At 44.6% G+C, this 288,358-nt stretch overlaps 3 protein-coding genes and 1 pseudogene across 18 annotated transcripts; all 4 read left to right on the forward strand.

Annotated features, from left to right (window-relative positions):
• The first annotated feature begins 3,076 nt into the window (after positions 1 to 3,076).
• LOC307105088 (patr class I histocompatibility antigen, A-126 alpha chain-like) lies at positions 3,077 to 55,888 on the forward strand. 12 transcript variants are annotated; one of them, XM_079780547.1, is made up of 9 exons: positions 50,209 to 51,625; positions 52,077 to 52,318; positions 52,532 to 52,801; positions 53,101 to 53,376; positions 53,968 to 54,243; positions 54,363 to 54,476; positions 54,914 to 54,946; positions 55,079 to 55,126; positions 55,279 to 55,857. In XM_079780547.1, exons 2-9 carry the CDS (start codon positions 52,246 to 52,248, stop codon positions 55,281 to 55,283), a joined length of 1,095 nt encoding a protein of 364 aa, XP_079636673.1. In that variant the 5' UTR covers positions 50,209 to 51,625; positions 52,077 to 52,245; the 3' UTR covers positions 55,284 to 55,857. The 12 variants fall into 12 exon arrangements, 11 of the variants coding, with proteins under 11 accessions (XP_079636679.1, XP_079636678.1, XP_079636676.1 ...); XM_079780546.1 differs by having other exon boundaries at positions 52,095 to 52,318; XM_079780548.1 differs by having other exon boundaries at positions 52,202 to 52,318.
• Positions 55,889 to 59,701: 3,813 nt separating this feature from the next.
• Positions 59,702 to 61,027, forward strand: LOC307105725 (transcription factor Dp-2-like; annotated as a pseudogene). Its single transcript has 3 exons — positions 59,702 to 59,718; positions 60,325 to 60,453; positions 60,651 to 61,027. The product of its transcript is annotated as a transcription factor Dp-2-like (transcript).
• Positions 61,028 to 62,518: 1,491 nt separating this feature from the next.
• KLHL31 (kelch like family member 31) lies at positions 62,519 to 118,258 on the forward strand. Of its 3 annotated transcripts, none has more exons than XM_079781461.1 (3): positions 62,519 to 62,554; positions 110,961 to 112,165; positions 113,831 to 118,258. In XM_079781461.1, the coding sequence occupies exons 1-3, from the start codon at positions 62,552 to 62,554 to the stop codon at positions 114,561 to 114,563; spliced, it is 1,941 nt and encodes a 646-aa protein (XP_079637587.1). In that variant the 5' UTR covers positions 62,519 to 62,551; the 3' UTR covers positions 114,564 to 118,258. The 3 variants fall into 3 exon arrangements, with proteins under 3 accessions (XP_079637587.1, XP_079637588.1, XP_079637589.1); XM_079781462.1 differs by lacking the exon at positions 62,519 to 62,554 and adding an exon at positions 96,898 to 97,205; XM_079781463.1 differs by lacking the exon at positions 62,519 to 62,554 and adding an exon at positions 96,898 to 97,205 and having other exon boundaries at positions 110,965 to 112,165.
• Positions 118,259 to 205,376: 87,118 nt separating this feature from the next.
• GCLC (glutamate-cysteine ligase catalytic subunit) lies at positions 205,377 to 245,656 on the forward strand. 2 transcript variants are annotated; one of them, XM_079780373.1, is made up of 16 exons: positions 205,377 to 205,971; positions 224,132 to 224,244; positions 225,029 to 225,211; positions 228,921 to 229,034; positions 231,383 to 231,441; positions 231,539 to 231,672; positions 235,802 to 235,876; positions 236,321 to 236,437; positions 237,523 to 237,661; positions 238,121 to 238,233; positions 238,745 to 238,837; positions 239,131 to 239,235; positions 242,741 to 242,822; positions 242,896 to 243,011; positions 243,093 to 243,213; positions 244,298 to 245,656. In XM_079780373.1, the coding sequence occupies exons 1-16, from the start codon at positions 205,822 to 205,824 to the stop codon at positions 244,507 to 244,509; spliced, it is 1,926 nt and encodes a 641-aa protein (XP_079636499.1). In that variant the 5' UTR covers positions 205,377 to 205,821; the 3' UTR covers positions 244,510 to 245,656. The 2 variants fall into 2 exon arrangements, with proteins under 2 accessions (XP_079636499.1, XP_079636500.1); XM_079780374.1 differs by having other exon boundaries at positions 242,899 to 243,011.
• Positions 245,657 to 288,358: the final 42,702 nt, after the last annotated feature.

Here is a 288,358-nt window from a genome sequence, read left to right on the forward strand (position 1 = left end):
GTGGGGCATGGGGCGGCCTGGGTGAGGGGCCTGTGGTGGTTTGCAGGCCAGCCACGCCCCCCAGCAACCCAAGAGGAGGCCCTGGTATCTGGGATTTCTTTATATTCTATAATTGAAACTTTGTAGCCTTCAGCGGAGCCAAGCCTCCTGCTTGCTCCGTGGCCACAGCCATTTTTGTTGGGATTTATTTATCTTCTATAATTGAAACTTGTCAGGCCAGGGCTGCAGAAGCTTGGCTTTCTCCATCGCTGGGGGCAACTCAAGCCCCCTGCTCTCTCCAGCTCTGTGGCTGCCGCCATTTTTTGTTGGGATTTATTTATCTTCTATAATTGAAAGTTTGTAGCCTTGAGCAGAGGCCTGGGCCGGCCAGGGTGTGCAGAAAGCTTGGCTTCCTCCATTGCCAGGGAAACCCAAGCCTCCTGCTTGCTCCGTGGCTGCAGCCATCTTGGTTGGGTTAATTTGCATACTCACTGCTGAATGGCTGGTGGGTGTGGCTTGTGGATATAGCGGAGTGATGGTTAATTTGCATATTACTCTTTTATTAGATAGGATTTTATGTAATGCAACTAAAATTTTAATACAATTGGTATTTCCCTGGTTGGTTTGGCTCAGTGGGTAGAGTGTCAGCCTGTGGACTGAAGGGCCCTGGGTTTGACTCCCGTAAAGGGAAGGTACCTCAGTTTCGGGCTCCTCCCCCACCTGGGCCCTGGTCAGGGCGCTTGTAAGAGACAACTAATCAATGTTTTTCTCTCACATCAATATTTGTCTCTGTCTTTCCTTCTCTCTCCCACGCTCTCTAAATATCAATGGGAAAATATCCTCAGCTGAGGATAAAAAAAAACAAAAAACTGGTATTCATCCATCCATTCATTCTACAACAATTAACTTACTGTCTACTATATACCAGAAGCAGCTTCATGTGATGGGAGACAACTTTGACCCAAAGCCCCTGTGCTCCCATGTCTTACATGCTAGAGGCTTCCCAGAGTGAGATGCAGCCACTGGAGCATTTTTAGAGATGAAACTACACAACCTGACTCACATTAGCAGGATTGCTGACCCTGCGGGGAGAATAGACCCCGGGTGGCAGGTGAGGGGGTGACACTGTTGCCACAGTCAGGAGTGGGAGGGCGATAGAGACAAAGGGGTAAAGAGGCCTGAGGGTGAGAGACAGAGAAGGGCTGGACAAGCAGGAGGGAAGAAAAGAAGTGGAGGCAGAGATTCTAAAGCAGTGGAACTCTCAGATTTAAATGTGGTTCATAGATCTGTAATAAATATATCTACAGAGCTAGCAGGGTGCTCTTTGCATTTGGTACTTAATACATTCTGTGGGGCTGCCTAAAAACTAATTGCCACCTTATGTTAATCTGTTAAAAAAAAAAAATAATGTGTCCCGACTATCTGGAATGATATTTATCTCCCAAGTCAACGGGTCACATTTCTAACTGGAGTTTAAGCTATTTGAAGGCAAAGGCTATGTGTCATAGACCCTTTTGTTTCCCTGTTTTAAGCACTCTATCCTGCAGTTAAGGGCTGGCTCAATAGAAGTGTTTCGGTTGTGGTGGTGGTGGTGGTGGTGATGGTGAGAGTAATTGTGGTTGGTACTAAGTAAAGAAGCAAAAAGATTAGAGACAATTTGTTCCCTCAATACCAACAAAAGGAAGTGTTTGTAGAAACATGTAATACTAGGGGCCCAGTGCATGAATTCGTGTACCTTAAAAGGAACTGTGGACTGTGAGGCTGTGGTAGGCACAGGGGCGGATCTTGACATATCCTCCACTGTCCCAATCTCCCCTCAGGAGCAGGGGGAGGTGGAAAACCCCTGAGAGGCAATCAGGGCTGAAGGTGCAGAGGGATCGTGGCTGGTGCCAGGTGCCAGCAGTGGGTGCAAATGGAGGATTTGGCACCAGCAGCAGGTGCAAGCTCCATGTGGGCCCGCAGTGTGTGGGAGCAAAGAATTTTCAGTAACCACCAGAGGCTTCCCCCGATGACAGCTACTGGTGCCCCACCTTGGTCTGGTGCCCCCACTAACCTGCTCCACCATCCTGCTGCGGCCAACCCCCGGCATATTCCAAGCACGGCCCCTGGTGGTCAGTGCATGTCATAGTGACCAGTTGTTCGGTTGTTCCAGTTGTTGCACCATTCGGTCTATTTGCACATCAGCCTTTTCCTATATAGGAGGATTAAAATTCGTTTAAGAAAAGCACTACAACTAGCAACCTATAATTTCGGAGTATAGGCTCTTCAGCCAGACTATGTACATTAGAAAGCCATTCCAAACATCTGTTTATTAGCTGTGTGACCTTAAGTACATTACTCAATCTCTCAAGTTTCCTAGTCTGTAAAATGGGAATAGTTGTAAAACCCGTGTTTGTGAAAAAAAATAATAACATGTCCTGATAAATATGCACACTGCTTACATGTGAGTAATTCATACAGATGGGCAGTGCAGGAGCGCTGGTGAAGGGCACTTTGACCCCATTGAACACTGCGACTGTGAGGATGCACATGCACCTGCTGGAATGCACAGGAACACACTGCTCCCTGGGCTCCTTTGTAGGGAGGGTGTGGGGGACTCACAGGGACAAACTCAGGGCTGGGGGATGCAGGTCATTCACAATGCAACAGTCCGCAGTCACACTCTCTGGCATCAAGTTCCCAGGGTGAGCTTTCCTCTGGAAGTGTCCAGGGCAGAGGTGAGGGTGGGAGGCAGAGTCCATTCCAGGGAGAGGGGTTCCAGGAGGAGAAGGGGAGGAAAGGGCTGGTCCCAGCCTGGGGTGTCTCCCTGGTTCTCACACAGCCCTGGGCAGGACTGAGGGAGACGGTGTGACAGGAGCTCTCCGTGCAGGGGGAGGGGTCAGGGCAACGTCCCAGGTCCCAGGCCTGGTCTCAGGGTCCCAGCCCCAGGGCGGAGGCTGAAGCGGGAAGCTCTGTGTTGGGGAGTCCCCACCTCCCTGCAGTTTCACTTCTCCCTCTCACAACCTGTGTGGGGCCCTTCTTCCCGGATACTCGTGACGCGTCTCTAGTTCTCACTCCCATTGGGTGTCAGGGGCTAGAGAAGCCAATCAGGGTCACCTCTGTCCCCAGTTATAAGTCTCTGCGGACTCACAGACTCCCCAGACCTGGAGGATGCTGCTCATGGGGTCCCCAGTCCCCCTCCTGCTGCTCTGGGGGGCCCTGGCCCTGACCCAGACCTGGGCGGGTGAGTGCGGGGTCCAGAGGGAATGGCCTCTGGGGAGGAGGAGCGAGGGGACCCTGCGGGGGCACAGGACCCGGGAAAGGGCGTCTTCACCGCCCCCGCCCACACCCCAGACCCCAGCCCGTCCTGACCCCTCTCTTCTCCCTCCCGCTGCCCCTGTTTCCTCTCCCGGGCCCCTTCCCCTCTCCAGTCCTTCCGACCCCGGACCCCGAACCCGCGCCGGGAGGAGGGTCGCGGTGTCAGCCCCTCCGCTCCGGCCCCCAGGCCCCCACTCCCTGAGAATTTTCTCCACCACCGTGTCCCGGCCCGGCGGCGGGGAGGCCCGGTACCTGGATGTCAGCTACGTGGACGACACGCAGCTTGAGCGGTTCGACAGCGACTCGGAGAGTCAGAGGTCGGAGCCGCGGGCGCCCTGGATGGAGCGGGAGGAGCCGGGCTATTGGGACCTGAGCACGCGGAACGCCAAGGGCAATGCACAGACTTTCCGAGCGGACCTGCAGACCGCCCTGGAGTACTACAACCAGAGCGAGGACGGTGAGCCCACGGGCCGGGCGGTCCCGACCCCCATTGCCACGGACGGGCCGGGATCGCCCCGAGTGTCCAAGTGAGAGTTTCACCCCAAACCCACTCCCCTGAAACACACACCCGGGAGGAGGAGCCCTAAGAACTTGGACCCGGTTTTACTTTCAGTTTCTGTTTAATCCCCGCGGATGGGGCAGGGGCGGGGCTCAGTGGGTGACACTGACCTCCGGGCGGGTCAGGGTCTCACACGCTCCAGTGGATGTATGGCTGTGACATGGGGCCGGACGGGCGCCTCCTCCGCGGTTATCACCAGTTCGCCTACGATGGCACCGACTACCTCGCCTTGAACGAGGACCTGAGCTCCTGGACCGCGGCCAACACCGCAGCTCAGATCACCCTGCGCAAGTGGGGGGCAGTCAGTGAGGCTGAGCGATTCAGGAACCTCCTGGAGGAGGACTGCCTGGAGTGGCTGCACAGATTCCTGGAGAAAGGGAAGGAGGCGCTGCAGCGCGCAGGTACCAGGGTCCAGGGACCTTCCTCATCTCCCCTGGGGCTGGGGCTCAACAAGGAGACAGGACACAGGATCAGTGTCAGACACCCCTCCTTGGGGCCAGGAGACTGAGTCCGCTGGCTTTTCAGATCCAGTGACGCCCACCCTTCTCTCAGGGACACTTTGGGGTGCAGTCTCTCAGGGACAATTAGAGGGGAGACCAAGCCTGAAATAACTGATCAGGGTTCCCATTGACCCTGCAGTGGCTCTGGGACCCATGGGCGACTTGCTCTCTCAGGCCCTGTTCCCTCCCCTCACCCAGTGTACTTGAGGTCTGACACGGACTTTTCTGAGTCATTTGGCCTCCACCCAGGACAGGACCAGAAATCCGTTTCTCCCCCTGAGGCCTGCCTCCCACCCTGGGCTGTGTCCCTCTGACTAGAACTTTCTAAAGACTAGAGACCATCCCCAGATGCTGTGTCCAGGCTGCTGGCTGCTTGTGTGCTCCCTCGCCCTCCCCAGGTGTCCTGTCCACTCTCAGGTGGTCACATGGGTGCTGCTGGAGGGTCCCCTGACAATGCCAAGTTCCTGAAATTCCTCACCCTTCTCCTCAGACCCTCCAAAGACACACGTGACCCACCACCCCATCTCTGACCGCGAGGTCACCCTGAGGTGCTGGGCCCGGGGCTTCTACCCTGCGGACATCAGCCTGACCTGGCAGCGTGATGGGGAGGAGCAGACCCAGGACATGGAGCTTGTGGAGACCCGGCCTGCGGGGGATGGGACCTTCCAGAAGTGGGCAGCCCTGGTGGTGCCCCCTGGAGAGGAGCAGAGATACACGTGCCATGTGCAGCACGAGGGGCTGCCCGAGCCCCTGACCCTGAGATGGGGTGAGGCGGGGCGTGGGCACAGAGCCTGGTCTCAGGGAAGCAGGGGCCTGTGGAGGACTTCAGGGGGTCTGGGCTGAGGCCTGGGGGTCAGGGCCCTCACCTCCCCTTCCCTTCCCAGAGCCGTCTTCTTGGAACATTATCTCCCTAGTGGCCCTGGTTGTGGGCCTGGTCATCCTTGGAGCTGTGGTCGCTGTGGTCGCTGGATTGATGTGGAGGAGGAGGAAGCTCTCAGGTAGGGAAGGGGTGGGGCTGAGTGTCTTGTCTCACTGGGGGTTGCAAGCCCAGGTAGAAGTGTGTTCTGCTTCATTAATGGCAAGTACCATCCCCACACGTGTGGTTGCCCAGTGTGGGGCCCTATTTGCTGACACTCACGCTTCAGTAAGACACAGGTGAACATGAGGGACAGATTCATCACCTTGATGATTCTAGTGAGGGGGCCTGGTGCCCAGCACTCCCAGCTCAGGGTGGAATGTCCCTGTTGAGGACAGACCTCCGGGAGGATGGCTGGTCCACTCCCCTCATGTGTAGTTTCTTCACGTTTCCTGATCCTGCCCTGGGTATGTAGTCTCAGTTCTGGAAACTTCTCTGGACTCCAGGACTAGGAGTTCCTTTAGGACCTCATGGCCCCGCCTCCTCCCTGTCTTCTCACAGGATGTTTTCTTCTCACAGGTGGACAAGGAGGGACCTATGCTCAGGCTGCCAGTGAGTATGGAGGGTGACCCCTGAGATCATGTGATAGTACAGACTGGATCCCATGGGGGCCTCACCCCCATAGTTCCTTCCTTAGTCTCCTCTCCTGGGGGCTCTGACCCCATCCTGTTTTGTTCTACCCCAGGCAGCGATAGTGCCCAGGGCTCTGATGCATCTCTCACGGCTTCTAAAGATGAGAGGCTGACGACAGCAGGGGTTGGGGAAAAAGGGAGAGGACCGGGTGATGGGGATTCTTTGGGACATAGTGAGCCTGCATGGGCTGTTGAGAATGTCACTGCTTACAGCCACTGAACTGCATTTGTTCTTCATCATTTTCTTCCACAGCGTGAGGCACTTGTCGGGGACTGAGTGATGGGAGATTTGTTCACGCTCCCACTTTGTGATTCGGGAACCTCTGATTTCTTTCTGCCAACGGCATCTGAATGTGTGTGTTCCTATCAGCAGAGTGTGAGGAGGTGGGAGGCCAGCCCACCCCTGTCCGCCACACCCCCTCCCCAGCCTTCCTGTCCAGCAGAGGAGGGGCTGGCCCTCCCCATTCCTGTGTGTGCTTCCTGGTGCGCTCAGCTGCAGCTCCTTACTGCCTGATTGAAATGAGTCTGGATATGCATTCTTCTTCACTTCTTGCCGTGAAGGGGTGATGGGTTCATTAAAGGAGAACAGCCCGGCTGGTGTGCCTCCGTGGCTGAGTGTCCACCCAGGAACCAGGAAGTGATGGTTGGATTCCCCTTCAGGGCATATGCCCAGATTTCAGCTCAGTTCTCACCCGGGTCGAGCAAGTGGCAACCAATGGACGATTCTCTCTCATCATTGATGTTTCAATCTGTCTCTCCCTCTTCTTTCCTATCTTGGAAAATCAATAAAAATATTTTTTTAAAAAATAATTAAAGAAGAAGATCCTAAAATTTGAGAGGAAATAAATGGAAGCACCGAGAACTTTTCAGGTCCTGTGTGTTTGCTGTGCTGAGGCTGTTGCTGGGGGACAGGAGAGGCTGCGAGGACCGAGTTTGGTCAGGGCTGTGCCCAGTTGGTTCCTGGTCTCTCTTCAGCTGGGTCACCTCTCTGCTCCTTTGTCCTTCTCCCTTCAGTAGAACCTTGTCCCACCAGGACTTTCCATCACAGGGACTCCAACATCACCAGGCTTTGTACACTGTCCTCATGAGGAACATCTCCAAAACCGTGGGCAGCAAGGCCTTCCAGTGTGCGGGTCAGCCTAGGCTCAGGCCTGGGTCCTGCCCTCAGCCCTCATCTTCTGGGATTTATTTGTTGTTTCTTTGTTTGTGTAGAAGGCTATGCCTGTTTGTGTTCTTGTTAGGAGTTTTGGTCTCTTTCTTCTTTTGAGTGTCCCCTATCCAGCATCAGCCAGAGGTGATTTAGTTGTCTGTTATTGTGCCCACGAGGCACAGGGGTCCTGGCACACAAGAATCCATGGTCTGGAGAGATGAATTTTCAGTCTCATTTTGCTCTTGGCTCCTTCCAGGAATTGATTGTTCTTTCCATCTTTTCCTAAACTCTCAGTGCAACCAGGTCCTGGAAGTAGCAGAGAGGAGGGGTCCTGTAATTGGTCATCTTAGATAGGTTCCTGTTGGTATTCTACTCTGCTAGCCCACCCTCTCTCCCTGCCTTGCCCTCTAGTGCTGGCTGCAGTGGGAACCCTGGGATTTCTGCAGCAGAGTCTCCTGTAGAATCAGGGAGAGCCGCTCTGTGGGAAGAGCAGGTGCACGGATGTGCATGTGAGAGCTCGCTGTGCTGTAGCTGCCACAGGACAGCTGTGGTCTGAGGCCACGTTAATGAAGACGTGTCTGTAGCACAGGGAGGTGCTCTGCATTGATCATTCATGAACCAATATTGTTTGTGTGTAACATGTGTGACAGTGTTTCTGCATGTGGGGAACATTGAAGGAAAATCAGAAAAGCTGCTTTCCTGTGGGACATACGTTGTGTGGGAAGAAACAGAGTGAATGAAAAAGCACAGTAAACAAGGAAGGCGTCTGTGTGACAAGGGGTAACTGTTCTGGGAAAAAACGCCGTGAGGAAGGCAATCCCAAGTGTGGCTGTGGAGGACACGGACCATGGCTGTTTTGATTTCAGAGAGAAAGGGAGAGGGAGAGAGAAACATCAATGATGGGAGAGAATCATTGATCGGCTGCCTCCTGCACATCCCCTGCTGGGGATCGAGCCTGCCACCCAGGCATGTGACCTTGACCAGAATCCAACTCAGGACTCTTCAGTCCCCAGGCCAATGCTCTAATCCACTGAGTTAAACCACCAAGGTGTGTCTATTTGATTTGGTTGGCCAGTCAATGGGGGCCTCCTTGGGAAGGTGAGCTTCTGGAAAGCATTGAAGGCCCTGAGGAATTATCCCTGAGGATGTCGGAAGAAAGTGCTTTCCAGCAGGGAACCTCCAGTGCGAATGGCCTTGGGCAGGAGTGTGTCTGGTTTGAGAGGGAGGAGGCCAGTGTGGGAATGCAGCAGAGAGTAATGGAGATGAGGTAAAGACAAGGCCAGACCTCCTGGGCCTGGAGGATGGAAGAAGGGCAGGGACTGTGCTCTGAGTGAGGAGGGAGCCACAGGAGAGTTTAGAGCAGGAGAGGCCTGGCCTGTACACCCTTTAAAGGATCACTGTGGCTGTTGAGCTGTGTACAGTGGGAGGTGAGGGGCTGTGGGGAGGCAGGAGGAGGCTGGGAGGGGCTCCAGGCTGGAGAGGCTTCAGGGGCTGAGTGGTGGAAAGACAGGGCATGCTGGGATTCTGGTTCCTTCTGAAGGTGGACTTCAGAGCGTGCCTAATGGTTAATCTGGGGCATGTGAGAGAGGAGTCAAGGTCACCAAAAATCTCAGAGGACACAAGTAGAGAGACAGAGCTCCCATTAGCAGAGATGGGGAGACTCTGGAGCAGCCTATTTGAGGGGCATGACAGGCCTTCATTTTAAGCGATGCTGGAGCGGAGTGTCTGTTACAACACACGGGAGTCGTCGCATTGGCAGTTGGACAGAGGAGTCTTGGGATCAGGAGAGATGTTGGTTGGAGAAGCAGACTTGGGAGGTGACACAGGTAAATGACATTTGAGGACCAACGAGTTCACAAATGGACTGATGGCTAGAGGAAACAACGAAAGGACTGAACCCAGGACCCAGTGCTGAGCCATCTGGTCAGACCACACACCAGAGCCGACTGCTCTGTTCTGTCTCCGGGTCTGAAAACACTTGGACCATGGAGGCCCTAACGTTCCTGTGCGCAGGAACCACCTGGACCTCTTGTTAGGTCAGGACGTCCGGAGCAGAGTGTGAGAGTCTGGCTCTATCCCAAGGTGTTGATGCTGCTGGTCTTCAGATCCTACATTGAGCAGCGAGAACCCAGACCAGGACTCCCCGTGTGTGAGTGTCAGCCTCGCCTGCAGGGTTGTTACACAGGTGGTTCTGGTCTGTGCCTAATTCTCTGGGACTGTGGGTCTGAGAGAGGTTGGGGTTTTGTAAGAAGCTCACAAGCAATCCTGGGGCTCAGCCAGCCTGGGAACCACTGAGGCCAGTGCCAGAGCTCAGGGTGGGGAGGGGTTTTACATCCACATTTAAAGGGTTCATTTTTCCTTGGAAAGAAAAGGGAGGACTTTTGTCATCAGTTATGAGCCCTGATGTTGGAAGTTACATGTCATTCTGCCATGGGGTAGAGTCAGGTGGAAGGGTTAGGACATGGGCCCTGAGTCCCAATAATAACATCTCTGAAGGCTTTCTCTCTGAAGCTGTTCCCTAGATATAATTCTTAGAGCAAACAATTGAATCCCAAGCTATTCTAATCTATATAATAAAAGGATAATATGCTAATTAGACCGAACATCTTCCAGACGTCCTTCCTGATAAAAGCTGGGCCCGGGTAAAGCCACCCGTGGTCCTGGGCACCTGTGACTGTGGCCGGCCCAGGTGAAACCGCCCATGGTCCCGGGTGCCTGCAGCAGGTCTGGGCGAAGCTGCCCACGCTTCTGGGTGCCTGTGGCTGTGGCCAGCTAGGGCAAAGCTGCCCTTAGTCCCGGGTGCCTGCGGTCGGCCCTGGTGAAGCTGCCTGCGGTCCCAGTAGCCTTCCGCTGGCCAAAGGGAGGGAAGCTTGGGTCCTGAGTGCAGGGGCTGAGTCAGAGGCAATTAGGGGTGATCAGGCTGGCAGGGGAGCAGTTAGGGGCGATCAGGCAGGTAGGCAGAGGTGGTTAGGGACAATGAGGAAGACAGAGATGGTTAGGGGCTATCAGGTAGGCAAGCAGAGAGGGGTTAGGAGTGATCAGGCAGGCAGGCAGGTGAATGGTTAGGATCCAGCAGTACCAGATTGTGGGAGGGATGTCCTGGAAATCCCCTGAGGGTTCCCAGATTAGAGTGGGTGCTAGCCAGGCTGAGGCCCCCCTCCCCCAGCCAACGCCATGCACAAATTAAGTGCACCGGGCCTCTAGTTTAGATATAAAGTAGTATATATATGATATTGGGGTCTAATAGTATTTGGGGGGAAACCACAGGCTTCAAGTCACACAGCCAGAAACTGATCCACATTCAGCCCAGGTAGGGTCCTATATAGGAGCTACTGCTCTGGTGCTGGGCACAAATGTCACTGCTCACACCACTGACCCCTGATGCTGAACCCTGGCCCTCTGGCTGGGATGGCTACCTCTGCTGCTCCTGACACCTGCACTGTCACTGCCTCTCCCACCACCCTTGCCAAATGCAGCCTGCACAGTCCCAGCCTCTCTGTGTTACCGGGTCCTGAATCAGAGTCCGGCATGTGGTTACGTGTCCAGATTCATGAATGTTGGGGGACATGGGTTTCCCTCTCTTATGGAGGGACATGATATCTGCCTCTCACCAAGGCTCTTTATGTGTGGAATTCTCCTCCTGTAGGAAGAGAGTTCAGTTGCTGGGGTGAGGGATGGATAAGGATGACAAATCTCAAATGGAGCAAAGATCTGAGACTGGGACTTTGGGGTTGGCTGGAAACCAAGTGACAATAAAGGACAGCCCATCTGGAGGGCTACTCACTGGCTCTCTGTGGGATGGTGAGGAATTTTTGTCTGCAAAAAAATTAGTATTACAAGAAATGTTAAAGGAACTTCTCTTTTAAAAAAAATAAGAGAAAAAAATTCATAAATCTTAATAATAAAATGGTAAAAACTACATACCTATTGATATTCACTTTAAATGTAAGTGCATTAAATGGTCCAATCAAAAGCCATAGGGTAGCTGAATGGATGCGAAAACAAGACCCTTATATACGCTGTCTACAAGAGACTGACTTCAGATTGAAAGACACAGACCAAAAGTAAAGAGATCAAAGAGAGATTTCATGCAAATAGGAACAAACAAACTAAAAGCTGGGTAGTAATACTACCACCAGATAAAATAGATTTTAAAACAAAGGTTCTAATAAAAGGCAAAGAAGCACATTTCATAATGATAACGGGATCAATCCAACCAGAGGATATAACCCTTGTAAACATTAATGCACCCAACACAGGAGCACCTAAATGCACATGTAAAGCAAATATTAATGGATATAAAAGGATAGATTGACAGTTATATAGTCATAGAAGATCTATGCATATATAATGGAATATTACTCAGCCATAAAAAGAATGGAATCTTATCACTTGTAACAATATGGATGGATTTAGTGAGTATTATGCTAAGTTAAAGAAGTCACTAATATGTGAAATTTAAAAATCAAAATAAATGAATAAACAAAATAGAAACAGACCTAGATACAGAGAACAAACTGGTGTTTGCTAGAGAGGAGGGGGTTTGCATTGGAAGAAAAAGGTGAAGAGATAAAGAATTTCAAATTTGCTATCTTGTAGAGTCTGACAGAAAAGTATATGAAAAATTCACCAGTCAGGCCCCCAGTGACTGCAGCCCAACCCCGTGTGACATGGAGCAGAAGAACTGCCTGCTGAGCCCAGTCAACCAGAGAATGGGAGAGAATTAAAAGGATGTTTTACTGGGATAGCTTGTTACACAGGGGTCAATAACAGGAACACAGACCCTAGAGTTCACTGCAATTCCTATGTTCTCGTTAATGTCTGTCTCTCATGTCAGACTGTCAGCATCAGGAGAGCGGGTGTCTGACTGTTTTCATGAAATGTTTACCAGGCCTAAGGTGAAGCCTGGCACAGAGGCCCTCCGGCATCGTAGTGGGTGAAGGAGTGAGTAAATGCTGACCAGGCTCCTTACAGCTGATCTGAGTCAGGAACGGGGAGTCACTGTGTTTGGTTTGGAGCCTGTCTCAGTCCGATGGGGCTGCCATAACCAAACACCACTGACGGGGTGGCTGAAACACTACACGTTTATTTTCTCCCAGTTCTGGAGGCTTCAAGTCCAAGATCAAAGTGCCAGGCAATGTGGTTGCTGGTTGAGGGCCCTCTTGCTGGCTTGTAGGTGGCTGTCTTCTCCCCATGTCCTACCAGGGCCTTTCCTCTGTGTGCGCAGGGAGGGGGGTGTAGGTATCTGATATCTTTCTCTTATAACCACCTGTCCTGTCCCATTAGAGCCCCAACCCATGACCTCATCTAACCTTGATGATCTCCTTAAAGGCTCTGTCTCTAAATGCAGACACATTGGAGGGTTGATGCCTCAACATGTGCCTTTTGGGGGACACAACTCAGTCCATAAATGCTATCCCTCTGATGTGTGATTTTGTTACCTGCCAACTGGTCTCCATTTCCTGAGCCCCTCCTCAAGCCTGATGCTCAGTGCCCCCAGACTGTGGTCTCTCACACATGGGGCTCGCTGCCACACATGGGGCTCTGGGGAGCCCTCCCCTGGCGGACCCCCTGCCTGTTCAGCAACTCAAACAGGACCATAGCCTGGCTTATGACTGACAGAGCTTATTCCTCCCAGTTCTAGAGGCTGAGAAGTTCCAATCAAGGTGCCAGCAGATTCAGTGTCTGGTGAGGGCCACTCCTGGCTCATAGACGCCCGTCCCCTCACTGTGTCCCCCGATGTGGGCAAGGCCAGGCAGCTCTGGAGTCTCTGTTATCAGGGCTCCACCCTCATATGCCAATCGCCTTCCAAAGGCCTCACCTCCAAATACCATCACATTGGGGTTAGGTTTCCACCTGTGAATCTTGAGGGGACACACACATTCAGCCTATAGCACCCCCAGAGTCCTGGCTCAGCTCTCAGGAAGGAATGAGGCTTAGGGCTGAGGCTGCGGAGTTCCTATGTTCAGGGATGGGGGAGCAGAGAGCAGGGTGGGGAGGGTCCTGTCTGAGGAGGCGGGTGGTGGGTCCCCACAGAGGAAAGAGATGGGACCCCAGAGTCCTCTGGCCACACGCAGTGGAGGTGACGGGACCGCTGCTGGGCAGTGGGCAGCCTGTGTCCTCGCTGAGGTCCCTGTCGCCCAGCGCGGTGCCCAGCCCACACCCAGGTTCAGCGCCTGGTCCTCAGGGCCCTGGCCTGTTCCGAGGCCTGTCCTGTCCCAGGGGAGGAAGGGACCCCTGAGGGCCAGGACGGCCTGCTGCTCTGGGCTGGGCTCAGACTTGGCAGGGGCACTGGCCCAGCTAGTGGGACCCTGGACAGCCCAGGACTTGGGACCAGGGCTCTTCCCTACAGGGGCAGCCCAGCCCTTTGCTGTCTGTGACCCGGAGGACCCCACCCAAACACCAGCAGGTGTCCCCATGGCACACCCTCCCCTGCTGCTCTCCTCCCTGAAGCCTCTACCCCTCTGCGTGCTGACTGCCCCATCCTGACCTCCTCAGGGGCATCCTTGCCTTCCCAGGCCTGACACCCCAGCCCCACCCCACCCCAAGCTCTGAGACAAGTGGCACTTGTTCCCAGGAGGAAGGTCTCTAGCTCCAGAGGCAGCAGCAGGAACAGGGAAAAGGTTCTTGGGTGTCCAAGGTCCCATCCGGGGGACTAAGGACTCCTAGTTTGATTGTGGGGTGCAGCTGGACCTGGGAGCCAGTGTTTATGGCCCAGGAGACCTGGCTCTTTCCTGAGGCAGCGTCCACGGTGACTCAATGGGGAGGAAGAATCAACATCAGTGTGCATTTGGAGAAACACTTTGCACCCCGAATTTGGCCTCCCTCCTGCATTCAAAGCCCTGTTCTGGTGCTGGGACAGAGGGAGATCCTGGGAGGTCCTGGCTGAGCAACAGAAAGGGGAGCAGGCTCTTCTGTCCTCAGCCCTGTGACCACACGGGGGCGCCGCCGCGCTGCTCCCTGCTGCCTGCGCCCTGGCAGGGGCTGTACTGTGTGTGGGTCAGAGGGGGCTGACTTGAAGGCGGGGCTTCCGCGGGGGATGAAGAAGCTTTGGTGAGTCCTGGGCTCCACAGTGTCAAGGTCAGGACAGGACAGGGATTGACTAAGAAGATGCTCAGGAGCCAGGAGACATCTCTGAGGTTCCCATCTCCTCACTGGCACCCCCTCTCTCCAATCCCTTGAGGACAACACCATGGAAACCTGAAAAGTAGAAACATTTTCTTCTACTCCCTATTTCTGTGGGGTGTGTGTGTGTGTGTGTGTGTGTGTGTGTGTGTGTGTTTTCCTCAAACTCAGTTTTTGAAATAAAATTGTCTCTTATTTGGGAACAACATCTCAATGTCTCCACAACCTTCCACAGTGGGGAGCTGCACATTGGGACTGTTGGGGCTAAAGCACCACTCCCAGGGCCTTCTGTCCCCCAGAAGGACAGCAGAGCGGCCCCAGTGCCAGGGGTCACACCTGGCGCCCCAGAGGTCACAGCTCCAACACCAAGCTATCCCTGAGACCTCCTGTGAGCACAGCCCCCCTCTCAGGGTCCAGAGTGAGCCCGTGCACATCCTCTAAGACCCTCCTCTCCCTCAGGCATCCACCCCCTGATCCAGAAAGGCTCCACACACTGCCATGAAGACCCAGCCACCGGAAACCTCCTCATCTCCATCCTCACAGCCCCAGTGACAGCCCCAAACTGTGCTCCTCCCACCTCCTCTCTCACACACTCACCACCACCATCAGCCCTGAATCCACCAGGACTAACCTCATTCCGTCCTATTGCTGTTTGTCTCGGTCACTCAGTCTCCCAAACATCCTACGGTCTCCTCTCCACAAGCACCCCCTCCCACACATACTGTATCCTCACACATCACCTCCCACTGCCCTTCCCAGGGTTCCCAGCCCAGGACCAGCCCAATGAGCACCACCCTCCCCAGGATGCTCCTGCACCTCGCAGCTCTGAGGGAAACCTGGGTCTTCCTGGGACACGGCTCCCTCTGAAGTATCTTCCTATGGGTGTCTCCCCTCCCCAGACCTGGTACCCCATGTCCCTCACTCATCCCTGAACATTTTCTCCCATGAATCTTCTGCCATCAGATTGGAGCCCCAAGTTCCCTCCTTGTAGGTATTCGCTGTGGGCCCCGAGGCCATTCCTGATTTCTTCCAGCTCCTGGCTCACTGTCACCCTCCCCAGAGCGCTCCCTCTTTGATCCTCGATGATTTCAATAAAATCAGATGTGGAAGGCTGAACAGTGGCCCCCAGAGAAGTTCCACTGGAATCCATGGAGCCTGTGAGCAGGTTTCCTGACCTGGCAAAGGGACATGGGCGAGGTAATGAAGGGTAAGGACCTTGGATGGGGACACTGTCCTGGGTGATCTGGGCGGGCCAATCAAGGCACATAGACCCTGAAAGCAGAGAAGTTTCTCTGGCTGGAGGCAGGGGTGCGGCAGGAGAGATGAGGTGGAGGGGAGTCAGCGAGGCTCAAGGTTGGGGAAGGACTGGCTGTGCTATAGGGGCCACGGTCCGGGGCCACGGTCCAGGACCACAGGTGTCCTCTGGGAGCTCAGAGGGCTCTAAGTCCTGCATCTGTAGGAATCTGCCTTCACATAACCAAGTGGATGAGCCTGGCAGGACTCAGTGAGGAGCAGAGACCTGGCCACACATGTACTTAGTGCGGAGAGGACATGTGGGATGTGGGATAGACATAACCGTGACATAGTAAATGGGTGTTGTTCACAGGAACTCGGTTTGTGCTCATTGTCCAGCAGGGACAGGCATGGGGCATATATGGGATATCTTCATACCTTCCCCTCAATTGTTCTGTGAACCTAAAATCTAAATTAAGTCTATGTCTCTAAAGCTACACGTGTTCTGCCCAAATAAACTTGGACACTCACAACAGTTTCAATTTTTCAAAGACATAGTGAATTTCCTTGAACTGCTTTCATTGCCTTTTTAAATTAAAAATCATGAAGCAATTCAAACATTTTTAAAAGGGAAATAACATGGCACCCATGTACCTAATGCCTAGATTTAGCAAATATTTATATTATACACTATCTGTTTCAGTGCTTATAGAAATAAGACATTACAGATAAAATCCAAGTTCCCTAGTCTCCCATTCTTTCTCACTCTCCTAGAGGAAAATCAGTAACCTGAAGGTGCTGTGTGATCTCCCGCTCCTGAATATCCATCAGACCTTTATCTAATGTCACTTTGACTATTTTTGAAATTTATGTAAATGGCATTATACAAGAAATACTCTCTTGACAATGTTTTTTTCACTCAATGTTTTGGTTTCAAGATATATCCCTGTTAATATGTGTAAATCCAGTTCATTCATTTTCATTGTTGTGTTGTATTTCATTGTCTGACTATAATGCTCCTTTTCCCCTATGAGAGTGAATTTTAAAATTTTTATATATAAAATATTGTTGCAAAGCATATATATAACATAGTGTTGTAAAGCATATATATAACATAGTGTTGTAAAGCATGTATATAACATAGTGTTGTAAAGCATATATATAACATAGTGTTGTAAAGCATATATATAACATAGTGTTGTAAAGCATATATATAACATAGTGTTGCAGCGCACACCCTTCCTTCAGTGCGTCTCCTCGTTGCTGTGGGCTGGCGTGGCCTCCGTGCTCCTCACACTGGGGACAGCGCACTCCCTCCGGCCCAGGCCCAGGTGAGGGCAGACACCGAGAGCAGCATCTGGAAACTGTGAAAGCAGCTCAGCTGAGTCCTTTTATGCCTATTGGGTCTGAGAGTGTAAACTACTCAGGCTTCTAACTTATGTCTGTCTTTACATTTTTTTGTTTTATTCATTTTTATTGTATTTTATAAAAATATTGAGCCTCAACAGGTTGGAATTTTTAAAAAACCACACTTTGGATTTCATCGTAGACAGTGTGAGAATCTCTGCAAAGTTTCTACTTCAAAGTGGCATTTCTGTCTCGATGGTCAGGTGCCTCTTTGGCTCGACAAGCTATTGCCCAGTCGCACTCCGGAATGGTCAAGTCAGTGTCCCACCTCATCTGCAGCGTAAGGGTTTCCTTATCGTCATCCTCACATTATTAGACTTTAAATCCTCGTCCCTCGATAGCAGTGAAATATTTGCTTTTAATTAGCATTTCTCTGATTGATAGTGGTTTGTTGGGTTCCCATTTGTTAAATCCACTGTAACAAGGTGGGTTTTCTCAATCTGCAGTTGTGGGGGAGTATGTCTTTAGCAATCCAGCTACAGGAGGTAAAGTGTGATTTCAGGCATCACTGGTTTGAGAGGAAGAGCCTCAGGAGAGCTGGTTCTGACTGGATGGAGGACAGGAAAAGCAGGTTGTCGCAGATTAATGCACAGGCAGTCCTTCAGGGTTGCTTTTTCCCCTAATATTTCAGTTTGGGGACAGTTGTTTCTGAATTGCCTGTTTACATCTTCTCCCCATTTTTCTAAGTAAAACAAAACCCGAAATGCAATGTGGATACACGAGAAAGCTTTTCAGTCTGTGTTCTAACTTGTCCTGAGTGCGTCTTACAGAATTTGACAGGACGGGGCCAGAGGTGACAGCAGTGAGGCAACACTGGTTCTGAGGAAAGTCACATGACCAATGCCAGCTGTGCAGGGAGCCGCTGGGTTTGCGGCCCTGATGCAAAGACTACACCAAGGCCGCCCCTGGGGAAACATAACTGCCAGGGGCGCCTCCCACTGACCATCTCCATGTTGAAGCGGGATGGTTTAACACTCATCTCTAGGTCTGTTTTCAGCTGTTACACAAAGTTTAATAAAAATAACTCCATCTACTCTGAGCAATGTCTCAGAAATATATCCCATCCTATAGTTCATAGAAAACCCCAACTTGGTATAGAAAGGCCTGCAAAGATCCTATATAATAAGGAGGTAGTATGCAAATTGATCACTCCAACACACAAGGTGGCTGCCCACATGTGGACACAAGATGTCTGCCACAAGATGGCCGGCAGGGGAGGGCAGTTGTGGGTATCAGACCAGCAGGGGAGGGTAGTTGTGGGCGATCAGGGTAGCAGAGGAGGGCAGTAGGGGGGACCAGGCCTGCAGGGGAGGACAGTTGTAGGGGACCCAGGACTGCAGGGGAGGGCAGTTGGTGGGAACTAGCCTGCAGGGGAGGGCAGTTGGTGGGAACTAGCCTGCAGGGGAGGGCAGTTGGGGGCAACCAGGCCTACAGGGGAGGACAGTTAGAGGTGACTGGGCCTGCAGGGGAGGGCAGTTAGGGGCAATTGCCTGGCAGGGGAGCAGTTAGGCATCGATCAGGCTGGCAGGGACGTGGATAGGGGGTGATCAGGCTGGCAGGCAGAAGTGCTTAGGGGCAATCAGGCAGGCAAGCGGTTGGGATCCAGCAGTTCTGGATTGTGAGAGGGATGTCCAAATGCCCGGCAGCCATACATCCCCTGAGGGGTCCCAGATTGGAGATGGTGCAGGCTGGGCTGAGGGACCCTCCCCTCCCCCCAACCCCCCTGCCCGGGCACAAATGTGGTATACCAGGCCTCTAGTTAGAGAAATAAAATTATACATGTCTAAGTATTAAAAATGGAAATTTTAATTTTGCTATTGAAGTCAATGATGAGTCTTTTTTTTAAAAAATATATTTTATCAATTTTTACAGAGAGGAAAGGAGAGGGATAGAGAGTTAGAAACATTGATGAGAGAGAAACATTGACCATCTGCGTCCCGCACACCTCTTACTGGGGATGTGCCCCCAACCAAGGTACATACCCTTGACCAGAATCTAACCTGGGACCTTTCAGTCTGAAGGCCAACACTCTATCCATTGAGCCAAACCAGTCAGGGCTCAATGATGAATCTTGGTCAATGAATGTTTATTTTAAAAGAAAACCCATGTATTCTACTAAGCGAAGCCAGTTAGAGAAAGCAAATATCACATGATCTCACTTGTAAGTGGAATCTAATGAACAAAATAAACTGGTGAATAAATAGGGCCAGAGATATGAATACATGGAACATAAGGGGTTTTAGAGGACTTGGGGGGAGGGAAAGAAAGAGATTAACCAAAGAACATATATGCATATTTGCATAACCCATGGACATAGACAGTAGCATCAGGAAAACCTGGGGTGGTCTGGGGGTTGGTGGAGGGGGGCAAAGAGGGATCTCAGATTAGAGAGGGTACAGGCTGGGCTGAGGGACCCTGCCCCCTGTGCATGAATTTTGTGCCCCAGGCCTCTAGTTTAAAATATTGAATTTAAAAAAATAAATAAATAATAAAATATTGAATTAATGCAAATTAAGATTTAAATGTTGATGTTGTTCATTTTGTGCAGAAATGGACTGCACATTTTACCCATCTTCATTTCTCAGGAATATTTTCTGCTGAGACCTCATGGACAAATCAGACCCTTTTGGACTCAGTTTTTAAATCATTGTAAAAGAAGGGAAATAATACTCCCTACATCACATGATTATTATAAAGATAAAGTGAAATCAAGTAAATAATTTTAAAACTATTAAGAGTATACCGTTATTGCCCCAACTGGTTTGGCTCAGTGGATAGAGCATGGCCTGCAGACTGAAGGGTTCCAGTTTTGATTCTGATCAAGGGCACGTACCTCTGTTGTGGGTTCCCTAGCCCTGGTTGGGATGCGTGCAGGAGGCAACCAATCGATGCGTCTCTCACATCGATGTTTCTCTCTGTCTCTCCCTCTCCCTTCCACTCTCTAGAAAAATCAGTGGAAAAATATCCTTGAGTGAGTGTTAACAACAAAAAAGAAAAAAGAAAAGAAGAAGTAGAAGAAGGAATAAAGGTACGTGAAAGGCCAAAAGCTAAAATGTGAAGGCAGACACCAAATACCTATTTCACAATTTCCCTCAGGGCCAAATCTGTTCAGAATTTTATCCTCAATGACCCACATTTTAAAATGGAAAATAACCGTGTTTGACCTTCCCCTTTCTCAGAACGAGATTAAAGAGTAGCCAGGAGGTGGGAGGTCTCTTGAGATTCTTTGATGGGCTTCAGACAACTCAATGCACTAGAACCTCCCAAACTCCCAAGCTGTGGCAAAAGGATTCAAGTTCTTAAATACAGCCTGTTCCCCTCACTTAGACAACCGATCCTTTCTATCCTTAACCGGCCTCCCACATAAGAAACACATTTACAAATGTACAGTGCAGCTACTGCTGGCTGAAAGGGGCTAGCATATTTTCCAATTTATGAACTCAATGAACTTTTAAAAGACAACCTATTTTTACAGTGGAGTCATCTGTGCAGTGGTTTCCTTACAATTGTACATGAAATGTTTTTTTACTATAAAATTGAGTGAATGTATTAAATTGAGTGAATGTATTAAATTAATGTTCTATGTCATAATAAAGGTATTAGTGCTTTAAAAACAAATAAAATCATAAAGGAAACATACTCTGCTGGGAAGACTAAAAGAGGAGAGAGAGAGAGAGAGAGAGAGAGAGAGACTTTAATGTGTTATGAAGAATAGACTGAGGATGTTACCTCAAAAATGTAACTAAAAAAAAAGAGTGGACTGAGTCATTTGGGCGGCAGGAATACATAGCATTTCTGCCACACTGGAGCGACGAAGGCTAATTTTCTCCTTCAGCCTTAACTTTGATGAGCAAGAGAAAGTCCCCCTTTTCCCATTAATATATCTCCTTTGACACTTTTCCCAGGACAGTGGAGTTCTACTGAAAAGGGACCTCACACCTGTCAGAACATTTCATCTCCCTGGGGCTGGGCAGGGGGAACCCTGAGGCCCCGAGGCGATGTTTGTCACCATCAGCATTTCACCCAGAGCCTTAGCCCTGCAGAGAGCCAGCGGAGTGTGGCAGCGCCCGGGCAGCCTGTCCTGGCCGGGCCCTCGGGCTCTGGTGGTGAACGCAGAGCTCTCTCTGGGCCTGGCTGTGTCCACGTTCCAAGTGCCTGGTCCTGTACTTTCACCCGCGCCTGCGCACCCACTTCCAGGCCTTGCTGCGCACACTGGGTGGGAAAATCTCTATTTTCTCCCAAGTGGGTTTCAGGTGAGAAGCCAGGTGATGGACACACGTCTCATCAGACTGCATTAGGGCCTGGATGGCCACCCACCTGGCCTCATGTACTAGAGAGGCCGCTGCAACATGTTGCTGTGGAATCGCTTTACTGTCTGTGTGGACAACAGACACTTGGCGTGAGAGAATCAGCCACCAGGTTCATTAGAAGTCAGACGTGCAGCCTATCCTCAGCTCATAGAATAACACTGTTTTCCTTCTACCTAATTACCAGATGTTCTTAAACATCATCATTTTGTAAAAGAGACCGTGATGACAAATTGCCTCCTCAACCACATTGCCGGGACTCAAAAATGTGCCTGCAACTTGGAGAAAGAGTTTGCAACTTGCTGATAAAATGCAGTCTGTAGGAGCCAGCACGGTTCGCGGGCAGTGAGCATACTCTCTTTGCACATGCTCTATCCATTCCCCTTCTGTCCTTCATCTTCTATATAACTCCAACTAAAAAAAAAAAAAAAAAAAAAAAAGGTCCAATCAGAATGAGAATGCCCTTTCCCCTATTGCCAGACTCTATGTGGTCATTTCCATCAAGCTGCTGGCTTCAGTGATATTCTAGACCTCCTCCTCAAAAGCCAGCAACTGCTTTCTTATTTAAAAATAAGAAATAAAAAATCCACTCTAGCTGGTTTGGCTCAGTGGATAGAGTGTTGGTCTGTGCACTGAAAGGTCCCAGGTTCATTTCCTATCAAGGGCACATGCCTGGGTTGTGGGCTCAATACCCAATAGGGGGGTGCGGGAGGCAGCCAGTCAATGATTCTCTCTCATCATTGATGTTTCTATCTCCCTCCCTCCCTTCCTCTCTGAAATCAATAAAAATACATTTTAAAAATCAAAAACTTACCACACCACCACCACTATAACAACAACAACAAAACTCAGAAACAAAAGTAACTTTCTTTAGCTTGATGAGGCTTGATGAAACACCTCCGGTGCATACAGGGTCAGTTGAATTGGACTACGTTGCATTGTTATTATGGAATTTTATTTGAATACTAGCGGCCTGGTGCACAAAATTAGTACACTGGGGGAGGAGGGGGTGCCTCAGCCTGGTCTGCGCCCTCTTGCAGTCCAGGATCACTCTCGCAGTCTGGAGTTCTCACAGTCCAGGACCCCTCACTCCTTACCACCTGCCAGCACCTGAGGAAAGAGATTCTCTCACCTCCGCCTCTGCACTTGCCAGCTGTGAGCCTGGCTTCTGGCTGAGCTGCGCTCTGCCTGTGGGAGCACACTGACTAACAGGGGGCAGCTCCTGCATTGAGCGTCTGCCCCCTGGTGGTCAGTGTGCATCATAGTGACCAGTCGTTCCACCTTATATTCCTCTCTTTGGTCAATTTGCATGTTAGGCTTTTATTATATAGGATTTACACTGAGGGATTTCAATACCCAGAGCTTTGCCAAGCTTGCTCTGCACAGGTGTCCCATACATATGGGGAAACATCTGGGATACAAGAGGAAGATAACATCTAGAGTGGCCTACAGGGTGCTGCTGGCACCCTAACATTTAGTGTGGCAAGCAATCTGTTCTTAAACACACTGACTCCCTTCCTGGAAAGCCCTCCTGCTGAATGTGACTACAGACCCTTGACCAAAGGTTCACAAACCTGTCCTAGAAAGCAGCAAAAGGAAGCTGAGAAGACAACTGGGTGTGTAGAGCTCAGCTTATTTTACAGGCTGGCCTCCAGCACCATTCTGGAGAGCTTTTACCTAGTAATTCCCTCTTTGAAGGTGTTCTGCAACCTGACCACCACTAGAGGGCGGAGCAGACCACATCAGTTTTCAAGCACTTTCTCCAGAGGTGAAGTTCAAAGTTGTAAGGACTAATACTGGGCAGACCTGTACAATTAGCTATCTCTCCACCCGTGACTTCATCCCACGGTGTGCTGGAGTGCTACGTGCTGACACAGGGGTTCTCCATCCTGGCTACACTCTCACTGGGGGAGCTTCTGAAAAACCCAAATGCCCAGCCCCACCACCCCTCCTTCATTCTGGTTTCCTGTTTGAAAATGCTCTTTATTCTAACGTGAAGTCACGGCGGAAGCCTTTGGAGTAACAGCTATGGGACCTGGTCATATTTCAAAGGGGAAACAAAAAATTCCCTTTAGAATATGGGCATCACCACTTTCTTCTCTTGAGCCCCAGGAATGAATTGAAACTTCTATGTAGCTTTTCCTTCCACCTTCAATACCTGGAGTGTTTTGTAGGTAAAATCTGTTATCACAAATAGTATGACATTAAAATAAAAATGAATAGGGTTGGGGATGCTGCACAATATGTATTTTTACTGTTCTCATGAGTCACCTTTTCATTTCTAGAGCTCCCCCTCAGCTGGGCATCGGTCAGGTCCTCCCCTCAGGATGCTCTGTGCACTGCTCTGCCCTCCCCTGGGGGTCCCAGCCTCGCCTCCGAACAGCAGGGGGACAGGCTCAGCCTCCCAAGCTCCCTCTGGCTTCATCCGGGACTGTGTGGGCAGCGCCGCTGTGCTTCCTTCTAGGGAACATGTGGTGACAGCAATTGGAATTCTTCATCTTAGAGCATCTGCAAGGCTTTCTTTTGCTACCACTTACCTCCTCTCATTATTAGGCTAACACATTACTTGCCTTTGTCCTGTTACTTAGTCTTTCAAATAACGTTCCCCTGTGCTGGTTAACTTGGCATGTCAACTTGCCTGGGCCATGGGACGCCCAAGTAATCTGGTGAAACGCTCTTTCTGGGTGTCAGTGAGGATGTTTCCAGGAGAGACAAGCATTTGGCTTGGTGGACTGAGCAAAGCAGATGGCCCTGCCCGGTGGGTGGGCACCATCCAACCCGCTGAGAGCCTGAATAGAGCAAAAAGGCCCAGGAAAGTTGAATTCCATTCTCTCTCTCTCTCTCTCTCTCTCTCTCTCTCTCTCTCTCTCTCTCGTTCTTTCTCCTTCTCTGACTGATACATTTCCCATCAGGACACAGTGTGAGAGGAGGATAGAGACAGAGGCGGTGGTGAAGATGGGGACCTGGCCCTGCCACACCTCTCCCATACCCAGCAATCCCTCCTCCAGCGTGCTGAAGGGGAAGCTCATGGCAAGGGGCCGGTCCCATAACTGTTACTCCAAAGTGGCGTGTTCTGTGCAGCAGGATGTGCTACATTGACTCAAACGAGGGCCCAAGATGGCTCCTGTCCATTAAAGTGGTCCTCTTCTGGCAAGAAAGCTGCATCAAGCAAGAACTCTAGCAGAGCCTACTGAGAAATAGGGAGGGCTGAGCCTTTCCTCACTGGGAGCCTCTGCAGCTGAAAGGCAGAGCAGCCGCTGCTATGGCACGTCTCTGCCACTAGAGGGCGGGGCAGAGCCGCAGCTCAAGCCCTGGATGCTGGGAGCTGAGTGTTGGGGCAGCTGCAGCAGCCAGGGACTGGAGCTCCTCATGGAACAGGCACAGAATAAAGTATCCAGCGAGGAAGGTGTGAGGGTTTGGCCAGTGATGTGGGCTGTGGAAGAATTCACAACTGAGAGAAGAGAGAGGCCGGGAGGAAATTTAGTTTATTTTCCAAGGGAGGAAAGGGCCTGTGTATTGCTAGTCAACACAGGCAGGAAATAAAGGATCGCCTGCTCTTATAAAGCAGAGGCTTTCTGCTAAGCTTCAGTGAAGGGGGGGGAATTCTGTTGAGGATGAGCAGCTATCTGGGGTTGTCTTGAAAAGTTACATTTTGTTTGCTTCCCAGGAGACAGTCTGGCAGATGTCCTAAGGGGGTGTCTCATCAGTATTCTTCCCCAAGCCTCTACAGCTTAGAGCAAAGGTTATGAAGAGTTCAAGTGAGGCTTGTTTGAAGGGGACAGGGGAAGGGAATTTTCTAACTAGAGACTCCTTGGTGCTAATTTTCCCTGAGTTGTGAAAACAGTAGGTAGATGGAGGGGGGTGCAAGAATGTAGCCTGGAGAGTAGCTTATCTTGGTCCTGCTGAGCTGTTTGAATCAGAGGAGCTAAAAAGTTGGGGTATAATTACCAGGTGCTTCTCATGAGTTATGGAAGGCCACCGCAAAGAGAAAGAAAGGCCTTTTTCCTGTCCTTACAGCAGGTGCTTTTGCAATTTCACCAGGAGAAGAGTAGAAACTAAAGGGAAAAGGTGACATTTGCTTAGAACAACTTTGAATAATGAGACTTCCTGCATGAACATGACAGCAGGCTCCGGTAGAGATGAGGAGAGAAGGGAATTTGAGGTCCTTTGTAAAAGTGGTTTCCCTCACAGGCACATGGCACATGTCCACTTTAGGGATATAAGTTAGCTGCTCAGGGCCACGCTGGCCTTCCTGGGTCCCATGAAACACTCCCAGTTGTTCCTCACACTTGCCCAAATGTCATAGTGCAAGCCCTAAGGGAACCATAGACATAGGGTTGTTTCACACTGGGACTACCCCGTCCTTTACCGGACATCTCTCCCCTGAGCACAGCACTTGGTAAGAGAATTAAAGCAAGGGAATGTGTGCTCTTGCTCTCTGAGAGTTCCCACAGAGCCCTGGACAAGCTGGAAAGAGTTTGGGGCAGGGTCCCCACAGGAAGCAGGTGGCATGCCCAAGTTAGGGTAATTCACAGAGGGGTTCTTTACTAACGTGTGGGGGAGGTGTAGGGACCCAGCAGGGAGCACGCTGGAAGTAACCCAGAGCTTTAGCAGCAGAGCATTTACAGCCCCTGAATCGGGGACAGAGGGAGGAAGCAGTAATGGGGACACTGCAGGAGAGAGTCCTGGAGAGAAGGCCCCCTTGTGAGGAACTGGCACCTCAGGGTGCAGCCAGCCCCAGGTGACCCCACAGGGAGCCCAGGGGAACACCGTCCTGAGAAACGTGTCGCTTATCACTTTCCTCCACATCACAGAGGGCACTTACACAAACCGAGATGGTAAAGCAACTGCACACCTAGGCTGTATGGTGGACCTACGGCTCCTAGGCTACATACTGTACCACATGTTACTGCACAAAACAGCACAGGACTAAATCAAGCACAAGAGAGAATGATGCCATCAAGGGAGACAATAGCCATGAGACATATGAGGCTGCTGCTAGCATAACATTCTACAGCAAACGTCTTTTCATAAGTAGATAGACTCTAAAATATCAGTGACAATGGGAAGGTGGGGTGGGGGGATGGATGGAGAGTGAATAACCAGTGAACTTATATGCATATATGCATAGCCCATGGACTCAGACAATAGAGTGGTGAAGGCCTGGGAGGGGGGTTCCGGGTAGAGGAGGTCAATTGGAAAAGAAAACAAGGGGAACATCTGTAATACTTTCAACAATAAAAGTAATTTTAGTAAAATAACAATGAAATATGTAGTGCAGTAAATACATAAACCAGTAGTGTAGTCATTCATTATCAAGTACTATGTACTGTATGTAATGGCATGTACCATACTTTAATTCCTCTGGCAGCTCAGTAGGTTGTTTCCACCAGCATCCCCCCCAAACACATGAGTAACGTGTGGTCCTATGACCTGATGGCAGCTACAATGTCCCTAGGCAATAGGAATGTTTCAGCTCCATTGTAAGCTATGGGACCTCCTCTGTATATGTGGTCCCTGATTGACAGATATGTCATTATGTAGCCTGTCACTCTATCAATGCTGCCCTTAGTCTCTTCCCTCCCTCCAGGTCCGTTTGGGGTCCTCATTGGCCAAGCCTAAGGGAAAACCAGAGGGCAAGGGATTGGGATGGTAGAATCATATAGGTCAGACTTCTGGGGAAGACATCCAGCTGGACATGATCTCGCTCACCTGAGATAAACCCTTTGCATGTCATCCCTGTGGTGTGTGCAGAGGCTCACCTGGGTTCACTGCAGGCCAGTCTGGTCGGTCGCCAGAGAAGAATGAGGGCGGCTGGCTGGTCTGTGGGAACTGTTTCTTCCCAGGAATCATGATGTGGAGCAATTGTTCTCAGTCTGTGTAGTTCTTTGCAGGTAATCTATCTTTTCTCTTGCTATTTTTAAGAGCATCTCTTTATGTTTGATAATATGAAATTTTATTATGATGTGTCTTGGTGAGGATTTCTTTTTATTTATTTTACTAGAGGCCTGGTGCACGAAATTCGTGCACGGAGGGGGGCATGTCCCTCAGCCCAGCCTGCACCCTCTCCAATCTGGGACCCCTCGAGGGATGTCCGACTGCTAGCTCCCAACTGCTCGCCTGCCTGCCTTCCTGATTGTCCCTAACCGCTTCTGCCTGCCAGCCTGATCACCCCCTAACCACTCCGCTGCCAGCCTGATTGATGCCTAACTGCTCTCCTGCCAGCCTGTTTGCCCCTAACTTCCCTCCTCTGCCGACCTGGTCACCCCTAACTGCCCTCCCCTGCAGGGTTGGTTGCCTCCAACTGCCCTGTCTTGCAGGCCTGGTGCCTCCCAAATGTCCTCCCCTGTTGGCCATCTTGTGGTGGCCATCTTGTGTCCACATGGGGGCAGGATCTTTGACCACATGGGGGCAGCCATATTGTGTATTAGAGTGACGGTCAATCTGCATATTACTCTTTTATTAGATAGGATAGAGGCCTGGTGCATGGGTGGGGGCCAGCTGGTTTGCCCTGAAGGGTGTCCTGGATCAGGATGGAGGTTCCCTTGGGGTGTGGGGCGGCCTGAGAAAGGAGCCTGTGGTGGTTTGCAGGCCAGCCACGCTCCCCGGCGACCCAAGCGGAGGCTCTGGTATCTGGAATTTATTTACCTTCTACAATTGAAACTTTGTAGCCTGGAGCGGAGCCAAGCCTCCTGCTCTGGCAGGCAGCCATTTCTGTTGGGGTAAATTCACCTTCTATAATTGAAACTTTGTAGCCGTAAGTGGAGGCCTGGGCCGGCCAGGGCAGGTGGAAAGCTTGGCTTCCTCCGTTGCCTGGGGCAACACTGGCCTGCTCTCTCCAGTTCAGTGGCTGCCACCATTTCTCTTTGGATTTGTTTACCTTCTATAATTGAAACTTTGTAGCTTGAGTCGAGGCTTAGGCCAGCAAGGGCAGGCGGAAAGCTTGGCTTCCTCCGTTACCTGGGAAACCTTACTCTCTGTGGCTGTAGCCATCTTGGTTGTGTTTATTTGCATACTCGCTCTGATTGGCTGGTGGGCATGGCTGGTGGGCGTAGCGAAGGTACGGTCAATTTGCATATTACTCTTTTATTAGGTAGGATTTGAGGCTCATGGGGCTTCAGGAATCCCTGTAATATCACATCAGATCAGGTCACTTTTATAAAATTCTTAGCGAATACCTTCTACCTCATTCCCTTTTCCTCCTTCTGGAACTTCAATGTTGGATCTTTCCGTTTTGTTTTGTTAACCTGTCTGTGATATTTCCTATTTATTTGTCTCTCAGGAGTGCAGTCTGTGTAGTTCTTCAGCCCCTTCAAGTACACCAGTGCTCTGCTTGACCCAACCTGCTACTCAGGACATTCACTGAATATGGTTTTCATTGTTTCATGTGTATTCAGTGAGTTGGTGTACAATACGCTTCTGTTTAAATCTAACTTGTCAATGGATGGTCTCTTCTTTAGGCATAATTCTGATTTGCTAATTTCTTTCTTCAAAAATGTAAAACATGTATGTACTAGAAACACTAACTTCAATATCTGAAACCTCTGTAGGCCTGACTCCTCAGCAGGTTATCTCAGCTAGCTCTTACTTGTTGGACCTGGTTTCCTTTTTATTTTTAAAAATAATTATTTGGATTGTGAATCCAGAGTTCTTGGAACAACATTTGTAGGAATGTTCTGATGCCTGCGTTGTTGGTGGTTTCTCTAAAAAGGGTTTATGTTTGCCTTGGTGGGTACATGGGGGATGGGCAATACCAGCCTGGTGCAACTTCACATTCTTGGCTTGGGATTTGGGGGCCATGCAGATAGGGTGAGTTTGATCTCCAAACTGGTGTGGGAGCTGGCTTCTGTTACACACTCTTAAGGAGTTATTTTGTTGTTTCTCATTTTATTTAGAGGAAAGGTAGAGACCAGCAAGGTGCCCTACTTTTCCTCTTGGTGGGGCATCCCTTTGGGACTCTGGCTTCAATGGGGGCACCCAAACACTCATCTGCCTGTTTGCACCCCGTCCTCCATGGAGCCCTGCCTCCCAGCGTGCTATTCAATCACATGTCCAGGTCCCAGCAGATGCCTTTGAGCAGCCAGTGGCTTCGGTGCTCAGTTTGCTCTGCGTTTTCACTCTGTCTGTCTGCGTGGGTTTTCCTCAATCCCCTCTCAGTTGTTTTCTTTTGAATCCTCACCCAATAATATGATTATTGAGACAGAGGGAGAGAGAGAGAAACATCCACATGAGAGACAAACTTCGATCAGGTATAAGCACCAACCAGGGAGGAAACCTGCAACCCAGGTATGTGCCTAACCAGGGAACAAACCTGCAGCCTTTTGGTGCACGGGACGATGCTGCAACAAACTGAACCTCCTGGCTGGGAATTCCCGTATCGGTGTTCACTCTTCATTTTTAAAGATCTTCTAGTAATTTTTTAATCTAGCATTCATAGGTTTAGCATAGGTTTTTAAATTATTTTTGTAATATGCCCAGAAACTTTAAGATCTGACAAAAGAAATCTGATAGTAGTGTTTGTTTTAAACGTTGTGCCAGGCACCATCTAAATACTAAATGAATTGTGTTACTTAATCCTAAAACAATCATATGAGGAAGGCATGATCAATTTCACACTTTATAGAGAGGCAATGAGGCTCGGAGAGAATAAATAAGAATAAAGAAGGATGACATGGCTATTAATTGATGAAGCCAGTTTGTCTGATGGCCAAGTTCATAATTTCCTTCACAGTAGACACAGCTGTCTGTCTTAAAGCATTGGAGAGTCTAGTAAATGGTCGCAGATCTCTTCATCCCTAAGCAGTTAATAAAGTTGTTTGTTTGTTTGTTTGTTTGTTTGTTTTTCTTATCCAAAGTCAAACCTAAAGTGGCAAATCTCCATCGGAGTTCAAACAGCAGAACAGCCATTACAAGTCTTACAGGGATGTGGGGGGTACTATTGACCTGAGAGCTCACAGAATGGGAGGGGAGTTGGGGAGGTGAGGAAGGTGTGGATGTAGAGCTGGAGGACCAGAGAGACAGTCACCCACGGTCTACAGCACCTGCTGGGCCCACGCCTGTGGGGGCATGTGAGGAACTGCTTGTGCTGGCTGCTGAGATGCGACTGTGGCAACTTTCACCACCATCGGCTCCCAGTCCTCTGGGCCTCAGCCAAGGGCCGGCTGCTATTGGTAGGTCAGACCGGCAGCTGGGAAGACGGGCTAGACAAGGAGCAGGGGACAGCCTGGACGAGCTGGCCTCCTGTCTGCGGGTCACAGTGTCCTACCACCACAGCCCTCCAAGAGTAAAGGCCTCCTGCCCACCTGATTTCCTAGTCGTCATGTGCAAGCTTTTCTCTACTTTTTACCTTGATGGGTGCGTCTCCAAGCAATTCGGATTATCTTGATTTTTACGTAAATTTTGAATGTCTCATACCAATAAAAGCACACTACATACACGCTTTTGGGGCTGTGTTTTATTTATTTTTTAAATATATTTCTATTGATTTCAGAGAAGAAGGGAGAGGGAGAGAGATAGAAACCTCAATGATGAGAGAGAATCATTGATCAGCTGCCTCCTGCACGCTCCCTACTGGGGACCGATCCCACAGCCCGGGCATGTGCCCTTGATCGGAGTCGCACACGGGACCCTTCTGCGGGCCGACGCTGTATCCACAGAGTGAAACCAGCTAGGGCTTGAGGCTGTGTTTTAGCTCAGCAGTATGCTTGACAAGTCATTATATGGATCTGAAGTGCTAGTCTGTGTTGTTGTGTAACATAACATTGAATAAGTGACTCACACTTTATATTATTCCTTCCCCTTGTCGTGGTCATTTGGTTTCTTTTCAGGGTGTGGAAATGATAAACAACGCTGCTATAAGTCCTCTTTTGCATGTATGCTTGTGCACTAAGCATACATCTCTCAAAGTTATCTGTCTAGGAGTGCTCTGTGCCCTGGGGGTGGCTCTCTCTCTATTACTTTATGGTATGAACTGGGTACCCAGTGCTCCCTGCCTTCTGGCAAATTGGAAGCATTAGAGCTATTAAGTAGTCTGTCTTGCACTCATGGATTTGAGCAATTTTCGTATATTCTGTGAATTAGCTGTGGTTGAGGATATGTGTGCCACATCTGTCCTCCTACTCTGTGTCTTCCCTTTTCACTTTTTATGATGCAACTTGATGACTAGCAGTTATTAATTTTAAGGAAGTAACAGGTGTCAAATTGTAGGTGGGTGTGGGGGACTCACAGGGACAAACTCAGGGCTGGGGAACGCAGGTCACTTCACAATGCAAGTCCCCAGTCACACACACACTGTGTGGGAAGGAGAACTGAGGAGCTTTGTAACTCTGGCTGCAGGGCTGTTTGTGCACTTTGCATATGAAGCCTCTGAAATCACTCATTTTACAGATTAGCTTCCTGACGTTCAACACCCCCCACCCCCTCCCAGCCCTTCACTGGTCTTTTCAGGCCCAACTCCTCCAGGATTACAGAGGAAACCCTGTCCCTCCGCCTCCTTTCACAGGGAGCTCACTCTCTGGCATCAAGTTCCCAGGGTGAGTTTTGCTCTGAAAGTGTCCAGGGCAGAGGTGAGGGTGGGAGGCAGAGTCCATTCCAGGGAGAGGGGTTCCAGGAGGAGAAGGGGAGGAAAGGGCTGGTCCCAGCCTGGGGTGTCTCCCTGGTTCTCACACAGCCCTGGGCAGGACTGAGGGAGACGGTGTGACAGGAGCTCTCCGTGCAGGGGGAGAGGTCAGGGCAAGGTCCCAGGTCCCAGGCCTGGTCTCAGGGTCCCAGCCCCAGGGCGGAGGCTGAAGCAGGAAGCTCAGTGTTGGGGAGTCCCCACCTCCCTGCAGTTTCACTTCTCCCTCTCACAGCCTGTGTGGGGCCCTCCTTTCTGGATACTCGTGACGCGGCCCCAGTTCCCACTCCCATTGGGTGTCAGGTGCTAGAGAAGCCAATCAGGGTCACCTCTGTCCCCAGTTATAAGTCTCTGGGGAGTCACCAGGACTCACAGACTCCCCAGACCTGGAGGATGCTGCTCGTGGGGTCCCCAACCCCCCTCCTGCTGCTCTGGGGGGCCCTGGCCCTGACTGAGACCTGGGCGGGTGAGTGCCGGGTCCAGAGGGAATGGCCTCTGGGGAGGAGGAGCGAGGGGACCCGGCGGGGGCGCAGGACCTGGGAAAGGGCGTCTCCACCGCCCCCGCCCACACCCCAGACCCCACCCCGTCCTGACCCCTCTCTTCTCCCTCCCGCTGCCCCTGTTTCCTCTCCCGGGCCCCTTCCCCTCTCCTGTCCCTCCGACCCCGGACCCCGAACCCGCGCCGGGAGGAGGGTCGCGGTGTCAGCCCCTCCGCTCCGGCCCCCAGGCCCCCACTCCCTGAGATTTTTCCACACCGGCGTGTCCCGGCCCGGCGGCGGGGAGGCCCGGTACCTGGATGTCAGCTACGTGGACGACACGCAGCTTGAGCGGTTCGACAGCGACTCGGAGAGTCAGAGGGCGGAGCCGCGGGCGCCCTGGATGGAGCGGGAGGAGCCGGGCTATTGGGACCTGAGCACCCGGAATGCCAAGGGCAATGCACAGACTTTCCGAGCGGACCTGCAGACCGCCCTGGAGTACTACAACCAGAGCGAGGACGGTGAGCCCACGGCCCGGGCGGTCCCGACCCCCATCCCCACGGACTGGCCGTGTCCACTCGAGTGTCCGAGTGCGAGTTTCACCCCAAACCCCTCCCCCCCCCCCCCCATACACACACCCGGGAGGAGCCCGCGGGGACTTGGACCCGGTTTTACTTTCAGTTTCTGTTTAATCCCCGCGGGTGGGGCGGGGGCGGGGCTCAGTGGGTGACACTGACCTCGGGGCGGGTCAGGGTCTCACACCTTCCAGTGGATGTTCGGCTGTGACATGGGGCCGGACGGGCGCCTCCTCCGCGGTTATCACCAGTTCGCCTACGATGGCACCGACTACATCGCCCTGAACGAGGACCTGCGCTCCTGGACGGCATCCAACACCCCTGCTCAGATCACCTGGCGCAAGTGGGAGGCGGCCGGTGTGGCTGAGCGATGGAGACATTTCATGGAGGGGGACTGCCTGGAGTGGCTGCGCAGATTCCTGGAGAAAGGGAAGGAGGCCCTGCAGCGCGCAGGTACCAGGGGCCTCTGGGCCTCCCTCTTCTCCCCTGGGGCTGGGGCTCACCAAGGAGACAGGACACAGGATCAGTGTCAGACACCCCTCCTTGGGGCCAGGAGACTGAGTCCGCTGGCTTTTCAGATCCAGTGACGCCCAACCTTCTCTCAGGGACACTTTGGGGTGCACTCTCTCAGGGACAATTAGAGGGGAGACCAAGCCTGAAATAACTGATCAGGGTTCCCATTGACCCTGCAGTGGCTCTGGGACCCATGGGCGACTTGCTCTCTCAGGCCCTGTTCCCTGCCCCTCACCCAGTGTACTTGAGGTCTGACACGGACTTTTCTGAGTCATTAGGCCTCCACCCAGGACAGGACCAGAAATCTGTTTCTTCCCCTGAGGCCTGCCTCCCACCCTGGGCTGTGTCCCTCTGACTAGAACTTTCTAAAGACTAGAGACCATCCCCAGATGCTGTGTCCAGGCTGCTGGCTGCTTGTGTGCTCCCTCGCCCAACCCAGGTGCCCTGTCCACTCTCAGGTGGTCACATGGGTGCTGCTGGAGGGTCCCCTGACAATGCCAAGTTCCTGAATTTCCTCACCCTTCTCCTCAGACCCTCCAAAGACACACGTGACCCACCACTCCATCTCTGACCGCGAGGTCACCCTGAGGTGCTGGGCCCGGGGCTTCTACCCTGCGGACATCAGCCTGACCTGGCAGCGTGATGGGGAGGAGCAGACCCAGGACATGGAGCTTGTGGAGACCCGGCCTGCGGGGGATGGAACCTTCCAGAAGTGGGCGGCCCTGGTGGTGCCCCGTGGAGAGGAGCAGAGATACACGTGCCATGTGCAGCACGAGGGGCTGGCCGAGCCCCTGACCCTGAGATGGGGTGAGGAGGGGCGTGGGCACAGAGCCTGGTCTCAGGGAAGCAGGGGCCTGTGGAGGACTTCAGTGGGGTCGGGGCTGAGGCCTGGGGGGCAGGGCCCTCACCTCCCCTTCCCTTCCTAGAGCCGTCTCCTTGGAACACCATCACCCTAGTGGCCCTGGTTGTGGGCCTGGTCTTCCTTGGAGCTGTGGTCGCTGCGGTCATTGGATTGATGTGGAGGAGGAGGAAGCTCTCAGGTAGGGAAGGGGTGGGGCTGAGTGGCTTGTCTCACTGGGGGTTGCAAGCCCAGGTAGAAGTGTGTTCTGCTTCATTAATGGCAAGTACCATCCCCACGCGTGTGGTTGCCCAGTGTGGGGCCCTATTTGCTGACACTCACTCTTTAGTAAGACACGGGTGAACATGAGGGACAGATTCATCACCTTTATGATTCCAGTGAGGGGGCCTGGTTCCCAGCACTCCCAGCTCAGAGTGGAAGTTCCCTGTTGAGGACAGACCTCTGGGAGGATGGCTGGTCCACTCCCCTCATGTGTAGTTTCCTCAGGTTTCCTGATCCTGCCCTGGGTCTGTAGTCTCAGTTCTGGAAACTTCTCAGGGCTCCAGGGCTAGGAGTTCATTTGGGACCTCCTGGCCCCGCCTCCTCCCTGTCTTCTCACAGGATGTTTTCTTCCCACAGGTGGAAAAGGAGGGAGCTATTCTCAAGCTGCCAGTGAGTATGGAGGGTGACCCCTGAGATCCTGTGATAGTACAGACTGGATCCCATGGGTGCCTCACCCCCATAGTTCCTCCCTTAGCCTCCTTTCCTGGGGGCTCTGACCCCATCCTGTTTTGTTCTACCCCAGGCAGCGATAGTGCCCAGGGCTCTGATGCATCTCTCACGGCTTCTAAAGGTGAGACGCTGACGACAGCAGGGGGTGGGGAAAAAGGGAGAGGACTGGGTGATGGGGATTCTTTGGGACATAGTGAGCCTGCATGGGCTGTTGAGAATGTCACTGCTTACAGCCACTGGACTGAATTTGTTCTTCATCATTTTCTTCCACAGCGTGAGGCACTTGTCCGGGACTGAGTGATGGGAGATTTGTTCACGCTCCCACTTTGTGATTCAAGAACCTCTGATTTCTTTCTGCCAACGGCATCTGAATGTGTGTGTTCCTATCAGCAGAGTGTGAGGAGGTGGGAGGCCGGCCCACCCCTGTCCGCCACACCCCCTCCCCAGCCTTCCTGTCCAGCAGAGGAGGGGCTGGCCCTCCCCATTCCTGTGTGTGCTTCCTGGTGCGCTCAGCTGCAGCTCCTTAAGGCCTGATTGAAATGAGTCTGGATATGCATTCTTCTTCACTTCTTGCCATGAAGGGGTGATGGGTTCATTAAAGGAGAACAATCTGCTGGTGTGCCTCCGTGGCTGAGTGTCCACCCAGGAACCAGGAAGTGATGGTTGGATTCTCTTTCAGGGCATATGCCCAGATTTCAGCTCAGTTCTCACCCGGGTCATGCAAGTGGCAGCCAATGGATAATTCTCTCCCATCATTGATGTTTCAATCTGTCCCTCTTCTTTCCTATCTTGGAAAATCAATAAAAACATATTTTTAAAAAATTAAAAAAGAAGATCCTAAAATTTGACAGGAAATAAAGGGAAGCACCGAGAACTTGTCCGGTCCTGCGTGTTTGCTGTGCTGAGGCTGTTGCTGGGGGACAGGCGAGGCTGTGAGGACCGAGTGTGGTCAGGGCTGTGCCCAGTTGGTTCCTGGTCTCTCTTCAGCTGGGGCACCTCTCTGCTCCTTTGTCCTTCTCCCTTCAGTAGAACCTTGTCCCACCAGGACTTTCCATCACAGGGACTCCAACATCACCAGGCTTTGTAAACTGTCCTCATGAGGAACATCTCCAAAACCGTGGGCAGCAAGGCCTTCCAGTGTGCGGGTCAGCCTAGGCTCAGGCCTGGGTCCTGCCCTCAGCCCTCATCTCCTGGGATTTATTTGTTGTTTCTTTGTTTGTGTAGAGGACTATGCCTGTTTGTGTCTTATTATGAGTGTTGGTCTCTTTCTTCTTTTGAGTTTCCCCTGTCCAACATCAGCCAGAGGTGAGTTGTCTGTCATTGTGCCCACAAGGCCCAGGGGTCCCTGCACACAAGAGTCCGCGGTCTGGAAAGATGAATTTTCATTCTCATCCTGCTCTTGGCTCCCTCCAGGAATTGATTGTTCTTTCCATCTTTTCCTAATCTCTCCAAGCACCCAGGTCCTGGAATTAGCAGGGAGAAGGGGTCCTGTAATTGGTCATCTTAGATAAGCTCCTGTTAGCCCTCTCTCCCCGCCTTGCCCTCTAGTGCTGGCTGCAGTGGGAACCCTGGGATTTCTGAAGCAGAGTCTCCTGTAGATTCAGGGAGAGCAGTTCTGTGGGAAGAGCAGGTGCACAGATGTCCATGTGAGAGCCTGCTGTGCTGTAGCTGCCACAGGACAGCTGTGGTCTGAGGCCACATTAATGAAGATGTGTCTCTAGCACAGGGAGGTGCTCTGCACTGATCATTCATGAACCAATATTGGTTGTGTGTAACATGTGTGACAGTGTTTCTGCATGTGGGGAACATTGAAGGAAAATCAGAAAAGCTGCTTTCCTGTGGGACATACGTTGTGTGGGAAGAAACAGCGTGAAGGAAAAAGCAGAGCAAACAAGGAAGGCGTCTGTGTGACAAGGGGTAACTGTTCTGGGAAAAAACGCTGAGGGGAAGGCAATCCCAAGTGTGGCTGTGGAGGACACGGACCATGGGTGTTTATTTTTGTTTGTTTGTTTATACACACACACACACACACACACACACACACATATACTAGTGGTCCAGTTCACGAAATTCGTGCACATTTAAAGGGGATTAATTATAGGAAATAATTTAATATTGCTATTTGCTCTTTCTCTATAATAGAGGTGTCAGAGATGAAAGAAAATTAGTAAAATGTATATGAAAACCTTTCTCCTGTCAGAATCTGGGGCACACCACGGGACCCAGAGTCAAGTCCCCCCCACCCACATGTGTCTAAAAATCCCATGAGACCCAGACCTGGCTGGCCCTCCTTCCAATTGGGCTAGATCCAGACTCTGCCAGTCCCACCCTTGTCAAGCCTGCCAGGCAGGGGGCGTAGCCTCAGGATCCCTGGCCCAGCGCCAGGTTGGGGGGCTCAGCCTCAGGTCCCCCGGCCCAGCACTGGGAGGGGGCACAGCCTCACATCCCCCATCAAGCCCCACCGGCAGGGGTCACAGCCTGAGTTCCCCAACCCAGCACTGGGAGTGCACCTTGAGGTCCCCAGTTAAGCCCTGCTGGGTGGGGGGCATGACCTGAGGTACCCTGTCAAACCCCACCAGGTGAGGGGCACAGCCTGAGGTCCCCAGGCCTGGTGCTGGGGCGGGGGAAGCAGCCTGAGGTCCCCTAGCCCAGCACCAGATGGGAAGTGCACCTTGAGGTCCCCTGCCAAGCCCTGTCGGATGGGGGGCACAGCCTGAGGTCCCCTGTCAAGCCCTGCCAGGTGGGGGGTGCAGCCTGAGATCCCCCAACCCAGCACTGGGGGTGTACCTTGAGGTTCCTATCAAGCCCTGCTGGGTAGGGGGTGTGGCCTGAGGTCCTCTATCAAGCCCTACAGGGGCAGGGGAAGGCATACCCTCAGATCCCTGCTGATTGCTCATTAAGCCTCCTTATGGGAACTTGGCCTCAGCTGTGGGTGCAGCATCTTTGTGACAGAGTGATGGTCAAGTAGCATATTCTCTCTTTATTAGATAGGATATCTTATTGATGTCAGAGAGAAAGGGAGAGGGAGAGAGAGAGAAAAATATCAAAGATGGGAGTAAGTAATTGATTGGCTGCCTCCTGCACATCCCCTGCTGTGGATGGAGCCTGCAACCCAGGCATGTGAGGTTGACCAGAATCCAACCAGGGACTCTTCAGTCCACAGGCTGACTCTATCTACTGAGCTAAACCAGCTAGGGCGTGTCTGTTTGATTTGGGTGGCCAGTCAGTGGGGGCCTCACTGGGAAGGGAGCTTGAGGAAAGCATTGAAGGACATGAGGAATCATCCCTGAGGATGTCGGAAGGAAGTCTTTTCCAGCAGTGGAACCTCCAGTGGGAATGGCCTGGCGCAGGAGTGTGTCTGGATTAAGAGGGAGGAGGCCAGTGTGGGAATGCAGCAGAGAGTAATGGAGATGAGATAAAGACAAGGCCAGACCTCCTGGGCCTGGAGGAGGGAAGAAGGGCAGGGACTGTGCTCTGAGTGAGGAGGGAGCCACAGGAGAGTTTAGAGCAGGAGAGGCCTGGCCTGTACACCCTTTAAAGGATCACTGTGGCTGCTGAGCTGTGTACAGTGGGAGGTGAGGGGCTGTGGGGAGGCAGGAGGAGGCTGGGAGGGGCTCCAGGCTGGAGAGGCTTCCAGGGGCTGAGCGGTGGAAAGAGAGGGCATGCTGGGATTCTGGTTCCTTCTGAAGATGGACTTCAGAGAGTGCCTAATGGTTACTCTGGGGCATGTGAGAGAGGAGTCAAGGTCACCAAAAATCTCAGAGGACACAAGTAGAGAGACAGAGCTCCCATTAGCAGAGATGGGGAGACTCTGGAGCAGCCTATGTGAGGGCCATCACCGGCCTTCATTTTAAGAGATGCTGGAGCGGAGCGTCTGTTACAACACACGGGAGTCGTCGGATTGGCAGTTGGACAGAGGAGTCTGGAGATCAGGAGAGATGTTGGCTGGAGAAACAGACTTGGGAGGCGACACAGGTAAATGACATTTAAAGCCTTGAGAACGGACGAGGTCACCAAGCAACTGATGGCTACAGGAGACCAAGGAAGAAGGACTGAACCCAGGACTCAGTGCTGAGCCATCTGGTCAGACCACACACCAGAGCTGACTGCTCTGTTCTGTCTTTGGGTCTAGAAGACACAGGGACCATGGAGCCCCCAACGTTCCTGTGCGCAGGAACCACCTGGACCTCTTGTTAGCTCAGAACGTCCGGAGCAGAGTGTGAGAGTCTGGCTCTATCCCAAGGTGCTGATGCTGCTGGTCTTCAGATCCTACATTGAACAGTGAGAACCCAGACCAGGACTCCCCGTGTCTGAGTGTCAGCCTCGCCTGCAGGGCTGTTACACAGGTGGTTCTGGTCTGTGCCTGATTCTCTGGGTCTTGGGTCTGAGAAAGGTTGGGGTTTTGTAAGAAGCTCACAAGCAATCCTGGGGCTCAGCCAGCCTGGGAACCACTGAGGTCAGTGCCACAGCTCAGGGTGGGGAGGGGTTTTAAATCCATATTTAAACCTTTTAATTTTTCCTGATAAACAGAAGGGAGGGCATTTATCACCAGTTATGAGATATAATGTTGGGAGTTACAAGTCATTCTCTCTGCCATGGGGTAGAGTCAGGTGGAAGAGATAAGACATGGGCCCTGAGTCCCAATAATAACATCTCTGAAGGCTTGCTCTCTGAAGCTGTTCCCTAGATATATTTCTTGGAGCAAACAATGGAATCCCAAGCTATTCTAATCTACACTAATAAAAGAGAAAAATGCTAATTAGACCAAACATCTTCCAGACGTCCTTCCTGATAAAAGCTGGGCCCGGGTGTAGCCACCAGGGTCCTGGGCACCTGTGACTGTGGCCGGCCCAGGCAAAGCCGCCCACGGTCCCGGGCACCTGCAGCGGGTCTGGGCGTCGCTGCCTGCACTTCTGGGTGCCTCTGGCTGCGGCCAGCCAGGGCAAAGCTGCCCTCAGTCCTGGGTGCCTGCGGTCGGCTCTGGCGAAGCTGCCTGTGGTCCCAGTTGCCTGCCGCTGGCCAAAGGGAGGGAAGTTTGGATCCCAAGTGCAGGGGCTGAGTCAGAGGCGATTAGGGGCCATCAGGCCAACAGAGGAGCAGTTAGGGGTAATCAGGCCAGCAGGGCAGCAGTTAGGAGCTATCAGGCTAGTAGGGGAGCAGTTAGGGGCAATCAGGCAGGTAGGCAGAGGTTGTCAGGGGTGATCAGGCAGGCAGAGATTGTTAGGGGCTATCAGGTAGGCTGGCAGAGGGGTTAGGAGTGATCAGGCAGGCAGGCAGGTGAATGGTTAGGAGCCAGCAGTCCCAGATTGCGAGGGATGTTCCAGAAATCCCCGGAGGGTTCCCAGATTAGAGAGGGTGCAGGCCGGGCTGAGGACCGCCCCCCCCCCCCCCCCCCCTGCGCACACACACACACAATGCCATGCCCGAATTTTGTGCACCAGGCCTCTAGTTTAGATATAAAGTAGTATATCTATGATATTGGGGTCTAATAGTATTTTGGGGAAAACCACAGGCTTCAGGTCACACAGCCAGAAACTGATGCACATTCAGTTGAGGTGGGAGCCTCTTCCCTGGTGCTGGGCACAGATGTCACTGCTCACACCACTGACCCCTGATGGTGACCCCTGGCCCTCTGGCTGGGATGGCTACCTCTGCTGCTCCTGACACCTTCACTGTCACTGCCTCTCCCACCTCCCTGGCCAAATGCAGCCTGCACAGTCCCAGCCTCTCTGCGTTACCTGGGCCTGAGTCAGAGTCCGGCATGTGGTTACGTGTCCAGATTCATGAATGTTGGGGGCCGTGGGTTTCCCTTTCTTATGGAGGGACATGATATCTGGCTCTCACCAAGGTTCTTTATGTGTGGAATTATTCTGTCAGAAGAGTTCAGTTACTGGGTTGAGGGATGGATAAGGATGACAAGTCTAAAATGGAGCAAAGAACTGAGACTGGGACTTTGGCACTTTGCAGGCACTCAGATTTGGCTAGAAATCAAGTGAGCAATAAAGGACATCCCATCTGGAGGGCTACTCGCTGGCTCTTTGTGGGATGGTGAGGAATTTTTGACTGCACTCACCAAATTAGTATTACAAGAAATGTTAAAGGAACTTCTCTTTTAAAAAATGAGAGAAAAAAGACATAAATCTTAATAATAAAATTGTAAAAACTACATACCTATTGATATTCACTTTAAATGTAAGTGCATTAAATGCTCCAATCAAAAGCCATAGGGTAGCTGAATGGATGAGAAAACAAGACCCTTATATACGCTGTCTACAAGAGACTGACTTCAGATTGAAAAGCACAGACCAAAAGTAAAGAGATCAAAGAGATATTTCATGCAAATAGGAGCAAACAAACTAAAAGCTGGGCAGCAATACTACTACCAGATAAAGTAGATTTTAAAACAAAGATTCTAAAAAAAGTCAAAGAAGAACATTTCATAATGAAAACAGGATCAATCCAACCAGAGGATATAACCCTTGTAAACATTAATGCACCCAACACAGGAGCACCTAAATGCACATGTAAAGCAAATATTAATGGATATAAAAGGAGAGATTGACAGTAATACAGTCATAGAAGATCTATAATGGAATATTACTCAGCCATAAAAAGAATGAAATCTTATCACTTGTGGCAACATGGATGGATTTAGTGAGTATTATGCTAAGTGAAAGAAGTCACTTATATGTGAAATTTAAGCATCAAAATAAATGAATAAACAAAACAGAAACAGACCTAGATACAGAGAAAAGACTGGTGTTTGCTAGAGAAGAGGGGGTTTGCATTGGAGGAAAAAGGTGAAGAGATAATTTCAAATTTGCTATCTTGTAGAGACTGACAGAAAAGTATATGACAAATTCACCAGTCAGGACCCCAGTGCCTGCAGCCCAATCCCGTGGGACATGGAGCAAAAGAGCTGCCTGCTGAGCCCAGTCAACCAGAGAATGGGAGAGAATTAAAAGGTCGTTTTACTGTGAAATTGTTTGTTACCCAGGCGTCGATAACAGGAACACAGACCATAGAATTCACTGCTGTTCCTATGTTCTCATTATTGTCTGTCTCTCCTGTCAGACTGTCAGCATCAGGAGAGCGGGCGTCTGACTGTTTTCATGAAATGTTTACCAGGCCTAAGGTGAAGCCTGGCACAGAGGCCCTCGGACATCGTAGTGGGTGAAGGAGTGAGTAAATGCTGACCAGGCTCCTTACAGCTGATCTGAGTCGGTAAGGAAGGGTCACTGTGTTTGGTTTGGAGCCTGTCTCAGTCCGATGGGGCTGCCATAACCAAACACCACTGACAGCGTGGCTGAAACACTGCACGTTTATTTTCTCCCAGTTCTGGGGGCTTCAAGTCCAAGATCAAAGTGCCAGGCAGTGTGATTTCTGGTTGAGGGCCCTCTTGCTGGCTTGTAGGTGGCTGTCTTCTCCCCATGTCCTACCAGGGCCTTTCCTCTGTGTGTGCAGGGAGGGGGGTGTAGGTATCTGATATCTTTCTCTTATAACCACCTGTCCTGTCCCATTAGAGCCCCAACCCATGACCTCATCTAACCTTGATGATCTCCTTAAAGGCTCTGTCTCTAAATGCAGTCACATTGGAGAGCTGATGCCTCAACGTGTGAATTTTGGGGACACAACTCAGTCCATAAATGCTTTTCCTCTGATGTGTGATTTTGTTACCTGCCTACTGGTCTCCATTTCCTGAGCCCCTCCTCAAGCCTGATGCTCAGTGCCCCCAGACTCTGGTCTCCCACAGAGCTGGGCACCTGCCCACCACCTGCCTCTGATGTCCTTTGGGTTGGAGGTCCGGGTAGGTTTTGGGGTCAGGATGACTGATGCTCAGAGGCAGCCATAGCTCAGCTGCCACACATGGGGCTCTGGGGAGCCCTCCCCTGGCTTGTGGACCCCCTGCCTGTTCAGCAGCTTAAACAGGACCATAGCCTGGCTTATGACTGACAGAGCTTATTCCTCCCAGTTCTAGAGGCTGAGAAGTTCCGGTCAAGGTGCCAGCAGATTCAGTGTCTGGTGAGGGCCACTCCTGGCTCATAGACGCCCGTCCCCTCACTGTGTCCCCACATGTGGGCAAGGCCAGGCAGCTCTGGAGTCTCTGTTATCAGGGCTCCACTCTCATATGCCAATCGCCTTCCAAAGGCCTCACCTCCAAATACCATCACATAGGGGTTAGGTTTCCACCTGTGAATCTTGAGGGGACACACACATTCAGCCTATAGCACCCCCAGAGTCCTGGCTCAGCTGTCAGGAAGGAATGAGGCTTAGGGCTGAGGCTGCGGAGTTTCTATGTTCAGGGGTGGGGGGAGCAGAGAGCAGGGTGGGGAGGGTCCTGTCTGAGGAGGCGGGTGGGTGGGTCCCCACAGAGGAAAGAGATGGGACCCCAGAGTCCTCTGGCCACACGCAGTGGAGGTGACGGGACCGCTGCTGGGCAGTGGGCAGCCTGGGTCCTCGCTGAGGTCCCTGTCGCCCAGCGCGGTGCCCAGCCCACACCCAGGTTCAGCGCCTGGTCCTCAGGGCCCCTGGCCTGTTCTGAGGCCTGTCCTGTCCCAGGGGAGGAAGGGACCCCTGAAGGCCAGGATGGCCTGCTGCTCGGGGCTGGGCTCAGACTTGGCAGGGGCACTGGCCCAGCTAGTGGGACCCTGGACACCCCAGGTCTTTGGGACCAGGGCTCTTCCCTACAGGGGCAGCCCAGCCCTTTGCTGTCTGTGACCCGGAGGACCCCACCCAAACACCAGCAGGTGTCCCCATGGCACACCCTCCCCTGCTGCTCTCCTCCCTGAAGCCTCTACCCCTCTGCGTGCTGACTGCCCCATCCTGACCTCCTCAGGGGCATCCTTGCCTTCCCAGGCCTGACACCCCAGCCCCACCCCACCCCAAGCTCTGAGACAAGTGGCACTTGTTCCCAGGAGGAAGGTCTCTAGCTCCAGAGGCAGCAGCGGGAACAGGGGACAGGTTCTTGGGTGTCCAAGGTCCCATCCGGGGGACTAAGGACTCCTAGTTTGATTGTGGGGTGCAGCTGGACCTGGGAGCCAGCGGTTATGGCCCAGGAGACCTGGCTCTTTCTCAGGCAGCGTCCACGGTGACTCAATGGGGAGGAGGAATCAACATCAGTTTGCATTTGGAGAAACACTTTGCACCCCCGATTTGACATAGGACAGGGCCCCGCTGCTGCGCTCAAAGCCCTGTTCTGGTGCTGGGACAGAGGGAGACCCTGGGAGGTTCTGGCTGAACAGCAGAAAGGGGAACAGGCTCTTCTATGCTCAGCCCTGTGCTGTAAGTGGGTCCCAGGGGGCTGACTTGAATGCAGGGCTAATTAGGGGGATGAAGAAGCTTTGGAGAGTCCTGGGTTCCACAGTGTCAAGGTCAGGACACAACAGGGATTGACTAAGAATAGTGCTCAGGAGCCAGGAGCCATCTCTGAGGTTCCCATCTCCTCACTGCCAGCCCTCTCTCCAATCCCTTGAGGATAACACCATGGAAACCTGAAAAGTAGAAACATTTTCTTCTACTCCTTATTTCTTGTTGTTGTTTTTTTTTTTTTCAAACTCAGTTTTCAAAATAAAGTCATCTCCTATTTGGGAACAACATCTCAATGTCTACACAACCTTCCACAGTGTGGAGATGCACATTGGGACTATTGGGGCTAAAGCTCCGCTCCCCAGGGCCTTCCCCCAGAAGGACAGTGGAGGGGCCAGAGTGAAGTAGCCTAGGTCCCGGGTGCCGGAGGGAAGCAGGTGCCGGCATCTGGGGGAAGGAAGGCCTACTCTTGCATGAATTTTCCTGCATCAGGCCTCTAGTTTCATCATATGTTGTAATGCAATATCAGTAAACCATTCATCACAAATGTGCCTGTTTCCCAGGCCTGCGTCCTCCCTGTGGTACATCAACTCCCACAATCCTTTGAGCCCATTGGGATCTGAGCTTATTATCCAGTCATCTATTCACTGTCCCTCACCCTCCATGTCCTCTCCTCCCTCCTCACTCATCTTAAATTCCATGATTCACCATTTCAACCCCTCCTTGGCTCTCCCTTGCTGTGTCACTCTTGCTTGTGAACTCTACCTCTGCCTACCGTGCACCTGGCCACATGAAGCTACTGGAGGTTGGAGAAAAATACAGCCACGTGACACTGTCATGTTAAGGTCATAACTCAGACCACAAAGGTATCCACTCCGCTGCCCACAATCATCCTGTCCCTGCACGGCTCCTTCAGTCCCCCATTCTCTGCTCAAACAGCAGCCCTCCTTCCCCATCTGTTACTGCTAGTGCCCTGTTTCCTGCTTCACTGAGAACACTGAACACATTAGAGGACAATTACAGGTTTCCAACACCATCTGCTTCAAATCCGTTACCACAGGTCAGCTGTCTACCCCACCTCATCCCTTCTATAGTGGCTTATTGTTTTGAGCCACTGAAGTTTGGGGTAGTTTGTTGCTCAGCAGCGGATAAGTAATAAAGCTCTCTTCAGTTTCTCTTAGTCTACGTCTTGGTTTCCTTGCACTTGGAAAATGTTACCTGCACTCGCTGTTTCCAGTTCTCCTGTTCTCTCCTATATTTTCTGTCTTTCCTCCCTTCTCCCTTCTGTCTTTCCTTTTCTCCTTCCTTTGTGCTTGTCATCAGATCTCCCAATCATATAAAATAATGCTGTGTGGTCATGTCAAGTGAAGCATTACGTGGGTCTATATGTTAAAAGTATAAATACAAGGGCTATGGAATAAAAGTAAAGGAAATAATGAATAGTCTGAAAAGAAAATGTCTCGGTGATTCTGCAATGCAAGGAACCAAAGAACTGACTTTCAACTCTTAATGCTTCTACTTAATCTGTGTTTTGGTTTATTTTCAGAACAACTATGTCAGCAACATGAAGTCTTCCACATTCCTGGTAAAAGTTTAAATTGGCACAGGCACTTTGAAGTCACATGAGCATCATCGAGTCTGGTTAAAGTACAGGCCCCACAGAGCCCAGCATTCCCACCCCTGACCATCCCCTCTGGGGAGTTTCTTGTCCTGTGCCCTAGGAGACATGTACACTAATGTTTGCAGCAAAAACTGGAACAACCACATATACATCAATGGAAAAATAGCAACATTTCAGGATAATCATAAAATGTAAGACTCAGCACTCAAAATGGAAGGACAGCCTCACAGGTGGGAGATGACCCTTAGGTAACGCAGAGTCGCCACGTGTCCATGCAGTACCAGACCTCTGTGCCGGCAAATGTAAAACGGGCAAAACGAAGATTTGTTTTGCAGATGTGTATATACTTATGGAAAATCTTTAGAGTACCTCAAGGTCTAAGAAGCACAGGAATCAGGTTAGAGGTTACATCTGGGGGACGGGACTGTGTCCACTGATGGTTGTTGGCACCAATTCAACATGAACAGGAATGCCCCATTTGAGATGCCCAGTCTTTAAACTCTTTGATCTAGCTAGTGTATGTTCTCAACTTTGTTTCCACTCACTGTAGTGAACATCATTATTAATGGCATTACCAAGAAGATCTTACAAATACTGCTGTATCTCCTTTCTCTATCTCAAACTTTTCTAAAAGTGAAATTTAGAGCATTGAAGAAACTAATCAATTAAAGCAAGCAATATTTTATTTGGTATAATCCCTATCCAATGTTTTCAGGCACATCTCCTCCAGGATTAAAGAGAAAACCCTCCTCCCCCTTTCCCAGGGCGAGCTCACTCTCTGGCATCAAGTTCCCAGGGTGAGTTTTCTTCTAGAAGTGTCTGTTAGGTTGGATGGAGCAATTGAGTTGTTACCCCTCCCCGGGGAACTGACTTTTCAGGCCATTTCCCTATGGACATTCCCTGAGACCACACTTTACTTGCTGAGACCACATTCCGTTATCTCTCCCCTCCAGACCTGCACAGAGAACTCTCCGCCCAGAAAAGCCTGCCAGAAGTCCTTTGAAAACAGCGGACTCCTGTCACTGGGTGCTGGAGCCATCTGGGGCTCAGACACCTGATGTGCGGGTGATCTATTAAATTCGTAATCCTTCACCATTCTGGCCTCCTGGGTTCCTCCTTCAGCGACCTAACAATGTCCAGGGGCAGAGGTGAGGGTGGGAGGCAGAGTCCATTTCAGGGAGAGGGGTTCCAGGAAGAGAAGGGGAGGAAAGGGCTGGTCCCAGCCTGGGGTGTCTCCCTGGTTCTCACACAGCCCCTGGGCAGGACTGAGGGAGACTGTGTGACAGGAGCTCTCCGTGCAGCGGGAGGGGTCAGGGCAACGTCCCAGGTCCCAGGCCTGGTCTCAGGGTCCCAGCCTCAGCCAGAAACTCAGTGTTGGAGAGTTACTATCTCCCTGCAGTTTCACTTCCCCTCTCACAACCTGTGTGGGGCCCTTCTTCCTGGATACTCGTGACGCGCGAGCCGAGTTCTCATTCCCATTGGGTGTCAGGTGCTAGAGAAGCCAATCAGCGTCACCGCTGCTCCCGGTGTAATGCTTCCAGGGCCTCATCGGGGCTCAGACTACAGAGAGCGAGGGTGCGGTCATGGGGTCCCCAGCCCTCCTCCTGCTGCTCTGGGGGCCCCTGGCCCTGACAGAGACCTGGGCGCGTGAGTGCGGGGTCGGAAGGGAACGGCTTTTGCGGGGATGAGCGAGGGAAACCTGCGGGGGCGCAGGACCCCGAGTTGGGCGCGTCTCCACCACCCCCGCGCAGACCCCCAAACCCGGACCCCATCCTGTCCTACAGACCTGGGACCCGAACCCGCGCCGGGAGGAGGGTCGCGGGTGGTCAGCCCCTCCTCTCCGGCCCCCAGGCTCCCACTCCCTGAGACATTTCCTCACCGCTGAGTCCCGGCCCGGATATCGTAAGCCCAGCTTCGTGGTCGTCGGCTACGTGGACGACACGCAGTTCGTGCGGTTCGACAGCGACTCCGCGAGCCGGAGGATGGAGCCGCGGGCGCCGTGGATGGAGCAGGAGGAGCCGGGCTATTGGGACCTGAGCACGCGGAATGCCGAGGTCGCGGCACAGAGTTTCCGACTGAACCTGGACATCCTGCGCGGCTACTACAACCAGAGCCAGGAGGGTGAGCCACGCGGGCCTGGGGCCAGCGACCCGGTCATGATCCCCATCCCCACGGACGGACCGGGGTCGCCCTGAGTGTCCGGGTCCAAGCTTCACACTGAGGGCGTGAGACCCTCCTGGCCCACCACCTGGGAGGACCTGGTTGCACTTTCAGTTTAGGTTTAATCCCTGAGGGTTGGATGGGGTCCGGTCTGGGTGGGGCGGAGCCTGACCGCGAGGCGGGGGGGCGGGTCAGGGTCTCACACCTTCCAGTGGATGTTTGGCTGCGAAATGGGACCGGACGGGCGCCTCCTCCGCGGTTATGACCAGTCCGCCTACGATGGCACCGACTACATCGCCCTGAACGAGGACCTGCGCTCCTGGACGGCATCCAACACCCCTGCTCAGATCACCCGGCGCAAGTGGGAGGCAGAAGGTGTAGCTGAGGAAAGGAGACACTACCTGGAGGAGGAGTGCCTGGAGTGGCTGCACAGATACCTGGAGAAAGGGAAGGAGGCGCTGCAGCGCGCAGGTACCTGGGGCCTCTGGGCCTCCCTCTTCTCCCCTGGGGCTGGGGCTCACCAAGGAGACAGGACACAGGATCAGTGTCAGAACACCTCTCCTTGGGGCCAGGAGACTGAGTCCGCTGGCTTTTCAGATCCAGTTCCCAAGCTTGACGCCCACCTTTCTCTCAGGGACACTTTGGGGTGCAGTCTCTGAGGGACAATTAGAGGGGAGGCCAAGCCTGAAATAACTGATGAGCGGTTCCCATTGACCCTGCAGTGGCTCTGGGACCCATGGGCGACTTGCTCTCTCAGACCCTGTTCCCTCCCCTCCCCCAGTGTATTTGAGGTCTGACACGGACTTTTCTGAGTCATTTGGCCTCCACCCAGGACAGGACCAGAAATCCGTTTCTCCCCCTGAGGCCTGCCTCCCACCCTGGGCTGTGTCCCTCTGACTAGAACTTTCTAAAGACTAGAGACCATCCCCAGATGCTGTGTCCAGGCTGGTGGCTGCTTGTGTGCTCCCTCGCCCTCCCCAGGCGCCCTGTCCACTCTCAGGTGGTCACATGAGGGCTGCTGGAGGGTCCCCTGACAATGCCAAGTTCCTGAATTTCCTCACCCTTCTCCTCAGACCCTCCAAAGACACACGTGACCCACCACCCCATCTCTGACCGCGAGGTCACCCTGAGGTGCTGGGCCCGGGGCTTCTACCCTGCGGACATCAGCCTGACCTGGCAGCGTGATGGGGAGGAGCAGACCCAGGACATGGAGCTTGTGGAGACCCGGCCTGCGGGGGATGGAACCTTCCAGAAGTGGGCGGCCCTGGTGGTGCCCCGTGGAGAGGAGCAGAGATACACGTGCCATGTGCAGCACGAGGGGCTGGCCGAGCCCCTGACCCTGAGATGGGGTGAGGAGGGGCGTGGGCACAGAGCCTGGTCTCAGGGAAGCAGGGGCCTGTGGAGGACTTCAGTGGGTTCAGGGCTGAGGCCTGGGGGGCAGGGCCCTCACCTCCCCTTCCCTTCCCAGAGCCGTCTCCTTGGGCCACCATCTCCCTAGTGGCCCTGGTTGTGGGCCTGGTCTTCCTTGGAGCTGTGGTTGCTGTGGTCACTGGATTGATGTGGATGAGGAGGAAGCTCTCAGGTAGGGAAGGGGTGGGGCTGAGTGTCTTGTCTCACTGAGGGTTGCAAGCCCAGGTAGAAGTGTGTTCTGCTTCATTAATGACGAGTACCATCCCCACACGTGTGGTTGCCCAGTGTGGGGCCCTATTTGCTGACACTCACTCTTTAGTAAGACACGATGAACATGAGGGACAGATTCATCACCTTGATGATTCTAGTGAGGGGACCTGGTTCCCAGCACTCCCAGCTCAGGGTGGAAGGTCTCTGCTGAGGACAGACCTCCGGGAGGATGGCTGGTCCAGTTCCCACACGTGTAGTTTCCTCAGGTTTCGTGATCCTGCTCTGGGTCTGTAGTCACAGTTCTGGAAATTTCTCTGGGCTCCAGGACTAGGAGTTCCTTTGGGACCTCATGGCCCTGCCTCCTCCCTGTCTTCTCACAGGATGTTTTCTTCCCACAGGTGGAAAAGGATGGAGCTATGCTCAGGCTGCCAGTGAGTATAGAAGGGGTGACCCCTGAGACCTTATGACAGTGAAGATGGGAGCCCATGGGGGACCTTACCTCCCATAGTTCCTGCTTTAGTCTCCTCTCCTCGGGTGGGCTCTGACCACTTCCTGTTTTGTTCTACCTCAGGCAGCAATAGTGCCCAGGGCTCTGATGCATCTTTCTTGGCTTTTAAAGGTAAAATCCTGATGTAACCAGAGGACAGGACCGGGTGATGGGGATTCTTGGGACAGAGTGAGCCTGCATGGACTGTTGAGAATGTCACCACTTACAGCCACAGAGTTGAATATTTCATGATCATTTTCTTCCACAGCGTGTGGCATGTGCCTTGTGGGGGGAGGAGTGATGGGAGATTTGTTCTGTTCGTGCTCCCACTTTGTGATTCAAGAACCTCTGATTTCTTTCTGCCAATGGCATCTGAATGTGTGTGTTTTATCAGCATAACATGAGGAGGTGGGAGGCTGGCCCAACACTCCCACCACTGGCCCTTCTCACACTTTCCTGTCCATCAGAGCCCGGCTGGGCCCTCGCCGTCCCTGTCTTTACTTGTGGTGCTCCGTGTGGGACTGAGTCATGGGAGATTTATCCACACTCCCACTTTGTGACTCAAGTGAAAGGTTAGCATGGTGATATGCGGGCAGGCTACATAGCCATTTGAATGGAAATAAAGAAAAATGGAATTTATTCAAGGAAAGAGGATGGGGATGCGATACCAAAGGGAAGGGCTGCAGAGCACCGAGCCAAGGGGAGGTTGGGTGGATGATGGCAACACCCACAATTTTGAGTTTCATCCTTAGACGCAGTCACTGGCAAGAAACTCTGTGGCCAGTGGGTCTGGGGGCTAAATAGTTGGCTTGGAAGGGGATGGAATGCAGGTGTGGGATCAGGTGCCTTTTGGAAAATTTCAGTTGCTTATATGGTCTCACTCCTGGTGCCTAGCAAGTTTTTCCTGCTCTTGCTCCCCTGTGGTGAGAAGCTTACAAATGGCCCTTAAGGGTTATATTGTCCAATAGCCCTAACATCAAGAACCTCTGATTTTAAAAAATAAATTAAGATTGTTAATTCTCAAAAACATATAATTACTGTCTGGCAATAATACTCTAGGGAAGTAGTTTTCCAGGTTATAACTTTCTGTAGAATATGTTCATTACATTCCCTCATTTGCCTGTAAGTTAACATGGCTCCAAAATTTAAAGGCCTGATTCCCAAATGAATGTGGAAGTGTTAAAATATGTGTGATTATGCACACATTTTATTCTCTGCACTGCTGTTTTGTTTTAAATATTTCATTTAAATTTTTTTATTAACATTACTTGCTTGTTCAATGCTTTTGTGATGGATCAATTAAAATTATTTTCAATATAAAAAATAAAAATAAAGAACCTCTGATTTCTTTCTGCAAAGGGCATCTAAATGTGCCTTCCTATCCGCATGACTTAAGGAAGTGGGAGGCTCGCCCCTCCCCCTCCCTCCCACTTTCCTGTCCAGCACAGCCCGGGCTGGCCCCGCCCCATCCTGTGTTTACTTCGTGGTGCACTGAGAGGCAACTTCTTACTGGCTGATTGAAATAAGACTCTGGATGTGAATTTGTTTTCCTGCTTCTGGCCAGGAAGGGCTGATGGGTAAGTAGAGAAGATTCTAAAATTAGAGAGGGAATAATTGGAATCACTGAGAACTTTCTAGAACCCATGTGTTTGTTGTGCTGAGTCTGTAGCCGGTGGGACAGGAGGGGCTGTGAGCACGGAGTGTGGTCAGGGGCTGTGTCAAGTTCCCAGGGTGAGCTTTCCTCTGGAAGTGTCCAGGGCAGAGGTGAGGGTGGGAGGCAGAGTTCATTCCAGGGAGAGGGGTTCCAGGAGGAGAAGGGGAGGAAAGGGCTGGTCCCAGCCTGGGGTGTCTCCCTGGTTCTCACACACCCCTGGGCAGGACTGAGGGAGACGGTGTGACAGGAGCTCTCCGTGCAGGGGGAGAGGTCAGGGCAACGTCCCAGGTCCCAGGCCTGGTCTCAGGGTCCCAGCCCCAGGGCGGAGGCTGAAGCGGGAAGCTCCGCGTTGGGGAGTCCCCACCTCCCTGCAGTTTCATTTCCTCTCACAGCCTGTGTGGGGCCCTCCTTCCTGGATACTCGTGACGCGGCCTCAGTTCCCACTCCCATTGGGTGTCCGCTTTCTGGAGAAGCCAATCAGCGTCGCTTGCGTTCCCAGAACTAAGTCTCCACTGACTCACCAAGACTTCGTACACCCGGAAAATGCTGCTCATGGGGTCCCCAACCCTCCTCCTGCTGCTCTGGACCCCCCCGGCCCTGACCGAGACCTGGGCAGGTGAGTGTGGGGTCGGGAGGGAACGGCCTCTGCTGGGGACGAGCGAGGGGGCGGGGGCACAGGACCCCGGAAAGGAGTGTCTCCACAACCTTCGGCCTGACCCTCCTTTCTGTCTCTGGGTCTCCTTCACCCCTGGGGGGTGAACGACCTGGGAGCCGGACTCTCTGCTGGAGGAGGGTTGCCCGGTGTCAGCCCCACCCCTTCGGCCCCCAGGCCCCCACTCCCTGAGGTATTTCTACACCTCCGCGTCCCGGCCGGGCCAGCCGAGGCCCCGCTTCGTCCTTGTTGGCTTCGTGGACGACACGCAGTTCGAGCGGTTCGACAGCGACTCGGAGAGTCAGAGGGCGGAGCCGCGGGCGCCCTGGATGGAGCGGGAGGAGCCGGGCTATTGGGACCTGAGCACCGGGAACGCCAAGGCCACAGCACAGACTTTCCGGGGGAACCTGCACACCCTGCGCGGCTACTACAACCAGAGCGAGGACGGTGAGCCACGCGGGCCCCGGGACCCAGCCAAGAACTCCAACCCCACGAACGAACCGGGGTCACCCCTCAATCCCGAGGCTGCGGGACCCCCGCGACCCCCGACCCGGGAGGAGCCATCAGGGACTTAGAGCCGATTTCAATTTGGGTTTCACTTATAACCTTACTGGTGGGACTGGCCTCCGGGCGGGGCTGACCATGGGGCGGAGCTGGTGGGCGGGGCTTACCTTGAGGCGGAACTGGTGGGCGGGGCTGTCATCGGGGCGGGGCTAAGTGGGCGACACTGACCTCTGGCGGGTCAGGGTCTCACACCTTCCAGTGGATGTTCGGCTGTGACATGGGGCCGGACGGGCGCCTCCTCCGCGGTTATCACCAGTTCGCCTACGATGGCACTGACTACCTCGCCCTGAATGGGGACCTGCGCTCCTGGACCGCGGCCGACACCGCGGCTCAGATCACCTGGCGCAAGTGGGAGGCGGTTGGTGAGGCAGAGGAATGGAGACACTACCTGGAGGAGGACTGCCTGGAGTGGCTGCACAGATACCTGGAGAAAGGGAAGGAGGCGCTGCAGCGCACAGGTACCAGGGGCCTCTGGGCCTCCCTCATCTCCCCTGGGGCTGGGGCTCAACAAGGAGACAGGACACAGGATCAGTGTCAGACACCCCTCCTTGGGGCCAGGAGACTGAGTCCGCTGGCTTTTCAGATCCAGTGACGCCCAACATTCTCTCAGGGACACTTTGGGGTGCACTCTCTCAGGGACAATTAGAGGGGAGACCAAGCCTGAAATAACTGATCAGGGTTCCCATTGACCCTGCAGTGGCTCTGGGACCCATGGGCGACTTGCTCTCTCAGACCCTGTTCCCTGCCCCTCACCCAGTGTACTTGAGGTCTGACACGGACTTTTCTGAGTCATTTGGACTCCACCCAGGGCAGGACCGGAAATCCATTTCTCCTCCTGTGGCCTGCCTCCCACCCTGGGCTGTGTCCCTCTGACTAGAACTTTCTAAAGACTAGAGATCATCCCCAGATGCTATGTCCAGGCTGCTGGCTGCTTGTGTGCTCCCTCGCCCAACCCAGGTGTCCTGCCCACTCTCAGGTGGTCACATGAGGGCTGCTGGAGGGTCCCCTGACAATGCCAAGTTCCTGAATTTCCTCACCCTTCTCCTCAGACCCTCCAAAGACACACGTGACCCACCACCCCATCTCTGACCACGAGGTCACCCTGAGGTGCTGGGCCCGGGGCTTCTACCCTGCGGACATCAGCCTGACCTGGCAGCGTGATGGGGAGGAGCAGACCCAGGACATGGAGCTTGTGGAGACCCGGCCTGCGGGGGATGGAACCTTCCAGAAGTGGGCGGCCCTGGTGGTGCCCCCTGGAGAGGAGCAGAGATACACGTGCCATGTGCAGCACGAGGGGCTGGCCGAGCCCCTGACCCTGAGATGGGGTGAGGAGGGGCGTGGGCACAGAGCCTGGTCTCAGGGAAGCAGGGGCCTGTGGAGGACTTCAGTGGGGTCGGGGCTGAGGCCTGGGGGGCAGGGCCCTCACCTCCCGTTCCCTTCCCAGAGCCGTCTCCTTGGGCCACCATCCCCCGAGTGGCCCTCGTTGTGGGCCTGGTCTTCCTTGGAGCTGTGGTCGCTGTGGTCACTGGATTGATGTGGAGGAGGAGGAAGCTCTCAGGTAGGGAAGGGGTGGGGCTGAGTGTCTTGTCTCACTGGGGGTTGCAAGCCCAGGTAGAAGTATGTTCTACTTCATTAATGGCAAGTACCATCCCCACACGTGTGGTTGCCCAGTTTGGGGCCCTATTTGCTGACACTCACTCTTTAGTAAGACACGGGTGAACATGAGGGACAGATTCATCACCTTGATGATTCTAGTGAGGGGGCCTGGTGCCCAGCACTCCCAGCTCAGGGTGGAAGGTCCCTGCTGAGGACAGACCTCCGGGAGGATGGCTGGTCCAGTTCCCACACGTGTAGTTTCCTCAGGTTTCCTGATCCTGTCCTGGGTCTGTAGTCTCAGTTCTGGAAACTTCTCAGGGCTCCAGGGCTAGGAGTTCATTTGGGACCTCATGGCCCTGCCTCCTCCCTGTCTTCTCACAGGATGTTTTCTTCCCACAGGTGGAAAAGGAGGGAGCTATTCTCAAGCTGCCAGTGAGTATGGAGGGTGACCCCTGAGATCCTGTGATAGTACAGACTGGATCCCATTGGGGCCTCACCCCCATAGTTCCTCCCTTAGTCTCCTCCCTGGGGGCTCTGACCCCGTCCTGTTTTGTTCTACCCCAGGCAGCGATAGTGCCCAGGGCTCTGATGTATCTCTCACAGCTTCTAAAGGTGAGACTCTGACGACAGCAGGGGTTGGGGCAAAAGGGAGAGGACCGGGTGATGGGGATTCTTTGGGACATAGTGAGTCTGCATGGGCTGTTGAGAATGTCACTGCTTACAGCCACTGGACTGAATTTGTTCTTCATCATTTTCTTCCACAGCGTGAGGCACTTGTCCGGGACTGAGTGATGGGAGATTTGTTCACACTCCCACTTTGTGATTCAGGAACCTCTGATTTCTTTCTGCCAACGGCATCTGAATGTGTGTGTTCCTATCAGCAGAGTGTGAGGAGGTGGGAGGCCGGCCCACCCCTGTCCGCCACACCCCCTCCCCAGCCTTCCTGTCCAGCAGAGGAGGGGCTGGCCCTCCCCATTCCTGTGTGTACTTCCTGGTGCGCTCAGCTGCAGCCCTTACGGCCTGATTGAAATGAGTCTGGATATGCATTCTTCTTCACTTCTTGCCGTGAAGGGGTGATGGGTTCATTAAAGGAGAACAGCCCGGCTGGTGTGCCTCCGTGGCTGAGTGTCCACCCAGGAACCAGGAAGTGATGGTTGGATTCTCTTTCAGGGCATATGCCCAGATTTCAGCTCAGTTCTCACCCGGGTCATGCAAGTGGCAGCCAATGGATGATTCTCTCTCATCATTGATGTTTCAATCTCTCCCTCTTCCTTCCTCTCTTGGAAAATAAATAAAAACATATTTTTTTAAAAAATTAAAGAAGAATATCCTAAGATTTGAGAGGAAATAAAGGGAAGAACCGAGAACTTTTCAGGTCCTGTGTGTTTGCTGTGCTGAGGCTGTTGCTGGGGGGACAGGCGAGGCTGTGAGGACCGAGTGTGGTCAGGGCTGTGCCCAGTTGATTCCTGGTCTCTCTTCAGCAGGGCACCGCTCTGCTCCTTTGTCCTTCTCCCTTCAGTAGAACCTTGTCCCACCAGGACTTTCCATCACAGGGACTCCAACATCACCAGGCTTTGTACACTGTCCTCATGAGGAACATCTCCAAAACCGTGGGCAGCAAGGCCTTCCTGTGTGCGGGTCAGCCTAGGCTCAGGCCTGGGTCCTGCCCTCAGCCCTCATCTTCTGGGATTTATTTGTTGTTTCTTTGTTTGTGTAGAGGACTATGCCAGTTTGTGTTCTCGTTATGTGGTTTGGTCTCTTTCTTCTTTTGAGTGTCCCCTATCCAGCACCAGCCAGAGGTGATTTAGTTGTCTGTCATTGTGCCCACAAGGCTCAGGGATCCCTGCACTCAAGAGTCCGTGGTCTGGAGAGATGAATTTTCATTCTCATCCTGCTCTTGGCTCCTTCCAGGAATTGATTGTTCTTTCCATCTTTTCCTAAACTCTCTAAGCAACCACGTCCTGGAATTAGCAGAGAGGATTGGTCCTGTAATTGGTCATCTTAAATAAGTTCCTGTTCGAATTCTGCTCTGCTCGCCCCCCACCCCCATCTCTCCCTGCCCTGCCCTGCCCTCTAGTGCTGGCTGCAGTGGGAATCCTGGAATTTCTGAAGCAGAGTCTCCTGTAGATTCAGGGAGAGCCGCTCTGTGGGAAGAGCAGGTGCACAGATGTCCATGTGAGAGCCTGCTGTGCTGTAGCTGCCACAGGACAGCTGTGGTTTGAGGCCTCATTAATGAAGACGTGTCTCTAGCACAGGGAGGTGCTCTGCACTGATCATTCATGAACCAATATTGGTTGTGTGTAACATGTGTGACAGTGTTTCTGCATGTGGGGAACATTGAAGGAAAATCAGAAAAGCTGCTTTCCTGTGGGACATACGTTGTGTGGGAAGAAACAGCGTGAATGAAAAAGTAGAGCAAACAAGGAAGGCGCCTGTGTGACAAGGGGTAACTGTTCTGGGAAAAAACGCCGAGGGGAAGGCAATCCCAAGTGTGGCTGTCGGGGACACGGACCGTGGCTGATTTTTTTTTTTTTTTTTTGCTTAGTTTTTAATACACACACACACACACACACACACACACACACACATTCTCACACACTGAGTGGCCAGATTATTATGATCTCTGAACGCATAATAATCTGGCCACTCAGTGTATATCCTATATAATAAAAGGCTAATATGCACATTGTCCCCACCAGGAGTTTGACTAGCAGGCAAGCCGGCCAACCACCCATATCCCCTCCCCCTAGCCAGGCTGGCCAGACTCCACCCATGCACAAATTCATGCACTGGTCCTCTAATACACACACACACATACACACACACACACACATGCACAAACTGAGTATATATACTAGTGGCTTGATGCATGAAATTTGTGCATGGAAGGCAGGGGTCCCTCTGCTCAGCCTGTACCCTCTCCAATTCAGGACCCCTTGGGGGATGTCCGACTGCCAGTTTAGGCCGGATTGGGCTTAAACCTACAGTCGGACATCCCTCTCGCAATCCAAGACTGCTGGCTCCTAACCGCTTGCCTTCCTTCCTGATCACCCCTAACCACTCTGCCTGCCTGCCTGATCGCCCCTAACCACCCTCTCCTGTCAGCCTTATTGCCCCTAACTGCACTCCCCTGCTGGCCTGATCACCCCTAACTGCCCTCCCCTGCTGGCCTGATCACCCCTAACTTCCCTCCCCTGCTGGCCTGATTACCCCTAACTGCTCCCCTGCCGGCCTGATCGCCCCTAATCGCCTCTGCCTCAGCCCCGTCACTGTGGCTTTGTCTGGAAGGAGGACCAGATGACTGGAAGATGTATGGTCGACCTGGTCTAATTAGCATATGACCCTTTTATTAGTATAGATTTTATTGATTTCAGAGAGAAAGGGAGAGGGAGAGAGAGATAGAAAGATTAACGATGGGAGAAAATCTTTGATCGGCTGCCTCCTGCACGTCCCCAGCTGGGGATGGAGCCCACAACCCAAGCATGTACCCTTGACCAGAATCCAACCCGGGACTCTTCAGTCCCCAGGTCGACACACTATCCACTGAGCTAAACCACTAGGACTTGTCTGTTTGATTTGGGTGGCCATTCAGTGGGGGCCTCACTGGGAAGGGAGCTTGAGGAAAGCATTGAAGGACTTGAGGAATTATCCCTGAGGATGTGGGAAGGAAGTCCTTTCCAGCAGTGGCACCTCCAGTGCGAATGGCCTGGGGCAGGAGTGTGTCTGGATTAAGAGGGAGGAGGCCAGTGTGGGAATGCAGCAGAGAGTAATGGAGATGAGATAAAGACAAGGCCAGACCTCCTGGGCCTGGAGGAAGGAAGAAGGGCAGGGACTGTGCTCTGAGTGAGGAGGGAGCCACAGGAGAGTTTAGAGCAGGAGAGGCCTGGCCTGTACCCCCTTTAAAGGATCACTGTGGCTGCTGAGCTGTGTACAGTGGGAGGTGAGGGGCAGTGGGGAGGCAGGAGGAGGCTGGGAGGGGCTCCAGGCTGGAGAGGCTTCCAGGGGCTGAGAGGTGGAAAGAGTGGGCGTGCTGGATTCTGGTTCCTTCTGAAGATGGACTTTAGAGCGTGCCTAATGGTTAATCTGGGGCATGTGAGAGAGGAGTCCAGGTCACCAAAAATCTCAGAGGACACAAGTAGAGAGACAGAGTTCCCATTACCAGAGATGGAGAGACTCTGGAGCAGCTCATTTGAGGGGCATCACAGGCCTTCATTTTAAGAGATGCTGGAGCTGAGTGTCTGTTAGCAACACAAGGGAGTCGTCAGATTGGCAGTTGGACATATGAGTCTGGAGATCAGGAGAGATGTTGGTTGGAGAAACAGACTTGGGAGGCGACACAGGTAAATGACATTTAAAGCCTTGAGAACGGACGAGGTCACCAAGGAACTGATGGCTACAAGGAGACCAAGGAAGAAGGACTGAACCCAGGACCCAGTGCTGAGCCATCCGGTCAGACCACACACCAGAGCTGACTGCACTGTCTGTCTCCGGGTCTAGCAGGCACAGGGACTACGGAGCCCACAACGTTCCTGTGCGCAGGAACCACCTGGACCTCTTGTTAGCTCAGGACGTCCAGAGCAGAGTGTGAGAGTCTGGCTCTATCCCAAGGTGCTGATGCTGCTGGTCTTCAGATCCCACATTGAGCAGCGAGAACCCAGACCAGGACTCCCCGTGTCTGTGTGTCAGCCTCGCCTGCAGGGCTGTTACACAGGTGGTTCCTGGTCTGTGCCTGATTCTCTGGGTCTGTGGGTCTGGGAGAGGCTGGGGGTTTTGTAAGAAGCTCACAAGCAATCCTGGGGCTCAGCCAGCCTGGGAACCACTGAGGCCAGTGCCAGAGCTCAGGTTGGGGTGGGGTTTTACATCCACATTTAAAGGTTTTCATTTTTCCTTGGAAAGAAAAGGGAGGACTTTTGTCATCAGTTATGAGACATGATGTTGGGAGTTACGTGTTATTCTCTCTGCCATGGGGTAGAGACAGGTGGAAGAGTTAGGACATGGGCCCTGGGTCCCAAGAATAACATCTCCGATGGCTTGCTCTCTGAGACTGTTCCCCAGGTATATTTCTTGGAGCAAACAATGGAATCCCCATCTATTCTAATTTAGATATAAAGTGGTATATATATGATATTGGGGTCTAATAGTATTTTGGGGAAAACCACAGGCTTCAGGTCACACAGCCAGAAACTGATGCACATTCAGCCCAGGTGAGGTCCTACACGGGAGCCACTGCCCTGCTGCTAAGCACAGATGTCACTGCTCACACCACTGACCCCTGATGCTGAACCCTGGCCCTCTGGCTAGAATGGCTACCTCTGCTGCTCCTGACACCTGCACTGTCACTGCCTCTCCCACCACCCTTGCCAAATGCAGCCTGCACAGTCCCAGCCTCTCTGTGTCACCACGTCCCGAGTCAGGACAGATGGAGCCTCATGCCGTGTCCAGATGCACGAATGTTGGGGGATGTGAGTTTCCCTCTTTTACGGAAGGACGTGGTCTCTGCTTCCCATCAAGTCACTTTATGTGTCGAATTCTCCTCATGTAGGAAGAGAATTCAGGTGCTGGGGTGAGGGATGGATAAGGATGAGAATTTTCAAACTTGGAGCAAAGATCTAAGCCTGGGAGGTTGGTACCTTGTAGGCACTTAGATTTGGCTGGAAGAACAAGTGTCCAATAGATGACATCCCATCTGGTGAGCTACTTGCTTGCTCTGACTCTGATTTTCTTTGTAGTATGGTGAGAGATTTTTTTTCCCACTGAGTTCTCTCATTCTGGGATACCGACTATTTCCGACAATTCAACTCAATTCTGAGGAAAACAGTCATAGACTGCAGCATCTCCAGTGACAAGTTTGAATATCTTTTCAAATTTGACAGCACCTTTGAGATCCATGATGACATCGAAGTGCTGAAGCAGATGGGAATGTCCTTTGGCCTAGAGCAGTGGTCGGCAAACTCTTAGTCAACAGAGCCAAATATCAACAGTACAAGGATTGAAATATCTTCTGAGAGCCAGATTTTTTAAACTTAAACTTCTTCTAACGCCACTTCTTCAAAGTAGACTCGCCCAGGCTGGGGTATTTTGTGGAAGAGCCACACTCAATGGGGCCAAAGAGCCGCATGTGGCTCGCGAACCGCAGTTTGCGGACCACGGGCCTAGAGTCAGGCAAATGTTCTCTGGAGGATCTGAAACATGCTAAGTCACTGGTGCCAAAGGCGTTAGAGGTTATATCCCAGATATCTCCACAGGACCGTCATGGTTAAATCAGGGACTGCTTTTGAACTCTACCCAATCCGTTTCCAGTTTAGACCTGACCACTGGTGCCACCTTGTCCCAATCAAGCGTAATCCAGGGGTTCTGCTTGGATGCTGAAGTGACCTTAGCAATTGGGCAGATGCTTGCCCCAAACAGTCACTAATCCAGCAGTGCGGCCTCTCACTGCTCCGAGTCCCGCCCTGCTCGCTCAACGATGAAGACGAGGAGGAGGAGGAGGAGAACTCTTCCTCCCCAGAATAAAGACAGGACGAAACCCCCAAAAAACCCTATCTTTTAGAAGTTTCTCTTGAAGGTTTTTCTGCAGATAGCCTTTTGATAGACAGAAAAGGTAAAGAGGGTGAAAAGGATTTCATGCGTAAGTCTCCCTACTTCAGGCTTCCAATCAAGTGTCATTTAAATGAATAATTCCACATATCAGCCTCCCCCTTAAAAATCACTGAATGCTTCCAGATTACCCAAACAAGGATCTTTGTTTTTGAGACAAACCCATTTGTAGTTGGAGGCCAAGTCAACTTGCCTTGAAGATTCAGAGGCGATTGGTTACAGTTCTCCAGCACCGAGGAGTGGCATGACCCTGGCAGTTCTGTGGAAGCGGTGCCGCTCCGTGCTTTGTGCATGTAAAAGAGCGACTCCTGGGCCCCGTTTTCTTAACATTGGCCTTGCAACTTTATAAAGGTGTTTTGCCTGCATACTTCATTCCAGCTAAGTTTCCATAGGAATTTTAAAAATTTGAAAATCGAGTACTTCATACAAAAAATAATGTTTTCTTGATTAAAACAACAACAGTATAAAACCCTTACTACTCAGTAATGAGACATTTCACTAACCCCCACCAGACAATAAGTTTCACTTGTATGAAGTCCTGTTATATACGTACTGGATATTTTCTAATAGCTATTCTGAATATTTCAAGTTTTATCAGTCAAAGGGTATAATTCTCAGGAGTCCCCTTGAGTAGCAAGTAGAAGTCAGATGTTGAACAATAAAACAAACACAAACCCTATCAAAGGTTCACTACACTTCCCCTGGAAGGGACATTTTCTCTGAGCCATGCAGGATGAGAAAATCTGGGTGAGGGAGGGAGAGGTGGGAAGTGATTCGGGCAGACAGAACGTCATGCCTGAAGTCCCTAGCCAGGAATAGAGCGGCTGTCCCAGAAACTGAAAGAAAACCGTGGAGCACTGCTGGCTCCTGGAGAAGCCCGTTAGGCGTGGCACTGCCGGCCGTACAAACTATTGTGGTCTCTTTGCAGAGACTGATAGAAACCATTGAAAGGTTTCCAATGTCTCTGGGAAGGTTCTAAATGTACAAAGTCATTGGCCTCGTTTTGTCGATTTGAAAGGAGGGCTTTCCCCATGGTTGCTGAGTCGTGTCCTTTCCCGGTTGTGAAAAATTCTCCGCTGCCCTCTTCAGGTGTTTCCTCTTCCCCATTCTAACTTTTCCTCTTCATCGGGAACTCCAATGAGACGCGTTGGATCTCCCTACTCTAGCCTACTCTCTTAACCTCTCTACCAGGTTTTTTTCATCTCTTTTTCTCTCTGTGCTGCATTCTGCAAAATTTGAGAGTTTACTAATTCCATATTCAGCCTACGAGTTTTTCTTTATTTCTAGAAGTTCCATTCAAATATATAACACATGGCTCATATTTCCTAGTGTTTTCTTAAATGTTATTAACCTTTTTATTTTGTGATAACTGTGGAATCACATGCACTTGTAAGGAGTAATCCGGAGAGATCTTGTGTATCCTTGACCCAGTTTCCTCCAATGGTAACCTCTTGCAAAACCATAGCACAGTCATACCAGGACCTTCATTTTTAAAAATTTATTCATTTTTTATTTTATTTTAAAACCTGTATGGTTTTATGAACCAGTGTCTCCCCAATAATTTCAATGAGAGAGAGAGAGAGAGAGAGAGAGAGAGAGAGAGAGAGAGAGAGAGAGAGAGAGAGAGAGTTATGTCCTCTGGGGAGGGAAGGAAGGTGGCGGCCCCGGACGCCACCTGGCGGCCGCTTTAATGCAGTTTCTTCCTTGCGAAGCCCCCTGGGGAGGGGAAGCGGCCCGCGGAGGCCAACTTCCAGGAGGCCAGCGGTGCCGGTGGCCGGTGCCTGGCCCGTTCTCCCGAGATTGGACCTGCAGGACTGCGGAGGGAGTGAGTGTCTGTCGCGGGGGCTGGGGGAGTGGGCTGCCCGGGACGGGTCGACCAGCACTCGCTGTTGCCCCTCTGCGGGGACCGACCGTGGCCACCGCCAGTCCTGCCCGCGGCCGGGACCTTGTGCCTTGACCCGCGCCGCCCCCCGCCTCCTCCCCCCCGCCGCCCGCTTTTGTTGACTTTGGCCGGGCGCGTGCCAGCGGGAGGTGCGGACCCGCCGCTGCCCCACGTCCGCCTCCGCTCCGGGGGTCCGGTCGTCAGAGGGGCCTCCCGGAATTTTTCCAGGTCCCGGTCCGGAGGCGGCGCCCGCCCGCCAGGGTCCACCCGGGGCGCGGGCGGGGTGTGCCCCCGTGTGCCCGGTCACCGGACTCCACTTGCTCGCCGTTCCCGAGTCGCGGAGTTCGGAGGTGGGGCCGGTGGGGCCGGTGGGGCCGGTGGGGCCGGTGGGGCCGGTGGGGCCGGTGGGGCGGTGCGTGGAGGACGGCGGAGGGCCAGGCGGGTCGGTCCGGGCGCACGCGTGGGTCCCGGCCGTCGGACGCGGTTCTTCGTCGTTTCCCCCGTCCCCATGCGGTTCTGGGAGGGCAGTGAGTCTGCGGGCGGGCCTTCCCGGGGCGCGGTGGTCAAAGGCGCCCCGCGGGATTTTTTCAAAGTCCCGATTAGGAAGCACGTTCTGACCGGCCCGGCCCGCGCGGGCGGAATGGTGAGGGAGGCCGTGGAGGCACATTTTTTAAAAATATATATATACTTTATTGATTTTTACAGAGAGGAAGGGAGAGGGAGAGAGAGTTAGAAACATCGACCAGCTGCCTCCTGCACACCCCCCACTGGGGATGTGCCCGCAACCAAGGTACATGCCCTTGACCGGAATGGAACCTGGGATCCCCTCAGTCCACAGGGTGACACTCCATCCACTGAGCCAAACCGGTCAGGGCACGAGGCACACACTTAACTGGCTTTGGGGGGTCGACCAGATAGCCCCGTCCCTTTCTCTCGCTCCCCTCCTGCCCCCCGCCCTTCTTTGGTGGCAATGGGGTCCTGTGGGGTCTCTGGTGGCCGTGACTCGCTCCGGGGAGGCCGGTGTGATCTGTAGACAGACGCCAGGACCTTCGTTTTTTTAAAAAAATACATGACATTGCTTTTTAATAGGCTGTGTCGGATAAAGCTAATAATAGAAGTCTTTGTATGTCTTTAATACTGTCTGTCTCTGTTGGTTCTTGCTCATAGTGACTTGCTTTCTTTTGTGTTTCACGATTGTGACTGTGAACTGTTTTAATCTGGAACGCTAAGCAGGGGGGTTGATTTGGCCCTTGGACTGGAGCTGGATTCCACCACAGAGAACTTGTCTTTACTTCAGACTGGTTCTCTGTGGCACCACCAGCCCAGGTCTCCTTTATACCAAACGGCTGGCTGCAGGTACGTTGGGTTTACCCAGGTGGTAGGAATTTCCGTTGCAAACCCTCATGCAGGCTGGGTTGTGGATGTGTTCAGGGTAGCCTGCTGGAGCTGTGGGAGTCAGGATTGCATCTAGGCTGCCCTTCCACAAGGAGCTGCACAGGGCAATGAGCTCAGATAGAGCCTTTACTTGGTTTATTGCTCTGCCATCGCCATCTTGAAATTCTTAATAATTTTGAGCAAGGAACCCCTCATTTTCCTTTTCTACTGGGGCCTGCACATTATATAGCTGGTCCTAGAAGGAGTATAGCTCTTTAGGGACCCCAGCTTTATAGGGCGATGCCTCCTATTTTATGGGGCTTTTTCTCTTGTAGCCTGTAACTGGCAAGTCCCTTAAAACTCAAAGCTCAGGTTTACTTGTTTGATAAGAGCAGCTTCTGTGTACTTATCCCTCTATGTTCCTATTGTACTTTTTGTCTTGAGTATATTTTACTTTCTTCCAGGGAATCAATGCTTCTAAGAAGATTGTTTAAAACAGATGCATTTTCTTTTCAGTGGGAGGTTCAATCCAGGTTCTTGGTCTCAAATCCTGCTGGAGCAGAAGCATGGGCAGTATCCCAAAGGCAACCCCATTTCCTCTCTGCAAAGTCCCTCCTGGTGCTCTTCTCTTCTTGTGGGGTCACCAACCTTCTTCCAGATCACAGTCCATCCAAGCCTCCTCCCCCCCGCCCCCACCTCCACATCTGGACAATCCTGACATGGTCTGCAGGGCCAGGCCAACTATTCCTCTCCTCCATACTGTTCAGGCACAGCCCCGATCCTCTGGCTCCTTCAGGGATTACCTCTTTGGGTTCTCAAAAGCATTTCTTTTCTCAAAAATTCTCTGCTTTTGCAGATCCAAAGATCTGTCTTTCACAACCTCTGTGATGAGATTTTCAAACATATTTAAATATGTGAAAATATCAGCACCAATTGCTTCTTTCTCTTTGCAGTCCTCCTGTAACATTCCTGATGCTTTCCTGGGGAAAGGCTACTTCGGACTTGGTGAGAGTGCTGAGTGTGAGAGAAAGGGAACCACCAAATGAGCCCTAGAAGGTCCTGGGTTCGCTTCCGGTCAAGAGCACATACCTTGGTTGCAGGCTCCTCCCCTGCCCTGGTGCATGCAAGAGGCAACCTATCAATGTGTTTCTCTCACATCAGTGTTTCTCTCTGTCTTTCCCTTTCTTTTCCAGTCTCTCTGGAAGTCAGTGGAAAAATGTCCTCAGGTGAGGATTAAGAAAACACAAAGCGAATCTGGCTTTATGACTCCCCTTATCCTACTGCACATTACTTGAGTGCTGGGAGTCTTTGAGACCAGTTCCAGAGCTGACTTCTTAGTTGCAGAAGCAAATAAACTCAAATTTTGGATGTAAGCCAGTTTGAGTTGAATTTCTGACCTTACATTATAAGGACTCTTGACTCATCTAACGGTTACTAGATGTTGGACAGTCCCCCAAACCCTCTCTCGAAACACCAGGAGTGGGCTCCCAATGAGCTGCCACACCTATTTATTTGGTGGAGAATAGTAACAGGCAGCCAGCTGGAATGCTTAAAATATGGTTGTAGATTTGAGCTTTTGTTTCAAAAGACAGGAAATTTCCAAAGGTTAAGCACTGGAAATGCAAAAGTCAGTTATACTTAACCGGACAGCAGAGCAAGAATGAACAGGGTCCACCAGTTGGTGGCAGCCTTGCTCTTTTTCAGGTATTTCAGGCTGTGTCTGGGATGCAGTAAAATCTTGGGCATATCTCATAGCAATATATATATTTTTTTCTGATATATCGCCATGGGCAATGGAAACAAAATAAACAAATGGGACTACATCCAACTGAAAAGCTTTTGCATAACAAAGGAAACCATCAACAAAATGAAAAGACAACCCACTGTACAGGAGAACATATTTACCAGGGATACCTCTGATAAGGGGTTAATATCCAAAATTTATCAAGAACCTATAAAACACAACACTATAAAAACAATCCAATCAAAAAATGGGCCAGGGAGACCTGAATAGACAGTTCTCCAAAGAGGACATACAGATGGCCAATAGACATATGAAAAGATGCTCAATGTCACTAATCATCAGAGGAATGCAAGTGACAATCACAATGAGATATCACCTCACACCTGTCAGGACGGTTACCATCAATAAATCCACAAACAACAAGTGCTAGCGAGGATGTGGAGAAAAGGGAACCCTCATGTTGGTGGGAATGCAGACTGGTGGAAAGGAGTATGGTGTTACCTCAAAAAATTAAAAATGGAACTTCCTTTTTGAGCCAGTGATTCCACTTCTGGAAATATATCCTCAGAACCTCAAAACATCAATTCGAATGAATACATGCATCCCTGTGTTCATAGCAGTGTTATTTACAATAGTCAAGATCTGGAAGCAGCCCAAGTGCCCATCAGTAGATGACTGGATAAAAAAGCTGGGATATATTTACACAATGGAATACTACGTGGCTGTAAAAAAAAGAGGAAATCTCATCTTTTGCAACAGCATGGATGGACCAGGAAAATATCATGCTAAGTGAAATAAGCCAGTCAGAGAAAGACAAGTACCTTATGATTTCCTTATGTGTGGAATCTAATGAACAAAATAGACTAACAAACAAAATAGAAACAGACTCATAGATAAAGAGAACAGAGGTAAGGATGGCTGGGAGAAAAAGGTGAAGGGATTAAGAAAACAAACACACACACACACACACACACACACACACACACACACACACAACAAACCAAAAAAACCCCCAATAACTCATTGACACAGATAGCAGTATGGTGATTACCAGAAGGAAAAGGGGATGGGGGAAGCACAAGAGAGTAAATGAGGCATAAATGTGATAGAAGGAGACTTGAGTTGGGGTGGTGAATACACAATACAATATACAGATGATGTATTATAGAATTGTACTCCTGAAACCTATATAATTTTATTAACCAATGTCACCCCAATAAATTCAATTAAAAAAAACAACAACATTTGCAGGAATTCAAAGAGTGGAAATACAAAGAGGAAGAGATATTCATTCCCTCTGCTTCTTTCCTGTGTAGCCATGGCTCTACATCCTATAGTCAGCGCTCCAAGCAGTCTTCCAAGATTCCAAGCTCTCTGTGGACTCAGCAACAGTTTCCTCCCTCTACCCCTTAACTCTTTGTACGTCATAAGCATCTATGGACTCAATTAAATTCAAAGTATCGTGGCATGAGGGGATGGTTTCCGTTTTGGACGCGTGGCAGTTAACTGGTTAAGCACTAGGACTGTAAAGGCTTCTCTCTATTGCTAGTCCCTGGGGGCTTCACCTTCCCTTAACTTTGCTCCGCACCCCCATTAAACTCTTCTTAGTTAACCCCCCTGGGTGGGGGGGAGGGGGATTTCTTCTTTCCCTGTTGGCATCCAGACTGATATATAGATGTTCCCAAAGATTTCTTTGGTCTCCAGAAAGTCTTATGGTCACAGGTTCATTGCTGACCAGGCATTTCTGCTTCTTCCTTTTACAGATCTAAACAAGAAATAGCCTCTTTCCTGATTTCTAAACACAGCAAAATTACAAAAAAATAATAATAATAAGTCATTCATGGGTATAGTACAGTTTTCTGGAAAGTTGGGGGTAATCAGAAGTGGTCATATCCCATATAGTCGACAACTTAAAAATCTTTATTAAACACAATCTGTATAGCCAAGTGTTTTAGACCATGGATGCTAGAGTCAACTCAATGAGCCAAACCCCAGCTCTACCACTTCCTGGTTACTGTGTGACCTTGGCTAAGTTGCCTAATTTTTATTTTTCTGGGCCTCAATTCCTCCCTCCCTCTCTCCTCCCTCGCTTCCTTCCTTTCTTCTCTCTTTTCCTCTCCCCTTTTTCTTTTGTCAGTTGGGGTTGTCATAGCTGCTACCCGCTAGGGTTGTGAGCATTAAACAAGTATATATTCAGAATTCCTAAATGCCTGGCCATGATAAGGATATTGTTTATTAGCTATCATTTATTATATATTATTATTACTAGACGTTCTCCCAAATCCTGGTTTTCTTGGTTTCTCTCAGGTCCTTTGTCAACAGGGTATCCTTTTTTTTGCAGTTCTTCCAAGTCTCTTTCCTCTCACTCATCTTCTCCAGCGCCACTCCTAGGGCAGATGGGTGTGTGGGTGGAGGAGGACAAATATTTCTTTGCCAGGCTCTTGTTTATATAAGCAACTTGAATCATTCAGAATTAGTGTGTCAGCCCCATACTGGCTACCCAACCTCATGCAATGCTATGTAATAAATTCTGTGCTGAACAGTGGAGATGATCCATTTGCCAACCTTCCTTTCTGGAACTAGGGCTGGGTCCCAAGGTCCCCTTAGGCATGAAGTCCCCCAAGCTCCTCAGGCATCTAGTCAACCAGTCTAGAGGATTGGGGAGTGTCCCAAAGGAAGAAATAGGGTCCGGGGCTCACAGGGAACCTGGGGCTCCATACAATTCCTAGTCTGGGCTCAGGGTGTCCACCTAGAAGATTCCACCAACCTCATCAGTCCCAGGCAATAAAGGATGACTTAGAAGATATTGAGAATGCCACCCGAGTGTGGGACCCTCTCAGTGCTGGGCTGGACTTCTCACCTACTTCCTTCTGGATTTCCCTGGAGTCTTCCCACTTTAGAGAGCAGAGTAATTGAATATTCCACATGCTCCCTCCCAGGCTTCCATGGGCCCATCAGTCAAGGTGTTGTATAGACAAAGAGGCCTTCTAATCGGCAGGACCTACTCTCTTCATGAGGCATTTACAACGACAAACTTCTAATTATGACAAGTGAGGGGAAAAAGAGAAACATTACCTTTAATTCTACTATCAAGAGATACCATATGGCCTGGCCATATTTAGGCATGTGGAACACTGCCAACTTAAACAAATGGAAGGACAACTAAATGCAGATGTAGGCAGATGTTTGTTATATGCAAGACAGGACTCCCAGATAAAATTGAATTTCAGATCAACAGCGAGTCACTTTTTAGTATAAGAATGTCTCATCTAATATTTGAGACATATTTACACACACACACACAAAAAAGTGTTGTTTATCTGAAACTGTCATTTAAATAGGCATCCTGTACTTTTTTATTTGCTAAATTAGACAATCCAAGGTACATTGTTAAGTGAAAAAGAGCAAGTTGTCAAAACTTATGTTTAGATTGACCCACTTATGTAAATAAAAATTATTCTATACAGAACATGCTTATGTAGACAGGGACACACACACTCTTATAGATAAAAAGCTCTAGAAGAATATACACAGATTAGTGCCTCTTAGGTGTTGGATATAGAAGGAAGGGGAGGTTTTACATTTTAAATTACATATTTCTATGTGATTTTCATTTTTATACATCAGCATATTTTGTGACAGTAATTTGAAAGATGAAATGAATATAATATGGGTAAAAATACTTAAGAAATAAGTGAAAAAGCAAAAAGTATAAATAACTATGTACAGTATAATTAACTCTATAATTATTAAAAACCTTATGTAAAGAACATACATTTACTTTATTTTATTTATTTTATCCTCACCCAAGGATATGTTTATTGATTTGAGAGAGAGAGAATCATGGATTGGTTGCCTCCTGTACGTGCCCTCACCATGAATCAACCCTACAACCCTTTTGGTATGGGAAGATGTTACAACCAACTGAGTCACACTGGCCAGGGCAAAAACATGCATTTAAAAAGTTAACAAGGGCTCCAGACACAGTAGTAGGGGCTTCTATGTATGACATCAGTCCACTCAAATGGTATGTATTTCATCCTCCTGTTTTATTTGCTCTACTTCTCCACCAATTTACTGAGAGAGATGGGAAATTGGAAGCCCACAGAAATAAGAGGGAATACCAGAAGGCTTTAGGCTGTGAGCTCATGGATGAAGTCCAGGGTAGCATTATACATTTGGCTACAACTCTGCTTGCACCACAGTAATACCAGAAGTCCCTGGGAGGAAAGAGACCTAATTGCTCTTTGAAGAGTTAAAAAACTTACAGCCCCCTAACATAAGGTGACCAGATGTCCTGCTTTTGGCGGGACAGTCCCGATTTTTAACAATTTGTCCCGCGTCCCGCGGCGTTTTAAAAAAGTCCAGATTTTTGGAAAGAATGAATGACAAGCTAGGGAACGGCGGGAGAATGGGAAGGGAATATACGATTTTCGGCGGCCATGTGGCTATTTAGCCAGGATATGAGTTTTATATTATTTTTGTTAATTTTATAATGTTAAACTTTAATAATAACAAATAATTGTTGAGAACTGATGATCGAGAACTGCTTATCAAAGTTCGCATTGTTGATCAGTTGTTAGAATTCGATCACCATTGTTTGGACTTAATGAACAATGGCATTTTTTGGGATTGGCAACGACGAAAACATTTTGTAACTGTCTCTCAGACGATACACATCGTACTGCGTGCTAGTAAGCTAGTTAAACAAGTGATGTCATTACAAATCAGCTATTCAGATAATTTAGGTAAGTAATTTATGTATTTATTTCATAAATACATAAATTTTCTTGGATTTAGCAGACAGTACTCGTATTATTTATATTTTATAGTGGCTGCAAAAAGTCTAGCGCCAGCCTTGAAAGTGACACTTACGACTTACGTTACGGCAAATTCAGAGGAAAAATAATACAAGTTAGTATTGTTATTATTTAGAAAGAAATATAGGATTAAAATAATTTTTAAAATATAGTTACTTTATAACAATCAAATTAATTTATAAATTAACAATAAAATATGTTCATGTAATTATGTACCTACTTACTGTGTTTTTAAGCAATATGTATATAATAATTTATAATATAATTTTAAATTATTTTTTTTAGATTTTTAACATAATGAGTAAGAAAAGAGGATGCAAATTCAATGATGATCTAAGAAGTGAATTTCCTTTTATTAAAAAAACCAAAAGCGATTACAATATAGACCAAATTTTTAATCAAGAATCCCCCCCACCCCCCCCACCCCGGGCCAAAACCGGTTTGGCTCAGTGGATAGAGCGTTGGCCTGCGGACTCAAGGGTCCCAGGTTCGATTCCGGTCAAGGGCATGTACCTCGGTTTCGGGCACATCCCCAGTAGGGGGTGTGCAAGAGGCAGCTGATTGATGTTTCTCTCTCATCGATGTTTCTAACTCTCTATCCCTCTCTCTTCCTCTCTGTAAAAAATCAATAAAAAATATATATATATATTTTAAAAGAACACCCCCCCCCCCCCCGTCAATGGTGTCCCGCTTTACCAATGTTAAAATCTGGTCACCTTACCCTAACACCATTTTAAAGGCCTATAGCCTGTAGTTTACTCTAAAAACTTAAAAGTATGTCCCTAAGATGCCAAGGACTTTGCAGTATATTGGAAGCATCATGTAAAACTTTAAAACATTAGGCTATATCTCATATTGACAATTTTATGTGTTTAAACTAATATCTCCAGGTGTAACATAACCATGAACTTGGACAATTGAGCCTCTTTGTTAAAGTCACACCCAAAACTTCTCCAGACTCCATATGCTTCTCATTACACTTGATAACATACTTTCACTATTGAATCCTCCAACCTGCCCCTCAGAAGAGTATATCAGACAGTCCATTTGTTGTTCCCTTTGATTCTATTTTTAGAGTGGCTTCCCTTTGGGCAGGGCCATGAGAGCAGCTGCAAGAGTTGACGTCTGTTCTTCTGTGACTAAAAAACCTTACAAGTGAGGGAACGCCAGGCCCTCCCCGAGCCACTCCAAATGCAGCTCTACAGCTGAGCCCTGCTGGCTGAGAGATGGAGGGTCCCCTGTCCCGAATCAGCTGGTGCTGGACTGGGGGACAGTCATTAAAAATATGTAGGCATAACCAAGGCAGAGGACTAATTTATAGCAGTTAATATTAGGATTGGCTTCTTTAGGATATGTCATCAGATAGTATTAAAGGCTTAATAAAAGTAAAGAATAATTTATGCCTTGTGCTGGGTTGTAATCAAGGAGGATTCAAATGTATGTTGTGCTTTCAAGGAGTTAATACAATGAGACACAGTGACAAGTGATGAATTTTATATATGACGCTTCGTACTTTACCTAATCTGCTGTCACTGTACTAAGCAATTGAGCCCATGTTAGCCCACCTTCCCAACCTCCCTGTGAAGTGGGTTGCTGCAAAAACAGTAGAACCAGCAGTTAGCAGTAGATTCAGTGACCTTTACATGTGTGAAGTTGTGTTTTCTTCGTTTCGTTTCGAAGTCATAGACCATGTAAACCAATTTTAAATACGAGTTAAATGGAAACTCGGGAGAAAGGAGGAAATGTGCTGCACTTGCTGGGTGTTTGGTAACCTACCCTGCTTCTCTCCCCTGCCCACAGACCCCCTGCACCTCTGCAGGCTACCCATAGGATCCGAGAACATTCGGGGCACTTCCCTCGCTCGCTTGCTCGCTCGCTCGCTTGGCCAAGACCAGCAGTGTGGGTGGGAGTTTCTGAGATGAGCAACAGAAGAAAAGGGCCAGTCGAGTCAGAAAAGCAGGTAGTCACTGACACTTGCTCCCAGCTCAAAATCCGTGGCAAGCTATTTTTACCCTGGCTGCCTTAAAGGAACCTTATTTCTTTCCAGAGAATAACCCAGGTCTGGAGAATCTCACTCATATAATGTGACTCAAATTATATTAAAGTACTTTCAAGTCATGAATGGCTTTAGGGCAGAGAGTTGTCATAGGTTGGACCCATCCATATGCCTCCTTGCTGCGGACGGTGATGTTTAGATTGCATAAGCTTGAGCAATAGAATAGAGGCAGAGGCTCTGCCCACAGTCCTTGGTATCCCCCAAAGCACATGGCAGCGCCAGGGCATGCAGTGCCAATTTAATACAATAATGCATCTTGGCTGAATTTATCGAGTCATAAACATTAATTCATCATGGTGTGTCCTAATGTCAAGAGGGGAAGCAAAGATACCAGGGTAGAGGATGTATTCTATTTTCCCAGTTGGCAGAGAGTGATAATTTCCATTTATACCCTCCCTTCATACTCTCCCCTCCCCCAATGCCTGCCATCTGTTCTGGAATATCATCATTCATGCAGGGTTACCCCTCACCTTGTTAGACAGTGTTTGGTCATGAACTATAAGTAGCAATGATCTAAAAGAGAGATTAGAGATGAATTTACTCCTCATCCCCTCCCTCCTACCTGAGCACAATACTTACATAGCTGAAGAAAACCCCAAAGAATTGCTTGTTCGAAAGTGTTGTGTAAGTACATCCTTAACATGAGCTTACAGCACTCTTTCAACCAGCGTTTGGTCTTCACTCACCACCAAAAGCCATACACGTCATTCATGAAGTGTTTATTGAGCCTCTGTGGGCAAGGAATGGTGGGGGGCACAGGAGGAGTAAAACACAGACATTTCCCCAGAGCGCTTAGAAAACAACATGGGAAATAAACATGCAATTATAATACAAGCAGGAAGTAATAAAATGCAGAAAGAAAGATACACATGCAGTGATATGGGAGTTCTTGCAAGAGAATAATTTCCTGTGCTTAGGAATGGGCAGTGGGGGGTGGGGATGCCTTGAAGGCTTTTGAGCAAAAGGTAGCAGGTAGTCAGGTACAGTCAGGCCCTGGCAGGGAAGGGCAGAAGCGGAGGTACAAAGGTAGGGAATTGCATGGGCAAGTTCAGGAAATAGCGAGTGAGTAATTTGGTTCCATCAGCATGAGGACACATCAAGAGGAACAAGAAGAGATAAAGCTTACATGCCTGTCGGATCAGGAACCCTGTTAAATTAGTGGCTATCCATACACACTTCCTCCACAGGCAAGTGTTTGTGCTCAGACATCAGAGCTGTGTTTGAAGAAGTCTGAACCAATGTGTGACCTCCCAGGAGTCAGGTTGTGAACTGGCCCCTGGGTGCTCCGCATGTGGAAACAGAGGGCAAGAGTGCTTATTGATGCCTTTGAGGGCACAGTACAGGGTGGGGAAGGGTCGAGTGACATCTGATGGAGCGCATAGAAGATGTCCAGCACAGCAGATACTGCAGATGAGCAAACTGAGGCAGAGAGAGACAATGTTGTGTACATTCTTATAAGCTCTTAGGATTTGAATCCAGGTCCATCTGACTGCAAAGCTGGTGCTCTCAAATAGTATTGGCCACATAATCATTGTATAAGTGTTAATGTTCCATTTGACCACATAGACATTCAGTTTAATTATCATGGCATCCATTTCAGCAGCTAACCTTTGGGTCATGGCAGCAGATTCCAGAGTTTTGGAAGATGTTACTGTAAAATCACAGCCTGAGCACCAGGTTTGGTAAGGAGGAAAGAGAACCCAGACGATGCTGAGCATCTATAAAAATGGTCAGGGGTCTAGGTAATGGAAGATAAATTAAAAAATACCGGTGTGAATAATAACAGTTAGCATTTTAATAAGTGCCAATCAGTGGTGAAATGCTTTACTTGAATTGTCTCCTTTCACAGCAGCTGGAAGAGGTGGATGTAATTCGTATCACCCATGGCACAGAGAGGTTAATTAACTTGCCTAAGGTCACAAAGCGAAGAGAAAGGCAGAGTCAGGACACAAATCCAGGCATTTCCAACCTCCAGGGTCTGGGCACAAACCTCCACAAACTGTTCATTTGAAAGATGTCAAGTAACCACAGGGAAAAGACAGACCCTCTAATACAGTAGTCTCCCCATATCTGCGGCTTCACTTTCCATAGCTTCAGTTATCCAAGGTCAACCATGGTCCAAAATATTAAATGGGAAATTCTAGTAATGAAAAAATCCATCAATTTTAAATTGCATGCCATTCTGAGTAGCGTGATGAAATCTCGTGCCATCCCTCCCGAGAGGTGAATCATCCCTTTGTCCAGAGTCCCCATACTGTATACGGTCACCCACACCTGAGTCATGTAGTAGCCCTCTCACTTAGCAGATCAACTGTCCTGGTATCACAATGCTTGTGTTCAAGTAACACTATTTTATTTAATAATGGCCCCAAGATGCAAGAGTAGTGAGGCTGGTCATTTGAATATGCCAAAGAGAAGCCATAAAGTGCTTGTTATATATCACCAGGAGGTCAATAGTAGCCTAACACTATGTCACAAGGCCTACGGCATTCACGCATTCACCTCATCCCATCAGGAGGATGGTTTATCTCACAACAGCACAAGAAGGGTGAGTACAGTACAATAAGTTATTTTGAGAGATAGAGACCACATTCACCTAACTTTTATTACAGTATGTTGTTATAATTATTTTATTAGTAATTATAGTTGTTAATCTCTTACTGTGCCTAATTTATAAATTAAATTTATCATAGGTATGTATGTATAGAAAAAACATGGTATAATAGGGTTGGGTACTGTGATTTCAGGCATTTATTGTGGGTTTTGGACTATATCCCCTGTGGATTAAGGAGGGACTACTGTTCAGAAGAAGACTCTTTATTTTATGTGTGTGTGTGTGTGTGTGTGTGTGTGTGTGTGTGTATTTACTTCAGAGAGGAAGGAAGAGGAAGAGATAGAAACATCAGTAGTAAGAGAAAATCATTGATCGGCTGCCTCCTGCATGCCCCAACCTGGGGATCGAGCCTGAAACCCAGGCATATGCCCTAACCGGGATTTGAACATTGGCTGGGCCAGAAGACTCTTTAGGGTTTTGGAGGCTTGTGTTACTGGAAAGTCATGGAGCCCGGGGCTATCTAGAGATGACTTCTTCCGAGATAAGCATTCATTATTTCTGTAGTCAACGTTTGCTTCCTTTAAATTTGCCTTCACAAAGTCCCCATGGCCCCTGTACCAGGACAGTACTGTTAGTACTGGCCACTTCTTACACCGCCATGCCTTCCATGGCTTGTTGCTTCCTCTCGTGCCTGGAAAAATTCTGCTTCTGTCACTTTTTGGCTAGCAACAAAAAGATTGGGCTGCTTGAAGCAGGAATTTCCAGTGTGCACTTAGATATGTCTCTCTATTCTTAAATAACAACGCTTTCTCCCAGTGAATCCAAGACTTACTTTAATTTAGAAAAATTCATCTCTCATGGCATCTCTCCATTGTGGATAGGGACAGTTCACATTGTTTGGGACCTACTGTGTATTAGCTCATTTAATTCCCATAAATAACCTGATGGGAGCATACTGTTATTGTCACCAACTTGCAAATAAGGAAACAGGTTCAGAGAAGTTAATTTATCTCTTGCTGGTTAGGCATATGTTGGAAGCAGGCAGAATCCACAGTCTTGAATCCTAGGGTTGAGTTAGGGCTCATGTACAGTTTGCTAGAGCCCGGTGGAGACCCATAATGCTGAGGATTAACCTGGATTATCTGCTCTAAGGTGAGGGTTGGTAGCCCTAGTCCTTGACAACATTCCACAAGCATGGAACCCCATTTAAATCACGTTTAAAAAGCCACATGTGTAGACCTGGAGGCTTATAACCCATCTGCCAGAGGCACCATGTCATATGCGGCAGGAAAACTGATCCATATCACTTGCTGGCATAAGCAGCACCGTGGTCAAGCTGCCATGTTGCAAAATCACATTACTTAACACAGTTGCCATGGACAGGCGGTGAATTGTGACTCCCGGACAGCGCCTTAAATAGCAAGATCCACCGAGACAAGCGGTTTGGATTAACTTAATTATTTAAAAGTCTATACATTCTTAACAAATGCCCTTATCATTTTTGGCATCAAGTAACATATTGACCAAACTGACAATGTTTTTATTTGTGGTGAGGAGCAAGCCCATCAAGCCACAGCTCCCCAGGGAAACCAAATGATTGCCTTCCCACTGGCATTAATTGATGTGATTTGTTTGAGGAGAAGGGAATATGCCATCCTCACCCGGCCCCCCGCCCCCGAAAATACTGTGAGACGCCGATATTTTGTTATGGACCTGGGCAGGAAAGATACATCTATTCAAATAAACACATTAAGTTGCAGACTCGGAAAGAAAAATTAAGAGGAGATTCTTCAGGAATACCTGACTAGAGAAAACTAGTCTTCAGAAGAAAAAAACAACAAGGTAGTTAATCATTCACCTCCAATGAGGACATTCTCTTTAAAATGAAAGATGTGTTCTTCCCCTCTTTCCCTTTTAGGAAAGAGACTTCCTCCAAGTCCCACATCTAACTTCCACTGCCGTCTCATTGGCCAGAACTTAGTCACGTGGCCAAGGGAACTTGGAAGTAATCTTTCAGCTAGAAAGGAAAAAGAAAGGAAGAAAGATGAAGAGATATTAGAAAATGTCTAGAAATATCTATTACAACCGGCAACAATCACCTAGATAAAGTAATGGAAAAATAGATAATTTGTTTTTTTTAAAAGCTAACGAAAATAACACCCCCAGGAGATGCATATTAGGGTATAAAAAATTAAGAAATGTTATTGAAAGACAGAAATGAGACTTAAATTAAGGCATTGGATGACTCAGAATTCAAAGATTTCAATACTGTCCAAATTGAGCAATAAAGTAAATATAATGCCAATCACATTTGCAAGAGAATTATCTTATGAAAATTCTCAAAATTATTAATATGTTCATATGGAGGATCAAGTTCATAGTATGGAAGATAAAATTCACAAGAATAGATTAAGAAACGTTGTTAGAGAAAAACAGTGAAGGAACAATTGCCGTCCCAGATATCAAACATACTCTGAAGCTGTTACAATGAAAACTGTGTAGTATTTGACTTAGAATAGATACGTAGACCAATAGAACATTGTATTTATGAGAATCTATTTATGTTCATTTAATATTTGTTAATAAGAAAGCATTTCTTTTATGTGGCAAAAGCTGATTTTTTAGCAAATAAATTGAAACAATTGGAAAACAATCAGGCTGGACCTATATGTTTTCTTATTTAATTCTCAACTTTACCAGTTATGTTTTACATTAAAATGGGGCATTTAACTAAGGAATGACAGAGGCAGAGAGAGAGATACACTGCATAGTTCTGCTAATTTCAATTATATTGTCTGTGGCAACCTTTCAGACTTAGGATTTTTGTGTGATCCCCTCCACTAATGTTATGTATGTTATGCAAAATAGTTCAAACTTCATTCATTCATTCATTCATTCATTCTACAAATACTAATTAAGCATCTACCTTGTTAAGGCACTTCCAAGTGCTGGGAATAAAGCAATGAACAAAATAAAGTTCCTTTCTCATGGAGCTTACTTTGATAAGAAACTGACAAATAAATAAACAAATAAGAAAAGTATGAAATGTCAGAGAGGAATAAATGCAATGGGAACATGTTAAGCAGAATAAGGGAAATAGGGCAGTACCATCCTTGGACTCAGGCAAGAGAGAACCTGGGCCCCTACCTTATAAGGCTCTTGCTTTCCTCCAGCCATTCCCCTTCCCAAGCGGTTGGAAGTCTGGGGGCCAAAGGGTCATGCCCACATGGAGCCCACGCATTCACATGTGTGTGCATGAAGCCCTGTTGGGCCTTTTAAATACTTAGACATACATGTGGGCCTCCATTCACACTCTTGCTCTGGCCCTGTATATGTTAGGGGCATGTCTGGCCAGGGGGATAGGATGGGGATTCCTATTTTATGTAAGCAAGCCAAGGAAATCCTCTTTGGTGAGGTGAATGAGTAGACAGCTGAAGGAATAGAAGAGCAATCCTTATAGGTAAGGAAATGAGCAAGTGAGTTAATCAGACTTAAAGCATTACAAAAGAAAAGACAAATCAGCTCTTCCAAACTCAACTGGAGACACAAGAGAAATGGTGTGGTTTTTGTTAATGTTTTTGGAAATCTCATTTATGTCGATTGTGATCTAGTCAGCCTTTTAAATGGAATTATAAACTCCTAGCAACCTCCATGTCACCTGTGCTGTAAGAGTGATTCCAACCGAGGCCCGGAATGGAATGGCTGAGTGTGCAGTGAGGTCAGCAGCTATGTGTGGTGCGAGGGACAGAGGGCTTCGTTACGCTGAACTATAGTCGGGTGGTATAAATGCCAGCTAGCCAGACTGGCAGCAAAAGAAGGGACTGAACTGAACTCAATAATGTCAGGAATGTCTGTTACATTAGCATTTCTTCCCATTAGTGAGAAGCACAGGGTTCCTTATCAAACATGCAAACCTCCAGCAAAATGGTTTTGGCATATTGAATGCATTTATTCTTTTAAAACATACACTCAGTTAATTATAATGGGTAGAAGATGCTATCCTATATAATAAAGAGCTAATATGCTAATTAGACCAAACAGCAGAATGACCTTCCAGACAAAGTCAGGGCTGTGAGGGCCGAGCCCCTTGCACCAATTTCGTGCATTGGGCCTCTAGTGTAAATAAATATAAAAAGAATGAAAACAGATACAAGTAAAATGATAATAGTTGTCCTTAGTTGTTGGGGTCATTTTTTTCTACATTTAGAATTTTTTTCTATTGAATACTTATTAGTTTCATTGTTGAAAAAAAAAAAGAAACTTTAAAATGCATTTTGTCAAATCAAAACTTTATAGATCTATAGACAATCAATTAAATTGTTAGTCCTTCTGAGTCTGATAAGCTAGATAACTAGGAGATAAGTATATTTGTCAGTAGCTATTTCTAATATATATTGTTGTTAATCTACTAAATGATGAATTGGAAATATATATATATATGATCTATTTTCATGACAAAAATATAAAATATATGTCAATAAATGAAGAGCTAACACCTTGTTTCTGCATAAGACACTCAATACTATAAAAATGTCAATTCTTCCCATATTAGTGGACCATTAAAGTGAAATTACAGTAAAAATTTCAATGAGAACGTGCTTTAGAACTTGAGATGGGAATTTCAAAATCCATCTGGGGGAAATAGTAGAGAACACAGTTGTTTTAAAAAAGAAGAAAAACTGCCCTAACCGGTTTGGCTCAATGGATAGAGCATTGGCCTGCAGACTCAAGGGTCCCAGGTTCCATCTGGTCAGGGGCATGTACCTTGATTGCGGGCATATACCCAGTAGGGAGTGCACAGGAGGCAGCTGATCGATGTTTCTCTCTCATCGATGTTTCTAACTCTCTATCCCTCTCCCTTTCTCTCTGTAAAAAAATAATAAAATATATCTTTAAAAAAATAAAAATAAAAAAGAAGAAAAACTAAATAATGAGAAACTTGTCTTTCCAGAAGTTCTGTAAAACTTCAGAAATTGTGACAGCTTTGAACAGTCACAGAAAAAAAAAAAAAAAGACAAAGGGATCAAAGGAGACCAGCCTGTGTATGTATAATTGACTATCTAATAGAGGAGGCATTTCAAATCCCAGAATAATAATAATGTCTGTTCAATAAATCGTGCTGAGAATGGTGTATGGAAAGAAAAGAAACAACATAAGAGCTTTAGTTCAACTCATAAATAAAATATGCACTTCGCATATGGACTAGTGATCAGATGGATTAATGAATGTCAAATCTATGCAAGAAGTAAGTGGGAAAACCAGGGATACGTTTTATAATCTTTCTTAAGTGAGAAATTATGAATGAATATTGATAGACTAGACTCTATAAAAATTGAAAACTTCTGTTAAACAAATTGAAAAATGAATAGTAGGCTGGAAGGAAAATATTTGTAGCATATATAGTAGACAAAAATTAATATAAAAAGATAAGCAACCAAAAGTGGCAAAAGATATAGACAGGTAATCCATGAAAGAAGGCATACTTAAGTCTAATAGGTAGATCAGTCTTCCGGCCAGTCATCATGACATGCAAATTACAACATCAATGAACCATTTTTCATATGTGGGATTGGTGAATATTGAAAAGATTGACAATACCCAGTAGTTTCATAAGGCCCCCTGGTAGGAGAAAGAGGCTTTTTATATGTGACTAGAGGCCCGGTGCATGAAATTCAGCCTGCACCCTCAGCCCGGCCTGCACCTTCTCGCAATCCAGGACCCCTTGGGAGATGTCCGACTGCCGGTTTAGGCCCGATCCTTGCCTAAACTGGCAGTCGGACATCCCTCTCGCAATCCGGGAGTGCTGGCTCCTAACTGCTCGCCTGCCTGCCTGCCAGCCTCATCTCCCCTAACCACTCTGCCTGCCTGCCTGGTTGCCCCTAACCATTTGCCTGCCTGCCTGATTGTTCCTAACTGCTTGCCTGCCTGCCTGATCACCTCTAACTGCCTCTGCCTCGCCCCCTCCACTGTGGCTTCATCAGGAAGGATGTCCGGAATGATGTCTGGAAGGTTGTTCAGCTCTCCGGTCTAATTAACATATTAGATTTTTATTATTATAGATGGTAGGCGTGTAATTAATTTAGTGAGCCTTTTGAAGGGCAATCTGAGAATAGCTATTTAAATAACCCAACAATCCTACATCTAGAAGTTTATTCTACAGAATGGCATGGGCGCATACCCATGGAGTGTGCACAAAACATTATTTGAAATACCGAAAAATTAGAATTAACTGAATATCCACCTATGAGGGATTGGTGAGATAAATTATGCTATTCCGTGCTATGGAATACAATGCAGAGTCAATAAGGACAAAGTAGACCTGTATGTGCTGATGATGAAAGAGATTCTTGATACATCATTGAGCTAGCAAATAGTTGCATAAGTGTGTGCAAGTGTCACCGGACAATCCATAGGTCTGTGCTACCTGTCACTACTTGAGCCAATTAAGCAGAGACAGGGTTGAACCATAAATGTTTATTGCAATACTGCCGGCAATATGGGAGAGCAGCAGGTCATCCACAACCATCTGCTCTGCACCCCACCATAAGCCAGCTGCTTATATTGGATAGGACAAGGATGACATGGGGAAGTAACCCCATGTAAATGGGTTTGCCATATGGGCAGTTAACAGGTAAGCAGGCTGGAGATTTCCAAAGGCCTGCAGATATGCAAAAGGGCTGGGGATCTTCAAAGGGCTAGTGATATGCAAGGGCTGGGGTCTTCAAAGGGCTAGTGATAAGTAAGGGCTGGGGTCTTCAAAGGGCTGGCGGCTCTGGTTTCTGCACCAAAGTTGTTAATCTTTCCATGATAATAAGCAGCACCAAATGGGGAGGATGGGCTGCATTTCCAGGTGAGCTCCCAGGTACCCTGAGTTACTGCCAGCCAGGTTAGAATGTGCCTTCTTTAATCAGAACAAAACAATCATGGTTAACAGAGCAGGAGTAATATCTTACAATTCTACCTGATTCCCCAACATTCTATTTATGCCCCTATCACAAGGACAGCTTTATTTGATATTTTTTGTGTGTGTGATTTGATTTTTTTTAAATATGTTTTATTGATTCTTTACAGAGAGGAAGGGAGAGGGACAGAGTGTTAGAAATATGGATGAGAGAGAAACATCAATCAGCTGCCTCCTGCACACCCCCTACTGGGGATGTGCCTGCAACCAAGGTACATGCCCTTGACCGGAATCCAACCTGGGACCCTTCAGTCCACAGGCCGATGCTCTATCCACTGAGCCAAACCGGTTAGGGTTGATTTGATTTTTTTTTTTTTAAATCTTCATAAAATGTAAAGAATGAAAGATTTTTACCTTTTATTTTATAAATGTCTATATTGTTTTACTCTTGTCTTTTTCAAACATTTGTTTTAGCTTAAGTATTCAAAACTCAATGTCTCTGAATCAGCCCACTTCTTAACTTTCCTGCCCTCACTGGGGTCCAAGCTACCCACCACCTTGCCTCTGCTTATCAAAGATCCCTGGAGAGCTTTTAGGAAGGAGCGATGCCCGGGCCCCATCTCAGAACATGTAAGTCAGAATCTCAGGGGTCTGCAGAACAGCAGCATCAATAGCATCTGAGAGCTTATTACAAATGCAGAATCTCAGGTCCCACCCAGACCTATTCCATCAAAATATACATTTTAAATCATATCCCCCCGGTGAGTCATTTGCATATTAGCGATTGAGAAGTACTGACTGTTTCACTTATGGGCCTAGAGTACACTCTACTTTGCTCAACTGTGAAATGGGAGCGGGGGAGGGGGATATCTGTGAAAGGTAACAGCTTATGTGTGTGAAGTGCCCAGTGTCCCGCCTGGCACATAGTAGTTTCTCAATATGTGGTAGCTTTTTTATGCTGGCTACTTCAACCTTTGCACCTCAGAAGTAGAGGCTCACTCAGTTGACCTCCACTGGATAATCCTGTGCTCTCCATTCCCTCTGAGAGATATACTCCCAATGCTCAGGATACTTAAAGGCTCATGGTAGTGGCTACTCTCAAGTATACCCATGGGCTTCTGCTCTCACAAGTTCAACTGTGTGTTTGGCCAGAGGCAGCTGGGTGTGTTCTCAAATCTGTTTATGCCAGTTGAACTTGTACTTGTTACTGAATCACATAATTTCATTAAATATTATATAAATCAATGAAATGTGAGCACAAAAAAAAAAGTTGTTTCTATAAAATGCTGTTAAAAGACACGATAAATGCAAGTTTCTAAAAATGGATGTGGGTGAGACAATTGTAAAACACAAGAAACAAAGAAATCATACACACTTATTACTATATTCAGGTTACTGTGCAAGTTTCTTAAAATTTTTACTCCAATGTAAGGAAACCAAAATTGGAACTCAGAGTTGATGTTTTGTGGGTGAATTTAAGAAAGATTCACTCACCGGTGCTCACACAGAAGGCCTTGACTCTACCCCAAAAGACTGGGGATGAGTGTACATTTCTATGTTTTAAGTCAAAATAAAAGGTATCAGGCATGGCTAGGTATTTCTACTACAGATTTCACATATGTTCTGGTTGCCGAAGGCATGGCTCTCAACAGGTACAAAGAGAAAGGTCATTGTCTTATTTCCAACCTCTCCTCCTTTGCGCCCATTGAATGGGCTGATTCATTCCCTGTCCCTGTGTGAAATCTCACACAGCTCTCCCAGTCCCTCTTCGGTGTTAAATGTCCTGAGGTTACCTTGGTCTTAAGGAAGTCTTGTTTTAGTAATCAAAATGTTCAGTGTAATGTAATAAACCAACTCCAAATTTTTTCCCTTCCCTGAACTGAGATCTGCTTCAAGCCAAGAAGCCTGGGGTGGGGTCTTGGGAGTCAGAGGCACACGGGCCATTAGAGCAGGTTGGCATCTTTCCTCTTCCAATACCTTCCCTCACTAGCTGTCTTTCCAACTCCTCTAGGGTTGGGCCCGGGCAAATGGGTTAGGACAAAGGACACAGTCTTGCATGGATGGTTTCTTTGTGATCTGATGTTGTTGTTCATTGGACTTGGTGGGTGCTCAGGTTTGATTCTCTTGGGAGAGACTTTTCACCATGGAGAGTCCCCACTTTAAGCTCCATTGGACAAGGGAGATAACTCCTCTGCCTGTCCATTTTCACTGCCAGGGCTCAATCCTCAGGCTTCTAGTTTGAGCAACCCTCTAGAGCAGTGGTTCTCAACCTTCCTAATGCTGCGACCCTTTAATACAGTTCCTCATGTTGTGGTGACTCCCAACCATAAAATTATTTTCGTTGCTACTTCATAACTATAATTTTGCTACTGTTATGAATCGTAATGTAAATATCTGTGTTTTCCGATGGTCTTAGGCGACCCCTGTGAAAGGGGTCGTGAACCACAGGTTGAGAACTGCTGTTGAGAACTGCTGAAAACACAGATATTTACATTACGATTCATAACAGTAGCAAAATTACAGTTATGAAGTAGCAATGAAAATAATTTTATGATTGGGGGTCACCACAACATGAGGAACTGTATTAAAGGGTCGCGGCATTAGGTAGGTTGAGAACCACTGCTCTAGAAGGATCTTTTTTGGAGGAGAGGTGGGATCCTTCTTAAGAAGCCTCCAGGCCAGCTCCCCCTCACACACCCACACAACCAACCAGAAACTCTCAACTCCCTGTCCCATCGTTGGTGGAAATACAACTCCTCCCCCCACACCACCCCCATGCTATTGCATAACTGCACCTCTGGCCATAGTAGCTTGCCTCTTGGAGAGTCAGACACTTGACTTTCCCAGTACAGCTGTGCAGATTGTAAACATGGTTGTCGATGTGACTGGCACCCTCTAGAGCTGTGCAGTGCACAACCTGAACAGACATCCTCAGAGATCAGACACTAGTCCACTGACTTCCAGAGGGCCCAGATCAAGCTACTCAAGTGACTCCCTCAAAGACTTTTTCACATCGGTTGAGAAGGGAGGAAGCACACCTCTCTACCAATGAAAATAAAAGTGGGAAATGTCATGGCTCTCCAAGGACCTTCTCCATAAAATCCTATCTCTTTGATCTCCAGCTTTCTTAGCAACCTCCTAGCTCCATTTTAAATTACTTCTAAGGGTCACAGAAAACAAGCAAACAGATTTTTGGCCACCTGATTTACACTGGGACACTTCGGAATATGAGTTTATGTTTGTTCTTATACCTCCCTTCAAATGAGACAGAAACTACTCACATTACACCTTGAAGTGACTTTTAAAATTAGCTGACCAAATGTGGACCCAGTTACTACTGAACATGGGAACACTATGTGTAGGAGGGTGAGCCATCAGAAGGAAGTCAGCCATGCAGAGATACTTCACTGAAATTCTATTTTCCATGATTACAGTTGAGATTAACCTTGAAACATCTGTCAGAACTAGTCTGGATAGATTGGTAAGGGAGCCAGGCTGATGGTCATATTAGTGTAGAGATTGACTTTGAATGTCCGTATTCACTCAAATTATGTCATCATCTCTGTTAAAACTTGGTCTGGAAGACATCAAAAAGACATAAGAATGGAGTAGTCTTACCGTTTCTTACTGCTCTATCTTTAGAAAAATAGTTTAAGAAGTCTCCGGCCAAATATTTACTAATCTGTGTCATGCAATAGCTCTGGACTCCATCAAAGGATCATGACCCTTAAACCACCTAGGATGTGGCAAGAGCCATTTGTAATCTTATAACTCCTGTCTGTTCTCTTGCTTAAGTCATCACGTTGTTGATTGAAATCTGTGTCTTCCTCTTCAGGTGATCCTATACCATATTTAGAAAATGCTTTTGATAAGATATAAAACAAATAGTAACTTCTACATTCAGAGAAGGAAAAATAAAAGATGACAAATTACCTGCTCAACTATTATTTTTGCAAATCCCACACTGGACAAAATTTTGATGCTATAGTTCTGCTATACGTTTTGGGGATTGACTAGTTAATTTCCTTAGAAGCTTCATACTGATTCTTGATTTAGCATATACATACATAAAATGATCAGCACCATTTAATTTTTTTAAGAATTGAGTTTTTCTCTTCCCCTTAAATGACTGTCACACAATGCACTTAACTACAATAGAAAGTGCTGGGAAATAGAAACTTTATTCTAGGTGGCAGTGGGCCTAGCTAAAAATTGGATAATGCTACTACTAAGGGAAAGCAGGAAAGCATGTTAAGGGAGGTAAGTATATGCCTTTGTTGCAATCCGTTTCTTTCTCTTTAGCCCTCTCTTCATCCAAACTCCCAGATTTTCCAAATCAAAAGGGTTTTAGCACTCATAAAGGCATCACTCCTACAAACTGGCAGAGAAAATGAGAAATTCCAAAGTCTCCATTACCATCATTACATGGTCTTGGTCATATGACGACATGCTGCACCTCCTTGCTGGAGCCATGAGGAGATTGCTCTCCAGGTCCATACTCCCAAGCTCAGCAACATTTCCCAAGGCTGAGCACCGCACCAGCATGGCTGGATCCTGGTGGGTGTCAACCCCAATGCCACGCTTCTCCAGAGCCAGGCTCCCCCTGTATGATCTCAGGCCAGTGGCCAGACCACCTCTTCTTCCTGTTGAGTTCCCCTTGGGCCCTTGTTGTCCTGTTTGGTCAGCGTTTTATATTAAGGTTAGCACTGCAAGAAGCAAATTTCCTTCAAGCCTTTCCAACTGCAGTGAATCTATGTGGCCACTAAGTAGATAACAAAGCTTTCCTTAATGGCTTGGAGATCCTAAGATACTAAGAGTAGGAATTGCAAACTCTCCTGTTTAGAAATACCTTGTACAACTGAAAACTATTTTAAGACAACACATAATTGACCTCAACTTGCATAAGCACAGGCTACTATGTTTTGTGATTTGCAGGCCTTCTTTATAAAAGAAAGGAATAAAAAATGATTGCTAAAACTTTTTTTTTTTAAAGGTTCACATCTTTCCTTTGAGCTTCTATACATTTTTTATAATGACAATAGCTTTTGATTATGGTGACAAAGGAGAAATATTTTAATCCAGTCGAAGCTCAGACAAATAGCTGGGTGAGTGAAAAGGGAAAGTTGGCAGGCAACATAGAATGGGACCATCACTTGTCTAGGGCAATGAGGGAAAGCAAATTTTTAGTCTTTCAATTAACTTTTTAAGGTAATTGGACAATGCAACTAAGGAGAAAGATGAAAATCTAATCTTTAGGATCTTGTTTAATCTTGTATCAATCTTGTTTAATTCCAGAGTTAGTCATTAATGCAAGCAAATGGGTCATTCCTAGAGTGACAAGCTTTCTTAAGCACGGACATATACCAGACACCATTTTTTAAATGGACACTACAAGAACCGTATTTTCCAGGATTTCATAGCCATGGAGGAGAAAGGCACATTATCATGTGTTAAGTGCCACAAGAGACAGCTATACCCATGGCATTATAGGAACACTAGAGGCTAGATGCATGAAGATTCGTGCAATAGGCCTTCCTTCCCCTGGCTGCTGGTACTGGCGTCCCTCTGGCACCTGGGACCCGGGCCTTCGCTCCAGCCCTGCCTCCCTCCTGTAGTTCCCTCTACCCCTCGCCCTCCCCCTCATAGCAGGCATCCCACCCTGCCCTAGCTGCTCCGTGCCTGCACTCGCGTGCTGCCCAGAGGCCTGGAGCGGCCAGGGCAGGGCGGAAAGCTTGTGTCATCATGGCGATGACGCAAGCATCCCGACCCGGCCGCCACCATCTTTGTCATGTCAATTTGCATATTCCCTCCTTATTGGCTGTGGGTGCCGCCAGCTTTATTGCAGAGTGATGGTCAATTTGCATATTACCCTTTTATTAGATAGGATAAGCACCTAATATAGTCTGGGAGGTAGGTCAGAAAGGGGAGGAGGGAGGTTAGGAAAAGAGTCTATGAGAAGCAGATAATTGATGGAGAAGATGCACCATTCAAAACCTGTCAATAAAGAAAGTTATATTATTTTAACTCAGTATGGTCACAGGAGCCAGTCTCTAACATTTATTAAACCAACCACTTTGCAGGAAAGCAAGTTCTCCACATAACAGGCTTCTGCATTTTAGGAGGGTTGACTCGTCAATGGTGCCACAGCAAGTGAGAGTGAGTCCTCAGTTTCACATGTGGATTGTTCTTATTTGATACCTAACAGCAGCCCTCGGTGACTATACACTTACAACCCATTGGAGGACCGTGCTCTGTGTTTTGAAAACTACATCATACTTTTAGAAAGTATGATTGCAATGAGCCCAGCTGGTGTGGCTCAGTGGTTGAGTGTTGACCTATGAACCAGGAGGTCATGGTTCAATTCCCGGTCAGGGGACATGCCCAGGTTATGGGTTTGATCCCCAGTAGGAGGCTGTGCCTGTCAATGATTTTCTCTCATCATTGATGTTTCTCTGTCTCTCTCCCTCTCCTTTCCTTTCTGAAATCAATAAAAATATAGAGAAGCTTAAAAAAAAAACACAAAAACACAAGGCTTCCCAAGTTCCTCTATTTAAAAAAAAAATAAGAAGAAGCCCTAACCGGTTTGGCTCAGTGGATAGCGCGTCGGCCTGTGGACTGAAGGGTCCCAGGTTCGATTCCAGTCAAGGGCATGTACCTTGCATGCGGGCACGATATCTCTCTCTCATCAGTGTTTCTAACTCTTTATCCCTCTCTCTTCTTCTCTATAAAAAATCAATAAAATACATTTTTTTTAAAAAAAGAAATGCTTTCAATGAACATGTTTTCTTCTTTACAAGTGTGTCTTATCCAACAGTACTGCTACCTTTAAAATGTCACAACAGAGCATGTGGCTTGCAAGTATCCTCTTACGTCAAGAACCTCTTAACTATATTGAGCATGGCCCAAGCACAACTGGCATTTCTAGATGCTATTGGCATAGGCTGTCTGAATTCACTGAAATAACTGCAGTTTCCATGAAGGTTTTTACTTCATTGATTGACCTCATTGTTTATTTTCCAAAAGTAAGAGTTGAGTGGGACCTTTGAACATACCTGTGCTTTTGGGTTGGTGTTACCGTAATCAATACTTCCTGCTTAAAACCCATGTTTGAATAACAAAAACATATCTCCTTGTGTCACCCTGAAAAGGCAATGCTTCCAGCCTATTATCTAAAAATTCTTGGCATGAACTCTCTTAGCCCTGCCTGTCCCATTTGTTTTGTGGAGTCACTAAGAGCTCCTCTTGCAGGCAAAGATTACTACTCCCCCAGTAAAGATGGAAACAGCATCTGTTGTTCCCTGTGACCGATCCCTGAGCCAGTCCTTCTGAGTGAAGACAAATAGATTAATATTGGTGTGACCCAGAAGTCAGCTGAGGTCTCCAAGCCTTTTTTGATATTTAAAGAAAAGTGGCTTGACCTTTCTAAGTCATAGCCATTGGGAAGTTCCATGCCCTCACCAGGATTTTAGGGAATTGCCCAGGGCAATTACCTGTGACTCCAAGTTCCTGCTCTGTTGAACTCTTCCTCATAGCCCATCTCCACAGCTCTCCTGTCATCTCTACTCTGTGCCAACCTGGGTGACTTCATTGATTTCCACTCAAAATACCTATGCAGAGCACTTATGTGTAACAGACTTGACTGAAACTTTTGTGCCATGGGGAGGATTTGCAGTGCAGAAATGCAAGTGGGTGAATATGGATCATTAGGCACCTTTGTTGTTACAGGTCCTTCAGCCACCCTGCCATCAGAAATTCCTCACTAGCTCCTCATTTTCCAGACTACAGCTTTGTGTCATATAGCATAGCCCCCATCTCTCTCAAGAACCCCACCATCTCTATCCTTCCCTGTCTTCCAGGCTGCCTTCTTTCAGCTTCTCTCCCTCAGTTCCCCTTATTTTATTATGCAGAAGAGCTGAGCTCCTGAGCTAGTCTACTAACTAAAGAAGAAAGGAACCTTTTGAAAGCATACTGGCAGCTCACAGAACTAATGCTGGAAGGGAGTGAATGAAAAGCACCTGTAATTTTCAGTTGACTAGCATGCCTGGAGAACCCATACCACAAAATGAAAAGAAGCCTTTGAGACCAAAGAGGCACAGTCGTACTGAGAATACTTTATAAAATGTGCTTGCATAAACAACAGAAACGCTATTCATCATTCATTGAGCAATTTTCTAAATGAAGTAATCAATTGATTAATCAGATATTAAGCACTACTATGTGCCAAACACTGTGTTGTTGATTGGGACTACAGCTATGAACTCAAAGTCACTGCCATCATGCAATTGAGTAATTTAGAGCACAGGCTCTGGAACCTGACAATGTGGGTGCAAATTTTGGCTCCATCTCGTATCAGCATGTGCTCTAGAATAAATGAAAGCTGCTCCAGTTTTCTTGTAAAACAGGAATCCTGTCTGTTAAAGATGTTATGAGGATTACATTAGTTGATACATGAAAAGCTCATAGAAGGGTACTGTATTAGTTACCTATTGCTGCATAACTTAACAGCTTAAAACAACATCCATTTACTATATCATAGTTTCTATGGGCCAGGGATCCAGGCAGAGCTTGACTAAGTCTCAGCTTTAGGGCCTTTCACAAGGCTGCAACCAAGATGCTGGCCACTGACGTCTCATCTGAAGGCTCATCTGAGGAAGGATCCACTTGCAAGTTAATATAGTGGTAGTTGGCAGGATTCAGATCTTTGGGGGATTTGAGACTAAGGGCTTCATTTTTTTTTTTTTTTTTTTTAGCTGGCTGCTTCTGGCCTGGGCATCTCCAGCATGGCACTGGGCTTCATCAAAGCCAGCAAGAGAGAAAGACTGCTATTAAGATGGAAGTCAGTATCTTTTGTAGCCTAACCCAGAAGTCACATCCCCTCAACTTTGAGGTATTCTATTACAGAGAAACAAGTTACTGAATGTGAGGAGATCACATAAGGCTATAAATCCCAAGAGGCAAAGATCATTTGGGGTCATCTTAGAAGCTACCTACCATAGAGACCTCGTACAGAATAAGTACCAATACATGCTACCTTTTGTTATTTATGTCACTTATTGTCCATTGAGGAGTTGTTGAATTGTGACATGGAAGAGGAAATAGAAGGCACTGTGGAAGCATAGAATGTGCGATAAAAATTCAAGCAAGGACTTCTTGAGTAAGTGATATTTAAGCTAAGATGCAAAGGATGAGTTAGAAGACCTTAAACAGAATGAGGAGAAAGACCCCCTCAGGCAGTTGGGAGAGCAAGTATGAAGGCCTTACGCAGGACAGTGAGTGTGGTATATTTGAAGCACTTGGAGGGGACTGGTTTTAGCATGAAGAGATTGCAGATGTAGACAGGATCTGGTGGCTGAAAGTCACTGCAAGCCGGAGAAGGATTTGGGATCTTATCCTGAGGAAATGCAAAGCTGTTGAATTTTCTGCAGGGAATTACATGATCACATTTGAAATATCACTTCAGTTACACTGTGTGGAAATGGATGGCAGGGAAGGAAGAGTGGACACAGGAAGGCCATTCAGGAGGATTTTGCACTGTTTCAGGTGAGAGGTGGTGATGTCTTGGACCACAATGATAGCATGGGGGTAGGGGGCGGGGAGATTACAGATTTAATAACAGGATGTGGTGATTAAGCAGATGTGGCTATGCAAGTGCAGGGTGGTGAGGAAGAGGTAAATGATGATGCAGATTTACCCTTTAAGAAACTGGGTTGTTTACTATCAAAGCAACTGTTATAGGAGGGACATATTTGGGGGGAAAGGATGACTTTCATCTTGGAAATAATTAGTTTAAGGGGCCCGTAAGACATTTAAGAATATATGAGCTCATCTGCTGGATGCAGTTTTGAGGATCGAAGAGAGTCTAGGATAGCTCCCAAGTATTTTAATCTTCAAGAGTTGGGTAGAAGACCTTCCACCAGGAAAGGAGACTGAGAAGAAATAACCAGGGCATTTGAAGAAAACAAAAACCAATGGGAAAAGAGCATTTTTAGTAGGAATGATTAATCAGTCAACTGTGTGGAATACTTCTGGAAGGTCAAGTATTGGCAAATATCCAAAAAAACTTAGTGACTCCATGTTATTTATGACTTTGGCCAACCCACTTTGGTAGAGGGTAACCAGGGAAGCCTGCTCGGATTGAGTTGAGGGGGAAATGGGAAGCAACATGATAGGGGCAGCAGGTGTAGATACATATAATATAGCTGAGAATTTTGCCTATGAAGAAGTGGAGAGAAATATGGCATTACCTGGAGGGGAAGGAATGAAGACTAAATTAAAAGTTGTGTTTGTTGTATTTGTTTTAAATAGGAGAGTTTGAGTACCATTAGTGGTAGAAATTGCCTGGCAGATATGGAGGGTTGGGTACAGGTGAGTGGGGAGAACTGACAGGCTGTATCTGTAATCAAAAGCACTAGTAGAGGGGCTGGGTTTAGAAGGAGGGCTGTTCCATTTTAACAAATTAAAGGAGGAAAGATTGGGGACTTCTTCCAGGTAGATTTGAAGATTTGGTGTTGGAATATTGAGTGCATTCTGACGGAATGGCTTCTATTGCCTTTTTGACAAACCCTTTCCCTTCAAATATTTAGTAGCCAAGTACTCTAAATCCTTGCTACTCTAAATGTGGTCTTTAGACCAGCAATATCAGCATTACCTGTGAGTTTATTAGAAAAGCAGATATTGGGCCCCCGCCAGACATACCTTATCAGATTTGATATTTAACAAGGCCCCCAAGTAATTCCTGTGTACATTAAAGTTTGAGAAGCAGCATACAAATTGACTTCCTATTGGTAGTATGAGTTGAGAAACTGCTAAATTATCAGAGCTATAATATACAGCAGATAGGTATATTTTGAGGACCATGGGTTATTGTCTCACTGTTCTTTTTTTTCTTTTTGAAAAGACATTTGTTTTTTGCTAGAGAATCCCTGTGAATTGCTATAAGAAGCAACTAGAATAAGTACAAAGCAAAATGTCACAATACTTTTCGTCTTTGTATTTTACTCTGTTGTCAGTATTATTTTTTTTATTCAACAAATATTTATTGAGTACCTACTATATGCTAGGCATTCTCTTGGTTCTGGGGTTATAGTCGTTAATAAGAAGTAGTCCTTGACTTTGGGATTTAATTTCCCTCATTTAGCTCACTTTTATACCTGCCATTATAATAGTTCCTGGTATACATCCTCAACTCTCTTGTCCTCTAACTTCATCTTATTCATCTCATTCAATATTCATTAATTCATTCATCCTCTTATCTAGTTAATAAACAATTATTTATCATCTGCTATGTGGCAGGCACTGTTTTAGGCATTTGAGATTCATCAGTTTTATAAAAATAGAAGATCTCTGCCCTCATGGAGCTTATATTTAAGTTTATCTGTGGCAGAGGGTAGGTAGTAGGAAGTTACTGAAGGAGAGATAGGCATTAACAATGAAAACAAATAAATTGCCCACCTTGAAAAAATCCTTCTCCGGTTAAATTCAATTCTCTGGTTTGTCTGCAGCTGAATTTGGCTTAAGAAAAACATACAGGCAAGCTGACAGGTCTCAGACCAACAGTCATGGCTGTTACCCTCAAGTGGGTCTCCTATACTGCCTGGTCATTCTGGCCCATGTTCCCCCTCACTCTTCTAGACAATTCAATACCTTCTCCTCCTCAAATGACTGATGCCACCTACTCTATCCCAATAACTTATCTAATATTTTAATACTAGAGGCTCAGCGCACAAAATCGCAAGAGACTCAGAGTCCCGCCGGGCCGCAAGACCCATCAGTGCACCTCCTGGTGACCAGTCGTTTGGTTGTTATGGCATTACGGCATTGCAGTGTTATGGTCACTGGCCTTTTATAATATAGATTTTCATAAAACTAAATTCTGCTGAGGTTATACTCCCCAAATGCCACAACATTCTTTCTACTTTTGTGGGGAGAAATATGGCATTATGGCACACTTTAAAAAAAACACACCATAAACATTAATAAGTAGGCCCCATTGTTTTAAGGATAAAAATCAAGTTTCAAATACATTGCAGTTGTCCAGGCTTCTTATCTACCCGTTTCATGTCCCCAATATTTCCAGCGTATCAACCACAGCAATAATTGAATGCTTGCATACGGTAGCTACTCTGTAAATGTGTTTTTGATTGAAATATTTTTTTAGATTTTCCATTTTTGCCATTTACTCTTCCAATTGTGTTCATAACACTGCCTTAAATAATATTCTATTAAAAGGAGTATCTCAGTGTTGTTCCAGTAAAACTGAAAGTAAACATCTTGAACCCTTGAAGGCAATAGTGTTGGTTCCAACACCTACTTCTTTGAAGGCCTTTTCCATCATCATTCAACATTATCATAAATACTGATATGAGGCTGATTTTTATCATAGTCAGAGTAGAGTTGAATGCTCTGGGCCTTTACTGAAGTTGAAGAGGTGGAAACAAGAAGGATCACTTGGGAATCATTCTTTTTCTTTTTTAAAAAATATATTTTATTGATTTTTTTTACAGAGAGGAAGGGAGATGGATAAAGAGTCAGAAACATCGATGAGAGAGAAACATCGACCAGCTGTCTCCTGCACACCCCCCACTGGGGATGTGCCCGCAACCAATGTACATGCCCTTGACCGGAATCGAACCTGGGACCCTTCATTCCACAGACCGACGCTCTATCCGCTGAGCCAAACCGGTTTCAGCGGGAATCATTCTTTATTTGCTTGATATAAACCACAGAATTAAGTACTCCTGATTTACTACTGATTCATTCTAAGCTAGAGATCTATGGGTGGAAGCAAAGAATGAAAAACACAACCATAATTATCCCTACCAAAGAGCTGGCTATAATTCAAATAGAAGTGATAACTAAGATGCTATCCAATGAGTTGAGAGGTGTCAGGAGAACTGGAACCCAACACATAGAGTCTTAGAGTTTTGGAAAATATCAGTGACGATCCAGTGCAAGTGCCCAGACAGAGCGAGAGTCCCTTCTATATCACCCCCACTCCCATGGCTTCTTTTACTTCCATCCTTTTAATCATTGGAAACTGGCTCCTTTTCTTCATTATAACCCACTTGTCATCAGAGTTTTCTTTCCTTATTTTTAAATCAGTTCCCTAGAATTTCTACCCATTGGGACTAATTTTTGACACCTTAAGCTACAAAAATTGTAAATGAATGTCCTTGCTGCACAACACCCCCTAAAACACTAGCACTCAGAAGTCTCATGTGTCCTAAGTCCTCTCTTAGTCCTACCTTTTTGCAGATGGTCCCAATATGCACAGCTCTGAAGATCTCTTCATTCCAGCTCTCTCCTTCAGGGTGCAGAATAATTTATCAGTGTGCCAAGGCATCAAAGCAATAATTAACACATGATCTGACTAATGAAGAATAATCAGAACATTTATTTTTATGACTTTTATTAATTTTTAAATATTTAAAATTTTTATTTTTTAGAGGGAGAAGGTAGGGAGAGGAAGAGAGAGAGAAACATCCATGTGAGAGGGAAACATTGTCGGCTGCCTCCTACACACCCCCTACCAGGGATGGAGCCTGCAACACAGGCATGTGCCCTGATGGCGAATCAAACCAGCAACCCTTTGGTGCACAGGATGACACCCAACCAACTGAGCCACATGGGCCTGGGCCTGAACATTTATTTTCCATGACCTCTTTTTCTATTATTGCAGCCTAATATCAAGCTAACTTTTTTAGCATCCATTTCACACTCTTGGTGCCTATTAAAAGCTTGTGGTCAATTATAATCCTCTGAATTTTCTTTTTCACATGCAGTGTTGCCAAAGTAGATATTTTTTTTCCATCCTGCATGGGTACCAGAGTATGTGTTAATCCTAGACCTCCCTATGAATCACTGGATAATCAAGGACTGGTCGTGAACTTCACTCTATGAACTAGACATTGACTCTAATATTGCAAGTGCCATATGTTAGGTACCATTGACAGTACCTGGTCCTCCTAAACATGTGCTCTTCTTCTAAAGAGCAGTCCATGTATAAACTCAGTCTTTTCTAAGGAGCTGAGGTCACCAGGTGATTTACCTTTCTAGAAGCTAATTTTTATCCACACCCTTCCCTCCCTCTTATGAAGTACCTTCACTCTAACCCCGCTCCCACCAATTAAATACACACCTGATTAATTTTCTTTCCTCACACCAAGATTGATTGAGCTCTTGATTTTAAAAAACAAAACAAAAACAACACACAAAATCAACCCTCCCCCCCTTCCACTGCCCCAGCTGGTGTGGCTTAGTGGTTGAGCATCTATCTATGAACCAGGAGGTAACAATTCGATTACCATCAGAGCACATGCCCGGGTTGTGGGCTCAATACCCAGTGGGGGGTGTGCAGGAGGCAGGGAATCAATGATTCTCTCTCATCATTGAGGTTTCTCTCTCTCTCTCTCTCTCTGAAATCAATTAAAAAAACACACACCAACAAAACAAAAAACAACTGGGCAGGTCAAGAAACCCAACTCCCCTCCTCCAACCAGAGCTCCGCCCTCTGCCCGGGGTAGCCTGAAGTTGAAGGCCAAAGAGGGAGAGGAGGACTCACACTGCTGCTGGGGCGACAGCGCAGGCTCAGCTGCTTCAGCCAGTGGGACTGCAAAGGGTCACTCTAAAAATCGCTGCTGGGACTTGTCAGGTGGCTGCTGGTGGCTCCCCTTCTTCCTTCTCTCCCCACAGATTGCTTCCCAAGAGGAGTCTGCTGCTGACACCTCATCATCACAAGTCGGGGACGCCACTCAACACAGGAGGGTAAGGAGCTGGGGCCACACTCTCCAATTCCTGTCTTCCAGATTCTGGGGGCGTGTGGCTCTGTGGGTGGGAGAGGGTGGCGTGTCTGAGTGTTTGCAGAGCAATTTCACTGAAGGCGTCTGCAGCTGGGTCAGATTGCCCAGGTCCCTGAGTTGAATTTGGGAACCAGAAGCCATTTTCTTGAAATAGAAGGAATGTGATACATTAGGCAAAGGTCATACATAGTCATAGAAATTCATGAGAGGATGCTTTAGAATAGTAACATTGCTTGTAATTTCTAACAATCATTTTAAGTCTCTAAAGTCCGATGTATGTTTTTCTTCCTCTATTTTATAGAAAAAAGATGGGGAAATTAAAATTTTTAGTATTGTTCACAGAGCTTAACATTTCTTCTCCATTTTGTTTTATCAGGTACACATTTGGTACCCAATAATTTTAGATAAAAATAATTCATTGTAATGAGATTGGTAGCAAAAATAAATTAGGAAACTTTTCAAATTCCCAGAAATACAACCTATTGACAAAATAGACACCCCCCCCCCCCTCGCATAAACGAACAAATTTGTAATTTAAATGTAAAACAAGTTTTTGTTCTAAATGTGCACATATGGTTATACGGACATAGGTTTTAGATTAGAAATCATGTTGGAAATGAAACGGTAAAGTGGAACACCCCCCCACCCCCCACCCCCTTATGCTGGACTTAACTTAAAATGGCAAGCAGCAGGGCCTGAGCCCAGCGTTTCTATTCCGGGAGTCGGTGCTGATGAGCCGGGACAGATGCAGCGCTCGGAATGTGGCCGGGACCGGAGCTCGGGCAGCTGATTCGCCCCTTTGGCAGGAAGACATTCTGGGATCCCAGCTCACTCTGGCATGGGAGTGACAGTGACACTTTAGCACACATGGCTTTTCAGCTTGCCCTGTGTAGTCGCTCCCGGGAGGCAAGGGTGGAGGGCAGCAGGAGAAAGAATGTTCTTAACTATAAAGTGACAATTCTTTTCTGTAATCAGTCCTAGGAGCCTTTCAGCTGAGATCCGTTTCAGGGCAGGAGGAACTTGATTTCAAGGGTGATACTTTCACATGGACTCGCCCGCTCGTATTAGAGGGTAGAACTGTGTTACCCGTTTCTGGCAGCATCGTGGTTCTGGGTCTGTTTTGGGTTGTGGACCTTTTTGAGAACCTCGTGAAAGCTTTGGGCCCACGCTCCAGAAAAATGCACATAAACACACATGCACAACCTGTTTCATAGTATTCTTGAAAATGTCATGGAATGCATGGACTCACCAACCCAGGTAAAGTTTGCTAGATAAAATACAGGACACCCAGGTACATTTGAATTTCAGATAAATCATAAACCACTTGTTAGTGTAAGTATGTCCCAAATATTGCATGGGATATACTTATACTAAAGTGTGATTTGTGGTTTATCTGAAATTCAGATTTAACTGGAAATCATGTATTTTTATTCGCTAAATCTGGCTACCCAGACGCCTATGTGTGGCTTCCAGGTGAAGAATTCTCTGTCTCGGTTGGGTTATCCATGTGTGAGTCTATTCCTAGATTCTAGAAGGCCATATGGGAGGAGAAGTCATACAGGACCAGACTTTGGCAATTCTGACAGCAAAAGCCAGCGTTTATTCTTAACTCTGTGTAAAATTTTAGAACTGGAAGGTACCCATCTCCTCATTTGGCAGGTGGCTAACCTGAAATCCTAAAAGGTTGGGTGTTTTGCTGCAGGTCCATTGGCTGGTTAGAGCAAAGTGAACACTAAAACCCAATTTTCATTTCTATGACAACCAAAGAGACATTAGCCTTAGAAACTATATTTCCAATCCTCCTTCCCACCCAACCATCTCCTCTCCCCAACCGTAAACACACACAGCAGACTAGGAAAGACAAAGAGCTATTTTAGTAAAATTTGCAACTAAACCAAAACCAAAAATTTAGCACTGGCTTCTTGCATCGTGTATCCATGATTGGAAAATAGAAGTTAACTTGATGTGTAAAGTCTGTATGCTTTATTAGTAAAAGTTAGGCACAGGCCTCTAGCTAAGTTGAACCATAAAAATTGATACTATTTGTCTTTAAACAAAAATTGATAATTTTATATTCAACCTAACACAAGGAAGTATTTATTCTCTGGTCAACAAATTGATAGAACCTGTTTCTATTTTTGGCTTATCCACCTATTGGAGTTTCATATCTTTTTTTAATTATTATTAATTTCAGAGAGGAAGGGAGAGGGAGAGAGAGATAGAAACATCAATGATGAAAGAGAATCATTGATTAGCTGCCTCCTGCATGCCCCCCCCACTGGGAATCGAGCCCAATACCTGGGCATGTGTCCTTGACCAGAATCAAACCCGGGATCCTTCAGTCCCCAAGCCAACGCTCTATCCACTGTGCCAAACCAGCCAGGGCTGGAGTTTCATATCTTCACTACCCCTAATAGCATAACTAAATCCACAGACTCTGTCCAAAAATAAATGTATCTTACATTTAAAAGGGCAATGCATTTATTTCAATGTTTGGAGCTATAAAGAACCAGTTCATGTTCTCTGCATTCAAATTTTGAATTTATAAATCTCAGTCCTACCTCACTCAGTCTCTATCTTCTCTTATTGGAAAGAGCTAACTTTTTAAACTGCTACAGATTTTAACCTGCCCTGGATTTAAAGGAGGCAATTTAGGGGATCAGGGTTCAATCTGGGTTTGATTGTGACCTTGTGTGACCTTGAGTACATTTTTAAAACTCTCTCTGACCTTAATTTCTTCATCTATAAAATGAGCTTAATATAACCTACATTTTAGAATTTTAATGAGACTTAAATTCAAAAAAATAAAACACTTAGGGCGCAGCACACAGTAAGCCCTCAATTAATAAATGCTAGCTATATAATTATTATTCTAGGTAGAAATGGAGGTAACAATTTACTGTTGATTCATCATATAGATTCATGCTTGGTAATTTATATTTAGGAATTCTTTATTAACATACTTAAAATTGAAAAATACAAAAGATGATGAAAATTGTGATGGCTCACATAACTTCCCAGCTATTTATTGGGTGTTGAATATATGACATGGTCGTCATAGAAATGACACAGAGCCAAGATCTGCAGTGGGCAGTGGGAGGAGAGCATGGAATTGCATCTCTGTTACCCTTCTGCCCAGTTTCTAATGGAGGAGACCCAAGAAGCTGCTCTGGGTGATAGTGGATGGAGCAGAGAGGGGAGGAGGCCGTGCTGTCCATGACCAGAGAAGGAGAATTCTCTGGGTGCCCTCCACAGAATGCAGGGATAGCCCTGTGGCATGGGGAGCCTTCTACAGCCCTCTGCACCCTGTGTGAAGTCTCTTCTTTCACTCACAAAAGGGAAGGGACAGGGACTGGAAATGCCTCCAAATGGCTACTTGTCCATTACACAACCTCAGCTGCCGTGGCCAGACCAAGGTAGGGGCTGTGTGAAAAGGGCAAGCCACTAGTAGTCTGGGGAGGGGTGGAAGGTGGAGGAAGGCTCCGTATTGATCTTCCTCTCTTTGATTCCAAAGGGCAATTCATTAGAGTCCACTGTGTTGGGAAGGAGACTCAAACCCTTTGAGCTTTGGAGAAAACAGAGAACCAGTTTTAAAACTCTCCCAGCCACGGGCAACTCAGCAAGGCTTTCCTCCTCACCATCCAGATCATAACCCCAGTCAAATCCATCCCTTGAGTATGGTAGCCATGGTGATTGCCCTGGCTACCAAGCCTGGAGATTTCCCTGAGCAGATGGCCACAAAGCAGTCACTTGTTAAAAAAATAAAATAAATAAAAAACAATGACAATTAAAACCCCCTTCCAATTTTTAGTTAATATATAATTGAATCAGTAAGAATGAAATGCTTTCAGAATTTATTACTCAATGTCTAGGGTATGCTTTAGGTTATATATGAATATATACATCTTTTTTTTAATATATATTTTATTGATTTTTTTACAGAGAGGAAGGGAGAGGGATAGAGAGCTAGAAACATTGATGAGAGAGAAACATCGACCAGCTGCCTCCTGCACACCCCCCACCGGGGATGTGCCCACAACCAATGTACATGCCCTTGACCGGAATCGAACCCGGGACCCCCCAGTCCACAGACCGATGCTCTATCCACTGAGCCAAACCAGTTTCGGCTATACATCATTTTTGTAACCTTTTGCTTGCAGACACATTTTTACTATCATGTGACCATCATTGGTAATCACTAATAATATGACCCAGGGATGCAGAGTGAACATTTGTAAAATTATAGGAAAAACGGTGGGAGTTCCTATACAAATCGCTTTTGACTACATGCTCACATATGACCTAGTGACTAATACTTTTTTGTAAGTATTCAGATATTTTTCTATTCAGCCTCTATTAGCCCATAATATCAGGCTCAAATCCAGCACCATCACCAAATGAGTAAATAGAAGTGAATTAAATTGTTCCACTTGACTTTCACACATCTACTCCTAGGCTGTCTTTTCTTTCATAATTTCTTCCTTTTAAGCTTGCCCTTGCTCTTCATTTAAATGTGATTGTGGAAAAATGCTGGTTGATCAAGTGAGTGTGTGTGTGTGTGTGTGTGTGTGTGTGTGTGTGTGTACCCAGTGTCTGTACTCTCCAGAAAGGCCCCAGTATGAGGGGCCTACAGAATTCTTGAGGGCTTCCCTGTCTGCTAGTGGGAACAGAGCCTCTTGGGTTTTGATCCCCCATAATGAGGAAGCCAGTCTTCTCTGCTGTAGGGCCCGGAGCACACAGTGCAGCTGCCCTTACCATTCTTCCTGGCTTGCAATCCTCCTTCAATTGAGAAAGCGGTGGCTGGAGCCCCAAGAGGGAATGGAAGAGCAGGACCAGTGGAAGGGCATTTACCAGGCTATCGGAGCCAGTGAACATCTCTGCAGCCTGGAGGACATCAGAGCTTTGTCCAGCTTCAAAGAAGTGACCCTGATCCTCAGGCTCCTCTGTGGGGTCTGCAGGACCTTATTGGAGGGACATGGCACAGACTGAGAACATCTGGGCAAGTGGATGGACAGCTTCACCCGCAAGGTGCAAACTTAGGAATAGGATGTCATGGTAGCCTAGCCAGCATGGTTCAGTGGTTGAACATCAACCTATGAACCATGAGGTCACAGTTCAATTCCCAGTCAGGGCACATGCCCAGGTTGCAGGCTCGATCCCCATTGTGGGGCTTGCAGGAGGCAGCCAATCAATTCTCTCTCATCATTGATGCTTCTTTCTCTCCCTCTCCCTTCCTCTCTGAAATCAATAATATATATATATATATATATATATATATATATATATATATATATATATATATATTAAATGTCATGACAGCTCTAGTAAAGACAGGCAATTTATGAGCATATCTGGGAAAATACTTCCACCAGGAAAGGAAGTTGTCCACAGTCTGTGATTTTAAGTCTCTTTTTTCATATTTACAAAAAAATTATTTTACTAAGTGTTTGAGATTATAGGTCACCTCTACTTATGGTGATTAATTAAAAATTCATCAAGAGTCTTAAGATGGTTAGGTTAGAACCTCACATCCTACTCCTATTTTATTTTTATGATGATAGAGGTTTTTTTCATTGAATTTATTGGGGTTACATTAGTTGATAAACATGTAGGTTTCAAGTGTACAGTTCTATAATATATCATATTGTACTCTGTGTTCACCATTCAAGGTCTAGTCTTCCATCACATTTGTTCCCTGCCAGTTTCTCTCTCTACCTCCCCTAGAGAGAGCTAAAGAAGCCAGTTATTTCTACAGAGTGATTTTGAAGACTCTAAAAGCCCTTTCTTATTTTAAAAAATAGATATTAAAAATACTATTAAAATATTAATTAATAATATTATTAAAATTAAGTATTGTTTAAAACATAAAATATATATACAGGGGTAGGTTAAAGTAGGTTTACAATTGTGAGTATGCAAAATTATTATTTTTGTATTATTTATTAATTATTGTATTATTTACCATACAAAAAATTGTAAATCTACTTTTGCCTGTGTGTGTGTGTGTATTCCACAGTGGGAACTCTTGGAAATTTGTATGTGAGTCATAGAAGGACACTGATAAAATATAAATTAATTTAAAAATCCACCAAAAAGCGTGCATATCTGGGAGGAAGAGTATATGTGCTCATTAATTGATTGGCTTGGATCATTTGTCAGACTAGTTAATGTATTACTGAGTAGGGCCCTAGAGAAATGGGACACAGGCAAGAACATTCAGATAGAGAGGGGCAGGAGGGTTTCCATGGCAATGCCAAGGTCAGCATGAAGGCCAGACAATGGAGGGAAGAGAGGTGGCAACAGGAATTAAGAGAAGGAAGGCCATGGAAGAACTGTCACTGATTTCATCAGGTTGACCTCTTCCTTCATGAAGATTTCTGAATCCTTCCCCATTACATACTAACTTACCAAGTTCCAGCCCTTGCTGGCATATAAGAGCCTGTGTGTCTTGGCCTAATATTATCTGCCCAACTATCTCCCTCATGACTTCAGGCATCTTCGTCTGCACATCCTATGCTGAGTCATGCCTTCCTGCTTCAGGTACCTCCTCCACTTCCAATGGCCTTCTGCCTCCTGTACCCATTCCTCTTAAAAGCACTTTGGGACCAGGACTGGCAAGATTCTTATCTGCAAACCTAGCCATCCTAACACCACCCCATCAAAATAGTTCCTTTAATTTGAATCTTTAAATCCATAGATTCAGTCTATTCCATGCAATCTATTGTTTTGCTTATACAACCTATAACCAAATGTCACAGGTTTTCCAAACTTCCAGGATTATCCTTTATATAAAAATAAAAATAATCTGTTCTTCAGCCTATCTAATTGCACACATTCCATTTCTCCCCCTGGTATCTTCAAAAATCCCTTGGAAATGTTTATATATTCCAGAAATTCCCCTGGTTGCCCTTTGCCCGTTCTCAAGCTGGGTCACTCTGGATGCTTGTCCCATGTCGCCTCCTGCTCCTCATGATTGCTTCTCCATGATGTGGCAGCCTTTTCTGATTCGCTTCACCCCAAAGCTTAAACCTGATTTACTCCCAAAGTTGATGTTAATGAAAATGATTCAATTTTTTTTGAACACTCACTTTTTGCCAGATTCTCTTCCAAATGCTGTATGCATGTTTCTTTACCAAGTTTTCACTGACAACCCTATTGGCAGACACTATTATTATCTTCACTTTAGAAGATAGGTCAATGGAGACTCTTAGAGGTTAGATCATTTATCTATGGCAAGTCACACTTCAGGTAAGTGGTGGAGCTGGTATTTATATTATATTGTATTTTCATTTTTGTTCACTTTGAAATGTTATCTAATTTCCTTTGTGATTTCTTCTTTGATTCATGGATTATTTAGAAGTATATTATTTAATATGCAAATAGTGGTGGCTTTGCTAGATAGTTTATTGTTATTAATTTCTAATCTAATTACAATATGATCAGAGAACATACTCTGTATGACTTCAATGCTTTTAAATTTACTAAGACATGTTTTGAGACCCAACACAGAATCTGCTTTGGTGAATGTACTATATACACTTGAGAAGAATTGTTAGGTATGATGTTCTAAAATCAATTAAATCTGGGTGATTATAATGTTCACATAATCTATATCTTTACTGATATTTTTTTCTAGTTATTCTACCAGTTGCTGAGAGAGTTAATTAACATTTTAAAATATGACTGAGGAAATGCCCATTTCTCCCTTCACATATATTGAAGCTCTGTTATTTGCATATATACATTATGATTGCTATATCTTCATGATGATATATTATTGTAAAGTTCCCTTTTTATCACCACTAATTTTTTTTCTTGAAGTATATTCTATCTGATATTAATATAGCCACTCCAGTCTTCTTATGCCTACTATTTCTGTGGTAACTCTTTTTCTAGCCATTTTTTTCCTACCTGTGTCTCTATGTTTATAGTAAGTCTCTTGTAGATAGCATGTATTTTTGGGTCTTGCTTTTTCCTTTTAATTAAAATGCTTCATCCATTAACATTTAAAATAATTATTAATATAATTGGATTTAGGATTACATTAAATTATTTTTCGGTTTGTCCCCTCTAATTTTTATTCCTCTGTTTCAACTTTCCTGCCCTCTTTTGAATTCCATCTGAATTTATCTATTGGTTTTTCAGATGTAATTTGCTTTCTTAAGGAGGTTGTTCTAGGGCTCTGCTGTCCAACACATGGTTGTCAGTCACCTGTGTGTGTGGCTGAAGTGTGTAGTCCCAAATGAGCTGTGTGGTAAGTATAACCCACACTCTGGATTTTGAAGAGTTAGTAGGAAAAAGAGTAAAATATCACATTAATAATTGTCTGGCAATTACATTTTGAAATGGTATTTTGTGTATAGTAAGTTGAATAAAATGGTTTTAGATTGTTTCACTGTGAGCATCTTTGCCACAAACATTTTGCCATATAACTAATTGACCATAAGGCAATTTTACAGTAAAAGATAAAAGAATCTACACTAATAAAAGAGAAATATGCAAATTGTACCTCCACAATGCCAATCAGCCAATCAGGAGTATGCAAATTAACCCAACAAAGATAGCGGGTTAATTTGCATACACAGGCACCGGAGTGGTTGGGTGGGAGGCCTGCTATGAGGTGGGGACAGGGGGCGGAGGGAGCTACAGGAGCGGTGCTTTGGCTGGGAGTGAAGACTTGCAGGCTCCCCGGTGGCTGACAGCAAAGCCAGGGGAAGGAAGGCCTAGTCTTGCCCGAATCTTCATGCAACGGGCCTCTAGTGAAATATAAAAGAGGCACTTGTAAAAAAGACATGATGAAACATGAAAAGTTAATAACAAAATTAAAGACTTTGTTGCAAAAATTGAAAATATATTGTCTTTGAAGTCTTTCATTCATAGTATTTTACGTCTTTTCTTTTTCGCTACAATTTCTTCCTTCATAAAGAGATTTATCAGTTTCTAACTAAAAAATCGGTAATAAAGGCTCTGGAAGACTGTTGTGAATTAGTAGCTGCCTCTTTTATATTTGCCATAGCTTGGCAAACTTTTGGTTTTGATGGGTGGAGGGGGATGTCTGTGCCAACTGAAGGATTTGCCAAAACTGATATGTCATTATTTTCCAGTATACAAGCTGGCTTTACACATAGCTTTGCAGCCTGGCTTTATATGCAGTTGTTTTAAGACCAATAGGTCTACCTGTCACTATATAAACCTTTATGAGAGCTAAGATTTACATAATATTAAAAAATGGGAGTATGTGAGAAATGAAACCAAACTGACAACCCATTATTTTATCTTTTATGGCAAAATTGCCAATGGCCAATTCATTATATAGAAGAATGCTTGCAGAGGAAAATGCTTGGGGCAAAAATGTTTACTGCAAAACTACTGGACTCAGAACAAAATATATTATTACAATTAATTTCACTGGTTTCTTTTTACCTTTTTAGTATGACTCCGGGAAATTTTTAATTTACATGTGGCTCATTTGTATTTCTATTTGACAGCACTGCCCTAGTGATTACATTATGCAAAGTTAAAATTTTCACAGGGCCTATAATTAATATTGAACCACTTCACATAAAATATAGAATCCTTGCAACTGCACAGATTCCATTACCACCATCTATCTCCCCATAATTTATTGTCACATGCGCTACATCTACAGGCATGATCAATCCCATAAGACAGTGTTGCCATTTTTGTTTTGAAGAGTCAAATGCATTTTAAAGAACTTCAGAGAAAAAATAGTTTCTTATGTTTACCATCTCTGATGCTCTTCATTTCTTCCTGAAGGTTTAAGTTTCCACTGGGCCTCTCTTTTCCAGAATTCCCAACTCACTTTCCGGTAGCTGCGGTTGTCACAAACTCTGTCTTCTGACTCTTCAATGCAGCAGTCCTAACTCCTGGACTTGTAGCTGCCCTGGGCAGTACCAATTGCAGCCTACTTGTAGGCAGAATGCCACCAAATCAAATTGTTTTTAAAATGTCAAGGGAAGGGAGCCCTAGCCGGTTTGGCTCAGTGGCTAGACCGTTGGCCTGTGGAATGAAGGGTCCTGGGTTTGATTCCAGTCAAAGACACATTCCCTGGTTGTGGGCTCAATCCCAAATAGAGCCCGCAACCCGGGCATGTGCCCTGACCTGGAATCGAACCTTGACTTCCTGGTTCATAGGTAGACGCTCAACCACTGAGACACGCCGGCCAGGCCTCTTTTCCAACCCTTGAATCCTCTACAAAATCACCCCCTTTTATACTTCCTGGCATCAGCAGTTCCCCTGTTTCTCTTGCCACTTTCCCTCCAGCCCCCCAGTTTATAGGTTCTGTCTTTGGAACAGTCCGCCAGATAGGAGCTTTACTTGGCTTAATGACCAGTAGTAGAGTTTAGAGCTGCTACTTAAACCCAGACAGTTCTTCCTCAGACGCTGAGGTCTTCACAACCATTCTATATGATATTCCTAAAGGCAAAGAGTGGGCTAGCCAGCAGTTTATCAAACTTTATTCAGGATACTTGAGAATACCTCCGTTAAGGATGACATGAGAGAATAACAATGTAGAAAAGAAAGATTGAAAACAGGATATCAGCTATTATTGCTCCTAGAATCACCCCCCTTTTTGGAATTCCCTGCTGGCCCTTTGTCTCCTTTGCCCCAGCATATCCTCCAGAAAACTCTGTTTTCACCAGAAGAAACAACAAAACCCTTAAAATCAAAATAATCTCAGAGGACTTACATCCTATCCCCAGGATGAGTATGTTTCAGTATAGTATCAGTTGTTAAATACTGAGATCCCTCTGTAATGAACTGGTAAACATCCATATAGCGGCTTACCTGAAAACCCCCCCAACCCCGCCCATCCCTCAGCCCTCTCCCAGGATCCCTGTGCCTCACTATAATCCAGCAACTGAAGACTTACACCAGGTACCAAGGGAATCTTCTGGAACCCAGCTCCAGGACTGTGGATCCATACTAGTTAGTTAATAGGTTCTCTGTTTTACCAACCCTTGAATGTCCACTCCATATGCTGCCAATGAAATAATTTATTAATGATAGATAAACAGAGCATTTCCGTCTGAAACATTCAGATTATTCTCCAGGATGCAGATCTCTTCCAAAACAATGAGTAGTTATCAGCCCTACATCTACATGAATAAAAAGTTAGCCAAAGGGATTCTTCCAGCAGAATAGACGCTTCCCCAAAGATACATTTCTGCTTCTACTCTAGATGGTGGAAACTGCTATTAGGAAAAAAAAAAGTCACTCTGTTTTGCTTACCTAGTTTTTTGTTGTCATTTTGTACTTGTCATTCTTGTCTCTCTAATGTAAATTACTCCATCAGCCCCAGCACAGTACTGCCCACACAACAGGAGGTGTTGATGATAACTGCTTGCTGAGCAAAATTTTTAAAATTTTCCCCAGAGAAATCCAACAAGGGGACCCTCACCACATAAGTCAAATACATTTGAAGACTAAAATGACAGTGGGTTAAAAATCTGTTTCACAAGGTAAGGATGCATTTGGCGTTGCCTGAAAGAAAGAATAAGGAAGGGCAAATGAATGTGCTCCAGTCTTATAAACAAACTAAAGGCCCAGTGCATGAGATTCATGCACTGGAGATGGGGAGGGGGCGCAGGAGGAGGGGGGGATAGGGGGGTCCCCTCACAATCCGGGAGCCCTCAGGGGATGTCTGCCTGCCAGCTTAGGCCTGCTCCCTGGACATCCTTACCGCTACCACAGACGTGGGAAAGGCTCACACCACTGCCACTGTGCTTGCCAGCCCTGAGCCCAGCTTCTGGCTGAGCTGCGGTCCCCCTGTGGGAGTGCACTGACCACTAGGGGGCAGCTCCTACATTGAGCGTCTGTCCCCTGGTGGTCAGTGCACATCATAGCGACCGGTCATTCCATTGTTCAGTTGATTTGCATATTACCCTTTTATTATATAGGAGGATATAAGTGTGAATTTGACAATTTGAGCTTAATGAGAAAGATAAAAGCCCTTATATCTCTATAAGGTGCATTCCTAGATTTAGAGTTTTAGTGTCAAAGTATAAATATAGTTTTTATTTATAATAGACTGCCAAATTATCATTCAAGACTGTATCAGTTATATTCCCATTAACCATATATAGAGAGCACCACATCAATATTTGATGTTATGAATATTTTAAAATATTTTAACCATCAGACAAACAAAATTTGACCTCAAAAAATAAAAGGGTTTCAGTTGACAGTTTCCTAATAATTATTAGTTTACTTTTTAAAAATATTTATTAACTATTTGTGTTTTATCTTCTTTAAATGACCTAGTTACCTGATCATAGTTTTTGTCTGTTTTTTAATTTATTTGTAGGAACTCTTTAAATATTGTATCAAATGGCCTTTTATTCTGGCAGAAATGTTACCAATGTTTGTTTTTCATAGTCTGTTGCTTGTCTTTTAAACAGTTGGTATTGTTTTGTAGAAGTTTTCATTGTTTTTCTATATTCAGATATTTCAGTCTTTTCTTTTATGGCTTCTGAATTTTGTGTTATACTTAATAGGGCCTTTCTCACTCTAAGATTAAGGTGGGGGGGAACTACTTTGCCCTAGTTGATGTGTAAATTTTGTGTGTGAGAGAGAAAGAGATTTAGATATTTAACTCATTTGGAAATTATCTCAGTGAATATGTAGAGTAGAAATCAACTGAATTAATGCTACCATTACAAGTCCTTCCCCATTGATTTTTAAGTGCTACATTTATTTATTTACATATATATATATAATCTACATTTTATATGGATTCCTGAATTTTAGTATTTTATTGAGGAAAACTTCAGAATAGTTATAACTCACTTTTTCATGAGAGTAAACCAAGCCCTTCAAATGATGTTTAACTACTATTCCATAATTATTGTACAGCTATATCAGAGAATATTTGGTCCTTTCTGCTATAGAAAATTGCTTGGCAATATGGCTATGGAGTGGTCTTATTTAATAAGATAAAGATTGTCTTGATGCTGAAGTAAATTGTCAATAAAATATGCATCTAGTGTAATGTAAGTTCTTAAATCTATTTTTGAGGATTAAAAAATTTTAATTAAAAAACACATGCTTCATAATGTAACAATTCAAAATTCAAAGAACAATTAAAATAAACTAACAAAGTGGAGACAGATGCATGGATACAGAGAACAGAGTGGCAGCTGTCAGAGGGGAGAGGGTTGGGGGCTGGGTGAGAAGGGTGAAGATGTTAAGCAAAGAAAAAAAAAGAAAGACTCATGGACACAATCACTGTATGGTGATTGCTAGAGGGAAGAGGATGTGGGGGAAGTAGAAGAAGCAAAAGGGGGTGTAAATAGTGACGGAGGGAGACTTGATTGGGAGTGGTAAACACACAATACAATATACAGATGATGTATTGTAGAATTGTATACCTGAAATCTATATAATTTTATTAACCAACTAGAGGCCCGATGCACGAAAATTCGTGTAAGAGTAGGCCTTCCTTCCCCCAGTGGCCGGCACTGGCTTCCCTCTGGCACCCGGGACCCAGGCTGCTTCCCTCCTCTGGCCGCCCGAAGGCACCCAGGACCTGGCTGGCTTCCCTCCACCCCAGCTTGGTCAGGAAGGATGTCCGGAATGACATCAGGAAGACGTCTTCTCTAATTAGCATATTACCCTTTTATTATTATAGATGTCATCCCAATAAATTAAATAAAAAAATAAATGAAATAAAATACTATTCCTTTTTTTCTTTTTCTAGCAAGCTCTTGACTGTGATCGTGTGTTTGCCAGCATGGCCCCCAAAAAGAAGACTGTCAGAAAGAACAAAGGAGAAATCAATGAGATGACCATAATTGTAGAAGACAGCCCCCTAAGCAAACTAAATGCTTTGAATGCGATCCTAGAGGGAGGCAATGGCCTTAGCTGCATTTCTTCTGAATTAACAGATGCTTCTTATGGCCCCAACCTCTTGGAAGGTTTAAGCAAAATGCGCCAAGAGAGCTTCCTTTGCGACTTAGTCATTGGCACCAAAACCAAATCCTTTGATGTTCACAAGTCAGTGATGGCTTCATGCAGTGAGTACTTTTACAACATCCTAAAAAAAGACCCATCTACTCAAAGGGTGGATCTCAATGATATCTCACCGCTGGGCCTGGCCACTGTCATTGCATATGCCTACACCGGAAAGCTGACTCTCTCCCTATACACAATAGGAAGCATTATTTCTGCTGCTGTTTATCTTCAGATCCATACCCTTGTAAAGATGTGCAGTGATTTTCTGATACGAGAGATGAATGTTGAGAACTGTATGTACATTGCTAACATTGCTGAGACGTACTCTCTGAAAAATGCAAAAGCAGCAGCCCAAAAATTTATCCGGGATAACTTCCTTGAATTTGCAGAGTCAGATCAGTTTATGAAACTTACATTTGAGCAAATTAACGAACTCCTTATAGATGACGACTTACAGTTGCCTTCTGAAATAGTAGCATTCCAGACTGCTATAAAATGGTTAGAATTTGACCAAAAGAGAATGAAATATGCTGCAGATCTTTTGAGCAATATTCGCTTTGGTACCATCTCTGCACAAGACCTGGTCAATTATGTTCAGTCTGTACCAAGAATGATGCAAGATGCTGATTGTCACAAACTTCTTGTGGATGCTATGAATTACCACTTACTTCCGTATCATCAAAACACATTGCAGTCTAGGCGCACGAGGATCCGCGGGGGCTGCCGGGTCCTCATCACTGTTGGGGGACGCCCAGGCCTTACTGAGAAATCCCTTAGTAGAGACGTCTTGTATAGAGACCCTGAAAATGGATGGAGCAAGCTTACAGAGATGCCCGCCAAGAGTTTTAATCAGTGCGTGGCTGTGATGGATGGATTTCTCTATGTGGCTGGTGGTGAAGACCAGAATGATGCAAGAAATCAAGCCAAACATGCAGTCAGCAATTTCTGCAGGTACTTGATCCTTTACTAGGAACTGAAATGGTCCAATATTATGAGGAAATTGCCCTGACATAGAAGTAAATTAGTCATGCCTATTAGCTTAATTCATTAGCTCAGTAAATTAATAATAATAATGGGACATTTTATATACAACACTTCACGTTATGTAAAGTGATTCATGTACTGTAGAATTCTGAATAAGCCTGTGAAGTGAGCAGAGAAGGTAGGATTATTCTGATTTTCCATGTGAGAAATCTGATGCCCAGAGAGGTTATACCCCTAGTAAGTGGCAATTCACATTTTCTCATTTCTAGTCTGGTGCTCTTCACAATATACTGCTTTTCTGAAAGACACTGGATACAAATTTCGTTTTTAACACTAATGTGGTAAGAAAGATTAAAATAATACAACATTTTTTAAGTGACTTATTGATGACTGTCAGGTTTATAATTGGCAAATAGAATGAGCTCATTAAAAAAGTGGCAGCTAATTAATTTAAAATACTTATTTAAAGACTAATCCCAGAGAAAATGTAAGCGTTTCTGAAGCATGAAGAGTAAAAAACATAATAAATTCTTCAGAAAAGCCTTCAAGTGCCATATAATTTTTGTATATTTATGATAAAAATTAAACTTCCACATGTATGAAATGTTCAGGAAGTTATGCTTACAAAGTTGAATATAACTAATGAGCAAGAGCTGAAAATGTGTACAGTATATGATAAAACAATTCTTCATTTTATTGTGTTACTTTAATGAATTCAAACAATTAATGGATTTTTAGCCTTTAATTTACAACTTAAGTTTCAATTTAGGGGTTAAAAGGGAAAAGATGAATGAACATCAAACTGATGGAGTGAATTCTGTGTTTATAATACTTCAGGAAAGCATAATTTACTATAACTACTTATTTCCCTCCACTGACAATTCAACTATTGGTATTCAAATCACTGTTTTTGCAATATTGATTTTAATGCTTATGGTATACTTACTGTAACACTGAACCCTAAAAAAATATATCCCTCGACTAAAATAATATTACCTACTAAGATGTGGTAGAAAATAGACAAGTATCAAAAGTTAAGGCTTTGTTGATGCTTTTGGACACGAGTCCCATTGATCTCATTCTAAACAGATGATCGAAGACTTGGTTGAGTAACTCAGTTTACTGCTGCAATGGCCAGGACAGATGTATGAGGGGACTGTGAGACAAGGAGAAATCCAATTAGTCAACTCCTATCTTAATTAAGCAATGAGAATGAGCTAGGGATGTTGGTGTCTGAAGATATGTGGAGTTGACTTTAATGTGGCAGTGTTCCCTTTTCTGATTGTCACAAATACCCAGTTTCCTCCCCTAATCCCACCCGTAGGTCCTACCGGATGAGAGATATTCGAATACGGAGGAAAGGGGTCTGGCAGACCTGTCTCTGTAGGGTCTTCTCCAAAGGGCCCAATAAAGGAAGTAAATTGATCAATAGGAGGAGGGGGGTCACCAATGCCTGCCTTGCTTTCCCCAAGTGTCACACTTTTATACTGGCCTCTGGGTGAGGCGCTGCGCATAGTCAGTAGCCTCCTTGCATGGATGGTGTCACAGTTCCCCCCCCGTGGTGGTTCGTGGAGTAACTGGGGCTTCCCGGCTGCCACTGCAAGGCTGTCACATCCCCTCTGCCCTTCCCAGGTACGATCCCCGCTTCAACTCCTGGATCCACCTGGCCAGCATGACCCAGAAGCGCACGCACTTCAGCCTGAGCGTGTTCAACGGGCTCCTATACGCCGTGGGCGGCCGCAACATAGAGGGCAGCCTGGCCTCCATGGAGTGCTACGTGCCCTCCACCAACCAGTGGCAGCCGAAGACGCCCCTGGAGGTGGCGCGCTGCTGCCACGCCAGCGCGGTCGCCGACGGCCGGGTGCTGGTGACCGGCGGCTACATCGGCAACGCGTATTCGCGCTCCGCGTGCGCCTACGACCCGGCCGGCGACTCGTGGCAGGAGCTGCCGAGCATGAGCACGCCCCGCGGCTGGCACTGCGCGGTCACGCTGGGCGACAGGGTGTATGTGATGGGGGGCAGCCAAGTGGATGCGCGCGGGGAGCGCGTGGACGTGCTGGCCGTGGAGTGCTACAGCCCCGCCACCCGCCAGTGGAGCCACGCGGCGCCGCTGCCGGTGGGAGTGAGCACCGCGGGCGCCTCGGCGCTGCTGGGCCGCGCCTACCTGGTGGGCGGCTGGAACGAGGGCCAGAAGAAGTACAAGAAGTGCATCCAGTGCTTCCACCCCGAGCTCAACGAGTGGACGGAGGACGACGAGCTGCCCGAGGCCACCGTGGGCGTGTCCTGCTGCACCCTCTCCATGCCCAACCACGTGACCCGGGAATCCCGCGCCAGCTCCGTGTCCTCCGTGCCTGTCAGTATCTGACGCCTGGTAGATGCGGAGGCGCGGCAAGAACAGCTATTGATTCGTGGTTAACCTTTGAGTTAGCGCAAAGGAAAATATGTAACATTTACTGCAACGACTGTATTTTCAAATATATCGAGGCATACCTCTTGATGGTTTTAATTCCTGGTATGGCATGATCTACCTCCTTTTTTTAAAAAAAAGCAAAATTCAGGGCCATTGCCAACAAAGAAAAATAGAATTTACTTCAGCGGCCACTGGGTGGCAGATAAGTCGTTGTAGGCACTCTTCCACGCGGTAAGTTTCCCAAACGTACAGCGGTTACACCCACATCTGAGAAGTTCCCTCTTTGCTTAAGTACTTACTACTTATGTGAGTAAGTGATTTCATGTACAAGGTTATTTCCCCCTCTCTTTTCTTTAGAAAGCCAAAAATAGTCATTGATAGGTTTTATTGTAAAATGGAACTCCATAAAGGCTTAAGGTTTAATTCCATATTTCAGTGCAGTTTCTTTCCCTGTCCATGACTGAGGGAAGGATGTTAAAGGCATCCAATGACAACGTCCTAAAGCTTATAGCAAAGTCTGACTGGAAAGTACGGGGATTCCACCCGGGGCTGTCAAGGTGATGCCTTGGGGTTATCCCTGAGCCCCTTGTTCCTCATGCCTCAAGCCCCAGTGTATTTCCACATTACAAGTCTGCTCTCGAAGAAGGAACTGATGCTAGTCATTTAGTTTCTGGCGTAAATTTGAATCACTTGTCCTTTCGCCTAGAAGTATTTGCACTTTAAGCCATGCTCCCTATTAAAGGAATTGCAAGTATCTTGGGAGCCTTACTCTCACCCTAAAACCTATGCCAAGCTGATTCAAAGCAACCTTGACCCTAATGTACTAGGTATGCTCCAGGAAGAACACCAAATAAAACTATGTCCTTAAGGATCATTAACTTCAAGCTTATATGGCCTGAAGGTTATATAAGCCAATAACAATAATTTGATTTCGCCCACTCTTTTACATTTGATGAAAATGGAAACATCTGGAATTCTTGGATTTGGCCATCACAGGACGAGTGGGTTGTCCTGTTGGTAAATGCCATTGTTTCTCATTTTATAGCAGTCCTCCTGATTTTTTAATTAAAAACATAATACATTCATTTCACATGGAAATATTAAAATAACATATGCATATTCTTATATATATTATTAACCCCATCTGCTCCAGATTAGCTTTGCAAATTAACGTCTATCCTCTTGATATCATTTTTTCTTACATATTTGCCAAATTTTGGAGCCAGGGAACGAATGTAGTAAATGATACATATTTTCCTTTCTTATAATTTATCACTTTATTCTTTGATAGTTTATTTGTTTTGGAGAGGAAGTAGCCTTTCAATTATGGGCTCTATGCAATTGGATTTTGAAAAAGAAAACACACTATTTAAATGGTAAAACCTGAGCTGTACGGAAATGTAACTGGGTTCTCATTAATCCCATCCTCTCCCACCTTGTGTAGATAGGTTGTTGCTAGAGTTACAATATTTATATTTAAAATATTTTATTCGAACTGTGAAAAGTGGTTCATATAGTACACTTTGTGGAACAATTTTATATCATTGCCCCTTATGAAAAGTTCAGTCTCTGTATTTACTGGTAACACTCTGGTAAAGGCTAAAACACTAAGTTAAGTACAAGACATGATTCGTAATTAAAAACCACGGGGCTGTTTCTTCACCCCACACAGAGCACGAGGAGCTTCCCCAAGTGTAGAGCAGGTCCCTTGACTTCTTATCCCCCCCAGGCCGGAAGGTAAAGCTGTGTGAGAAACCAGCGTGTGGAGCCCGTTAAATCGCTGCGCTCTTAAATTCCAATGCACAAACATAGAGCATCTTTTATCCTTGCAGCATCGTTGGTAAAATAAACTTTTCCTATTTCATCAATTATTTTGGCCACAACTTACAAAGCTTATGTTTAGTATAAATGTAATTTATTGCTTCTCATGCAATTGAGGAGCCTATAGTATATTGTTAATTTAGAAAGAAAATAAAGAGGGGATTTATTATGGATTGCAGATCATAAGTGGCAAATAGGCATAATTCCTTCATGCACACTAGTAGATCTGTCTCCCATTGAAATCCCAGCAGTATTGTAACATGGAGGACCTAAGGCGTAAAGTGAAATAAGAATCAATCACTGTGACAATTTATCACAGAGGAATGAAGAGAGATGCTGAACATAGAGGCTTTTTCATCTGTTGGATCTTGATAAGCTAGGTGGTGCAAACACTTGCAGTGGCTTTCTAGAAATGAAACTGGAGACATGTTAGAGCTGGAAAAATCATTTCAAATGACTATTTGATGTATTTTCTACATTGTTTATCTGAAGACTCAGAGAAATACACATACCTGGGCTTACCAGGTGCCTGGGTACATTGCAGTTCGATCTTTTGCTTCAACAATTATGTCAATAACTAAAGACCACTATGAATCTGGCATGCCGGAATTTCTGACAGAACAAATTGGAACATAAGGAGCATGGAACATAAGGGTTGGTGGAAGTTTTATATCCTGGAACCTCCTGCACTGACAATTGAAAGAGGTGAAAATATACAGAATCAAAATATTATACGTCACCTTTCATGTGTAAGTGAAATATACTCTTTAACTACTGAAGCAGTTGCTCCTAAAAATCTTGCCAGTTTCTCCATGTTGCCCAACTGGAAAATTATTTCATTTTTATTATGTTTTAAGCTTACATTCAATTACTCTCCCCAGTCTTAGGATCTAACCTGGTACCTCCTTTTATTTTTCTGCAAGAAAAGGACTTGTTATTTTTGTAATGCCAGAGCCCTGTATGATTAAATAAAAGCATCAGGTCAGTGTATCAGAGAAATAGCCTGTTACCCAGCTGCTGACATAATGAAACTCAAGTTCTCCTTTTCTGAATGGCCAGAGACCTGGTGTGGGAGTCTCCAGGAAGCCAGAGTTAATGCAGTCTGTCCAGTTTTAGGTAGGCTCTTGGTGCCCAGGTGTCATCCCTGATGCCCTAGTTGCTTTCAGTGGCTTTGAATGAGTTTTCGTTTTACTTCCTATGTTGTAAGAATGGTTATGAGTAGAAAGCCAGTGGTGGTACAGATTCATATAATTCTAAGCGAGGATTAGATGGTAGTGGAATGTTATGAGTGCGGAGGGGTAACTGAGGTAATACGGAAGTGAGATGTACTGAATGACTCTATGATTGAAGGCAGAGCAGCGAGCATAGTAAGTGTGTTTCATAAACATGCATGTAAATAGAGGTTTACCTGGAAATAGGTGTTAAAACGTCAATTTTTTGCTGGTTATCCTGACCAAATATCTTCAGAATGTATCCAAGTTGCTAGATTAAAAAAACAACAACACTGAAATCACTTCATTATTTTTTTCCTGCATTTTAAAGAAATGAATTTCTAGAATATTCTCTGAACAAATGTTCTCCGAGTGAGTTCGATGCCTATCCCAGCCACTTATGACTGTTGTCTAGCACAGCGCAGCATTAAAAGGAATTATTTTTCAGTATCTCTTTTCATATGAGTATAGCGTAGTTTCCTAAACACTCCTCCATGGTAATTATGACAACTGAAGGTTCTAAATAATAAAAAAATTACCCTCCAGCACATTCAAAGGGCAAGGGTCATTTACATTTCCCTTGGGAATTTGAAATAAAATACTTGCCTTGGACACTCTTAAAAATGTATTTATTTAGCAAATTTTTGGGAATTATTTTTTTTGTTTGCTTAAAACATTCTGGTACTATATAAGGAACAACAAATTAAAATGTATGTAGTGTTTATAACCTCATCACTATCAATAAAGCTGCATTCAAAAAGAGCTTGTCAGTGGTCAAATGGGGAAGGCTATGAAGTGTCTTCTTATGATGGTTGGGATGGGTTTTTCCCCTCTTTAGTTTTCATGATGATTTACCCCAACAAACACAACAACAAAAGAAGAAATGCTATCCAGAGACAGAGAAGCATCAAACAAACTGTCAAACTTCAGAGGGAAGGCAGGGGAGGGTGGAGGTGGGGGGTAAGACATCAACCAAAGGACTTGTATGCATGCATATAAGCATAACCACTGGACACAGACACTGGGGGAGGGGGGTGGTGTTTAGGGCATGTGCTGGGAGCTGGGAGTAGCCAGGGAGAGGCCAATGGTGGGAAAAGGAGACATATGTAATACCTTAATCAATAAAGAAAAAAAAAGAAGAAATGACAAATATTGAAAAGCTCCAATAGCCTGAAGACAAATGAAAGAAAAAGGTATAAAACATCAGTAGTGACTTGGCTTATAAACTCACACAAAAGCCAATTCAGACAAAAGTTCAAGTCTGGTCTATCTCCCCTGATCACTCAGAAGTCATAGGTCAAGTGTGGTTTCCTGTCTCATATCCACCCTGACCACAGCCACCCTGGCACATCATCATTTGCAAGGAGACCACTTTCTAGGAGATGAAACTGTCCACACAAACCCTCGTGGCTTTTCTCTGCCACCTCACCTTCCAAATGAGCAAATGGCGTGTAACCAAGATAAAGTTCTCAGCCTTTGATCTGATTTAGTAGCTAAGTAACAACACTTATTTGAGGCCAGCTTTGTCATTTCTAGAAAATCCTAAATGGTAGCCACACTTTTTCTTATATTTCTCCAAGTCCTGTAACCATTGCAGGGGTAGGGAACATCGGCCTGCGGCCTGCCAAGGCATTAGGGGTGAGTTAACGACATGTTTGACCAAATATAGCAGGCTAATATTTAAGTTGATAATTTTGTATGGCCTGCGAATGATGTGATAATATCCAAATGGCCCTTGGTAGCAAAAGAGGTCCCCATTTAAAGAGACAAGGTCATCCCCAAACAGAAACCAGCGGGCGCTGCATTCCCAGTTTTGAGCAGTCCCCAGAGTTCCTTTGAGTTTTCTTTGAACTCCCACATAGCTCCAAGCTTCACTACAGGTTTGAACTCCCTTCCACATGTGCACATAATCCATCCAATCCAATTCATGGCACATGTGAAATTACCTATTGACACTGATTACATCCATGGCATCCTAGTACGTATCCAAGGAATGACCATTTTGCACCCTCTGTATTTGGCAAGCTTGGTAGATAGGCTAGACTCTAGCCGCTAGAGACGAAAAGATATTCAAAGCCACCTCTAGGCTTTCCTCTCATCAGGGGGTGAGGAAGTGCATGGGAAGGCCCATTTCTAGAGAGTTTGGCCTTGCAGGAAAGAGGAATTCCAACAACTGTCGCCTAGAAACACCCTACTCGCCCCCTCTGTTTTCCTTTCTAGCCACAGCCACAGGTTGGTTTATGAACCCAGGTGTAAGTGGCATTACTCCTCTGCCAGCACCAGTCTCCCACCAGACATGCTCCTCAGGGAGTGGCGAGGAAGGGAAGCACTTTCCTCCAACCTTTGGAGAGACGCATTAGCCTCTGATTAGCCTAAAGAGCCTATATTCCTTATCTTGTCCAAGGAAGTGTCTTATGAAGTCGGGCTGACTCATCCTGGAGAAACTGCCAGTCAGACTTTGCCTTGATGTTCATCCTAGCTATGGAAGTGACTTGCAATCTTCAAAAAGGAAAGCCTTTGAAAACTATCATTATTTAGCCTAGAAGGAATGATATATTTAAATGGAAGAAGCAAGACCTTCACTATAGTAACGAACATTTCTCTTCATTCCACCTTCGTCCCCACCATTGGGAGGGAAATGTCCAGCGACATGAATGGAGACCTCACGCCTTTTCATCTGGTGGTTTTTGCTTTGTGCGCACATCTAGGTTATCACTATAGGCTCAACATTCAGAAATCCTGTCTCTTTCCATCTTGGGGATATCTCTACCCTCAGTTAGAGGGGGCAACTGAGCAGAATCTGTTTTGGGTGGGCCAGGTATGGAAGCAGTCGCTGTCAATGCCACCCACAACATGTGGGCAGCACTAGGCATTTGACCTTACCTAGATGCAAAGAAGCTGGGGAAAAAGAAAGGTTTTTTGTTTGTTTTGTTTTGTTTTATGCATTTTCTCTGCATAAGAAATGGTTACATTTTGGAAACCATGGCTCTCATCTGTCCAGGGAGCAAGGAGCTTCCCAGGCAAACTGCCTCCCCTCAACCTCACCCTTCTGAATCGCCTCAAACCATGCATAGCAAGTGCCTCCCCTTCCCCACTTTTGTTGAGTCATATTATATCTTGCCTTTATCCTTCTAAAGGACAAATCCAGACAAACTTGAAGCCTTTCTCCATTCAGTGCCCTTACAGGCCTACAACATACATTAAATGTATTCTGTAAACCTTGAGTGTTTGCATAAATCTGGTTCAACAAGCCACTAAGGAGATTCCTCTAATATCAGAACCACCCTTCTGATCCCACCCTTCCTGAGTCTCTTGTCCCTCTACTTCTAAAATACTCTAAACCCTCCTTGATTTTACCTCAACTAAACAATATTGACTGGAAATTCCTCTCCAGCCTTAAGAGGAGGTCTCAGTACATGATGGTTTTGGGAGAAGAGAACATTATATAGAGTTTGGTTTTTCAAAGACGAAATACATGCATCTGTTCTCAGTCACCATAAGAAGAGAAGCTTCCTCTGGGAGAGAGGGAGAAGGAAATTAAAATGGTTGTAATCTGTCCCCCAAGTCTTCTTCCCCAACCTTTATGAAGTCTTTCCAAGTGGAGAAATGCTGTAACCTTTTGCACTCAGATGTTGAGTGTGACTCGACACGGTTAGTCTTAGAATAAAGGAATCGAGAAAAAAGCAAGCGAGTGCAAAGGGTTAATTTATCACAATCCTGCATATGAGGAACAAAGGAAATTCTGCCTTCCAAAAGAATCCTTTCCCTGTTTAGCAAATGGTCACTGGACATAACCATGCACCAGGCACCCTGCTGGAATACCTGGGACAGTGAAGAACCAGAATCTCCCCCCACCTCCTGGGGAGACTCTGATGCCTGAAGCACACACATTTTTAATTTAGATCTGGCAGAGCCAACTCCACAAACTGCAATTAAATTAACAAGCATTTAGTTTTTGCCAAGTTTTGGCTCCTTGGGTCCTGTGGGGCAGAGAAAGGTAAATCCAACTTAGCGCTTGCCCTCAAGGAGCTCAGAGGTGGTAAAAGTTTTCCACTTGACTGTAACTGGATTCCTGGGAGCAGGGCACCTGCAGCTCAAACCTGGGTACCCTTCAGAACCCCCAGACCTGCCTCCATCAGTGGTTCTTTCATTTTCCTTGTGGGTGAAGATACTGAGGACAAGTCACTTGAGGCAGAGCCCTGGGTAATGAACAGTAAGGATGTGGGCCTGAGTCTGCCAGAGATACTGGCAGAGTGAGATATAAAAAATAAGTAAAAGGTGGGAAATTCAGCTGAAAGAAGGACCTGCTGCCACACTTCAGAGGCACTCCGCAGAGGCATACTTCTGAAGGTGATGTGGCGGGCTGGAGACCAACCCTAGGCAACGTTGGGAGCCGTATGCCAGGTGACAAGGCCATTTGAGGAGTGTCTTCCTTCAAGGAATGCTTGGAGTGAATAGAGACAAACTGGCTTCACTGAAAATCCATGAAATGTTAAGATATTGTCAGTTCCCCTTGATTTCTCCTGAATTCTTCCCGCTGAAATCCAGCTCAATAAGTTAGTGCCTTTGGAGAAGCCCTTCAGTCCCCTGCCCCAGCCCAGAGGGAGGTTCAAGAGCTTCAACGGAATCTTCAAATACTACCTGCACTGTACCAAGAATATGTGAGGAGCAGTAGATGAGTGGACAAAAGAGCTGTGGTACATTTACACCATGGAATACTATGCAGCAGTAAAAAAGAAGGGTCTCTTACCCTTTGAGATGGCATGGAGGGATCTGGAGAGTATTATGCTAAGCAAAATAAGCCCATGAGAGAAAGACCAGTATCACATGATCTCACTCATATGTGGAATCTAATGAACAAAATAAACTGATGGACAAAATAGATCCAGACACATAGAAGCATAGAACAGATTGTGGAATCTCAGAGGGAAGGCGGAGGAGGGGGGGGGGGTGGGAAGAGATCAACCAAAGAACTTGTATGCATATATGCATAGTCCATGGGCACAGACCATAGGGTGGTGAAGGCCTGGGGCAGGGGGCAGGGGAGGGCTAGAAGGAGGGATCATTGGGGATAAAAGGGGGACATATGTAATACTTTCAACAATAAAGATTTAATTTTAAAAAATAAGAAGAATGTGAGGAAACTACAGAAAACCAACCAAGGAGGTAATTTAGAAAAAGGAAAAACTTCCTAAAATGCAGGAAAGTGTCAGCAGTATAAATCAAAAGCACAACTCCACCAGGACGATGGCCAAAGACCTAGAGAAAGAATTGTAGTGAACAACTTCCCGCTGTGATTGATCATCTCCCGTGGGGGGGAAAAAGCTCAAGGAAACTCATTTGGCAGCTTTATCAACTGAGAGAAAGGTCAAAAAGCTAAGAAGAAGAAGAAAAAATGGCCACAACAGGCAAAAATTGGCTGCAACAGAGTTTAAATTCCAGTACTCCCAAGTGGCCCTGTAATAGGCTGATTAATGTCCACGCCCCAATGCCTGGATTCTGTGCACATATTATGTTACATGGCAAAAGGGATTTCACAGGTGTAATGAAGGTTATGGATCTTGAGGTGTGAAGTGGCCTGGATTAACCACGTGAACCCAATCTAATCACTTGAGCCTTTAAAAGCAAATAAATTTCTCCTGCTGGAGACAGAGTGGAAGATGAAGTCAGTGAGTTTCCAAGTCAGTGAGTGTGAGAAGGATTCACTGCACTATTGCTGGCTCTGGGATGCAGGTGTCCGTGTGTGAACACCAGAGAAAGGCCACTAGAAGCGACAGCCAGACCCCAGTTGACAGTTAGCAAGGAAACATAGACCTCAGTCCTACAACTGCAAGGAACTGGATTTTGCTAACAACAGCCTAAAGGAGTGTGGGATGAGCCTCCCCTTGCTTAACCAGTTCCAACTTGGATGACAGCCTTATGAAACCTGGAGCACAGGCACCAGCCACGCTCACCCAGACTTCTCCAGGACTATAAGACTGTAAATGTGTGTTGTTTTAAGGCACTGAGTTGGGGGAGTTTGTCCAACAGCACTAGGAAATTAATGACCCTGCTATTCAACAAGCAGCCTTGGTCTCAGGCCCGAGAGAATCAGAGCATTCCTGTTTCATCAGGTCCCCAGGGCAGGGGAGGGTTGAGCTGTGAGGACTCTGCAATCCAGGGTGACAGGCAGCTTTGATTCCGCTCTCAAAGCACCTGAGCCCTGCTTGTCTGTGGCTGCAGATGTGCCTTCTCCGCTTTGTCATTTTGGTTTCTCTTTTTTTAGTTTAGCTGCTATTATTTAATTGATGCCACATTTGCTCTGATAGAATTATAATTCCTAAGGCAGTGTTTTTCAAATACAGGAGTGGAAAAAGTAGGTTTACAGTTGTAGTAATAATGCAATGATTAATAAATAATAATACAAGCATGTTTCACGTACTCACAATCGTAAACCTACTTTGCCCACCCTGTATGATGTTTGTTATAATTCTTATGCATACATTATTTCCACTTCAGTGGACCATGTAGAGTATAGATCGCCTAAATATTATATTTTGCTTAAAGTTAAAGGTGGAGACATTTGCAAGAATAAAGACCATTTCTCTATGCTAAGAACTGTTATTAGAAATTGTAAAAGTAGGTCAATATTTACCTCAAAAATTTTTTATTGGTTTTTAAAACAACACACATGTGTTTTTGTGCATGCACACACAAATAACAATACTACCAGCTAAACATAATAATATTTTTATTATTACTAATTCATAGATTACAGTAGAAGAGTTGATGTTTTGTAAACATTTATTTCTTCTTTTTTTTTTTGCAATTTCTTTTATTTATTTATTTATTGCTGCAAAAAGCTTTATTGTTTCATTTGGCCCACTGCATGGGAGAGGGCTTCAGGGTGGTTAAAAGAATGGCTAGTGCTGAAACCGGTTTGGCTCAGTGGATAGAGCGTCGGCCTACAGACTGAAGGGTCCCGGGTTTGATTCCCGTCAGGGGTGTGTGCCTTGGTTGCGGGCACATCCCCAGTGGGGGGTGTGCAGGAGGCGGCTGATTGGTGTTTCTCTCTCATCAATGTTTCTAGCTCTCTGTCCCGCTCTCTTCCTCCCTGTAAAAAAATCAATAAAATATATATTTTAAAAAAAGAATGGCTAGTAGTTTTGGAGAGAGGCTCAGGTAAAAGCCAGACACCAGGGGGATGCAGGGGGGCCCCTCAAAGGCCTGTGGGTTCCAAAGGCCCCTAGTGGAGCTTGAGGGTGAGCCTTTCGAAGAGATACTCGCCCAGCCCAGCCTGGGGGCCAGCTAGCCTGCAGGGTGAGCCAGGTGTTGCCCATCTTCTTGATGAGTTTCACCTCCTCACCCAGGAAGTGGTTCTCCCAGAAGTCAGAGCTGAAGGTCTGAGCGGGTGGAACCCAGGGCCTGCAGCTCCAAAAGGGCCTGGCTCAGGTTCCTCTCCGGGGCCAGGGCGGCTGCCATGGCCTCCTGAGTTTTGCCCACTCATCTCGGGAAGCTTCAGCACGTCCTGGAGGAGAATGCGGCCACCACGCTGGTTTTGCAACTTTAAGAGCCGTTCAGCGCCCTCGGCTTCTTCTCCCATGGAAGAAGAGGCCCACACCCTTGGGAGCCGCATCTTCATGGTCAAAACAGAAGCCCAGAGAGAGGTAGGTGTGGGGCCCGCCGAGGCAGGGTGGCCAGGAGGTTGACCGCAGCCTCCACCTCAGTGGGGTAATTCTGACGAATTTGGGAGCTCATGGTTGTTCGGCAATAAGGAGTTAAGGTAGAAAATAACCCGGTGTGTTGGCTGGTCTCAGAGGTGGTTCTGAAGGTGGTGACGGGATAAGACGCAGGAGAGTGGCCGGAGGCTGGAAGAAGGGGCGTCCCTGGGTTGTTCGTCCAAACACTGTTGAAGCAAGAAATAGACCCAGGACCCCCGAGGGCACTATCTGCAATTTCCTTTTAACCTTTATTTTGTTGAGGATATGTTTTCCTCTTTAAATATTTCTAAATTTTATGGACTCAAAATAAGTTCTTTGCCCTAACCGGTTTGGCTCAGTGGATAAAGCGTCGGCCTGTGGACTCAAAGGTCCCAGGTTCGATTCCCGTCAAGGGCATGTACCTTGGTTGTGGGCACATCCCCAGAGGGGAGTGTGCAGGAGGCAGCTGATCGACGTTTCTCTCATCGATCTTTCTAACTCTTTATCCCTCTCCCTTCCTCTCTGTAAAAAAATCAATAAAGCATATTTATTTTAAAAAATAAGTTCTTTTATGAAAAAAATAAAAAAACCTTCGTGAGCGTTTGTTATGTCTAGCCACCTGCTGGGTGCTGGAGACCCAAGATAACCACGGGTGAGTGGGTTGGGGGAGAGAAAAGAGGCTGGGGAGACAGATGGGTAAACAAATTATTGCTGGACGATGCAATACGTGTGATCACAGCGTATGTGCAGAGCCTTGTGGGATTGCTGCAGGAGTGACAAATCCTCTCTGGGGGACTCAAAGCAAAAGAGGCAAGCTTTAACTCAATTTTTAAAAAGATTTAGAAGTTCAGTGTTACTGTGGAATATGTACTATGTTCAAAGAGCCTTATAACGTCTATGTGTTTGCCTCTCTTGGATTTTGCCCAGTTATTTAGCTAGGTGTCACCTAATCGCCTCTCCTATGGTCTTGGGAAAGTAGAGTCTAAACCGAGAGTTTGGAAGACTGGGGTTTTATACGTTGGTCTGGCATTTTCTAAACAAATGGTTTGGGTCTCAGTTTCTCTAAAATGGCAATTAATCATAACCACTCTGCTTACTTCATGGGACGACTGTGAAGATTAAATTAGATCAGGTATGTGAAAACTATTAATTAATCTAGGTTGCAAGATTTCTTTATACTGAATTGCCTGTGGCCAATAATAATTAATAACTACTATGTATTAAATGAGCAGATGAATCAGAGTAGTAAAAATATGTGAATCCTTGGAGTTCCATAGCACCTTTCTTCTGAAGTTTTATGCATCTGTTTCCTCTTTGGCCTCCTAATGTCTTTCTGGGATAAGCTGGGGCTTGTGCTCCTACCTGAGACTGGCGGAAAGATGAGGAACATGAGGTACTAAAGCTCAGGATCCACAGGGTGGAATCAGGACAAGCTCCAGCTCCTAGTTCAGACCATTCCTTTGCACACGTAGTGCACACAAAGCCAAGAGGGAATGACACCGGGACTTTTTTTTACGTTCTCTCTTTTTAAAAAATATTTTTTAAAATTGATTTCAGAGAAGAAGGGAGAGGGGGAGAGAGACAAACATCAGTGATGAGAGAGAATCATCGACCAGCTGCCTCCTGCATGCCCCCGATTAGGGACTGAGCCAGCAACCCAGGCATGTGCCCCGAACACCAGGAATCGAACCATGACCTAGGTCGACGCCCAACCACTGAGCCATGCTGGCAGGGTGACACAGGAACTTTTTTTTAAAAAAATATATTTTATTGATTTTTTACAGAGAGGAAGGGAGAGAGAGAGATAGAGAGTCAGAAACACCGATGAGAGAGAAACATGGATCAGCTGCCTTCTGCACACCCCCTACTGGGGATGTGCCCGCAACCAAGGTACATGCCCCTGACCGGAATCGAACCTGGGACCCTTCAGTCCGCAGGCCGATGCTCCATCCACTGAGCCAAACCGGTTTCGGCGACACAGGAACTTTTTAACAAATTATTTGAATAGCTGTCCAGAAAAGCTAAAGATATATTTATTCCAATTACAAATGCTCAAAGGTAAAGGTCATTCTCTTTAATATTCAACTGGAGGGAAAAATCAGGCCTCTGAAGTTTAAAAGCAGAAAGCATTACGGACTGACCCCCTCTCCTTGTGCCCCGGGTTCCATCTCCCTCCCAATGGTCGGCACACCTTTGTGGGTGTTCCTGCTCCTGTTCTGCTCCTGCCATTCCAGGCACAGAATACCCTTCCCCATCTCCACCTGTAGGGATTCCTCCCATCCATCAGCTCAGCTCCAATGCCAATGCTCCCTGACCTCGGCTGCCAGCAGTATCTCCCTCTCTTGAAGTTCCTGGCCTTAGACTAGTGGGTAGAACCCAGGCCTCAAGACAGCCTGCCTGCCTCTGAACCTCAGCCTGTTATTTCCTAGCAACCTCTCTCTGCCTCTTGTTCCTTATCTGTAAGTGGGAGGCTGTGTTGGCAATGCTAATAATAGCGGGATCATTATAGGCCTATTAAAAAGACTAATAAGATAATGCATGTAAAGCACACCTGATGACACATGGCAATAAATATTAGCTGTCAGATTTTCTTCTGTTCCTATGCAGGTGTTTTGTCCTGTACCAGGCCGCCAGTTTCCTGAGGGTGGGAACTGGTCCATAGCGCCCTTACCCAGCTCTGTCATTTATGAGCTCTGCAAGTTTGGCCTATCATATAATTTCTTTAAGTCTCCATTCCTCGTGTGTAAAATGAGGATAGAAAAAAATTAAAGCCAACAATATATATTAAAGCGCATGGCATAGTGCTGGTCGTACAGTAAGCAATATATTTTAGCCATTATTTGGTGTTTAAGAGTCTATATTAAAACTATACTAAGGGTCAAGGCTCTGATGTGACAATGTTTCTCAGACAATATTTTCTTTTTTTATTTCTAAAATGTATTGATATGAGAGAGAGAGGGGGGGGAGGGAGGGAGGGAAATCCATTTGTTGTTCCACTTATTTATGAATTCATTGGCTGAGTCTTGTATGAACCCACAGCTGGTGTATTGGGATGATGCTCTGAGTCTAGCCAACTAAGCTACTGGCCAGGGCAAGGCAGCTGCTTTATCTTATTTTTTTAAATTAATTTATTTTTTTAAATTAATTTATTTTTAAAAAATATATTTTATTGATTTTTTTACAGAGAGAAAGGGAGAGGGATAGAGAGCTAGAAACATCGATGAGAGAGAAACATCGACCAGCTGCCTCCTGCACACCCCCTACCGGGGATGTGCCCGCAACCAATGTACATGCCTTTGACCGGAATTGAACCTGGGACCTTTCAGTCCGCAGACTGACACTCTATCCATTGAGCCAAACCGGTATCGGCAGCAGCTGCTTTATTTTAAACAAGAAAGTGGTATGAGCAACTGTTGCATGAGTCCCCCTAACATGAGGGCTGCACCCTACTCCCCACCGGTAGTTGGGAGAAGAGTTCTGTCACCTGCTTACACCTGCGCACAGGTGGGCGTGGCCTTGACCGCAATCTGCATAAAGTCTTGGCATCAGGTCCCAACGGGTGGCCAGGCAGAGCCGCAGGCACCAGCGGCTAGAGTGTGGCTAGAGGGGAGTGCGGGTGCCGGCACAGGGCCATGGGAATGGAGAAAAGGCATTCCCACAGTGGCTTCTACGTAAAAATCAGGATTATGGCTCCTTCCACTAAAACATGCTCTGATCAGACAACCTCCCCGAGGGACAGAAAAGTGAGGAGGACAAGGTAGGGGTAGGTTTCCTGCCGCTGTCACGCTCAGGACCATCCCGGGCGAGGGGGGTGCTGGCTCCAGGGGCACCACTATGCCTTCTGCGCCAAGAACGCCATGTACTGCCCCTGAGCCTCGAAGTGGTCCGCTGGCCGGTTGTCAGACAATATTTTCTAACATATACAGTTGAAATTAGAAATCAAAATTGGGAGGCTGGAGAAACAAAGAGAGAAAGAGAGAGAGAGCGGGAACACATGTGCAATGTCAGGAGGCTCAGGGCTGGGAGGTCAGCAGCTGGCAGTGTTAGGAAATCCATTCTCCACGAGACACACAGAGCCCTCAATCTGCTCTTAGAAGAGGCCATCACCTCGTCCCTCATGAGAAGAGAAAGGAGGAGGACATTGGGAAAAGCAGAGCAAGGTGGGGAGAAGGTAAGGGAACAAGTAAGGTGTGAGGACGAGTGGTGGTAGAGGGAAAGAGATGAGAGGAGAGGAGAGGAGAGGAGGGGAAGAGGAGCAAGGGAGAGAGACCGAGAGGACAGGGGACAGGAGAGATTTTCGAATAGGAAAGCACTAGCCTAATGGGAGTCGTTTGGAGTACTTTGGCCCATACAGGATATTGTGGAAACAATGAAGGGCGGATCTGGTAGATACTGTGGAATGCATGGCGTGGTCCCACAGCTCAAAGAATAGTCCCACATCCTGCCTAAGTGTAGAATGAATTCAAGTAGGTGACAATTCCAGGACCCAACTCTATTTTTCACACCAACACATAGTATATTTTGCTTGGTTATCATATAGGCTGAATGTCCCAGTAATAACACTAGAGGGAAAATTGTGTGTTGCTTTGTTGATGACTTTTTTTCTAATTAGGGGAAGATTATACATTGTTTTGCTAGTAACTTTACTTAGATTATTCGCCACAAGGAAAACTCCTCTCCTGTGGTGAGACCCCTCGTGGTGAGTGAGTCACACACACTCTTGACTCAGTGCATATTTACAGATGTTGCATTTGCCGAGTTCGCATGTGGCTGCAAGCATTTGACTCATCGTATGATTTTAACTGTAGTCAATCCTGAGCAATAAATATCAAACGACTTAATATCCATGTATTCTCCTTTTATTTTGTTTCCTTATGTTTCAGTTGGGACATTATATTGATTTTTTAAAATTGATTTCAGAAACAAAGGGGGAGAGAGAGAGAGAGAGAGAGAGAGAGAGAGAGAGAGAGAAACATCAAAGATGAGAAAGAATCATTGATGGGCTGCCTCCTGCACGCCCCCTACTGGGGATGGAGCCCTGACCTCCTGGTTCATAGGTGGATGCTCAACCACTGAGCCACACTGGCCGGGCTATATTGATTTTTCATTGTGTGTATAAGTAGGTTATATTACCTATGAAAAATCATTTTAGGATAGTTTAAAAAGTTTAAAATATTTCTGTTAGATTGGAGGGATTGGAGTGATGGGATTGAACCCCTGCCCTAGGAGCAGTTCTGACCCATCCTTAAGCCTTTTCCCTCTTGACCACCTGAACCGTCAGAGCTGCTGGCCTGCAGGAGCTCCCGGAACAGGTGCTGGCCTCTAGCCCTCTCTTTCCTGGGTCTCTAACGCCCTCCCCACAAACGTGTGTTCTGTAAATAAGTAAGCAGATCTAGAAATGGTCACGGTCTCTGATTTTATTGTGTTAAAATAACATGATAAAAAAATAAAACATTACATTTTGAGAAAGTTGTGATCTTTTCAGTGAGTGGGCCTAGTTGGAGAAAACGAAACTGCTTTAAAATGGTGCCCATGTGGCTTTGATCATTCAGAAATCAAAAGCTCTATAACATACTCCAATCAAAAATCCCCTAGAGCTGGACCCCAGAGCCCATCCTAATTCAGTCCCCTTCTGGCAAAGGTGGTCCTGCAACCTTGGGCAAGTACATAGTTCTAATTTTTGCATTTTCTGAAAAGGACATAAAAACCACTGATTTTCAGTGAGGAAAATATAACACTTAGATCCAAGATGGGGGTGTTTCTCAGGTAGAACGCCAACAGAATAATGATTAAAGTAAAGACTTTGCAGCCAGACCGCCTGGGTTCATCTTAGCTCTGGCCCTCACCAGCCTTGTGACCTTGGGCCAGTTTTTCTTATCCCTATCATTCAGGTTTCTTAGCTGTAAAGTGAGGATAGCAATAGCACCTGCCTCATAGGGAGGTTTCTTATGAGAATGAAAAGAGTTAGCTTTGCCCTGACCGGTTTGGCTCAGTGGATAGAGCGTCGGCCTGCGGACTGAAGGTTCCCGGGTTTGATTCCGGTCAAGGGCATGTACCTTGGTTGTGGGCACATCCCCAATAGGGGGTGTGCGGGAGGCAGCTGATTGATGTTTCTTTCTCATCAATGTTTCTAGCTCTCTATCCCTCTCCCTTCCTCTCTGTAAAAAAATCAATAAAATATATATTTAAAAAAAAAAGAGTTAGCTTCTGTCAAGCAATAGAAGAGTGTTTGGCACACAAGAATTAATCAATAAATGTTGGCTATTCTTATTCTTCTTCCTGGGAAATGTCCTCCCTTTGACTCCCCAGTGGGCCCATTGTAGCAGTGGAATGTTGCAGAGTGACTTGAGCAGCGCTTATGTGCGAGTCTGCTATACCAGGTACCTAGTGTTCTTATAAGCGTGTCATCAAGTACAGATCAAATTAGAGGGGAAAGCTCTAGAGGAAAACAAAGGCAGCAGAGAAGCGCCCTTTGACAGGCACAGGCTAAGACAAAGGCAGTTATGTGAACACGAGCCGTATATTCAGAAGCGTTCAGACAATACTGTGCTTTGTTATATTTCATGAGTTCATAGCACCCGAAGAAGGGAATACAGTAGAACAATAGCTGACATATCAGGTTTTCCAGTCATATTATCAGTTGCTGACAGTTTGCCAAACTGCCCTCTGAATTCACATGACAAAACAAGGGAAAGTATTAGAATGATCACTTCCATTTGAGTTTAAGAGTCCAGATTATCTGAAAAATGAATCAAAATAAAACCAGAAGCTAAGCTGTGCATATAATGACAGGATGATTAAGTTGATTCCATTGTTGAGGTATCTAAATAGAAGGGGAAGCCCTAACTGGTTTGGCTCAGTGGATAGAGCATCAGCCTGCGGACTGAAGGGTCCCGGGTTCGATTCCAGTCACATACCCAGTAAGGAGTGTGCAGGAGGCAGCTGATCGATGTTTCTCTCTCATCAATGTTTCTAACTCTCTATCCCTCTCCCCTCCTCTCTGTGAAAAATCAATTAAAATATAAAATAAACAAATAAATAAATAAATAGAAGGGGAAGATGCTTAACAAACGTGAGCAGAGGGGAACACACTACAGAATTTGAGTTGCCATTTTATGCCAGCCCAAAGGTGGTGTATTTGTTTTCTAGAGCTGCCATAACAAATGACCACCCATTGGGTGGCTTAAAACTATGGAAATTTCTTCTTTTACACTTCTGCAGGCTGTAAGTCCAAAGTCCAGGTGCTAGCAAGGTTGGTTCCTTCTGGAGGTGTCTGAGGGAGAGTCTGTCTCCTAGCTTCTGGAAGTTACCAGCTATCCGTGGCATTTCTTGGCTTGTAGCTACACCACTCCAGTCTCTGTGTCTGTGTTTTCACCTGGTGTGCTCCTCTGTGTGTGCCTCTGTGTCCAAATGTCCTTCTGATAAAACCGATAGTCCTATTAGATGAGGACCTACCCTACTGACCTGAATGTACTTGATTACATATGCCAAGGTCCTATTTCCAAGTAAGATGACATTCACAGGTACCAGGAGTTAGGATTTCAACATATCTTTTGGGAGGTCACAACTCAACCAATAACAGGTGGTGAACTGGCTAATTGCTGAAAAGAATTTTTTTTTTAAGGTGATGTATTTATTATTCATCTGCACAAACATAACCATTAACATTTTGGCATGTATCTTTCTTTTTTTATTTATTTTTATTTTTTTAAATTTCTTTATTGATTAAGGTGTCACATATTTGTCCTCATCCCCCCACTCCCATCCCACACCCCTCCCCACAGATGCCCCAACCCCCTGTTGAACTCAACCATTGGTTAGGCTCATATGCATGCACACGAGTCCTTTGGTTGATCTCTCCCCCCTCCCCCCACCCTCCCCTATCCTCCCTCTGAGGCCCGATAGTCCGATCGATGCCTCCTTGTTTCTGGTTCTGTTCTTGTTCATCAGTCTATGTTGTTCATCATTTACCCTAGATGAGCGAGATCATGTGTCACTAGAGATATACTTATATGAACTGAATGTGAGATGAGCAATAATAGTTATGCTGACAGGCAAATGAATCAGTCTGTAGTGAGTTTCTTTCTGGACCAACAGTTCTTTTGAGACCCATTATCAATGTCCACCAGTTCCTTATGTGTACATGTCGGCACTGACCCCTCTGCTCTGGATGGTAGACAAATGGTGGTAATGCAGGTTCGATTCCCTCTGGTTGGGTCTCGGCCGGACCCATGGGCACGGCTTCATCTGGACCCAGGGGCACGTGGCCTCACCCGAACCCAGGGGGTACGTGGCCTCACCCGGACCCAGGTGCGCGCGGCTTCCCCCGGACCCGGGACCCAGCCTCACCTGGATCCAGGGGCACATGGCCTCACCTGGACACAGGATCCAGCTTCACCTGGACCCAGGGGCGCGTGGCCTCACCCGGACCCAGGGGCGCGTGGCCTCTCCCAGACCCAGGGGCGCGTGGCCTCACCCAGATCCAGGGGCACATGGCCTCACCCGGACCCGGGATCCAGCTTCACCCGGACCCAGGGACGCGTGGCCTCACCCGGGCCCAGGACCCAGCCTCACCCGGATCCAGGGGCACACGGCCTCACCCGGACCCGGGATCTAGCTTCCCCCGGACCCAGGGGCACGTGGCCTCACCCGGACCCAGGGGCGCGTGGCCTCTCCCAGACCCAGGGTCACGTGGCCTCACCCGGATCCAGGGGCCCACGGCCTCACCCGGACCCGGGACCCAGCCTCACCCGGATCCAGGGTCACACGGCCTCGCCCAGACCCCGGATTCAGCTTCCCCCGGACCCAGGGGCGCGTGGCCTCTCCCGGGCCTGGGACCCAGCCTCACCCGGATCCAGGGGCACACGGCCTCGCCCGGACCCGGGATCTAGCTTCTCCCAGACCCAGGGGCACGTGGCCTCACCCGGACCCAGGGTTGCGTGGCCTCTCCCAGACCCAGGGTTGCGTGGCCTCACCCGGATCCAGGGGCACACGGCCTCACCCGGACCCGGGGTCCAGCTTCACCCGGACCCAGGGGCGCGTGGCCTTACCTGGACCCAGGGGCGCGTGGCCTCACCCGGGCCCAGGACCCAGCCTCACCCGGATCCAGGGGCTCACGGCCTCACCCGGACCCGGGATCTAGCTTCCCCGGGACCCAGGGGCGCGTGGCCTCACCCGGGCCCAGGACCCAGCCTCACCCGGATCCAGGGGCTCACGGCCTCACCCGGACCCGGGATCTAGCTTCCCCGGGACCCAGGGGCGCGTGGCCTCACCCGGACCCAGGGGCGCGTGGCCTCTCCCAGACCCAGGGTCGCATGGCCTCACCCGGATCCAGGGGCCCACGGCCTCACCCGGACCCGGGACCCAGCCTCACCCGGATCCAAGGTCACACGGCCTCGCCCAGACCCAGGATTCAGCTTCACCCGGACCCAGGCGTGCGTGGCCTCTCCCGGGCCCAGGACCCAGCCTCACCCGGATCCAGGGGCACACGGCCTCGCCCGGACCCAGGGGCATGTGGCCTCACCTCTCCCAGACCCTGGGGTGCGTGGCCTCACCCGGACCCAAGTGCGTGAGGCCTCACCCGGACCCGGGACCCAGCCTCTCCCGGATCCAGGGGCACACGGCCTCACCCGGACCCGTGATACAGCTTCACCCGGACCCAGGGGCGCGTGGCCTCACCCGGACCCAGGGTCGCGTGGCCTCACCCGGGTCCAGGGGCGTATGGCCCCACCCGGACCCAGGTACCAGCCTCACCCGGACCTAGGGGCGCATAGCCTCACCCGGACCCAGGGGGGGCGGCCCCACCCGGACCGGGGACCCAGCCTCACCCTGACCCAGTTCCCAGCCTCACCCGGACCCAGGGGCGCGCGGCTTCACCCGGATCCGGGACCCAGCGGGGTTTCGTCTTCTTGATCCCAATTCCTGTTGGTCAATTCCATCTCAGCAATTCCTTCGGCCATTTTCTCAGAGCTCCAGGGCAGTCGCCACAGAACTCGTTGGGCGGCGGGCTTGGCGAAGCTCCGGTGTGCCCGGTGTGCGGTGGCGGGCTGGTCCGGGGTGGCTGCGTCGGCCCTTGGGTCTGCAGCGGTGGCCGGTCGCCGAGCGTGCGCACCTGGCCGCTTCCGGGGTGTTGAGATTCTTGAAGGACTCGGAGGTCAGCAAGCGCGGAGCCTCCCACCCCATGTCTCCCAGTGGCTCGTCTGTCCATGCTCGGCAGCGAGTGAAGCCTTCCCCTCAGCCGGAGACCGCTGGGGGAACTGTGCCGAGCACGTTCCAGGCCGCCATTGTGTCGCCTGAGCCGTAGTTCTTAAAGTGTGATCTTTGGGTCACCGTCATCAGCATCATCCCGCATACCCCTCTCTTTTATTCTAGTTGTAGAGCATCTGCTCAGCCAGCCCTCCGGTGGTTCTGGATGGTGTCTGCTCTGCTCTCCCATCGTAGACTCAAAATTGTTGTGATAGGCAACAATCAGGCTTCCGCCCTATGCCTCCATCTTGGACCTCCTTTGTATAGTTAAGTCTTGATTGTTGTTGGTGTCGCTGGGAGGAATTGTCCTCCAGGCCAATTGGCCGTGCGGACCCTCTGTGTCTATAAAGGAAGAGTTGCTGTGCAGGAGACACGTTTATGGGCCGGGTCTTGGTGCAGCAAGGCTTTGGCGCTCACTGAGTCTGCCTCTTGAATGTGTCCCTTATGCGAGTGGTTGAAATCTGGTGTCATCTCACACCGACCACTAGATGCCCTCGTTTCTGGGTCTCCAATGGAGTGTAGGTCAGCTACTGCCTGAGGCCACTCAGCAGGAATTACAGCAAAAACTGCAGTTTCCTCCTTCTGTCTGAGCGGCCCTGGAGCAGTCCGACTAGATCCGCAGTTTATCTGGTCAAGCTGCCATAGGGCAGGCCACCCACATGCAAAAGCCGTTGCTTGGAGCCCAGGTGGGCCTGCAAAACGTGCGGGGCGGGTCTGCAAAATGTGCGGGGTGGGTCCCAGGGCGGGGCGGGTCTCAGGGTGGGGCGGGGCCTCAGGGCGCCAACAGGCCATGGCGTGGTGAACTGCACTGGCTGCAAGTCTGCTTTTTCTGCTTTCCAGGTTTCTAAGCCCCCTCGTTCCACACTCCAGCGCAGCAAACACTGATTGCTGGGCGCACCTCCGCAAGGAAGTTACTCCCACTTTCCGACACGAAGGCCGAGAGTCCAGCCTCTCCCTGCAGGTGTCTGGGTCTCCCGCGCGTCCCCAGAAGCTGGATTTCAGGGTGATGGGGAGCTAATCTCCCCTAGGGTTGGAACAAAAGCCGCACGTCCCTTCCCCCGCCACCAGCCCGACCCACGCGCCTCCGCACCTTATCCCCTCCGAGTTCGCTCTTTCCTCTTCCCTCTTAGCTGTAAATCCACCATTCAGCCAGCTCTCCTGTGGTTCTGGGTGGCAGACGCTCCATTCTCCAGTTGTATCCTTGAAATTGCTGTGCGCGGCGAAGTTCCTTTGTTTAACTTTGCTGCCTTCTTGGTTCTCCTCTCTCAAAATGGCTAAAGGACTTGAATGTAAGACGGGAACTCCTAAAAATCCTCTGAGTCGGTGTTGGCGGTCTCCGGGGCCCCGAGGATCTCACTGGGTAGGTCGGCCAGGTCGGCGACGCGGATGGGCCCGTCCTGCAGAAAGATGGTCTCTTCCTTCACCGAGAGCCCCTGCGCCGAGTCCGCGGCCACCACCACAGCAGCTGCCGCAGCCGCCGCCGAGCCCATGGCCCCGGCTGAGGTGCTGACTGAGAGGAGCAGCCGCCCGGCCTGGGGAGACGCGAGCAGGAGTCGCTGCGCTCACCAGTCCATCTTTTAGTTGTATTTCCGAAACTGCCATGCGGGGCAACAGATCAGCCGTTCACCTCCGCCGCCATCTTGGCTCCTCCTCCCGCTGAAAAGAATTGGGGTTACGTTATTCCCATTGGTCTGAACATCTTCCTTAGATAAGGAGGGCAAACATGTTTCACCTTTCGACTTGAGTCGTGGAGGGGTTTTTCACTCAAGTTCTGTTTTGGTGCTTTTTGGGGTTTTAGAAGAAAGGGCACTGTCTTTATAGCTATGAACTCTTTATGTAGGCAAGTCACCCTAGAGAAGGTAAAATGACAAAGGTGGTTTAGTGGCTCATTGGTGCCAAAGAAGTGGGAAAGAGAAAGAATCCAGGCCACCTGAGAGAAGTTTCTCAGCTCTCACCAGGGCCTCTATATGCAAAGAACTGCACTAGATGGGAGAGGGAAATAGCAAATGGGGTCCCTCTCTTTAAAGAAAACCTGGAGCAACACATTCCAGCCCTTCCGTGTCTTCCAAGAAGGCAAGAAGTTTGGTTTTTTTGGTTTAAGGCTGTTAGCTTCCAAAGTTACAAATGTAAGGCAGAAGAGAAATGACAGTGATGTAGAGTTCCATGCAGGCAAAACGGCCCCTCCTTTCCCCTGTCCTTTAGGAAGTCAATAAAAAATAAAAAATCGGCTCATGGAAACCGTGAAACTTATTTGTTTTTTTGTCTACCCATTTACTTATATCCTGGGTCAGCAACCGTGGCCCCATGCCAAATCTGATTGCTGCCTGTTTGAGAATAAAGTTTTATTGGAACACAGCCACACCTATTTGTTTTATTGTCTATCACTGCTTCCCACTACAATGGCAGAAATGAGCGTTGCCAGCAAAGCCTAAAATATTTACCATCTGGCCCTTAACAGAAACAGTTTGCAACCCTTTATTTGCATGTAGAGAGTGAGGAACAAAAAATGCCACAGCGCACCAAACAGGCTACACATGGATTATAAGTAGCAACTTACAGTGGTAAAAGCTCGGCATTAGCACCTATTGGTACAAACTAGATAGGGTTTAAACAACTGCAAGCCCCTAGTCATCATAAGATTAGGATTGCCAAATAGTGCTATCCCAGAACCCATGTAAAGGACTGGGTGACAGTCTAGTGCAGTGGTCAGCAAACTGCGGCTCGCGAGTCACATGCGGCTCTTTGGGCCCTTGAGTGTGTCTCTTCCACAAAATACCACGGCCTGGGCGAGTCTATTTTGAAGAAGTGGCGTTAGAAGTTTAAGTAAAAAAAATTTGGCTCTCAAAAGAAATTTCAATCGTTGTACTGTTGATATTTGGCTCTGCTGACTAATGAGTTTGCCGACCACTGGTCTAGTGTATCCTCAAGCTTGAAGCAGGAGGTAAAATCCTGAAATCTGACATGACTGCTATTGTGGTTCTTGCACTTTGTCCCCTTCTTTGCCTGAGTCACCAAACCATGGGAACAAATACCCAAATACTGTTGGAGACGTCTTCACAGGCTCCTCCCAGGGCACCCCGGACACCAGTGCTCTTTAAAAAGCGCCTGCCAGCCCGGCTGTATGAACCAGGAGGGCACAGTTCAATTCCCGGTCAGGGCACATGCCTGGGTTGTTGGCTCGATCCCCAGGAGGGGGCATGCAGGAGGCAGCCGTCCAATGATTCTCTCTCTCTCTCTCTCTCTCTCTCTCTCTCTCTCTCTCTCTCTCTCTCTCTCTCTCCTTTCCTGTCTGAAATCAATAAAAATATAGTAAAACAGTAAATAAGACTCCTGTCATGTCCCTACAGCTGAGGCCTCTCTGCGGGCTTCTGCACCCTGTTCCCAGCCTCTGGCTTTGCTCTGGTATGTTCATATTCTCATCTCAAACTGCCTTTCTGGCCAGTCCCTATGGATGAATGTCTCTGTCGAGCTGTCTGCCTGGCTTCCCATCAGATCATCTTTACATAATCCAGGCTCTGGGGCAACAGTGCCAGACCCCATCAGTCCCAGTCTGTTCTGACCTCGTCATTTTCCCCTAACGGCACCATGTCCAGTCTCCACCTCTAAACCACACGGGCTCCTACATAATATGTTGGCTGTTCCCTTTTTGCCAAATCTGTCTTTCCATGAACATAACAGAAACTGAAAGGGTCTGCTAATCCTTTATATCCTAAGAAAATAAATAAATTAGCAAATACACAGCACTTGGAAGTGTACCAGACTATAATAAGCACCTAATGCATGTTATGTTAGCTATTATTTGATCAAGGTCTAAGCCAGTGATTACAGTTTCTTCAGTGCCATGTGGTGTTCAGAAAGCATCTATTTCTAAGAACAGTTTTCGTCTTCAAGTTGGTAAAACTCTAGTATCTCTTTTGAATATTTCCCAATTCCTGCTTTCAGATGACAAAGAAGGCTTCAGAAATGTGCCTTTAAGTGGAATGAGAAGGCAAGAATACCTGTATTTATTTTTCTTATTATTAAGCCACTGAAACCCTGTTTGGCCAACAGACAGGTGATCCTTGAACCTTCACAAGCTTTGTCTAAACAGAAGCTTCTCCCCCCCCCCTCCCGCTCCCTTTTTTTTTTTTTTAATCTTCTTAACATTGTGCCTTTTATCATTTGGCATGCAGGAAGAACTAGTTTCCCCAGATACTAGTGCAGCAAGAACTGCTAACAGAGATAGCCTATTTATCCAGCGTAAATGCAGTCCCTCACAGCGGGGATCATCTGTTTTCCTGTGCTGCTAAGTTACCCCTGGTTAAGATGGGCTGATTGTTTGCTGATATCTTGAGCTCAGGGCTCTCCCTTACTTGTGTCTTGCCCTTGGAGTTCTTCAACCAACTGGCCCTGGGACACAGGGCGGCAGAGAGTGTGATAGAAATCAGGAAGCAAAGATGCCGGTTCCCCAGCAACAGCCAGACTGGGAACTGGCCTGTTTCAAAGATCACCTGGGACAAACACATGCTGTACTGTTCCTGACACCACCTGCCAGGTGTCTGCTCCGGAAGTAGCAATGTGGATGCATAATAATGAATGGGCCTTCAAGGACCAGACCAATAACTTGGGAGCCGCTGGGACATTTCAGACAGTGGGCATGGTTCCAGATATGAGATCATCTGTGATGCTCAGAGTCAGGTCTCACTTAGAATTATTGGAGCTGGACCCACACTAGCCTACAGGGAAAGGGTGTCCAGAGACATTTTGTCTGACATAAAGCCCAGAAGATTCCTTATATCTATACTTGCTTTATTGTTGCCCTTATCCCACAACATCATAAATATCTATCCTTATTCCCCATTAAACTCTGAGCTTCTTAAGATTTATGATTGTGTAATTTTCAAGTTTAAATCCTCAATGTTCACTAATCAATCAATTCATCAATCAATTAATCAATTAATGTTAGGTTAAAAAGAACACTGTACTTTACAGTGTTAGACCAAACAGGTGAGACAATAATGGGGCTTTAGGGAGTTCTTCAGGGTGGATTAAAAGTGATGTCTTGCCCTAGCCAGTTTGGCTCAGTGGATAGAGCATTCGCCTGTGGATAAAGGGTCACAGGTTTTATTCCAGTCAAGGGCACATGCCTGGGTTGCCGGCTTGATCCCCAGTAGGGGGCGTGCAGGAAGCACCAATCAATGAGAAAATAAATAAATTTTCATCTCATCATTGATGTTTCTGTCTGTCTCTCCCTCTCTCTTCCTCTCTGAAAACAATAAAAAAATAATTTTTTAAAAAAGTGATGTCTGACCCTCCCCCACCTCATTCTCTGAGGTCTTTCACAAATGGACTGGGAATGTTGGTCCCACTCTTGCCTTATAACTAACAGGCTCTAGATGCAGGGCCCTGGAAGGACACTAGGACTAGTAAAACCTCCCACCCACCTGCCAGTGGCATGAACTTCCTCCAAGCCTAGAGGGGCTCACCCAAATGCTTGTTGTCATCTATTATATCATCCTTTCCTAGGAAAGGAGAAAAGTGCTAAAATGTCTCTGTGTCCCTGAATGTTCTTTATCTAATCTGACCAAAGTCTGGACCATGTAGTACTTCCCATGTCCCCCTGACCAAACACTCCAGAAGTTGCCCAACTCAAGTCCCACCTTGTAAGTTACAACAGTAATACGGACAGGATGGTAAGGCCCGAGTCTTTGCAATAGAAGTGGCCAACCTGTCATTTACCAGAAAACCAAGACCACTGCAAGTTCTTTCCATCACCCATCCCCTTGAATACTCTTTTCATGTTTTTATTTCTTTTAAGCGAAAGCAAATGTGCCTTTCATTTCCTTCATCTTAGCCTCTCACTCTAGATCTCTTTAGATTCAATGCCCTTCGTGTAACTATTTACAACCCACCGGTTGGTTTACCATCTGAGCTTGACGTTCTGTACTCTGCCCTCTGGTCTAATATTTGATACAAGATGAAGAGCAGACTCGATAAGAACCAGAACAGCACACCCAACCCTTACGAGTCACCATGTATCTCAGAAGTAACTATTTGGATGTTATTAGGGTAAACAGAAAAACCTTACACACCACAATCCCCTGGTTAAATTGAGACAGGATAAAAAGGGGGCGGGAAATAGAGGGAGGGATAGAAGGGAACGAATTATGAGGTATGTTGGCTCCGAGCCACATGCCTTGTGGAGAAACAAATTCTTTGACCACCCCTTAACGATGACTCCCATCCTCTCTGGAATCCTGGCACCCTATCATTATCCACTTGATTATCAAGTCCTGATATGACTGCCTCCACCCCTGCACTTACATAAAAACATACAGCATGAATTCATTTCTTTTCTTTATTTTAAATGAATGTGAATTAACATGACTTTTATTGCAAATATTTTACAGCATCCCTTGAAACAACTTGCAAAACTTTGGCTAAAAGGAACCCCATTTTTAAATATAAACTCGAGCCCTAGATGGTTTGGCTCAGTGGATAGAGCATCAGCCTCAGTGGACTGAAGGGTCCCAGGTTTGATTCTGGTCAAGGGCACATGCCCGGGTTGCAAGCTTGACCCCCAATAGGGGGTGTGCAGGAGGCAGGTGATCAATGGTTCTCTCTCATCATTGATGTTTTTATCTCCTACATGGGGAAGTAGGGAAGGGGGGTTGGGGTAGGACTTCATTGTTTGGGCCACAGGTTGTTCATCTTTCCATGGTAGTAGGCAGTTCTTGAATGGAGATGCACCTCGTTCCAAGGTTGACTCCTAGGTCCAAGGTTAACTTTCAGGGGCAAGGTTGACTCCTAGGTCCCGGGGGCGTACAACTCCCAGCCAGTTTACAATGTGCTTTCTTTAATCAGAACAAAACAATCAGGGTTAACAGAGCATTGGTAATATTGCTTATTTTATCTCTTAGTCCCCAATATTCTATTTCTGCCCCTACCATAACCTCCATCTGGGAGACAATGTGCAAGAGGGAGAGTCCCTGGAAGGTCCAGATGCACCATCTCCAAAGGTATTCCAGGAGTAATCCTTCCAGTAAAACCCCTTTCATAGGAGCTAGTTTCAATCCTTGCAAACAAATGATTCTTTTCTAGATCATGCTGAATTGGCACTCAAGAAAAGGGTGCATGGAGACCAGTAAGCAGCTTGGCGGGCCCATCGCCTGCCTTCTCTCTTTGACCCTCAGAGCACCCTGTGGGGTGGAGAGTGAAAGAGAGCAGTTACCTCCATGACTGGAATCACTGGTGTGCTGCCTCCTCTTACCATAACCGGATCTTACACTCGCCTACCTAACAGAGCCATCTACCCATATTTGCAGACTTAAACTCCGGATAAGAGGGGCTATTTTACTTGGCTTCTTTGACTGGTGTCTTTGGATAGAGCAAAGGAAAAAGAGACATTAAATAACAAGGAGAGGAAAAATAAAGCCATGCACGGAGACATGCAGCATTACATTCCCAAACATGCATGCTCCATTTGACAGAGCCCACAAAAGACCCCAGATTTGGGAAAAGACTCTGTTTCATGAGAGTAATTCTTCCTGGGCTTTTCAACAAAAGCATTGTCACTCTCTAGGCCAGGCTGGCACCCTAATTTCTACTATAAAACAAGCTCCAACTTGGTCTGGCAGTAAGGGGGAACGGTGAAGTTTGAAAAAATAATTTTCCATGCCCCACCCCCCACTTCATTGTGGTACCATCCTTGACTCCCACTGCCAGGAGCCCGTAACTGCTTTGTGTCCCTCATGCCTAAAGCCTGGTCAAGGCACAGTGGTGGTGGCCCGTGTCCTCAAAGCTCTGCTTTCTGCCATGTGACTGTGGGTGGTACTAGTTCATACTGTTCGTGGTGTAGACAAATGCTTTGGGTTAGACAGACTCACAGCACACAGCTACGTAACCCAGTGGCTTCTCTGGGTCTGTTTCCTAATGTATAAACGGGTATTTCTTCCCTAGTAAGGTTGTTGACAGGATCCAATGAGACAACAAATGCAAAGCTCCAGGCTGGGCACAGGCACCCAGAAAGCTCCACACAGTACACCCTGAGGATCCTGGGCTCCTCCCCCACCTCCCCAAGGTAACAAAGTACTTGTCTCCTTAGGGTTAATATAGTGGGACCAAAGGAGCATGGAATTTAAGGACACGTTTACAAGGCAGTGAGAAGTGGGCAGAGGATAAGGACTTACTTGCTCAGTGCCCTCCCACCCCACTGAATGTGCTTTCATACACCTACTGTGGACTCAGACCCTCAGAGAGGGTTCAGGAAGCCATTCAGCAGAAAGGCTGGAGGAAGGTGACCAGTAGAAAGCACAATTCTGCATTAAAATCAAAATTGAAATTCTACAGATAAATTTTTTTGTTGCTAATCCTCACCTGAGGGTATTTTTCCCACTGATTTTTAGAGAGTGAAAAGGAGGGAGGGATGGGGAGAGAGTTAGAGATAGATAGATAGATAGATAGATAGATAGATAGATAGAAAGAAAGAAAGAAAGAAAGAAAGAAAGAAAGAAAGAAAGAAAGAAAGAAAGAAAGAAAGAAAAGAAAGAAAGAAAGAAAAATGTGAGAGAGACACATCGATTGGTTGCCTCCTGCACACACCCCAACTGGCGCTGGGGATTGAACCTACAACCCTTCAGTGTGCAGGCCGACACTCTAACCACTGAGCAACTGGCCAAGGCTCTACAGATAAAATTTTACTGTGCAAGAAAGATGGGTGCATTAATGGGAATTACAATTTGATGAAGTTAGGATTCACTGCTGTCTTAGCTGATTTTTAATATACTGAGTTGAAAGAAAGTTTAAAGTCATCCTTATTATTAAATGCTTAGCCAATTCAGAGTTCTTTGGGTGGATTAAAGTATCTTTTAACATGTCAGGGAAATTAAATTACTTTTTTTAGAGCTTATGATAAATCTATTTGAGTCTTTGTTAGCAAAAACTTTACATTCATTGAAATTAATTTTGTTCATTCAATAACTTTTAATTCCAAGAAATAGCATACTTATTAGGCTTTAACCATAGACTTAAACAACCAAATCCAGGCAGTGAATTTGAGTAAATTTAGCTGATGCTGGGGCTGGGAATTTCATTCTCTGAAATATCTTAGAAAATAAAGCCTACGATTGTGAGGATAGCAATACATGTGTACATTATTGTATCAATCTTTCGTTTGTTGTAGTTTTTAAATTTAACTCGTTAGTTATTCCCACACCATTTTGCATAAAGAATAAAAGACCACTTAGAAGATTTTATAAAATATAGCTTGATAGCGTTACACATAGGTGAAAAGAGTGGAAAACAAAGATAAGTACATGAAATAGAGTCCAACAAAAAATGTGTTCTATATTTAGTCACTTTAGTACCAATTTTTTAACCAGATGAGGAAAAAATAGTATGACTTTTTATAAGTATAAAATGTTAACCTCTTACTATTTCCAGTTTAAGCTTCGCCTATTTGAAGGACATTCTGAAAGTATTCCAGTGTACATCTCAGAATTTCTAAGGAGTCTTCTTAGAATCAAAATCAAATTTTATTGTAAAGTTAAGTTACTATTTTTCTGCCAGATCATTAGAAAATCCTGCAAGAATACAAATCTCCCCATAGTGTAAACTCCTGGTAAGTGATAGTATTTTCTATTTTAGGGATTGGTGTAGAGATACATCTATATCTATATTTTTAAAGATGGAAAATTTCTGTATTTTTTAAGATGGAAAATTGCTTGCAGGTTTATGTTTATAGGCTTCTAAGACTTCACCCATGTCCTAATCCTCCACCTAATGAACTATTTTTGTACTTAAAAGATTTTCCCAATTAAAGCTTTAGTTTTATCAGCAAAAATAGTCACCTCAGAAACACCTAGCTCTTAGGGGGATTTAGCACTCACAATCTTAGATTTTCTAAGTCTTAATTTTAAGTGTTCTGGCCTATATTCTGTACCACTGAATCATCAAAATCTCCCCAAAATGCCAGTGTTTTGGCAAAAATATATATTATACCAGTGGATAACTGAAGCTTAATTCTTTTAGGAAAAAGGTATACACACACACACACACACACACACACACACACACACACACACCTCAGAATTAACCCCCTGAGAGTTGAAGAAGCTTTATTTAGCCAGTGATGAAGGGCTGCTTCTGCAGCAGTAATTGCCTGGCACTTCTGTCCTTCCAACCTTGCAAAATGAGGAGAGCAGCCTCCCATGGTTCAGGGGGGAAAGCTCCTTGGCACAGAGAGGCAGCTGCTGACACTGGAAGTCAGGCTAAACTCAAGACACAAAAAATAAGGGTGGGCACCAATGGCACCTGATATACACGCTCTCTTTTACCTCCTTGCCATTTATATGGTGAAGGAGCTGGGTCCCTTTGTCCTGTAGCATTTCCAACATCCTGGACTTTGTTGATTGCATCCACATAGTGTCTTAATATGCTTGCTGTCCCCTGCATTTCCTGCACTCTAGCTCTCTAATGGGCAGGTTGCTATAGACTTGATCAGTTAGCAGTTTGGATACTTTAGCAAGAAGACATCATTGATAATAATGACAGGACTTTTCATTAGTGGGTATATAATGTCCAGCTGTCTCTCTTTGGGTGATGCTAGACATTTAGCCAAAGTCCATTATTTCATTAGTGTACAAGTGTTCTAATTCTCATTCCTTACTCATTTATTAACAGGAATACTTCTATGATAGAGAAATTTCCCCTGGCCAACTATTTGGTTATTCTGTGATACTCTCAGTACAATAAAGGTAGGATAAATGCTTGATCCTTACCTTGCATTTACCAATTCTCACAATCCTCTATAGTTAACCACGAGTTCTTTATTTCTTATGAAGGCATAGATTTAAACGTATCTGCTGTTTCAATCTATTGTTCAAATTGTTCCATTTTTGACCAGTGAAAACCCATTCAAACTGGCTTCTGAGTTCTTTTTTGGTTACTGCTTTGGTGGTCATTGAAAAGTTCTTGCTTTATTATTTCACACTATGTACCAGGACCTTCTTGAATTTTTCCTGCCCCAGTCTTGAAATTAGCTGTTTTGCATTGTTTTTCAAGAATCTGGGTTCCTTTCAGCAGGAAACAGTAATAGAGACCGCATTTTGGGTGCCATGAGAGCTCATTGCTCCTAGGCTGGTCCTTGTTTCTAGACCTTGTTCATGGGCGAAGCTAAGAAACTCATGGTTGTTGGGTTTTTTGGCCTTTGTTTTGTGTTTTAAGAGAAATACATCCTGAGCTCATACTGATGTTTTCGATTCAAATTAGGAGTATACGGTTTTCACTTCTTTGGTTTTATATCTTTTTTTTTCCCCACATACTAACACCTTGATTCTTAATAATATAAACATAATTATTTATTTGCCATATCTTATATCATATGCCCTAGTTTCAGAACAGCAGTGCTAATATTACTACAAGTAGCATGATCATTGAAAGTAAATTGAAGTGTATGTCCAATTCTTTTTCTTCTTAGGTTATATCCCACTAGTTTATACATTAAATTTCTGTTTTTAAAAGTCAGTTGGAATAATTCTCCTCTGTGTAGTTAAGTCACTAACTCAATACAGTAATCTGATTTTGCTTTCTGTTTTTAGGAATTATTTTTAAAGTTTAATTTGATTATATAATTATGAAAAATGTAAGTCCAACTTACAAAACAAAGTATAATCAAAAAGTATAGTTTCTATCCATGTTTCCTCCACTCTCTTACCAATATAGGTAACCAATTTTTAAATATTTTTTTCAGTTTTTAAAATTATGCTCTTCTGCACTGACCCGTGTGGCTCAGTTGGTTGATCATTATCCCTTGCACGGAGAGGTCACCAGTTAGGGCACATGCCCAGATTGCAGGCTCGATCCCCAGTAGGGGGCGTGCAGGAGGCAGTAGATCCATGTTTCTCTATCTCCCTCTCCTTTCTCTAAAAAATTAATAAAAATGTATTTTTAAAATAAATAAATAAATAAATAAATAATTATGCTGTTCTTTCATTGTTGTGATTTTATATATTCACATCCCTGCCACCTTTTTAAAAAATAAGTGGAAGCATATATTTTTCTCCATCTATTTTTTCCCCCAGATAATAATGCATCCTGCACAGTATATAGAGGTAACAGCATATAGAGACATTCCAAGTTTACAGCTGCATGGTTATCCACTGATGGTGTCAGAGTCCCCTGTTGGCTTATTTTGTTCATAACAACAGCATCTTGTTGTTATGAACAGAATTGCAGTAAATATCCTCTAAATTATAAATGGAGTTTGAAGTTTCAAAAACATAAATGTTCTAAGACCTTATTTTGGAATTGGTTAGGTAATTAATGGGTTGAAGAGTTTTGTTTGTTTAAACTGTTCATAGTATATTCTAGTTATAATCTCATAAATGTGGCTTCTACACTTTCTCATTTTTATTATGCAGTAAAATTCCCTTGTGTCCTAGCATATGACCAGCTGCTGCAAATGGCCCATGGATGCATGAGAAAGGTATAGTCTCTGCTGTGAGACTCAAGCTTAATATCTACCTACCGATGCAATTCTATTTTTCAGCACCCACCAAATGCTGTGAAAGATATGTTAGTGCCTCTTACAACAATTATATTCCTGTCCATTTCTCCCTAATTTTTCAGAAACTATTTTCCTTTTTTAAATTGATATTATTATAATGGCTCATGCATTTTCATTGTGAATTATTTCTTTTATCAATATAAAATGATCCTTGTTTTTCTGACAAATTGTGCTTTGAATGACAGTAATATTAGTTATTGGCTTCTTTTTTCCCTTTCTTTCTTCTTTCTTCCTTTTTTTACTTTTTATTTTGTTATTTACCACTTTATTTTTAGCATTCACAGCAGAACAGCTGCCCCTTTTTTTCTAGCTGATAATGGTCTTGAGATACATGCTTCTCTATCTCCCTCTCCCTCTCTCTTTAAAAGGGAAGTAGGCAGGGGACTCTCTCAACCTCCAGCAATGCTTTCTGCCTCCGGCAAAGCTTTGATGGCTCCTGACAGGGCTTCCCAGTCAAGCTCCATAAGATTTCCACTTAATGATGTTTCCTCTCAGAATCTGGCTGTCGCTTAAGCTTCGTTTCCAGTGTCAGGGTTGTGCAGGTTAATCATTTTTCATTGTCTGGAGGAGACCATGGATGCATAAAGTTAGAAAAGTGCGTTAGAACACATTCCATTTTAAACTGGGAGTCATGTTTTGAACATTCCCTGCTACTTGATAATATAATTTTACTTAACTTTGCATTGTAAGAGCTTATCTTAAAAAGAACTTAAAACTGAATATGACACACACAAAAAAACTATATATTACAGGTGATAAAGTTTACTTATAGATTTTTATTCTATGAATGTGACTATTTCAGAACTAAAGAAAATACATGACTTTGTCCTTTTACTTTTAGGTATTTCTATATTAAGAACGTATTTATTTTTAAGAACATTTACATTTTTATATTAAGAACTTCAGATGAATTGGAAATTTCAACAATAACTCCATTCCATTACTCTGGTATTTGAAAAAAAAATTGGGGGAAACCTAGTTATTCAACAAACTGAGTTCTTCAAACAATACAAGTGGATCTCTAGCCATTTTAAATGACTTTATAATAGACAGATGAGAATTCAACTTTTCTATTAACTGATAAATGTAGTTTATTAAATTTTTATTTCTTATATATTTTTATTCTTTTTAAAACAACTACATTTACTAATGTCCCTTAACTTGTCATCTTTAGAGATTTTTATATTAAAAACATTTCGAGAGATCCCTCAGACAAAATTTTCCAATTTGCAGCTCAGAAAATATTATCATTCCTAAAGACCATAAATTGAAATTCATCCATATTTCAAATTGGAAAACTGAGTCTCCAAATCACAGGACTATTTTTTTCCACTTTTTATTTTTGAAATAATTTTAAATTTATAGAAAAAGTTGAAAAAAATAAGAGAAAGAAAATAATAGGAGAAAGAGGCCTGTATAATCTACATTCATCAAATATAAACATGTTTTCACATTTACTTTCCCAATCTTTCTTCATCACTCTCTTTTTTCTCTCTCTCCATGTGTACACACATTTACACATACACACATCACAAGAATAAGAACATTCCCTTACACAATCCCAGTTCAGTTACCACAATTAGAAATTTAACATCGATATAATAACCATTATTATATCAGTCTGTATTCCGATTTTTCCCACTTTTCTAATGTCTGTTATAGCAAGCCAGAGCCATCACAGGACCATGGATTGCACTAAGCTGCCATGCCTCTTCAGTCTCCTCTGACTTGGAGTGGCTCCTCAGCCTTTCTTGTCTTGCCATCAACAGTTTTGAAGAGTGCAGAGTGTTGTAGAATAGGAACTACTTTTCATTCTTCTCCACCCATTCTGGAGTTGGTTTTGTCTTCACAGATAAACTTGCTGTGTGCTATTTTAACCCTCCAGAATCTATTCCTTAAAGGTGAGTATACATAACTTGTGGTCATGAATCTTCATGTGTTGCATCTGAATTGACATGCACATACAAAGACTTAAGGCAAATGTAAAAAGCGTGTGGCTGAGGGTAACATGGTGCTTACTCTGTTACATACATTCCATCCTCATAGCAGTGCTAGGAGGTCAATACAATGATCATCGCCCCCATGTTACAGCAGAGGAAACTAGGAACAGAGAAGTTAGGTAAGTTCGCCAAAAATCACACAGCTAGAAAATGGCAAAACCTGAACTTCAACCCCAGCAATCTGGCATGAGAGGCTTCTGTGGGCCCCGTCTTGCCCAAATAAACCTCATCCCCTCTTTTACAAGCATGCAGCCTGGGGAGCACTGGGTCTTTACCATAGGTTGGCATGTGTTGTAGGTAACAAAATGCGTGAGAACAACATCCTGCTCTACTGTGCAAGCCCCAGGCTCTACATCTGCGCCAGGTAGGAAAAGACCAGAGCAGCAACAAGTTAGCCACAGAAACAAGTGAGCGCCCTGAAAGCAGGAAATGGCAGTGTCTGGACAAATGGTCAGAGTCATACTTAAGAAAGTTAAATATTTGCTCAGCTGGCAGGAGTAAATATTACATTTTTAATTGTTATCCACTTTAGTCCATATTTAACTAGTGTCCACGGTGTAGGGAAAACCATATAATGCATTCTAGAAAATACCCAAATAGAAGAAAGGGTCTCAGGGAGCAATAAGAATTCATGAAAGAGCAAAAGCTTGAAAATATTTTCAAAGCTGTATCCATGTGTTGATAAATTAGTGTGCTACGAGGAAAACACTGTTCACACAATCCTAAGAATGCTATTCGAGCAGGAAAAGTTTAAAAAGGTACGTTTTCCCTTGAAGATGTAATTTACAAATGGGTTTAGAAAACCAAGGGGCCATGTGGCGTTAAGAGTGTCCAGAGGGGGTACTGATCCAGAGCTGGGAGTGGATAGGGGATGGGGTGTTGTGGGCCTACAGGGAGGAGAGCGCTCTGGGCTCACCTCAAAAACTGAAGGGCAGGAACAGCCCGCGTGACAATGAAAAGTCAGCATGAGCGCATTCGCATTCGTTCCCCAGTTGGGTGAGAACATGCAGATGTGCCCAGGGTCCCAGATGTCAGGAAGAAGGGTCTCTCTCATAGGAGGGAAAGCTTTGGGTTTGGGTTTTGTTGTTTTTGTTTTTGTTTTTGTTTTTCAAGAATGTTAAAACAAGTAAGTAAGCATGAAAGAGGGCTATGCAAACAGCCCGCTGGATCAAAGTCAGAAGAAAAGCACCAAGGGTTCAAGAAAAAGCCCTGTGTTCTGAGAAGTGGTGATGCTAAAGACAGGAGGCAGCGAGTTCAGGTGGAAGAGGGTGGGGAGAATGAGGCGGACATGAGGAAGTCCCCACTCGGTGCGTTTTGTTACAGATAGCTGTGGAGATGAGATGGTAATTGGATGTTGAAGCGAGGTGGTCAAGGGAGAGACATTTTTAAGAGGGAGCATACAGACGGGCTACCAGGTCCCTGTCTGAGCTTGTGCCTACAGAGCTGCACATGAAAAATCAGCTCCCAAGGACTGCTTGTCATGACTTCAGTCACTGGGAGACTGTTCAAATGAAATAGGACCATTTGTGCAGAAAATAGAGGGGATCATAGATATAAAATTCCAAACTGTTGTGCAAACTGACTGGGAATCGAACTGTCACCTCCTGGTTCGTAGGTCGACACTCAACCACTGAGTCATGCTGGCTGGGCAACCTTGAGTAAGTTTCTTAATCAGCAGTGAAGACACACAGTTCGTTCTCTCTCTCTCTCTCTCTCTCTCTCTCTCTCTCTCTCTCTCTCTCTCTCTCTCTCCTCTCTCCCTCTCTCCCTCTCTCCCTCTCTCCCTCTCTCTCTCTCTCTCTCTCTCTTCGGTTCATTTATCCTAATCTCAGTGTCCTGATACCTGAGCATCAATCCTAGCTCCTCCACATGACCCCTGCCTGAGGTTCACAGGCAAATCTAGTCCAGAGCCTTGGAGGCAGCCAGGCAGATTCAGTTCACACAACGTGGCCAGCCTGCCTTTCGCTTTGTGTTTCCTTACGTGGGAAGGAGAAACACCCTAAATGTGAGCTTTAGTGAAGGGAAGGTGGTCATGTGGCAGCGTCTCCAGGATTAGTTCAGCAAAAGAAAGGAAGTGAAAGTCAAACTCTCCACACAAGCTTTTCACTAGAGAATCACCAAATCACAGTGACTCAGCACATCGGACTCTTTTGTCATTGGTACCTGATATTATGCCATAATGACTCAAACATTGCTCCAAACTTGTTGCCTTGTCACAACTCACCAGGTGGCCAAGAAAACCTACTCAATGCAGGTAAACATGTTGGTTACACCAAAAGCAAAGGTAGAGATTGCATGGCGGAAGCAGGCAGTGATCTGGTAAAGATCAAAGGTCCCTTTTAAAAGGAATTTGTCATTGGCTCACGCTCTCACATTTAAGCTCTTGCTGACTTATTGTACACTACTCAAAGCTGCACCCAGCTAATGTTTAGAAATTCATTGGGGGCAAAGTCCAATATCAAATTTTTAAAAGTATGTGACTTGCCCTACTCATGCCTAGGTATATACTTAGTAACCAATCTAGGTACACCCACACACACACAGCATGATTGTAGAAATACAGAATGATAACTGAACACCAAAATGAGGCATAGGGGTTCAAAACAAGTCACCCCAAGATGTGCTTCTGTGGTATGCAGATTATTTTTGAACTAAAGGCAACCAAAACCCTTTGGACTCAAGAGAAACTTTGCCACTCCTCTCATCCCCAGTTATCTAGAAGAATTTAAATGAGGGTCTTGCTCACAATGAAATTATCAGAGATAACGTTATGGCCTATCTATATGACAGAGAAAACTACTAATTACTATCTGCTCTTCTTATCATCCCACAATGACCTTTCCCCCTCCAAAGCCCCTGGGAGACTTACCTCATCCTTAGCTCAGAATGCCATATAACTTCATTTTAACTTCCTGTCATATATACTTCTCGTGTGTGCGGTTTCCGACTCTCTCATGTATGAGGGGTTCCCATACCTACGTACATAATAAAATTTGGTTATTAATCTGTCTCATGTAGATTTAAGTATTAGGCCAGTCGAAAGAACTTTGAAGATTAGAGAAAAGTTTCTGCCTTCCCCACATAGATCAATAAAGGATTATTTTTAATAAGAAATAAGAAAAAACACTAGAGATTGGCCACAACTTCCCTCTGCATTGATGTATACATACACATTCTCACTCCTTTTCAAAAACTTTAAACCAAATGAAGGGAAACAGTTAAAACTTTAACTAAGACTGTAAGGAGTTTATAAAATATTACTGTTGAGTTGTACACAGTAGACCCCCTTATCCTTGGCTTCACTTTCCTTAGCCTCAGTTACCAGTGGTCCATTGCAGTCTGAAGATATTAAGTGGAAAATTCCAGAAATGAGCAACTCATACATTTTAAATTGCATGTTGTTATGAATAGCATAATGAAATCTCACGCCATTCCTCACCGTCCCGCTCCTTACTGCCCTGACCGTGAATCATCTCTTTGTCCAGGCTAGTCATGCTGTATAGCTACCCGTCCCGAAGGTCATGGTATCACAGGGCTTGTGCTCAAGTAACCTTTATTTCACTTAATGATGGCCCCAAAGCTATCATTACTTTTATTACAGCGTATTGTTGTAATTGTTCTATTTGATTATTATTGTTAATCTCTACTGTGCATAATTTATAAATTAAACTTTATCATAGGTATTAACCTAAAGATAAAAGGCCAAAGCGAGAGGCAATGCATTTTTTTGAGATCCCAAAGAATAGCTATTAGGATAGCACTGTTTGGGGCAGAAATCCAAATAGTGTTCTGATTAGAAGGCAAAGGCAAGGGGTGTTCATGAGAAAGGGAAGGGGAACAATTACACACATAGAAGGAAGGAATTCCTATGGGTGCAGATAAGCAAACATAGTGATGCTAATTCGAAAGAATGTCTTTAATTTTGTGTCTTGGTCATAACAGACAGTTGTTTGGAATACTGTGCTGCTTCAGGCCAGACCAAAGGTTAATTTGCCCATTTTAACATTCCAAAGGTCTGACGAGTAAGACGAGCAAGGCAGTTTTTCAAGAATGGCAGCTCTGACTCTATTTTAAAGTGACTCCATTTTCATTCTTTTTTACATAGATATGTATGTATGTATGTATGTATGTATGTATAGGAGAAAATAATGTTTCTAGGGTTTACTACTATCTGCGGTTTCAGGCATCCACTGGGGATCTCGGAACATATCCCCACAGATAAGGGAGGACTAGTGAATATCAATTTCCTTTCTCATTATTCAAAGTGTATACTTTCTAAAATGTATTGAGGTGAAATATACATACGGTAACGTGCACAGATGTTAAATGTGGAGCCGCTGAATTTCTCCATGTGCATTTACCTGTATAACCACCATCTAATGCATTCAAAATAGAGGACATCTCTGCTCTCCTCCAAGAAAGCTTGCCCCTTCCCAGTAAGTATCTCTCCATAGATGTCATATTGTGACCTGTATCACCACAATTTGTCTGTTCTTGAAATTTGTGTAAGTTAAATCTGTAAGACACATACTTTTAAATTAATTTAATTATCTTAAATACAATATATTCAAAAGGTAAAAACTATTTTTTTCTCTCTCACCTCTGACCTCTAGCCACTTAGTTTTTCTACCCAAAGGCAACCAAAGCTTCTTGTGCTTCTCTAAGAAATATTTACTCATATCCATACATAGTATTCTCCTCTCACACAAGTTTTATAGAATGCTTTATACACATCCTATCTACATAGTACTTCATATGTTGCATTTTACACACACACACAGATAATGAATATTGTTTCCTATTTAAGACTTTCCCTATTTTTATTCTGTTGCTGAGTATTCCATTACTGAACCAAGCCCCTCTTGATAAACAGTTAGGTTATTTTTGTTTGCTATGATAAACCTTTATATATGTTACTAGAGGCCCAGTGCACGTGGGGGGATCCCTCAGCCTGGCCTGCACCCTCTCCAATCCGGGACCCTTCGGGGGATGTCCGACTGCTGGTTTAGGCCTGATCTCTCTCACAATCTGGGACCACTGGCTCCTAACCGCCTCTGCCTGTTTGCCTGATCACCCCTAACCACTCTCCCCTGCCAACCTGATCGCTCCTAACTGCCTCTGCCTTGGCCGCGCCACCATGGCTTTGTCTGGAAGGATGTCCCGTCTATCTGGTCTAATTAGCATATTACCCTTTTATTAGTATAGATTCCACACATGGAAGTAAATCTATCGGGGAAAAAAATCTTAAAACTGGAATTGCTGGTCAAAGGACACAGACATTTGCACTTTTTATAGATTTACAAAATTATTCCGATGACATAGAAGTTGTTCCATTTAAATTCCAATATAAACTCTCCGGGCCTGTTTTCTCATGCCTTTGCCACATAGGGTATTATTAAACTTTTGGATCTTTGCTAATCTGATAAGGAAAAATGGTTTCTCTGAGTATATCTAATTTGCATGCCTCTTATTGTGAGTGAGGTTGAGCATATTTTCATGGGTCTAAGAGCCATTTGTATTTCCTTTTCTGTGTTCTGTCTTTTTATATTTTTTGTTTGTTTTCCTATTTGATTGTTGGTTTATTACTTCAAAGATGCTTCTTATATGTTAAGAAATTTAATTGTGAAATGTCTTACATTTCCCCTAGTTTGTTGTTTATCTTTTTGTCCTTCCTTATCGTGGCATTTGCCATAAAAATTTATGTAATTGAATTTTATTGTATAGCTTCTGACCTTTCCACTAAAAGATTATTAAAGAAGATTCTCCCAGGGATTCTTTTGCTGTTTGAATAGTTTGGTGTGTTTTTTTCCTCTAATTTTAAATGTCTGATTCATCTAGAATTTATTTGGGTATAAGGTGTAAGATATGGATATGACTTTATCTTTTCCAGATGACCATTCAAGTTTACAAAAGCCATTTATTAAACAACTGCCTTTTCTCTCTTGACTTGAAATGTCAAATTTGCCATATCCTAAATTTTATTCTTGTTGGGGTCTATTTCTAGAGTTTCTGTCTCCCATTGTAGATCTAGAGTTTCTATCTTTCAGAAGTTTCCAGTACAAAACTGTTTTAATTATTACCTTTTAAAATATTTTAGTATCTGATAGAGTTAGCACCTTTATTCTGCACCCTCTTTCATTGTCTTTTTCAGAATTTTTCAGTTTATTTTTGCTAGTTGGCTTTTCCATATAAACTTTGAATCAGCTTGTCTAGTTGGTATCTTTATTTGGATCTCATTAAATTTGTAAATTAATGTAGTATTCATGTTTTCTGTTGTTATCTAACAAACTATCCCAAAACTTAGTAGCTTACAAATTTATTATATTTTCTCATAATTATATTGGTTAACTAGGCCCCTCAGGAAAATTCCCACTTAAGTTTTCTCAGGGGTCTGCAGTCAGGTAAAGACTTCTTCCCTCACATATTTAGTGTCTGAGCTGAGACAGGTAGAACAATTGGGGCCAGCCAAATACGGTAGCTCTCTCTCCACAGAGCCTGTCTACATGGTTAGCTTGGGCTTCCTCACAAAATGGCAGGATCGTGGTAGTCAGACTTCCTACATGGTGGCTAAGACTTCCCCCAGGCCAAGCATTCCAGGAAGCACAGGCAGAAGCTCCAGGGCTTCTCATGACCTCGCCTCCGAAGTCACACAGTGCTGTCATCTCCACCTCAATCTGTATTTCAAAGTAAGTTACAGGGATCCAAGTGGAGGGCACCTCACAAAAGTGTGGATAAGGGGCCATTTTTTAATATTAGCTTCCATATTTAGGGAGAATGACAGCATGAATGTTTTCAAAGGAAGTTGTCTGTAAGCTTTTATTTTATTTGGTTCATGCTCGTACGTAACTTTTAAGCAAAGAGCGTTTTTCATATAAAACTCAAGACAAACATTTATTCCCAAGTACTAAGAAATAACTTCTGAATTATAAAAAAAGAAACTTAGGGAAATGAAAGTAAAACTATGCATAAAATGTTACTAACATTTTAATAACATTTGATAGTCCCAAAAATGTTTTCCTCCCCAACCTCAGTTGATTTTCAATTCTATACTAGGCAATTTTATTGTTCTGGTTTCACAGATGGTTAAACTGAGGCTCAGAAGGTTTCTAACTTGCCCAGGCCCCCACAAGTTGCTCTGACTCTAGAGCCTCTCTTTCCTGCAGCAGAAAAGTGTCTATAGGAGCCAGGCCGATAATTAAAATGAGTTAACTGCCCCACTTGTGTTCTTTCAGAAGAGATAGATTTTGTCTGAATTTTATGTGAATAAGATGTTTTTTATTTCATCAAATAATTATTCTCCCATGCCTAGTTAAACATGCTGTTGTCTTCATCTACCTTTGGTTTCTCATTATTAATAAAGACAGGTTGCAAGAGATAGTTCACTTTCTCCTTAAGTCTACAAAAGAAATAATACCATAAACTTGATAAATGACAAAGGAAGGCTTTGGCATTGAGAGTAAAAAAAAGAGAGTAGAGAGACATGCCAACTGGAAAGGGCATCGGAGTCTAATGAAAGCTGCTTCATCTCTCCAGGTTGCCATGGAGGACGATGGGCCCAGTGTTCAATGTCTTCTGATTTTCAAAAGCTGCTACAAGTCCATATTTCAAGTGGAAATATTGCCAATGAATTCAAAATATTTTTAAAAGATTGAGTGGGCCAACACTGGATTAAACAGACAGAACATATCTGAGGGCTGAATAGCCTGCGACTGCTAGCTTGCAAATTCTCATCTGGATTTCCTATCCCTTATCACTGCACACGAAGGTAGCCAAGTTCTCCCAATCTCTCTCCCCACAGTATGAAATCCTCAAACCAAGAGACAAAGGTAGAAATCCTCAAACCAAGAGACAAATGTATGCAAAAACAGTGAACACCACGGACCCTAGCTTAGTCTGGTCAGGCTGCTATAACAGAATACCATAGATTGGGTGGCTTTAAAAGAACAGAAATTTATTTCTCACAGTTATGGAGTCTGGGAAGTCCCAGATCAAGGCACCAACAGTTTCAGTGTCTGGTGAGAGCCTTCTCCCTGGTTCATAGATGGCTCTCTTCTCACTATAACTCTACATGATGGGGTATTTGTTATAAGGGCACCAACCCATTCACGAGGACACTTTCGCTCTAATCACCCCCAAAGGTGCTACCTCCAAATACTATCACATTGGGGATTAGGATTTCAACATGTAAATTTTAGGCTGGCAAAAATATTTAGTCTATGCCGAAACCGGTTTGGCTCAGTGGATAGAGCATCGGCCTGCGGACTGAAAGGTCCCAGGTTCGATTCCGGTCCAAGGGCATGTACCTTGGTTGCGGGCACATTCCCAGTAGGGGTTGTGCAAGAGGCAGCTGATCGATGTTTCTCTATCATCAATGTTTCTAACTCTCTATCCCTCTCTCTTCCTCTCTGTAAAAAATCAATAAAATATATTTAAAAAAAAATTCAGTCTGTAGCAGAATTCCAACTAAGGCAACAAATAATCCAACCCATAAAAGTTCTTCTAAATAGAGGTCACAATTACCTCTGAAGATCTGCTCACAGGAAGTGAAAGGCCAAGGAGAGAATCAGCAGACACACAGACATGAGGAATCACATTCAATGAACAATACACACTAGAACAATCTGAAAGGAACTTGAAAATATTTCAAATGTCAAAGAGATAGAGGAAGAGAATCTATAAGGCAAAAACAAAACATTTTGAGAAAAGAAAAAAAAAACAAGCATGTTTGAAGGGAGTCAAATGGAATGGATTGAATGTATTGATTTGACCTGAATTGAATACTAAACTGACCAATTATTAACTAGTTTTGTTGTTAATATTACCTAAGAATAGAAAAAATAGAGAAAACAAATATGAATTTGCCAATTAAGTTTTTCTTAGTCTAAAGTTATTTAGAAAATTTTTAAAAATAATTCTAAACTTTTATTTCAACTTCTAGTTGTTTGTTTGATAGTGATTTATATTTGAAGAAAATGGGCATCATTTTACCTAGTAAACACATGTTTAAGATCAGAATGACTCAAAAGATGAGAGAAGAAGCATTGTGTAGTAATTCTTCTCTGTAGATTAAAGGTAACCTTGAAACTAACACAAATTGAAGGTGTTTCTAATTGGTAAGGTAAGTAATAATGGGTATAGACATAATACTGAGCTATAATTATCATTCCTGGGAGTGCATGTGGGTAGGGTCAATTTTTGTATATAAGAATAAATGAGAGAGAAAAGGTGGTGACATAGTGTAGCATTTCGGGATGTGGTTAGCTACAAATAACAGAAACTCAAAAACAATAGATTAAGTAATAAGCTTGCCCTGTGTAGTGGAATTCTGGGACAGTCCAAGACTACTAAGGAGACTCAGCAGGCTTTTCTGCTTTCTACTTCCGCCATCCTGAGAATGAGGCCTTTGTCTTCACGCTTCTCACCTCTTTGTTTCAAAATAGTTGCTGCACCTCCAGGTATTATATTTGCATTCCAGGTAGTGAGAATAAGGAAAAGGAGGGTGGTAAAGGGCTGAATCTGTGACAGGAAAACAAAGGCTTTCACAGAAAGCCTCCAATTATACCTCGTGGGACTCTACAGGTCACCTGGTCCCTCTAGCTGCCTGACAGTCTGGTGAAGCAAATGTTTTTAGTTTGGCACATTGAGTAAAATTAGGCTCTTTTGGAAAGAGGCAATGAAAATTGGCATCAGCAGATATAGTAGGGTCAGGCCCAGCCTCACATATTATGACTATGTTGATGATTAAATATTGAGCAAGTTATGGACTAAATATAATGAGAAATCTTAGTTTAGAATAAACTCCTATTCACATTAATTTTTACTAAGTCCTTTATGCTTGCAGGGAAAAGGTGAACCAAAGCTTTCCAAGATTTTCTTTTCATTTTATTATTATTAACAGGTTTACCTTTTTTTTTAGCTGCAATTGCAACATGTAAAAAATGACAAACAGAGGAGGAGCCAAGATGGCAGCATAGATAAACACCTGGACTTGCTGCCTTGCACAACCACATCAAAACTACAACTAAAAGACAAAAAGGATATCATCCAGAACCATGGGAAGGCTGGCTGAGTAAAAGTTCGACAACTAGAGGGAAAGAGAAAAGCACATCGAGACTGGTAGGAGGTGCAAAGGTGTGGAAGAGTGGAGGTACTGAGGCGCGCGAAACAGGCTGGCAACTGGGTATGCTGTGGTCTTTTTAAATTGGGAGGGAGACACAAGCTCCCAACTGTTCTGAGCTCCAGTTCCAGGCGAGACTCTGGGGACCCAGATTCATACAGGGAGAAACTCGACTGTCTGGCATCGGGCCAGAACACAAGGGCGGCTTTCTCTCAGAGGTACTCACAGGGATCATTGTTCCTGCATGGGGCCATGGGACACAGAGACCCAGGGACTTCTCCAGGAGAGGGCTGATGGGCAACCATTGCTGTTTGCTCCACCCCATGATTCCCTGAGACCCTCCCCCGCCCCCCCCCCCCCCCGCCACCCAATTTACAACCCCACCCAAGCTGTGCGCAGAAGCTTTTGTATACAAATGGCCTGGCCTTTTGCAATCTAAAACCTAACAAACTGCAGCTGGGTCAAAGAGCCCCAGAGCTTCCAAAAGAAGGCCTAAGGCTCATCAGCAGCCTGCATTGCTTCACAGCTGCACCTCCTCTGGGCACCTCCAAACCCCAAACAAAGAGGAGGAATCTGCAGATCCCTCTGTAGCTCCTGCTGGGTGGCCTCAGGCAGTGTCTGACTTTGCACCTCCTTGGAGATCCAAGAACCAGTGTACCCAGTGGTCAGAGTGAGACCACACCAGATTACAACTCTTCAGATCCATAAGAGACACACTCAGGGGGCAGACTCAGTGAGCACCAAAGCCCCACTGAAGCAAGTCCTGCCCCATAAGGGTGTTTCCAGCACAGCAGTTCTCCCATTATAGACACAACTGGTCCTCACAGCCAATTGGTCTGGAGGTCAATTCCTCCCAGTGATACCAATAGCAATCAAGGCTTAACTACAATAAGACTGTGCACACAGCCCACAAAGGGGTGCACCAAGAGTGTCCACCTCAGGTAATTGGGGAGGCTGAGCCACTGGGCCCTATAGGACACCTAGCACACAAAGCCATACTATCAACATAGGGAAGCAGCCAAAATGCGGAGACAGAGAAATAGGTCACAACAGAAAGAAATGGAGGAAAGCAAATGACTGGATATAGAGTTCAAAACCACGGTTATAAAGTTACTCAAGAATCTTCTAGAAACCTCCGAGAAATTTAGTGAGACCCTCAAGGATATGAAAAAGAACCAATTAGAAATTAAGCATACACTGACTGAAATAAAACATAATATACAGAGATCCAATGGCAGACTAGAGGATCCCAAGAATCAAGTCAAAGATTTGAAATATAAAGAAGCAAAAAACACCCAACCAGAAAAGCAAGAACAAAAAATCCAAAAATATGAAGATAGTGTAAGGAGCCTCTGGGACAACTTCAAGCGTACCAACATCCAAATTATGGGGGTGCCAGAAGAAGAGAGAGAGCAAGATATTGAAAACCTATTTGAAGAAATAATGACAGAAAACTTCCCCTACCTGGTGAAAGAAATAGACTTACAAGTCCAGGAAGCACAGAGAACCCCAAACAAAAGGAATCCAAAGAGGACCACACCAAGACACATCATAATTAAAATGCCAAGGGCAAAAGACAAAGAGAGAATATTAAAAGCAGCAAGAGAAAAACAGTTAGTTACCTACAAGGGAGCACCCATATGACTGTCAGCTGATTTCTCAACAGAAACTATGCAGGCCAGAAGGGAGTGGCAAGAAATATTCAAAGTGATGAATAGCAAGAACCTACAACCAAGATTACTCTACCCAGCAAAGCTATCATTCAAAATTGATGGGCCAGATAAGAAAAAGCTAAAGGAGTTCATCACCACCAAACCAGTATTATATGAAATGCTGAAAGGTATTCTTTAAGAAGAGGAAGAAGAAGAAGAAGAAGAAGAAGAAGAAGAAGAAGAAGAAGAAGAAGAAGAAGAAGAAGAAGAAGGAGGAGGAGGAGGAGGAGGAGGAGGAGGAGGAGGAGGAGGAGGAGGAGGAGGAGGAGGAGGAGAAGGTAAAGATAAAAATTATGAACAACAAATACATATCTATCAACAAATGAATCTAAAAATCAAGTGAATAAAAAATCTGATGAACAGAATAAACTGGTGAATATAATAGAATCAGGGGCATAGAAAGGGAGTGGACTGACAATTCTCGGGGGGAAAGGGGTGTGGAGGGTGCGGGCAGAGATTGGACAAAAATCATACACCTATGGATGAGGACAGTTGAGGGGGGAGGGTAAGGGCATGGGGTGGTTTGGGAACCGGGTAGAGGGGAGCTATGGGGGGGGGGGGGGGAAGAGGAACAACTTTAATCTGAACAATAAAGATTTATTTTTTAAAAAAATGACAAACAAAAACTATGAAAACAAAAAATTTTTGTAACCAAGGTAAAAGAAAAAAGTAATCCAGGCAAAAACTTGATCTGACTAGAAAAGAGGCCATTTAGAGTCTTTACTTATATGAGTTAGTATGAATGTTTATTTTATATGTGGCAGAAATATTAATGTTTGATTAAAGGGTGGTACCCCAGGCCCTACTCAAAATATTACATAATAAATAGTCTCTTTTAAATGGAAGAGTTCTGCCCCAGCTGGTTTGGCTCAGTGATAGAGTGTTGGCCTGGGGACCCAAGGGTCCTGGTTTTGATTCTGGTCAAGGGCACGTACTGTGGTTGCAGGCTCCTCCCTGGCCTGGGCAATGGTCAGGGCTCGTGTAGGAAGCAACCAATCGATGTGTTTCTGCCACATCAGTGTTTCTCTCTGTCTTTCCCTCTCTCTTCCACTCTCCCTAAAAATCAATGGAAAAATATCCTCTGGGGAGGTTTATCACCACAAAAAAGAATAAGGAGGAGGAGGAGGAGGAGGAGGAGGAGGAGGAGAAGGAGGAGGAGGAGGAGGAGGAGGAGGAAGAAGAAGAGGAAGAGTTCCTATAGATGGCTAGGTCCAACGGTTTGAATGGAAGATTGTGGAACCATACTTACAAAGATGACCTCAATGTAAATACACAGTTTGACAGAAAGCAAAGGATAATCACATAATAACTTTAAATTAAGAGGCAGATTTTTTTTAATTCTGAAAAAATCCTGGAATAAGATAAGATGAATATATTCCTTAAAAACGAGTAATTTAAGCATTTATATAAATCAGTCACTTAGGATAAAGGCATCAAGAATCATTTCTACATTCTAAACATTATACACTTATGAATGCTAAACTGGTTCCAGGACTAGTCCTAGAAATATCACTGACCAGTATGACTTAATATTTGTCCCCCTCCCCAATATCTCCACAGGATGTCACAGGATAAGGGTACAAAAATTGCACAAGAATTCATGGCCATTGTTTGTTACTCTGAGATGATTTTCTACCTGAAAATATGTACTAGTAAGCACATACTTCTCAGCATTGGAATACAAATGACATCTAGTAGCCCCCTCTGAACACTTGTGTGTGCTTATCAAACTTCTTCCAAAACACATTAATTTACATAATAAATGATAGTCCAACTATTCAATGTATTATCCTGTTCAGTAGCCATATTATAGTGTACACACACTGTATTACACAAGTATTGTATAAATAGTGCTGTAAGGTACAAAAATACAACAAATTAACCTTAAGCTCTTTGCAGGGCTGCGGGGGCAGAGCTGAGCGCCAGGTAACTGAGTAGGCCGGACAGCAGTTACAGCAATGCTCCTCTGCTTTTAGTGTGCACACAGTTTGGGGGCAGAGGAGGTGTTAAAAAAATACCCGTTCTGATTCAGTAGGCCTGGAGTTGGCCCAAGATTGTGCATTTCTCCCAGACTTTCAAGTGACAGCGCAAATGCCGATTGATGGGTCACAGTTTGAATAGCAAAGCCTTAAAGCTTCGTCTAACCCTGAGTTTCCATAATCCTCTGTAAAAGGGTTCACATAATCTATCTGTGAAATGGACCGTGAAAACATAGAGTAAAAAGAGCTTACCACTGTTAGTCTCTTAGGAGGAAAACACCTCTCAGGATATACAAAGTTTAAGAATTCCATGTGATTTAGAAACCCAGCCAACTTGCCAAGAGGATAATGAAAACATAATAGAGACGTGGACAAAAACCTCCAAAGACTAGAAGCCTTTGCTCTGACATGCACCCAGAATATGGTTGTCCCTCGGCCAAGATTATACTAAAAGGTAATTAAGCCCAACCTTGAGAAAACATGTGTTCTGAAGAGCCTCTTGAACTCTCAGCCTCAGTGGAGTTAGGCAATTCTGGAGGACCCAGGGAACATCTCAGGTCTACTGCTTGCAAGGAACATTTAGAGCCCATAAACAAACAAGATGTTAGCTAGATAACAGGCCATAAAAAAATGTAGAGCAAAGTTGAAAATACGAAAATCAAAGACAAAAAAGCAAGTCAGAATGAACAATCTCTACAAAGGGTAGCATACTAGGTTTAAATCGGTGTCCTTGTCTCTGGAATCTTTTTATATGAATTTAAGTTTCTTACCATAGCTGAAGAAGTGCCTTGAGTGTAACTGCTTTTTTATTTTATTTTATTTTATCCTCACCCAAGGATATGTTTATTGATTTTAGAGAGAGGAAGGGGGAGAGAGAGAGAGAGAGAGAGAGAGAGAGAGAGAGAGAGAGAGAAAATTAACACATGATCCATCAATTTCAGTTCTGGGTATATACTCCCAAAAATTGAAAGCAGGGTCTCAGAGAGAAATTTGTACAATCATGGTCATAGCAGCATTATTCAGACTAGTCAAATAATTTGGTAACAGCCCACGTGCCCATCCATGGATGAATAAACAAAATATAGTACATACTAGTACATACAATAGGTATAAGTCAGCCCTAAAAAGGAAGGACATTCTGACACCTGCTACAACATGGATAAATCTTGAGGGCATTGTTAGGGGCATTTTACCACAATTTAAATTTTATTTTAATTTATTAAAATGACTATATATATATATATATAGCAATAATTACAAATAGCAGAAAATTACACACCAAGTTTCCAGACAAATTAGTGAAAGAAACAATAGTGAAAAAAAATACTTTTTACATAAAGATATGCAAAAAACAGTAAACTACTTATTACTATTTTAAGTAAATAAAGTGTAAAAGTTTCCTGATAAGTCTATTTTTCTGGTTAAAAATATATTCTCATAAAATGTTGGGGGAAGGGGACCTTTTTTTACTAATGCATTTCATTGATGCTTTTATCCTAAATGACTGCTTTATATAAATGCTTAAGTTTTATTTCTGAAAAGTAAGATATATTCACATATAAAATTTATACACCTCACCTAATTGCTCTTAACATGCTCAGAATCACACAGACATGTATTAGTAATAAGACTTTCCCTTTTACCCTGCAGTACTATGGACCACAGTTCTATGGGGAGAACCTGTCAACTTCCATCACGTGGGAACAATGATCATGACTGTCAGAAGAAAACAAAAATGAACGCATTTTTACTTCCTTGCACCCGTACCCCCAACTGCATAACTCTCAGGGTCGTGTAAGTACATTTTTAATATTTTGTTCATCATGGATTTTTGCTTTGATTTTTTTAAATATTGCATTAGTATTATTTATCTTGATTAGCGAGTGTTTGCTTCTCCTACATTCTGTGCCTGAGGTGAGACTCTCACTTGCCTCACTGTAGTCCTGAGCCTGTTTTATCGGATGGAGATACCACAGTTGATTTGTCCAACTGAAGGTGAATTTTGTGTTGTTCCAAGTTTTGGGCAATTATGAATACAGCTGCTATACAAGTAGAGACTTTTGTGAGAACATATGTTTTTATTTCATTTGAGTAAATATCTAGGCATAGAATTTCCTTGTTGTATGTAGAGTGTACATGTAACTTTATAGGAGACTGCCAACTGCTTTCCATACTGGCTATAACATTTTGCATTCCCACCAACAAATTATGAGAGTTCCAGGTACTCTGGATCCTTGTCAGCACGTGATATTGTCAGGTTCTTTTAAATGTATCTGAGCCGTTCTAGTAGGTGTACAGTGGTATCCCATGGTGCTTTTAATTTGCATTTCTCTAATGATTCTGGTTTACCCATGTAGTGTTGTATACCGTGTGCCAGTTAAGAATATGGCAGATGGCCGAAACCAGTAGCGTCGGCCTGCGGACTGAAAGGTCCCAGGTTCGATTCCGGTCAAGGGCATGTACCTTGGTTGCGGGCACATCCCCGGTGGGGGGTGTGCAGGAGGCAGCTGGTCGATGTTTCTCTCTCATCGATGTTTCTAGCTCTCTGTCCCTCTCCCTTCCTCTCTGTGGAAAATCAATAAAATATATATATAAAAAAAAGAATATGGCAGATGTACATGTGCTGGGAAAGATGTAAGTTTAAAAAGCAAGTTGCAGAACATCACATAGTATGATCTTTTTTATAAATAAATATATGTACACACAATTGAAAGTATTTACAAAAGTACGTAAGAAATATTAATCACTTTTCTTTTAGGGCAAAAAGAGACTTTTGCTTCACACCTTTTGGATAGTTTGAAAGTTTGAATTTTTTTATAAGCATGTGTTACTTCAATGGCTAAAAAACTGTTCAAAAAAATAAGTAAAATCCATGCCTCTTATGGAGTAAATTATGTAAAAACCCATAAAAAAAACCACCCCTCGGCACTTTTCTCATCTCTAGAGTTGAAATCAGTCCCGTTCCTAACGAAGTCTTAGGCATGCAGGGGCACCAGCAGGGATGCAGTGGGATCTAAAGAAATCCCCGTGTTGGCTGAGGGTAGCTTAGCAGTTCCTCAAGCTGCAGCCCGCAGAGATGCAGCTCCTTGCAGATGTGCCAAAGCAACATCACCTGTGCTAAGGCAGGACGGGGGAAGGCAAAGGGCCCTGACAGTCAAACCTGTCCCTTTTTATCTAGAAGAGTCAAAGCCATTTCACCAGCCTCATCTAGAACACTCTGCCTATCGCTCTTAGCTACCACTAAGCCACATGGCCACTCCTTGGGTGACTGGACACTACGAGGTGTAGCTAGCTATTGGGTCAGCCAACCAACAGTGTCTGCAACACTGGGAGGCATGTACTTGAAAAATTGGTTTTTTAAATGCTGCCCAAGAATATCTCAATTACGGCCCATTGAATGTTTATTTACAAATAACTTAAAATAAAACTCAGTAAGAAAAGACATGAGTGTGCCATAGAAACAGCAGGTAAAACATTTTTTTTCAGGAAAATAAGTAAATTGTCTTTATCAGAAATGTTTGTAGAAAAGTAATATTTTATTCACAGGCGTGTTGTAAAGTCATTGCTTGCCCATGCCGGGCCCTCTTCCGCTCCCCCTACTCTGTGAGAGTCTGAGGACAGTAGTATCTGGTTACCTGAACATAAGAACCTTGTCATTCCTGGACAGAAGCAAAGCCTGCTGTGTTCACACTGTACTGGGCACTGAGGAGTTTCCAACCCACCTGGGAAGACAAGAATCATGTACATTACACAAACACTGAACTGCGCCTGCTGGAACTGAATCTCGTGCCAGATGGTGTGGCTCAAGACGCAGTAGGTTAGCCCTGGCCCGGGCGGCTCAGTTGATTGGAGCGTCCTCCCATTAGGGGGCTTTGTTTCAACAATTCACAGAAAGGAACCTGAAAAGGGGACTCTTAGACTTCCTGTTAATCTAGCAACTGAGATTCTCCAGCTATCTTAAACTCAGTATGAAAATCTAAAAGAATGTGATTAATTGTGCTTAAGTGCATGAAGCAGGTAAAGCCGGTTATACATATAACATAACCTTTGTCTGAAACAATATTTGAAGAAATATCAGTGGCATTATAAGTTAGTGGTTAAAGGCATAGTCTTTGAATACAGACAGGCTGAGACCAAGTTCTAGTTCTGTCACTTATTTGGAGGTAATCCCTGGAAACTTCAGAAAGGGAGTAAGGAAATATAACAAGAAAGAGAAGGCAGCTAATGAAGGGTATCAGATCAACCACCACAGGGGGCAACTGCAGCACAGTCCTGGGAGACAGAACAGCTCAGAGTTGTCCCATGCACTGGCAAGGAAGCTGGGGCGTTGACTCACCAACCTCTGCTCACCACTGCTTCTGGCCCTTCCTGGGGGTACTAACTCTCTGGCACTCTGGCACGTCCCAAATGTCCTTGAGCACGTTCCCAGGACCAGAGCAAAGCCCTCAGGTGGAGACTCTCAGGGATTCACAGTGAACAGGCTTGAGCGTGTAGATGAGAGTGTCAGGGGACATCACAGTGGCACTGACCCTGTGAGCCACACAGGGTAACAAGGCTCACCCTTGAGGAGTTCAGAAAGCACTTTCAGAGATGTTACCACGTTTTACCTTCACTACAAGCCTGAATAATAGGTTTTTATTATCCCCATTTAAAAAAAAAAATCAATGACTGCAATCCATTCTATAAGTTGAGCTTAAAAGGCTGGAAAACTGCCCGGCCGGTGTGGCTCAATGGTTGAGCTTTGACCTACAAACCAGGAAGTCACAGTTCCTCTGTCAGGGCATATGCCCCGGTTGTGGGCTCGATCCCCAGTGCGGGGTGTGCAGGAGGCAACTGACCAATGATTTGCTCTCATCATTAATGTTTATATCTCCCTCTCTCTTCCTCTTTGCAATCAATATATATATATTTTAAAAGGATGGTAAACTATTTGCCCAGAAGAAGTAGAGTTCACATGAGGACAAGAAGGCAAAGAAACTATTTAAAGTCTGGTACTGTAAGTATATTTTCTGATAATGAATTATGAATTCCAGACAAAATGCAGAAGGGTTTTAGAAGTTGGGGGCGGGGCATAGACTAGAAGGGAGCAAAGGTGAAGTACACTGAACCCTGTCTGATTCTTATATTTGCCTCCTTTCCTGTCACGTCTCCTCTCTCATTCTACCTCCATACTGACCTCCTTGCTGCCCCTTGACCCCTCTAGCCAGCCGTGCTCCCTGCCCAGTGCATTTTCACTGGATATTTGCTTTGCCTGGAATGCTCTTGCCTCACTCAGCCTCTTGGGTTGAATTGCTTACCTTTATCAAGTCCTTACTCAAATCCTTCCTTGTCAAGGAGGCCTAACTAACCACGCCTAGCATGTCCTGACCATGCACCGAACCTCACACTCTTGATTCCGTTGTAATTTTTCTTATTTTCCCCTAACACTTTTCAATTACCTCTACTTCCTATAGAATTACTTTTACTGTGTGTATTGCGTGTTTCTCCTTGCTAAAATGTAAGCTCCACAAGGAAAAGCCTCTTTGTTTTTGATGTTGTTGTTTTTTTGTCTGTCTGTTTGTTTAATATAGTTTTATTGATTTTTCAGAGAGAATGAGAGAGATAGAAACATCAATGACGAGCAAGAATCATTGATCGGCTGCCTTCTGCATGCCCCCTACTGGGGATTGAGCCCACAACCCAGGCATGTGCCCTGACCAGGAATCTAACTGTAACCGCCTGGTTCATAGGTCAATGTTCAACCACTGAGCCACACCGGCCGGGCAAGGCTCTTTGTTTTCATTGTTTTCACTGATGTGTCCCAAGCATCTAGAGCAGTATCTGGCTGGTGGTCAAAGAACATTTGTTGATGAATGAATGAATTAATGAATGAATGGTCAGCATTCAGATAAGCCCACAAAGGAACGATCAATGTGCCATTCCACACATTCACATGACCTTAAGCCCCATGATTCCAAAGAGTAAGAAGAGGCTTCATTTCCCCTGTTTCCTGTGCTCCCACTCTTGTGTTCCCCATTTCCCCAGCCCTGGCCTCTTCTCCCCATTTGGGCTAGCAACCAGAACCCTCTGCCTGTGAGAGCAGGCATTGTCTCCTCAGCAGACTTTCAAAGGGTAGTGCTTTTGTTTGCCTTGTGAAGCCGATGGTAGCAGTTTATGTAATAATTGTACCATCTCCTTTTTTCTTTGTTGGACGCTGTGGATGGCATGGAGCCTATTTTGCTCTTGGTTGTGTTTCTCAAAGAGAAGGTGGGATCTGCTACGTGGTCCGCATTAGGTCTGGACACTGCTCTGACTTGTCCACACTGTGTTTACTTGGATATATTTACAGTGTCTGAAAACATTTGCTCCAGTTCCAACAGTCAAGGTTAAAAGATAAGGATCTGAATGTGGGAAGAGGATGGGAAGCTGCCCGTGTGTCAAATGTCGGGGAAAGGACACAGCTCCAGGCGTCCTCAAACTATGGCCCGCGGGCCACATGCGGGTGTTTTTGCCGTTTTGTGTTTTTTTTTTTACTTCAAAATAAGTTATGTGCAGTGTGCATAGGAATTTGTTCATAGTTTTTTTTAAATTATAGTCCGGCCCTCCAACGGTCTGAGGGACAGTGAACTGGCCCCCTGTTTAAAAAGTTTGAGGACCCCTGGCAGTAACAGAAGCTTACTCTAGAATGAAATCACTCATAAAATTAAATAAAGCAAGGCATTTAAATAGTTCTGATATGTGGGCTGAGAACTAAAAATTGTACTGAAATTCCTGGAGCAGCACTTAAAAATGTGATGTACCTGGTGAGGGTTGTATTGTTGAGTTTAGGATTTAATTAACAAAACAATAACTAACTCCAGTTCCTGAAACCTAAAATCATAAGCAAGTATGTGAAGAACATAGAAAATACACAATAAAGAAAAATTTTCAATGACACACACTTTTAGTCTTTTATTATTTACTACTAGAGGCCCGTTGCACAATATTTGTGCAAGAATAGGCCTTCCTTCCCCTGGCTTCACTCCCAGCCGCCCGGGAGCTGGCAAGTCCCTGCTCCCAGCCCACCTGGGAGCCAGCAAGTCCCCACTTCTGTCCGGAGCACTGCTCTTGTAGCTCCCTCCATCGCCCCCCCTTCCCCTCATAGCAGGGGTCCCACCACTCCAGGCCACTCCCCACCTGCATATGCAAATTAACCTCCATCTTTGTTGGGTTAATTTGCATACTCACTGTGATTGGCTGTGGGCATAGGGGAGTGATGGTTAATTTGCATGTTTCTCTTTTATTAGGTAAGATACCTTTTTCACACTTTTGAAAATTGAAGTACAATTGACACTAGTTTCAGGTGTACAACAATGATTCACTATTTATATATTTTGCAAAGTGATTACCACAATTCTAGTTAACATCCATCACAGTTATATAGTTAAAAATTTTGTAATGAAAACTTCTAAAATCTACTCTTAGCAACTTTCAAATATATAATATAGTACTATTAACTATAGTTGCCATGCTGTACATTACATCCCATGACTTACTTATTTTGTAATTGGAAGTTTGTACTTTTTAACCCCCTTTACCCATTTCATACCCCACTCCCCACCTCTGGCATCCACCAATGTGTGCTCTGTATCTATAAGCTTGTTGATTTTTTTTTTCCCCTTGAGATTCCACATACAAGTGAGATAATTCGATATTTACCTTTCCCCTGGCTGACTTATTTCACTTAGCATAATGCCCTCAAGGTCAATCCACATTCCTGTACTTTCCATCTTAAAGATAATATTCCTATGTAGAGAAAACAGAGTCTGAGAGAACTCCACAGGACACCGAAAAGTCACTGGCAGAACTGTGTCCACTGGTTAAAACATGGACAGACTGCACAGCTAACGAGAGTTCATCATGTTTGTCCTTCAGATCAAATAAATACATGAGGATAGAACAGTTCACCATAAGTATTCAGTCCCTCCATCCATTCATCCATCCGTCTATCCCCACACTTTCGGTGCTGACTAAAGGAGCAGGCAAATGAGCTTAAAGTTATGGAAAAAGGATAAAGAACGAAGCAGCCCCTGGACACAAGGAGTTCCAGCAACGTAGGGAAGATTAGTCCGGGAGTTTCAGGAAAATGCAGCCAGGGAGAGCGTCACGGGCTTGTTTGCAATACCTGTGTCACAGCGCATGAGTGAGCACCCATACTTCTGTGGCCTCTTCTTTTGTCACATCTGTTTACTTACAGGGAGTTCGCATTTACATATTTATTTGAATCAAGTTACTTCTTTTTTGACTAGTTTATAAATGGACCATTGACAGAGTAAAAGAGGGTATTTTTTTTATTGTTGTTGTTCTTCCTATTTTCTTATTCCTCTCCAGAAAGCAATTATGATTTTCAACCTTGGCTCTGAATTGCAACATTGCCGAAATAGTCAAAAAACGATTCCATTAATTAATTAGATGCCTGCTTTATAGATAACAAAAATTACATTCGGAAGCTTGCTCAATGTCACCCACTAACAACTGTGGAAAAATTTTTATTTTACTTTTTGCTCCTACTTAATCTAAAAAAAGTTATGGGGTTTTCACAATGCGGCATTATTCTAGGAATGAGTGCCATTAAAAATGACTCAGTCTGATCCTGTCCATAGGGTGCATTGCCAGCTCCAGCAAAAAACTTGTGGGCACATGTGAAAGAGAACCAAGTGCAGCATTTGATAGAAAAGTCTAGTTAAAGATGCAAGAAAGTCAGTAGACAGCATTTGACGTGGTTCGTTTATGCTTAAAACTGCAATGGTGCTTTTCCACTATATAGTGGAAGAGCAAGTAAGCAAGGGTTATGATAGTGTTTCATCTAAGACTTCCCCCTTATTGGAAGTTAGTCCCTCTGGAAAATGGGAACTTAAGTATGTCACTGCTTTTGAGATGAATAAGCAAACTCTTCGAGGATTTGAAATAAAATCTAAATTCTTATTATGACAGACTCTATGGCCTTCCCTGCATGACCAGGTCCTTGGCCCCACCTCACTGACTAGCCTATCCTGTTACCTTTTTTTCCCCCCAATTTCTGGGCTACATTAAATACTAACCCTACGGCCACACCATCGTGACAACCAAAATATCTCTTGACATTGCCAAATGTCACTCAGGGACATAATCACCCCCCAGCTGAGCATCATTGTTCTAGCTGGTCCCAGCTCATCCTTCAGGTCTCAACTTAAATGTTACCTCCTCTAAGAAGCCTTCCCTGGTTACCTAATCTAAAGTAAATCCCCTTATTGTTCCATCACCTCAGCCCTTCCCTCAATAGACATTTGCACAATTCATAATTACATAATATTATCTTACGCACTTGCTTAAAGTCTAACACATTCTATTGGAAGCCCAGTGCGGGCTCTGACTGTGCATATGTCATTTGCTGCCACACTCTCAGCAGCTAGTACAGTGCCTTACACACAAAGAAAATACCCTCAGTTAAAGTTGGCTAAGTAGATATTTTATACTAATATATCATAGAATTGTGAGTTTAGTTATATTTTGTATCCCATAGACACAGATATATTTTGTATCCCAAAGTCCCTTAATAGATCCAAATCTATGCAAGGGTAGATATCTATAGTCTAGGACAGTGGTCGGCAAACTCATTAGTCAACAGAGCCAAATATCAACAGTACAACGATTGAAATTTCTTTTGAGAGCCGAAAACCGACTTCTGTGCATGGGCCATGAAGTTTCAATCGCACTGTACGTGCGTGCCCGCACGTGGTATTTTGTGGAAGAGCCACACTCAAGGGGCCAAAGAGCCACATGTGGCTCGCAAGCCGCAGTTTGCCGACCACTGATCTAGGATGTATGATGAGTAACTTTTTTTTTTTTTGTAATAGCATTGGAAGAAACACCGGGCACAAAATTAAGTATAAAATTAAGCAGTTTTTATACTTTGGACTCAGAGGGGTCTGAATGCAAAGCCCAGTCCTGCCACTTACCAGCTTCACTTCATTGACATAATGTTGTCTGCTCTGTAAGGTGTCTGTCACATAGCACCTGCTCAATAAATTGGCTGGTGTCATCAAATATTTTTCTTGTTTTTTAAAAAAATCTTTATTGTTGAAAGTATTACATATGTCCCCATTTCCCCCCATTGACCTGTCCCACCCTCTTTTCCCCCTCCCAGGCCTTCACCACTCTGTTGTCTGTGTCTGTGGGTTATGCATATGAGTTCATTGGTTGATATCTCTCCCCTGCCTTCCTTCTGAGGTTTGACAGTCTGTTCGATGTTTCTCTGTCTCTGGGTCTATTTTTGTTCATCTCAAATATTTTTCTTAAAAATAATATCAATAGTAACTTAGTCCTGTCAATCCTGGGCCTCACCAACCCAACCACACTCAGCTATTGCCATTCAGCCTCCAACTGACAAGCTCAGTCCCAACAGCTAAGTCAAGGTTATTGGAGACCCTGCAAGTGGGTAGGGTCTATAGTTCACTTTCCTGACCCTATCCCGAGGCTTAAGCCCAACAAACACAATCTGTCTCTCCCCCAGCCATCTTTGTCCAGTCTGTGTAATTTGGCTTTTGCACACATTTCCTGGCTTGCACTCTAGCTCCCTTTCCAGGACAAACTTTCCCTTGAGGCCCACCTATTTTATTAGGGTTTAAACCCTCTCCTTGTTATTTCTAGCCCCTTCTCTATGCCAATAACCACCGTCAATCCAACAACACAGACCAACCCAAGCCACAGTGACAATTCTAACATCAGCACTACCTCAAAACTCCTAAGCTGCCCCTTATCCAGTAATCAGACCAACTGCTGGCCCAGTTGGCCTGATTTGAGCCTGAATTCCCCTCTGGAGAGTAGGATATTGACTGCTGAAGCACACTCCGAGCGGGGATAGGCTTGAGGAAAAGGCATGTGGATTATTTGGAAAGAGAAGGAGGGATGGGGTGTATGATTAGAAACTGCTGAATCACAGCCCCACACATTCACTCCCTGCTCTCTCCCCTCCCCTCAATGGCTGCAAAGGTGCCAGGGGGTCCCCAACCCAGTAGATGATGACAATATCTGTGGCAAACTCTTCAACACACACCCATGGCTTTGAAAGCAGTTCAACATAGTCATCGCTATTTCTATATTCCTGAAAAATTGCATTCATATCCAGATTGAGGTCACAACCTCTAGTGTCCTGACAGTGGTTCTGGCAGTATTTCAGCAAACTCTTCCTGGTACTCAATTTCACTAGGTGGGACTGACACAAGCGAGTAAAAATGTAAACCCTTTTCTGGTTGAGCAACATGCTAATGCTAGTCAAAGAGAACCTGTTGACAGTTCTGGCCGTGAGAGCAAAGAGAAGGAGTAATTAGCCTTGGCTTCTAGTTAACGGGCCTTCCTCCAGCTCCACGGTCAGCAAGCTTTTTCTGTGAAAGGGCCAGATAGTAAATAAGTCCACATGTAGTTTCTGTTCCTTCTTCCTCTTCTCTTCCTTTTTCTTCTTCTATTTTGTGTTAAATCCTTAAATATATATATATATAGAAACCATTCTTAGCTCCCGGGCCACACAGAAATAGTCGGTGCTATAGTTCATGGAGCCTGCTCTAAACCAGCAGCTCACAGATGTATCAGTGATGGCCTTCAAATTGAATTACAAGCCAAACCCACTTATTTTATTTGGGATAATGTGCTCATTGGTAACATTTCCATTATCTCTGAATCATCTCCCTAGCATTTATGAAAACTCAGAAGTTATTATTATTCATTGAGCTTACACTTAAGATTTGTGCATTCTACTATATGACAGTTACATCTCAATTTTTTAAAGTTTTAAAATATCCTTAGTGTGTGTCTATTGATTTTCCTTCTATCTGTGTCGATCTTGCATGCCTTTTTATTTCCAGAATCGTGCCCATCTTGAAGGAGGTACTCATTTACTGTGTGTTGTGTAGAAGAGAAGAGAAGAGAAGAGAGGGAGAACATTACTGAACGTGATACCCCAGGGCTGTAAACTAAGCTGGCTCATAAGTGAATGGCTAGATTTCTTGACCAACACCTGTTACATAGGCAACATGAGGCACCTGTGCCTACCGGGTTCCAACAAACAAATGCTATTGTTCTGTGAGAATCCTAGAGTTGTTGTGTCTGTGGGCACAGGGCTCTTGCCAGTCATCTAGTGTGGCACAAGGCAGGAATCATGTCAGGTTTGTCAGGAATGTGACTTTGGAAGTTGTGACCAACCAGTCTACAAAGCCAGGAGAGATCTCCAAAAGTCAATCTGATATCATTTTAAGCTCTAAAAGGTTCCATAAAATGAGAAGTACTACAGAGTCAAAATACATTTGAAATGGAATTTTTGGACTGGAACCCGGATTCTTTGTCTGCCAGAGTCGAAGAATGAATCCATAGACAGAGAGTAGTATAGCAAAGGTGGAAATTTATTGAAGAACAAGTACAGACTCCCACGTGGAGAGAGGGAAAGAGTCCCACAGAATGGACACCCATGTGGGGAGGGGGAAAGGGTCCCACTGAATTCCTTTTCCCTATGGCTTATAAAGGCTGCAGATCCTGGTGCCTTGATATCCCCTCTGATTGGTCACTATCCCCTTAGACGAGTTACTATAGTAACTCCTGGGCTCAAAGGTCAAACACCACATGGTGTTCTACACAACACATGGGGCATATGATGCCCTCCTCCCTCATTGTTCTCTTTTTTCTGGCTTTCTTCCTTCTCTTTTATTTTGTAAATATAGACCTTTTTGGCTACTTCCAGCTCCCTTGTCTTATGGAAATGCAACTCTTGCTGCTCCCTGCCCCTGGCTTCCTTGTGTTACTGAGATGTACCTGGTGCTGCTTCCTTGTGTTATGGAGATGGGCCTTCTCCCAATCTGTACCCCTGTGTTTTTCCATGGACCCCAATTCTAAAAATTCCCCAAGCCAGCCTATATCCCCCTAAAATCCCTGTTTCACATGTATTAACAAACTTTAAGAGTCAAGGAGAGAGGGGTGCCAGACTTCACTGAGGAGAGAAAGAGAAGTTTGGGGGCTAAGTCACCTCCTGGCTCTGGAAATCATAGTCAAAGACAAAGCTGCAGGAATCAGATTTAGTGGGTCTCACCCGAGTCTCCAAAAAGAACACAGTAAGCCTCCTGGCTGAGAGTTCCAGTCATTAAGCAACCTCTGGCAAGCCGAGACAGTAACCCCTACATCCTGTGGGAGGATGGAATTGCTTCCTTCGTGGAAAAGCACCTTTCGACTCCAGGAAGATTCGGAATTGAGCACAGAAATGTATCATATAATCAAAGCCATATGTTGCTCTGTTGAGACTAGGGGATATGAGCAAATTTAGCATTTTCTGCATTGAGAATATTTAGGAGAATTAAGTCTATAAGAGTCTTGACCAAAGTGATATCTTATACCAAGACATATATAATTCACACTCCACAAACATGTCCAAAACTCTAAAGAACATAGAGCGTATTTGATATCTTGTCTAGCTCCTCTGCCTTCAAATCCTTAGTGGAGCAAAGAGACTAAAATGATCAGTCTGGTTTCTCTATATGACTCACAATATGTTTTATGCCACTCAATCAAGAAGATATCTGCTGTTTGCTTTGGCGACCTTAGGAGTGACTCCAGGCAGTTAGCATTGCCTCTTAGATGCTTTACAGAAATTCTGTTAAGACTGAGCTGATTACCATGAAAGGTTTTGTCCATTATTGCTGCAGAATTCTGGCTGTGGACTGCTGAGCTCTGTCGCTGCATCTGTGGGATCTGAAGGCATGGTGTCCTTTCTGCAGATCATCATTTTTCATGCTGTGACTATGTGTGTGTGTGGTTTTAAACCTATTTTAGTTAAGAATCACTTCCTACTTGAAGTGAGAGCTGGAAATACATTCCCTGTTGACTGTGTTACTATTAAACATTCTTCTCCCCTTCTTGAGGCCCCCTTCCAGCCAACAGTTGCTTAGGAGTAAAAACAAGCCCATTTCCTCATCCAGTATTGTGTGTGAGTCACCACAAATTGTCCAAAGTGATACAGATAGTATCATTGGGACCAGAACCATTATCCAGGTTTTTCTGATTACACACAGGAAACTCTTCCAACTATACGACTTGGTTATAGTTATTGGTTATTGTTAGTAATTCCAATTTTCCAGGAGTTTTAAGTTTAAAAGATTATTTTCTTTAAATTAGTCTAAAAGTCTAATAGTAAAAGCACTAACCAAATAATAGCAGTTATCACAAAGTTATAAATGTAGGAACAGAGAGAAGGTGAGCATTTATTGAGCATCTACTATTTGATAGACCTGTACATACTTTATCTCAACTAATCCTCACTATGCTAAAGGGTATTTATTACTAGGTAGGAATTTTTTCTCTGTACTTTACAGAGCAGGAAACTGAGGCTGAAGGAAGTCAAATAATTAAAGTATATTTATTCACTTTCTAGCCTGGCTCTCATCTCTCATTGGTCAAAGATTGCCCCAGGAGGGTTTTCTCTTGCACTTTCAGTTTATGTATCTGCCACAATGTCTCAGCGAGTTCCTGAAGACATTCCTCACTGTAAGAACAGAGAAGTAACAGATCAGCAAGAGACACACAGTGCACCTGAGGCAAGGCATTGCATCTTGTTGCTGATGTCAGATGGGGCACACAAAGTGTCCCATTCACCCACCAAGTACAAACACACCCATACAGTCTATAACTTAATTCTATTCCTCATACTGTTGCAGAAGACCAAAGAAAACCAAGGACGCTTCAAAGAGGAGGAGGGACACTGTTTAATACACCGGCGGACTCAGGGAACAGCCTTCCAAATCTGAGTGAAGAAACACGCATGGGGCTTTCCTTTATATCTCCCTCCCTGTGGTCTTTGTCCCGCAAATATGGATAATGCTTCTGGTCCTTTTCTGGGGCCTTGCAAGAAAGTCCCCAGGTGTTGGGGATCTCCAGGCCATATCTGATGGTCTGGCCTGGCACCAGCATTAATAACCCTCCCTCCGAGGCAGTGCACTATCCACAGCCCCATGGCCTCTGTAACCAGTTCTACAAGGCCAGTATCTGGGAAGGAGGCAGTGACTTAATTATAGGTTACACTGAGCTTGCTAGCATGGGTTCAGATCACTAGCCTCCAAATATCAGGGTTACATTGGAATTAGGCCTTTTTAGCCTTCTCAATACAGCTTTCAAATGGTACCACCAACTTCTATAGACCTATTGGCTGCCACATAGTGCCTAATAAGTATTTAAAACATAGGAAAATATGAAGAATCTTTGGAGAAGATATTCTCATAACCCATCTTTTTTCTCATTCCCAAAATATTAGTGATATCTGCACTTGGAGATTTTCAAAGTGGTCCTCTTGACTTTAATTACCTTTTTGAGCAAAAAAAAAAAAAAAAAAAAAAAAAAAAAAAAAAAAGGTGTGTGGGGGAGATAGTAAAAATAAGCACTTTTCAGAGTTAACAAACGAAAACTGTAAGCAAGGAGGAATCACCATATAGTGGTGTTGTAGGCAGCGGGAATGGCACCAGGTGCCTGACCTGTGGGGGTTAGACCAGACCTGGGTTAAGCAACCTCCATAGTTGAGTTCTGGCTAGGAAAGAATTTAGACCCAAACTGTAAGAGAACATTTATTTGGTAAATCACAGAGGTAGAAAAAGCAATTTATAGAAGAAATGGGCTTAGGAAACAAGTTGTTCAAAGACAAAAGGAAGGGCCCTCGGAGCTTGAGAGTGAGGAAGGCATGGTAACGAGGGGGAGCGAGTGCAGAAAGGGAAGGGAAAGGCAGGACATGCTCCCCAGAGGGAGAGAGCCCTGGGTCCTCTGTCTTAAGGGTTTTAAGGGCGGAGATTTTAGGGGAGTTCCAAAGGGAGATCTCAATAAAATGTTCAGCAGTTTTGCAAGGGTGTCCTTCAAGACTGTGTTCTTCATTGATTGATGGGCCTGGCACCAGGGCAGGGGGTCATTATTCAGGGCAGCTGGTCCTGAGGTCAGCAGTGGCTGGTTTCGTTGCTCTTCTGGGTCAGGAGCTGAAATACCACTGAGGCCTAGATGTTATCTCTAGGGAGGAAAGGTCACGGGGTCCAAAGCCCAGACCAGCCATATGCTAGGGGAGGAAGGGTCTCCCTGGGGGTGAGGTCCCACCCTACATTTTGTCCTTTGCTAGTCACTCAGGGCTCTCCACCCTGATGACCTTCTGTACCTGGCCCATTGTCTTCGCTCTGCTTATGTCTATATAACTGCCTACCACAGTTGAAAATATGATCTTTTATTTTACAAAGTTATAATTTTGCTGTATGCTCTAGACAGCGTGGGGTTGAAAAATGCCAACCAAATGTGGGGATGAAAAATTCCAACAGACTGGAAAAATATCTTTCAAGCATGTGTGAGAAATTAGAAAACAAACATTTGAGTTTCAACATAGGCAATTCAAAGCTAAAATTGCTGAGAGGAAAAAGCAATCTGTGCTGTTTACATAATTGTTATCAACTACAAAGTAGATGTGGAGCTTTGGAAAATAAATGGAGAAATGATTAAGTTGTAGAAATTACACTAGATGCAGCTGGAAAATATCTATAATAATAAAAGCATAATATGCTAATTAGACCAGACATCCTTCTGGATGACCTTCTGGACGAAGCCAGGGCTGTGAGGAAAGCCCGGGTCCCGGATGCCAGAGGGAAGCCGGTGCCCAGGTGCCAGCAGCCAGGGGAAGGAAGGCCTACTCCTGCATGAATTTCATGCATCAGGCCTCTAGTTTTTAAATAAAAGAGGTTCCCATGGATCCCCTCACCGTTCCATGCCCTCAGATGAAGTCATCCAGGGCATTTTCTTTATAGCTTCAGGGGAGGTCATGTTTGGCAAAATGAAAATAACAATGGAGTCAAGTGTTTGGCATTTCAGTTTCAAGAGTCAGGCAGGGCCTTGGTGATTTGGGAACCAGCCTTCCCTGAAATGGAGAGAGAGAAAGCTAAAAAGGACTGGATTTACTTAAGAACTACGGAGAGGGAGCAGGTAGAACAGACAGGATGGGTTAATTAACTGAGGACTGTGATAGAGGAAAGGGGAGGTCACGGATGATTGCTGGGTTTCTCTCCTGAGTAACCAGATGTATAGCAGCACCACTCACTGCAGCTGGGACCATAGATGGAGTTGAGGAATGTGGGGAGAAAAAGCAGTATGGGTCCTGGGGAAAGACAGAAGTATCCAGCCTTCAGGTTTTTGTTTTGTTTCATTTTTTATTTTCAATTGCAGTTTACATTCAATATTATTCTGTATTAGTTTCAGTGTATAGCACAGTGGTTAGACAATCATATACTGTACAAATTGTTCCCCCCAATATTTCCAGTACCCACCCGGCCCCACACACAGTTATTGCTTTTATAGTTATTGCTGTGTATAGTTATACACAGCTTTTTTTTTTTATCATACCTCAATAAAGTGTGTGTTGTTGTTTTTTTAAAAGATCTCTACCAATTATTTAATTTAATTCCTTAGGTAAAAATTTCAATAGATTTGACAGGCAGACTTAAGAAATGTTACATTGTAAGACTTTATTTTTACTTTTGGAACTCATCCTGTAGTTGCATCAGATTAAATTATATTTTAATGAGTTTTAAGAGATTAAAAATACTGTTATATAAGTTAGCTTTTACTGCATAACAGCACCCCAAAATATAGTGACTTAAACAACAAACATTTATTCTTTTCCACAGTTCGGTGGGTTGGGAAGAATCTGGGTCTGTTCTGCTACATCTACAGATAGTCAGCGGTTCAGCTGGAGTTGTAGGTCTACGATAGCCTCCGTCTTATCTCTGGTGATTGGCATATGCTAGCTGGCGTGACATGGACATGACCGTGTGTCTCCCTTCCTCCAGCAGGATAGCTTAAGCTCACTCATGATTGTCTCAGGATTCCAAGTGCAGCAAGATAGCAAGCCCTAATGCACAAGTACTATTCAAGTAATACACATTAATTTCCTGTTGGCCAACCCTAGAATTACTGGGTTTGAGAAATAGAATTTACCTCTTGCTGGAGAGACCATAAATTCATACAAGGATGAAATAAGTTGTGGCTATTTTACAATCTATCACAACTATATTTTGCTTAATCTAGAAATATTTACTCCAGGAACTTCCTCCTAATTTAAGTTTAAAAGAATAATAAATATAATGAGTTGTACATATACTATGTATTCAAAATAGAAGTATTTTGCTGCTTCTTTTTTTAGAGGTAGTACTAAAGCCCAAGAAAGAAAGGGTATTCTGGGGTATTTCTGTATCTGCAATAGTATGGTGATTTTATTTGAACGAATGAAAGGTTTGTTACCTAAATCTACTAACATCAAACAGCAAGAAAGTATATAAGTGCTGGATTCTCTTAGATCTTGAATTTCATGACATTCTAAGAACAGAAAAGAAAAAAAAATTACATAAAATTAGAATGCACAATAATACCCTGAGGTATATTTCTGTTTAATTTTATTGGCTTCTAGATATTGAACTTCTGTGTTATTTATAAATATAATAGAAGAAAATTAAAAAAAAAACAAGCTAGTGCATTTTATTTCAAGGTTCTACATATCAGACAGATATTTACTTGCAAGGCAAATTCGTTATAAGCTGATACTTACCAGCCCTCTACTGGAAAAGCTAAAGGAAATGGAACTTGGGGAAGGCGGAAACCTGACCTTCACAGAACGCATTCCATGTAGAGTTATTCCGATTCTGGCCCCAATCAGAATCTTCTGTCACAGTGGCAATTCTTCTTTGTATCACCTGTGGGTGATTAAATAACAGAATGCTTGTAAATGATCCTTATTCATCATATATGCAACTTTGATATCAGTTGGTTTAGTACAATCACCCAGGAGGGAGGGGAAAAGGGAGAGAATAAAATAAATCTAACTTTGTTGAACTATTCATTGGTTTCTGGTGATTTTTTTACTATTGGGTTTAATTCCAAGAAATAGTTCCTAAGGAAAAAAACATTGAGAATGGACTCCCTCCAAAGAAAAAGAAAACATACTTCCCCAAATGGTGTAGAAAGAAGTATGTTTATATACTCGACAGTGAGCCAGAAAATCATTCTTCTCTGGTCAAAATCATCATGGGCCTTAGTAGAAATCAGTGGGCCAAAGACACTCAAGGCCAGAGATGGTGGCTTTCAAAGATGAACTCTGATCCGACGCTTCTTTTCCCTTTTGTGTTGGTTCTCTATGGTGTGGAAGAAACTTGGAAGGGAAGAGAGAATTCTCAGTGAGTGTAGGAAAGAATAGACACAGACCACAGTGGTAATCTATTTTACTGTGTTCTGATTGTCCCTCCATCCTTTCTGTGTCACACTCCCTTCCAGGTTCCTATACCCCCACGTTTCCCTTCGATGCTAATGAGAAGTGAGCTCCATCCTTAACCTTCTGGCTTCTTTACCCTCCTTCCCATAACCACCCGGGTCACATCAGTTCTTTCCCTCTAATCCTGCTCATCTTTCCCCAACCAAGTAAGGGGGCATCCCTTACCAGTTCTCCTGAGAAGCACAGGCTGGCATTCGAACCCCAGTCACAGCCTTCCAGCTCGTACCCACAACTCTTGGACTGTCCTTAATTGTCATCCCAGCCCCTCCTCTCCTCGCTTCCTCTCTTTGTGGACTGCAGTGGAGATAGCAGCAGAAGAAACAGCAATTACAACCTTCCTAGGACAATGAGGGATGAGATGCAGAGGACCATGAGAATGTGGTCTCTGGATGGAACCTGAATATTGGAGAAGACTTAAAGAAGGCACGAAAAAGAGGATTGAGGCCAAATACTGTGCTGCTGAAGGCCCCACTGCCCACCTCATTGCCTTTCTCCCTCGGAGGACTTCTGCTGAATTTTTTTGATATTTCTGGTATGTGGACAATGCTAACTTGGATTTTCCCCATTCATATATTTATTTGATCCTTTTGATGGGAACTTGGGAGACGGGGAAACCAACAGTGATGTCTTCCTGGGAGGGAAAACACCCTTTGCAGAAGACAGATTTGCTATTTCCACTTCCTCAATCGCCCATAATCTTAGCATGTGCTATTACATTTGTGTGACTTTATTCTAGCCCTGAGCTTTTTCAAATTCCCTGCCACATTGACACACTGATCATATATTCTTTATTTATTTACTTATTTATTTAGCAAATGTTTATAGTGTCTTATGAGATATGTTCCTTAGGAAGAACATTCATATCCCTTGTCAAAAAAAAAGAGATGATGATTGAGAATTTTTGGTTTGAAAGGCTAAAGGGACCATAAACTTGAGAGATTGTGAGACCCACGTGAGCAATGAGATGTCCAGAAATTGGGATACTCTGGACAATTAACATTGTCATGTGTGTTGTGTTTGGGTTTTTTTAACATAAAATATGAAAGATTATTCTTGGTAGAATACTTAAACCATTCCTACATCCAACTTTTTAGTATTTTAAAAAGCAGGGAATCATTATTATACAAGAAAAGAGCCTATGAAAAAGGGCGAAGTATTTTTATTTGGATGTAAAATATTTGATGTTTATGTGGCATATTTTCTCAAAATCTGAAGTACTTTTTAATTCAGTAAACTTCTGATATTTTTATTCATTTTCACTCAATCATTTTATAACTCCCAAAACTATAATTTATCCCAACCATTTTTTAAATTTACAATGTATCATTACTAACATGTCAACCTTCCAGATTTCTTAAGTCAATTTAGCTTACTATTTCCTTTGAAACTCTGAGAAGCACCACACCCCATCCTACAAGAACACCTCGTTTTTATTCTCTGGCACCTCACTATTGTCAAAGCACTTTCACACACATCAAATGGTTTCATCTCACAGTGACCCTGTGAGGAAAGTAAAATAGACACTCTGATCCCCATTTTACAGGTAAGGAAACTGAGGCTCACACAAACTAAGTAAATTGCCCCAAATCATGAGGCTAGTAAGTAAAAAAAAACAAAAACCTCTCACTCTGCGGTTTCTGACTTCTAGTTTTGTTCTTTCTACCATCCTGTCTCCTATTGCTCTGTGCACCCAATTTCTGTACAGTGAGCCAGAAGAGGGCTGTCTCTATCAAAAATAATGATTAGCTGGCTTAAACATACCCTTCATGCTACTTTCATTTCCCATAAATGCCAGCCAAACTGTGCCCAAACCTTCTGCATGCATAAAAAGTATGAAAACAAAACACTATGAGCAGTGGCGCGTGCGCGCGCGCACACACACACACACACACACACACACACACACACACACACAGGTCCAAAGTGTGTTTCCAGATAAGAATGTCAAACTCCTCCCAATATCTCTAAACCTGCTCCTGTGGGAACTATACTCTGGAGAAAATTGAATTTCATGATCACTGTGCATTGCTCTGTGCCTAATGGAAACATGGAAAGACATTTACCTTCCCACATATTGCTTAGTGAAGGAGTGAAAAGATGGAAGGGGTTGTTATGGGTCCCTGCCTTCCCATCCTGTGTTCCTTCTGACCATCAAAATGTCAAAGGGTACAAATATTTTTAACATTCTCGATTCATGTTGCAGAATCATGTTGTCAATCATGCTTTGCTAGGAAACTGCTAGTAAGGCACATAATCTATTCTGATGGCATCTGAAACTTGTTCAGCGTTAAACATGAATATCTGGGAGCCAGGTGCCCAAACTTTAGTGACTAGAAGAGATGAGGAGGTTGGTGGACAACAATAATATAAGGGGAAAGAGGTAGCATAGCTAGGTAGCATTAACCTCCAAGGCACAGGAACTTTACATAAAGGTTGAAGAGGAAATGTCTGGAAACTTCAGGGAGGTGGGAAGAGGACTGTAAATTGGCTCCAGATTCCACACCCAGGGATTGTGGGAACTTGCACCCTGCATTCAAATGGTCTCCATGGAAGCACTGCCTTCAGAAACAAGCCGAGCTTTATAGTTAATATAAATCTTGCAAAGAGAGGAAGGGAGGAAAGGGTAGAAAGGCTGAAAGTATAGACAAGATTGTTGATAACCACTTGGTGAAGAGCTCTAAAGGAAGCAATGGGAAGATGAGAAGGGGATGGGGAAGAAGAAAGAAAAGGGAGGAGAGGTTGCGTCAGAAGAGAGAAATCAGGAACAATTAGAAGAAAAGAAGACATATTTTAGTGGTGACCAACACCCATGGGCATACCAAATTAAAAATATCTTCCCCTAGCTGGTTTGGCTCAGTGCAAAGAGCATCGGCCTACAGACTGAAGGGTCCTGGGTTCGATTTCAGTCAAGGGCACATGCTTGGATTGCAGGCTTGACCCCCAGTGGGGAACATGCAGGAGGCAGCCAATCAATGATTCTCTCATCATTGATGTTTCTATCTCTCTTTCCTTCTCCCTTCCTCTCTGATATCAATAAAAATAATTTTTAAAAATATCTTGATAACACATTAATGTTGATGGCTTGAATGGAAGTGGTTCTACCTGAGTTCCTCTGGACGATGGATGGAGAATGAGCATATGGCAGTGGTTTAAACCTTAAGAGCAGCGTAGAATCTCCTGAAGAGTTTAATAAAACACAGATATCTAGACCCCATTCCTAACGAATTAGAATTATTGGGAGTAGAGCTGAACACTGGTTGTTTTTGGTGATGGTATCCTTTTTAAGAACCATGGATATATGGGAGTGGGTCCTTAAAGTTGGTCCTGGACTATCAGTGTCACCTGGGAACTTGTTAGAAATGCAAATTCTCAGGCATTGCCCCCAGACTTACTGGACCTGAAATCTGAGAGTGGGGCCCAGCAGGCTGTGTTTTAACAAGCTCCCTGGGTGATTCTGATGCTCACTGCAGTTTCAGAACCACTGGTAGATGGGATGTGCTAGGGTGGGCTCACCTGCTCCACTGAGGCACTATAACCGCATCTGTAACTGTCCTTCATGGCCAGCAGAATTTATGTTTCCATCAGCATTTTATGAGCATTCTTACTGCCAAAATCTTTTTACATGTAATTTTTGGCAGCTTGATAGGCAAGAAAAATTGTCTTACTTAAGACTGAACATTTTTCATATGTTTATAGTTAACATAAATCTTGCATGTTACAGTTCAAACTATTTTTTTAAAATTTTAGTCTAAAATGAAAATAGACCCTAGTCAGTCAGTTACCATCGACACACGAACCAGTTGCAAGAGGGTCAAAACGTTCCATCTAGCCTCCTCTATGAAGAATCACAGGGTGAAGATAGTGTTTTACTTTCCAACTAAATTATGAATATACAACATAACATTTGTTCACGGTCTCTCTTTTTATAGAGAAAGGTAACCACTCTCAAAAAAAATTGAGGGAAAGAAAACTAAGCAGAGGAAATGCCTCAAACTAAACGAGTGTATATATCAGTGGTATATGGAATAAAACACACGTAACAATGTGGTGTATATCTCCTGAAAATGTTAGCTATTCAGTGGAAAGGATCATGTTTCTGCATTTTCTTAAACAGAACTTGGCGAATTCGGGGTGGTCCACACGTTTTAAATAATAGCAATTTGCTCTCCAATCTGGCCTCATTTAGCTTCCTTTTTCACATCTCCACTGCCTGCCAATGCTTACTTTGCAATTCACTAAAAAAAAAGAAAAAAAGAAAAGAAAAGAAAAGCTAGGAGTAAACATATTTAGAAAAAAATAGAAAAGAAAACAGCAGCTTCTTCAAGGTTGCACTGACTAAACTAACAAATCATTTCTACAGAAAGACAATCTCCTCTCTTCAACTTTAGTTCAGACCTTCATTACTGCTTACCTGGACAAGCACTAATGTTTCCTTCCTCCTTTTATTGCACTCTGCTGCGAAGTTAATTTCCTCACAGCATAACTCAAAGGCTCTCAGTAACCTATCCGCCACTGCTCCCCTGAGAGGTGCAAAGATATTTACCAGGCTTCGGCCACAGGGAATCAGCGCTGGGGAAACTAGAAGAGGGAAGGATGCATTTATCTTAAAAACAGAAATTCCTGAAGAGACTGAAGGTCACTGTAAACCTTGAGTGGAGAGGCCTGCAGAGATGGAATGACAAGTAAGCAGAGTGTTCTCAGGTTCGGCTCTGCCTCTTTCAGATTTCCTTTGGATCATTGCCGGCCTATGAGTCAGAAGGTAGCAACAAGAGCCCACATAATGTTACCCTGAGCACTCATTCCTCCAACCCTCCTCACCAAGCCCGCATAAGGGATGGTGGGTCACGATGAAATAACTGTCTTCTTTTAAAACTTTAGAGGAGGGCCCTTATTAGAGGCATGTCTGGTGGAGGGGCAACAGATGGGTGGTTGCCTGTAGTTCTGTTGTCTGGGACTCTGCCCTGGGGCTCATCTTCTAACCTTTTCTTACAATCACAAGGAAGCCATACCTAGGGCCTGAGCCTTGGTGTCTCATCCTGGCACCTGATAACTCTCAGGGAACATTAGCTCACAACCTAAAGTACTTGAAATCAGAACCACTCTAGTTATCCAGCTGAAATACTGGAACATATTAGAATTGAAAATAAACACAACTTATGATATTGAAAGGTACTGGTAATATGAAGCAGGAAGAAAAGAGACGAATGGAAGATTAAGTATAAAACACACACACACACACACACACACACACATTTGAAATAAAGTAGGTGGGATAAATAACACGCTGAATATAGCCAAAGAAGACATTGCAGAACTAAAAGAGCAGACTGAGACAATCTCCTGGAAGGCAGAAAAAAAGGTTAGAGAGATAAATAATAGAAACAAAAAGTTAAGTGGCATAGGGGATAACAGTAGCTATGCTAACATATCAAAAATAGGAACCCAAAAGGAGAGAAAAATAAAAGAAGGGGGAAATATATTTTTTAAATATATTTTATTGATTTTTTACAGAGAGAAAGGGAGAGGGATAGAGAGCTAGAAACATCGATGAGAGAGAAACATCGACCAGCTGCCTCCTGCACACCCCCTACCGGGGATGTGCCCGCAACCAATGTACATGCCCTTGACCAGAATCGAACCTGGGACCTTTCAGTCCGCAGACCGACGCTCTATACACTGAGCCAAACCGGTTTCGGCAGAAAGGGGAAATATTTAAGAAAATAATCAAAATAAATATTCCTGAATTAAAGAAAGATGAAAGAACTTAGATGGAAAGAATTGTGTACCAAATAAGAGAGATTAAGAACTCAGATACTGTATTGGGAAATTACAGTACATCCAAGAGAAGGAGAAAATTATAAGAGGTTCCTACAAAAGTACAAGAATCAGTTGGATCAGGTTTCTTAACAGCAACACTGGATCCAAATATTTGGGGATTTTCCAGATATCATCCCAGCATTGATTTCTAATTTAATTCCATGTGGTCTAAAAATATACTTTGTATGACTAAATCCTTTAAAATCTTTTTAAAATACATTTTTATTGATTTCAGAGAGGAAAGGAGAGGGAGAGAGAGACAAAAACATCAATGATGAGAGAGAACAAACGAACGATCAGCCGTGCTCCCTCTCTCCCCACCAGGGATCGAGCTGCAACAGTGGCATGACCGGGAATTGAAACTCGACCTCCTGGTTCCCAGGTCAAACCTCAATGCAGGTCAGGCTGCTCTTAAATTTATTGAGACTTGTCTTATGGCCCAAAAGATGACTTTTCTTGAGCAGATACTTCACCAAAGAAGATATATAGATGGCAAATAAACACATGAGAAGATGTTCAACACAATTAGTCATTAGGGAAATGCAAATTAAACCATAATGGAATACCTTCATACCCCAACCAAACTAAGTGTTGCCAAGGGTGTAGAGGAACTGGAACTCTTGTTACTGCTTCCTGGAATGAGAAGTGGTTCAACAACTTTGAAAAAATAGTTTGGGAGTTTCTTAAAAAATTACACATACACTACCATATGATCTAGTCATTCCACTCATTAGAGGAAAAGGAAAAGACTTATGCATGAATGTTTATAGCATACTTACTGGTAATAACCCAAAGAGAAGCAATCCAAATGCTTATTAACAGGGGAATGGATAAACAATTGCAGTACATTCATATACTGGAACACTCAGAGGTCTTAATCCAGCCCTACAGGGCTCCTTTTCCAAATTTATAGATTTTAATAATTTCAATCTCTTCTAATATTTTGCAGAAATACTGGAGAAATAGGAACACTACTTATTAAGAAAGAATCAATGAATTTTCACTACTTTTTTGTTGTTGTTAATCCTCACCTGAAGATATTTTTTCCATTGGTTTTTAGAGAGAGTGGAAGGGAAGAAGGAAGGGAGGGAGGGAGAGAGAGAAATGTGATCAATGTGAGAGAGACACTTCAATTGGTTGCCCCCTGCATGCACCCCAATCAGGGCGGCATCCAACCTGCAACCCAGGCACGTGCCCCTCACTGGGAATCCAACCCACAACCCTTCGGTGAGGGTAGGGGGAGGTAGGCGGGGGGGGGGGGGGGGGGGGTGATGATCTAACACTGGTCAGGGCAATTTTCACTACTTTCAAAGAAAGATAATAGCCTTAAAGTTTTGTTTCCTTCAAAAAGTCTTATATTTAAAACATTCATACTAAAATATTTATAGAAGAAATAATATGATGTCTGTGATTTGCTTCCAAATAACTTCAGGGGAAGGATTGTTAAAGTAGGTTGGGCTATAGATAAAACAAGATTAGACATAAATTTACAATTATTACACATGGATGATACACAGTGCATTAAAATATTCTACTTTTTTATGTTTGAAAATTTCCACAAAGGCTATTTTCAAAAGCATGCACACAGTAGTATTTATATAATAAAAACATTCACAAAAAAAGTGAATTAGAATGGTTGCCATTGGTGTGAGTGGGGCTGGGATCAGAGTGGGAATGAAAGGAAATTAAAATGAAGGAAGGAAGGACTAGCACAGACCAATGGTCAAACTGTGCTCTAACCCCTGCAGAGTACTCACTGACTACTGCAGCCAGAACATGGCTGAGCAACAGGAGATGACCAATGTAACTAGGCTCAGAGCTGCCCTCTGTGATGATGCCAGGAGAGGTGAGGAGGAGCACCCACACGCTTTGGAAATGCTACAGGAAATAGGGAAAAGGTGGGGAAGGAAAGGTCCCTGACCCCGATGTCCTAGCTGACTTTGCAGGAGAGCCCTGGGCTCAGTGCCTTGTTCCCCTCTGGAGCTGGGGGAAAGCAGATGGCAGAGGGATGTCGGGAGAAGCAAGGTGGTGGACACTTGCATTTGAATTGGGATTCTGCCATTTAATAGATATAACTTTAAAAAAACATGCTGACCTCCTCCAAAGGTTGCTTTTTCTCAACGGCTAAATGGAGATAGTATTGCCCACCTCATCTGGTTGTTGTGAGAACTGAAAGAGAGGATGCGTTTAAGTGTTCGAACACAATGACAGACACTCACTCTGGCCTCAACCAAGGGAACTGTCTCCGTAATGATTGGATCTTGGCCTTGAATTAGATGAATCAGCCCCCTTGATCTTTTCCTTGAAGAATGAATCATCTACCCAATTTCTTTCCAAACAATAAGATAGCATATCTTAAATATGCAAAAATATAGCTTTTTAAAATTTTACCATAAGCGCTAATCAAAGAGATATTATTCTGCTCCTCCAGCTTGAGTACTGGACACTCCGAAAGCTTTCTCACAAGACAAGGATGTTTATTCTTACTCTCTGTGCTACAGGGCCTGAGTCCCACTTGCAGGCCCTTGAAATACCTCGGATAGGGTTTTAGAAATAAGACGATAAATGAACCTGTGTCTTTTATTAATAATATCTAGAGAGAATTCTCTTCTGTGGAGAATTTTCAGAAAGCACTTTTATATATTGTTATGTTGTTCAATAACTGTGAGACAGGGCTAGAATTATTATCATGTCCAGTTTGTTTTTTCTTATGTTTTTATCTTCATTTTCCCTGCTGTCCCCAGAACCCAAGCTAAGAGGTTAATTTATTGACCCAAAGTCATATCACTAGCACACTAATATTTGAAAGAATGAATGAGTTAGTGAATGAGCTAGTAAGCATGGAATCTAACACACTAATCCATGCCGTCGCTATTGTCTTTCTTTCCTTTCCCTTTTCTCCCTTTCTCCTTTTATCTCCCCCTACCTGCCCCCATGCTTTCTTTCTCTCTGCCTCTTTCTGGTAAATTCTCACATTCCACACCAGTTTTTATGCCCTTCCTCTGGGACTCTGGAATGCAACAGTAATGCGATTACTAAACTACAAGCCTCAGAGAAAACAAAACATAATAGCCATTGTTTTTGCTTATTTCAAAGTGTTCTTTCTAAGTACAGTTGAAAAGCAACCCAGCCTTCATTAATCATGCAACAACATGTTACCTCAACGAACTGTTAACAGACCGTAAATGTTGAAGTAAATATTTTCAGGCTTACGTTGGCATTTCTTTTGCCTTTTAAATAAACTATATAATCATCTAACTATAAAAACAGCCCTAAAACTGTATGAACGAGACATAACTTGAAAACTAAAACTTGGAAACCTCTAAGCGTATTCCTTTAGTTTAAATGTGATGGCCCTGATTCTCCTTTTCACAAAAACGGGTAAAGGAGAGAAAATTTTGTTGAGGATTCCATCTTCAAGTAGAATTTATGTTGTTTTATTCTGAAGGGAAGAAAACAGGATTTATAAGCAGCCTTGAGTGTAATATAATTACTGCGAGGTAAATTCCTTATTTATTACAAATTTGACTTCAAATGTACCAAATTTCTGAAAAACAGAACTATTTGGACTGCTCTCTCTTGTTTTACCTTCTCAATGCCTACCACCAGCCTGTGCTAGGAACTTGACAGCAATATGGTCTGCCTACAGAATATTGTAGTGTAATATTAGCAAAGGCATGCCATTCAGCATTGTTTTCATCCCAAGTAAATTGGGGGAGAGGGAATAAAAATCTTAATCATATTACAACACAAGTCAACTTAATCAACAGCCTTAAAATATCAAATCAAGTATTGTTTGACATTTTGACACATTTTGGCTTTCTGAATAAATCCTACCATAAATCCATCATAAACCCTTCTGGCTTTAGAAATTGTTTAAATATTATGTTTCTAAGGATCTATAGATTCATAACAGAAACTAGGGACTGTCAAAGGTAACTAAAACATGTGGTTTTCTTTTAAAGAATCATCTGTTTTTATTTTCATTTTTTATATACTTTGTAAAAAATGGATTTCAGAGAAGAATTGGAGAGGGAGGGAGGGTGGGAGAGGGAGAGAGAGAGAGAGAGAGAGAGAGAGAGAGAAACATCAGTAATGAGTGAAAACCATTGATCAGCTGCCTCCTGCACACCCCACACTGTGGATTGAGCCCACAACCCAGGCATGTGCCCTGACCAGGAATCGAACCAGGACCTCCTGGTTCATAGGTCTTCACTCAACCACTGAGCCATGCCAGCTGGGCTAAAACATGTTTCTCAATAACCTCTCATGATGATCTCATTTTGAAGGAATTTAGAAAGCTATATGCCCTACCTGAAGGAAAAGGAGGAAAAAGTTATCTCTCCATTTCAACAGAGTTTATCCCCAGCTGGAGCAGAGGAAAATTTCCTAGAGCTGGCACCTTTCTCAGCCTGAAAGACACTAGCAACTGCATGGGTTAGTGAGTTAGATCACATTACGATTCATAACAGTAGCAACATTACAGTTATGAAGTAGCAACGAAAATAATTTTATGGTTGGGGGTCACCACAACATGAGGAACTGTATTAAAGGGTCGCGGCATTAGGAAGGTTGAGAACCACTGCTCTAGAAGGAAAGCTCCAATGGAGCAGAAATGTTGCTCTTCCCATCCACCCAGTATCCCAGTACCAAGAACCAGACCCGCACAGAGTGGGTACCTAGTAAATATTTGTTAAATAACCAAGCACGAGTGTAATGCGCCTGGCAGAGAATTGCCTTAGTTATATAATCATGGATATTTATATATTGTTCACACTTCCAAAGTTTTTGTAGCCCAGATCAACACTGGTACTAATTTCACAGCTAGTTTATGGACATATTTAATCCATGCTATTAAATATTAAAAGACATCTGTAAAAGATTTCTTAGTTATTTGTTTTGCACAGTGAAAACAAAGAGATAGTGCCCAATCCTAACTTCAATAATAACCTTGCCTTCAAGGACACATTCTCATGTTCAAGGTTTTGGCTTTTGCCATTGCTATTGCAATCTCATCATGACTCAGAAACCTACTGATTTTCGCCATGACACTTGCCAGTAACTACAGGACCGTGCCCCTGACCTTACTGAGGGTTGTGTGAACAGTCCGTGAAAATGGTTCATGATCGCTCACAAAGTTGTATTTGGTTTCCCTGGAAAAGCAGCTTTGCTGTGCACTTGAGAGACATCTCTGGACAGAGAATCTTCTTTTCTTTTTAGGGAATGATCTTACTAAATGATACGAAAAGAGTGGCCTGTTTTACATCCATGGATTTACTTTAATGATCATGCTCAATGAGAGTTTCCCTTTAAAAAGAAATAATTTCTTAAGGGACTTCTACCTGCACTAGGTCTCCCAGTAAGCACTCTCACCTCTCAAGCCTGTTCTTCGCCTGTGATTTCACCTCGGATCTGCCTTTTTCTTTCTCCATACCTTCTTCTCCCAGCACATGACATAGGTGTTATTCTAAAATCCAAAAATTATAAGCAAGGAAATCAAAGGGTATAGAGAGAAGAGTTTCTTTTGTATAGTCATCTTCACCCAGTAAAGATGACTATCTTATTTTGAAAGTTTCTACTGGATGAAATTGCACCATCGCTCATGGGGCAAGGAGGGTCCTGAATTTGTAGTCAAAAGTCCCGAGTTTAAGTGCAGGTTCTATCATTCAACTCTTCTCCAGCTCAGTTTTCTCATCTCTAAATTGAAATTGTATTAAAATGCTACAAGATTACACTATCCAGTTGTGAAAACAGAGCATATTAAATGGAGCATATATATTAAAGTTGGCTATCAAATACATACGTAAAATATTAAGGCAACCTACATATTAAGACCTGCAGGCAGATGATGTCAGGAAAGACTTTGTGAGGACGAGTGGGGGTGAATCTGGGCAGCCAAACCATCACTCTGAGAGGAGGGATGCTGACCTCACCACCTGCCCCAAGCCAGCAGCTCCTCTATCCAGAGAAGAAAGTAATTTTCTGGACTAGCCTTCTTTTGGTATTGGTTCTGAAAAAAAGCAGTTGACTGAGAACATTTTAAAAGGGGGGCAGGGAAAAAACTATCTGCTAAACTTCAACTCTTGAAGAACTGGGTTTGTGATTAAACACTCACTAATCAATGTCCACTGCCAAGTGCTGGCAGCTTGGAGCAATAATGTCAGGTGCCAATCCCAGCTCGAGCTTGGACTAGCAGCAGGACTTTGGGGCAAGACAAGTAACCTCTCAGCCTCCGTGTGCTCCCCCGCAAAATTACCCCCCTACACAGGTGTGTTATAAGAATAAAAGGGGATCAAATATTTGAAAGCTACACTGTCGTACACAAATATGAGTCCAGTTCTTAGAAGGAGTGAGGTTAGAGAGAAAATTATGAAAGGGCGCATTAAATTTGTAAAACACATGAAAGCTATTTACTGCAAGTTTATACATAAGAAATTAAAACTGTTAAGAAAATTAAATTAAACTGTTGATATAAAGCACAAGATGTAGTGTAGGTTTCTGAGTAATATTCGTTCCCTCATCCCTTAATTCCCCCTTTCTCTGTCAAAACACTCTTAGGCCAGGAAGGCTTAATCAAAATGTAGGTATTTCTGTTTCTATGGGTTTTGTTTTGTTTTTGCAATGTGAGGGAAGTGGAATGAACTTGGACTTGGAAGGCAAACAGACTTGAAACAAATCCTAGTTCTGCTGTGTACTTGCTGTTTATAAGTGTGGCCTTTGAGTATGCTTCCTCATCTGTGAGCCTCAGCTTCCTCCTCTGTAAAATGGGTTAATACCTCACAGTAGTCTTTCCCAACCTTGTTTATAACATTGCACTCCTTAAAAATGAGAATATTTATACCTCAAAGGATGTTGCTGCCCACAGTGAGATGTAACCAGAACAGGGGCTCTAATCACCCAAATCCGGTCCTGCTCTGCCATCGCAAGGGCTGAGGGAATGGCCATCTTGGCACTCCATTGCTCCTCAGGGCATGTTAGTATCTGGGCACACTCTTTGGGAAGCTCTGCATTATTTGGTTCGTGGAAAGGAATAAATGTGAACCTTCCTGATCATAATAGATGTTAAATGATTTCTTAGTTCCCCTCCTTCCCTAGATCAAGGACAGAGCAACCCACTTAGCTGGTGCCCATCACCCTGGCTGAACACTCCTCTGAAGGCTGATGGTTGGACTGTGTCAGAGCAGAGATGCCCACACCCCGTGATGCTTCATGGCAACTCCTCTTCGGTGACTTTACTGGCCCACCCTGCTGTGCGCCCACCTTGAAGCATGGTTCTGCAACAACCCTGCCTGAGGCCATGCAGGCAGCTGCTGACTAGCAAGTTGTTCTCTTCTTTGTCCAGGTTGCTTCTTGGGGAGGAAGAAGATGTGGAGGATCCCGTGAAGGTTTGCCTGAATGACACTTGCAGAAAAAAACAACAGGCAATAGTCACCAAACCTCAAAACTTAAAATGGCACAGAGAGGCAGCTATTAGTGGCCAGCAGAGAGCTTGTAACCCTGGCTTTTACAGGAGCTGGGCTTTTGACTAACAGATGAGTGTCTTTTCCAGGAAAGTCTAAAACTTCTTACCATTGCAGCAACAGAAGCATCCATGCTGGGAGATGTTTTCCAAGCTTACTGCTCCTCCTGAAAGTCCTCCCTTGCCTTGACTGATGCAAGAGTAGTACCATTTCATGAGCCCCCAATATGTACCAGATGCTGTACATGTTACTTTCAGTCTTTGAAACCACTCAGCGGAGTGTCACTCTCCTCCCACTCCCATTATACAGATGATAAAACCGAAGCACAGTAGCTTGCCCAGGGTTACAGAGCAAGAAGGAGGCAAAGCTGGGATTCCAACTCAGTTCTAACACTCAAGCTGCGGTTTTCCAGGACCCACATTTCCTGTCCAATAGTAACAGAGCACCTAAGAGATCTAATGAGTTTTCATTCGTTAAACCTGAATTTTTAAGAAATGTAGACAGGGGGACTAAGAAATCTGCAGTTTAATCAGCATTGGTACAAGTATGTAGCTAGTCTCACATGGACAGAAAATAAGACACTACAGAGAACAGACCATGGCTGGACCAGCAAGTGGCCACGAGGAAAAATGAAACAGGATAAAGAAGGGGCCCTCACCCCTCCTGTCATGGTCTCCATCAGCACACTGAGACTAGTAGTATAGGAGATGGCTGTATATATTTCTGCTTATGATAACTACACATAAAGTGATACTAACCATCATACATATTCAGTTCTTCTCAACTAACCATTTTCATGACCTTTGAAACTCTTGCAAATACTAAAGGAAAGGCGCCCATGTAATATTTAGAATTAATCCTGATGCATATAGACCAAGGTGTCTCAATGTTGGCACTGTTGACATTTTGAGATGGGTGATGTTTTTGTGTGGGGTTGTCCTGGCCATTGTAGGACAAGTTGTTTCTAGATGAGCTGATTTTCCCCTCAAAGGTACCTACTACATTTTAGTCTCAGTACTAAAATAGGTGGCAGGGGGTATTGTGTGTGGAAAACATAATACCTCCAGGAAGTACAATTATCTCCTTCTCCTTCTTCCGCTTCCTCTTCCTTTCCTCTCTTCTTTTTCGGCACTGAGCAACTGGTCTTATTGAAGCAAAATTGCTTGATATCCAGTAAAATTATCTTTTTGCAAAGATGTAGGTATGGTTAGCACTTTTTCACATTTCATCATCCACAAATGATGGGTTGCTCTGTGCCAAAGATGAATTATTTGGTGTGCTCTAACCTACAATGGAATTTAAATATTTTTTGTGAAGCAAGGTGAGTGAAATAGGAGGAGAAGGGTGGTGAGTAAGATTAGGAATCTTTAAAAGAGTAATTACTGTCTTAAAAACCTTACTCACCTTTTCAGAATGGGCCTACTTGGATCATAACAATTACCCAGGCCAGCCATTGTGAAATAGTTTATGTGTGACAAACTTGGTTTTTTTGTTTTGTTTATAAATACAATGCCCCATAATTTATAACAACAATAGCTAAAAATTCATAATAAAGGAATTGAATAACAAACAGCCTCCAATTTCAGGATGAAGGAAATTGATTTTCAATAAGGGATTAGCTTGTTGCTCATTCCTTTCCATCTTCCTGGGTCACCCCTCATACCAATTGCTCAAACCATCTTTTATGTTCCTCTTTCTTTATTCTGCCCTCATTTCAAGCTAACTACCTGAAATCATAATCCAGTGAGATTTGCTTTAAACCCATGGTTGGCAAACTGTGGCTCGCGAGCCACATGCGGCTCTTTGGCCCCTTGAGTGTGGCTCTTCCACAAAATACCACGGCCTGGGAGAGTCTATTTTGAAGTGGCGTTAGAAGAAGTTTAAGTTTAAAAAATTTGGCTCTCAAAAGAAATTTCAGTCGTTGTACTGTTGATATTTGGCTCTCTGTTGACTAATGAGTTTGCTGACCACTGCTTTAAACTAATGAAAGAGAGTGAATACCAGAAACAGGATTAGCCATGTGGTGATTCCTATTACTCATCAGGTACATTGCACTATATTCTCTCCGTTTTTGTGCTTGTTTGGAGATGTCCATTATAAAAAGTTGTGTTTATGTAGCCATACTCCCATGAAGAGATTGATTCTACTGGACTCAGCTATCACCTTTCCCATCCCAACACACTTTTGGCATCCGTACTTCCTCCCATAGGATCTGACAGGGAAACAATGATACTGCTACGAAAAAAAGCTCACCATTTCACAGGTGTTCTGGATCCCATTAAGTTATGTCTCCTGAGGCACTTGCTGTAAAGGCACCCTTTCTCATACCCACATCTTTAACCTCACGTCCTGTTGACTTCTGACCATTTCCTTTATTCACTCAAGCTTCCCCGTCTTAATAAAGGCCTTCACTTGACTAAGCAGACCTTTCGTGCTTCCACATGAAATTGAGCATATCTATATATATTTAAAAAATATATTTTATTGATTTTTTACAGAGAGGAAGGGGAGGGATAGAGAGCTAGAAACATCAATCAGCTGCCTCCTGCACACTCCCCACTGGGTATGTGCCCGAAACCAAGGTACATGCCCTTGACCGGAGTCGAACCCGGGACCCTTGAGTCCGAAGGCCGACGCTCTATCCACTGAGCCAAACCAGTTAGGACAGAGCATATCTATATTTTTAAAAAATCCATATAAGCTAAAAGTTGGCTTTAAAAACAAAATTAAAAGAGGTTACGTTTGTTTTTTTAAATATATATTTTTATTGATTTCAGAGAGGAAGGGAGAGGGAGAGGCGGAGAGAGAGAGAGAGAGAGAGAGAGAGAGAGAGAGGAAGAGAGAGAGAGAGAAACATCAATGATGAGAGAGAATCATCAATGATGAGAGAGAATCATTGATTGGCTGCCTCCTGCTCCTCCCCCACCACTTACTAGGGATCAAGCCCGCAATCCAGGCATATGTCCTTGACAGGAATCAAGCCAAGACCCTTATGTCCGAAGAGCAGACCAACACTCGTTCCTCAGAGCCAATCCAGGTAGGGCTGTTTGTTTTTACTTAAAATGACAATGGTGCATCTCAGAAGCATATGGAATACTATACAATACAAAAAGATTTGCTAATTTAGTAGTACTGACATCAGAGAATATTTAGTTTGGAAGGGAGTAATCATTTCTTTATAAACTCTCATTTGAAGAATGAAGAGGGTGGGGTTCCTGAGAATAAACACAACTTGGCTTAAATTGGCCCAGCAGGTTACCCTCTGAGCTAAGGTGAAGACCCCAATGTCTTTTGGCTACTGCTCTTCTATCATACAGTCCTGGGGTCCTTGTTCAGTATAAGCAAATCAAATTCCAAGTATAATGCAAGTGCAGGGAGAAATCCTTTCTACATCTTTTGCATTTTGTACCATGTACACTGAAGTTAAGAAGTAACTGCATTTGTTCCTACCAATTGGTTCAAATAAAAAGGAAGTCTTAAGTGCTTCACTGGCATACCAGAGGTCTTTGGGGGAACAGGTGTGTCAGAGAAGAGGGGCTGTGTGGAGGTGGTATCAATACCCAGGAAGAGTCCCAGAAAGAGGCCCTCCCCTTCACGAGGCTGTGAGGTGTAGCAGAAATGGCAAAGGCTCTGAAATCACACTGGAATTCAAATCCCTGTGTAGCCACTACCTGTTATTTACAACTAGGGGCCCAGTGCACGAATTCACGAACCTTGGAAGGAACTGTGGGCCGTGAGGCTGCGGTAGGCACAGGGGCTGGTCTCAGCCCATCCTCCAAGCCCCTGCCCAGCCCCTCCCACCACAGTCCCCGGTCCACTGTCTGCCTGAAGCCCCATTCCCACCGCCACGCCCACACGCTGATGGCGCCGGCCCCACTCACATCCGCTGAAAGAGAGGATCGATTGGGGCTGGTGCAAGCATGGGGTGTGAGCAGCAGCTGCTGCCCCAATCGCCCCTCAGGAGCAGGGGGAGGTGGAGAATCCCTCAGGGGCAATTGGGGCTAGCAGCGAGCGATTGGGGCAAGCGCCAGGCAACCGCAGTGGGTGTGAGCGGTGGCTCCAGCGCTGGTGGCAGGCGTGAGCGGGGCCAGTGCCGGCAGCAGATGCAAGCGCTGGACGGGACCACAGCAGGCAGGAGCAAAGAATTTTCAGTAACCACCAGAGGCTCACCCTGATGACAGCAACTGGCACCTTGCCTTGGTCTGGTGCCCCTGCTCACTTGCTCCACTGTCCTGCCGACACCCGCCATGTTCTGCACACACCCCTGGTGGTCAGGGCATGTCATAGCTACCGGTTGTCCCACCGTTAGGTCTAGTTGCATATTAGCCTTTTATTATATAGGATTACAGTAGTACACCCTTATCCAGGGTTTTTATTTTCCTTTCTGGTTTCAGTTACCAGTGCCAAACGCAGCCTGAAAATATTAAAATGGAAAACTGCAGAAAAAAAAATCATGTTTTAAAATGTGTGCGCCATTCAGAGTAGCATGATGAACCCTCCCACCCTCCCCTCCGGATGCAAATCATCCCCTGGTCTGGAGCATTCACCCTGTATTCCCGACCTGCCCTAGTCATTTAGTAGCCATTTCGGTTATCAGTTCAACTATCTCGAGTACTTACGTTTCAAGTAAACTTTATTTAACTTAATAATGGCCCCAAAGCACAAGAGTAAACTTTACTGTAAGCATGTATGTATAGGAAAAAAACACCATATATAGGGTTCTGTGCTATCTGTGCCTTCAGGCATCCTCGGAGTGGGGGTAGGGGCTTGGAAAGTATCTCCCACATAAGTGCGGATACCCGAGGACTACTGTACTGGATCTCAGTTGCCTCATGTATATAAAACGCGGCAACGAGGACTGTTTTTTGGACTCCAGATCACAGTGCTTGGCATAAAGCAGGTGCTCGAAAAAGAGCAAGTTATTGAGACCACCGGAGAGCCCAGGGTAGGCGCAGGCCTAAGAGAGCACTATGGTCTTGGTCGGGTGACAAGTTCCTCCTTCAGAGAGACCCCTAGGCACACCCCCCTCTGCTAGCCTCATTTAATCTCTGCTCTGCCAGCTCCAAGCTCTCCGCGAACCGCTGACTCAGGGTAACGGGAACGGCGTGACTACTGGGAAATGACAATTTTCCCCTCCTTGCCCGGAGTCCCGAAAACCGACGAGTCAGAAATGGCTGCTGCAGCAGAGACAGCCAGGGGGTCAGGATTGGCCAACCCAGACTTTGCCCCCAAGCAGCCTTCCTGGAATTGACCTCTAGCCCGGAGCCCGCACAAAGTGCTGAGTCACGCGGAGGCGGCGCCACGCGCCCGGAGGCGGGCCCGGGCCGTCACGTGGCTGGGGCTGTATCACAACAACCGCGCGGCGTGCAGCGCCCGCGCTTCCTCCCGCGACCAAGCCGCTCTCCGAGCATGCTCAGCTCGGCCGCGCGGCTGCGGGAGGACCCAGCGCCCTGCTCCGCCGTCCGGGTTTTCCCGGCGGCCGCCCTGGGTGCTAGGAGCCCGGGATGCGCAGTCTGAACCGCCGCTCTCGGGGTCGGTTCCGGCCGTAGGAATCTTATAACCCTCCCCCCCCCACCCCCGAAGAAATCACCAGGAATCTCCTTTGGGAAAGGCCTGGGAAAGAGCTGATTCTGCAATACACGAGCTCCTTCTTTTCTCCTTAAGGCTCGTTGAAGCCCTAAGCATGTCAAACTCGCAGCACGTCCAACTTGTTTGCTTTGCGGGGCTGTCTGCTGAAAACCCACTCCCTGGTCCTGGTTGCAATCTGCAGAATGAATGCCAGAAGTAAACCTAAAAATGCAAAACGCTGTCCAACAAAGGGAAATGACTGTTGTGGAATATGACTTACGCTGATCTGTGGTGGATTTCTTTACCCCCTGTAACAGTAGTTGGCAAAGGCACGGTAGAGACCATGGTTTAAATTGTGAATAACTGCCAGGTGGTGCGGCCACGCTGCACCCAACTGGGGATTGTCCAGAGCCCAGGAGCTCCCTCTTGGGATGCTAGTTTGGAGTTTGGGGGCCCTCCTGTGAGAATCAACCGGAATCTGAGACTGACTCAAATGATAGTATTAACTCTCACTACATTCTGTATCATGAGCATTAGCTAGACTAGAAAGAACTATGGCTCTTCCTGACCACACACCCCCTTCACTGTTTCCTTTTTAAAACGAAACTGACGCTTTCCCAAGAGACCAGCTTCACCATATTGTGAGGAAATGAAGCAGGTGTAGAGGAAAGTGTGTGCTTTGGAAAGTGTAAAAGTCTACACCTGTGCTGCCTTAATTAAGTGGAATGCAAGCCACATATGTAATCTAAAATTTTCCATTAGCTACCTTTAAACACTAAAAAGAAACAAGTGAATTAATTTAAATTATTTTATCTTGACATATTTAAAATACTACTATAGCAATATATTCAATATAAAGTTATTAATGAGATATTTGCATTTTTTTGGGTACTAAGTTTTTGAATTGGGTGTGTGTATTATACCCACATCACACCTCCCAGGCCACTAAATTTTCATTGGAAATTCTTGATCTGTGTTTCATAAAATGAACAGATGGAAAAGTGGATTTACATTCCCCACCTCTTCCAGATTTACTTAAAAGTTTTCCAGCAACCACATGAAATATCAATTTTGAAATTTATATTTAAGTGGGCTTAACTAAAACTAAAATTCAGTTTCTCAGTCAAATTAGCCATATTTCAAACACTGTAGCCACAGATGGTGGATGGCTATTGTGTTGAACAATGCAGATCTATGCAAATATGCGGTGAGATTGTGAGAAAAACAAAATGATCCTTTGGAGCCTCCTCACCTGTATTCAAAACAATGACCAACCCTGTCTCCCACCCTAGCCCCCACACTTACCTGCCTTCCACCGGAAGCAAACATTGATGCAAAGCACTTTTCTAGAATTAAAGATACAAAGGCATAAATTATCCCAGAGGAAGTCACTATTTAATGTGGAGATATTTTTAAAACGATTCTATTATAATGTAGAAATTGAGGCCTGTTCAAATGTAACCAAAATACAGGGAGGAGTAACTGCCACTCGAAGAACAGGAATGTGTCAGGTGGAGAATTCTAAGCAGAAAGACACATCAGAAAGCCAGGATCACACAGGTCTGGAGAGATTGGTGGGGAGGGTACAGGGAAGAGTAGCGCAGTAGGTGGGGATGTTTGAGTTAGCTGGGGGTAAATTAGAATGAGACTTGGTTTTTATCCAGGCTATACCTTTGGGATTGAAACACCATCCCCTGAGCTTCAAACACTGCCACACTCCACCTCCCACCCCTCCACCCCATACATACACATAACCTACTGTGGAAATTACAGCCAGACCTTGGGTATCCATGTCCCCAAGGCACACCCAATATGAAGGGTATGAGAGAAGAGACTCCTATCGTATATCCACTTAGCAGCTAATAAGTGCTTACTAAATGTTAACTTTGTAGTGTGAGGGAAGTGGGCACAGTAAGTACACAACGTTCTGGCCTCAGTACATGTATGATCTAGTTGCTGTCACTTTTTCCCTGACCTGTCATGTCATTGCTCTGTCAACACATTTATTGAACAACTACTTTGTGGTGAGGTGCCTCATATCTTCCCTTTCTTGCCAGGTAGGGCCAACCCCAGCTGTTTCTTATATCTTCTACCCCTAGGGGTAAACTCACATGAACATTATTGTAATCACTTACTGGATGATTCTTAGGCTAGGACCAGGTATATATTTTTGGAGGTGATTCCTTCAAATGACCCAGCTAGGGATATTGACAAAGTCCCTTTTGAAAGATGAGACAGAGGGCCGAAAACCAGGACTACAGGCTTTATTAGAGAAGGACCCTGCCGGGCTGCCTTGCAAAGGAAGAGAGCACACGTGCAGGAGTGAATACGCCTTTTGGGGGGAGGAATGGGGAGGGATGGGGCTTAGGGTACTCGGCAATCGCTAATTGGTGGTTTCATATAAGGCACATGATTAGGCACTTAGGGATTTAGGAATCGGGGGCTTAGGGTTTTGGCAGGTGCTGATTGGTGGCTCAATGTACAGTCCATATAAGGTGCCTGGTTAGGTGCTCAGGAATGTCCAGGCCGCAGGTGCAGTTTACATCATATTCCATCCATCAGTTGGGGGAAGGGAGGATCTATCACTTTTTGTTGTAATAAATGGTGTCTGTGTCATCCAAAGAATGTATGTCATCAAATAGAGAATACACACATACTTGTAATATACACACGTGTCTAAAAACTTGTAGACAAATTGATTCTTCTTAATAACCCGACCACTTATTGACCATTAACTCTATGCACCTGTGCATTGTACACATTCTTACAACAGGCAAAAAAGACAGAGTTAATATAATTTTGTACAGGTATGAAAATAACTTGCGCAAGGTCTCACAGGTAGTAAATGGCGGACACTAGAATTGAACATGTGTTTCATCTGCCTCCCAAGGTAATATTTTTCTTGCCATACCCTGCTGTTCTCACTCTGCTTTTATAAGGGGGAAGCCCCTCTCACCTAAAAAATAATCCGGTGAGTCCTTCATTAATTCAAATATTCAACTTTCTTCCCCAAACCAGAGTCGATATCTTTGGGTAAGAGAAAACTGACTTTTCTACATTTCGCTTTTGCTTACAGCCAGGCCGACCACACTCCCCGCCCCCGGTGAGCGCCTTCCCTCTGACTCCGCCCTAACCACGCCTGCGCACGCCCCCTCCCTGCAGCCCGCTTTGGTTTCTTCCGGCGCTGGGCCACGCCCCTCCTCTGATCCGCCCCGTCCTCTGGCCACGCCCCTTTCACCGCCCCGCCCCCTCCCGTAGTTTATAAGATCCGGAGCGACGGATCGCTCCCAGGAAGGGCGGGCGCGCGGATGGGAGCACTGGGCATGCTCCGCGGCGGCGCAGGTTTTGGTCACAAGTAGGAAGGAGCCCGTGCAGGGCACAGGCAAAGAGAAGCGGGAGCCGCTGCGGCCCCGCCGCCTCGGAGCGGGAGCGGGCGCTGGAGCGGGCGAGGGGCGAGGGGCGAGGCTGCCGGGCCGAGAGCCGCCCAGCCTGCCCTCACGTCCTCTGTCTCTCAGCCCGCGAGGTGCGCCGGACCTCTGGGCCGGTCACCGGGCGGTGAGGACCGCGTGTGGGGGAGCCGGACCGGACCGGACCCTCCCTCAGCCGACTGCGGCCCGAGGGCGCCCCCCCGGGGCGGAGCAGCCGGCGCCGCTGCTGCCTCCCGCGGGCAGCTGAGTGTCCGGCTCGCACCCCGCGCCGGGAGCTTGCGGCCGCCGTCAGCGCCCCAGAGCAGGAGGAGGGGGCGGCCATGGGGCTGCTGTCCCAAGGCTCGCCGCTGAGCTGGGAGGAGACCAAGCGCCACGCCGACCACGTGCGGCGGCACGGGATCCTCCAGTTTCTGCACATCTACCACGCCGTCAAGGACCGACACAAGGACGTGCTCAAGTGGGGCGATGAGGTGAGCGCCCGCGACCCCCGTCCCCCCTGGACCGCCCTGTCAGGTCACCCTGCGCCGCCTTTGTTCCGCGAGGCCCTACCTGCGACCCGGGCCCCGGCCCCGGCCCCAGGACCCCTCGGCTGTCTGCGCCCTGCACTGCGCCCCAGGGTCCCCGGGCGCCTCCCTGCCCCGGGTCGCCGTCCCTGCCCTCCCCCTGGGCGTCCGGGATGGTCTGGGGCGTGGGGCCCTGCTCTGAGCCTTCCGGCCGGACTGTGCTCACCCGTTCATTCATTCATTGATTCACTCACGTGGGTTTCCTCCTCCTTAAACAAATGTGGATGGGGCACTGCGCGGGTTCCACCCTGAAAAAGCGTAACATTTGGTGCTTCGGGGAGTTTTCAGTCTCTGATACTTCTCTGCCGGCCGCCCTTCGCGATCTCATCTCAAAATGCACTTCTGCTCTTAACGTGAAAGGAAAGTTATCCTAGGAAGGAAGGAAGGAAGGCCCGTCGTTACTAGGAATCAGGTCTAAAGGATGTTCCTTCTGCCCCGAACCCCCTCTTTCCAGTTATCTTTTAAACCTCCAACTCCTCATCAGTCCCCCCTTTCTTCACACGCACACACACACACACACACACACACACACACACTTGGGATTTGTTAGTACCTTTCCATGGCCTAAATCCAGCATCTTAAACTTGACAAATCAGTGCTTCAGCATATGTTCTGCCTGGAGGTGAAAATGTCTCTGGGTTCTCCATATGTTGAACCTTTGTTTAATTGGAATGATCTGGAAAGCATTGCCTCCGGTTAGAGTTACTCCTTTCTGCCAAAGCATTTTGTGCTCTCCTTCCCGTTTTAAAAAAGCACAGGTATATACAGTTAAGACAATTAAATGACTCCTCGAAGAACCCATGTATATTTTTTGTGTTTTTATCATTCGCCTTCGATGGCGTGGTCAGGTGTAAGTGACTCATCTTCTAGACTTTGCTGTCACTCTTGGCCTAAGTGTCAAGGTGCTGCTTCACCAATGCAGACTCTCTCCCTGAAAAAGTTAGCTTTCGTGTTTCTAAGATGGGAACATAATTCTACTTCTTGCATTTGAAGGAATAGTGCTGTTTTAAGTTAGAAAAGTATAATGACCAGTAATTCACATCTCTACTATGTTGTGCGTTTTTTTCGTCACAAAAGGGGTACAGTATATGTTTGGTGATAATTCTTCAATTTTAGTCAAAAGTTAATTGTTTCTTTACAGCATCTGGAATTTTATACGTTCATTTGTGTATTGTGTGTATTTTGTGATCTATCTACTCTACCCCTTGAATTTTTTTCTCTCCAGGACTTTTATAAAAATGGAATACTATGAAGAATATTGGTTTGTTCATGCATAGTAAAGAATATGTCAAACTTTTGAGTTATTATTTGAGGTAGTGTGTATTGGGTCACATTTAGGTTATTTCTCACCGTGGTTTCAGTTAAAGGAGTTTGGAAGCCAGATTTATTGTGGAAGGCTTCCTGGATGAGATGAGGCTTTAAAACAGAGCGGTGGAGTAATTACTCCAGTCTTAGCTCTAATCCTCACACATAGTAGGAATTCACAGCCACATTTGCTGAATAGAAGTCTTCAGGCAGGGGCAGACACAAGCAAGTTTGTTTTTATACAGACGCCTCGGGCAATAATTGAGAAACTGGCTGGGCCGATAAGAGTAGAGAAGGGCGTGGTGGGTAGTATGGCCCCTGAGATGAAGCGTGGCCTTGGCAGACAGAAAATGGTGTTTGGGAGGCGATATGTTGGACAGTGTTCACGTGAAACCAAAATATTGCTCTTCATGGGAAGTTGTGGTGGTGTCCTTACCAGATCATGGACTTGGATTAAAAAAGAAGAAAGAAGTGCCTTGAAATGGTGGCAGGAGAAATGCTCAGCGCTGGTTACTAGGACACTGTTTGTCTCTGGTAGTATTTAATCAGAAAGGACCCTGGATCTGGAGTTTCACTAGTGTTGTATTCCCAGGCCTGCCAAACTGCCTGCCTGTGTGATTCTGAGCCTCAGCTTCCTCATTTGGCAAGTGAGGGACATTCTTTCCTTTCCAGCTTTTACAGTTGGAATAAATTTTAAAATAATGTACATCTTTCAAACTAGAATGTTAGTCTTTGAAACTCACCTGGAGATAATCTTTAGATTGCTGAGTAAAGAGAAGGCTGTCACCAATTGCCATGGTAAAAATGGGTTGTATAATAAAGGGGTGTGTATGCTGGCTTATTGGAACTAAAGAAGTGGGAACCTTGTAGATAGGTAGATTCCAAGATCAGCTTACAGATGTTTTTTTTTTTTTTACCTTTAGTGTGACAGGTGCTAACCCTTGCCACCATTTATTATGCTGTCTCTGTTGGAAATAGAAGTTCTAACTCCTAGGTGCCAGGAACTCATCCGTTCATTTTGCCTCAGGATGGGGTGGGGGTGAAGGGGAGAAGAGGGATATCCCTGGGTGCTCTATTGCTGCTAAACATTGTATGTATGCAAAAAAGTGTGCACTTCTCTCTTCACAGCTCACACACAACTTTTCAGGTACAGATTATGTTTATAACTTGAGTCTGCACATTAAAAGACAAACCTATGAATTCTATGGTGCAAATGTGGCAGTAGATACAACTTTCGAGGTTTCCCTGATAATCACTCTAGTGTTAGCTACCTGCCAGCCCTTTGCCGCTATTTAGTGGCAGAGGCATTATCAGAACTGAAATCTGTCTGACTCCAGGTCCATTTCTTAAACACATTATACCGGTTTTGGATTATTTACAATGTATGAGATTTCATCAAATCTCCATTTACAGAGTTCAAACTCTACAGGTTGCAGAGGTAACATTTAAAAGCAAACATAATTTTTCTTAAATGTTTTAATCCAATGTTGTGTGGTTCTCAAAGGCAAGAAGGTAAACTGTCCTCTAATTAGAAAAGTCCATGTGAGCTTTGAGAGGAAAATATGGTATGTCTTTAATATTTGACTAACATGTATAAAACTAATAAAACAGGTGGTGGGATTTAAGGGTTGGTATATCATCTGTTGATTTTGAACTACAAGTTTGCCTGTGTAGGTGTGATTGTGTAAGAGTGCTTAAGTGACTATTTGGAAAATGCATTGCTTGTCAGGTAATAAGATTATAATCCTATAACAAAAGTAACATAATCCTCAGCTATAAATCAGGAATAGACAAAAACATAGTCATTTTAGTCTAATGGAAGGTTTTGTGTAGCAATTACTTAATCTCGCTTAACCTCATTTTTGTCACCTGTAAAATGGGGACAATAATACCTTTCTGGTAGGGTTATTAAGATTAAATGAGATAATGTTGATGAAATAATTTACAAATGAGAACCTAGCCTTTTAATTAAAGACTCATAAATGGTAACTTAAAATGTTTCCTTAAAAAAATTTAATATCCAGTATATCTCATTTAAATTAGAGTGGTCATTGGGGAATGAGGCATTCCATGTATGTGGGTATTAAAACTAATTAAATGAAATTTACCTGCTTAGATATAGTTATATTCCATTAGCTTAGTAACTTTTGGTGATATTTCCAAATTGCATTTAAAAAGTAATTATTTCTTGATAGTCATTGTGAAGATTTTAGGTTTGTGGCACATTAAATAAAGTTGTTGCATCTTACTCTTTTTCAGCTGTCACTGCGGATATTAGTTTAATATCATTAACTTGTGATTAATAGCATAGTGATGAAATGAAGGAAAAAAGAGTGAAACATGGTTGGAGCCTTCTGGTGATTTTTTTTTTTTAATCTCCAAAATTACCTTTTATACCAAGAGGTTAATTTTTGAAGGTTAGGAAACTAGATAACTGACCCTATGTTTATATTAGGGATCGAGGCTGAGAATTTAAAGCTTAAATGTGAGCTTGACTACTGCTTCTGGGGTAAATTTTAGTTTTTTGCTATTTATTTTGTGTTACTTTTGCATGGGCTTGCTTTTTAAATCCATTTCATTGAATTGTAATTTACATACAATGACTTTTAAACAAGTATATGTAACCAGATATCTGCCAACACAGTCAAAATTAAAAATATAAAACACAAACACTTGTAATATATGACACTTCCATCACCCTCCAGAAGCTCCTGTGTTCCTTTGCAGGTGTGTGTGTGTGTGTGTGTGTGTGTGTGTGTGTGTGTGAAGCTGCCCTAGGAACGTGTGGCTCGTAATTAGATGAGGAGAAGGAAGGCATTCTAGGCAAAAGAACAATGTAATGAAGGTGAGAAATAGCATTGGCATGTGACTGTTATGTGCACTTAGGTGTTGTAAATGCAGTAAATAGGTCTGATCAGTTTGTAGAGGTCGATGTATGGCTCTGGATAAGTAGAGATTTCGCTGTAGTTTAAAGGCATGAGGAAAATAGAATGGAAGAAAAAGATTTAATACTTCTGTACAGCTGGCTCCTCTAGAAAAACGTTTCTGTACTTCTGGACCAGTTACTATATCCCCACCATATCACTGTTGAATACCTCTGTGAAGAGGAATGCCTAGAATATCACTTCCAATACTACTGATAGTAATGTCTAGAAGTGGTATTAGCAAATGTACTTAACTAGTATTCTATGTGTAGCTTCATTTCGAGGTGTAAATTTAGGTAAAGTTTAAGATCCCATATCTCGAGAAAAGATATCAGAATATTAATTGAACTTTTAACATCAGAATTTGTGTTTCTGAACATTTTTAGATACTCAAGTCATCTGAATGTATTGTTAAACTATATATGGGGCATTTACTGATGTTATTGGATGTTATTGTTAAACTATATATGGGGCATTTACTGGTGTTATTGGATGGACCATATTCTAATGAGCTTGCTAATTAATATTCTCTGTTTATGATTTAGCCAAGTTGTGTTTTTTTTAATCCTCACCTGAGGATATTTTTTCCATTGATTTTTTTTTTTGTGTGTGTGTGTGTGTGTGTGTGAGAGAGAGAGAGAGAGAGAGAGAGAGAGAGAGAGAGGAAGGAGGAGGGCAAAGAGAGAGAGACATTGATGTGAGAGAGACACATCGATTGGTTGCCTCCTGTTCATACCCCAACAAGGCTGGGGATTGAGCCTGCAGCTAAGGTAGGTGCCTTTGACTGGGAATCGAACCCATGACCCTTCAATCTGTGGGCTGAGGCTCTAACCACTGAGAAAAACTGGCCAGGGCTAACCAAGTTCATTTTTTAATATTGGCAACAGCTTTATTTAGATATAATTGACATATAGTAAACTTCATATATATAAAGTGCACAGTTTGATAAATTTTGATATATGTATACACCTGTGCAACCATCACCACAATCCAAATACCAAACATATTCATCACCTTCAAAATGTATTTGTGCCTCTTTGCAATTTTCCCCTTTCCCAAGGGATCTTCTTTATATTACTGTAGCTTAGTTCGAATTTCCTAGAGTTTTATATCTAGGAAATCATACAGACCAAAAATCTTGTACTTTTTTGGTCTCACTTTTAAACTGCATATATGTTTTGAGATTAATTCATGTTGTTGCATGTGTTAGTAGTTCATTTGTCTTAACTGTTGAGTAGTATTCCATTGTATGGATATACTACAATTTGCTTTTTCACTATTTGGATTGTTTCCAAATTTTAGCTATTACAATAACACAAAACATTCATGAACATAAACAGAAGGGTTTTTTTGGACTTATGCTTAAGTCTTTATTATTATCTAGGAATGATGTGTTTTAGCTTTTCAAAGAAACAACCAAACATTTCCAAAGTGGTCGTACCATATTTTACATTTCCACTAGCAGTGTATACTAGTTCTAGTTTGTCCGCATCATTGCCAACACTTGGTATACTCAGTCTCATTAAATTTAGCCATTCTAACAGGTGTGTGGTAGTATTTCAATTTGTATTTTTAATTGTATTTTCCTACAGACCAGTGATGTTGGAGTATCTTTTTATGTGCTTATTTGCCATCTTTATATCTTTTTGGTGAAGAGTGTTAAAATCATTTGTCTCTTTGAGATGCTTTCTTATTACTGTTTTGAGATTTCTTTATGTATTGTGGGTATAAGTCATATCAGGTATGTGCTTTTGTATCTATGTTGTTGTAGTCTATTTTCATTCTCTTAACTGTGTCTTTTGAAGAACAGAAATTGTTCATATTGATGAAGTCCAATTTGTTCCTTTATAGATTATGCTTTTGGTGTGGTATCTTGCTTTAATCCCAGATTACAAAGATTTTCTACTATTTTTTTACCCAAAAGTTTTATAATCTTAGTTAGGTTTTTACAGTTAGGTCTGTGATCCATTTTGAGTTAATTTTTGTATATGGTACAAGGTATGGATTTTTGGTTTGGGTTGTTTTTTGCATATTACCCCAGCACCGTTTGTTGAAAAAACTGCCTTTTCTCCACTGTCAAAAGCATGCACAGCCTTTGCACCATTAACTAATATCAGTTGTCAACATATGTGCAGTTTATTTCTGGATTTTTTTGTACTGTTTCATTGGTCTGTTTATCATTATGGCAGTACCATTATAATTTTATAATAAGTCATGCGATAAGATAGTATTAGCTCTACAACTTCGTTCTTTTTGAACTTGTCTTGACTCTTCTGGGTCCTTTGAATTTCCACATAAATTTTAGAACCAGTTTGACAATTTCTACCAAAAACAAACAATACAAACCCTGCTGGGATTTGGACTTGGATTGAATTGAATTTATAGGTCAATTTGGGGGAAAATTGACATCTTCACAATAATGAGTCTTCTAATCCATGAACAAATACATCACTTAATTATTTATGGTTTCTTTAATTTCTTTCATCAATGTTTTGTAGTTTTCAGTGTACAAGTCTACATCTTTGTTAGATTTATCACTGAGTGTTTTGTATTCTTTTATTCTATTATAAGTAATATTACCTTTAAAGTTTTTTTAAAAAATATTTATTTCTTTGATTTAAGAGAGGAAGGCAGGGAGCGAGAGAGAGAGAGAGAGAGAGAGAGAGAGAGAGAGAGAGAGAGAAAGAGAGAGAGAGAAACATCAATGATGAGAGAGAATCATTGATTGGCTGCCTCTTGCATGCCCCCTACTGGGGATTGAGCCCGCAACTCGGGCATGTGCCCTTGACCGGAATCGAACCCAGGACCCTTCAGTCCGCAGGTTGATGCTTTATCCACTGAGCCAAACCCGCTAGGGCTAAAGTTTTGATTTCTAGTTCATTGCTAATACAGAGTGGGACAAAAGTAGGCGTACAGTTGTGGTAAGTGAGTTTATTCTTGTATTATTATTTATTAATGTATTTCCATACGAACAACTGTAAACATACTTTTTGCATATCATGAATATAGAAATAAAATTTTGTATATTTATCTTGTATCCTCCAACCTTACTAAACTTACTTTTAAAAATATATATATATTTTTATTGCCCTAACCGGTTTGGCTCAGTGGATAGAGCATCAGCCTACGGACTGAAGGGTCCCAGGTTCGATTCCAGTCAAGGGCATGTACCTTGGTTGCGGGCACATCCCCAGTAGGAGGTATGCAGGAGGCAGCTGATTGATGTTTCTCTCTCATCAATGTTTCTAACTCTCTATCCTTCTCCCTTCCTCTCTGTAAAAAATTAATAAAATATATTAAATATTTTTATTGATTTCAGAGAGGAAGGGAGAGGGAGAGAGAGATGGAAACATCAATGATGAAAGAGAATCATTGATCGGCTGCCTCCTGCATGCCGCCTTCTGGGGATTGAGCCCGCAACACAGTACATGCCCTTAACCAGAATCGAACCTGGGACCCTTCATTCTGCAGGCCGATGCTCTATCCACTAGCCAAACCAGCTAGGGCTAAACTTACTTTTGAACATGTGCAATATAGTTCTAATCACTGTTTTAATGTATTGGTTAACTCTCATCTTTGTCATTTAAGGTCAGGTTCAGTGGATTTTTTTTCTCTTCATTTTGAATATGTTTTCCTGCTTCTTTACATGTCTGATAATCTTTGATTAGATGCTAGACATTATGAATTTTACCTTGTTGGGTATTTGGTATTTGTTTACTCCTAAAAGAATTCGTAAGTATTCTTCGTTCCTGGAATATAGTTATTTGGAGACAGTTTGTTCCTTTCAGGTGTTGCTTTTGCAATGTTTTATTTATTTATTTATTTATATTATTATTATTATTATTATTTTAATCCTCACTGAGGATATTTTTCCATTGATTTTTAGAGAGGGTGCAAGAGAGAGGGAAAGAGAGAGACACATTTGTTGGTTGCTTCCTGCATGAGCCCCAACCAGGGCCGGGGCTGGGGAGGAGCCTGCAATCCAGGTAAGTGCCCTTGAGTGCAAACGAACCTGGGACCATCCCATCCGCAGGCTGACACTCTATCCAATTAGCCAATCCGTCTAGGGCTGGCTGCTTTTACAATTTATTAGGCAGATCTGGAGAAGTCTCACTTTACGGCTAATTCCCTTCTACTGAGACAAGACCTTCATGAATACTTTCCCCAGTGATCCTAAATTAGGAGTTATTCCATTATGACTTGTGGGAACACTCCCTGCCTCAGCTTTGAGTTCTTACCTCATGTGTGGGTTAATTCACTAGTGAATCTTTAAGGGGGACCCAGGGTTTTATGGGCAGCTCTTTTCTTTTTGGTAGTTGGTCTTGTGACCTCTAACTGACTTGGTTTCCTCAGACCTTCAGCTCCATCTCTTCAATTCAGGGAGTCCTCCAGGCTGTGGTTCACCTCCCTGCCCATAATGTAGAGCCTCTTTTTGATCAGTAAGTTGGGGCTATTGTAGGGCTCACTTCATTTGTGCCCTTTCACCCCATATCTCGGGGATCTTTGCCCTTGGTTATCTGATGTCCAGTGTCTTGAGAAACTATTCTTATAGCCCTAGCCGGTTTGGCTCAGTGGATAGAGCATCAACCTGCGGACTGAGGGGTCCCGGGTTCGATTCTGGTCAAGGGCACATGCCCAGGTTGTGGGCTTGATCCCTAGTGGGGAGCGTGCAGGAGGCAGCTGATCAGTGATTCTCTCTCATCTTTGATATTTCTATCTTTCCCCTCTCCTTCTCTGAAATCAATAAAAATATGTTTTAAAAAAAGAAAAAACTATTCTTTATTATATATATTCTCGCTCTCCCATTCTCCCCCCCCCCCCCCCACACACACACACACACTCTCTTTCTCTTCCATTGTTTAGGTGGGAGGGTAAAATTGGTTGCTGTTACACCATCTTGATCAGAAGTGGAAGTCTTTCAGTTTTCCTGTTCTTTCAGCTCTACTACTTTGGCTCTAAACTTTGTCCAAAGGCTGGCTACCCTCATGGTTTATCTCCAGCAACTTAAGATGTATTCAGATTTTTAAAATCAGGATTTTCTTCGCTCTTATGCTGTAATGTTCAACACTTGATATCACTGTTATCATCCTACGGCCAGGTATCATTTTGAATGTTTGCATCTATTTTCTGAATGAACTTTAATTTGAAGATAGGAGTCCAATTCTTCTCAAATGGTTGTGTGATCTTAGGAATGGAACTTACAGTTTCCTCATCTATAAGACAAATAAAGGAATTTGTACGTACTATTCTTGTAGGCACTTTATATGCATTGTTTCATGTAAGTCCCCCCAGTGGCTCTATGAGGTAGCTATTCTCCCCATTTTACAAAAGAGAAAAACTGAAACTCGGAAGTTACTAAGATGCAAACTGACTCCAAAGCCTACACTCCTCTAGCTGCTCCCTTAGGGACCACCTCCCAGATACCTTGAAGGAAAAGAGCTCTGTGACTGATTATAGGCTGCAACTGAGGTGAGATTGGAGGTGAAAGGAAAAGAAGAAAGAACAGAGGAAGGGGTGGTGTCAACAAAGAAAGCAGGATTTTGTTTCTGAATGAAAATATGATTGTCTTACAGCTACAGACGCAGGTTTAAGAATTTTTCGTTACCAGATGGCTGCCAATGATTCCCTTTTAGTGAATGCCAGTATTCCTTCAAAACTATAATATTGAAGATGATCTGTCAATTTCTCGGGCTGCAGGACAAATGTTAACAGGTTTGGTAATGTGGCCACAGTGTCCCAGCTAATGTGCTGGCAGCAGAGCCCTCTGACCAGGCAGCTGTGGACGGGCCCTTTACGTGAAGATCAGGCTGACCTCACCTGGTAGTTAGGCAGACTGTGCCAGCCTCATCCCAGGACAGCAGGTTGCGGGCCAGAATCAGAGCCCCAGTCAGGAGCTTTGACTTACCTCTTTTAGAGTTTGCTCCTTTCACTCGAATCTGAAATATGGCAGTGAAGGAGTTTATGTTACCAAGAGTCTCCATCTTCCAAATCCCATCTGAAGCAGGTCTATTGGTGGCTTCTGCCCTACCATCCAGGCGTAATTCCTGAAGGAGAGCCCCAATGCAGAACTGCTCAGATTCTTGTGATGGTGGAAGAGCATTAAACGTGGACGTCTTGAATCTCTGTCACGGCGGGGGGGGGGGGGGGGGGGGGGGGCTCTGAGCACAGCAGTTACTTTGGAGTTAGAATTCCTCTGTGGTAGCATTTGCTCTGGGTCTCTTTAGAAAGCATTCTTTGTCTAGGTTAGTCTACCACCAGTTCCTAAGAACTAAAACTCTGATTTTCTCATAGGCAGTCCCTGAATTTAAGCCAATCTAATTTATAAACATATGTCACAAGGGAACGTGCTTGCTTTCTCGCTTGCTCATCTCTAGTAGTGTATCAGGCCCTGAGCTAGTGTCCCCTGTGGAGGATGTGTGTTCTGTAGCAACAGTCCTGCCTCCGCTAATGTCCTAAGCTTTCTGTCCCTGGTAGGAGCCACCATAGAGGTTCTTGATGGACCCTACCCCCTATAGATTCTTGATGCGGCCTCACTCCCTCACACTCCTCTTACCCCACCTCCCGCTGAGCACTCCTGAGCAGTTGATCCAAAGCAGCCTCTATCTGGGGACCAGAATACCCTCTTTGTTGTCAACCACGTTGTAACTGGGACTCTGGTAGGGGAGTTATGTTCTCGGAAATGAGCCAAGGAATTCACTTGTCCTTAGAATTCAGAAGCTCTATACTCAAGTATAGTACAGGTGTTTTGAGGTAAATAAAAATTACTTATATTTAAAATATTCTTTCTTTTTTTAAAAAAAATATTTTATTGATTTTTTTACAGAGAGGAAGGGAGAGGGATAGAGAGTTAGAAACATCGATGAGAGAGAAACCTCAATCAGTTGCTTCCTGCACACTCCCTACTGGGGATGTGCCCGCAACCAAGGTACATGCCCTTGACTGGAATCGAACCTGGGACCCTTGAGTCCGCAGGCCGACGCTCTATCCACTGAGCCAAACCGGCTGGGAAAAATATTGTTTCTTTAGGAGGAGCATTTCTTCTGGTTTAGGTTCAGGTTTCTCAGTTGCTGACTGTCTGCCTTAACTTGGCAGTCGTGGCAAACATCACCATTGATAACTTTATTTGATGTGCTACTTTTTCTGAGGTTCATTTGTGTGAAAAGACTGGTTGGGTCCTGTTAGATTTGGTTCAGAAGTAACAGGAGTGCCTTAACCATAAGAAAATGAAAATTTCATATGCCCGAAGTGTAGTGGTATGGTTAAAAAAAAACAAAAAAAAACACAGTCAGCTAATGTAAATTCTTAGGTCCAGAAATGAAAGTCTCATTCTATCTGTAGGCCAGGAAACAGCAGATCTACATTCGGGGATTTCCCGTGTGATGAATTCGTATGTCCAGGTACAGTTTCAGGGTTCTGCTCTCTCTCGGGTGTAGTCCAGTGCTGTCCAATACACCTTTTTGCAGTAATAGAAACGTTTGCGCTAGCCATTGTTGGCTAGTGGGACTAGGGAACTGAATTTTAATTAATTTTAACTCTAAATAGCCACATGTGCCTAGTAATGGACAGCATGACTTTTTTCTTCCCTTTAGTGAAAGGTGTCATTGCCCCTCTTATGAGATCCATCACAATTTTCCCAGCAGCTCCCAGTTTCTTTCTCTCTTTTAAAGTCCTAAAGTTTGTCACTTAAGCTTCATGTCACAAATCTTGGCACGTGAAGAACTTGTTTACTCAATGTGGACCAAGAAAATAATTTAAGGAAGTTACTTTACCTAATCGTATAGGAAATTCATTGCTGTTCTGCTCTGTAGGCTGCCCACAAAGATAAGGTCAGAGTGAGGCCATGTTGATTTTGGTTTCAGAAGTGTAAACTTCCTTAGAGTTCACCTGTGTAATTCTGCGGTATGAGATGATATTTCATATTGAGCGGGGAAGCGGAAGTCAAAATACATCATATTATGAAAATTTATATACCTTTAGACTACTCTGCTAAAACATTTCTTTGGGGGACGTAGCACAGTTTAACTTGACATGTCAACAGCTACCAGTTTAAAACATCATGTACACAACTATACAGAAGCACATTACAATTTTTGCTTCATACTTGTTTCTCCCAAATGCTCAAATATTACCACATAAAACAGTGGTTTTGATATTTAGTAATATCATCTTTAGACATATCTAACCCGGGAGTTTGCCTTAAACCGAATTCTGAGCCATATCATACTTTATTACATCTATATTAGAATTTCTTACTGAATTTTGACCACTATTTTAAGCTCAGCTGCTCTTTTGGTCCTGTCATTCAGGTCTTCCCTATTTAAGTATAGGTGATTTTTTTTTTTTTTTTAAGTGTCACTATGGCTAGTGCCTTTTTGGGTCTTCCAGGTTTGGGTATTGTGCTAGATATGGAAAAGGGTGCCATCCAACTAGATGGTTGAGAGTGCTCAAAAATATTAGTCATTGATATTTTGCCACATGAGGAAATAACCTTCTGGACAGAAATTATGGTTACTAGCTTTAAACAGTTTATAATCTAGAGAAGGACTATTGTGGCATGATCTCTGTGGTATGGGGCCAGTTTATCTGCATCTCTGACCAGCCAGACAGGTGGTTGGTTCTGCTGCAGTCAGAATGGTGGTCAGGGAAATCCCGTGGGAGGTTGTGTTTACATTGAAGCATCAGCAGACCCTCTCCTTTGGGGCAGTCCCCTTCCTCCCAGAAGCCTTCTGATCTCCCAGACGGGAGCATATTCTCCTATTAGATGTGCCCATCTCCAGCACTCACGCAGGTCGTTTAGCTCTGTAGTGTTGGTTGTGGCTCCAGCCACAGTGTAAGCTCGAGAACAGGAACCACACCTGCCTGGCTCCTCACAGTATTCCCAGCACAGGACTTTCTTGAGTGGATGAGAGGACCAAGCAGCTGGGAGGTGAAGGGAGTCGGGTGTGGCAGAGGGGGCAGCAAGATGCTGTTTGGGCACTGATTTGGCCATCAACTCTCACTAGAGCCTTAACCCTCAAAGGGCAGTGGGTTTCTTTTTGGAGTTAGTGTCAGGAGAAACCTGGGCTTCTGAGAAGCAGCAGGTAGTTGTAGGAGTCAGGACTGGAGGCTTGGGCCCGGGGGAGAGAGCCAACAGTGAGTAGAGGAGCTGGCCCCCAACCCTGAATTTTGAATTTCAGTAGGGTGGCTTGAGACAAAGGAATTTTCTCAAAGTATAACCTCCCTAAATAGGGACGTGCCTGTAACTGCTGCTGAGTCTTATAGAAGTAGATTGTTTGCCTAATTAAGTACAGTTTTCACCTCCAGAGAGTAAAATATGTATTTTATAAAATATCTAGCCTTTCCGTGGACATTCTAAGTTCCCTGTATCCCGTACCTTAATGGTAGAGTATCAGAATGTTTTTGTTGTAGTATTAAAAAGGAAAACTTTTATTTTAAACTTGGTAAATACCATTTAAAGACAACAAAAATACTAAAAAGTTTAATATTGATAGTTAATATTTACTGTTATCTTGATCTTTAATGCCACAAATATTTCACAGTCTATTATATGATCAGCATTGTACTGAGTACTTACATCACCCTCAATTAAGATTATATTTATTGGCCTAATTTCAGATGAATAAAGCATCTTGTGCTTGTGCAAACCTGCATTAAATAACTAGAGGGTTATTGTGTACACATCATTCCTAGCAATGCTATGTAACAGTAAACTATATAATAGTCTTTGAATGTGCCTTTGATTAAACAGCTCAGAGATATTAGTGACTGTTATTCTAGTAGGATAACATTTAGCCATTTAAGAATGAAATTCAAAAGATTCTTATTTGTAGAAAGAGTAGTGTGCATTTTTAAAAGATGAGTTTCTCACAAAGAGTGGTAGGTTATTTTTATGGGGCTTATTCTCCCTCCACTAAAAAAGACAACTGATGGGCACCAAATAGCAGTGTCCCTAAGTTACATCTAGGGCATTATGATCTGTGTACTGAGAATAGTACAGTGGCTATTTTTGCTTTTTCCAAATGATGTGTTAATTACACAGATTTGGATTAGTCACTCTGCAGTCCATTTTATGTTCTTTGGGCATACACTTTTGGAGTTGTGTGTGTGTGCAGTGCACATAGATGTTGCTATAACTCTGGGTGTACCGCCTACATGCTACTCGAAGTCAGGAAGCTGGTTCAATTTAATCATTGGGATCTATGTTGTGTACGGAAGGGCCTGTATATCCTGTTTTGTTATTTTCTCTTTGATTTTATCTTTTCCTCTCATCCTTTGTCTTCAGGAAGATTTAGGATAGGGACAAACTCCAGAAGGAATAAAATAAATCACTGTGGTTTTAGGTATTTTATATTGGGAAAGTATTATCTTAGTGTATCACTTTTTATCACCTCTCAACAGCAAGGTTACTGAATCAAAATCTGTTTCAGCTCTAGTTTGACTCTTAAAAGATTGAGTTAATTGAGTGTATGAACTAGAATTGGAAAGAAATACAAATGTATTGAAGTTGGTGGGGGAAGGATTAAATAAGATAACAAAAAGCCAAGAGGATAAAGAACCAGTTTGGGCCCTGGTACAGAATCGTCAAGGTGACTGTAGGGACAGTTACTTCAGAACGCCTTAAGTTTGAGTTTGAAAAATCTTGAGGGAATTCTTAAGGCTTCTAATTGAATTTGTTTTTTTTTTTCCAGAAGTAAGTTTGTTTTTCTTTCTCATTTGATAAGTGCTCTGATGTTTTTCTGTTTCATTTGCTTAATGAGATCGAGGCTGAATATTTTTTAGTTGAGAATTGGGTTTGTTAGCATTTTAAGTATCATTCATTTGGCTGGTATGTAAAGCTCAAACTGAGTTTGAGTGCTTTGCTCTTTTTGCCCTCCCATGCTCTAAATTGTGGGCTAAGATTGATTTTTGAAAACGAAGGATTTCAACTATTTAAAAACTAGGAAACTAAAAAAAATAATTGCGATTTAGGTTATGCAGTTGGTACAAAAGTTCTTGTTCATTGTGATAGTAAATGATGGGAACCCAGTAAGCTAGGAAGTTTCTCTTCATCTTTCAGAAGATAACCCTGAAAACATATGCTGCCAGGCAGATATGTTGAAACCAGGGATAGAAGGAGAAGTACTGAAGGAGAAGATGCCTTCTAACTGGGAGAGTTAGGAATGCTGGATAGAGCACATGTGCGCTCCGTCCGGAGCCTAAGAGATGGGCCTACCCATCTATTTAAATCTGTAACCATACCGTTATATCTCAGCTACTATGATACATTGTCAGGCCCACCTCATAAAATTGAGGCATAATCAATTTGAGAGATTTTCAGCCAGTATTATAACCTTTCCCCTGCCTCATGTAGCTTACAACAATTTTTTAAAAAGCTTATTTCTAACCAAGACTGTCATCCTCTATAGTCCTAGCAGTAAGGTGTGCTGGGCCTTGAGGCCAGTCAGAGCTGGGTTCAAATCCCTGCTCTGATACTATGGCCTTGGGCAACTTACTCGGTATCTCTGAGCCTCTTAGCCTATCTGGAAAAGGGGGAAAATGCCAACTTTGCTTGATGGGTTTGAAGATCAGAATCCATAAATGAAAGTTCATGGCATACCTTTTCTCATTATGATCACTTAGAGGTAAATTTGTTTCTCATACCTATGATACTTTATATATTCATCCTGAGACTTAAAGGTTCCTGTCCCATCATGTTTTAGTTATTCAGAAGTCATGGGTCTGTAGATGCTATCTGAAAGCCTGTACTTAAACTTGGGAGCAGTTCCAGATTCTGCCGCCCATGTTTCAGGCATTTCACATGGAGTGATTGTACAGGTACAATCTCACACTTCTGGCTCGTGTACCTAAATCAAGTAGTCTTACCTACTTTTTGAACTAAAAAATTCTAATGGAGAAGCATGAATGGACTCATTGATAAAGTAACTACCTTGTCCATTCAGGCTGTTGTAACAAATACAGACATTTATTTCTCACAGTTCAGGAGGTTGGGAAGTGCAGGGTCATAGGTGTTGGCAGATTTAGTTCCAGGTAAGGGCCCCATCCTGGCTCACAAATGCCCGCCTTCTTGCTGTGTCCTCCTACATTGAAGAGAGAGATCACTTGTCTTCTAAGGGCACTAATCCCACCATGAGGACTCTACTCTCCTGACCTAATTACCCACCAGAGGCCTCACTCAAATACTATTACATTGGAAATTAAATACTATTACATATGAATTTGGGGGGACAAAAACACTCAGTCCATAGCAACAGTTAACAAAAGTTAATTGAAAGTTCATTATTTTGTTGCTTAAACTTATCAGGCTGTTTCCTATGGCTACTAACATTCCCCCTCCCCCTCATTAATTCTGTTTCTTAGCTGAAGGGCAAAACCATTTCTTAAAGGGGTACCATTTCTGTGCTAAGGAATGCTGGCTCAAATGCCTTCCAAGATGGGTCAGGTACACATAAAAAAGGGAATAGGCCCCTGCGGACCACAGAGCACCCCCAAAGGGGAGCAGCCCAGCCCCAGCCCTGCAGGACCCTGACATAGTGCTGGGCTCTGGGTGTGTGATTCTAAGGCTGGGAATCTGAATTGACATGCAGCTGTCAGGTGATAGATGTATTGTTGCTTGCCCTTTTTTTTTTTTTTTTACATTTTTTACTTTAATACTATGATAAGCCAAACAAAATACATCTGTGCATTGGTCTGCCTTGTGGGGCATCAGTTTGCCTCATCTTCTCTGTCTTGTGCAAAAGGTACTCTCAGGTGTTTGCCTGGAAGATCCATTTCCATACCTTTCACTTACATATGGGTAATGTGTGTTTTATTTCAGTTCATACCAATAATCATGATTTAAAGTATCTGATTTGAGGGAAACCAAAAGCAGGTTTTAAGTGTACTCTGTCCAGAAAAGTCTTACTTTGGTATTGAACTCTGATTTTTATCAGAATTCCCCCAGGTATTGTTATAAATGCCCTAGATCAGTGGTCGGCAAACTCATTAGTCAGCAGAGCCAAATATCAACAGTACAATTGAAATTTCTTTTGAGAGCCAAAAACAGACTTCTGCGCATGGGCCACGAAGTTTCAATAGCACTGTACGTGCACGCCCACACGCGGTATTTTGTGGAAGAGCCACACTCAAGGGGCCAAAGAGCCGCAGTTTGCCGACCACTGCGCTAGATCACCTTGCATTGTCAATTTGATCTGGTTTCAGAGTTGGGAAGTTGTCTTACGTTTTTATTGAAAAACACTAAAACAGGTCAAACTCAAAGGCTAACACGGGCCAAATAAACGAGGCATGCCGAGAGTTTGACATGCTTGCACTAACTGATTGAAACTCCTAAAATAACTGCTCTGTATTGGTGTGTTGATGATTGAACTCTACAGTAGTGGGACTTAAGTGGGATTATTAAATAACCTGCCAGGAAGTAAGGATCACCTACCTTGGATCAAAATGCCCAGATAACCCACTTTATAGTAAGCCAGTTGAGGAAATAAATTTAAAAATGTAACTTCTTGCCAATGTAATATATAGAATCTTAGCTTAAAATACTCCCCTCTTGAAGTACAATTTTCCAAATTGGGCATCTCGACTTTTCTTAGGATATTAAGAATAAGAGGGGAAAGAAGGAATTGAGGTATAAGAGTGGTCCTCAGTGCCACTGTTAACCATTTTCTCCACATTTTCATATTATGCAAACAAATGTTTATTTTATGCTATCGTGTTAGGAAATGTGAGTCTAAAGTTATTGTCGATCCTTTCCAACCTCCATGTTTCCCCGCCTTCTTCTCTTAAAGGTCACACTGAGCACCAACCTGGAAGAATGTTCATCTTTCTCTCCTTAATTTCAATAGGTGGAATACATGTTGGTGTCTTTTGATCATGAAAATAAGAGAGTCCAGTTGGTCCTGTCTGGAGAAGAAGTCGTTGAGACTCTACAAGAAAAGGGGGAAAGGACAAACCCAAAGTAAGCTGTTTTAGTGTTTCTGAAACTGTCAAACTACTAGAATAGACTCTTTTCTCGGATGTAAAGGACACAGGATAGCATACCAGTTTAGAGCCCGGGCTCTGATTCCCAGCTGCCTGGGTGCAAATCCTGGTTCCTGTACCTAACAGTTGGGTAACCTTAGGCAAGTCACTTAACTCCTCTGTGCCTGTTTCCTCATCTGTAAGGTAGGGATAATGATATCTACCTTGTAGAGTGTTGACATTTCAAAATCCATTAATATATTAAAGCACTTAGAACAGTAAAGGCAATATATAGCTTGTTTACTATTTTTAAAAATTGCCATAGTGTTACTGAGACCACGAACTATGGTGCCAGATTAAACTTGCAGATTGGTTTTGTTTGGCTGGTGGGATGTTTTCTAAATATTTATTTAACTAGACAAAGAGGGGAAGGGGGCCTGTACTCGGCGGTTCATTTTTCTCCTCATCTCAGCCCAGAACTGCAAGAGCCCTCAGGGCCTCATCTCCTTTCCTGCACAGGGACTAGCTTGTCCGGACAGAGAGTGCCCTGTGCGTGTTTTCAGTTATTTATAAATATTTTGGGCCTAGGACTTCTAACCCTATTTATAGAGTTGAAGAGCTATGGAAAATTAATGGCCTTTGGGAATTATAAAGCAGTTTTTAGCTTCATTTATACCTAATAGTTTCTAACATTTTTGAGGCAATGCTTTAAAAGAACTTCTAAGAATTGAGTAGACTGCAGCAAAGAAGAAGATGAAGCAAATTTTTTTCCTCCTCTGTAGCCACCCTACACTTTGGAGACCAGAGTACGGGAGTTACATGATTGAAGGGACGCCCGGACAGCCCTACGGAGGAACCATGTCCGAGTTCAACACAGTCGAAGACAACATGAGACAGCGCCGGAAGGAGGCGACTTCTTTATTAAAAGAAAATCAGGCTGTTTGCACAATAACTTCATTTCCCAGGTTAGTTTCTACGTGAACATGCCCCAGGGGACAGTTCGGAGCTCGAGGTTTTAAAGAGCAAATCATGACCAAGCATTTGACTCTACAGTTCTCATACTTTACAGACCACAGACCGGTCATTCTTCACAGCACTGCCTTAGGCAGCCTCTTGTTAGAGCTATAGGCAGATGTTGCACACCAGCTCCAGTGGATGGTGGTGGCCTGGAGGGAGCACTGTGGTGAGGGCTGTGTCTGGGCTTGGTGGGAAAGACCAGGAGGACCACTGTGCCTGGGTAGCAGTGTGGCAGCCTCCCCCCAGGCAGGGTGGAGGGAGCAGCACATCCTGTGCCATGCAGCTCTGACCTTGTGAGGAATAGTGAGTCCCCTGATCAAGTGCTCCTTGCACCCTCACATGTGTTTGCCTACCGGTAAAGGGTGACATTGGTGGCCTATCAGAGGTCACCTGTTGGAGGGCCACCATCAGTGCCCCCAGGGCACTATTGGCATTAAACCAAGGGGCGGAGGGGACTTTAGGTTATATTTCCCCTCTCCCTGCCAGAAATAAAAATACGTGGAAAATTTTCTTTTCCATATATTTGGATTTTATGTGGAAAAGAAAAATTTAGATTTGTCTAATTGGGAATTGTAAAGCAGTTTTTAGCTTCATTTATACCTAATCTAGTAATGGCTAAAAGTTCATAAATATTAAGTAAATAGAAATAGTGAGATTATGTTCTGAGCTTACAATGATAGGTAGGACCTGTACGTAAGAATACAGTTCTACCAAATCGTCAATCTGATCTATGCTAGATATCCGTCAGAGTGTGACCAAGTATGCTCACCTCCTCAGAGTTCAAAAGAGCTTTGGGGGGTTAGTATCTATGTCCTGGAACAGTTTGATAAATGTCTGTAATGAACTCAGTCATTCAGAGTCATACCATTGGTCTCAGAAGGACACTTGAATGAGAATTTTATTTTTTAACATTCCCATGGTCACATCTAAATAGTTGAAACCTGTTTAAGCAACTCATCAAACGTTTAGAAAAACATCTCTTATTTTCTGTGATTCCTTTGTTCATTTGTGCAGGCCACTCCCCTCTCCCTGCCAGAAATAAAAACCCCAGCTGGGGAGGGTGGGCCGGTGTGCTTGGAAGAGAACTGGCATGTTCCTTTGCCCACTGTTTGAAGGCGGTAAGGAAATCGTGACTGCCATTCACAGGATACCTGAGCGCCTGCTCCACACAGACCCACGCAGTGAGGATGCAACCATGAGGGAAAGTAGTGAGGGGGTGTGGCTCACAGAGAGAGTGACGTGGTTGTCTCATGGCCTCTGTGTGGTGGAGGAAGGCGCCATCCAGGGAGGATCATGGTAGCAACATCCGAAGTTCTAGTAGGAGCCTAATAGGAGGGGAGAGGGAAGGCTGTACCAGGGAGGGGACACAGCATGGGCACAAGCCCTAGGATGAGCCAGGGGAGCACCGAGCCTTCAGAGCTGGAAGAAGGCTGGCCAGTGTGACGAGGATGCTGAGAATGAAATGGAAGTGTGGGGTAAGGTGACGCCGGGCAGGTAGTTGGTGGGCTGGTTGTGTTAACTAAGAATTTCAGTTGCTATCCTAAAAGCAGTGGGAGGCCTTGGGAAGGTTGGGCTGGGCGGATTGCATCACGTTTTAGTTCAGTAGCCCCGCCCTTGGGCTGTAGTGTCAGTGTGGTTGTAGGACAGGTGGAGGGCTTGCTAGGAGACCAGCAGGGGCTCAGTGGGAAGATGAGGGCAGCCTGCAGAGGGTAGGTGGTGGAGATGGAGAAAGTGGATAGATGGAGAGACTGCAAAATCAGCAAACGTGGGGGTGGTGAGAAGAGATGGCAAGGCTGTTGGTTAAGTAATTATTATGAAATTTAGAATAATAAGTAGGCTACAGGTGTTATTTGACAAGTTTCAGTGAACTGGAAAATTCGGTATCTTAAATTTTCCTTTTCCCCCCTTAACATTAGAGGATTCTACCTTTCACTTAGCAAATTAAAAAGAAAAAGAGGTTTGTAATACAAACCCGAATTGTTTTCTCTTAGTAGTGTGGCAGTGGGCTGCAAAAGGACTTATTAAAATTAAATCTAATGGGTCTTTTCTCCCTGTTAATGGCTCTGTATGGGACCATTGGCACCCCTGCCCCCCTTTGTTTTTAAGATTTAGCTTCTTAAGTCATTATGAGGGAGAGTTGAAACAATGAAATAAGTTTTATTCTAAAAAGCCTACCGTATGTTTTAGACTTAAAAATAAAACAAGAATACTATTTAGTTGTAGAAGCTTCGCCTTACTTCTATAGTAAATGATAAAGAAAGTTTTATTTTGGGATCAACAGTAAAAATAGTGTTTGGTTTCTTAAGTGTAAACAGTATGCTTTTTCTCTCTGTAAAGAGGCAAAAATTCTCTAGTGTGGAATTATAGTCCAAAACAATGGTCATATGACAATTTGAGTTCAATCAAATTTCAGGGGATGAAGAATTCAGTTCCCCAGTCACACTGGCCGCAGTCCAGCTCTCAGGCCACCTGTGGCTAGTGACCACATGCTGAGAGTGGACGGTGCAGGTGTTAACGTGGCCGTCTTGGCAGGAGGTTCTGTGGGGGTGCTGGTCCAGAAGCAAAGCAAAGCTGTGCAGGAGTCTGAGGATCTGAGCTCTGACCCCCAGATCAACACCCTGGCGGAGAATGCCCCGTGTAAACTTGTCACTCCCCTAAAGGACTCTCCCTAATGCACATGGCATGTGCCACAGGAGTTCCAGCAACCCTGGGAACTATTTTCTAGATAAGATCAGCAAATTCAATTGTTCACAGGGGAAAGTGAGGCGTGGGGGCTAGTCTTGGCTCTCAACCAAGTTTCCTACCACTGATCTATAGCCTGACAAGAGGCTCCCTTGTGTTGCTTTCACTAACTTGATTGTCTTTGTCCTCCCTCACAGCACAGTTACCAATGACCTTAAAATTCTTAACTCGAAGAACAGGTGGTGTGATGGCAAGTGAGGTGGAATTGGAGCTTTCCACTCAGGGATGCATACAGAGCTTCCCTTTTCTGTGTCAGAACTAAAACTCTTCTTTAGGTCAAGTAGATAATAGGGTTGGGTTTCAGACCTCAGAGAGAGATCTCAGGGGTGGATGGGGACACCAGTGGAGACACTACTTAATCTGATCTTGAGGGATTTGTGAGGTGACCTGCAGAGGCAAAAAACGAGACCCTTTTCAGATTCAGGCAAAGCTTACCAGGGGGTTGGGGGTAGGGCCAGTACAGGGGTCAAAAGATAAGCTGAGAGTTTAGAGCTAGTAAAAGAAGCCTCAGCAGCTGGATAGGGGCACCTATAGCCCCTGATGTACCTGTGCTGTGGGTTGATGCTATTAAATGAAGAGATGGGTAGGATGCAAGTGGGCCTTCTCTGCAGCAGCAGTCGCCAACCTTTCGGACCTCACGGAGCACCAGTGGTCCACGGAGCACCGGTTGGCGACCTCTGCTCTAGAGGGTGTTCTGTGGGCGATGAGTGAACGAAGTTCTCTGATGAGGTTAGTCAAGGGCTGGAATCACAGAAGAAGATCTTAGTGAATAAGAAAAGCAAAGGCGTGGTTGTGATGGAGCATAATATTTACAAACCATTTGTGTGCTTGACCCTCGGAAAAAGGGAATGATAGATGCTAGGTATCTGCACAGGTGCAGTGATGACGAGGCATAATTAACTCAATTTGTTGTAGATTAGGCTGTCCTGGGTTCACGCTGCCGGAGTGCAAACCCACCCCAGTCGAAGGAGGAGCTTCCAGGTCCCTCTTCTTTCCTGATGAAGCAATAAACAAGCACCCCCGCTTCAGGTGAGTATGGCTTTGTGTTTAAATACAGGTGCCTTTCACTCAGAGGATGATATGCCTGCCTGGGAATCCTTTTCAAGCATTTACTGAATTCTGGCTCCCTCTGTAATTAACCAGAGAAGACCACACACACACCCCCCCCACCCCCGTTGTGTGAGAAGACCAACACACACACACACAACACCCCCCCACACACACACCCCCGTTGTGTGTCCAAGGCTGCTTGATTATTGCTTCTGGGGCCAGGCTTGCCCATTTCCAACTCATCTTAAAGTCATTAACGTAGCCACTGTCTTCTCCTTTAGTGAGCAGCTTCTTTTCCATCCTAGTTTTGTAAACACCTATTTTGGGAAGCTTTCCCTTAGTTATTTCTACCTTTTCCCCTCTAAGTTACCACCAGTGTCTGTGATCTGTTCTCTCCATTCTGTGTACCCTGATAATAAGGTAAATTATGTACATCTGCATATAATAGGCATTCTCCACCTTTTGTTCTGTTATCTTCTAGGTCTATTCCTGTTTAATTCTTGGGTTTAAATTGCTTCAGGGCCCACACCAGTCTAATGCCTTTGTACCTTGAGTCTCACCCTTCATCCTGAACCTGGGCATCTGACCTAGAGTTACGGATGTTGGGATTTCTCAGTATTTATTTTAAAGAGGTCTGCAAAGTTTTTTATATGTCTATAAACAACAATTTATAGACATAGTTCCCAACTTCAAATGTTAAGAATGTGCGAAAGGGAAAAGAGATATTCAGCTGCAAGAAAAGATAGATTATGACGCTTAAAAAAAAAATGGTAGTGCCGAAACCAGTTTGGCTCAGTGGATAGAGCATCGGCCTTCGGACTGAAGGGTCCCAGGTTCGATTCCGGTCAAGGGCATGTACCTTGGTTGCGGGCACATCCCCGGTAGGGGTGTGCAACAGGCAGCTGATCGATGTTTCTAACTCTCTATCCCTCTCTCTTCCTCTCTGTAAAAAATCAATAAAATATATTTTAAAAAAGATTAAAAAAAAAAATGGTAGCACTGCCCTGGCCAGTGGCTCCGTTGGTTAGAGCATCATCCTGCACACCAAAAGGTTGCAGGTTAGATTCCTATTCAGGGCACATACATACCTAGATTGTGGGTTCAATCCTCGATGGGGGCGCATATAAGGGACAACTGATTGTTTTTTCTCCCTTTCTCTCTAAAAATGCCAATGTAAACATATCCTCTGGTGAGATTAAAAAAAGAATGTGGGAGTGCAGGGGTCCTCCTGGGAGAGAGCAGGCTTGTGAGGCGGTGGCACTACCGAGTCTACAGCAGCACTCTCCAACAGGATGTTAAATTTTCTGTTAGCCACTAGAAAAGTTAAAAATGTAGACTTGGCTTTGTAATATACTAGAAGCCCAGTGCGCAAAATCGCACATCCCCACCCACCCGTGCCGGTCTTTGGTCATTACAGCGTTAGGGCCACAGGCCTTTTATAATTTAGATTTTATTTAACCCTATATACCTAAAATATTATTTCACCTTTAATCTCTATTTTTAAAGTATTAATATGAAATTTTTTTGTACTAAGTTGTCAAAATCTGGTGTGTATTTTCTCCTCACAGCATATTTTTATCAGGACTAGCTATATTTCAGGTGCTCAGTAGCCACATTTGCTTAGTAGCTTCTAGATTAGACATCACAGATCTAGAGGATAAGTATTAAAGCTGCAGGTTGGGGGCAGCAGTAATGAGGTCTTGGGGCTCCAGAGACGCCTGGGAGAGCAAGCACTAAAGTTTGGTTAAAGTCTTGGTTAACATGGGAAGTGTTAGAAGTGCAGGGTGAGACCAGACCATGCAGAATCCAAACACGTGATCTGGAGAGTTAGGAGGAGCTGGGGAAGCAGGGGTTAAGCAGGGGAGAGACGGCAGTCTTGAGTAAGCACCCAGGGAAGTGGTATTAATGTAAAGCCCTTTTTCAGAGGATCCCTCAGAGTATCTTGATCCATATAAATTATCTACAGAGTGGCCTCAGAATTAGTTTTTTTAAAAAAAATATATTTTATTGATTTTTTTAGAGAGGAAGTGAGAGGGATAGAGAGTTAGAAACATGGATGGCAGAGAAACATCGATCAGCTGCCTCCTGCACACTCCCTACTGGGTATGTGCCAGCAACCAAGGTACTTGCCCTTGACCGGAATCGAACTTGGGACTCTTGAGTCCATAGTCCGACGCTCTATCCACTGAGCTAAACTGGTTAGGGCCAGAATTAGTTTGAAGGTACAGGATTTCATTCATTTACTTGTATATGATCAAATTTCCTTTTACATAATGGGTCTTTGGTACCGATGGGACTGATTTACGGCGTTTGGTTGTCTGTTTCAGCACCCTAACCAGAAATATCCGGCATAGGAGAGGAGAAAAAGTGGTCATCAACACGCCAAGTGAGTCCACAGGGGTGGCGGGTGGGGAGAGGTTCCTGTTGCGTTGTTGTTTAATCCTAGGTTCACACCCATTCTTTTTTTTTTTTTTTTAATACAGTATTTAAAGATAAGAACACACCGTCTCCGTTTATAGAAACATTTCCTGAGGATGACGAGGCGGCGAAGGCTTCGAAGCCAGATCACATCTACATGGACGCCATGGGATTTGGGATGGGCAATTGCTGTCTTCAGGTACTAGCTCATAGTGCCCTCACCCACTTCTCTTTACTCCTTTATAGGCTTGTGTTTCTGTTTTGAAAATCATATTTAATCAGGTTGAAATGGTAGCTAGTATGCTTTTCTGAAAACCAGTGAAGTTATTTTAGTAAATTCATTGGAAACTACCTCTTGACAGAATCTACCTTTCCACTACAAAGATGTGTAGCTGTTAATTAACATAAAATGTGAACTGTTCCCAGGTCATTGTCTCTGTTCTTTCTATATGCCTGATTTCTGCTGCCATCTAGCGGCAGTGTAGCTTTGAGGTTATAAACGGCTTAAATCTCTTGTTTCTGAAAGTGAAGTCTAATGGATGCATTCCAGTGATTTTGTAGTCAAGGGAAGGACTGTTTACTGTTTGGACTTTAAATTTTTATATTCATGCAAGGCCACCTAGCAGTATAAAAAGAAAGCAGCCCGAGTTTGCCCTGCCCCTGGCTAAGTTACACAGGAGGTAGAACAGCCTTTCTGACCTAATCAGATCACGGTGCCCCTGGCAGGGACTGTGCCCAGGCTCACTTAGGGCCTGGGGGGCAGAGTCCGGGCCTCCTCAGGCAGCTCAGGGCCTGTGTGCAGGGTTTGGCTACTCGGTATTTGGGTAACTTCCTTCACTTTTTTTGGCCTGTTTTCTCAGCAGTTTAAAGAAGGGTTTATATTAAGGCCCCTTCAAGGTCTGACTCCAAGCTAATAATTATTTCATTGTTTTTATGAACAGAAGTATTTATTTTAATCTTTAATTTATTTAAAATCCTCTTAGAACAGGAGTTGAAAATTTGAAAAAAAATCAAAGAAAAGGGAGCCTCTTGTTATTTTTTAAGGAGATTTTATCTAGGTCTCATTATTTTGGCTGATTAGGAACAGTATTTTTGGAGCAGCATCAGGCATTGTCCCCAAGTAAGGGCCCCTGAACCTCCAGCCTGAGCACTCGTGACACACAGGGGCCGGGAAAGCAGCCTCCCCATCATCTCACACAGCTGCAGCACAGGCACACGGCTTCCTCACACGTCTCTAATGCGTTTATTTTCATAGCTATGTGGAATCAAAAGCGGCTGCCAGGGTCCGAGTTTTCCATGCTAAATGTTTCAGTAACTATGACCAAGGGTACAGTTTCCCCCTGCTTTTCCTGACTTCCAGAGGTAGTATAAAATATGTGGCTTCCAAATAAACGTAGGCCAGAAAGTTTCCTTACACATAGTCACACTTCATAAAAAAGAGACCTTTTGACTGTTAACTGCATATCTGCCTCCCTATCTTAATTACAAACATTTCCAAAGAGAACCATTAAGCTCTAGAACTCACAGTGCACGGCTTTAAAACTATCGGCGCTGTGGGAGAACCGCTTGCCTTTTTTTGGTTTAATATTAAACCAGGGTGTTTTGCCAGGGACATCGCAGTTGTTCTGTTCCAAAGGGCTCTTCTTTCCCTTGAAATGCTGAATTTGTACAAATAAATGCGGTCTCGTGGTATCTACCAGCAACATTTTTATTGCTGGTAGATATAGTTTTCCATCCAATTTAAGCTTTGTCATGGGTTTAAGATTCTTTTTCTCAATGGCACGTCCAACACCCCACTTTCAGTACTGAAAAAATGGGCACAGATGTGAAGTGTGTGGCAGAAGCAGCTTTCACAAATCAACACAGAACTTCCTGCTGTGAATCTCTTTAGTGGAACACTAGCAACTGCTTATACGGTAAAGCAGAAAAAATATGTTTAAAAAGTAATTGAAGAGTAATGGAAAATTTACAAGACATCATTTAACCACATTCAAATTCTGACTCTTGGGAGCTTTTCAGTAATCATTTAATGAGTTCATGTCAGTTCCTGTGTGTGGTAAGAGGTCTCCCCACACCTCAGAAAATCATGTGGCTTTCAACTGCTTTCTAGATAAATTTTAAATATACTTGTATTGATTTCAGAGAGGAAGGAAGAGGGAGAGAGAGAGATAGAAACATCAATGATGAGAGAGAATCAACAATCGGCTGTCTTCCTGCACGCCCCTGTCGGGGATCCAGCTCACAACCCAGGCATGTGCCCTGAATGGGAATCTAACCATAACCTCCTGGGTCATAGGTCAAAGCTCAACCACTGAGCCACACCGGCTGGGCGTAGATAAATTTCAGATTAAATACTTAGGTTTTTAATGTCTGTTTTTCATACTTCATTTTTCCCCTCTCATCAGTTTCCTGGTAACATTGCTTCTCTTCTTTATATACTTTAAATGGATACCAGAAGCCAACTGTTCATATATTTACACCTTTTAAAGGTATTAGAACTTTTTTTCTTCCTCCAGTAAAGCCTTTATCTGCAGTGAGGTTGCATTTGGTTTGGTAACAGTGGTATCAGCTCTAGAGTGAGGAAGACAGTAAGTAGGTTTAGAACAAGTCGCTGTGCTGTTGTAACGCAGCTGTTGAATTCCAGGTGCTAATTTTCTTAAGCACACTTGTCTAGGGTTGGCTTTTCTAGGATCTGCCTGTGGAAACAATGCTCACTGTACTATCTTTTTAAAAACAGAAGTGACAGTCACACACTAAAATTTCCAGAAGTGCTGAAATAGGACCTAAGTAAACTAGAGAAGTCTATTCAAAAGAATTCAGTGGTCAAAACACTTGGGGAACATTTAGGTGCTTGTAATCTCAATCCATGTGAGTTTGGCTTGTGGGGTCACAGTTTTTCAAGTATCTCACCAATTTATTAAAATAAAACTTATCTTTGCCCCTGTGTTCTCTTCTGTAGCACCCTCATTCCTTCAAGATACTATATAAATGTAATAAATATCTATTAAGTACTAAGTGGGTGTCAGACACTGTTCTTCACACTTGGCATAGAGATCCCTGCTGTCCTGGAGGTTTCTGTGGTGGGGTCACAGCAGATAAGCATGTAAATACTTTATGCACCCTCCTCCATCTCCTCACTTCTCGTTTAACCCTTACCCAGCACAGACTAATTTCTGAGTTTCCACCTCTTTCCGGAAACTACCCTTCTGGTTATCAGTGACCTAGTTGCCAGCCCTTCTCAATCTTGATCTGTTTTAACCTTTGATACTCTTATTCGTTGATGTCTATGACTCAGCTCTTCTTCGGGTTGATTTAATCTGTAATGGCTGGTGAATTATTACATTTTAATGAAAACATAGCCTTAGCATAGGAATTGTAGGAAGATCAGGACCAGTAACCCAATTTGCAGTTAATACAGATGTGCCAGCACAACCATATTTATATCCCTTGCTCCCATCCACTGCTCCCAGTGTCCTGCCCCAAAAAAGGTGGAACATTTTTTTAGTTTCTTTTTTGTGATTTGTGGAGGATTTGTACTAATCATTATGTGATCTTTTTCTCTGCCTAACTCTTAAATATCCTACGTACCCATCATGTGCAGACTCTCTGGGTGATCTAACCATCTTCAGGTCGTCGTCTGAGCCTACTCCCCAAATATTTCTCCAGCCCAGGTTTTTCTCTAGGAACCAGCTCTGGACCCAGCCACTTACAGGGCGGCTTTCTTTGTCTGTCTGTTCCTTGGCTCCGTAAGCCTTTGCCTCTTCTTCCTGTCTGTCCTGGGAGCACCCAAGCCAAGTCCTAAGTCACACCCTCACTCTCTCTACCCCCTGGCCACCAGAGCCGGGTGCCTTGTTAATGGTGTGCTCAACTTTTTCTTAGGCAGTTGCAGCGTTTGAACTTTCCTGCCAAGCTGTTCCTTATGCTGCCACCAGTGCACTCTGAAACCCATCCTTAGTAACTCCAAGTCCCCTTTTTACCAAAATGCGTATAACCTCTCAGCCAACTGAAGCGAATGGGAAGCTCTTGAAAGAAACCAGTAGAAAAGGAAATGCCTTAATGAACTCTATCATTTATCTAGTGTCTTATTTTTCTTTATCGACTTTTAAAATCTAATTTATTTATATTAGTTTTGAACATGATTAAATACCATTTTCTAGCAAAATTCATCTAGGACAAGCTTTTAAACAAACTTCTGTATTAAATATTTCATCAGTGGAATGACCATTACATACCAGGCCCCTCCCTTCTTCAGTCTTCTTCTCAGACTTCACTCCTTGGGGAGGATGTTAATGATTCTTTGTTGTTAATAACTTGCAATTCTTAAACAGGTAACGTTCCAAGCCTGCAGCATTTCCGAGGCTAGATACCTGTATGATCAGTTGGCCACTATCTGCCCAATTGTCGTAAGTAGAAATCATACCTTATTTTAAATACTTCTTTGCATAGGATAAAGACCGCATGTGCGAAATTTGCTGAGTGTGCTAGTTAAGTCCATTGAAGACTTCATTCAGAAATGAACTAACCCAGATAATATGTAGATTAAGAATCAGTGGACTAAGTCTAAGCAGTAGACCGATACTGTTGCTAGTAAGACATTTATGTGCTAAAGTGTTAAGTTTGAATGTTAGCCATCTTCGTGTCCTCGCATTAGAAAGAGGAAGTTAAATGTATAAGATCCAGGGATTTCAGTCACTCCTGAGGTATTTCACTATGAGAAACAGGCACAGATAGTGCTATAGAGCTATGTTGCGTAACTGATTCTTCGTGACCAGAGATAACTGCATGGAGTTTTTCAGCATGACAGTGACATTTTGAACCTGCAGGTGCTGACTTCTGTTTGTTTTTAGATGGCTTTGAGTGCTGCGTCCCCTTTTTACCGAGGCTATGTGTCAGACGTTGATTGTCGCTGGGGCGTGATTTCTGCATCTGTAGATGATAGAACTCGGGAGGAGAGAGGACTGGAGGTGGGAATGATTTTTCCTTAATAGTCTTTTTATATCAAGCAGATCAAACAGTCATTGTAATAACTACTTATGATTTTGAAGTTTCCCTCAAATTTTTATCTTGAGTAGGTTAGTCACACATGGGAAGAAATTCATGGGTTATAAACCTATCTTTGTGGTCTTTGGCTTTATAGTGTTTGTTCTGGGGTGAACATGTGGGAAATGTGATTTGGTTTGGTTGGGGTTTTAATTTTCATCATTTGTTGAAATCTGTATTTGTTTTATCTTCTGAAATTAAGAGTGTAGTTTTTTTGTTTTTTAATCTTTTGGCAGTCACTGCTGATGGCTGTTTTACCAAATGCTTTTTGGCGCTACATGAGTGCTTTGAATATGATGCTTTCTGCTGTGGAAAGTGTACTCTGCTGTCAAAGATTTTTTTGCCCCTTATGAAGGGTTAGTTAGTGCCTCTTGTTTGCCTGCTGAACTGTGACCTTGCATTTCTCCAACCAAGAATATCCACCAGAACCACCTCTGGAGATGTTTAAAAAATAGACCCCAGACCCATCTCAGACCTTTAGTAAGTTTTCCAGGACTGGAACCTTGACATAGGTATTTTTAAAGGAGCCCTCCCAAGTAATTCTGATGTTCCGAACCAGGGCACACTACTGCTGCTCTGCTCTTCATGCAGTTCATAAATTGTTGAACATGCTTTCTAAAAATAAGTGAACTGGAAAGGAGAAATCATTTTGATAGTTTTCTTTTACAGTATAGGTTTATTATTATTAATTATTTTGCTGTCAACCTTGGCATTTATTTTTGAAGCTTCATAAGAATGAAGGTGATGTGCTTTAAAAAAGAAAAAAGTTAAGGTATATTTAAATCATCAGGCAAAAAGCCTACTTAATTTGTCTCCTGGCTTTTTAAATATAATTTTCCATAATATTACTTTTCAGTGTTAACTTATTTTTCAGTCTTATGTTAAGATTGGACATTTTAATATAATTATTATATATAAAAATATACGGCATTTTAATGTAATTATTTGGGGCATATGTTTATTTCCAGATGATTTTATATGGCATTGATTCACATTTTTTAAATTTTAGCCACTGAAGAACAGTAACTATAGGATTAGTAAATCCCGCTATGATTCTATAGACAGTTATCTGTCCGAGTGTGGCGAGAAATACAATGACATCGACTTGACAATAGATAAAGAAATCTACGAGCAGCTGTTGCAGGAAGGTGAGCATCCATGCCTTTTTCCCCCCTAGATTTGATTGTATGTCTTCAGTTCTTCAAAACTCTCTTAAACTTTTTTGCTGACTCCTGGTCTGGTTTCTGTTTTTAGTGTGAAGTCTCTAACTTTTCTTAGGAGGCTGCTTGTTCCTAAAGTTTCAAGTTCCAAATACTTGTGAGATCTTCTTGACTTTTAGCAAAAGGAACTTACTTTGGAGGTCTGTATCTAGGTCCCCACCAGTGCCCCAACAGGCATTGTGTAAGTAGCGAATGAAACTCCGGCGCCTCCCCAGGGCCCGTAGGATAAGGTCCTGGGTGAGATGAGAATACCGAACAAACCAGCCATTGCCTGAGCTTCTAGATACTCGCTCTACAACCTCCTGAGCTGTCCTGTCTTCTTTTGGGACTTGGAGGACAGTGGAGTCTTGAGCTGTGTAGTGAGTCCAGGGTGACCTCTCTTTGCAGGCATTGACCACCTCCTGGCCCAGCATGTTGCTCATCTCTTTATCAGAGACCCGCTGACTCTGTTTGAAGAGAAAATACACCTGGATGATGCCAATGAGTCTGACCATTTTGAGGTAGTTCCTGTTTTAAATGTATTTTTATCTCACTAACCAAGACGGAGGTAGTTTTCTATGTCTGTGAGAAATTGGCCAGTGTGCCTCATGTGCCTTTTGAAACCTCATGTGCCTTTCATTATCTAGTGCAGTAAAAAACCAAGACACATTTTAAATTGGTTCAAGGTACTTTTATTATGATTCCTACAGGTTATATCTCCAGTTCTAAATTTCTTATTCAATATTTTCTCTTGTTTGCAGCATGGTGAAAAGTTCAAGCATGCTACATAAAAATAACCTGGTCAGTTATTTCAGTGCTGCTGGCATATCACCCAGCTTTTATTAAACACTTGCTGTTTGTTTTCCTAGCAGGTCACATTCCAAGAAAATCTTAAATTGTACCTTTTTGTACTTATAAATTGAAGAGTTAGGTATGGATAGCAAACAGTCTTCCCTCATTAACTATCAAATCATCTTAGTATTTTCTGTGGCCTATGGAAAGTTGTTTTATTCTCTGCCTTTTTTATTACAGAACATTCAGTCCACAAATTGGCAGACAATGAGATTTAAGCCGCCTCCTCCAAACTCGGACATTGGATGGAGAGTGGAATTCCGGCCCATGGAGGTAAGATGAGGGTCAGCAGGAGCGAACTCACACGCACCCTGTCTTCTGACTGCCCACCACCCTCTGACGCTCTTAGCAGAGGCTCCTAAATTAACTGGAAGACAATACAGATCAAGTGTGTGCACGCAATGAGCACGTCCAAAAGCTAAGGCGGGTTGATTTCTGAGAATAGATTGTGAGCAGACCCAGACCCCGAAGGGGAATTGGGGGATGACGTGGTCCGAGGAGGGCTTTGTTGGGGAATGGCTTGCTTGTGTGGTAGGTTGCTAACTTCTGGGCTCCTGCTTATCTAGGTTCAGTTAACAGACTTCGAGAACTCGGCGTATGTGGTGTTTGTGGTGCTGCTCACGAGAGTGATCCTTTCATACAAATTAGATTTTCTCATTCCACTGTCAAAGGTAAGAGTGTGATAAATGGTAGCAGTGGGTTTGGTTAGCTGTAGACTGTTCTGTTCATTTATATATCATATTAATTTTAAATGTGATCTCATTTAGAATTGTTCACCCTTTAGAATAAAATGCTTCTCCCTTCGTCCTATTCTTTTCCTTTTTGATGCTACATTGGTGGAGACTTTCCCGCGTGCCCCCCCCCCCCCAAAAAAAAAATGCTAACAGTGGTTCCTTACTCAGCCCATTTGAAAGATGGTGGTTGGAGTGAGTCCCACAAATAGATTTCATCCTCCCCACGATCTCATTTTGGTTACAGTATTAATCCTAGGATGCAAGGAGAACGGGTAGCTGCTGGAGTGCAGGGGACAGTCCCTGCAGTGGGGCTGAACTGGAGCTGTCCCTGGAGAGTGTGATGGCTTGGACCATCAGAAAAACAAATCAGAGTTCATCAGCCCCAGCCCAATAAAAAACAGAAAAGGAATCTTCTGGAAGCAGTTTCCTGGCAGAGCCTCAGAATAGTTCCAGGCTGTGAGGCAGCAAATAGAAGATTTTGGTTCCCGGGCCAGAGAGAGAGGCTGGGAAACGCTGCCAGGTAGAACGAGGGGTCTGTGAGGTGTTAGAGCAGAGCAAGGAGAAGAGCAGCCCTGTCCCAGCAAGTGTGGAAGGAGGAAGAAACCCGGGCCTCTGCTCCCTCTCCCCCAGGGGGCACTGCAGATGCCCCGTCCCCCCACACACCCTGAAGGCAGTCTGGCTGCCAGCCCGTCCCTGCCTGCTCTCACACCCAGGCCAAAGGGCGCCATGGAATCCCATGGGCCCACGTTGCACACTGGGGTGTACCTGTTGGGGAGAACAACCCATCTGAGGCACAGTCCAGGTAAGCTACCAGTCTAAGCCTTTGTTTACAATAGATGTCTAAAAGTCAGTAGGAAACCAAGAACTTTTAATGGCCTTAAAGAGTCTACAAAAAATTTATTATCCTCAGTGAAACACAGTTAATTCAAGAAATTGGAAAGAACTCTTAAAGAAATTCTAACTAGTGCCTGAGAGGAAATTCTGGAGAAGGCTCACATCCATGAAGCAAGCACTGTGGACCACAGAGCATTTGGAGAACAGTTATTAGAAACAAAGAACAATGGTATCCACAATTTTAAAACTCAGTAAAATGGCCCTAGCCAGTTTGGCTCAGTGGATAGTGCCTGCCCACGGACAGAGGGTCCAGGGTCTGATTCCGGTCAACGGCATATACCTCGGTTGAAGGCTCAGTCCCCAGTCCTGGTTGGGGTACATTGGGGAGGCAACCAGTCTGTGTATGTGTCTCTTCCCCTCCCTTCCACTCTATAAAAATCAATGGAAAAATATCCTCAAGTGAGGATTAACAACAAAAAACAAACCACACCTCAGTATATGCCCCAGTAGAGCAGATACTGAAGATCAAAGTCAGTGATTTAGGAAGCCAAAGTGGGATCCATCCCAGCAGATGGCAAAGAAATGAAAAACTGAAACATGGAGAATTGCTCTGGAAAGTTCAGTGTTTGTATAATTTAGAAGAAAAGAATGGTCTATATCAGGGGTGGGGAACCATTTTTCTGCCAAGGGCCATTTGGATATTTATAACAATATTTGCTTAATATACATTTATGTTGCTATGTAAAAAGCTCCTAAATTTATTGAATTTTGAGTCCTGCGTACAGTTACCTTGGCAGGGGCAGACCAAATGGTTTCTTGTGCCTTATATGGCCCATGAGCCAGACGCTCCCCACCCCGGTCTATATAAAAGAGATGCAGGATACAGTAATCAAGGAAATAAGACAGTTTTCCCTGTTAAGAGTCCATTAGGTCAAGCGATAAATATTTAAAGAAGAACCCAGTAGGAATTTCTGAATCTCAAAGAAAAATAACAGCTGTCTAAATAGAGAGAAAGGATAGCTGCCAAAAGGGTGAAGAAACAGTTTATATCACTTCTCATCTACAACATTAAATAGTAAGAGAGATCGAGAAAGGTCTTAGAATCCTGAGGGGTTAAAAATCACAACCATCGAATTCTCTTCCAGTCAGATTATTCTTTAAATTCCAGGTAATTCTAACAAAACTTGATAGATTATTAGGGCTAGAAGTATGCCAGAAGTCTTACCTAGTGAAGAGACAGTGGAGGAGAGGGATGGTAGATACTCTTTAATGCGTAGCATTTGAAACTACTTGTTTAAAAGAAAAATTAGTAATAGCTAGCTGCAGGTTAATAGTAAATCCTACTATTAACTATTTACTATTAACCGGCAGCTAAAAGGTGTGGGGTCAGGGGAGTGTAAGACAGGATAGCCCAGAGAGCATAAAATGGTAAAAACAAAATGAAAAACAAATTTGAATAAACTCTCCTATTAAAAAGCTGAAACAGGTAATATAAAATAGCAACATAATAGCATATGCCTAAAATAAGGACAGTGTGGAAAATAGAGCTATCATTGAAAAAGATAGCCGGAATGACAAATGTGATAGAAAGTATTAAATGAGATAGAGGAAGCAGTTTTGTTTGATTTTCTAAGGTAATGTTAGACTCATGATTCTTTTTACACCATAAAGTGTAGCCGACATTTCTCAGAAGCATAAGAAGCATTTAAAGGCACTGTGGTATGGTAAGATACAGCTTTATCAGGCCGACGCTCTATCCACTGAACCAGACCGGCTAGGGCAGTGACCATGGTGGAATTTTAGACAGTTATTTGAATATGTTTCTAGAGGTATCTAGATTATTCAGCTCATATGTGTCTTTAAAAAACAACAGTAGGAAATGAATATGGTGAAGAGGCCAAGTAATCAAAGACTTTGTATAGCCCATGCTAGTTCAATGTGACCCTCTAACTTGGTCTTTCATATATTGAGAATCCCCTCAGATTTCATTATAGGAAGTAAGGGATTACTAAGAAGTTTTAAAAGCTCTTTGTGAGTCTTAAAAAGTCCCTGGAGAAATGGAGAGGTTTTGGTCTGGTGAATAAGTGGACATGGCCAGGGCAAACAGTGTTGCTGACCCTCTGCCCCTGGAGAGCTAAGCTTGGTCCAGATCTGACAACCAAGCGAGACAGCAAATCCCCAGGGGCGGCGGGGGCAGAGCACTGAACTGGGAGCCAGGGCTGGGTTCCCGGCCTTTCCTCACCTGGGGTCTTGGATGAGTCCTGTGCTGTGTAAAGGGAGCCAGCCACCTGCCCTCGAGACAGGTGTCCTGGAAGGTCAGTCACAAAGGTGCCTTGAAATGCAGGCAGCCTACGGGATTATAGGGTTTTGTTTGTTTGTTTTTAAGGTGAGCTTCTCTTTTCCCCCATTATTGTTAAAAAGCACATACAACTTGCGGTTGAGTGACACAGTCCCCACATAAAAGTGAAAAGTCTGCTCTTCTGACCAGAAACCGTGGGAAGGGCAGTAGAATACTTGAGGGAGGCGAGTCCTGATGGCAGAAGTGACGAAGGCACAGCTCTGGTTGGTCAAGAGTGTTCTGACTTAGGCATGTTATTTTCTCCCCTAGGTTGATGAAAACATGAAAGTCGCACAGAAACGAGATGCTGTCCTGCAGGGAATGTTCTACTTCAGGAAAGATATTTGCAAAGGTATTATATCCTCTTGGATTTCTGGGGTCACTTAGGCTACAACAGGCCACTAACGCTGCTCTGCCGTCACCAGCAGGTGGCAACGCTGTGGTGGACGGCTGTGGCAAGGCCCAGCAGAGCATGGAGCTGGCCACAGAGGAGCACGAGGAGTACGCCCTGATGAGCATAGACACCATCATCAATGGGAAGGTAGGGTCCTGTGCGCCCACTGCCTGCCGGCCGGCCGACACCCGCAGGCAGGGGGCTCATGGCACATCCTGCTTCTTGTAGGAAGGCGTGTTTCCTGGGCTGATCCCGATTCTCAACTCCTACCTGGAAAACATGGAAGTGGATGTGGACACCAGATGTAGTATTCTGAACTACCTAAAGCTGATTAAGAAGAGAGCATCTGGTATGGTTTCCTTTTCTTTCTTTTTTCTTTAAAAACAAATCTCAATGTAGGCACAATCTCTCAATCTTACAATACTCAGATTCTTAAAGTTGCCTTTTAAAGCAGCAGTCACCAACTTTTCGGATCTCACGGACCACCAGTGGTCCACAGACCGCAGGTTGGTGACCGCTGTTGAAAAGGATGCATTTATTAATACACACCTTTTCACATTCTGACATCTCTACAATCAGATACACCTTATAATCTTTGATAGTCACAGTTTAATTAGCAGTGCTCTGTTTTTCAATACCGATTCATAAAATTGGTGCATCTTTAAGTTGATGGCATTATAGACACAGTGTCTAGATTGCCTAGTTGTCACTGAAGTCCAGCTGTGCTCATTGTGCACCATCACGGGCTCTTTTTCTAGGCGGAGTAACTCTGTAAGGTAAATAAGCAACACAGCGAGGGCGTTGGGTCTTCAGCCTGCTGCATACAGTGAGCACCCCCAGGAGCCTCCTCCTCTGTTAGCCTAGGGGAGCCATCAGCTGTGAACAAGAGCAACAGTGATGGTGGTAATGGCATCCATTTTACAAAGGATGTACCCCCAATAGTATGTCTGCCGGTTTCCCCTCTCCATTCACTCCACTTATTGTTCTTTTTTCTCTCCACCTCTTTGACCAAAGGTCGCTCTGGCAAACTCGGGACCTGCTGTCCTCTGAGGCAGTCTCATGACACAGCCAGCATATGTGGTCTTAGCCCTCTGGCCAAATGGGAGGACGCATGCCTTAGTGCACGTGCCGGCTCTCGTTTCTTACGAGCTGGCAATGTCGGTCAGTGTGCGGGTAGCATCTGCCAGGCAGCACGGGGATGTGTGTGGTCTAGTTGCTGCCTGCAACCTGGAATTCCTTCCCAGGAGGAGTCCTGCAAACACTATGGAAAGCATGCTTTCCCAGCCCTGCCACCTGGCCACATCAAAAGGTCAAGCTGGTTTTTCTTCAGGATTGTTCATCCTGGCCAAATGTCAACTTATATTTTAAAAAGCACTACTATTTTGAAAAGCACTACTATTAAAGTGTCTTAATTTTTTTTCTTCCTTTTTCAGGAGAACTAATGACAATCGCCAAATGGATGAGGGAGTTTATTGCAAACCATCCTGACTACAAGCAAGACAGTGTAATAACCGATCAAATAAACTATAGCCTTATTTTAAAGTGCAACCAAATTGCAAATGAATTATGTGAATGCCCAGAGTTACTTGGACCAGCATTTAAGAGAGTAAAAGACAGCGGAAGTAAAACGGACTCTTCCAACTAGACCCCTGCAGAGGGACACGCTTGCTGTTTCATCGGAGAACTGGCCGCAGCTCCAGCCAGAGCGTGGCCTGAACACCAGGGAACAGGACTGTACCGTGTCCTGGGCCAATGGGCTGGAAATGGAGTGAGAGGCTTCCTTCAGCAGGTAAATCTAGAGTTTTTACAGTGAACATGTACATAGTAAAGTATTTTTATGATTAACAATGTATTTTAATAACATATCTAAAGTTGTGGACTGGCTTGTACATTTTCTAATTCTCACTCTGGAGTAACTACTGCCCGAGCAGTTTTGTAAATGTAATGTTCTAGTAATTGTACTATATCTGCATTCCATTGTTCAAAATGTTTACTGTAAATATTTGTGCTTTCGTTTTTAAAAGACTTTACCTGGACCTGATTTACAGAAATTGATCACTTCACTTTAAAACCAGTTTGTCTTGTTGATGTTCTTTCAGCCATCTCCTTCGATTTGTATTTAAAATCACTGTTGGATCCATTCAAGGGCTTCAGGGGTAACCCTGGGTTCTGGCACCTTATCTGTTCCCTTTGTAATCTGAATAGCTAACCACCAAGTAAACCCATCGAGCTGATGGCTGTTATGAAAGGTACTGTCCTTTTTTATTTAATTTCATGAGGCAGGAATTACAGAGAACTCTGTAGGAAAGCAGGAGACCTTTGCCCTGAGTTCACATGTAGTGATTATTTGGGGTGATTTTTTTTGTTGTTAACAAAAAAAAAGGCGCGGGGGGGGGGGGGGGTGATTGTTTTCCTCCTATGCATAATATACAGAGTACTGTCAAAAATGGCACCCGCTCCTGTGTCTATTCTGGTTGCTGCTGTGTATTTAAATGTGCAAATCAGGTGCAGTTGCTGAAGGTTGTTTTGTTACTTTCTAGTTTCCAGTAAGCATATTGACAGACATTCTTATAAAAGCCATTTGCTTTAGGTTTTACCGGGAGGATATTCTACATGCTGCTTATGCCCTCCTCTGTGAAACTCTTCAGGAAATCATGACATGCACTAAGTTTTGTGAACCGAGCCCCTAAGTGTTTAACTGTAAATAAGTTTCATATAATTGTTGTTAGAGCATTTTGTTGAAGGTTTTTTCCAATTAAAGTCTTAACCTGCTTCAGAAATAACTATGTACAGTAGATTATGCAAACCTTAACAGGCACCAATATTTAAACTAATGTGAATTTTAAGAGATTGTGACAAAGCTGCTTCCGCTAAGTCTGCTTAGATATAAATCCTAGGGTTTGTGCTATGTTTCATACATGCTCTTTGGAGGATTAATGAATGCCTGCTTTTCATTTGCTTGTAAATCAGGTTGTAAAAAGGCAGATAAACTAAATGTTTGTGGGATGAGGAAATAAAAGAATGGGATGAGAATCCTGAAATCTGTTGAATATGTGAGTTCTCCAACTAAAGGGGTGGTGGCGTGGCTTGTTTGTTTAACCATCTCAGATAGTCTGTGAGCTTGTTTTCATTGCGATCCTCAGAGGTTTTCAGAAAGAAGCATAGTGACAAAAACAGACGCCTCATCTGCCCTGTAGCTGTCAACCCCGGAGGGGAGGGGAAGGGACAGAGGGGCTTGATGTTTGGCTGAAGTGACGCCTGAGCCACAGGAAGTGAATTTTTTTTACTCCAAACGACTGCTCAGCTGAGCCAGTGGTCACGGGAATGCCGAGGAACTTGTGCTGACGCACACTCCCACCTAAGCTGGGAATCTGCAAGTCCTGCAGAGAGCTCCTTTCAACCCATGGCTGCGTCAGCACCCGCACCCGCACCCTGCGTTCCTGTGGTCATGCCTGTCCTGGGGCCAGTCTGCTTTTCTCAGCTGTGTTTACCTGAACAGCCCTAGGGTCGTGTTTGTCAAATTAATCTGCATACAGATCTCTTGGGGGTCTTGTTAACAGGCACAGCCTGGCTCTGTGGGCCACACTGAGTAACATGGACTTACTGTACCCAAGTTGTACACATATCTTGTATATCTCAAATGACACTTGCTTTTCATTCCGTCGGTTGTATCTAGATTTTTTTTTCTTACTGATATCCAGGTAACAGTGCTCTGTCTCCAAGACAAAGTGAGTTGCACCTTTCATGAGCTTTACCCGCTGCACACGGCCGAGGACTCCGTTTCAGGAACAATAACTATTAACGCTGAGATAAGTAAAAAGCGCTTTCTCCCTTTGGCTGAGCCCCGACTCAGACCCTCACTTAGAAGACAACTTCACCCACTCTTTCCCCAAGTTAGTCTCCGGCCCATCAATTGCTCCTGGGTTAACAAGAGGGTCTTCCGGGTCCCAGGTCACCTCTGCCCCTACCACTTAGCTCTTCCTGAGGCTGCTCATGAGCCTTTCCATTCAGAAATGGAGGGAGCTCGCCATGGCCGCCTCTGTCTGAACTGCCTCCTGACACAAAATTAACCAGGTGACGTGGAAATCCAGGGTGTGGTACAGGTTAGGCCACCTCTCTGAGGAGCTGAAGGGAAATTTCTGGGGACCGGGAACCGTGCAGAGAGAAAAAGTGGACGTTCCTTCAAGCAGCTGGTAGCCCTTGCCGTGGCGGGGAGGGACCACAGGGCCAGGCCTTTCAAGTTCTAGGTCAACCCCCGACTTTCCCTGAAGATAAGCCACTGAACTCTGCCAGCTGCTCTCCTCTCCTTTATGCTTTTGCATGTTCCCTGAACATGCCTGCCAAGTGATATGTAGAAAAGTGTGAGTGAGAAGGGGGCTGATGAGGTTTGGACTAGGAGTGAGGAGACCTTGGTGGGCGGCCTTGGCAGATGCACTCTGCAGCCTGTTCAGTTCTCAGTGTGGAGCTGAACTAGGCTGATTAGTCCCCGGAGCCCCTTCCACTCTTACTGCCCTATGACATGAAACACTGCAAAGCTAAGTATGGAAGATACATTAAGTGCCAGCCACTTTTTACTTCAAACCAATCGCAAAACTGTAATAATCAGAGTATGGTATTGGCATAAAAATAGACAGATCAAAGGAACAGAATAGAGAGCCCAGAAATAAATCCATGCATGTATGGTCAATTAATTTATGACCAAGGAGCCAAGAATATATACAGCCTCTTCAATAAATGGTGTTGGGAAAACTAGACCCCACTATCTTACACCAGACATGAAAATCAATATGAATTAAAGACTTGAAAATCAGCACCTGAAACTATACAAACTCTAGAGCAGTGGTTCTCAACCTTTCTAATGCCGCGACCCTTTAATACAGTTCCTCATGTTGTGGTGACCCCCAACCATAAAATTATTTTTGTTGCTACTTCATAACTGTAATTTTCCTACTGTTAATGAATCGTAATGTAAATACCTGTGTTTTCCGATGGTCTTAGGTTCTACAGCAGCAGTTCTCAACCTGTGGGTCATGACCCACAGGTTGAGAACCGCTAGCAGGGTGGACGTTGCTCTAGAGGAAAACAAGTGGTAAGCTCTTTAATATTGGTCTGGTTGTGATTTTTTTTAAAAACCTGATACCAAAAGCAAAAAAACAGGTGGGACTACATTAAACTAAATAGTTTCTGCACAGCAAAGGAAACCATCAACAAAACGAAAAGGCAACCCACTGAGTGGGAGGAGGACATGTTGGCAAATCATATCTGATAAAGGGTTAATATCCAAAATACAAAAACAATAGCAAAAATCCCCTTGTAATCTAATTTAAAAATGGGTAGCAGATCTGAGTAGACATTTTTCCAAAGAGATATGGATGTGAGATGCAAATCAAAACTACAATGAGATGTCACCTCACTTCACACCTGTTAGAATGGGTATTTGATAAGAGACAGGAAATAAAAGTATTGGTGAGGATGTGGACAAAAAGGAACACTTGTGTCCTACTTGTGGGACTGTGAATTGGTACATCCACTATGGAAAACAGTTCAGAGGCACCTACAATTGAACATAGAACTATCACACGACCTAGCAATTCTACTTCTAGGTATTTATCTGAAGAAAATGAAAACAGTAACTTGAAAATGTATCTGCACCTTCATGTTCATTGCAGCATTATTACAGTAGCCAAGATGATGGAATCAACCAAAGTGCCCATCGATGGATGAATCAATAAAGATGTATATATATACACAATGGGATATTACTCAGCCATATAAGAATGAAATCTTGCCATTTGCGGCAACATGGGCGGCCCTTTGAGGGCATTATTCTAAATGAGATAAGTCAGGACAGATACCATGTGATCTCGTGTATGTGGAATAAAAATCAACTAAGAAACTAAATTCATCCAGGCCTGTGTAGCTTAGTGGTTGAGCATTGACCTATGAACCAGGAGGTCACAATTCCAAGCTAGATCCCCTGTAAAGGGCATGCAGGAGGCAGCCGGTTAATGATTCTCATTATTGATGTTTCTATCTCCCTCTTCCTTCCTCTCTGAAATCAATAAAAATCTTTTTTTTAAAAAAGATAACCAGGCTCACAGATATATATAATAAATTGGTTTTGATCAGAGGTAGAATGGGTGAAGGGGGTCAAAAGGTATAAACTTGCATGGTGACTATAGTTTATAATACTGTTCTGCATATTTGAAAGGTGCTAAGAGATCTTAAAAGTTTCCCACAAGCGAAAAATAATCTTTTTGTGTCTGGTGATGGATGGTAATTAGATTTTCTTTTCATTATTTCACAATGGTGTTAGATAATAGTGCCTCTAGTGGTGTATTCTATAGTTGCCTTTTTATTTAGTTTCATTGGTTTACAACTACTCGGAAACACATTCTGAACAAAGATAATCTAAGGTGAAATTCCATATTGAAATCTATTTTATTTCTATTGTCATTTTAAAATGGAAATGGGCTTGTGTTCTAGCATAATCAGTTAAAGCTATGGATTTCACTTTTATTACCGTTTTAGCTATAACCACACATTTTATGTTGTATTTTCATTGTTTAGTTATATTTTCTAATTCCTTGTAATTTTTTATTTGATTCATGGGTAATTTAGTAGTGTATTTCTTCATTTAGAAATCTGTATTTACCCAAAGAAAACAAAAATACTTATTTAAAAAGGTAGGCACTGATTTATAAAGATATGCACCCTTATGTTCATTGCAGCATTATTAGTAATAGCCAAGATATAGAACTAACCTAGATGTCCATCAGCATATGAATGGATAAAGAAGATGTGGTACATATATAATGGAATATTACTCAGCCATAAACAGAAATGAAATGTTGCCATTTGCAACATGAACAGAACTAGAGGGTATTATGCTGACATGTCAGAGAAAGACAAATGCCTTATGATCTCACTTGTATATTGAACCTAAAAAACAAAACGAATAAATAAAACAAAACCGAAACTGGCCCATAGATATAGAGAACAAGCCAGTGGTTGCCAAAGGGGAGGGGTGTGTGGAAGGGGAAATGCAATTACTCTTCGACCCAGCAGTTACACTCTTAGGCATTTATCGCAGATAAATAAAAACTTATATTTACAACCAAACCTGTACACATTTTCATAGCAGCTTTACTCCTAGTAGCCAAGCACAGGAAACAACCCCAATGCCATTCAAGGAGTGAATGGTTAGCAGTGATACATCTATATCACCAAATACTCTCAGCAATAAAAAGGAGCAAACTGTTGACACAGCAACAATCTGGATGAATCTCCAGTGAGTTATGTCGAGTGAAAAAGGCCCAATAACGATTAGTGGTCACCAGAGTGTAGGGACGGGGTGGGGAGAGTGCAGGAGAGCAATGGGTATGGTTGTAAAAGAACAGCACAAGGGAGCTCTGAATGATGGCCTTGTTCTACATCTGGACACTGATGATGAACACATGAACCTGCATGTATAATAGAATTGTATAGATACACATAACAGTACAGTGAAATCTGGGAAAACCTGAAAAAGATCAGTGGCTTATATCAATGTCAGCACCTTGGTTGTGATACTGTATTATAATCTAAACTGTTTCCATTGGAGAAAACTGGGTAAAAACCAGATCTCTCTGTATTGTCTCCTACAACTGCATATAAACCTGTATCTCAAAGTAAAGTTTAAAAAGGGTAGTTGTGCCAGGAGGTATAAAGAGGTAACACATGTTCTTGCCATTAAAAGAGTTTATTACCATGGAGATCCAGAGTTAGGAAGCCAGTGGTTTGAAAGTGGCCAAAGCCGATTGGTCATGTGCAGGAGACAGTTTAGTTGTAAGACATGAAGTCTGTTAGGTAATCACACCCATGAACATTTGAAAAAAACCTGGGGCAGTCCTGATCTGGCCAGTCTTGAGCACTATTTCAGCCTATGGGAAAGGGCACTGGATTATTTGCCAAAAGTCTTAGGTTCTAATCTCAGTCTGGAACTACATATTAACTGAGGAGTGATCCAACCACTCAATCGCTCTATTTGAAAAAAAGGAAATAGGAGTACATTTCTAGAATCCTTACTGCATGAGCATTCGATATTTTTATAGTGCCTTAAAATGACTCTAAAATGAATAGTAAAAAAGAATGTTTTTCATCCCCATTTTGACAAGTAGAACCATCTCTAGTGACGACATTTGCTCCCTTTCCCCCAATCCTTCAAGTGTTTATTGCACTTCTGCTCTAGGGCATATGTTGAGTTTTCAGTTTTATTTGTGTTATGATGCACATCCTTCCCCCCACCCCCCAGCCCCCCAGTTCTGGCACCTTTCTCTCTTCTTGGGGAAGACCTCTAATCTTCCAGGCATGGCCAATTTCAGACGACAATGGCAGTCATTTATTGAGTGCTTTCCAAGTGCTAAAGATTGACACAGGAAGGTCATTTAGTCAATACAAAACCTGTGAAATGGATGCTCATACTGGTTTTTTACACTTCAGGCTTAGAAAACCCAAGTGGCTGGTCTAAGGACACTCACTGATAATGGTAGGTTGAGGCAGGTCTCAAACCCTCACCTACCTAACTTGGCCACACCTAGTAATATTGTCTATCCCTTTAAGCCTTGCAGAAGGGCATTTTTTAGCAGGCGGACTGTTCCATCACGATTTTTTTGTTGTTGTTGCTCATTTTGTTTCTGAAACTCCATTGTATAAAATCATTTTAACCAAAAGGGCATTGTAATTCCAGCAGCCCCCACATGGTGGCAGTATAAGACTAATCCGTGTGATTGCAGCCTTCAGCGCCAAGGAGCTAACCTGTAGGTCATGTCATTTCACATGCTTTTTGGTCAGCTCTGGGGTTATGTAAAATACAAAGTCAGGGCACGCTGAAGGGAAAGAAGAGTTTCAGGCATTCGGGATATTTACCCCAGATGCAATAGAGAGTCAACAAACTTGAAAAACAGAAAATAACTTCCTATGGGGAAAACAAAGCACCTACTTGTTGCCTCCCACCCATGTAATAACTGGCCTTGGTGGCCTTCCAGCAGCAAACACAATAGCCTGGGCCACAGATGTTTCCCCATTTCCTCTGTCCCCTCAAAACCAGCCCTTTTACAATAAATAGGCCATTTCTCCTTTCTTGATTTGCCCCAGTGATTATAAACAAGGGGACAACTGGCATATAGAAATGCCACATCTTTTTCCTGACCACATATGGACACTGCCTAGGGACTAAATGAAAAAAAAAAGAAGGATAATTCAGCCAAGGTTCTCAAAGTGTTTGGTCAGGACCCCCCCACCCCCCACCCCAAAAGCAATAAACAATAAGTATTTATTGAACTACAGCCAAATATACGTTTGGGTTGTCTGCCCAGCACAGAACTGTGTGTGTGTGTGTGTGTGTGTGTGTGTGTGTGTGTGTGTGTGTGTATTTTTTTAGAGAGCTGTTCCATCTATCCACAGGATTAGTGCCTAGAAACCAGGTTTTTACTTCATGACTCTGTCATAGCTGATTGGACTAGACGTGAACACCTGACACTGAAGGAGTCAAGCCATTGGCTGGCCAGCAGCCAATGGGGTTCTCTCCCTTGACAGGCCAACTAAAAAACAGGTGCAGGTTCCTGAGCCTCCTCCTGGGTGGAGGTCAGGGAGAAAGCCCAGGGACTCCCGCTGCTGACCCTGGTGGTCAGCCTTCCTCCCATCCTAGCAGGTACCCAGTAACCCTCCCAACAAACCCACAAGTTTGTTCCAGCTCCTTCTGAGCGGGTTTCTGTTACAAGCATTCCCTGTGAGAGACACCAAGGTCCCGTGCCAAGTCCAGTGGGGGTGTAAAAGGAATTTATGACGGCCCCTTGCCCCCGTGGGAATAGGCAGACAACTGGGTCTCTGGAATTCAGCCCAGCTTCCTGACTCTGCGAACTCGTTTGTTTCTCTCAGAACCTCAGCTCGGTTCTCCGTTAACCCGGAAATGATACCATCTGCCTAACCAAGTCATTTCCAGCGGGCGGTGCTCCTCTGGCCAGGCGCCTGGCACATCGCAGGCGCTCGGTCAAGGCCAGCCGCCACTCTGCCTTGCACGCAGGTCCTCTGGCTGGGCTCAAATGCAGGTCACACAGACACTGAGGGGACTGTTCATAGACACCACACCTGATATTCCTATGAAGGAAAAGAAATACAACCGCGATTATGGCTGTTTAGCCAGGGACTGAATTTTCTCTGTTGGCGCCTGCGAGGGCGGGGTGGGGTGTCACTGCTCCTCAGAGACAGGCTTATGGAAAGAGGGGGTGTGAGTAGCTCCTATATTTTTAAGCCAATGTTGAAGTTTGAGTAGGAAAGTCTGGAGCCCACCTGCTTGGGGAGGGTAATTCAGCCAAGGTTCTCAAAGTGTTTGGTCAGGACAAAAATAAATAAATAAAAATGCAATAAACAATAAGTATTGTTTACTGGAGCAGGTGAGTCTAATGCTCCCTCCTGGGCAGCTGCCCCTTCCTGCTAATGGTCTGTCTCGTGAAGAAAACTGTTACATGACCAACTCAGTCTCATGAAGGCTCAAGGCCCAATGTGGATGCCCCTTTTCGAGGCATTTTCAAAGAAGTTAGTGAGGATAACACAAACCAAAAAAAACTTGCCGAAACCGGTTTAGCTCAGTGGATAGAGCGTCGGCCTGCAGACTGAAGGGTCCCGGGTTCAATTCCGGTCAAGGGCATGTACCTTGGTTGCGGGCACGTCCCCAGTGGGGGGTGTGCAGGAGGCAGCTGATTGGTGTTTCTCTCATCGATGTTTCTAACTATCCCTCTCCCTTCCTTTCTGTAAAAAAAATCAATAAAATATATTTTTTAATTAAAAAAAAAAAACAACCAAAAAAAACCTCTATTCATGAAATTTCAGGCACCACTGGGGAAGCCTTTTTCTTAGGGTGGCTATCGGAGTATCGTCAAATCACCCCGTTAGAGATGGGACATTAGGTCTCTTTCTCTGCCTGGAGAAATCTTCCTTGTTCCTGGAGCTGCTGGGGGCCTGGGGCGGGGGGGGTGGGGGGGGGTGTCTTAGGACGCCAATGCCCTGTGGCTGAGGAAGCATTGAAATGCCAGGCTAAGTTGTGTCTGGCAGCCAATAGCTATTGACTGAGTGTCCACTCAGTGCCAGAGACCATTGAACCGGAGATGTGAGATGGCCAAGACCACAGTCCTGTTCTCAAGGACTCTGCATTCTCGGGAGTCTACGCCACCTGTCACACATAGGGCTTAGTCTCAGATTGTTCCCACTGCCCAGCCCCTCTGGGTTTCCGTCTAACATCTATGGAGAGCACAAAAGAGCTGTTCCTCAAAGGCCTTTAGAACAGCGGGGCGCCCGTCTCTCTCTTTATTATTCCTTAAAACACACACACACACCACCACAGGGCAGAGGATGCTCTTGCCCACTTTGCAGCTGAAGGTTGAATCGCTTTGCCACCAGGGGCATTGCTGTCACTTCCCAGGTGTTCTATCCCTAGCTGGGCCCCACAGGCTGGCGGCTCAGGTCAGACAATATGGGAGGTGATAGCCATGTGAGCATGTGCGAGACAGCCCCAAGGAACGCACTGGAGCATTTGTCACCACAAGCATCACTGACACAATCGAACAGACAGGAGCAACGTTTTCAAGGTCTACGTGTAAATCAGATTCTCCCTGAAAAAGAAACGACACGTCCTCAGCTCAGCCCTGTGCTAAACCCATCTCGGATGAGGGTCCAGGTTTGCTTTGGTGTCATGGTGGTCCTGATACCAACTTTTAACTGTTTTCTCCGCCTTTTGAATATATGTCTGAGTAAGTGTCTGAGTTTGGTCTAGAGAGCCAAGGGTACATTCTTTGATAGAGAAAGAATAGACTTAGCACAGTACTAAGCTTTAAAAACAAAAAGAAAAAAAGAACACAAAAAATAATAGGGAAGATCCTTTCTTCTTCCGGCTCAAAAGCCCACTAGGAAAGTGAACGTCTGGTATTACCCGTGTCACTCACAAGACAGAGGGCTCATGAAGAGCATACCCAGCTTCAGAAGTCATTTGCCTGACACTTACTGACACAGTGCCAGGTGACATTGTAAATCCATTCCTTAACGCTCCTTTCTCTCACAGCTTGTTGTTCCTGCCTCTCTTGTCACCAAGCTAAAAAAGCTACTGCTCTAGGGGAGGCTTGGTCCTACCCTGTTAGGAACAAATCCCTACCCTGCCCCCCTCAGCCAGACCCAGGGCCTGCAGCGATCTTGTTGCCCTGCTGCAGGACACCACATCTCCTGGTTGGCAACGATTCTACCTCAAGCTTGCAAAGTTTCTCTGCTCCTTATTCCCTCTCCCTGACAAATCTAAACGAAGTTTGAATGAACGTGAGTGGGAAGGAGAGAGCTCAAGTAAGGAAGGGCGGCAATAGAGCATGGAGATAAGGGATGAGGTCTCTGACCTCTCACTGCGTGGCTTTAATAGTGTGACCTTGGCCAAGTCGCCTAACTTCCTCGTGCCTCAGTTTCCTCATAAGTAAAATGGGGCTGATAATAATAGCACCAACCTCACAGAGCTGTGAGGATAAAAGAGCGAGTATGTGTGCAGCACTTTAGACAGTGCCTATAGAATAGCAAGCACTCAATAAATGTTAGTTGCTATCCTAGCTGAGTGCAGTTTTTTGAAAATTATCCTAAATGCATTATGCTGAACACTTGAAATGGATATAATGTTGTATGTCAATTATATCACAATAACAATAGCCCTACATGAAAAAAGGTATTACAAACTATTGTAAATTTTAACTTGATGTAAAACATATCAAAACATCAAGAGGTAAGGGTAAACGTTGGTTCAACATATGCAAATAGATCAAAATAAAGGGTAACAATTATATGATGCAGAAAAAGCATTTGACAAGATACGACATCCTTTTATGATTAAAACACTTAATAAAATGGATATAGAATGAAAGTATATCAACATAATAAAGGCCATATATGACAAACTCTCAGCTAATACTATACTCAGTGGTGAAAAACTGAAAGCTTTTCCTCTAAGATCAGGAACAAGACAAGGATGTCCACTCTCACCACTCTTAGTCAACAGAGTACTGGAAGTCCTATCCAGAGCAATCAGGCAAGAGAAATAAATAAAAGTTATCCAAATTGGAAATAAAAAAATAAAATTGTCACCTTTTGCAGACGCCATGATTCTTTAAAAGAAATACATATTTTTATTGATTTTAGAGAGACGGAGAAAGGGACAGAAATATCAATGATAAGAGAGAATCATTGATTGTCTGCATCCTGCATGCCCCCTACTGGGAATCAAGCATGCAACCTAGCATGTGCCTTGACCAGGAATTGAACTGTGACCTCCTGGTTCATAGGTTGACACTCAACCACTGAGCCACACCAGCCAGGCAATATAATTCTTTATATAGAAAACCCTAAATACTCTCTCTCACACACAAAAAACTATTAGAAACAGCAAGCAAATACAGTAAAATTGCAGAATACAAAATCAATGTTAAAAATCCATTGTATTTCTATATACTAGCTATGAAATTCCAGAAAAAGAAATTAAAAAATCATTTGCAATTGCAACAGAAAAATAAAATACCTAGGAATAAACTTAAAGAATGTGAAGGACCAATACACTGAAAACTGTAAGACATTCATAAAAGAAATTAAAAAAGACACAAAGAAATGGAAAGATATCCTATGTTCATGGATTGAAAAAACACACAACATAGTTAAAATGGCCATATTACCCAAAGCAATATGCAGATTTAATGCAATCTCCATCAAAATCCCAATGGCATTTTAAAAAAGCAATAAAATAAAAATTATCAGATTTGTACAGAACCACAAAAGATCCCAAGTAGCCAAAGCAATCCTGAGGAAAAAAAGAACAATGCTGGAGGTATCACACTACCTGATTTCAGAGCTACAATCATGCCACAGAGTTACAATAATCAGAACAGCATGGTGCTGGCAAGAAAACAGACACATACTAGTGGGACAGATTTGAGTGCCCAGAAATAAACCTATATTTATATGGGCAAATAATTTTCTACAAAGACGCTAAAAACTTACAATGGAGTAAAGAAAGCCTCTTCAATAAATGGTGCTGGGAAAACCGGAAAGCCAGAGGCGAAAGAATCAAACTGTTATTTGTCACCATACACAAAAGTTAACATGGATCAAAGACTTAAATATAAAGATACAAAACAATAAAATATATAGAAGAAAACATAGTTATCAGACTTATGGACCTTGGTCTTAGGATTTTATGAATTTGATTTCAAAGGCAAAGGAAGTAAAAGCAAAAACAAGTGAATTGGACTGAAAACTAAAAAGCTTCTGCACAGCAAAAGAAGCCATCAAAACTTTGCAAAACAAAAAGGCAACCAACCAAATGGGAAAAGATAGTATTTGCAAACAACACCTTTGATAAGGGGTTAATATCCAATATATATAAATTAGAGGAGGCCCAGTGCACAAAATTCATGCAAGAGTAGGCCTTCCTTCCCCTGGCTGCTGGCACCAGCTTCCCTCTGGGACCCAGGCTTCTCTCACAGCCCTGGTTTCATCCGGAAGGATGCCCAGTCTAATTAGCATAGTATGCTTTTATTATTATAGATAAAGAACTAATATATATATATATATATATATATATATATATATATATATATATATATAAAGAACTAAATATATATATAAAATAACTTAAAAAAAAAAGACTTAGAAGCTACTTTCTCCAGATCATCTTCCTTCTTAGTAGGTAAATCTAAATAAAAGTCCTGCAGCAAAAAAAAAAAGAAAAGAAAAAAGCAAAAAACACCCCCCCCAAAAAAAACAACCCAAAACAAAAAACAAAAAAACAACCTTCATACAATTCAACAACAAAAGAAAAAACAATATAATTTAAAAATGGGCAGAGTACCTGGACTACACTTCTCCCAAGAAGACATGTAGATGGCCAACAGATATATAAAAAGATACTCAACTTTACTAGCTATTAGGGAAATGCAAATCAAAACCACAATGAGATACCATCTCACACCTGTTAGGATGGCTATTATCAACAAGATAAGACAAGTAATAACAAATGTTGGAGAGGTTATGGAGAAAAAGGAACCCTCATTCACTGCTGGTGGGAATGTAAACTGGTACAGCCACTATGGAAAACAGTATGGAGGTTCTTAAAAAAAAATTAAAAATAAAATTACCATATGACCCAGCAATCCCTCTTCTGGGTATCTCTCTGAAAATTTTGAGAATATTTATTCATAAAGATATGTGTACCCTTGTGTTCATTTTAGCGTTATTCAAAGTGGCCAAGACATGGAAACAACCTAATTGTCTTTTGTAAGATGATTAGATAAAGAAGATATGGTAGATAGAGACAATGGAATACTATTCAGGCATAAGAAAAGATGAAAGACTGCCATTTGCAACAACCTAGGTGGACTTTAAGAATATCATTCTAGGCAAAATAAGATGGAAAAAGTCAAGAAACAATAGGATTTCACTCACATGTGAGATATAAAACTGAAAGCAACAAACAAGACCAACAAACACTCATAGACACAGACAAGTGTACGGTGGTTACCAAAGGGAGGTGAGAGGGAGGTAGAAAAGAGTAAAGGAGGTCAACTACAGGGTGTCCCCCAAAATGTATGCACACTTTGACAGCTGATAGCTTAATTTTAAAAAATGAAATGTAAAAAAAAAAAAAAAAAGAAAGAAATGTATTTTAGTAAACACTGTCTTTATAATTATTCAAAGTGTGTGTTTACATTTTTTGGGAGGACACCCCATATCCTATATCATAAAAGACTAATATGCTAAGTGTCTGGTTTGGCCACCCGTTCAACCAATCAAAGCATAATATGCTAATGATATGCTAATGCCACTCAACTACTCACTATGACATGCACTGACCACCAGGGGGCAGTCAATTGGTCAACCAGTTGCTATGACGTGCATCTACCCAGCAGGTAGATTCTCCGACTGGTAGGTTAGCTTGCTGCTGGGGTCTGGCTGATCAGGACTGAGTAAGATGGGCCTGACATGCCCTGGAGCCCTCCCAAGATCCCTCCCTGGCTAGCCAACCTCCCGCATCCCCTCCCAGCCCTGATTGTGCACCAGTGGGGTCCCTTGGCCTGGCCTGCACCCTCTTGCAATCCAGGCTGAGGGACCCGTGCACCCCCCCCCAAGTGCACAAATTTTGTGCACTGGGCCTCTAGTATCCTACCTAATAAAATGGTAATATGTAAATTACCATTACTCTGCTACGCCCACGATTGGGCCAGCGGGAGGTGCAGGGGGCGGGACTCGGGGTGGCCGGGGTAGCCGATTGGGCCAGCGGGACGCTGAGCTTGCGTCGCCAGCGGTGGCGCGAGCTCAGTGTCTGTGCCATGGCTGTGCTGCGGAACAGAAGGGGCCTCTGGGGCAGCGAGCTCACGTCCCGCCACGGACCATCAAAAGCGGGGGAGCTGGGTGCCTGTCTGCTCCAGCACCAGGCCTTTCAGAAGCCTCCGCTGAGCCAGAGGCTTCTGAAAGGCCTGGTGCACCAGCAGACAGGCACCCAGCTCCCCCACGATCGAAAGCAAAAGCGTGTAGGGGACCCTACACGTGCATGATTCAATCATGCACTGGGCCTCTAGTCCTCTCTAATAAAATGGTAATATGCAAATTAACCATCACTCCGCTACATAAGCCACGCCCACCAGCCAAGCCACGCCCACCAGCCAATCAGGGCGAGTATGCAAATTAACCCCAATCCAAGATGGCTACAGCCACAGAGAGCAAGGTTTCCCAGGTAACAGAGCAAGCCAAGCTTTCCATAGCCATTGCAGGCCTAGGCCTCCACTCAAGCTACAAAGTTTCAATTATAGAAGGTAAACAAATTCAAACAAATGGTGACAGAATGGAGCTTGAGAGAGCAAGCCAGGGTTGCCGCCGGCAACAGGGGAAGCAAAGCTTTCCGCACACCCTGGCAGGGCTCACCAGCTTAAGGCTACAAAGTTTCAATTGTAGAAGGTGAATTAACTGCCACAGAAATGGCTACCGGAGCCCCAGGCTTGGCTCTGCTCCAGGCTACAAAGTTTCAATTGTAGAAGGAAAATAAATTCCAGATACCAGGGCCTCCCCTTGGGTTGCCAGGGGGCGTGGCCGGCCTGCAAACCACCACAGGCCCCTCGCTCAGGCCGCCCCACACCCCAAGGGAACCCCCACCCTTATCTGTGACACTCTTCAGGGCAAACCAGCTGGCCCCCACCCGTGCACCAGGCCTCTATCTTATCTAATAAAAGAGTAATATACAGATTGATCATCACTGCAACACACAATATAGCTGCCCCCATGTGGTCAAAGATCCTGCCCCCATGTGGACACAAGATGGCCACCACAAGATGGCCAGTAGGAGAGGGCAGTTGGGAGGCACCCGGCCTGCAAGGGAGGGCAGTTGTGAGGGACCAGGCCTGCAAGGGAGGGCAGTTGAGAGGGACCAGTCTTGCAAGGCAGGGCAGTTGGAGGTGATCAACCCTGCAGGAGAGGGCAGTTAGGGGTGACCAGGCTGGCAGAGGAGGGAAGTTGGGGGCAAACAGGTTGGCAGGGGAGCAGTTAAGCATCAACCAGGCTGGCAGCAGAGTGGTTAGGGGGTGATCAGGCTGGCAGGCAGAAGCGGTTGGGGGCAATCAGGAAGGCAGGCAGGCAAGCAGTTGGGAGCCAGCAGTCCTAAATTGTGAGAGGGATGTCCGACTGCCCGTCTAAACGGGCAGTCGGACATCCCTCCAGGAGTCCCAGATTGGAGAGGGTACAGGCTGGGCTGAGGGACAACCCCCCGCCATGCACGAATTTCGTGCACCGGGCTTCTAGTAGTGATATAAGGAGACTTGACACTGGGTAGTGAACACACAATGCAATATACAGGTTATATATTACAGAATTGTACATTTGAAACCCATATAATTTTTTAAAGCAATATCATCCTCCAAAATTTAATAAGATTTTAAAAAATTATCAAGAAAATGGAAAGGTGAATAACTATCTAGGAAAATATTTGCCACAATATGACAAAATGTTAAAGCATTCATAAACATTGAAAATTAAAGATATTAAGATAGCCCAAAAAAGGCAAGGTATACGAAAAAAATTATTTTTAAAAAGATAAAGCTTGGCCCAGCTGACCTGGCTCAGTGATTGAGCATCGACCTATGAATTAGGAGGTCACCAGTTCAATTCCTGTACAGGGCACATGCCCGGGTTGCGGGCTGGATACCCAGTGTGGGGCGTGTGGGAGGCAGCCAATCAATGATTCTCTCTCATCATTGAGGTTTCTATCTCCTTTCCTCTCTGAAATTAATAAAAATAAATAAACAAAGACTTAAAATTAGAAAAAAATAGATAAAGCTTGGAAAGACATGCAGTGTTCATGAATTGGAAGACTTAATATCGTGAATGTGTCAATACTACCCAAAGCGATCTGCAAATTTAGCATAATTTATATCAAAATCTCAATGGTGTATTTTACAGAAATAGAAAATCCACCCTAAAATTCACATGAAATCTCAAGGGACCTGAGTAGCCAAAACAATCTTGAAAAAAAAAAGGGGGACAATATTGGAGGTTTCATTATTTTAAAACTTATTACAAAGCCATGGTATTCAAAACAGCAAATGGTGCTGGGAAAACTAAATATCACATGCAAAAGAATAAAGTTGGACCCTTACCTTACACCATATACAAAAGTCAACTCAACATGGACCAAGGACTTAGATCCAAGACCTAAAACTATAAAACTCCTACAAGAAAACTTGAGGGAAAGTTTTCATGACATTCGATTTGGCAATGATTTCTTGGATATGACACCAAAAGCACAGCCTACAAAAGCAAAAATAGATAAATGGGACTATTCCAAACTGTACATGTCTGTGTATCTAAGGAAATAATCATTAGAGTGAAAAGGCAACTTATGGAATGGGAGATAATATTTTCAAACCATATACCTGTATTTACACATCTGGAATATATAAGGACCTTCTATAATTCTGCAACAACCTCCCCACCCCCAATAACTCATTTTTAAAAAATGGACAAAGAACTTGAATAGACAAATCTCCAAAGGAGATATGCAAATGACCAAGGAACATATGAAAGGTGCTCAGCATCACTAGTCAGAGAAATGCAAATCAAAACCACAACAAGATGTCCTCTCATACCCATTCGGATGGCCACTATAAAAACAAACCAAAACAAAACAGAAAACAAATGGGGGCGAAGATGTGGGGAAATTGGAACCATGTGTACCGGACTGTGAAATGGCGCAGCTGCTATGGAAAACAGCATGGCAATTCTTCAAAAATTCAAAAATGAAACTACCATATGACACAGCAATCCCATATCTGAGTATATGCCCCAAAGAACTAAAAGCACGGTCTCGGAGGAATCTTTCCACGCCTGTGTTTATTGCAACACTCTTTACAACAGGCTAAAAGTGGGAGCAACCCACGTGTCCATTAACGATGAATGGATAAGCAAAAGGTAGTACATGCATATACTAGAATATTATTCAGCCTTTTAAAGGAAGGAAATTCTGATACATGCTACAACATGGGTAAACTTTGAGGACATTATGCTAAGTGAAATAAACTGGTCACAAAAAGACAAACATTGTCTAATGCCACTTGTATGAGGCAGTCAGAGTAGTCAAATTTATATATAAGAAAAATATACAAACGCATTTGTAATTAAGAAAATAAAAATTAGAATAAAATCAATTTTGCTGATCAAATTAACAGAGTTGTTTTTTTAAGAGTATCATAATGGTACTGACAGAGATAGAGCAAAATGGGCGCTTTCCTATACTTCAATAGCACTGATTTTAAAAGCCTTAAATATTTCATATTTAAGTTTTATTTCTAGGAATCTATCTATAAAAATTATCAGAAATACAGAGTATATATATATATATATATATATATATATATGTGTGTGTGTGTGTGTGTGTGTGTGTGTGTGTGTGTATACTGAAGATGTCTCCTTACAGTGTTATTTGTAATTTAAAAAAAATTAGACAACCCAAAGTTGCCAACAGGAAATGGTTTTACATGTTATTGTGTAGAATGAGTGTTATGTAGCATTGTTAGAAATGATATTTATGAACAATTTCTAATGACATGAGAAGTGGCTGTTGCGAGTGTCCTCCCCGCCCACCCCCCCCACCCCCCCCACCCCACCCCCGGTTCAGCGTTCAGGTTCAGGGTTCGGGCTCTGGAGGAGGCCGCACCAAATGAAAGAGACAAGAAAATACTAATTTGGGAATTGGGGGCCAGGTGGAAGCCCAAGAGAGGACTCCGCTTTGCTCTGGCCTTGCGATCCCTTTTATTCAGGTTTGGGATCCACCTACAGCCCTTAGGCAGGCAATTTCCAGTAACAGGCAAACTATCTTATCAGTAAGGATTTACAGGAGACTAAAAGGCGGAAGTTGCTTCAGCTCCCTTTGTCTCCACCGGACAGTGGGTGTATGGCTCTGACCCTTGCCAGAGCCTCAGGGTTGACCAGCCTTCCGGACTCCTTGTCCACCCCTCTCTGCTAGTGAAGGCAATGGGCAGCTTCCAACAGGCTGTGATGTGATTTAAGTACTGAAACAGGACAGAGAATTTAACAGGCAACATAATTACCGTCACACCGTAAATGTAGGTGAGCAGAGTAAAAAGAAGGAAAGCAATGTGAGGCATGCACGATGATTCCTCTAGCTGGTCCAACTCATTATTTTACTCTTTATACTTTTCTGTCATTTTCATCCTTTTAGTGGATCTAAGGTCACTCCAGGGCCTCACTGGAACATGCCATCTATACCATCAGCCTCATACCAGATGAGAAGTAACTACTGTTAGCCAGCGGGTCTCAATTCGCTGACATTAGCGCTACCATCAGTCAGCTCTTCCTCGACTCTCAAGTTCATATCTATGTCCTAGATTCAAGTCATAAAATGTAGTCTTGACAATATTACATGTTTTTATTTATCTTTTTGTTGTCTGCAGTAAAATGCATACACAAGAGTATTATTACATTTTTAATAAGTGGCATTATTTTTGTGTGTGTTTTTTTTAAGTAAGAGCAATTAAATATACTCCTAAAAATACCATTGCAATTTTTATGTTGCCATAAATAAGCTTTTGTTTTTTTCTACTTTGTTCCACAGGGCACCCCTGAGAGGCATTTACAGGTACGCCAATAAGAAAGGGGTTCTGTAATAAAATAAGCTTGGGGAACCCTGCTACTTGTTTTGTTTCCAAACGTATTTAACTGTGAACCTCTTTTATCAAGTAATGGCTCTGAAAGTGTTCCTAGGAGCCCATCAGTGAAATGCGGCGGTAACAGCTGTGACTACAGATGCTGGTAAATGTGTGAGTGAGAGTCCTGGGAAGTGCAGGGTTTTGCTGTTGTTGATAATCTTCACCCGAGGATATTTTCCCATTGGTTTTTAGAGAGAGTGGAAGAGAGAGGGAAAGACAGAGAGAAACATCAATGTGAGAGAAACACATCAATTGGGCTGGAGCTGGGGAGGAGCCTGCAACCCAGGTACCTGCCCTTGACTGGAATCGAATCCAGGACCCTTTGGTCTGCAGGCTGACGCTCTATCCACTGAGCCAAACCAGCTAGGGCAAAAGTAGGATTTTTGTTACTGCCATTGTACAACCTAAAATACTACATAGATGGTGTCAGTGGTGTTAGGAGTTGAATTGTGTCCCTCACCCCAAATGCATCTATGGAAGTGCTAACCCCCCAGTATCTCAGTACGTGACTGCATTAGAAGATAGGGTCTTTCAAGGGGTAATTACGTGAAAATGAGGTCTTTAGGGTGGGCCCTAATCCAATATGATTAGAGTCCTTTGTAAGAGGAGGAAATCTGAACACAGACACACACAGAGGGAAGACCATGTGAAAACAGGGAGAAGAAGCCATTCATAAGTCCGGTAAGAGGCCTCTGAAAACCAACACCGCCAACACCTTGACCTTGGGCTTCTTGCCTCCAGCACTGGGAGAAAATGAGTTTCTGTGGTTTAAAACAGCCGTCGCCAACCTCTCGGACCTCACGGGCCACCAGTGGTCTACCACTGGTTGGTAACCGCTGGTTTAAACCACCCAGTCTGAGGTGCTTTGTACTCAGGAAATGAATCTGAGTGGTGCGCCGACGTTTACACTGATGTGCATGTGGGGAGATGCGGGGAGTGGAGGGAATGGTCCCCCGGTAGGAAGGAGTGTTGCACTACTGATGTTGTTCAGAATTTTGGGAGAAGGGTGATAATAAAAAAGACTGGCTTTTACTTGGTTTTCCTATGGCTTTTAGACTCTCAGTGGACAATGCATGTCTTATTGCCTGTATGTGGTGGGCTGTGCCCTTCACCAGCCTCTTGGCACACCATGGATGTAAACCAGTGCTGTGGGCGGAGCTGTGTCCTCCAAAAAGATATGTTAAAGTCCTAATCCCCACCACCTGCGCGTGTGATCTTATTTGGAAATTAGTCTTTGCAGATGTAGTTAAGATAATGTCATACTGGGTTAAGGAAGGTCCTAAATCCAATAACTGGTGCCCCTGTGAGAGAGAGATTGGGCGACCCACAGGGAAGAAGGCCCTGTGAGGCTGAAGGCAGAGACCGGGGTTATTCTCCCTCGAGCCAAGAAATGCCAGGGATTGCAGGCAATCAGAAGAGGCAAGGACGGGTTCCCTAGAGCCTTCGGAGGGAGCGTGGTCCTGCTGCCAGCCTGATTTCTAGCCTGTCCTCCCCTCCTGCCCAGGAGACCATTCATAGCCTGCGGACCTTGCACACAGTAGGTGCACTGTGGCCTGGCCGCCTCCTCCCCCACAGGCTCACCTCCCCTTAACCTGGACTCCACCAATATCAACTCTCAGCAACTCTCCCAGTGCTTGGCAGCCCCCGCTCTGCGCCACTGCATGTGCTGTTTTCTCGGCCTTGAATATTTCTTCTTCCTTTTCTGTCAGATGGCTCTTCTCATTTTCCAAAAATGAGAAGAGTCAGTATCTCTTAATTTCAAAATCATTACTTTGGTCTGCAAGGATCCTCTTTGCTGCCCTTTCATAACAATCTCTTATGTCAGAGACACACCGGGCTCCGGCCTGTCCCTCTGCTTCCAAGCATGCCCTGCCCCACGGCCTTGGAACTTGCTGTTCCCTCCGCCCGGCTTGCTCTCCTCCCCACTGTTCACAGGACTCCTCCCTCATCTCTGTCCTTTTCCCACGTAAAGGTAGCCCTGTTGGGAGGCCTTCGCTGATCTCCGTGTAAAAGAGTGTGCGCCCACTCCTGCACACATCATCTCGCTCTGCCCCTGCCTCTGGGGTCTGTCTTCATGGCACATACCAAGATCTGATTTTATGCTACACGCTTATGTGTTACATTCATTGTCCGCCTCCCGCAGTGGGATGTAAGTCTGCAGGGGCCTTTGTGTTCACCAGCACATCGCAAGCCCCTAGGACAGCGCCTGGCATGCAGGGTGCCCAGTACACAGTGGCTGGCTCTAGATGGTTTCTAGTTGATTTCTAACATGATATCCTGGTGCCTCTAGCCATGCCCTGCATCTCTCTCTCCTTAAGGATCCTGGGGTCAAACCCAAGAGGCAACCATGAAGAATTCTGTGTCTGTCTCTCGGGCTGCTTTGCAAAGATCCATTCCCTACGCTTTTTTTTTTTTTTTTTACAGTCCACTCGGGCGCCAGCCAGGGCATTGCTCAGGGAAGCGAGGGCACTGCTCTGCTTTGGCTGCTAAATTTTCGGATAACAGGACTTTGGGCGTCGGAAAGCTGCTTCTTGGAGACTCAAAGCTAAAAATTCTCCAGTGGCAACCTGGAATTTTATAAACTGCTTCCCTACCCTTTGCTGTTTGCAAATTCCCGCCTATTTATAATATATCACAGGCCTGGCACATAGTAGGTCTTCAATGAACAGCCACTGAAAGAATATGGGAATGTCTCCGGAGGAAGACGAAGCAGTGGTCTGAGGCAGCCGTTCCTGCTCCGACTCTACCATATGTTATTCTCTTCTGTGTTTTCCTTCTGCATCAAGCAGAGCTCACTGCTGACTCTTTAGTGGGGTGGGGAGGGGAGGGTTGTATACCTGGGAAGCTTGGTTTGGCTAATAAGGGCTTTCCAAGTCACTCACACTCTGCCCTTAATTTTATATAAGCATACATATACACTTGAGTGGCCAGATTATTATGATCTCTGAACGCATAATAATCTGGCCACTCAGAGTGTGTGTGTGTGTGTGTGTGTGTGTGTGTGTGTGTGTGTATTAAAGGCCGGTGCATGAATTCATGCATGGGTGGGGTCTGGCCAGCCTGGCCAGGGGGAGGGGACATGGGCGGTTGGCCGGCCTGCCTGCTGGTTGAACTCCTCCTGGTCGAGGGGACAATTTGCATATTAGCCTTTTATTATATAGGATATACACTGAGTGGCCAGATTATTATGCACGCAGAGATCATAATAATCTGGCCCCTCAGTGTATATTTGTGTTTTGTCTCCTCTGTAGCTACAAGCTCTTCAGACACTGAGACAGGGTCTGACTCCCTGTGGTGGGTTCCACAGTCGATAGTTCAGTGCCTCGCTGTAATAGTTTCTTATAAATAATTGCTGAATCATAGATACAGAGGCAAAGCAGCTCTTAAATACTTCTGCCGATCCCCATCCAGTATGATGAGGTCTCAGAGTTCTGCACGTTTTGCTTCTACCCCCATTCTCCCTGTCTCCAGCCTGGGCCGAGAGATGTGACTCGCTGCTCCTAGATTAGACCCTGAGCTGTGGTCCTGCCCCAGGGCAACCTTTCCAAGGCCCCTCTCCTGCAATCACAGACCCTGAGACACCTTCACCCGTTCTCTTGCTCATGCTGTTCCCTCTGCCCTGTTCACCCGGTTACCACCAGTGTGGCCTCACAGGGCTCTGAGGGGCTTAATACTCTGCTCTGGCCTTAGCGTTCTCAATAGTTTAAATCTGACTTTATCCGCTGGACAATGGCTCACAATGGCTCACGTCCCACCTCTCTTAGCCCTGGCAGCTGCTGGGAGCCCCATCACCCTCCCCCGCTCAGTATCAGCTGTGCCCCCCTTGCAGAGGTCACGGGTGGGGTGCCAGGAGGGCCAGGGCCCTGCCTGCTGAGTCTCAGGGCAGATCCGGTGCCTGTGAGCGGCTGCACTCACCCCTTGAGGATCCCCATACCCAAGGCAGCATGATTCAAAACAAAATTTTTTTTAACAAGAATTAACAACAAAAGTCAGATCAATACAGATCGAGAGAGTTGGGTGTCAAAGAGATCAGTGGAAAGTTCCAGAAGGAGGGGTGGTGAGCCTGTCAGATGCCAAAGAAGGTCCAGAGCGATGCTGGGCAGAGAGGTTTGGATCCATCAGGTGGGAGGCCCTGGCCAGGGACAGTTTGTGTTCACACCTGTGTCCTAACTGCTACAATTGTTGGTAGCATCTCCTCCCCTCGAAGCACCATCCCTGTTGGGCCCCTCTCGTTACTGGTGACCTTTGGAAGAAGCAGTTTCAGCTGAGTCATTAGCAGCAAAAGGCAGACTTCGCAGAGTTAAGGGGAAAGGGGAAGGGGAAAACGTGGCTGCGGAGCGGAAATCGTTGGAGAGTAACTAGAACTGAGGGCCTGGAATGAACACAAAATGATGTTGAATGTAAACGAAAACTGAAAAAGAAATTTTTTAAAAATTGGAATTTACATTAAAAAAGACAATTTTACATCTTAAAATAACAGAAGAGTAGGACTGGGGCTCGGTGCTGCTTTTCGTTTCAATGGAAGTGAAGATAAAAAACCAAAGACGCCATCTGCCTGTACTGACTGGGGATGAAGGCGGTGCGTTCTGCTCCCTGCCGGGTGCTCTGCTGGACCCCGCCGCCTCCTCTGCTCTTCAGAAAGCTGAGCCCCGCTGAGGGAAAAGCTCTTACTTGTCTCTGCTGTTTGCCTGGGAGGGTGGAGTTCAGAGTAATCAGAGGGAACTGCAAGGACTTTTAGTGTGTGTGTGTGAGTGTGTGTGTGTGTGTGTGTGTGTGTGTGTGTGTGAGTGTGTGTGTGTGAGTGTGTGTGTGTGTGTGTGTGTGTGTGTGTGTGAGTGTGTGTGTGCGCGCGTGCGCTCCCCATCTTATTTTTTCAAAGGTTATTTACAGAAATGAACCCTTTTAATTTGTTTCTTGGAAATGCATGAAGGTGTGAAACAGCAGAGGAAACATATTTAAAAGGGGGTCCCGGGGTTGAAGAAAGAGACAAGGATATTATGTTAGGAAAGAGAAAGCATTTCAGTGAGAGGGAGTGGCTTCATTTGTTTGAAGTGAACATGTAGATGGGAAAGGGGTACATAAGGCTACTCAAATAAAGGGGAAAGAGGACATTCGTGGCATGATATATCACTGTGTTAACCTAGTGCTTTCCTCTAGAAAAATGACCTCCCTGATCCCTCCCTTCTGTGGGATTCGATGATCTGGCTCAGTAACCGTGTGAGGTGGGAGCAAGTGTGTGGCCGGTTGGGACCAGCTACTGACATCCCAGGGGGCTTCAGGGCACAGCAGCCTGTGTGCCCACTGCCCTCCAGCTGAGGGATGCTGCTGCCGTGGAACAGGTGAATGCTGTAACAGACATAAGCGTCATGGCAGTTCTCTCAGAAGAGGATCAAACAACAACATTTCCTTCCAGTCTTCCCTCCAGCACACTTCAAACAAATGTGCAGTATTTCCCCATTGATGCCTTCTCAACATGTTTCCCAGTTAGAGTTGCCAGATTTGGCAAATATAAATACAGGATATCCAGTGAACCTGGGGTTCCACATACACAACAAACACATCTTTTAGCATAAGTACAGCCCATGCAACCTCTGAGACATGCTTATACTAAAAATTACTTTGTTTACCTGAAATTCTAATGTAACAGGGCATCCTGTGTTTTACCTGACAACCCTATTAACCCCACTTCTTCTTTAAGCTTCCTCTAAAATGAGGGGGCATAAGTTCAACCAAAGTTAGTAAATACTTTAGCCCCCCTGGGGAAAGGTCAGTGAGTAGTGGAGGGATGTTCAAAGATGAGGAGGATATAGGAATTTACAACCTAAAATCTAGACAGAACCATAGAAGTAACTGAAGTATCGAGTCCGGCCTTGATTACTTTCTGGGAGAATTCAGGGCAGAAATACAGAGTCTATGTTGCATGAGAGATACGAACTGAAGGGCTCAAGGGAAATGAAGTCACATCGATTGCATTTGCTGGCCCGGTCATGGTGGGGCTGTGGCATGGAGAGTGACAGTGGGGTTGGTAAGGGCAGGCTGTCTTCTTGGGGAAGGTACCTTCTAAAGAGTTGTGGGCTTTCAAAGGAGAAGTGAGGGGAGAGCTCTGTGTAGAGAAAACCACAGAGCGAAAGTATAGGGTGGGGGAGAGAGAAGAATGCAGGGTGAGGGATGGGGTAGAAGTGAGTATCTGCTTTTGGGCCAAGGAGGGTCAAAACATATGGTGGGATGGTGGCAGTCAAGTTTGAAACTTAGGTTGAGGCCACCTTAGGGTAGACCTTAAGTAAGCGACTGACACCTTCTTCTCTGTAAGACCTTGCCTCTGCTCTCGCTCAGTTCACTGTCGGATGCATGCGAAGGTGAGCTGCATTGGGTGGAGGTGGCATGCAGTCTCTACAGAAGGACCATCTAATTGATACCAGAAAGTAGGAAAGAGGAACAGGTTGAGCCGGAGGGGAAATGAAAGGAACATTTAAGGAACCCCTCCTATGTGCAAGGCCCTGACCTTCTGGTTTATGTATTACCCCACTTAATCCTCACAATAGCTTTAAAAGGTAGGTACAGTCCCTGTGTTTCAGCTGATCGCACTGAGATTCAGAGGCCACATGGCTAGTTAAGAGTCAGGATTTGAGTATCAACCCATGAACCAGGAGGTCATGGTTCAATTGCTGGTCAGGGCACATGCCCAGGTTGAAGGCTCGATCCCTGGTGGGGTGGGTGGGTGGGGGGGTGCAGGAGGCAGCTGATCAATTCTTCTCTCTCATCATTGGTGCTTCTATCCCTCTCTTCCTCTCTCTGAAATCAAGTAAAACTCATTTTTTTAAAGATTCCAGATTTGAACCACATCTAATTGGAAGGGTGGATGAAGGATGAGATGAAGAATAAGGTTTCTGACAGAGGGTGGGAGGAAAGGCAGCAACTCAGTCACATGAAAGCACCGGTGATGGCTTTGTTCCGAGTAGCTTTAGAGCTTTGTGACCACAATGCATGAAGGGCCCATCATGTAACAAAAGGCTGACCTGATAGAAATCTGCGCAATGGACAGTCCAAAGAGTGTGTTTCAATTAAGGTATTGAGCGGATCTTTCCTACCCTCCTACCCACCCCACTTTGCTCTTTTTTTCCTCTCATGCTCTAACAATGGACTCTTGCTGCAATAGCTCTTCAAACATGCTGGGTACATTTTCTATTTCTCATGAAAATCCTCCCTTTATTGAGTTTATGTGGACATGCTCATTTGTCCTCTCCCTGTGCCACACACACACACTGCTCACTATTGTTGGCTAGGCATTAGCTATGTGCAGGCACATGTTGACACACATTTTGTCATTGGTTCAGGTGCAAGTGTGGGCTGTGCTATCCTTGGGTCCTGTGAGGATAAAATGCAATGTTGTTTGTGAACTAGAAAGGACTGTACAATTAAGCCTTTTATTCCCCCAAACCCTTGGCCTGACTTTATTGCAGTATTCAAAAAGTCAGTCCATCACAGTTCCTGCTCATATAATTGAGAAATAATAAAAGCTTGATCTGGTTTGGGGTCAGCTTTGATTACAGGTATTCAGAGGAATGACAAAAAAGCAGCTCATCTTATATTGATTATAAGGCCCATTTCCATCCTGAACACAACTATTGAAAGCGTTTCCTACACTTGATAAATGATGCCAAATGAAATGCCATCCCTTTTGATTCCTCCTTCTCGGATTGCCTTTGGGAAGGGCAGATTTGTCACAGGCATGATGGAGCAAGTTGCTCACTTAGCGCAGTACGTGAGACTGTTCCCACGGGAGATCTATTTACTTCCAGTGATAATGAGAAGACACGCAACACGAGAGTTGGCTTACTTTACATTTCTAACCTTTCAAATACGAGGTTGGTTGGATGTCTCTGGGGAGCCCTTTATTCCTTCTCCAGTCATGTTTCCCAAGTGACTCATCTTAAATGGAGAGGTCAGAAAGCAATGGGACTGCCGCTTGGAAAGGACACACGAGGACTGAGATGGAATGTGTGCTTGGGGACATGCCCAGCTGTGGGGACAGGAATGAAGCTGAAATCAAGCATGCAGGCAGAGAACAGTTGGCTGGGAAGGAAAATTACAGGACCAAACCTAGGGGCCAATCTAGACAGATTCAGCCAGAAAAAAGGCGCAGGGAGATTATAATAGCACAATCTCTCTCATCAAAAGAGCCTTCCATGAGCCAGGAACTGTGCTAGGTTCTTCGCATGTCTTATTTAACTCCTGAAACACTGAATGGTAGTGGTTACAGAAATAACTTAAGATAACTGTAGCTCAGAGAAGTAAGTATTGTGTGGTGAGGGAGACTCCGGGGATTTGCTGACATTAGGTCTCAAGGGCAGGGCCAACCCAAAGAACTTGTGTTGGGGAGCAGACCTCACTGCCTTATAAGACCTTAGTAACTTTATAAGAGAAGGACACACTCCGAGTTTTAACAGAGTGGGACACGAGGCAGAGAACCATGGATGGTTGAAGTAAGCCCAGCCGTGGGAAGAGAAGGATTAAAGGGCAGAAAACCTGGCATGACACCACAAAGACTTGACCTCTTCGAGGCTGTGAACAAGTCATTTATGATTATGAAAATTCTTCAAGTCAGGATTCATCAAACTGGTGACAATGTAGGGATCATCTCTTCAGCATTTCTTGGCCATCTCCAGAGTCAATACCAAACTAATTGGGCAGGACGTCCTAAGCATACATATAACCACAAACATACTGTGATGCACCAAGAGGTCATGTACCTGTGTTTTAGTTCCCACCCAGTGATGAGCCAAGCTGGAGTTCTGGATAAGAATGAAGTTGAATATATAAAGCAGAAGAAGAATTGAGAATGAAACCTCCCATTTCCATCTTTTGAGGGGGTTTAAAGAAGAGAAGAGCAAAAGTTATATGCCTCATACATGAATGTTTAACACAGCACTATTCACAAATGTCCATTGATAGATGAGTGGTAAACAGAATATGGTACAGCCTTTCAGTGGAATATTATTCAGCCATAGGAAGGAAAGAAGTACTGATATCTGCGACAACATGGATGAACCTTGAAAACATTATGCCAAATGAAACAGGACAACACAAAATGGCATTGATGTCTGATTCCATTTATATTCAATATCCAGAAGAAGTGAACAGAAAGCAGACTGGTGGCTCCAGGGGCTGTGAGGAAGAGGCAATAGGAAGTAACTCCATAGTGTTAACAAGTATAGGACCTTCCCTCGCAGTGAAGAAAATGCTTTGGAATTTGATGGAGGTAGTGGTTGTATGACATTATAAATGGACTACTGCCACTGAATTATTCATCTTAGAATGGCTAATTTTATCTAATGTGAGTTTCATTTTGATTTTTTTTAGAAAGGTTATTTGCTATGAAAATTGCAATAGATGCCAGATGCTTCTACTTCCTCCAGTTTTTGTAAACTTCTGAACCCATGATGGCGGGGCCAATACCCCAATAAACTGCATCCCTTAGTCATACAGACTGAAGCAGAAACCAAGGCACATGGCCCAATAAAGGCCACTTTTTTCTGACTTGTAAATTTATTCCTATGAGATATGAAAATAAAACTATGTTTACTTATACTTTAAAAGATTAATTTTTACTAAAAATGAGAAAGCACATAAAGTCAGAGTCATTCGTAGTGTCCTTACTAAGATGTTCATAATCCTCATGCTTCGTTCATTATCCCAAAGGTCTGAGCTTGTACTTCTGAAGATAGCCCTGTTGCTGAAGTTTAACTGTACTTCCCTCACACCTTCTGGACGGGTGCAAACACCTTCCGGCTGATTCCCCAGTGACTCGTGAGTCAGTCCCATCCCAGCCAGACAGCACGGTAGGAACCTATCCCCGCTGCAGGACACCAGTGGCTGCGATCTCACCTGCACTCTCCAGGTACACACCTGCATTTTCACCGAACAGACTAGGTTTCCCTATTCCCTGTTAATTTATGACTTAAGCACCCCTTAACTTTACAAAGATTTAAAATTATACGGAAAATTTGGTGAGCATGTATACATTTTTCTTATAAAAGTGCCCATTTCATTAAATCAATGGTTTTTAAATATAGCTTGCATTAAAATAAGCTGGCAGACTTACTAAAACATAGATTGCTTGGCCCCACCCCCTGAGTTCCTGACTCAGTAGATCTGGGGTGGGGCCAACATTCTCTACTTCTGACAAGTGCCTGGGTGATGCTATTGCTGCTAATCAGGGGCAATGCTCTGTAAAACACACCCTTGGATTTTCAAAGGGGTCTGTGACCTAGGATTCTGAGGACCAACCAAACTACAGGACTTCAGTCTGGGTTCTGATTGATACTACAATTCCCTACCAGGATTTGAGTCCTGGCCTTCATCACAGCATATTCAGAATCTTCCTCCCCCTTGACAACTTCTTTATCTTTACAAGATATATTTAACATGCTGAAACCGGTTTGGCTCAGTGGATAGAGCGTCGGCCTGCAGACTGAAAGGTCCCAGGTTCGATTCCTGTCAAGGGCATGTACCTTGGTTGCGGGCACATCCCCAGTAGGGGGTGTGCAGGAGGCAGCTGATAGATGTTTCTCATCGATGTTTCTAGCTCTCTCTCCCTCTCCCTTCCTCTCTGTAAAAAATCAATAAAATATATTTTTTAAAAAAGATACATTTAACATGATACAATTACATGAATTCTAACCATGGTGGAAAATCTTGGACCTACCCATGTCTCCTAAGCAGGTAGTTAGGGCACTATTCCAAAACAGATGCATGTCCCCACTGGCTGGACAAAAACTGACACACCTCGATCCATCCATCTACATGTACCACCAGTCTGACCCGCCTGAACAACCGTAGGATGACCTTTGATGCCAAGGCAGTGCCTTAATTCCCCACACCTTCTCCGTGACTAAATTCCAAATCGCAAATTATGATCCATTAGTCGAGCAATGCAGTGTACTGCAAATAGATTCTATTTTTAATGCAATAGAGCTGAAAAGAGATAATATTTTAGTACATCAGTTCTAAAGAGTACTGCTTCTAAAACTTTTACTTCCATTATGTGTGTGTGTGCATGAGCATATGTGTGGGTGTTGGGGGTATACAAGCTGGCCAGGGTGTAAATGTACCTCTCACTGTGCATCACAGTAAAAAATGTTTGAAAGCCTGTGCTCTATCTGCTAGCTTGGCTTAAAGGGCAAGCAGAGCAACAGCTCGATGTCATTTTCCATTAGATGAAAGTATCTGCCTAAAGAATCTAGAACACATGTCTGATCGAAGTCTACAAAGCCAGCAGCTTTCCTCACCCATCAACCAGCATTTGGGGGGATCTTAGTACTACAGTGTTTCTTGGACAATGACCACCTTGCTTTTCATTCCAAATTACCATGATCTTTGGGTCACTGATTTCTCATTTCCCTGGAAGCAAGCTGATTCTTATTTCTTCCTGGTAATAGGGAACATGGCTACACGTAAAAGTTGAAATCCTTAGTGACCTAAACACTTCCTTTCAGGTGATCCTTCCTCTACATCCTTCTCCAAAGCTAAGATTGAACAGAAACATATGATGGTTATATTCCCTGTCCTTATCACCTCCCCTGTGCCACCACTCTCCCTCACAGGGACCCCATATAGGGAGAACGGTGCAGTTTTCACCAGCTCAGATCTGTGAAACTCCAAAAAGCCAGGCAATGGGGTGCTGTTTCTGTCAACTCTACCTCACCTCCGACGCTATCATCTCAGACCCTATTTCTCCTTCAGTAAGCCATTCTTTTATTAAGTCCAGGGTTGAACTTGGCTCCCAAACATGACCGGTGTTTCAGTGGTCTGGGGAGGGAAGCAGAAGTGGTTGCTAACGCTATGGTCTCCATGTTGGCCTCTGACTGTAGTTTAATGTAGGATAACCTGGATTCTAACCTAACCTGGGTTAGGTTCCAAGTAGTCTCAAGACCTTAGCCCAAGGTCAAGTGTGTCCCAACATCACTGAATACTGACTGGTGAGGGAGATGTGTGGTAAGCAAGAAGTTCTAACCAAGGTACTCAAATTATCCAAGAAATCCTTGGACATAAAAAGTTCATGGAAACATCCCACGCACATCACTTCAGACTCTGAAGCTGCCATCACAGCAGGCCAGACTTGGCTTTCCTGAAGGAACTGCAAACTATGCACAGGAAGGTGTGTGTGTGTGTGTGTGTGTGTGTGTGTGTGTGTGTGTGTGAAGTTTTATAATTAAGAAAGCTATAAAAATGAGAATTCTTTGTCTACTGGTATTTTGTCCTACATCCTAAGATCTCCCATTGATAGAAATAATTAATTTATTTTTGTATGTAGCACACAGGGAATGATTTCAAAAAAAAATTTTAACTACTTACTTGAATATCTGTTGACCTCTATGCTCATAATTCCACTTCTTTCTATATCCAAAGAGTGATAAGATCCCATCCTAATCTGAGCTGCTAGAAATTATTAGGGCTCAATTCTTTGAGATAACCCTTCTAAATGCCTATATATGGGGTGGACAAAAGAAAGTTGAGAGTTGTTCAATGGAAATAATACAATAAGTAATAAATAACAATACAAAAATAAACTGTGTTTCACGTATTTACAACTGTAAACCTACTTTTGCCGACCTCTGTTTAAAGAAAACCCCAGCTAATGGGTGACGTAAGTCTATGAAGCAAATGGATGCAGCTGCCTGCCTTATCTAACAAGCTGTCCTGGCTTGGATTATAAAGACTTATTAGAAGTAACAGGAAATCTAATTAACAATTCACCATTTTTTAATTAGCTTCCTTATGTGCTTCAAAAAAAGATGGGTGGGTGGGGCAAAAATAAGTTAATTTATTCTCCTCTGTAGGCATGCCTCATAGCTATTGCTAGAGCTGATATCTCCCACCAAAGAGGCTGAACAAGGCTTAAAGTTTCAGTACTGTTAAGACAGATGCTAGATTAAGAAACTGAGACTTTCTATTTATCAAAAAGAGAGAACCGTGTCTGAGTTCTGGGCACCCTGGAGGCCTGACAGCTGTTTCATCCTGAGGTTTTTTAAGGAAGTTGCGGCTTTGGGGATCAGACCTAACTGACTTCACATCCCTGTGGTCCCTCGAGCAAAGCTGACCACTGGGCATCCCTGTTCAGGGCCCGCTGGAGTAGTTCTGACTTCTACTAGCTGGTCAAACAGTTCACCAAACACAAGTAAACTCTTAGTCCTTTAAAAATATATTCCTAAAAAAATCAACCACAAGATTTCACTATAAATATCACCTTGATACTACACGAAAATGGCCGTGTGGTAGTTAAGTTGTAGTGGCCAACCTAAACCTAAGGCCCAGGCTCTAACACTTTAGAGGAGAATCCACAGCCACCAGGGTGTTTGCTTGGTGGGGCTCAGGGACACCTTCCAGGGCAGACCAAAACGAATTTTCCTGGCTTGTGAATTTATTGAAAGTTTTTGAAAGGTGTAACTTAAATCACATTGATTTAAAATTGAGATTGTCACAAAAAATGATACTATTTGATCACTGTACCAATAAAATCTGAACACTTTATTCTTGTGTATATCTCTCCATGAGAAAAGAAAAATATTTCTCTGCTCTCAAATAAAACAAATTTTTATATTCTTCCCCGGATTAAGGGGCTTGCTTTTATTTATAAATTCATAGGCATAGAAATAGAAAAAACAAATAACATTTGACCCAGGAAACGGTGAGTCACATTGAATTGATGGAAGAAAGGCCATGTAACCTTTCAACTTTTGCCTCTCCAACCCCTCCTTAACCCCTTACCACAGAACATTCTTTTGTAGGAGGCCACTGGAAGTAAACAGAAACGAAAACCTCATCTATTCTTAGTCTTGTAACAGGACAGCACTGTTGACGCTCCGAGACCTTCCTGCACCACCGCGCAGGGCCTTGGAGGTCTGCGGAAGCTGCTCTTTCGTGAGCAGGAGAGCAGTAAGCGGAGGTCCAGCACAAAATGCACCGCATCTGTTTTTCAGGCCTGTGAGCCTCGAGCAGCCCTGATGCTTTTAGGGATGGCTGAGTACCTGAGCAAGGTAAAGGTCACTGGCTCTTTTTTTTTTTTTTTCTTCAATGAGGCCTACTGAATACTAAGAGTATTAGAATGAGTAAGATATAATCTATAAACTCAAGAAAAACTTACAGATACAATAATAAGGCAGGAGATAGGAACAACAAAAGGATTGTAGACCTAAATGTAAAATGCAAAACTATAAAACTTCTAAAATACTGATGATAAATCCAGATGAATTTACTTTATCTCAGTAAGTATATAGATAGATCTAAATGATCTTAAGTTTAGCAATGGCTTTTTATTTATTTTTATTTTTTAATATATTTTTATTGATTTCATAGAGGAAGGGAGAGGGAGAGAGAGAGAGAGAGAGAGAGAGAGAGAGAGAGAGAGAGAGAGAGAGAGAGAGAAACATCAATGATGAGGGAGAATCATTGATCAGCTGCCTTCAGCACAGCCCCCACTGGGCCTGCAACCGGGCATGTGATCTGATCAGTAATTGAACCATGACCTCCAGATTCAAAGGTTGACACTCAACCACTGAGCAACACTGGCCAGGCTAGCAATGGTTTTTTTATAAACAGCACTAGAGTGCTCCATGAGAGAAAATATTGATAGATTGTACTTCATTAAAATTAAAAACAACTGCTCTGCAAAAGACACTGTTAAGAGAATGAAAAGACAAGGCACAAACAGGGAGACTTTATCAGATATGTTGCAAAATACATACCTGATAAAGGACTTGTATTTAAAGATACAGAGAACTATCAAACTCAACAATAAGAACACAACCCAATTTTCACATGGGCAAAAGTTCTGAATAGACACCTCACCAAAGAAGATATGTAGATGGCAAATAAGCACATGAAAGATGCTGTACATTTTTTGTCATTAGGGAACTGCAAATTACAACAATGAGATATCACTACACACCTATCAGGATGGCTAAAAACACCAAATGCTGATAAGAATGTGGAGCAATAGGAACTCTCACATTCGTAGCTGGTGGAGCGCAGAATGGCACAACCACTTTGGAAGATGTTTTGACAGTTTCTTACAAAACTAAATATACTCTTATCATATGACATAGCAATCACAATCTTTGTTGTTTACCCAAAGGAGTGGAAAACATCTGCTCACATAAAACCTGCCCACAGATGTTTACAGCAACTCTATTCAAAATTGCCAAAATTTGGAAGCAACCAAGTTGTCTTTTAACAGGTGAGTGGATAAACAAACAGTATTATATCCAAACAACAAAAAATGAACTTGCAAGTCACAAAAAGAAATAGAGGAACCTTAAGTGCATTTTGCTAAGTGAAAGAAGTCAATCTGAAAAGGCTACAGATGTCTGATTCCAACTTTATGACTTTCTGGAAAAGGCACAACTATGGAGACAGCAAAAAGATCAGTGGTTGTCAAGAATTCAGGAGCATGGGGAGCGGAATGAACAGGTGGAGTGCAGGACACTTTTTAGACAGAGAAACTACTCTGAATGGTAAGGTGAAGGTGGATACAGGGCATTATGCATTTGTCAAAACTCATAGAACTGTACAACAGAAGAGTAAATCCTAAAGTAAATTTGGACTTTCACTAATAATAATGACTCAATAGTGGTTCATCCTATATAATAAAAGCCTAATATGCCAAATGTCTGGCTGTTTGTTAGACCATTCAACCAGTCACTATGATGCACACTGACCACCAGGGGCAGATGCTCTGACCAGTAGGTTAGCTTGCTGCTGGGGTCCGGCCAATCGGGACTGGGCGAGATAGGCTAGACACACCCTGGAGCCCTCCCGCAATCCCTCCCCAGCCCCCATCGTGCACCAGTGGGGTCCCTCGGCCTGGTCTGCACCCTCTCACAATCCAGGACCCCTTGGAGGATGTTGGAGAGATGGTTTTGGCCCAATCCTCGCAGGCCAGGCCAAGGGACCCCACTGATGCAGGAATTTGTGCACCGGGCCTCTAGTCAATTATAACAAGTGTACCATACTAACGCAAGGTGTTAACAGTGGGGAAAACTAAAGAGGGCATGGAAATAAGGAGTACATGGAAATGCTCTGTATTTTCAACATATCTATATATATAAAACCCTAATATGCAAATAGACCAAACAGCAAACAACCGAACAACTGAACAACTGATCACTATGATATGTGCTGACGACCAGGGGCTGTGTGCAGAACATGGCGGGCATCAGCAGCAGGCGGCAGAGCACGGAACATGGCAGGTATTGGCCTCAGTGGGATGGTGGATCAGGTGAGTGGGGGCGCCAGACCAAGGTGGGGCACTGGTCGCTGTCATCGGGGCGAGCCTCTGGTGGTTACTGAAAATTCTTTGCTCCCGTGCACTGTGGTCCCGCCCAGCACTTGCACCTGCTGCTGGCACCAGTCCCACCCATACCTGCTGCTGGTGCCAGAACTGCCACTTGCACCCACTGCCAGTGCCTGGCGCCGGGCCCAACCACTCAGTGCCATCAGCGTGTATGAGCGGCGGCTGCCAGCCCTAATCGCCCCTCAGGGCTTCTCCACCTCCCCCTGCTCCTGAGGGACAACCGGGGCCAGCAGCTGCCATCTCACCTGCTGCCAGTGCTGGCCCAGCTGGCACCTGCTGCTGGCACCCAGTGCTGGCTCCGATCACTCAGCACTGTCAGTGGGTGTGAGGGGGGCCAGTGCCATCAGCTTATGGGAGTGGCAGGAGTGGGAGCGGGGCTGCCGGCAGACAGGGGACTGGGGGCCATGGTGGGAGGGACCAGGTGGGGGCGTGGAGGATGGACCCACCACAGACTCACAGTCCACAGTTCCTTTAAAGGTGCACAAATTCATGCACTGGGCTCCCAGTTTTTCTATAAACTTAAAACTGCTCTAAAAAATAAAAAAAAATACTAAGAAAATGACAGTGACGAGGTATGCTCGGGACATTCCGGGAGCACAGAGGAGCTGAACCAGTCTGGGACTGGGGAAGTGAGGGGAGGCTTCCTGTAGGAGGCAAGCCCTACGCCGAGTCTTAAAGAGAAGGAGGAAACTGGGAGGAAAGGCTACCACATGTAGGCAGGATAACAAGTGTAGTGCACTAGTATGGCCACCCAAGATGTCATATCCTAATCCCTGGAACCTGCAAATGTTTTCTTCTAAGGAAAAGAGGTCTTTGCAGATGTGACAAAATTAAGAGTCTTGTCCTGGGGAGATTATTCTGGATTATCTGGGTGGGCTCTAAATCCAATCACAAGAAATCTTTTAAGAGAGAGGTTACACTCACAGAAAGGAGACAGTGCTATAACAAAGGAGGCAGAGATTGCTGGGATGTGACCACAATCTAAGGAGTGCAGGCTGCTACTAGAAACTGACAGAGACAGGGAGTAGATTCTCCCCTAGAGCCTCTGGTGGGAGCACTGCCCTGCTGATACCCACCCAGTGAAACTGATGCCGAACTTCTGCACGACCTTTGTAGTGATCTGGTACAGTCACAGGACACCAATGCAACAAGCGAATGCCGTGATGTATTTCTAGAGTAACTGCTGTGTGCCAGACACTCTTCTAAGTGGTCCACATATAGTGACTCATTTAACCTCACAACAACATATGAGGTAGATACTATTATTACATTCATCCCATTTGATATGTGGGGAAACTGAGACACAGGGAGGTTGGGTAACTTGGTTGAGGTCATCTTCTAGTATGTGACCCAGCATTCAAGGAGAGGCAGTCTGATTGCAGAATCCCTGTGCTTAACCACCAGGTGTGGTATCTTTAGGGTATACACATGCAGTTTGGTGAGTGAGTGAAGCAATAAGCAAGATAAAGCCATGGAAGTAAGCCTTATCACACCAGGTCTCGAATGTGATCTAAAGATCAAGCTTGAGCATCCGAATCACCCAGAGGGCTTTGTTTAAACCCAGATTTCTGAGTCCCACCCTCAGTTTCCAATTTAGAAGGTTTAGGTAAGGCCTGAGAATTTGCATTTTTAGCAATTCCCAAGTGATGCTGTTGCTGCTGCTGCTCTGGGGATCACACTTTGAGAAACACTGCTTTAGGGGATAAGAAGCTACTCAAGGATTTCAAGCAGAAAAGTAGCACTGTGGCATATTAATGTTACCTAGAAGTTATGTATGTGGAAGGCATTCAACAATAGCAGAAGCAAAAGCTCAATATTCAAAATAGATAAAAAATGTAGCTGCTCTGTTTCAAGAAGGAAGTGGGAGCATACCACATGGCTCTTCGACTTGTAGGTTGAGCATCTGTGAGACCCTGGGTAAGTTACTGAACCTCTTCGAGCCTCAGCTGTCTCATCCACAGGTGAGAGTAGAATCTTGAGGGTGAAATAAACGGAAGTCTAACAATGGCACACAGTAGCACTCATGACACAGCAGATATTTAAATGTTTAGTATTGTTATTGGGAGGAGTAGGGAGGAGCTCCACCCTACCGGATGGATTCTAGGTGAGCTGAGGCTTTTTTTTTTTGCTTTTGTTTAAAAATATATATGTATAGGTATATGTATATGTATATTTCAGAGAGGAAGGGAGAGCAAGATAGAAATATCAATGATGAAAGAGAATCATTGATCGGGTGCCTCCTGCACACCCCCTCCCCGACCCCACTCCCCACTGGGGATCAAGTCTGCAACCTGGGCATGTGCCCTGCCCGGGAATTAAACCGTGACCTCCTGGTTCATAGGTCGATGCTCAACCACTGAGTCACACCGGCTGGGCTGCTTCTGCTTTTTAATACAGTTTATTTTAACCTAATTGTGCTTACAGGAACACATTCATATTGGTTATATAGTTTAACTTGGGCCAAATTTGTACATGGTTTAAATTCTAACAAGAAAAAAAAGTAGGCCGTGCAATCTGGATTATTTTTCATCTATTACAAATGTGCAAAAGATCCTTCTCCTTCAAATGTTCCTAAAGAAGATAGCAGGAATCCTGAGAAATCTGATTTTAGTTTACTTCAGGAAAATAACATGTTACACTGTAAAAGCTTTAAAATCGGAGCAACAAAGCATTTTTGTAATGTTTCAATGCTAGTTTACACAAATTTAGTAACTATAGTCTAGCCTTAGGGTGGGAAAAGAGTATGTTCACATGTGAGCAAGTCCAATAGCTATGTGGATTTAGTATATTTTGTGTGGCTTCCAAATCTATATACTCTAATAATCAATTCCCTAAGCCTGAACTAACACTACCGGTCTGAAGGACATTTTGAAAAAACACTGAGTTTGATTAGTTTTAAACATCCAGTTCTAAAATTGTATGGTTTTAGGTGAACATTTTTTTCTCAAATTAAGTGAATTAGATTGATTGTTTTACCAGATTTATGGAGTCAGGCATTGAGTAATGTGCCTGCTCTTGCAAGCTGCTGGAGACATTTTCTATATTAGGCCATTAATCTTGATCACATTTCAGTGATACATGGAAAAAGTAGGTCTCGTCCTCCTTAAGTTTTAGATGGAGAATAGGGCGCTGAAAGTCTACACCTAAGGTCGCTGAAGAAAGCTGTTTCAGAGGAGCCATAGATCTCCTGAGATCTCTTCCTGAGGTCTTTCTGTAAGATTCTACCAATGATTTCAAATAGAGAATGCATGTGGATTTTCAGTCAGGAGACATCTGCTCAACCCAAGTATCAAAAACTTTAGCAAACATTTCTGTTAGGAAACATGCCAAAGGGTTAGCAGCTTTTTTTCTTGTTTAACAATATACTAAGCAAAAAATCTCTCAGCATCGTTTTCACTTTATATTTTCTTATGAGATATTGAGCATCTTTTCATATAGTTATGGGCCATTGTATTATCTTTTGTGAATTGCTTATCTTATGTTTAGTTCTTTAAGCCATGTGAATTTTTATATATTGTATGAAATTAGGGACTTGATTTGATATTCTTCTACATGGATAGCTACTTGCCACAATATCATTTACTAAATGCAATCTCGATCTAGTTTATCACAAATGAAAGTCCCATTAATACACTGATCTGTTTCTAGATTTATTCCCCTAGGTCTACAATCTCTTGGTATGCAATAAGTGGGAATGTTTTGAATCATTTTCTCCTCTAGGTTGAGTTTTTTATTCTTTGTTTGCTCTATTCCTTTTCTCTCTACATAGCCTATGTAATAAAAGCCTAATATGTTAAGTGTCCGGTTGCCCATTCAACCAATCAAAGCATTATATGTTAATGATATGCTAAGGCCGCTCAACCGCTCACTATGACATGCACTGACCACCAGGGGGCAGACACTCTAGCTGGTAGGTTAACTTGCTGCTTGGATCCAGCTGATCAGGACTGAGTGAGACAGGCTGGACATGCCCTGGAGCCCTTCCACAGTCCCTCCCCCACTGGCCAACCTCCCGCATCCCTCCCAGGCCTGGATTGTGCACTAGTGGGGTCCCTTGGCCTGGCCTGCTCCCTCTCACAATCCGGGACCCCTCCAGGGATGTTGGAGAGCCAGTTCAGCCCAATCCCGTAGGCCAAGCCGAGGGACCCCACTAGTGCATGAGTTCGTGCACTGGGCCTCTAGTGTATATATAAGTATATATATGAATTATGTATATGTACACAGAGATATATGTCTGCACAGGATGAGGCAAAAGTAGGTTTACAGTTGTTCATATGGAAAAAATACAATAATTAATAAATAATAAGACAAGAATTAACTCTGCATTTTATGTACTCACAACTATAAACCTACTTTTGCCCCACCTGGTATGTCTGTATTAGCCTTTTAAAAATTAAATTTTAACATTTTAAAATTATAGTTGACATACAATATTATATTAGTTTTATGTATATAGCATAGACATTAAACATTTATATAACTTACAAAGTGATCCCCCTGATAAATCTAGTACCCATCTGACACAGTAATTATATTATTATTGACTATATCCCCTATGCTGTACTTTACATCCCCATGACTGTTTTTGTAACTCTCAATTGTACACCTTAATCACTTCCCCTTTTTCACCTATGGGGAACCATTAAAATGTTCTTTGCATCTATGAGTTGGTTTCTGTTTTTGTTTGTTGATTTATTTATTTTATTTATTTAGGTTTTGCAAATAGCCACAGGTGTATTGTCTTTCTCTGTCTAATTTATTTTACTTAGCATAATACCCTCTAGGTCCATCCATGTTGTTGCAAGTGGCAAGATTTCTTTCTTTTTATGGCTGAGTAATAATATTACATTGCATAAATGTGCCCCATCTTTATCCATTCATCTCTTGTCTGCATCAGTCTTGCAAATTTTCTACACATTTTCCTCCATCTTACTAATGCTTGGAAGCTCTGTCCAGAGGTTCCATTTGTTCTTGCCTAGTATGTGTGACTTCTTTATTTTTTTTTCCCACTGTCTTTATTATTAAATATTTGCTTTGTTGATGCCCCCTAAGCTGTTGCAGGTTATACTTTTTAAAAATTATTCTCTATCATTTAGATGGGACTTCAGGATGAAGAATTGATAAAAGTTTATACTCAATCCACCACCTGAATTAAAATAAATCCCACCTGGTTTACACATCTGATCATGAATTGTGGATCTGTTGATGGTATCTTTTGGTTTCTGACTATCTGTCCATAAATATATCTCCTGTGATTTCATGGAATAAACCTGAGGGGAGAATGGTGTGTGCTCAATCTGCAAATCTGCCTCTTAATCCAGTCTCTCCTAAAGCCTTCTTTCAAAGAAGCAACCTCTTAGGACCTGTTATTTTCATAAATATGTTTTAGGAAATGCCAGTTTGCAAAACACATTCTCTCTTAAGTTCAGACCGGATTTCAGTCATAGCATTTTCCAGAACTGACTGAGTATTGGAGAAAGACTCTCCGGCACCTCTGACCACCCTGGACATCCTGTAGCTCACAGTCAGTCACTATAAGCTCCTGGTAGAGTTTGGAGCACACACTCTGAATTCCAACACCCACTGGAGGTGGCACAAATTAAAGCTAACTTTCCCCTCAAACTTTCATTTTTCACCATCAGTGAAGGGGAAACAACATCAATGAAGGGTCCAGAACCCCATTTTCTAGATGCTGCCATGACATAAAAGCCTAGAGAAGCCACTGGTAGCAATTTCTTATTTCCCTTTCTTCAACCACCTACCTATCCCAAATCAGGCCTTCATGCTGAACCCAATGCTGAATCAGCCTCTTCTAAGCTAACAATAACTCTGCCACATCCATCTGTAATAGAGCCTATCCTATTTTTAAGCCAGGATAGAATTCACATGGAACCATAAAAACCCCTAAATAGTCAAAGTAGAAGGTTTCTTTTTGAGAAAAAGAAACAAAGCTGGAGGCATCACACATCCTGACTCCAAACTATATCACAAAGCTATGGTAATCAAAACAATATGGCATTGGCATAAAAAAATATACAGGTCACAGAAAGTCCAGAAATAAATTCATGCATGTATGGTCAATTAAGTTGACAAAGGACCCAAGAATATACAATGAGGAAAGGACAATCTCTTCAATAAAGGGTGTTTTCAATTGGAAAGATAAAAAGAATAAATTAATGCAAGTGGTTACTCTATATTGCAGAGAGGGTGATGGTAGCTGTGATAGTGATGATGGCAGTGGTGATGGTGGAGGTGATGGCTGGGTGGACCAAGATGGAGCAAGACTTCTTAATTAATGTGCATATAACTTCGTTTTGAGTTCTTTTCTCTTAAGGGAAATTTCCTGGTATTTAGAAGCAATATAGATGTCTGATAATTCATCCTAAGATAATATACAGATAAGTACACAAGAAGTATCTAAAATGATTTTCATTGCAGCCTTGGTTATTATAATAAAAACTGGGAAATAACAAATTATATTTCTTCCGTATGTATCTTATTTGCCTCCACAGGTTTTTTCAGACTCTCTTGTCTCTTAGACCTCCCAATTCTACAAATTCTGACTTTGCTTTGCCTTAGCTATTGCTCTGGCTGACCCACAAAAATCCACCTCTTCAAGCCAGTCAGCCACACACTCATAGTCTCTGGCTTTTCCTGTCCATTCCAAATTCAAGTGGAGAACTCCATTGCAGAACATGAGATCTGGCCTGGGAAGTGGCTGCTAAAGATGCAAAGTAATGAGAGGGAGTGTGAGGGAGTAAACTTCTTGGTGTGGAAACTTTGGCCAATGGCAGAGAGAAGACAGGAAGCTAGCAGACATCTCGCTCTCCCTTCCTCCCTCCAAAAGACTGTTGGGAGGCATGGCTTCTCCATGGAGCCTCTCTGGGTACATATGTACTACATGACCAAGCAAGTGTACCTGCTGAGAAACAGGTTTTGCCTCTTAGAATCTCAAGATGAAGCAAAACGCATCTGTGCCATGGCTTTCCATCTTCCACTACTTTGTGTAGCTTTTTCTTCACTCTAGCTGCGCTGGGATTGCATCTCCCAAATGAAACGTAAGTCCTGGGTTCTGTTTCATAGGGAACCAGAGCTAACACAGATTGGTTTTGAAATCTGGTTTTAAAAATGCATGTTGTCAATAGTAGCAATTAAAAATGATGTCTACCTATATTTGCTAACTTGGAATGAACTCTGAGTCATATTTTTGAGGACATTACCCTGGTCATTTCTAGATACATTTTGAATAGTTCTCTTTCTTTTTGTAAAACCATTATGGAGTTATGTTGCACTTGTTTTTTTTTTTTTTTTTACAACAAATATGTATTAAACTAATAAGCAAAATAGATTGAAAGCACAGTGAGTTTTTATACTAAAATGTTGCCAAATTGTTTTTATTGATTTCAGAGAAAGGAAGGGAAAGGGAGATAGAAACATCCACGTTGAGAGAGAATCATGGACCAACTGCCTCCTGCATGCCCCCTACCAGGGATCTCCCCGTACCTGGGATCAAACCGTGACCTCCTGGTTCATGGGTCAATGCTCAACCACTGAGTAATACCAGCCAGGCGAAATGTTGCCAAATTTTAAACACTAAATAATTTATTCCAATGGATAAAATTTAAATACATTATCATGCCACGTCTATGTAGATGTAATGTTTACATGTATAAATACGTACATGCATAGTGTATGGAGTACCTGAACCATTTTTTATCAAATCATTTTTTTATTAGACCGTCTACTGACAAACTACTTTACTTAGCTTCCAGTTTCAGAAATGCCACCTAATAATTGACTATTCACAAAGAACAATGGTCTTTTTATGACACAAAGATTTTTGGCCTGTAGCCTTGTAGACAGAGTTCGCTACACCA

This window comes from Cnephaeus nilssonii (genome assembly GCF_951640355.1).
Source record: "Cnephaeus nilssonii genome assembly, chromosome: 9".
In the NCBI taxonomy this organism is placed as follows: domain Eukaryota; kingdom Metazoa; phylum Chordata; class Mammalia; order Chiroptera; family Vespertilionidae; genus Cnephaeus; species Cnephaeus nilssonii.

Excerpts from the sequence above, each read along its gene's own strand:
- LOC307105088 (XM_079780553.1), top strand. The coding sequence starts at position 3,130 with ATGCTGCTCATGGGGTCCCCAGTCCCCCTCCTGCTGCTCTGGGGGGCC. Across the intron at positions 3,734-3,960 it reads CTACAACCAGAGCGAGGACG|GGTCTCACACGCTCCAGTGG; the intron begins GTGAGCCCACGG and ends CGGGCGGGTCAG. Across the intron at positions 49,993-55,078 it reads GAGCTATGCTCAGGCTGCCA|GCAGCGATAGTGCCCAGGGC; the intron begins GTGAGTATAGAA and ends GTTCTACCCCAG.
- KLHL31 (XM_079781461.1), top strand. Across the intron at positions 112,166-113,830 it reads GCAGTCAGCAATTTCTGCAG|GTACGATCCCCGCTTCAACT; the intron begins GTACTTGATCCT and ends TGCCCTTCCCAG.
- GCLC (XM_079780373.1), top strand. The coding sequence starts at position 205,822 with ATGGGGCTGCTGTCCCAAGGCTCGCCGCTGAGCTGGGAGGAGACCAAG. Across the intron at positions 231,442-231,538 it reads AGTGGTCATCAACACGCCAA|TATTTAAAGATAAGAACACA; the intron begins GTGAGTCCACAG and ends TTTTTAATACAG. Across the intron at positions 238,838-239,130 it reads TGGAATTCCGGCCCATGGAG|GTTCAGTTAACAGACTTCGA; the intron begins GTAAGATGAGGG and ends CTGCTTATCTAG.